The sequence below is a fragment of the Dasypus novemcinctus genome, chromosome 11, assembly GCF_030445035.2.
Source record: "Dasypus novemcinctus isolate mDasNov1 chromosome 11, mDasNov1.1.hap2, whole genome shotgun sequence".
Classification (NCBI taxonomy): domain Eukaryota; kingdom Metazoa; phylum Chordata; class Mammalia; order Cingulata; family Dasypodidae; genus Dasypus; species Dasypus novemcinctus.
The window spans coordinates 7,910,122-8,173,209 of NC_080683.1; the positions used below are offsets into that span (position 1 = coordinate 7,910,122).

The 263,088-nt window shown below is 42.5% G+C and overlaps 4 protein-coding genes, 1 non-coding gene and 1 pseudogene across 14 annotated transcripts; 4 read left to right on the forward strand and 2 right to left on the reverse strand.

Moving 5' to 3' along the window:
• Positions 1 to 3,153: 3,153 nt before the first annotated feature.
• On the forward strand, positions 3,154 to 4,374 carry LOC101432984 (bifunctional methylenetetrahydrofolate dehydrogenase/cyclohydrolase, mitochondrial pseudogene; annotated as a pseudogene).
• A 4,895-nt stretch (positions 4,375 to 9,269) lies between these two features.
• Positions 9,270 to 81,658, reverse strand: SLC26A8 (solute carrier family 26 member 8). Of its 7 annotated transcripts, none has more exons than XM_058306637.1 (20): positions 81,549 to 81,658; positions 77,058 to 77,244; positions 72,634 to 72,773; positions 57,365 to 57,481; positions 55,766 to 55,947; positions 48,090 to 48,254; positions 47,270 to 47,419; positions 43,875 to 43,957; positions 38,636 to 38,783; positions 37,696 to 37,809; positions 29,413 to 29,490; positions 22,568 to 22,663; positions 21,324 to 21,430; positions 21,172 to 21,241; positions 20,667 to 20,759; positions 20,422 to 20,553; positions 17,347 to 17,721; positions 14,697 to 14,751; positions 14,416 to 14,600; positions 9,270 to 10,111 (listed from the first exon to the last, which is right to left on the reverse strand). In XM_058306637.1, the coding sequence occupies exons 2-20, from the start codon at positions 77,240 to 77,242 to the stop codon at positions 9,629 to 9,631; spliced, it is 2,958 nt and encodes a 985-aa protein (XP_058162620.1). In that variant the 5' UTR covers positions 77,243 to 77,244; positions 81,549 to 81,658; the 3' UTR covers positions 9,270 to 9,628. The 7 variants fall into 7 exon arrangements, with proteins under 7 accessions (XP_058162620.1, XP_058162621.1, XP_071074531.1 ...); XM_058306638.1 differs by having other exon boundaries at positions 81,370 to 81,632; XM_071218430.1 differs by lacking the exon at positions 57,365 to 57,481 and having other exon boundaries at positions 81,370 to 81,632.
• Positions 43,080 to 43,151, forward strand: TRNAA-UGC (transfer RNA alanine (anticodon UGC)). Its single transcript has one exon. It is a non-coding gene; the product is annotated as a tRNA-Ala (tRNA).
• Positions 81,659 to 84,121: 2,463 nt separating the features above from the next.
• MAPK14 (mitogen-activated protein kinase 14) lies at positions 84,122 to 180,999 on the forward strand. 2 transcript variants are annotated; one of them, XM_004458329.5, is made up of 12 exons: positions 84,122 to 84,611; positions 124,765 to 124,894; positions 133,256 to 133,314; positions 151,014 to 151,125; positions 151,820 to 151,849; positions 152,108 to 152,155; positions 155,290 to 155,404; positions 155,958 to 156,029; positions 165,969 to 166,048; positions 172,481 to 172,559; positions 177,668 to 177,841; positions 178,664 to 180,999. In XM_004458329.5, exons 1-12 carry the CDS (start codon positions 84,496 to 84,498, stop codon positions 178,729 to 178,731), a joined length of 1,083 nt encoding a protein of 360 aa, XP_004458386.1. In that variant the 5' UTR covers positions 84,122 to 84,495; the 3' UTR covers positions 178,732 to 180,999. The 2 variants fall into 2 exon arrangements, with proteins under 2 accessions (XP_004458386.1, XP_004458387.1); XM_004458330.5 differs by lacking the exon at positions 165,969 to 166,048 and adding an exon at positions 170,098 to 170,177 and having other exon boundaries at positions 84,408 to 84,611.
• Positions 181,000 to 197,884: 16,885 nt separating this feature from the next.
• Positions 197,885 to 205,615, forward strand: MAPK13 (mitogen-activated protein kinase 13). 3 transcript variants are annotated; one of them, XM_023588726.3, is made up of 13 exons: positions 197,885 to 198,083; positions 198,420 to 198,470; positions 198,799 to 198,928; positions 200,015 to 200,073; positions 202,847 to 202,955; positions 203,072 to 203,101; positions 203,383 to 203,430; positions 203,538 to 203,652; positions 203,784 to 203,855; positions 204,438 to 204,517; positions 204,752 to 204,830; positions 204,938 to 205,114; positions 205,311 to 205,615. In XM_023588726.3, exons 1-13 carry the CDS (start codon positions 197,923 to 197,925, stop codon positions 205,391 to 205,393), a joined length of 1,194 nt encoding a protein of 397 aa, XP_023444494.1. In that variant the 5' UTR covers positions 197,885 to 197,922; the 3' UTR covers positions 205,394 to 205,615. The 3 variants fall into 3 exon arrangements, with proteins under 3 accessions (XP_023444494.1, XP_004458389.1, XP_023444495.1); XM_023588727.3 differs by having other exon boundaries at positions 197,954 to 198,083; positions 198,401 to 198,470; XM_004458332.4 differs by lacking the exon at positions 198,420 to 198,470.
• Positions 205,616 to 238,438: 32,823 nt separating this feature from the next.
• On the reverse strand, positions 238,439 to 240,143 carry LOC101427277 (coactosin-like protein). Its single transcript, XM_012525079.4, has one exon. It carries the CDS (start codon positions 240,084 to 240,086, stop codon positions 239,658 to 239,660), a length of 429 nt encoding a protein of 142 aa, XP_012380533.1. The 5' UTR covers positions 240,087 to 240,143; the 3' UTR covers positions 238,439 to 239,657.
• Positions 240,144 to 263,088: the final 22,945 nt, after the last annotated feature.

Here is a 263,088-nt window from a genome sequence, read left to right on the forward strand (position 1 = left end):
TTTTGAAACTGATAAAAATATCCAAATCAAGGCATCACCTGGTGATGCTTTCTTCGTGATGACCTCCTTTGTCACATGGCAAGGCACATGGTGGCATCCCTTCTCTACAGGGTTTGATTGCTTTCAGGTTCCTGCTTCTGTGGCTTTCTCTCTCTTTGTCTGAATTTCATTCTCTTAGAAAGCACCCCAGTTAAGAGGTTTAAGATTCACCTGGGGGAAGCGGAGTTGGCTCAACTGATAGAGCATCCACCTACCACATGGGAGGTCCAGGGTTTAAACCCAGGGCCTCCTGACCCATGTGGTGAGCTGGCCTATGTGCAGTGCTGATGAGCACAAGGAGTGCCATACCATATAGGGGTGTCCCCCGCGTAGGGGAGCCCCATGCACAGGGAGTGTGTCCCTCAAGGAGAGCCGCCCCACACAAAAAAAGTGCGACCTATCCAGGAGTGGTGTTGCACACATGGAGAGCTGACGCAGCAAGATGACGCAGCAAAAGAGACACAGATTCCCGGTACTGCTGACAAGAATGCAAGCGGACACAGAAGTACACATAGCAGATGGACACAGAGAGCAGACAACAGGGAGGGGGATGGAGAGAAATAAATTTTAAAAATTAAAACCTTAAAAAAAATAAAAAGACCCATCTGGAATGAGATGGGTCACATCTTAAGATTCTACTCACATAAAAGATCCTACTTACAATGAGTCCATATCCACAGGAATGGATTAACTTTAATACTTTAAGACAGAGGTTTTTAAGACAGGGGTCCATGGAAAGATTTCAGGGGGTCCGTGGGTGTGGATTGAAAATTCAAAAAAACATTTTTCTTGTGGGGACATCTTAGTGTGGGTGTGATATAGTTATTAAATAATACGCAGTATAGTGTGGACTTAGTCTGATTTTTATTTTGATGTAGCATGTTCTGAGTGCAGTGGATTAACTGCCTGCAAAAAACGTTGGTAAGGATGGCGGAGATGGTTTTATGACCCTGTGGGAAAACTCAAATTTCTAAATGTTTGCCAAAAGTGACCATTTGAACAGATGTGGGACCATGTTAGGTACTGAAATCATGGAAAAGTTGTAAAATATGACTTCGAATAATCCTAAAATTTAATTTAAAGACATGCCGGTGTTGAGTGTCATAAAACCATTTGCTGCTACATTTTGAGAAGGGGTCTGTGGTTTTCGCCTAACCAGCAAAGGGGTCCATGGAACAAAAAAGGTTAAGAAAGCCTGCTTTAAGAACATACTTTTCTGGGGTCCATATAGCTTCAAACCATCACAATTGGTGTTATTTCTTCCCTAAATATGTGGGGGAAATTGCCAGTGAAGGCATTTGGGTCAGGAAGATTTTCTTGATTTGTTTGTTGTTACATCTCTGAAAATACTTACAAGTGGAAGTTTTCTCATTTTCTTCTCAGTTAGTTAAAATCAGGATTCAGACAAGATCCCCATATTATATTTAGTCAATATGAATCAAGCCTCTTAATTTATAGGGCCCTCTTCCCGCTATTGATTTTGTTGTTGCATTTGTTTTTCAACTTATTGTTGATGAACCTGGTTCATTTGCTGATTGTGTCCTACTAGTATCATTTCTTCTATCCCCTGTATTTCCTATAATCTGATAGTTTATAGGTTTGATAAGATTCAGGTTCTTTTTTTTTTTTTTTGCAATACTACTTTATAGTTGGTCCTGGGTACTTCCTCTTCTATCATCTATGGTAGTTCCTAATTATTGTTAATGCCCAGCTCAAATGTCCTTTCTTCTCAGGCAGTTTTCCCTGATCCATATTCTTTCTAACTCTCTGGTCATCTATATTTCCATATCACATTCCTTTTCACTTTTGCCTCTTCATATACTCAGTATTCCATGCCTTCCTCTCCCCACCCCCACCCATAGTTTGGGAGCACCTTAAAGGCAGAAATCATAACTCTCTCATCCGTTTGTCGTCATGCTTATCACAGTGGGATGGATTGAAAATGGACACAAAATTGTTTGCCACTACTCCGTCCAGGAGGTACAGCATATTTCTCATCCTGATTTGAGGCTAGCCTTGTCGCTTACGGTGAGTAACAGAACACGGTAGAGCGGGCAGTGTCCTGAACCACCACATAAACGCCAGCTGTCTTACTGGAGAGACCATGGAGAGAGACAGAGAGACGGCTGGCCAGCCTCCCTCAAGTCAAGCCATCCCAGCTGGGGCACCAGGCATGTGAGTAAAACCATCTCCGATTTCCATCCCCATCTGAATCTCCAGATGACTGCAACCTCATGAGTAAGTCCAGTTAAACCCAGCCTAGGTTGCAGAATCATGAACAAATATATGATTATTGTTTTAATACACTAAATTTTGGGGTGGCTTGTTAAATCGCAATAGATTACTGGACTATATAGTATCTAGGATATGGTGAGTGTTCCAATACATGTTTTGTTGAATTAAATTAAAAAGATTAGAGGGGTAGACTAGATGACCTTCACAGTTCCTTCTAGCACTGAGATTCTAGATCAGACCCCAAGACATTAATGATCTTGGATTATGCCATTATTTCCTTTATTTCTGTTGATAAATGATAATTTAATCTAGATGCCATATAACTGAATCCTTGGGCTAAAGACACCTATATAACTAGAGACAGTGACTTGGAACTACCAATGCTGACTAGCCTTTTTCACAAATCTACTTGTTTATGGCTTAATTGATGCCACTTAGTTCTCCACATATAAAAACCATGCCATATTATTCACGATAGCCAAAAGGTAGAAATAACCCAAGTGTCTATCAACTGATGAATGGATAAACAGGTTGTGGTGTATTCACACAATGGACTATTATGTGACTGTGAGAAGAAATGAAGTCGTAAAGCATACGATGATATGGATGAACCTGGAGGACGTTATGTTGAGCGAAGCAAGCCAGATAATACCATATGATTGCCTTACTATGAATTTATATGTATCCAGCACATTTAGTTGAGAAATGTATGTTTTTACTCAACTGTGTTTTTTCTTTTTAAAATTATTTATATTTTCAATTATGTAATGTACAAAATAAAGTTAAAACAAAAAAACAGCATAACAAACTTTTTAAAAAAGAAAAGGAAACAAAACAAAACCATGCCATAGCTCTTCCAGGGCGGGCACCGGTACTGGCATGGCTGCGTACTCTTTTGTGTCCACGCTGGCCGCCTGGCTGCTCCGGCCTGCGCAGAAGTGTCACCCCTGCCATCGCTCCTTCCACCTCTCGGCAGTTCGACAAGAAGCAGTTGTCATTTCTGGAAAGAAACTTGCCCAGCGGATCAAGCAGGAAGTGCGGCAGGAGGTGGAAGGCGGGTGGCCACACCTGAGCATGGTTCTGGTGGGTACGAGCCCCGCCAGCCACTCCTCCATCCTCAGCCAGACCCCGGCAGCCAGGGATGTGGGAATCATCAGCGAAACAGTTTTGAAATCAGCTTCGATTTCAGAGGAAGAACTGTCGAACTTGATCAGTGAGCTAAATAATGACAAGGTAGATGGCCGCCTTGTTCAGCTGCCTCTTCCAGGGCACACTGATGAAAGATCTGCAGCACTGGTTCTCCAGACAAGGATGGTGACAGATTTCATGTAATTAACCTAGGGCGGACCAGTATTCGATACTCCCCCCCTCCGTGGGGTGTGTGGGAAATAATTAAGCAAATTGGAATTTCAACCCTAGGGAAGAATGTGGTTGTGGCTGAAGGTCAAAAAATGCTGGAATGCCCACTGTGATGGATTCCCGTGGGGCCCACAGACGTCCTGGAGATGAGGCCACTGCTACAATAGCTCATCCCTACACTCCCCAAAGAACAGGTGAAGAAACATACAATTCTTGCAGATATTGTGGTGTCTGCTGCAGGCATTCCAAATCTGTTCAGAGCAGCTATGATCAAGGAAGGAGCAGCAGTCATTGATGTGGGAATAAGTAGAGTTGAAGATCCCTTAACCACTAAGCCCAAGTTGATCAGAGACGTGGATTTTGAAGGAGCCAGAAAGAAAGCAAGGGGAAGTGGGTGTGGCTCAAGCAATTGGGTACCTGCCTACCACACGGGAGGTCCCAGGTTTGGTTCCTGGTAGCTCCTAAAAAGAAGATGAGCAGACACAGAGAGGACATAACAAACAGGGAGCAGAAAGACGGCGAGTACAAACAACTGGTGGGGGGGTGGGGGGTTGGAGAAAGAAAGAAATCTTTAAAAAAAGAAAGCAGGTTACATCACTCCAGTCCCTGGGGACTTTGGTCCCATGACAGTGGTGAAGCTTATGAATACCATTATTGCTAAAAAAAAAAAAACCCGAACTGCTGAGATTTGAAGAGCAGGAAGTGCTGAAGTCTAAAGAGCTTAGAGTAGCAACGCCTTAACTGTTTTTTCTCTTTTATGAACAGCCTCCTAAGCCAGTTCAAGAAGCAAAACAGGCCAATAGAAGTGCAATATTTTAAAACATTATTCTTGTGATATAGTTTAAAATGGTGCTTTGTATTTATTGAAAGTTGAAATTGGGTGGGCCTTTGCCCAAATAGCTCTCACCCAGGAGCACTCCAGCATCCTGCTGGAACACGGAGAAGCCCTTCGCCTAGTGAGCACCACGTGGCATTGTCACATTGCGAATGGGTGCTTCACTTTGCACAACACTTCAGTTGCTAAAATTTGCCTTTTCTAGGATTGCATTTCCCAAGTGCTATTCCGGTAAAAATTGATACTCACTTTAGGTTCCAAACCTGTTGAGTTCAACTGGTCAAAGGAAAAAAATGTTGACAGAGAAATTAAGGGAATGGTAAACAGGAAGAAATGACAGCAATTAAGAAAACAATTACCCAGATTTATCCATGTATTCATTGATAGCCGGATTTATCTAATTAAAACATCTGGGTGGCACAGAAGAAAAACGACATACTAATAGTATTGCTCAGCTGCCATGGCTTAGTCACTGGGAAAATGTTTAGGGTTCTATTTGTTATTAGCTGACATTTTATGTATGTTATCATTCACAGAAATCTACTCATTTTTGTTTTCTGGGATTGAAAAGTCTTATGTTATAAATTATTCATGTGTGTTGTCATATTTGACTTTTGTTATATCTCTAAACGTCATTGTTAAATTCTTTTACTACTAAAGAGTATATGGGTTTTTTTAGTATATCTTGAAACCTATTTTTGAAAATCAAAACTGATACAGAGTTGGGCTTGATAATCATAGGACAGCTTGAGTTAAGTATGTAACTTAATTTTCCATCAAATAATTGCTTTTCTCTTTGAATTTGTTGGTTTTCCTAAAAGGTTTTTATTTATTTTATTTTTTTAAGATTCACTTTTTAAAAATTTATTTCTCTTCCCCCTCCCTCCCAGTTGTCTGCTCTCTGTGTCCATTCGCTGCGCATTTCTCCGTAACCGCTTCTATCCTTAGCAGCAGCACCGGGAATCTGTGTTTCTTTTTGTTGCGTCATCTTGTGTGTCAGCTCTCAGTGTGTGCGTCGCCATTCCTGGGCAGGCTGCACTTTCGCGCTGGGCGGCTCTCCTTACAGTGCGCACTCCTTGCACGGGGGCTCCCCTACGCGGGGGACACCCCTGAGTGGCAGGGCACTCCTTGCGCGCATCAGCACTGCGCATGGACCAGCTCCACACGGGTCAAGGAGGCCCGGGGTTTGAACAACAGACCTCCCATGTGGTAGACGGATGCCTTATCCATTGGGCCAAGTCTGCTTCCCCTAAAAGGTTTTTAAGAGCTTGAAGTAATATTGAATTTAATCAGATTTTCTGACTAAAGCCTTTTTTTTTTTTGAGGTTCCAGGGCCAGGGATTGAACCTAGTACCTCATATGTGGGAAGCTGGGGCTCAGCCACCAAGCAACATTGGTTCCCCTGAGCTGTTTTTTTTCATGTGTTTATTGTTTTTTAGTTTTTAGGAGGCACTGGGGACTGAACCTAGGACCTCCCATGTGGGAAGCAGGTGCTTAACCACTTGAGCCACATCTGTTCCGTAAAGCTTTTTTTAATAAAACAATTTGGTATTTAAACAACAACAAAACATGCCATACATTCCATTATCTGAAGAACACAAGCTTTTATGAAGATTTTTTTCAGTAACTGGGAAAAATTTGTGCTAATATATTTACACTTTCAGACCCAGTCTTTACTGGCTTTGCAGCCTTTAGATTTTTTCCTCCAATTCCTCATTAGAGGTAAAAACTGTAAAAATGACCATGCTGTGAAAAGCGAGCTAACCAGCCTAGCCTTACCATTCTGTAAAGTTTAAAATGTCTTAAATTTCAGATGATCTGCATTTTGGAAGCAGCTGGCCTTTGGGTGCTTCCTTTAATATTGTACTATTTGCAATCTGGTAACCAGTTTTCTTAAAATCTGATTACTTTGGGAGGGGCTGGAACTTTTTATTTTTTAATTTTTTTAGGAGGTACCAGGGAGTGAACCCAAGACCTAATATATAAGATGTAGCTCAGCCACTGAGCTACATCTGCTTCCCAGAATCTTTTTTAAAGAAAGATGTAGTCTAAGCATCTGGTTGACCTGATTCATCAAAGCCATGATCAGCTGATTGCAATTATTGCAGAAAGGACCAAATTCTAAGCAGTAATTCTACCACTTACTGCTCGTGTCAGAAGTCATTCTGTATTTAAAGACACCCCCCCCCCCCCCATGGAAATGTGAGAATTTAAGGCAGCTGGAGCAAGAAAGTGTCAACCCACAGAAACCAGGCTTTGCATGTACTTCCTTGGCTTCTGTTTTAAATGTGAAATGTTTCCATCGTATTATTACATTTCTGTGCCTATTTTTGCTACTCTGAGGACTCATTCCTGGTTTGACTCTGTTTCTAGTTAAGCCCTTGGTGTCGAGGAAATTACCATCTGGCTGCATCCCTGGGTGGTCAGCTTCTGTACTCGCCCATGATAAGGAGTCATTACTCCTGGTTCCCCACTTGCCTCTGCCCTTCTGGCAGTCATTGGAACCTGCTTTAAGCCTAACTCCTGTTCATCCTTCAAATCTCAGGTCTTCAGTCACAGACACAGGAAGAACTTCCTTCACACCTGGTCAGGCCCTTCTGCTGTATATCCTCAGAGCCTCCTTTATTTTACTTTAAGGTACTTATATCACAATTTATAGTAATTTTTGTCATCTTTTCTGCTTACCCTTTGTCTTCAGCACCTGGGACAGTGTCTGGCACATAGTAAGAGTTCAATAAATGCATTGAGAGAACGAGAATAAACAAATGAAGCTTGTTTATCTCTTCCTCTCTTTTAGGATGCAATTATACATGGCCTTAGGCTAGTTGCAAAACTTCTCTGAGTCTCAGTTTACTCACATGTAAAGTGGGGAAAATATTATATGTACCCCACAGTTTGGGGGGGACAATGCATGTAGCTTACAGAATAAGTGAATGGAAAAAGACCTTGAATAAAAGGGTGAAAAGGTAAACACAAATGGGTTTGTATGGCTAAGAGACTTCAAAGTGAGTAGGGAAGTCACCAGAGAGGTAACGCTTATGCATGTCTCAGCAGGATCTCATGGACAGCCACGTAGATACTACCCCAAATAGTGGGGCTCCTGAGGGCTCCAGAAACACCCAGGTCCTATGGTCATGGCAGATAGCTCCAGAGTTTGGTGCCTTGCCAGTGGGCCCTACATTGGAGTTTGTGCTCCCAAGTGTGACAGAATTGGACTCAGATGTGACTTCTCTACACATGCCTCTTCTGTCCCTTTTATTTGAACCTATAGTTGGTAGGTATATGTCCAAGAGACTTGAATCCCTGGGCTGTCCATGTCCCAGCTGGGCCCTGAGCCTCAGCAGAGTTGCAACACCTGCTCTCCAGTTCATTGGACTCACTCAGGACAACAAACAAGGAGGTGAGGATGGACAACCACCACACCAAGGAACCGAGAGAGTCTACAACTGCAAGCAAGAGAGTCCCACCCATCAGCCATATGGGATCAAAGTTCCCTCTCAATTAGAGGTGGAGTGGGCATCACCATCCCAGAGTACTCAGGATTGGGGAATAAAATATGGACTAGAGTGGACTTACTGGTATTCTACTATAGACTTACTGTGATTCTAGCAATGGAAAAAATTATATCATTGATGTGGACACAGTGGCCACTGGAGGTGCTGAAGTCAGGAAGAAGGAAAAAGAAGTATAATATAGGGTCATTTTCAGGACTTGGAATTGTCCTGAATGGCATTGCAACGACAGATATAGGCCTTTATATATCCTGCCATAAACTACAGAATTGAGTAGGAGAGAGTGTAAACTACAATGTAAACTATAATCCATACTCAGTGGAAATGCTCCAAAACGTGTTCATCAATTGCAATGAATGTACCCCCCCCACACACACACAGTGAATGCATAAGATATCTTTCATTTGAAAAATGAGAATAATCGCATACTCAAGCAAGAGGAGTCTTGTTTAGTTGGAAATAAAATACATAATTGCATATACCCTTGCCCAGAGTTCTAGCCAGGAGCTCTTAACCTTTTTTGTTCCACAGACCCCTTTGGCAGTCAGGTGAAAACCACGGACCCCTTACTAAGTCCACACCATCCTGTGTCTTATCTAATTAATATGTCACACCTGCAGCAACGCATCCCCACGAGAATAATGTTTTTTCAAAATTTCAATTCAAGCTCATTGGGCCCCCTTTTAAGAACCCCTTTTGATTACTGTTTAATACTAGACATTTTTTAATTGGGAAAGGGGGAAGATTTTTTTAATGGGTTTGGACAAAACTAATGATCGATTTTTCCAGCCCCTAGGAGGTTTGCGTCTCTCACAGATTTTAACTAAGTTTGGTTTACCACAAGTACAGACTCCAGATTGTCTATATCTTAGAAACCTGAGAGAAAACAGCAGTGGTGGATGTGGATGTGAAGCGCAGGGGGAGAATCACAGTGCTAACAGGCTCAGCAGTTGGTTCAGCCGAATGGCATTAGGAAACCTGCGGTGAGATAAGATCCTGAGCTCTGGGAGTCACAGCAAAAAACGCTTTCAGCTGAACAATCCTTTACACTATAAACCTCACAGGCTAACTGACCTTTGGCCTGGCTTGACCTGCCTACCTACGTTTCCTTCATCAGTGCAGTGATCACCTCTCATAAAAAATACAATTGCTGCCCAATTTTTCTTTTTCTTGATCTTCTCTTCTCTACGATGTCCACCCATTTCTGGAATCCCTCCCACCCATTTCCCTTAGGGACACAATACAGAGAAAGGAGAAGGTACAGGAAAGATCCAAAGTCTTCCCAGATGTAACTAGAATTAAATATTTTATTTGAGCCTTGCCTCTTTGGAGAAAGGGGACAGAGGTGAAAGGAGTAAGTTAGAAGTGGTCTGGTGGAAACCCCAGAGGTATGGGGTGTGTGAAAGAGAAGAACCTTCACTAGCACATTTGCTGACGGTGAAATGCTCAGAGACTGGACTGGAATTCGGAGATCATTCTTGGTGTTTAGGTACGTGGTCTGAGAGTGTGGTCCCAATGATGAGTGTGGAAGGAGACAAGCAATTGGAGGAGTCACGAGGCAAGTGCTGCTACTTTGTATCAGGGCTAGGTCTCCTGACCAAGAAATTCCAGCTTGGGAGGGGAGGATATGCTGAGGGAATCTGTCCCCTTATTTCCAATCCGTCTCCTTCAGCTCCTCAGGGTCATTGCCCTCGGGAGAGCAAAACTCCATATGTTGATGTCTCCTTTCCACTGACCGTGAAGGAGGCCGAATCTGAGACGGAGAGCCAGGGGCCTGAGTCTTATACGGAGACCTGTACTGCAAAGAATGAGCTTGAGACCGGGGCCTGGGTTTGAGCTCGGGCGCGGGCTCAGGCGTGGGCTCAGGTTCCTGCTCAGGTTCGGGCTCTGTTTCAGGCTCCAGTTCTGATTCGGGCTCCAGCTCTGACGCAGGCTCCAGTTCAGGTCCCAGGACTAGGTCCAAATCCAGCTCAGTCTCTTGTTCGGACTCGAGTGTGGGTTCCAGCTCCAGATCGAGCTCTGATTCCTCCTCTATTGTTAACTCCTGGAGTCTGGGGAAGCCTGAATTCAGAATTTTCTGGCTTTCTGGATGACTGAAACTCATTTTATACGTTGGGTCATCTAGTATATTCTGAAATATACACAATTAGTTGAGTTAAAATTTACAATGAAATTTGCGTTTTGAGCACAGTCAAGACATTTACAAACACCATGGCTTCCTGGCAAAGTAGAAAATATTTCTCACCTAAATCTACTTTTCATCCTCTTTGCATCCTCTGGTTCCTCAATTCCTCACCATTCTTCAGGTTCATCAGTCCCTCACCTCTGTTTCTTTGCATTTCTAGCTATCCTGGATCTCATGGTCAACCCTTTCAACCACAGTGATTTCAACAGTACTCTGAAACATTTTGTCTTCTTGATCTTGTCTTGCTAGCCCTCAGTGTAATCCCTGGCAGGGCATGTAAGGCCCTCCATGACCTGGTCTCTTGCATCTTCTTTAGCCTTTTCTCCAACTGTGATCTGCACCTTTGCTCTAGCCATACAGTTGCCCACAGCTTTCTGACTGCTGCTTACCTTTGTGCGTGCCGCTCCCTTTGCCTGCTTTGTCCTTCTCCAGCTCATTGAGCAACACTTAGTCATTGTCCCAGATTCAGATTAAAGACGTCTTGCTATATAAAGTGTCTCCTGTCAGCTTCCCGTCCCTCAACCAACCAGAATCACAGCTTCCTTTGTGTTCCAACTGTCTCTCACTCATACATTTATCATAGTACCAGTGACAAATTGCCTTATTGATTTACAAGCCTATCTCCTCTACTGGACTAGACTGTAAGCTCCTTGAGGTAGGGCAATGCCTGGTTCTTGACACCCCCAGTAGCAGACACTGAGCCTGTCACATAGCAGGTGACCTGCAAATGCTTGGTGAATCAGCCTTGCAGCAGCATTCCACAGAATGAATCACTTTCACCCTTCCTTTTCTTCTCTTCCACTATTATGACACTCCAATGCTTTTCCTACTACTTTCCTCATTGCTTCTCTCTGGTCTCTTTCCTGTCTTTTCTACTTCTGCTGGGCTTCTAGATGTTGGCATGACCCAATGCTTGATCCTGGGACCTGTCTCTTCTCCATCTACACTCTCCCCATAGGTAATCTCATTTAGTCCCATAATTTTAGTTACCATAGTTATGCCAATGAGTCCTGGTTATAATCCTTCCCCTGATGTACAAGGTCATATTATTCACTTGCCTTCTTGATATCTCCACTTGGATGTCTAATAGTTATCAAGAATTTAATATATCCAAAATAGAATTTACTCCTCTTCTAGTCCTCCCTATCTTAAATGCCATAAAAATTTATATATTCAATGCCAAGTCTTGATATAAGTCCTGATAAGAATATCAGTAAATCAGAAAAATACTTTTTAAAAGCATAGTAATATCTATCTTAAACCAATAGTCACAACTAAACTTAATAGAGACACATAGTTATTTTCATTTAGTTCAGGAGTAAGACAAGACTCACTGCTATTACTTAAATTGTTTTAGAAAGTCTAACTAATGCAATAATATATAATATGAAAACAATAATTCTAAGTATTGGAAAATAAGAGATTAATAATATTACTTGTAGAAAAGAGTTTTCTATCTAGAAAACCCAAGCAAAAGAACAATGAAACTTCTTAGGACCACTAAGAGGATTCAGAAAGGTGGCTGAATAATTTTTATAAAAATCAATAGATTTTCCTATATATTAGCAATTGCCAGTTAGAAAATATAATGGAAAAGAAGATTCATTTTAAAAGAAAAATAAAATATATATAAAGTGTCTAGGATTTATCTACCTAAGGAAAGCTACAAATCCTTACTGTGAACCATTTTAAAAGGTGGAATGAATGTAGAGACAGTCCATATTCCTGGATATAAAGAATAAATAGTTTTTAAAGATACAAATTCTCAAATTAGTTTATAGTTTTAATGCAATTCTAATGAAAATCCCAACAGGTTTTTTCTTTCTCGTGCAATAGTTGTATTTGTTGTTTGCGTGAACCTGACAAGAGATTCAAAAGCTGGTTTGGAAGAATAAATTGGTGAGAATGCCTGAGTAAATTTTGAAATAGAACAATGATGTCAGAGAACTTTCTAACTGAATGTTAAAATGTATCACAAAGTAATAGTAATCAAAATAGTGTGATATGAAAGCTATACTAAACAATGAAAAAACTAAGTTAGAAATAGCTTTAGTTTTCACAAGAATGTATTTTATAAAAAATAGCATCTCAAATTAGTAGGGGAAAAGAAGTGTAATAGACACTGTAGCTCAAAATGGTTAGTTTACACTGATTAAAAAAATAAAGATAACTCTACTTCTAAACACCATAAACTGAAATAAATTCTAAACATATTAAAGAGTATAACATAAAAAGTGAAAAAAAATCTAGATGAAAATACATTATTTATTTACTTTCTAAGTGGAAAGGGCTTTCTAAACATAGAAAGCAAATAGAAAATAAAAGAGGAAAAAGTAATAGATCTGACTATACTAAATATTAAGACAAATATGTCCAGAATATCATAATTATAAATAAAATAGAAAAGTTTCCTAGTTTCACTGAGGAAAAACAAGAAGAGCTGGGTGAAATTTCATAAAAATTCTGATTGAAGGTACCATAAAACTAACAAGATAGTGAAGAATTGGCAGGCCAGGATTTGGAAAAAGGTGGACATCTAGAGAGGTGTGCCTGGCCTTTGGGACCACTTTTGCCCTGCAGGTGTTTGATGACCTAAAAGTGGCACTGGGATACTGTGCAGTTCTTCTGACAGCTGTGAGGGCTTGGGGTTGCAAACACTAGATCCTAGCACCTACCAAGGGAAGGGTGCTTCCCACAGACTGCAACTGGGCTTTGGGTCATCTAGATAGGCCAGCAAAAGCTCAAGTCCTGAAGTCAGATCAAAGTGATCCTAGTGAAACAGTCAAATTCTTTCTAGAAGAAAATAATCATCCTAGGCTTCAAATTATTTCTGTAAACATTTTCCAAATACAATGTCTGACACACATCCAAAGATTACCAGGCGTACTAGACTTGGATGGTGAAGGATGCACATTGAATCTCTAAGGCAGTAGTTTTCAGAGTGTGGTCCTTGGACCAGTAACATCAATATTACCTGGCAACTTGTTAGCAATACAAGTTCTTAAGCTGCACCTCAGACTCAGTGAATCAGAAATTCAGGGAGCTGGAGTACAGAACATCCAGCAACCTGTGTTTTAATAGCCTTTTAAAATGATCGGATGCATGTTAAATGCTGAGAACCACTGGAAGCCTCCAGGCATAAACAGGAGGACCTCGGGTCCCAGATGGTGTCAAGAGCATTCTTGCTCCAGGTAGAGGGTTGGACCAGATGGGATCTAAGGGCTCTTCCAAGTCAAAAGTTTGTGATTCTATAATTTTACATATGGGAGTGGACTACAGAGCTGTAGCCAAAACAAACAAACAAAAAAAGTTCAAATCTAGTTATCAGGGAGAAAGTTGTTCTGGAAAAGCACAGGCACATAACATAGAGAACTCTCAACCAAGCAAGGGAAATACTTGGTAATGCATTATTTAAAAAAAAAAAAAAAGGAAGAAAAAGGCCATGTTTTACAAACTTGGATATCTTTTATTTCTTGGATTTTTAAAAACACTTATTACTATGGTAGTATTTTCTAGGCATAAAAATTCAAACCTTATTGGAATGTAGAAAGTCAAAGAATCAGAGGTTTAATTGAAAAATAATTTCTAGTCATTAGATGGTGCTTGAGGTAATATTGAGTTTAATAGATGGTGCCCATATGAGTTTCAATTTCCTTTTGAGGAAATCTTTAACTTATACAGATACTAATTAAAAATCATTGATGTAGGCCCAGGTCTTCACTTTGCATTAATTAATGATTAAAAATTCTGGTTTATATAGACGTCTCCTTTTTGTTTGGTCAGGTGAGTTAATCTCACATCACTTACAATGTAAGTAATAGCCGAAGTGTTGGACATGCAGAGTCAGCTAATCAGCAATTTACCTCTGCCATTTTATCAGTTTTATTATTGATCCCAAGGGTGGAGTGGGGGTAGATTCTAGAGGAATGGCTAGGGGATATATTTAAAATATTTAGTACCTGGTGTGGCATAGGCAGTAACCCAGCTTGCTGTAAAAGGGTCCTTTAAGCTTCTGCTGGGTTAGGTAAACTCTTTCTTCAGCTGGAAAAGGGCTGTGAATAGGACTCAGATACCAAAACAGTGGGGCACGCAGGTCCACTACTCTTTACCAGCTGGCTATTTGCCTTTTTTGAAATCTGGTATAGCTATCCCCAAAAACCTTTCCCAGACAGGTTCATCTCTATCTGATCGGTCCTCTCCCCAACCACTCTCCCATCGCCCTCACCGCCAGATGGTTGACATCATCTAACCTTGTCTGTCTGTGAGTAGGTGTCCTGTAACACGGTCTCAGACTCGTCCACGCTTAATTCGGAGGACTCTGGCAACTTCCTTGACAAGGCAAACAGCACGGCACCGTGGAGGGTGAGGAACAGCTGGGACTTGGTGATGCCGGCATCAAAGAAATCGTTCCTCTCTAATGCCCTGACCACAGAAGCTACAAACCAAACCCGGAACACACAGAGTCAGAGACTGGGTAAGCAGAGCACCCAGGGTGCAAAGTACAGCCCTCTCTTGGGGGAAGGATACTCACTGTGACACCCTGCAATGAGCACCAAAATGTTGGCGTTTTGGAAAGCATTGCACATCTGCGGGGAGAGAGTAAATGCACGTCAGAGAGCTTCACACTCGCTGAGAAAGGGCCTTCTAATTGGCTGAGTTTGAAAACTCCTTTGGTCATTCACTTGTCTGGGAAGCATAGACCTATGGTTTCATTGTTTTTTTGTGCATTTTTTTGTCATTTGCTTTTATTTTTTTTTCTTTTTTGTTTGTGTTTTTATCTTTTTCTTTTTTCATTGGTTTTTTAATTTTGTTTTTTTGCTTGGAACAAATACCTTTGCATTCCAATTCCACTACAAGCATTTGATGAATGTACTATTGAAGGGAATGTGTAAAGTGCTGGGAATATAAAAGAGAATCACACTGCTTCATGTAGGGGTGGGGAGGGAGAGGGAGGATTGCTCACAGCCTTGAGGAGGAAACTGTTCAATAAGTGGAAAATGTTCATGTGAGGAAGGTTCTAGGATGGAGAGAGGCACAGGTGTGATGGAAACACAGTGGAGAGTCCTCACAAACCACTGTATCTTGGATTATTGCTTAGTGTTTGCACGTGGCCCATTCTCCCTGGAGTTCACTGAGCAGAGAAGGCAAAGCATGGCCCAGTGATAAACCTTAGTAATTTTAAGATTGAGTAGAATCCAACCCTGAGCACTATGTTAAAAATGTCAAAAGAGACAAATAGAGCAGACTGACTCTGCTTCTTTCAGTACTGAGAAGAAACAAGAAAGTCATTCTTGATCATGTGGTAAATCATGAGGTCATTGGTGAAGAGCCACTATGCATATACCCTAAACCTGGGAAAAGTAAGTCTCATGAATTACAAAGAAGCTTAACTGAGTAGTTCTTCAATAAAAATGGACTGCTGGGATTTTTTCTTAATAGGTTTAAGTTTTCAATGATAAAGTAAACAAAGCCTAATGATTCCCTCCCATAAAGAGGTACAGAACAATTGTAAAGGGAATGAATGAAACTGTTTTAAAAATGTAGATGTGCACCATGAATCTCCGAAGGCTGTCAGGTAGAGGAGTCTGACCTTGCCCCCATGTTGGGGTCTGAGCAAAAAGTCATCAACATAGGTCAGGAGTGGGTGGGTGATGCCAAAGAGCAGAACATAATGGTGTCTCCACGAAAAGGGGAGGCAAGAAAGGAGAGAGGGGAGAGGAGAGCACAATTGCACCATGGAACAGAGGGGAAGAGTGACATAAAGTTAGATGCTTTTGTTCAAATCCTGGCCAGGCCACTTCTTCGCTGTGAGCCTCAGATCCTTAAAGGGAAATGTGTTTTGTCTTTCAGAACTGTTGTGATAATCAAGTGAGGTAGTGTATATAACTGTGCCTAGCTCAGCCTGCTACATAGTAGGCATTCCATAATGGGGGCTGAACAAAATCTAAAGTCACGACTACAGTGTGGGACTGGAAAAGATGGAAAAGCCCAAGAGACAAGAGAATAGCAAGTATACTTGAGTCTGGAAATGGAGGGTGGGGTGGCGGTGGTGGTGGGGGAGAGCTCATGGATGGAAAAGCCCTGAATGTTAATCTCTTCAAGCCTTTCATTTTGCTGATGAGGAAGCCACTGAGACCCAGGGCAATTCAGTAACTTGCCGTGGGTCAGATGGACGGTGAGTAGCAAAGCAGGTCAGAGGACACGTCTCTAGGCCACCAACCAGAGTTCTTCCTGTTCTGGAAAGTTTCCTATTGCCTCAGACCAAAGAGGAGCTGGACTCACTGAAGAAAGAATCATTGTCCTTTTAGGAATAAGATGGTATGATAAAATAGGGTTCAAGGACAGAAGAAGGAAAGCCAGCAAAGGGGCCTATCTCAAAAAAGAGGGGTGCAGTCAGAGCTGGGAAGTGAGTGTTCAGGCTGTCTCAGCCTGAGTCAGAGTCTGCAGAAGGAAGAGTGAGATCAGGTGTTATCAACGGAGAGAAGCTTGCTGAGAAAAGACATTGTCCTGTACTGACAAGACACTGAGCGAGGAAAGCTAGATGGTTAGTTGTGCATCTACAAGAAGGAAGGAGAGAAATGAAAACCGTTAGAGAAACAAGAGGGTAGGAGAGAAGCCGGGATCCAGGAATTCAGCTGTTGAAGGAAAAATCTTCTAGCACTTTTCACCCAAAGATTTGGGCAAGGAAGAGGGAACTGGGCAAGATGCTACAAGCAGCCATAGGCTTGGGCTGCTATTTCATCACTTCTTCAAAAATGAGGAAAAGGCATCCCATTGCCTTTTACGGTTTCTGGCTCAGAGTAGGTGAGTAGTGGAGAATTCTTGGTGAATTTTTTTTCTGCGGCACTCACACATTCCTTGAAAAGATTTGCAGCTAACTGCGGGATACAGTGGGAGTAACCAGGTGTGGCCGAGATTGCTGTGTCCTATTTTTCCTTCCCTGAGAAATAATAATGTGCCATGCTTACTGAACCCACCCAGTTCACTAACTCAGAACTGGCTCATTTTCTTTTTCTTCCAGTTGAATATATACTTCTGAACTACCTTCAGTGTGCAAGGAATCGGTGGCCTAGCAATCGCATAGCAGCTGCTGGGTGACCCCAGGCTCCCGTCAGGCTCGGGGCAGCTGGGGACAGGAGGGCATCCATTCGAGCTCCTGCTGGAGCCCTGCTGGCACTTACCTGTCGTAATATGACAGAAGCCCGTGAATCCACAAAATGTACCATGGAGAAATCCAGAATGATGGTGTGGGTGCTGGGTGAAAGAGACACATCTGAGTAAGGCAAGAACGACCTGCTCTTGCCCTGACTCGCAGAAGCTTCAGGCAGCGGTGGCAGCGAGTCGTTTCTCAAGGGGTTATTAGGGAGCCAGGCTTTCTCCACTTCGTCCTGGTTCTGCCCTTGATTTCTCTGGGAGGTGGAAGATATTGTGTATGGCACTTGTTCGTCGGACACACTTTGGTTCGTGCTCAAGCTATCGAAGCGTGAGCAGCGGACCAGGTTAGTGGAGGATGAGTCGTGATCCACTTTATTTTCAAATCGTTCTGTGTAAACAACCTGGAGAACAGAGTTAGGGGAAGGCTGTGATGGGATCCGAACAAGGGCTGGAAGCATTTGCAAGCACGCTGCTTCATTTGACCAGCTCCCTTCACTCTTAGGGAGTGTCCCCCCGCCCCCCACCCTGGGAGAGCTCACTGTCCCTTCAAGCTCACATCGGAAACCACATTTAGCCTTCTCTAAATAGCATTCTCTTCCCTACTTCCCTATGTCCATCAATGACATTCTCGTTGTCCCAGTGACCCAGACTTAAAATCAGCTTTGATTTATTGCTTTTCCCCACTCCCAGGTTCCTCTGGTGCCTAATACATTGTTTGAAGTTTTTCCTCCAAGCAGTCCCTTTACTTAACATTCCCTGCCTTCAGCAGTGCAACAGTCTTCTGTCGGACTTCCTTTAGGAGACATAAATTACTGGATCAGGAATGTTTCTCTCTCAACCCTTTTGTCCTCCTGATAGGCCTTGAAGGCCTGCTACAGTTTAAGCACAATTTCAACCCCAGGGTACCAGGACATGCAAGATGCAGGCTCTGCTTCTGGAGGAGGGGTCGACTCTACCTGGGCAGAGGGGACATGCCCAAAGAGAGGATAAAAACAACAGATAAGAACTGTAAGGCACATGGGGAAATGAAAAGAATTTGTTTGCTCGAGTGGAATAACATGGGTGATGTTTTGCTTAAAAAAATCTGTTATCGTTCTAACAATGTGCCTTGTGAAATTTTTTTTTTTTTTAGGTACTGGGGGCCAGGGATTGAGCCTGGGTCCATGAATGTGGGAAGCAGGAGCTCAACTGCTTGAGCCACATCCGCTCACCAGGAAAATAATTTTAGAGATAACAACCATCCACGGTAGTTATATATTGTTTTAGCAAAAAGAGTGACTTAAAGGTCACTGCGGCCCGCCAGGCCTTAGGGGGACAGGTGAGGCTTAGCCCAGCAGAGCAGAGATGCAAGGTCTTCCCGGCAGAGGGAAAGCGCCGAGAACTTCCCTTTCTCCCCTTCAGCTAGTCTAGACTGTCTTTCGAGGGGTTCACAATCCATTCACGTTGTGCCTTCCCGACCTTCTCACACCCAGCCTCTTATTCTGAGAACCCCATCCTCATTTCCACGCCGGTGACTTTATCCAAGCCCGTCTGTGGACTGGGGGTCCTCATCGTTCCTGCCTCGTATCAATCCAAATTCTCTCTCCTGCCCAGGGCAGGTTCATTTGTACCATGAAGTTGCCGAGATTTTTTTGAACTCACCTTGATCACCTCTAATATGAAGTCTTATAGTTAGTCTAAATACACAATTTAGCACTTTGTACCGCAACATATGAACTACCCTATTTCTTCTATTTTAAGATGCACCACTGCTTTTGTACCATCAAGAAAGAAAAAAGATTGCAAATTAAATTATGATATGCCTTCAGTTTGGGGCATGATATATCCAAATTTCATATGTAAATCTACATCTTAGAATTCATAAAATACAATAATAGTCTTCTACAGTATGTCACATTAAAATAGAGTTGTCTTACTAATTTGATTTAAAACTCCATGAACTGCTTCAAAATAATTCTGGGGTTTTGAGGGCCTGGTAGTGATTTTGAAGGGTACAGATGAAACCGGGTGGCTGCCATAAGCTGGTCAATGCTAAAACTGATGATGTGTACACAGGGACTCTTTATACTCTTCTGTCTACTTTTGCATATGTTCAAAATTTTCCATGAAAAACATTTTTGCTTAAAGTGCTCCCTGAACTCAGACACCTTTAAAACTCTCTTTTTAGAGGCATGCCCCAGGTGAACCCCTTTTTTATGGCCTCATAGTTCTGGGCACATAATAGGAGCTTGATAAATACTTGGATGACCCTATTCCACTCTCAATGTATTTGCCAATGTCCTGTAAATATTCTCTACAATACTCAGCATAATACGGGAACAAAATAAAAAATTAACTATAGTGTTAATTCTGTCCTCTCGGCAGGGAAGCTGAAGAAAATGCCCTTTGAACTTCACTAACCTGGCTATGAGGGCACAGTCGGTATTTTCAAGGAGTTCAGCAAAGACTACATTCAACGTGGGTGGGTGGGAATGAGAGGGGTGCTCTTTGTTTGAAAAGGTAGAGCGTGTGTATTTGCGGCGCCGACGGCAGGGGCAGTGGAGGTTTGAGCATGGGGGGTAGAGTCTGTGTGTAGATACGGCTGCCCCTCCAGGAGGGTGCCCCTCCAGGAGTGATCACTGAAAGGCCCCAAAGCTGGAGCTCCCCTGCTCTGGGGGAAAAGAAGATCTACACAAGGCCTGGATTGGAAAGAACAAATATTTCGTAGTTCTTGTCAAAAATATCCTTCAGATGCTGTAAAATCGCCATCTGGAATAGCAACCAGAGCTTGGCTCACCCTCTGCCCAGACATTTCCTTGACTACCAGCAGGCATCAGGAGACCCCGGCAGATCTTTAAGACCCCCAGCCCTCCACCCCGCCCTGGCTGGGACTGGAAAACAATGTTGTCACTTTTCAGAAATCCACGTCTAGGCAGCAACTAGGCAAGACTGGTCATCTGAACAGGCAAATTAATCTCCTCCTACCTACTTTCACGTCAGAATCTGAACCTCAAAGGGGAAGCAGTGTCTCGATTTCTGATTCTTTTTATGGAAACTACTAGTGCATTTCTTAATATAATAAAACGCAGAGAAAAATGCAGGAAAGAAGAGGTATGCCTAACCCTGGGTGATGGTTCCGGTTCATCACAGTTGCAGTAACAATTACAAATCTTTTGTTGAGTGTTGGCATCAGCATTTGGATTAAACAGGCTGAAAACTTCTTCTTCTTTAAGACGCACTCTTTTCAGACCAACCTGAAAGATAGAAGGGGGATCTCCTACTGAGGGTGAATGGTGGAAAAGAGGACAGGAGGGCAGGGGAGGGGCGCCCAGCAGGTGTCGGAAGCTGGGAGGAGGCAAGAGGTTACCTCTGCCAACAGCTTTTGCTTCATGCGGTACACATTTACAAACGTAATGGAGTTGCAGCACTGGAAGATTTTCACTCCAGGAATAGTGATGGCCTGCGAGACGAAATGAGAAGATGAGGGGAATGTCTCAGCTCTTTGATGGACTAGGAATAAAAACTTTTTCGCACCTGCTGGAGAATCTGTACTCTCCTCTTTATGAGAGGCGAGAACTAGAACATCCCTTCCTCCCATTTTGACCCCCTGGTTTTCCTGGTTTCTTCTTTCCCCCTCTATTTCCGTACTCGCGGCTTTGTTCTCGGGCTTCCTTTCCCTAAAATACATTTAAAAATTATCCTTAACTGTTCACTATACTTTAAGGGTTTGCCTACTTAAGTACCCACGTGTACCCTTGTGCATGGCTCTCCTCTCCTTTCTAAATGTGTATCTGTAGTGCAGCAAACAACAGAGAAGGGATTTTGTAGAAACACTGTCAGGCTTGGCATACCCCATCATTTGGGATTCTTACCTCCTGGTAGTCATTGACACTTCTGTAAATGTTGGTGTTGGGGATCTGACCCAAGAGGAGAATCTTAGTTCTGAAAGGAAATGGCACTTGTCTTTAGGTCAGAGTTGCCCTGCCTTGCTATGGCTAACTTCCTATTCCCTGAGAAAAAGTACCTGTGTGACCTAACACTGATGATGAAGAAGGCAAAAGTTATCGAAACAAGTAGTCCAGCATCCAATCCCAGGAAAATCGCAGATAAGAAAGTCACTAGCCAAATAGCCTTATGGAAAAGGGAAAGAAAGGACAAGAAAGACCATGAAAATGAGCAGAATTCCAAAAAGCACCTGTCTTATCTCTCAACTCACCTTCACCCTGTCTCCCTTCCTATACCTGAAATTTAGAGAGTAAATTCCACAGCCATATGGACTGGTGCCATCACAAACAGTGGGTCCTCAGTGCTGCCTAGCAATTCTTTTATATCCCTGATCATCACTCTCTTCTAGTCTTTCTCTAAAATTTGGTTTCCTCTTGTGCAAAATAGAGATGATGATCGCTACTTTGAAGGCTTGGATGAAATTTGTAATATATTGGTAAAGTTTCCCAGAACACTCACCAAATAGTAGTTGCTATTTTAAGACCTATAACTGCAAATCTTCAATATCCTGTTTGAGCTCCTACCCCACTACCTTCTCTATCACCCTTAGTAGATAACTTTACCTTCATCTTTGAGATAAAATAGGCCGGTAGGGACTCACTTCAATACTTACATCCCACTTCACCTGCCACTTCTCAGTATCTGCATTCCACTTTCCCTCAGCTTCTCCAGTCCCCCTGGAAGTGTAATCTCACCTCCTAAGTCAGACTAGAACCACTAGCTGTGCATGGAGCACTGTTGCCCATCTAGGGCCTTGGCTCCAAAAACGATCCCTTTTCATATTTCTTTGCCTCTACTGCATCCTTCGCCTCTCGTCATAGTGATCTCCGTCTTTTGTTTCTTGCTGTTTTCCCTTTCTGTCCTCTGGTTTTGTGCACCAGAGAGAAGGAGGGTGCTCCATCAGTTATTCAGTCTGGCAAGACTTTCCTTCTCTTATTAGGATTTCCATCTGCTATCTGGAGTGTAATTACATGAACTAGACTAAAAGTCATTTTCAAATATGCACTGAACACAAAACCATTCTTACTAGATTTGTATGCAATTGTAGCCACTTAATTCCTTTCCTTTAATTGTGCTTAGTTGGAATGAAGTGTCAGCATTTTATGCACTGACAACCTTGCCTCCTCCTCCATCCCCTTTATTAAAGCAAAAGTAGCGTACTAGGCTGCGAGGCCCACGGCCAATCTCTTCTGTTCATTCTCTTCTGTCTCTCTCCAGCCTTCCCCTCTTTCCTTCCCCTCCTCAGCCAGAGCATATACTCACACATTCATACTGGTCCTGCTTCCACAGATTGGGAAGGGTGGAAATGGATTCAAGGTAGGGCAGGACATTGCTCAGGATGATACCAGCCAGCAGAGACTGTGGGGATAAAGATACACCCTGCTTCCTTTTCCCTTCAGGCAGGTGAAACTCCCAAATCCCCACCAAGGAATCAGAAAAAGACAGCCTTGCCACTGGGAGATATTTTTCATGGATATTTCACTTTATCACAATGTCCATACTCCAACTCACTGTGCAATCAAATAAATACTCTCCGCATTTTTCTCCGTGCTCCTTCATGATTGGTCAAACACTCAAAACAAGGCAAAGCCAAGGGCAAGGCCTGATTAGGCTGGTCAAGATACAAGCCTCTTTCAGATTCAGAGAGTTCCCTACGTAGGCAGTGAAAGGACGAGCCCCTCCTGCTCCACTGTTGTCTTTTTGGTGTGTGGGACGAGACCCATGGGGCTGGCACCTTTGCCTACGTGGCCTTGCTATGTCTTGTGTGTTTGGCATAACTGTGTTAGCCACGTTGTCTAGGAACCTTTCTCAGGTGGGATGACAGATTAAGGGAATTTCCACTCACAGAAACTAAATAGCAGTTTCAATTGGGCTTATATTCGAGTTTACACATGATACCTGTATTAGTCAGCCAAAGGAGTGCTGATGCAAAATACCAGATATTGGTTGGTTTTTATAAAGGGTATTTATAAAGGGTATCTGTAAGCTACCAGGCCATAAAGCATAAGTTACTTCCCTCACCAAAGTCTATTTTCACATGTTGAAACAAACTGGCTACCGATGGCTGCGTGGGTTCAGGCTTCCTGGGCTCCTCCCTTCCAGGGTCTTGCTTCTCTCTGGTCTTAGGGTTCTTCTCTTCCCGGGGCTGGCTTCTCTTTCCTCTATGAGCTTACTTCCTGGGGCTCCAGCTTAAGGCTTCAGCATCAAACTCCAGCATCAAAATTCCAACATCAAAAACCCTCAACTCCAGGGAAGTGGATTTGGCTCAACTGATAGTGCGTCCGCCTATCACATGGGAGGTCCAGGGTTCAAAGCCTCCTGACCCATGTGGTGAGCTGGCCCACGCACAGAGCTGGTGTGCATGTGGCATGGCAAGGAGTGTCATGCCACACAGGGGTGTCCCCCGTGTAGGGGAGCCCCATGTGCAAGGAGTGCACCCCTCAAGGAGAGCCACCCCGCATGAAAAAAAGCACAGCTTGCCCAGGTGTGGCATCACACACATGGAGAGCTGACGCAGCAAGATGACGCAATAAAGAGACACAGATTCCTGGTGCCTCTGACAAGAGGGCAAGCGGACAAAGAACATACAGTGAATAGACACAGACAGCAGACAACGGGGTGGGAGGTGGGCAGGAAGGATGGGAAGGGGAGGGAAATAAATTAAAAATCAAAAAAAAAAAAGAAAAATTACTTTAAAAAAAACAAACCCTCAACTCTTTTATCTGTGAATCCCCACCCACACACCCTAATGACGTGGCCCAATCAAAGCCCTAATCATAATTTAATCATGCCCAGGTACAGACCAGATTACAAACAGAAGCAAATACCTATTTTTGGATTTCATAACCATATCAAACTGCTACACTCCACCCTCTGAATTCCAAAAAGACAATTTTTGAAAAAACCTTAAATCAGTAGCAATGCAAGTACTAAATCATATCACAATCAATTTTAAGAAATATAGTTTGTATTGGGGCAAAGTCCTGTCTGCTATAGACCTCTGAAACTATTTATCTGTTTCCAGTACACAAATGGACAAAGAATAAACATTTTCATTATGATAAAGAGAAATTGGGAGGCAAACATGAGTCACAGGTCCTCTACAGTTCAGTAAACCTGCAGGGCATCCTCCATTCGATTTCAGTCTGAGAGTCATTCTTAAGATGATGGTTTCTTCTCCTGAGAGCCTTTGGGAACCCACCCTTTCCACTGGCTTGCTCAACAGCCATTTTCTTGGTTCCACCCTCATCAAGCACCTGGATGTCAACCAAGCTCCAGACCTCATCCTCCAAGAGTGTTGGGGTGATTGCCACACCTTACCCAATCTTTGGGCTAGAGTCTTAATCCCCCTAGTACATTGACATGAAGACAACATTCCCCCTAACCTTTGGCAAACAGACTCAACCCACTCAGAGCAACGAGTTGACCACCTGGCCTTCCCTAATCCATGGGATACAGGTCCACCCCTCTCAGACCTGTGGGGTGCTGACCTTAACCACCCTAATCCTTGGGGGATGTGCTCCACCCTCTGTACCCTGGGGCAGCAAAACTCTCCCAGAACCTTGGGCAGGAACATCCGTGCTCTTCAACTGTTAGGGCAAACTCACCCTCTCTGTAACATGGGTGGGGTTCCTCTCTTGGCCCAAGGTGATGTCTTAATTCCAGATCTCAGCTTCCATAGTTTTCCTCTTAAAGCCGTTTCTCTTTTAATCTCTCCTTTCCATGTCCAAAGTTGACAATGATTTTGTTCACACAGTTCTCTCAAAAACCTTGTTGGTTTAGTATGCAAGAAGCAGGGGTCCAAGCCATCAGACAGTAAGACTTTCCACAATACTTTCCAAGACAACTGCATCTTCAATTTTGATTTACAAGTTCCAAGTTTAGTTAAGTCCTCCACTGGGGCACTTTCTTCTGGGAGCTTGCCTTCCAGAGGCTTGGAATTTCCAGAATTAGTTTCTGTTTCCTTTGTGCCTGACAGTTCAGTCCTCTCACCTAGCATTTTGCTATAAGCTGCAAGCAGAAGCCAAGCTACATTCTCTGAGCTTACTCTGGAAATTTTTTCACTAAATGCCCAGGCTCATCATTTTCAAATTCTGCCTTCCATAAAACACCAGGAATTAATCTTGCTAAATTCTCTGCAACTCAAAACACAGATTGCCTTTCCTCCAGTTTCCAATAATAATTTCATCATTTACTTCTTTTTTTTTAGATTTATTTTTTATTTATTTCTCTCCCTTTCCCCACCCTCCCCCCCACAGTTGTCTGCTTTCTGTGTCCATTCACTGTGTGTTCCTCTGTCTCTGCTCATATTTTTGTCAGCGGCACTGGGAATCTGTGTCTCTCTTTGTTGCATCATCTTGCTGCATCAGTTCTCCATGTGTGCAGAGCCTCTCCTGGGCAGGTTGCACATTTTTTGCACTGGGCATTTCTCCTTATGGGGCACACTCCTTGGGCATGGGGCTCCCCTACAGGGGGACACCCCTGTGTGACATGGTACTCCTTGTGCGCATCAGCACTGCACATGGGCCAGCTCATCACACGGGTCAGGAGAACCTGGGTTTGAACCCTGGACCTCCCATGTGGTAGGTGGACACTCTATCCATTGAGCCAAATCTGCTTCCCTCATTTACTTCTAAGGCATCATAAAAAGTCTCTTTAGCATCCATATTGCTATCAACATTCTCTTCAAAGTGATCTAGGCCTTTTCCATCAAGCATCTCACAGTTCCTCAAAAAAATACCCTTTACCCATTTATTACCATTCCAGCATATCTGTAATTGCAAAAGCACTACCCCACTCCTGGTACCAAATTTTGTATTAGTCAGCCAAAGGGGTGCTGATGCAAAATACCAGAAATTGGTTGGTTTTTATAAAGGGTATTTATTTGGGGTAGGAGCTTACAGATACAGGCCATAAAACATAAGTTACTTCCCTCACCAAAATCTATTTTCAAATTTTGGAGCAAGATGGCTGCTGACGGCTGCCAGGGTTCAGGCTTCCTGGGTTCTTCCCTTCCAGGGTCTTGCTTCTTCTGGTCTTAGGGTTCCTCTTTTCCTGGGGCTTGCTTCTCTTTCCTTTGTGAGCTTACTTCCCAGGTCTCCAGCTTAAGGCTTCAGCATCAAACTCCAACATCAAAACTCCAACATCAAAAACCCTCAACTGTTCCTTTGCCTTGCCTTTTAGCTTGCCCTAATGACATGGCCCAATCAAAGCCCTAATGATAACTTAATCATGCCCAGGTACACATCAGATTACAAACATAAATCCAATACCTATTTTTGGAATTCATAACTATATCAAACTGCTATAATACCCTATAATTATTTCAACAGTGGGATACTGTTTTCTGCCTATCAAATTAAATAAGCAAATTTGAAACATTGATCATGTCCCATATATATGGCTAGGTATAAAAGAGTTCCATCCTTTTGGAAAATAATTGGCAATATATCAGGAAACAATGATATGCTTTCACACAGAAATTTTGTTTTACCTTTAGAAATCTATCCAAGATATAGAAAACGGTAGATGGGCAAAATTACTCACTGTTGTATTATTTAAAGTAACAAAATATAAACAAGCTTATTTTCCAATATAAGGAGATGATTAAATAAGCTATAGAATGGAGTATCATGCTACATATTAAATAAAAACAAGAATTGTATGCATAGTTAGGTTACAACTAGGCAAAGCAATATCCATTATCGGATATTGCCAACCATTATTAACATACTTACGTTAACAGTGGCTTATTTTTTATTGTGGGTGACAATTTTATCTATTATGAATGTTACAAAGTTTTAAATGAGCATGCCTACTTTTCTATTGAAAAGAAATTTTCTCAAATATAAGAAAATGAAGATCTATATTTATCAGGGTAGGAAAATCATCAGGGGTCTAAAGTAGAACCTTTTTTTAAAGATTTATTTTTATTTATTTAATTCCCCTCCCCTCCCCCGGTTGTCTGTTTTCTGTGTCTTTTTGCTGCGTCTTGTTTCTTTGTCTGCTTCTGTTGTCGTCAGCTGTCGTCAGCGGCATAGGAAGTGTGGGCGGCGCCATTCCTGGGCAGGCTGCTCCCTCCTTCGCGCTGGGCGGCTCTCCTTATGGGTGCACTCCTTGCGCGTGGGGCTCCCCTACGCGGGGGACACCCCTGTGTAGCAGGGCACTCTTTGCGTGCCCTGCGCATGGGCCAGCTCCACACGGGTCAAGGAGGCCCGGGGCTTGAACCGCGGACCTCCCATGTGGTAGACGGACACCCTAACCACTGGGCCAAAGTCCGTTTCCCTAAAGTAGAACCTAATCCACTTTAAGAAACACTTTTCGGTGCTCGTGCGGTCCCTTCATTGACTTGACATTACTCTGCCTTTTCCTAGCCTTCCTCTCCTTTACATGCTCTACCTGATCCTGCCACCAGGAGCGGCTGTGTCTAAGCTGACTCTGGTCTTCTGAGGGTTTCCAGTGACCTTTTGGACTTAACAGGGCAGTAGAGGAGGGAAATACAAAGACGAGGTCAAGGAAATCAACTGCACAGGATTTTAGAAAGGTTTTGACTTGAGTAAGAAGAAGAAACAAGTCTTTTCATTAAAAAAATACACTACAATAACATTTTTATCTTTCTAAATATTAAGGTAAAATATTCCCATGTAAAGAAGAATTAAACATACATAATTTCCATCACCCAAGAGATAACAATATTTAAAATTTTGGTATATTTTACATATATATATATTTACAATTGGAGTAATATTGAATAAACTGTTTTTTTACTAGAGAAGTTATAGATATACAGAAAAATCATGCAAAAAATACAAAGTTCCCATATACCACCCTCAAATAAACGTTTTTGTATTATGTTCAGATATTCCACTGATCAGATTGCGTTCATATTGCCTCACCCAGAAACATGCTAACTAGATGTAAAAATAATGTAACAACATATAAAAGCAAGGGCTGCTCTGTCCCTGATACATATTATGTACTTTTATCACTACCCTTCAGTGAATTGTCTGACAGTTTTTATTTGTTTGGGATTTATTTATTCTGCTTCTTCTGTCAAGAAAAAAATGTCCTTGCTCAAAGTAAACGAGGGAGTGGCACTCCTAAAATAAATTCCAAGAGGTATAGCACTAATGGTGCTGTGTAAATTAGGGTCTGGAGATGCCTTTTGCCAGTGATAAACAAGCGTAATCCCACCCTCCTCACGTAGATTCCATGGCCGGGCTTTGAGGTCCCCGAATCGGAAGAGCAGAAGGCAGGCGCAGCCTGGGAGTGATCCTGCTCTTCAGAGACCTGCTATCTTCCAGGTGGGCTGGAGGCATTCACTGGGATGGGGCTACCAGGTCCCACCACTCCAGGGGTAGGGACTTCCACCGCAGGGCAGGACCAAGCTGCTACACCAGGGAAGAAACTCTCTCCCATCTCCCAAAGGGCTAAAGGGGACACTAAGGAATATTTAAAGGAAATGATGGTCACTAAGCACTGATCTCTGTATTATAACTTAGAACAAATTTATTACAGACAGTAATGAGCACACGTGGCACCTCTAAGCGCAAGGTGATGTCTCACACAAAGGGAAGCACATACTTATGAGAGGCATCCTAGTTAGACAGCTAAAACTCAGCTCTCAAACCCTGCCTGCTCGATTCGTGAACACAACCAAAAGGGGCTTTGAGTCCATATGAATGCATGACACAGCCTTCTGAAAACAGTTTGGGAAAACAGATGGCATGCATGCACAATTCGTTTCCAAGCCTGGGTTGGTACTGGGGGTTCTGGCATCTGAAGCCTATTTTGGTCACTTTTAACTGATCCTTACACAGGAGTTTGAGCAATGAAAAGGAGACTAATGGGAATGAGCATAATAACGAGTGTGTCTTGAGCACTAACTGGAAGCCTGACACTTTCTGTAGGTGTGTATATGCCCTTATTTAACCCTTTCAACCCTGTGTTGTGATACTTTTATTTTTTTTGTTTTTTCAAGGGACTACAGATAGGCTGGGGCAACCAGTGGGACAAGTTGAACGCAAGTTTCTTCTAAGATGCCCCACTAAAATACAATCCAGAGCTCCGGTCTTACCTGCCTTAGTTATCGGGTCAGTTCCACTTACGTTTGGCAGTTCGTAGAAGAAGTAATCCGCCTTCACCATCAGCAGCAGCATCACACCTGCGCCTACCAGAGATGCAAACTGAGGAGACAGAGACGAGTGGAGAGAACCGTCAGGAACACACGGGCCCTGCCTGTGCACGATCCAGGCCTTCTGCTCGGTGAGGAGCGTGCCATTCTTATTTAAAAGGAGTTGGGCGTAACCGTTCAGCATTAATACATTTTTGTTGAGCCAACCTTTTCAGGACTTCACAGAATGCCAAACACATACTAGGTTCTCAAGAGATACTTGTAGAATGAAAGCAGGAATGTTCTCTGAAAAGTTCCAAGTTGTCCTGGGTATTTGAATCCTCATTGCCACAGCTCAGTGCCGACTCCTAAATCTCCTAAAATCCTGCTTGTAGCCCCTCTTAACTTTAACCCCTCCTTGCATGATTTAGAAAAGCCTTAATTCTCCTCTCTAACAGCTTTAAAATCCCAACCATTCCACTTCCTCTATAAATAAATACTGCCCCTTACTCTCCTATTTGGAGCTTGGATTTCTTCCCATCTTACAAGTTCAGTGGTGCTTTATCTTAAAAAATATGATGATAATCACTTCCCATCTACCTACTTCAGTTTCTTTCTGCTTTTAAACACGAGCCAGGGCTGTATATAATAGCTCTGGACACCTTTCCCCGCTGGGGTGCCTACCCTGAGCTCAGCCTCACTTGGTGAGCAGTGACCCTGACTTGGCAAGTAAAGGTAGAAAGCAAAGAAACATAGTTCCCTGTACAATCTTGAGCCTCTCTGGAATAGTCTTGAACTCATTATAACCTCTACTGGTAAATTTAAATTTTTTATGGCACACTAATTATAAAAATAATATAAAGCAGTGCCATTTTCCACTGTGTTGGAGAGTAAAACTATAACCACAAATCAAAACAGTGGTATATACAAGCAAGAGCTGAGGGAGTCCTTCAAATCTAGTCCACTAAATGACTCAGCAATGGGGAAAGACAAAAAACCAAAAAGCTTCCTACTGGATTCTCTCTTACTATTTATTGCTATTTGCTATATAAATGCATCACTGTAAAGAAGAGCTATAGAATCAATATCCTACTTTCTTCTTTCCTCATTTTAGCTGATTCATGGCTGATGTGAACAGCGGGCATGGAAAACTTAAATCACATGAGAACAGTGGGAGAAGACACGATCCTGGGAAAACAGATCACTATAACTGAAACTTGAAAAGCTCTCATGGCAAACATTTCCTACATGGTGGAACTGAAACATGTAACTGAGCCTATATACCCCTCCAGCCAATCTAAAAATAAGTGGTATTTCTATACACCAGCAATGAACATTCCAAAAACAATTCCATTTACAATAGCATCTAAAAGAATAAAATATCTAGGAATGGGAAAACGGACTTGGCCCAGTGGTTAGGGCGTCCGTCTACCACATGGGAGGTCTGCGGTTCAAACCCCGGGCCTCCTTGACCCGTGTGGAGCTGGCCCATGCGCGGTGCTGATGCGCGCAAGGAATGCTGTGCCACGCAGGGGTGTCCCCCGCGTAGGGGAGCCCCACGCGCAAGGAGTGCGCCCCGTAAGGAGAGCCGCCCAGTGTGAAAGAAAGTGCAGCCTGCCCAGGAATGGCGCCGCCCACACTTCCCATGCCGCTGACGACAACAGAAGCGGACAAAGAAACAAGACGCAACAACCAGACACAGAGAACAGACAACAGGGGCAATAATAAATAAATAAATAAATCTTTTTTTAAAAAAAAACTAGGAATAAGATATTTACTTATTCTAGTATAATACTGAAAATTATAAGACATTGCTGAGAGAAATTAAAGAAGACCTAAATAAATGGAAAGACATCCTGTGTTCATGGATTAGAAGAAAACTTAATATTGTTAAGATGGCAATACCATCCAAAGTGCTTTATATATTCAATGTAATCCCTATCAAAATTCCAGCAGCTTTTCCCATCTGAATCCTTGAATTCATGTGGAATAGCAATGGGCACCAAATAGCTAAAGTCATCTTGAAAAAGAAAAAAAAAGGACATCCCATAATTCCTGATTTCAAAACATACTACAAAGCTACAATAATCAAAATAGTGTGGTACAGGCTAAGGATAAATATATAGAGGAATGGAATAGAATTGAGAGTCCAGAAATAAACCCACACATCTATGGCTATTTGATTGTAAATAAAGGTGCCAAGTGCACTCACTGGGGCAAGAACAGTATCTTCAATAAATGCTGCCAAGAGAACTGGATAGCCACATGCAAGAGAATGAAATTGGATCCCTACCCCACACCAGATACAAAAATTAACTCAAAATTGAATTAAAGACCCAAATATAAGAGATAAAACTATGTAATTCTTAGAAAAAAACAGAGAAAAATAGTCATGATTGGCAATGACTTCTTAGATATGACACCAACAGCATGAGCAACAAAAGAAAAATAGATAAATTATAAGTTCACTGCAACTAAAACCTTTTGTGCATCAGAGGACATATTAAGAAAGCAAAGAGGCAATATGAAGAATGGAAGGAAATAATTACAGATCATATATCTGATAAGTGTTTAGTATCTAGATGTCTAAAGAACTCGTACAACTCAACAAGAAAAAGACAAACAACATAAATAAGAAATGGGGGGCGTGGAAAGAAATGGGCAAAAGACTTGAAAAGACAGTTCTCCAAGAAGAGATATAAATGCTCAATAAGTGCATGAAAAGATCTTCAGTATTATTAGTCATCAGGAAAATGCAAATCAAAACCACGATGAGATACTACTTCACATCGACTAGGAAGGCGATTATTAAAAAGAAAGAAAATAACAATTTTATATACACCAATGTTCATAGCAGCACTAGTCACAATAGCTAAAAGATGAAAGCAACTGATGAATGGATAGGCAAATGTAAAATGTGGTGTATACATACAATGGGATATTATTCAGATGTGAAAAAAAGAGTGAACATGGATGAACCTTGAATACATGTTCAGCGAAATAAGCCAGACACATAAGTACAAATATTGTATAATTCCACTGATAGGAAATTATTAAAATAAGCAAGTTCACAGAATCAGGAACTAGAATACAGGTTAGGAGGGGTAGGGGTGAGGTAGAGAATAGGGAATTAATGTTTAATTGGTACAGAGCTTCTGTTTGGGATGATGGGAAAATTTTGGTAATGGGCGACAGAGATGGTAGCACAACATTGCAAATGTAATTAACAACACTGAATTATATATTTGAATGTGGTTAAAGGGGGAAATTTTAGGTTGTACATATGTTACTAGAATTTTTAAAAAAGAGAGACTAAAGAGATAATGATAATTAATTGCAATGCATGATCCTGGACTGTAATTGATAATGGAGGAGAAAATGCCCAAAGAACATCAAAGGGACACCTGAAAAAAACTGGAATATGAACTGTATATCTTACATCACTGTTAAGTTTTTTGAACTTGATAGCTGTACTTAGGTGTTTATGTAAGTGTATACTCTTGTTCTTAGGAAAGGTACCTGTAAGTATTAAGTGTTCAAGGAGCACGATGTACTCCACATGTACTCCTACTCTCCAAATGGTTAGAAAATAGCTTTCTGGTTAGATATAGAAAGAATGGTATAACAAATGTAGTAAAATGTTAAATCTGGGTGTCCAGGGGGTTATGTTGGGGTTCTATTTATTGTTTTTATATTATTTTTGCAAATTTCCTGTGAGTTTGAAGTCACTTTAAAATTTAAAAAATTTAAAACAAAACAAGGCAAAGCAGAATTACCATGTTACATGGAAATTCCTCTCCTAACTACATACCCAGAAGAATTGAAAGCAGGGGCTCAAACAGATACTTGTAGACCAATGTTCATAGTAGTAGTATTCACAACAGACAAAAAACAGAAACAGCCCGTTTCCATCAACAGATGAATAAATGTGGTATAAACATAAACGGAATATTCAGCCTTAATAGGGAATGAAATTCTGATATGTGCTGCAAATGGATGAATCTTGAAGATATGTTGAGTAAAATAAGCTAGACACACAGGAACAAATATATTTATACGAAATAAAACAAACATAACATTTGTTATAGCAAAGTCATAGAGACAGAAAGTTCCCAAGAGGTTGCCTAGGCTGGGGGCAGGGAGAAAGGGGAATTATTGCTTAATAGGTATAAGAGCTTCTGATTTGGGTGATGAAAAAGTTTTTATAATGAATGGTGGTGATGGGAACACAACTAGGAAATGTAATTAATGCTGCTGAATTGTACACTTAAAAATGGTTAAAATGGCAAATGTTATGGCAAATACATATATACCATGTATATCCACTGCCACAACAAAAAATTGTCTAAACTAGTCAAGCTGTAAGAAGGCAGGATAACGGTGGATCTCTGGGTCTGACAACGTTCTTTTTATTGCTCTAGGTGCTGATTCCACGGATGTGTTCTTTAAAAAAAAATGCATTGAGCTGTACACTTAGTATTTCTACACATACATGTATGTTAAACTTCAATAAAAATGATTTAATGTAAAAATAGTGAATCCGAGCTCGGCACTGACTCCTATAGATGGTGCTTTCGGAGTGCTGGGAGGACTGACAAGCACTGTGTGTCCTGGGCAGCTCTGGGGTGGGAGGACTGTCCAGGGTGGCACCGTGCCTCAGGAGGGTGCTCGGTGACGCTCAGAATCTTGGGTTCAGTGCCCGTGTGGGGTCTAAAGAGAGCAAGCACTGAAGGACTCTACGGCTCAAGCACGTTTTCATTTCTGCTCTGATTTTGCATCACTTTGGTCAGCTTTTCTTAAACAAGGACTGACTTTGCTTCTGCGCAGCGCAGGCCTGGGCAGAGCTCCCGCAGCCGCTGCCCATGTGCAGAGCCCGGGTGCGTCCGGGGACTTAGGATAAAAGCTCTGGTTTCTTTTCTTTTTTTTTTTTTTACATTCACACACTCAGCTTATGCAGTTTCAGTCAACCAAAACGTGGGGTGGGGGGGTGCAGTTCCAATTATTCAAGGGGGAAAAGAATCCAAACTGCTGACACAGGCCTAAGTAATAGCGGCTACTTTTATATACAGCGGCATAAGTTAAAAAAAGAAACAAACCTGTCTTATGTGTGTATACAAGTTGTTTATACACAGGGCTGAACATAAGAGTCTACACATTTATTTCCTCAGGAGAACCCTCAGGTACCACCTCTTGGTGAAGTACCAAACACTTCATTCGCTTATCTTACCAAAACAAGGAAGACGGTTTCCAGGACCCACCCCGCGGCACACCTGCACCCCAGTCAGAGGCCTTGGGGGCGCCACCGCTGGTTAGGAGATCCCGTCAGCGTCAGGGACCCCAGGCAGGGAGGGGGCACTCTTAGGGCCCCGGAGCCGTGGCTTTTTACTGTGTTGACTCCTGAAGTGAAGGGCCACTGCTATCATCTAATCAAATTCTCACAACACATCTCCATTTTACCCACGAGGGCTAGAGCCTCAGAGGGCAAGGTCACAGGGTGGAGGAAGCGTGCAGCCAGGTTTCCACATCCCTGACCTCCTGGCTCCACAGTCACGCGCCACTGCCCCACTGCTCCCTCTAAAAGAATTCAAGGCATTTTTTTTTCTTTTCTCACAACTTTTTTTTTTTCCCCTAAGGCAGCTCTGGGAGCCTGGGGACAAGGCAAGATGGTCTGTCCTTGGAAAGCAGGTTACAGGAAAGGAACCCAATCGTGGAGATCAGGAAAGCACAGTGGTCAAAACTGGATGAGTGGGAAGGTAGAGTGGGGGTGATGCCACCCGCCACGGTCCTGGGGCTATTTGCATCCTCTCCGCAGAAGGCCAGGCTAGAAGAAGGGCAGGATTAGCTGCAACCAGTGGAGAGGAGTGGGTTTTAGACAGGGAGATATTAAAGTGAAATCCAGACTAAAATACAGTTTGTATTTATAGGAGATAAAAATAAGAATAAAGCGGCGCTTGGTGTCAGGTAAGTCTGGGAGGTTCAGAGCCAGCCCTCTTGCTTCTCTTTCCTCCAGTCCTGAGGAACTTGGAAGAAGTGGGGGAGTTTTCAGGCACAGCATATCAAAAGCCTCCAGAGAGAAGGGGAGTGGGTGAGAAGAGCCTACTGACGTGGGATGGAGAAGGGCAACCACAGACTGAACAGGTCCCAGAGGCCTTCTGGGTCTAGATCAGAAACGCAGAGTGGAGGCTGGGCGGCCCCAGCATCTCTGGGCCAGTGCCAGCAGCATTCTCTGACTCAGCCAGCGTTTTGCACTAGAGCATAGCAGAGTCTCCAGCAAGGGCTTACAGTGTCCCTGCGGAAAAAGCCTTCACCTGGAGCGCTAATGCCCTGCGGCAAGACAGGTCGCTGGCATGGAATGTGCTGCAGAAAACAGAAGGAGCGCCGCAGGCTGCCGTGACACGTCCACCCAGAACCTGGGGATGCAACCTTACTTGTAGAAGGGTCTTTGCAGATATTATAATTAAGTTAAGGCTCTCAAGACAAAATCAGCCTGGATTACGGTGGGACCTATATCCCATGACTGGTGTCCTTACAAGTGGGGAGAAGATGAAGTGCAGCTGGAGGTAGAGGCTGGCATCTACAAGCCAGGCTGAAATGGTAAAAGTCGCCTGACCCATGCCTAGGCCCTCCCAAAGTCTGGCCTTGACACTCCCAGAATCGGTGAGTGCCTTCGGCTAAGAGGAATTCCGCTTTTCAGTCAAATTTCTGCGCTAGGAAAATAACCTGCAGCTGCCATGAAGCCTTTTTTCCCTCCCTTCTGTCTGTACATAGCCTAGTCCTCCCGCTCCTTGCAAGTCCCACTTCCTTTTCATCCTTCTTCGTCTTACAATACCTATGGAACTTTTGTTTATTGTACTCATTCTGCACTTAAATTGCCCTGCACTGTGGTTTAGTTTCTTGGATGAACTGTGAGCATCTTGTCTCCCCAAATTCATGTCTTGCTTGTGTACCAAATACAAAGTATATTGTAAAAAGTTAGTGGTAACTAATCCCTAGAACTCCCTTCTCCATTTCTTATCATAAAGCCCTTTCATTCTGACTCCAAAGTTTATACTCTTGTGTACAATACCTTTCTTTTTAACCTAGTCCAAATTCTTTCTTTCTGCAAACAGTAGGGCTGTACGGTAAAAGCTAGTGTGTCTGGAAGAAGCACTATGATGACAAAGCTCAGTCCACATAAAATGGTATGGTCTTACCCTATGCTCATATTCTCTTTCCTGCCTTATCTTCTTTTTGCCTTTAACTTTCACCTTATATTTTCCCATGGACTGTGATGCTTTATCTTTTCCCATTAAAGTATAGTGTCCTTCTGATGCATCAGTTTGACCATGGCTATACCTCCCTAACCTACTTCTGGGGCATAACCTTGTCTTTGACCTCTGCCACTGCTTCCCTGACCCATTCTTTCAGTTTACTCCAGTTGCAGTACTCTTTGATAGTTCGCCAGGCTGCATAGCTGAGATGAGACACCTCACACATTACATCTTCGAGCTAGTCAGTTCAAAACTAATGATCATTAGGGGAGCAGATGTGGCTCAAGTGACTGAGCGCCCACGTCCCACATGTAAGGTTCAGGGTTCAGTTTCTGGCTGGCACCTCAAAAAACAAAGAACAAATAAGCAAACAAACCCCACTAATGAATATTAGGCTTACAAAATCTCATGCTGCAATATACAAAGTGTTTGCCTTAGATCTTTCTCTGCTACCAATATCCTCCTTCCTCCATTCCCCCCCAGCCAAACTTTTTTTTTTTTTTTAATCTAAGTTAGACTGCCTGGTAAGAGACTAAGCTAGGCAATTCTTACAAAGGTAGAATGGTCATAAATTCCCTAGATTCACCTAGACAGAGATCTTACTCCCTATTATGAAAGCCCTTTGTCATGCCCTTTGAGTTCTGCTGTCAGGGTACAGAGCATTTTATTATGGCTTTCTCAGAGTAGAACTGAGAATGCATCTCCCCATTAAAAAATGTTAATAGATAATGGTTAGTTTACTTGAAATATTATTATCCACCAGCCATATTATACGGAAATTATTTTTGTGGGATAACATAAATAAACCTCTCACATATAATATTTCTATAAAAATGACTTTCCGAGTTCCACATAGACAAAAGAACTTCCAAGACACAATCAAAACAAAAATTAAGGAAAGCATGAAAATTCTTCGAAGAGGTCTGTCCCACAAGAATAACATTAAAACCCATGTAATCTCCTTTTATAAATACATATATGAATAGGAATAAAAATCTTTATATATTAGAAATTCTGTTTCAACATACCTGTTGTCTACCTCCAGATTTATTTTGGATAATAGTCCTGTCAAGGGCACCGGTAAATACACAAGATCTGAAAAATGAACTGACGACATTGCAAATACCGATGGCTATTAAATCCTGTAAAGCAACAAAGACTCTTTGTTGAAGAATGCAATTTTGATTTTGAAAAAAGGGAGCACTATTTATTTCTTCTGAGTATAGGGTTGTTTATATCACTTTGATACAAAATGCAGTATTCTTAGAATAAAAAGATGACAAACCTGATTTTCTAGAATAAGTGGGTGCTAGCTAGTGATCATAAGGATAGCATTTTGTCAAGGTGAGAAATGAGACTCTTGCCTTTTTCTTTTCTTTTGCATGATCACCAGTACTTAGCATGTCAGGGAAAAGCACACTGCTGGTCTTCTCCTTTCCTGCACTCCTATCCTAAAAGTCAAACTGGGGCACCTCTTGCTTCCATCTTTTCCTCTTGAGGTCTAGGGACAGGACAAATTAGGAGTGGATGGAGATTTTTCTTTAAAAAAAAAAAAGACAAAAACTATTTTTGAGAAGCCAATTTAATTATATTAGTGGCCTGGCTTTGTGCATCATATCCCCTAGCATTTCTCATTGCGCCTTAGTATGTGTTTGATTTCTAAGGACTGGGTGGAAAGTAAGGTAAAATTAGGAGAGGAACTCTGCTAGCCTAAGAATGTGATGGCACATGTTATTTTCCTGCCTCTCTGCACCTTACGTATTCTAAGGGAACAACACTATTGTTAATTCAGGTGGCCTCAAAGGTAAGTATCCTTCACCCCTCAAAAATCCTTAGGTGGTTACTGTGCAAACTATGGTCCAAGCAACTCTAGCTAGAGAAGAATGTAGCCTTCATGCTGGTAGAAGGCTCAGATTAGAGCACAAAGCCTTAACGGTAGAGGCAGTGTGGACAGACCTGTCTTCTCACCTGGTTGGAATTGACGTTGTAGTTATGAAGACTGGCAATCTTCTTGCCCAGAAATATGAGCAGCGAGGCGCTCACTAGAGACAGGGAGACAGCTTGTAAAAGAAACTTGGAAAGGTTGTCCGTCTCAGGCTTTACAGGAAACAGAAACCTGGGATAAAACAGCAGAGTTATTCCTGAATGGCAGGAATCCTTTATTGGCACCTCTCCATTCCATTCTTTTCATACTGGGCAGGCTGGTCCTTTTTCACAATAATAAGGGACAAGTAAAGCAACCCAATTAAAAAGTGGGCAAAGGGGGAGTGGATGTGGCTCAAGCAGTTGAGCACCTGCCTCCCACATGGGAGGTCCTGGGTTTGGGTCCCAGTCCTCCTGAAAAAACAAAAACAACAAGCCAAACAAACGATAAAACCATCTCAGGGAAGCCAATGTGACTCAGTGGTTGAGTGCCAGCTTCCCACATATGAGGTCCCAGGTTCAATCCCCAGTCCCTGGTACCTCAAAAATAAAAAGATGCTCAAAATCATTAGTCATTAGGGAAATGCAAATGAGATATCACTTCACACCCACTAGGATCGCTATTATTTAATGAATAGAAAATTAGTCTTGGCAAGATTAAAGAAATTGGAACCCTCTTACATTGCTGGTGAGTTGTAAAATGGTGCAGACACTTGGGAGAACAGTTTGACAGTTCCTCAAAATGTTAAATGTAGAGCTACTATATAACTTAGCAAATCCATTCCTAGGTATATGCCCAGGAGAACTGAAAATATAAGACCACAGAAAAACGTGTACACAATTGTTCATATCAGTAACATTCGTAATAGCCCCAAAGTGGAAACAATCTAAATGTCTTTCAGCTGACGAATGGACAAAAACATATGTGTATATCCATTCAATGGTATGTTATCCAGAAGTAAAAGGAATGACATATTGATACATGTGGTAGCATGGGTGAACTTTGAAAACATGCTAAGTGAAAGAAGCTAGAAACTAAAGACCATGTGTTGTATGACTGCATTTACAGAAAATGTCTCAAATAGGCAAATCCATAGAGACAGAACGTAGATTAGTAGTTGCCAGAAGCTGGGGGTGGGGGTGGGGGAAGCAGAACTGTAAGTGACTGTTAATAAGTACAAGGTTTCTTTTTGTGATGATGAAACTATTCTGGAATTAGAGAATGGTGAAGGTTGTACAGCTCTGTGACTATACTAAAATCTATTTTAAAAGGATGAATTCTACAGTGTGTGAATTGTATCTCAATAAAGCTGTTATTAAAATGAGGTAATAGGGAAATGGACTTTGGCCCAGTGATTAGGGCGTCCGTCTACCACATGGGAGGTCCGCGGTTCAAGCCCGGGGCCTCCTTGACCCGTGTGCAGCTGGCCCATTCTCAGTGCTGATGCGCGCAAGGAGTGCCCTGCTACACAGGGGTGTCCCCCGTGTAGGGGAGCCCCACGCCCAAGGAGTGCACCCATAAGGAGAGCCGCCCAGCGCGAAGGAGGGAGCAGCCTGCTGAGGAATGGCGCTGCCCACACTTCCCGTGCCGCTGACGACAACAGAAGCGGACAAAGAAACAAGAGGCAGCAAAAAGACACAGAAAACAGACAACCGGGGGAGGGGAATTAAATAAATAAAAATAAATCTTAAAAAAAAATAAAAATAAAAAAATAAAATGAGGTAATAAAAGAATATTACAAGTAACTTTATGACAATATATTTGACAACTTAGATTAAATGGACAAATTATTTGAATGACCAAAACTAACAAAGCACTCTTAAGAAGAAATACAGGGGAGTGGACTTGGCCCAATGAACTGGGCTTCTGCATACCACATGGGAGGTCCGCGGTTCAAATCCCGGGCCTCCTTGACCTTGTGGAGCTGGCCCACGTGCAGTGCTGATGCGCGCAAGGAGTGCCATGCCACACAGTGTAGGGGAACCCCACGCGCAAGGAGTAAGCCCCACAAGGAGAGCCACCCAGCGCAGAAGAAAGTGCAGCCTGCCCAGGAATGGCACGGCAAACACACAGAGCTGACGCAGCAAGAAGACGCAATAAAAAGAAACACAGATTCCCAGTGCCGCTGATAAGGATAGAAGTGGTCACAGAAGAACACACAGTCAATGGACACAGAGAGTAGGCAACTGGGGGGGGGGGGGGGTGGAAGGGGAGAGAAATAGATAAAAAATAAATCTTTAAAAAAAAACCCTGAATTTTGTATTAGCATGCAATTTAGTTGTTTTGTTTTGTTTTTAGCATGCAATTTAATATGATGAAAACCAGGCCCAAATTGTTTCACTGATGAAGTCTACCAAATATTTAAGGAAAAAATAGTGCCAAATTTATAGAATCTCTTCCAGAAGTTGAAGAAGAAGGAATACTTTCCAACTCCTTTTATGATCCAAGAGTACTCTGATACCAAAACTAGGCAAAGACATTACAAGAAAAGAAAACTAGAGACCTAATGAACATAAATGCAAAAATTCTTAATAACATTTTATTAAAATAAATATATAATGGTAATACACCATGACCAAGTGGAGTTTATACAAGGAATGCCACATTGGTTTAATATTTGAAAATCCATTATGATACTAATCAACTGAAAAAGGGGAGAAAAACTACATGATTTAGGGAGGAGGGGCATCTTGTTTTCCTCAGATCCATAGTGGAATAATCCTTTAATCTGAATTTAGAAACACAAATATTCTTCAATTTCTGTTCTTCAGTTTCCATTTTTCCATTTCAATTTCCAAATATTCTTTCCATTTTCATACCTTTAAGTCAGCAAAATATCTTCTAATTGGCCTAGATAATTTTGCTATTTGAAATGTTCTTTTATTTTGATCATTCCATCAAAGAAACAGATATGTATGACTTGATAATTGATTTTACTTGTGAAAATTGTATAAAAATCTAAATTCAGTAAAATGAAAATATCTTAATACACTTAGAAAATTACATTTAAAGAAATTTCTGATACATTTTTCTGCAAATAATCTCTTATTTCATTACAGTTTCTTATTAGTTCATGCATTTTAAATTTCATTTTCCTTAAAGTAGGAAGCATCCACTTTTAGCATCTCAGTACTTTTCTATCCTATCTTCTCATTTCTCACCATTATTATGGGCATGAATCCAAATTCCTATTTTATAAAAAAAGATTTATTTATTTATTTACTTACCTATTTATTTCTCTCCTCTCCATCCACTGTCTGCTCTCTGTGTCATTCACTGTGTGTTCTTCTGTGTCCGCTTGTATTCTCATTAGGAGGCTCCAGGAACTGATCCTGGGACCTTCAGGGATGGGAGACTGGCGATTATTCTCTTGTGCCCAGCTCCCTGATCTGCTGCGTCTCTTATTCTCTCTCCTCTGTGTCTCTTTTTGTTGCGTCATCTTGCTGCGCCAACTCTCCGTGTGGGCCAGCACTCCTGTGCAGGGCAGCACTCCACGTGGGCCTGCACTCAGAGTGGGCCAGCTCGCCACACAGATCAGCTCGCCTTCACCAGGAGGCCCTGGGCATTGAACCCTGGACCTCCTATATGGTAGATGGGAGTCCAACTGCTTGAGCCACATTCACTTCCCCAAATTCCTATTTTTAATATTTTTCCTCCACTATGTCTTTTCTGAATTCCCTATTTGTAATTTATAACTTAAATGTACCTTAGTATTTAGTTGGTAACATAGGAACATATCTGAATGCTCAATGGCAGATGTTTTTACTTTTTTCCCCTTTGTTGTGAAGTAGTACATAGTAAATGTAATTTATTAGTAAAATTTATATTAATAAAGTTTAAATTTTTTGTGTAACAACATAAACTACTGTTTTTTGCTTCCTACTGTACTATTCAATTCTTTATTAGCAAGCTAGGTTAAAGGAGACATGGATATGAAGGGAACTAAATTTAGTCAATTTTACTAGTCTCTGGTGACTGGATAAATATATAATTAAAAAAGACATTCAAAGTAATATCTAAAATTATATTTTGAAATACTTGTCTGTGAATGTAGATAAAAGTTGGCTGTGCAATAAGCAAAAGCTGGCTGTGTAGTTTGAAGTCACTAACAACAGAAGCATATTAAGTATGCTAGATTGGTTATACTCATAGGACTTTGGAATTAAATAGAAATTGGTTCAAATGGCAGCTCTGAAACTGACTAGCTGTGTGATCTCGGGGAAGTCATTTAAACTTGGTAAGCCTTAGTTTCCTTATCCACAAAAAGAAGATCAAATGAAATAAAATAAATATGTAAAGCATCAGTCCCACAGTTGTTATTGTTCTTGTTTTTTGCCTGCTGCCTGGATGGTGTCTGCTCACATCTTTTTTTTTTTTTTTTTTTTAATTGAATTTCAAATGGATTTAGCCTACAACAGATTTCAATGAAAAGGGTAGGATCTGAGAGGAATTAAATCTGGTTGTGTCAAAGAAGTCTACGTTTGTAGAGTAGGTGTAGCTCAGTGGTTGAGTGCATGCTTTGCATGTATGAGGTCCCAGGTTCAATCCCTGGTGCCTCCTAAAAAGTGGAGTTATTCTGGAGTTTACCCAGGATCCCTGGTCACTCTTCGTGGTATTCCCTGTTCAGTGTGAGAAAATAAGCAGTGCTCTTCAAACGTCTATGAGTCAAGAAACTGTAGCCTTTCTTAGCTAAAGTCATTAATCAGACCAAGGTTAGAGAGCTTATCAGTTCCTCACAGAAGTGAGAATCTTTGCCCCATAGTCCCTGGTAGACATTATCATGTAAAATCATTGTGAACCTTTAAAAACTTCATTATGCCAGACTATTTGAAGGCAGCTTTCTATCTGAAACAATAAAATAATGCACCAATTCGTCCGAGTGGGTGAAGACAGAAGGAATTGAGCCTCAGGAGAGAGGTTTGGGGAACAGAGAAGTGTCTTGGCCCATCTCTGAGAATTAATCAGAGAGCTCTGGAGGCTGGAAGGCCCACCATGCACTGTGAAAAAAGTGTTCGAGTCTACTTGGTATTCAGTGTGCATCCATCGGCTTTCCTGGGTGCAGGGACTGGCCCTGCTAAGGAAAGAGAGACAGCGCCCGACCCGAGGAAGAACAAGGAGGGGGATATCCCAGTCCCTCTCCTTTCATAAACCTCTGTGTTGTAAAATGAGGTTCTGCCAATGACCCCAACTCGGCTGTGGCCAGAGACTATCAGTCAGGATGTGGTCAGGGGCCGAGAGAAGGTAACAGAAAGGGAAAAGCAGTCCCGCAAAGCGCATACCCACCTATAAGGAATCAGCTCAACGAGTGTCCTGCTGGTTTCTGTGGCCATGGATATCTTGTTTGCAAATATAGTGAAGCCAACGATCTGTGAGGGGTTAAAAATATATATTTTAAAAGGCGGCATATATCATTTGAGTATTGTGCATTGCTTCTGGGAGCCCCTGGCTGGACAAGAAATGAACTCGCGGAAGTCCCTGCGCGTGGAGGTTGGAGAGAGATGCAGGGTCAGTTCAGAGGAGGAAGAAAAGCAGGCCTCCTCTCTGACTCTTTCTAGGATTAGAGCCAGAATGAAAAGCAGTGTTAGCCAGGGTCTCTGACATAATGATGGGAACAAATGGACGATCTGGACTTCTCTCTCTCTGCCCACCGTAAAAATCTAGACTAATATCAGCATGTTTCAGGTAATGGCTTTATCAAGGGTTCAGTTTTTAAGCTTTTTAGATCTAGGTACTCTGTACCCACACAGGTAAACCTTTTAGGGGATCGCTGGTGGATACTGAGAATCGTATTACTGACTAACCTTTAATGATACGGAGCAGTACTTGATACCACAAAGCCAAAAGGTCTTTAGCAAAACAGTTACTTCCCTTTGTTTTTTCTTTTACTTTACTTCTAAAAATGCCACTTCTCCTTTCCAGTCCCTGACTTTCAGCAGGGGAGAAAACAGACAACCTACAGCTGTCTCATCTTATGAAGACCTCTCGCCAAAGTAAATTAAACCAGAGACAAGAGACCCCGATGCCTAGGTTTTAAGATAATAATTATGTATTTGCTTTACGCCATTCTCCCTGACACATGTACTTTCCTACCATCAACTCTGAGTTCACCCAGAGGCTGAGCAGGAGAGCACGGTTTACCTGTGACGCTCTGATCAGAAGAAGGCCTCTAGGAAGTCCCCAGATCAGAGGGGATGAAAGAACCTGGACCACAGCTTGGGTAGAGAAGAAAAGCCTGGGTCTTTACGTAATTAAGGAGCAAGAAGGGTGGCACATGGCCAAGGAATTCCTTTATTTCCACTATAAAGACAATACTCGCTCATAAAGAAGGAAGAAAAAACGGAAAATTAAAAAGCAGAATTAAGTCACACAAAGACAACTACTGTTGACTCTGTTTTTGGAGCTTGCTATATATACATGTCATATACACATTTGTACATAATTGTGTACAAATAGTATATGCAATTTCATTTAACTAAGGGACTCGAATTATTTGTTAGTATATTCAGTATATTCTACTGAATATCTGTTTCCTAGCTATTACCTTGAAAGTTTTCCTGAATATTTGAAATTACCATCTTAAGGACTGATTGGTGTGTACAGTTTCCTCCAGCGCATCTCATCTAAGCAGTAAGTTTTTTCGTGGTTTCTGTGAGAAGCCTTTTCCACCCCAGGCCATAGCAGCTCTCCTCCTCTTTCTCTCATTTTCTCAACTGCAAGGGGAACCAGGGAGAACTTTTTCCAGTTCTAAACTACATGTCTAATCCCCACTATAAGGCAGGAAAAAAGGGAAGACTTTGTACCTATCAGGTGACTTGCCATGTGTAAGTGGTATATTGCAAGCTTCAGTGACCTGTGAGTACAAATTGGGTCACAAAAATGTTTAATGCCTAAATTGCCATAAATCTAAGCTTCCGCTCACTTTGTTGCTGGATGTCAGCTTCCTCCCCCACCTCACCTCGTGGAATATCCTAATTATTCACAGCTTTCCCCAAAGGAATGTCTTACCTGTGCCTCCCAAACCAGACTGTCAGCCGTGGTCAACCCGCAGCGTCCTCTACACTCTTACCGTCTCCTTTCCTGACCACCCTGGTGAATGTCCGTTGCCTCTGAGGTTGCTGGGAGGAGCGTCACGGCGCTCCCTGCGGACGGCGCCTCTTACAGGAGTGCTGCCCCCTGTGCCACGCCTGTCGCTAGTGATCACAGTCACATATCCAAAGGTGCTAGAGCAGGACTGGGTCCCAAGGAAAGGAGAGGTTGCCTCTGACTCCACTCCCAAACTCCATAAACACTGTGTGCCCTGGGCTCAGGGCAGCACAGTTTGTGTCCAGGGTTTTGAAAAGTCCTTTGGAAAAGCATTCTTTTGGCTTTCTGACCTTTCTGAATTAATAACATTACAGCTACGCAAAGGGAGAACAAATAAGCACCTTCAGGAGAAGGAGGCAAGTTACGAGACAGAGCTTGGTCTCAATACCCAAAGCAGTGTTTTTCAATCTTGGAGAGTATGTACCTAGATTCATTCGCACAAGACAGGTTATGCTGGGGTAATGTGCAAACCATGAGATCTCAGTGGTCGACATCTAAAAGTTAACATTTTTTGCTCCCATGAAGATCATTGTGGGCCTGTGGCTTTTCAGGGCATCTTCTTTGCAAACAGTGTTTCAATGATCTAGGCTGATTCTACTGGGGACTCCACTATCGCAACATGTGTCCTCTACAACCCCCACGGCAGGGGAACAGAGCGCGTGGGGACCCGCACCCGTTCCCCTGTGCATTGGCCCAGAAGTCATGTGGTCCTGCCTGACTCCCGGGCAGACCAGGAAATGGGGGGTGGGGCGGGGGTGGGCACGGGGAGAAAGCACATGAATATTTGGTGGACTTTATGTCTGGCATAGGACGCTTCTTAAGGAGATAATTCTCGTGGACCCCAATGTGAGAAATACTTAAAAATGTTATTTATGAAAATGCCTATAAAAATGTGACTTATAACTGCAGAAGATAAATTTTATCAGTAGATTAAAAAAAAGAAACAAGAAATATCGTTGGACAGTGGCGAGCCCTGGGTCTGCCATTTCCTAGCAACGTGGATTAGGTGATTCCTGCAACGTCGCATCTGCCCACGTTTCTTTACTGGAGCACGGTGAGGATGAAGGGAATGGTATGATCACAGGTACATTGACACAAAAGCAAACCCTCTGCGTAGAAAAAGGCGGAAATTCACCGAACATAGGCCTGTCGTGTAGTAGATAATGAAAAAATATTTGTTTGAAAGAACAATGGAGTGAAGAACCGAAAATACAAAAATATCAACAGTAGTCGACTTAGGGTAGTACAACTAGAGTTTTAAAAAAATTTTTTACTTTTTTATGGTTTTCAAAATTTCTAGAATGAGTTTGTATTGCTGTCGTAAGGGGGGGAAAACCTATTTTTGAAATACTGTGAAAAAGAAGCAGTAGATAAAAGTACTTTGAAAATAAGCATGTTATAAAAAATAAGCTAGTTTTAAAACTAAATGATTCAGCTTTGTCACAATTCGACTTATGTCTTTTTTAAAAAAATACATAACTAGGTTTATAGTCTGCTATGAACTTTTCCCTCCCGTTACTCACTTTTTAATTGAAATATAAGGTAGGTATTTAAAATTATGTGAGCCGTGAATTTGAGGCAACAAAAATACCTACCAGCAGAAATTCCATGGGAAACTCGATGGGATAGTGATTGAAAGTAATTTTGATACATTTGTTGATTCTCAGAGCTACTACAGCAGTTAGAAATAGTAGGATGCTGGTAGAATTAGCTTTTGGGAGACCTAAACAGTAGTTAACTATGTTCTGAAAGAAAAGAAAATTACAGAAGTTTAGAAAGGGATATAATAATTACCTCAATTTAAAAAAATGACATTCTTAATAGAGTAGTTCAAAAAGAAGACCCTAACGAGGTTGCTGGGATAACGGGACAGCAAGCACTCCTGGGGGGTGATATAGATTTTTTTTTTAATTTGAAAAAAAGACATTGAAAGAGACAGTAACGTTCAATGAGGAGAGAATATATTTTATACGTTTCAGTGTAATGAAAAGGACACAGGAGTTCTTTTGTTCACCTATTCATCATTAATTTTCTTAGACCATATATGCTATTTAGCTGGACTCCTACGCAATTCTTACATTCAGGGACTGCTTGAATATTAGATACTTTTCAGATGCTCTAGGATATGACGGTTATGAGGCATATAATGGGAGGATTTATGATAGGCACACTATCTTATAAGATCAAATTTTAATTTAAATTATGCTACTTTAAAAGGCTGGAAATGGTTGAGGCAACTGAAAGCATTCAACTAACCAAGCCACAAATCTCAGAGAGGAAATTATTTTTAGATCCTCTTGACTGAGCTACCTCTGAGCTGTGTCACTTGTGGGCGGGAGTTTCTCCCCGTGCATCTCTCTTTGGAGGAAAGAGAAAGGGCATTTGTAATTCTGGGCGAGGGGTTATATTACTCACATAGAAGAAGGAGATGGGGCCAGAGTGGAAAGTAACCATAATCCCGAAGATGCACGTCAGCTGGGACACAATGATATGCAGTGCCGTGGCAGCCAGGTAAGCATTGATGACAGAATCTGGGAGGTAATTGGCGATGAAACCAAAGCCTACAACGCCCATGAACAGCTGCAGGGGGGTGAGATGGAAAAGGGAACCGTGTGAGAGTAGGGCAAAACGTCATCGCTGAGCACTAGCGGCTCGTTTAAATTCTTATCCTAGAATCTACTGCCCTCTAAACTGATGCAGGATAAACAGGGACAAGGTGATCAGAACAAGTCTGCCTTTTTAAAGGTTTGTGTATGTGAAGTTTTTTTTTTTAAAGATTTATTTTTTATTTATTTCTCTTCCCCCACCCCGTTGTCTGCTCTCTGTGTCCACTCGCTGTGTGTTCTTCTGTGTCCACTTGGATTCTTGTCAGCAGCACCTGGATTCTGTCTCTTTTTGTTGCATCATCTTGCTGCGTTAGCTCTCTGTGTGGTGTGGTGCCACTCCTGGGCAGGCTGTGCTTTCTTTGCGCAGGGCAGCTCTCTTTACGGGGTGCACTCCTTGTGTGTGGGGCTCCCCTATGCAGGGGACACCCCTGCGTGGCACAGCACTCCTTGTACGCAGCAACTGTGCATGGGCCAGCTCACCACATGGGTCAGGAGGCCCTGGGTTTGAACCCTGAACCTCTCATGTGGTAGGCGGATGCTCTATCCATTGAGCCAAATCCACATCCCCTATATGAAGTTTTGATAGCCCTTCTCAGGAGATGTTAACATCCTTGTGAGAAATGTAGCTTTTCACAGGGAAAAGCCAGTCCAAAAACACTGGGATCCAATTCAAATGGTCTTTGGCTCTTTACTAAGAATGATTCAACTGAATTTATTTATGTCTTCAGGATTATATATAGCCTAAAGATAAATAGATATAGGTAGATTCTTTTAGTATGGAACTCTTCACTTTTATGAATATTATTTTGCACTTAAGGTGGTCTAGATTCTGGAGTCAGAAAACCCTGAGACTGAATTCCACTTTGGGATCTTCCTAAGCTATGTGACCTTGGGGAATCTACTTACCTCTCTATGCTTTCTTTTCCTTAAAATATTGCCATAATAATGGCTACCCTCATAAAGAGGATTTTTGTGAGAATCAAAAGTGGTAACACATGGAAAGTGCTTAGAACAGTGACTAGCACATAGCAGTTGGCTATTATTGTATCTAGTTCAGACTCCTTTTCATAATTAAACTTTTAAATTTTAGACATTGTAGAGTCACATACAGTTCTAAGAAACAATACAGATAAATCCCATGTATCCTTTACCCACGTTCCCCCAACGATAGCTCGCAAAACTGTCATTACCCAGATATTGACACTGATACAGTCAAGATATAGAATAATTCCATCACCACAAGGATCCCGACTACTGCCTTTTTGTAGCCACTTCCACTTCTCTCCTGCTTCCAATACCTGCCTCCACACCACCCCCCACTACCACATCCCACCCTTAATCCCTGGCAGCCACCAATCTGTTCTCTATTTCCATAATGTGCCACTTCAGTAACGTTACATAAATGGAATCATACAGCATGTATCCTCTTCTATTTTCAATTTCATTGATTGCTGCTTTTTGTTATTTTCCTTCTTCTGTTTGCTTTGGGTTTATTTTCCTCTTCTTTTTATAGATTCTCAATGTGGGAGCTTAGGTTATTAACCTGAAACTTTTCCTTTCTTCTATTGTAGCATTTTAGTGCTATAAATTTCCCTCTCAGTAGTGCTTCAGTGCTTTTGATATTTGTGTTTTCATTTTCATTCAACATATTTTAAAAATTTCTTTTGACATCCTCTTTGACTCATGGATTTTTTACTGTAGTTTCCAAGTTTTGAAGATTTTCCTATTAACTTTCTATTACTGATTTCTAGTTTGATTCCATTGTATGCAGAGTATACACTGTTTGATTTCAATTATTTTAAATTTAGTGAGGTTTGTTTTATGTTCTTGTGCATCCTTGAAAAGACTATATTCTGCTGACATTATATAAATGTCAATTAGATACTTTTGTTTGATGGTATTGTTGAGTTGTTTCATATCCTTAATGATTTTCTGTCGAGTCATTCTATCAAGGGTTGAGAGAAGAAGTCCCCAACTGTAATCATGGATTTGTCTCTTTCTCCTATCAGTTCTAGTTTTATATATTTTATGGCTCTGTTGTTTGGTGCATACATATTTATGATTGCTATGTCTTCTTGGTGATTTGATAATTTTATCATTATTTAATATCTCTGGTAATTTTCTTGGCTCTTAAACTTACTTTTTCTGATATTAATACAATCACCCCTACTTTCCTTTGATTAATGTTTGCGTAATAAATCTTTTCCCATTCTTTTATTTTTAATCTGCCTATATAATTATATTTGAACTGAATTTCTTGTAAACAGCATATAGTTGGGTCATGTTTTTAAATTAACTCTTCCAATTCCTGTCTTTTAATTTATATTTAAATTTACATTTAATATAAATATTGATATGTTAGGGTTAAAGTCTGCCATTTTATTATTTTATTTTTGTTTGTTCTTTCTGATTTTCATATTTCTTTTTCTTTTATCTGCCTTCCTGTGGTTTACTTGCATATTTTTTGAATTTTATTTTGATTTATATAGTTTTTTAAAGATTTATTTACTCCCCCCTGCCCCCCATTGTTGGTCACTGTGTACTCTCAGTCAATTTGCCATGTGCTCTCTGTGTCTGCTCGTCTTCTCTTTAGCAGGCACTGGGAACCAAACCCAGGACCTCCCATGTAGAAGAGATGTGCTCAATCACCTGTGCCACCTCAACTCCCTGATTTGTTGTGTCTCTCATTGTCTTTCCTCTGTGTCTCTTTTATTACATGATCTTGTTGCATCAGCTTGCCGTGCCTGCCTGCCATGCCAGCTTGCCTTCTCCAGGAGACACCAGGAACTGAACCTGGGACCTTCCATGTGGTAGATGGAGGCCCAATCACTTGAGCCACATCCACTTCCCTATAGTGTTTTTCTTCCCCTCTCCCTTCCCCGCCCTGCTGTTTTTGCTGTCTGTGTCCATTTGCTGTGTGATCTTTGATATCTATTTCTCTTTTTGTCTTCTTTTCTTGTCTTTCTCCTCTAGGATTCACTGGGATTCGATCCTCTGATGTGAAGAGAGGTTCCCTGTCAATTGGACCACCTCAGTTGGTGGTGCACCTTGACTCTCCCCCTCATTTATCTTTTGTTGCATCATCTTGCCACGTGACTTACTTGCACAAGCACTGGCTCACCATGTGGACACTCAGCTTGCTGCACAGGCACTCGGCTTGCCACGTGGGCACTGGCTTGCTGCACAGACACTGGCTCACCATGCAGGCACTCACATGGGCACTTGGCTCACCACATGGGTACTCATGTGGGCACTTGGCTCGCCATGCAGGCACTCACATGGGCACTCAGCTCATCACATGGGCACTGGCTCACCCTGAGGGCATATGTGGGCACTCAGCTCACCACGCAGGCGCTGGCTTGATGCGCAGGCAAGCTTTCTCTTCTTCTTTTTCACCAGGAGGCCCCAGGGATTGAACCCAGGTCCTCCCATATGATATGGCAGAGGCCTTATCACTTGAGCCACATCTGCTTCCCAAGTTTTTTTTTTAAGATTTTTTTATTTCTTCCCCCTCCCCATCCCCCCTGTTTTCTGCTCTCTGTGCCCATTCGCTGTGTGTTCTTCTGTGTCTGCTTGTATTCTCATTAGGCAGCTCCGGGAACCGATCCTGGGACCTTCTGGAGTGGGAGAGATGCAATTGCTCTCTTGCACTACCTCAACTCCCTGTTCTGCTACGTCTTCTTATTTTCTCTCCTCTGTATCTCTTGTTGTGTCATCTTGCTGCACCAGCTCTCCGGGTTGGCCAGCACTCCTGTGCAGGGCGGCTTTCCCATGCTGGCCAGCATTCCCACACAGGGCAGCACTCCTGCATGGAGCGACATTCCTGCATGGGCCAGCTCACTGCATGGGCCAGCTTGCACTCACCAGGAGGCCCTGGGTATCGAACCCTGGACCTCCCATATGGTAGATGGGAGCCCAATTGGCTGAGCCACATCTGTTTTCCCCAAGTGTTTTTAAGTATATCTTTTTAAGTGGTTGTCCCAGATATTACATTATATATATGCAGAACTTATCACTTATTTCTATTACAAGGAAAACGTATTGTATCTATCTATATTTTTACTTTTCCATTGTTCTTTCTTCCTTCCTGATGTTTCAAAATTCTTTTTCATTTTTTCTGTTTAGAGAACAGAATGGCTACATTCTTTTAGGGTGGGTCTGCTGGTGACAAATTCTCTTAGTTTTCCTTCATCTGAGGATGCCTTGATTTCCCCTTCATTCCTGAAGGATATTTTTGAGGAATTTAAGATTCTAGATTGAGAGCTCTTTTCTTTCTGTGCCTGAAAAACACTGTACCACTTCCTACTGGCCTCCATGATTTCTAAGGAGAATAGTATTGTCATCTGAGTTGTTTCCCCCCCTTTAGGTATCTATTTTTTCTTTTCTTTAGCTTTTAGAAACTTCACTACAATTTTCTTGGTGTGGATTTTTCTGGGTTTATCCTGTTTGGGTTTCACCAACTTCTATAAGTTTATGTCTTGCCAAATTTGGAAAGTTTTTAGCTATTTCTTCAAGTTCTTCAGCCCCATCCTCTTTCTTCTCCTCTGGGACAATAATGACAATGAGTGTTAGACTTTGAACTTTGGTTAATGTCCCACAGTTTCATGAGGTTCTGTTTTTTTTCACAGTTTAATATCCCTGTTGTTCAATCTTCTAGTTTTGTTTGTTTGTTTGTTTGTTTGTTTGTTTTGGTCTCTTCCATTCTGCTGTTGAGCCCATTATTTAATTTTTTTTATAAAGAACTCACTGAGTTTATTAATATAGTAGCCTTTCAATCATCCTTCTCAATAGCCTTGTCTCTTTATTTTCTAACATCATAATAGGATTTTTTTTCTTTTTTAAAATTTAATTGTCTTTTTTTATTTGTCTTTTTAAAAAAAGATTCATAGATCACAAATTTAATATTTTGGTCATTGTATTTTTCAGTTCTAAAATTTCCATTAGGTTTTTCTTTATATCTTCTGTTTTTTTGATGAGATTTTCTATTTCTCTGCCAAGGCTTTCTATTTTTTCATGTTTCCAACATGTTCATAATTGCTCATTAAAGCATTTTTAGGATGACTATTTTAAAATCTTTGCCAGGGAAGTGGACCATATAGGAGGTCCAGGTTTTGATACCCAGGGCCTCCTGACCCATGTGGTAAGCTGGCCCACGCACAGTGCTGCTGCATGCAAGGAATGCTGTGCCATGCAGGGGTAGGGGTGCCCCACACACAAGGAGTGCACCCCGCAAGGAGAGCTGCCCCGTGTGAAAAAAGCGCAGCCTGCCCAGGAGTGGTGCCATACACATGGAGAGCTGATACAGCAAGATGATGCAAGAAAAAAAGAGACACAGTTTCCCGGTGCTGCCTGGTAATGCAACTGGATGCAGAAGAACACACAGCGAATGGATACAGAGTGCAGACACCGGGGGGGGGGGAGGGGAGAGAAATAAATAAAAATTTTAAAATCCGAAAAAATCTTTGCCAGACAATTATACATCTCTGTCATCTCAGTGTTGGCATCTCTTTTGTCTTTTTCCATTGTTAATGTTGAGATCTTCCTGGTTCTTGATATGTCAATCAATTTTTCATTGAAATTTGGGTATTTTGAGTATTATGCCGTGAGATACTGGATTTTATTTAGACCTTCTGTTTTAGCTAGCCTATTCTGACAACGCTCCAGCAGGGCTAGGGTGGGTACTACCTCACTACTGGCTGGTGGAGGTGGAAGTCCAGGTCCTTTCTCAGCCGCTGTTGACACCTGAGGCAGAAAGCATTCCTCACTGTGTCTGGGGAGGCGTGGGCGTTCTGGCTCCCTGGGAGGCCTCCACGGTACCACGCTCTGGGAGGCAGGAGTACCTTGCTCCTTCTCCCCACATGTCCTTCACTGCCACCATGGGGGTGGAAGGGTGTGTGTGTGGACTCATTAATGCTGGTGGTGGTTAAAGTCCTGACTCTTACTAGGCCCCTCTGACACCATCCTGCTTATGTGGCGGTGGCGGGAGTATTGGGCACCTCATTACAGCTGGGTGAGAGTGGAAGTCTGGACTCCCCACTTGTCCTTGGCTGCTGTGGGTGGGGATAAGGTACAATTTTTTTCTGTGGTTTTTGGCTGGAGTAGAGATTATCGTCTACACGTTTTCTGTCTTGCTAGGCTGCCCCTTTCTTGGTCTTGTAGCAGGCTTTTGTAGGGATATATATATATATATTTTTTTTACCTGTACCTGTTGGCATATTGGGTTTCTGACTTCTTCAGCTCCAAGTCTGGGACATATAAGGTAACAAAATAAAACAAAACAAACAAAAACAACCCCCAGGGAACTCACTATCACTTGAGGCCTGAGGTCCCTATCCAGTCTTCCTTCTTTCCTCCAACTTTTAGTCTTACATTTGTTCTATATGTAAGTTCCAGGGCTTTTATTTATACTGCAAATATTGCCTATTTTATTTTCTCTCACAAGATTGATTTTTCTTTTTAAGAGGTACCAGGGCATGAACTCAGGTTCTCCTCTATGGAAAGCAGGCACTCAGCCACTGAGTACACCCACTCCCTACAAGATGGAATTTTTAACCACAGGAACTATGTCTCCTTTTTTATTTTTTGTTTTCTGCTAAAATACCCAATTCAGTTTTCTGTACCAGTAATTATAATTCATCGATGTTTCCAATGTGACAGGCCCTTGGCTGAGTGTTTTACATAATTTGTCTTTACTTAATCCTCACAAGAATCCTGAAAAACAAATATTATTATTCCCATTTTATAAATGAGAAAATTGAGGCCCCCAAAGGGCCCTGGATTTATATAAGTTCAGACAGTTCATAACTGCTAGGGCTGGAATCTGCCTAATATGATATCCTGCCTTTGCAGGCTCCTAAGAAATCTTTACCTAATAAGTGATGGTCCCACGGGACAGCAGCAAAAAATCATCTAGGGAGTGGGTTATTTGAGAACAAAGAGAAAGCTGGAAGATGTGACTTAGTTCAGTGAGTGAAGCTTTAGATGGTTTATTCTCAGAGAAAATGAGCACTACCACCAAAAATAAGTTTTGAGACTGTAATAAGTCACTGATATTACTGTCATTATAGCCATGACCCGGTTGTTGGGGAAAAAGGGAGGATTTCAGGTCTGAACTCTGATGCTTACTAACCCAAAATATAGTTTGTAAACTTATGAATCCTGTTCTAGTTGAAAGAACACAAAGTAACTTTTAAAAGAGTAAAATCATGAGTGGCACTCTGGACCACAGTCCCTGGGACTTTTCTTTAGTCTTAGAAGAAAGAATTTTCAGTATCTCACTCTGTATCATTGGTGGATGATTTCTGAGGAGGGAGAAGTGTAGCCACTGAGGTGACAGCCTATCCGCACATCTTACAAATTTCCCAGAAAATAGGTCACTGGAGTTCCAGATATATCACAAAGCATAACAGGAGCAATTAAAGGATGGGGTCCTTTTCTTGCCCCTTTATATATTTTTCTTCAGGGGTTCAGAGACTCAGATCCTACCTGAATAATCCCAGTCAGAAAAGTTGTGGTTGCCACCACGGCTAATGAATTGTTATAGGACACAAAGACTAAGGGGTCAGAAAAGTCTTCCTTGATGAACGTTCCCATTAGCAGGTGGCCACTGTTGAATGGGTTCACCTTCAGGACATTGACCAGCAGAGCACTCACCAGGAAGAAGGAACCTACGAAAGAAACACAATGCTTAGGCAGGTGGTGGGGTCATAAGTCCAGGCAAAGTGACAGATGTTGACAAAAGCAAGGCATGGTCTGATTTTGTATTGTCCTTAATCTGAAGAACTTCTTTTATTTGAAAGTGGCCATTGAGAGATAAGAAAGAACAGAGGAAAGAACTCTGCTTCCGCATATTGTGACCAACTCACACAAGTTAGCGCTTGATGGTCCAGGTGTTAGTATCTTTGCAAGATGGGCATGTGAAGTGAGATTCAAAGATATATGGACTGGAAATGGGTATCAGGCTCAGCCTTTGTGCCTGTGCTGAGAAGTGAAAAGTGAGATGGTGATAAAAGGATCAGAAAACAAATGATGAAGAATAATATGATGAAGAAAAATAATACCTAGCATGTATGAAGGGTTTACGATACACGAGATGACTCTGAGCTAACATGTTCCAAACATTACTTCATTTAATCCCCATCACTGACATGCACACATCTGCGCAAAGGCAGATAGTACCCTTAAAATTACTTAATATAAAAAAACTCTGACAGCCCTAACTATCATGACTCAGAAATGATTTTGAGGTGCTCCAGGAACTTGGAAATACGGGAATAAAATGGTTCTCTCAGTGTTCAAACGTAAAATCAACAATTAATGGGTTTTAGGGGAGATAAGCAATATTATCCCTCCAAAAGTGTGGCACTCAGAATGACTGGAGAGTACCCAGATTGAAAATACTAACATCTCTAGATAAAGAGTGTGTCAATCAGGTTGGTTATGGATGGTCGCTTGGTCAGTTGGTCAGAAGAGAAGCCCAGGAGAAGGCATGTCACTGAGTGAAGGCTGGCAATGCCTTCCAAGCCTGTTGGGGAATGTTGTGATTTGGTTCCCTTGTAGGCTCACCGATATGAAGTAAATGTACTGATTATGTGGCCTTTAACTACACTGATCTCTGTATCAGACACTGATAATTTTAAATTAATAGGTGGACTTTTGACTCAGGGGAAGAAAATTAATAAGCACATGGTGTTATTATAAATCAGCTCCATGCAGTTTGTTATTATAGGTCCAGCTGAAAGGTGGATCCATTCTAAGGAGTAAGGGCAACATCAAGTTTCTGGATCTACCACGTTGAAGACAGTGAGAGTCTACTGGTAATATCACTAAGGACATTACCTCTGCCCTTTAATTCCTTTGGGAAACAGCTTGCCAGTCTGTTTTTCTGGTGATGGCATTAACAATGACACAGTAGGAGAAGTGTTTAATTTCTACAATCTGAACAATAGCCTTATGGATAGATGGAAGGTCCATTTTCTGTCTCCTTTCCATCTTAACTATAGCTTTAAATTGGGTTCCTAAGCAAAAGTATATGATTGAGATGGAAATTTCATCCACCTCCTGTGATTCCAGTACCAAACTCACCAATGGACATTTGATGACATGATCCAAAAACTACATAAATTAATGAAGAACAGAATGCTGCATAAGCGATATTGAGAGAAGGAATCAGTTGCCTTGCCAGCAAACTAAAGGTCAGCACTGAAAAGCAAGATAATTTAAGTAAGAAAAGATTGTTTGCCTTTTAAAAGTCACCTTAAATTAAAACTCTAAGGAATATTTAAAATAAAAAATCATCTATATATATTACTCACTGGGTATGAGTAATTGTATCCTTTGACATATAGTCCATAATTAGTACCTTTTATTACCTTCTTTGATTCTTAGATTGTCTATTATTTTACCATGTACATTTACATCTCAATTCTAAAAGAGCCTGAAATACCTTTTAATGCTAATCATGGATAGCAAACATCGCAGCAATAAGAATTCAAATTCCAACAGCTCAGAAGCAGGATCCCCAGCCCTGCCCAAGTCTAGCACAAGAAGGCCCTAGGAATCCTCTAGGGCAGAAGACAAAGCTGGAGCGCAAGGCAAGAACCACACTTGAATGATTTGACTTGAAATAGGTATGCGTTGTCTCTCTTCCATATGATGATCACTCCAATCTCTCCCTTTAGCTCCTTCCTTAATACTTATTTCCTTTTCTAAGAAGCATCATGGGAATTTGGAAATTTTGAAAAAACTGCATTAACATAGTACCATCCTTTTGATGTTTCACGCCCACACCTCCTGGCCTGAGACCTCTCTTCTACTTACATCATACCGTTGTGCTCATCTGAATTCAGTTATGAGTCCTGTGAGCTGTTTCATAGTCTTAGACAAGCAAGACTCATTTTTTTCCATGGAAAAAAGTTTTTTAAAAATATGTAAAAAGAGTAAAATGAACTCTTAAGTATCCATCACACACTTTAACAATGGTCAACTCATGGCCAAGAACTTTGTTTCATCTATGCCCCAACTCCTCTCCTACTCCATGTTATTTTGAAGCAAATCCCAGACATTAAATAATTTCATTTGTAGATATTTCAGTATGTATTTCCAAAAGACAACTTTTAAATTTAGCTACAATATCATTATCACACTTAAGAAATTAATAATGTTTTTTTCTCTAACATTAGCAAATACCCAGGCAATGTCCAAATCCCCCTGGTCATTTTATAAATGGTTGTTGTGGTAGAGGGCTTCAAAAATAGCTCCCAAAGGTCCCTGTCAACTGGCATGCAAGTCCTGTGTAATCTCCTTCCCTTAAATGTGAGCTGGCCCTAGCAACTTGCGTCTAAAGAAAAAAAGACAACAAAAATGATAATATGTCACTTCTGAGGTTAGGATGCAAAAGACTATGGCTTGATGTGGAGAGATAGGAATGCTTATTCACTGTTGGTGGGAGTGTAGAATGGTACAGCCACTATAGAGGACTGTTTGGCAGTTCCTAAGAAAGTTGAATATAGAGTTGTCATGGAGCCTGGCAATCTTCTAGGTATATACCCAAAGGAACTGAGAACAATGACACGAACAGACATCTGCACACCAATGTTCACAGCAGTGTTATTCACAATTGCCAAAAGATCGAAGCAACTCAAGTGTCCATCAACTGAAGAACGGATAAACAAATTGTGGTGTATACATATGATGGAATATTATGTAGCTCTAAAAAGAAATGAAGTTGAAAAACATATGACAACATGGATTAACCTGGAGAACAGTGAAGCAAGCCAGACACAAAAGGACAAATACTGTATGACTGTGCTATTATGAACTAAATACATTGTGTAAACTCACAGAGTTAATAACTAGAATGTGGGTCACCAGAAAATAGAATGAAGTCAGAGAACGGAAAGCTGAGGGTTAATCTGTGTTGAATTGGTAAAAAATAGGTTGTTTGTAAATCTTTGGATATGAATAGAAACAGTGAAAGCACATCATCATGTTTGTAACCAGCAGTGTTAATATATGGATAAGAAGAAGTTGAAAGGGAGTCTGAGGTCATGTAAAATACTAAAAGGAAAGCTAAAAAATGTAACATGGGACTGTATAACAGAGTGAAACCTGTGAAATATGAATATAGGTAATATTACATATATAAAACTCTTTTTCTTTGAAACTGAACAAATGTACATTAATGTTACAAGATGTTAATATCAGGTCAAAATACAACCAAAGCAAAATATGGACAGTTGTGTATAGTAATATATTATCTTCCATTCAGGGTAAAAAAAAGGAAATATACTAAGTGAAAGAAAGTGGACAAAAGATACTACATATTTGACTCCATCTAAACAAAATATACATACAAATAAATTAGAAGGACGGAAACAGAATGGCAGCTATGTATGACAGGGGAAGTATAGAGATTAAGAGGTGATTATTAACAGGTAGAGTTTTTATTGCTTGTTTTCATTTATTATTATTGAAATAACGAAAATGCTCTAATAATGAATGAAGTGATTAATGCACAACTATGTGATTTTACCACATACCATTGATTGGACACTTTGGATGCACTGTGTGCTTTATTAATATGTACAAATAAAATTTATTTTTTTAAAAAGACGGTGCCTTCCATCCTGGTTGCTCAGTGGCTCTCTCTTGCTCATTCACATCAGCTGATGCCAGAGCTGGCTTCACGAGTGTGTGAACTGTGAAGTCACACGGAGCCCTGAGGTTGATTTAATGCTCCGTCACCATCTTGAAATCCTGAATAACTGCTGAACTAGGTGCCCTGGATTTTCATTGCTCACTGTGCCCCACACATTATGTAGCTAGTGCTGCCAGCTGCCATGTCATGGGGACCCTCAAGCAGCCTATGGAGAGACCCACACCGTGAGGAACACAAGCCTGCCAACAGCCACGAAGCTTCAGCAGACCCTTGAGAGGAATGACAGCCTGATCCTGAGCCAGAGATAAGGTGGGTTTTGTGGTGATCTTTAAAAAAAAATTGCTGTTATGCGTTGTGCTTCATTTGTTTTACAATGTGTGTGTTTAAAACAGGACCCAAGTGAGGTCCTCATATTGCATTGGCTGATACGTCTCTTAAGTCTCTTTAATCTAAATGTTTCCCCTCCACTTTTTTTTTCCTAAGCAAAGCTCTACTGATTGCAAGAAACAGAAAACTTACCCAAATTAGCTTAGACAAATAGGAAATTTATTTAAAAGGTACAAAGTGCAGCTGGGCCTCAGCAGTGACTAAAAAGGCGTCAAGATCTGTGGTGACAATTTCTCCATTCTCTTTGTCTCAGGGTTTGCATGGTCTCCCGTCTTTATTTCCAGTTTGCGGCTATTACGAACATTTGTTATGAATATTCTTATACTTGTCTCCTGCTGCACAGATGCACTTGTTTCTCAAGGTTATATATCCTGCAGCATAACTGCTCAGGCATTTACTAGATAAAGCCAAACTGTTTTCCAAACGGTTGTACAACTTTTGGAATTGTCTGCACTGGCATTGTATGACAGTTCTCATTGTTCTCATTTGTGCTAGCACATGGTACTGTCAGATTTTTTATTTAGCATGTATAGTGGTATTTCCTTTCAATTCCAATTTTTCACTTCACTGATTACTAATATGATTGAGCACCCTTACTGAAGTGTTTCCTTATGGATTTGTGGGAGTTTATATATTATAGCTATAAGTCCTTTGTTGGCTGGACATGTTACAAATATCTTCTCCCATTCTGTGGTTTGCTTTTTCAATCTTTATTGGATGAACAGAAATTCCTGACTTTTACTTAATTCAACTTATCAGTCTTTTCCTTTTGGGCAAGTGCTTTTCGTGTCTCGTTCAAGAAATTCTTTTCCAACTCAAGATCATGAATATTCTCCTATATTATTCCTAAAAGTCTTTATGTTTTTCTTTTCATATTTAGGTCTTTAAACAACTGAGAATTGATATTTCATTATGGTGTAAGGTAGGGATTTACATATTTTTTCCACATGTGTGACTTTTTTCTGGTCCATTGGCCTATCTCTGTAACACCACACTGTTTAAATGAACTTTTTATTTCCTCTCTTTTTATTGTGTAATATAACATACATATAGAAAAGTGCATTAAAATAGATACTAATATTAATAAACATTTACAAAAAAAACCACCCGCATCACCATACTCTAGGTCTTTGTTCACAACTCCATCCCTCCTCACAGAAGTACTCATTATTTTGATTTTTGATTTCTTTGCTTTTTTTCATAGTTTTACCACTGATGTACACATCCCTAGACAATATAGTCTAGTTTGGCCTGCTTTTGAATTTTATACTGATTGAGTTATACTGTATACAATTCTTTTGATTTCTGCTTCCTTTGCTCAGTATTATACATATGAGAGTCACCCATGCTGTAGTGAATTAATTGCATTAGACTGTCATTTTCATTCTGTGTCACATTCCTATCCATGAATATATGAATGTTATTTATTCATTTGATTGTAAATGAGGATTATCTTAACTATTATAAATTCATATTACGTCTTGAGAGTTGAAGGAGCAGGTCCTCCCATGTGACTGCTATTCTTCAAAGGAATTCAGCTCTCCATGGCTTGTTGCACTTACACATGTACTTTATAATCTGTTAGTAAGTTGTCATTTTAAAATCCAGTTGGGATTGTAATCAATCTATAAATCTATTTTGGGAGGACTGAGGTTTTAAAATATTGAGTCTTCCAATCCAGAAATATGGAATCTTTCTATTTATTTAAGTCCTTTTAAATATTGTTCAATTAGGGTGTATAATTTCTCCATAAACGTCTTTCACATCTTTTCTTAGTTTCATTCCAATTACTTTATATTTTCATGCTTTGGTAAATGATACCTTTTAATAATTCTCACTTTCTGTTTCCTGCAGATATATAGACACGTAATTGAATTTTGTGTAATGATTTTGTATCCAGCAACTTGATAATATCTTATTACATCTAATAATTTATCTGTAGATTCTTCTTAATTCTTTACATTAAAAATCATCATCCCTGAGTAATGAAATTTTGTTTCTTCCTTTACAATCCTTGCATCTTATATTTCTGTTGTTTTACTACATTGTTGTGAATTCCAGTATAATGTTGAATAGCCCCTATTCACTTTTTTGTCCCCCTATTTATTTTTTTTAATATAATAAACTTTATTTTTAAAGAGGTTTTAGATTACAGGAAAATTATATCAAAAGTATAAGGGATTCTCAAATAAGCCCCCCATCTTCCTCTATTAATATCTTCTTACAGTAGTGTGGCACAGCATTGCTACTAACCAAGGTCTATAGTTTACTTGCAGTTTACACTTACTCCACCTATTATTCCCTCCTCCTTCCCCTCCCCACAGACCCTCTTGTAACTGCTATCATCATAGCAATGTTACATGTTCTTCAATTACTAACATATTAATAAATTTTGATTAAATCTATTTACTTTTGATATGTAGCATGAAGAGAAAGTCTTCTGAATTTTAGGGTTTCAAAAAACTTACCAATACAGAGAAGGTAAAAGAGTTACTTGGTGACAGTCTGAGAACTAAATTGCCTCGTCTCAGGCTTAGGTTGTGGAAAAGCATAGCGAAAGAAAATTGCCAACCTTTCTGACACCTTAAATATTTTTTAAAAATTTTGAACTAATTTTAAACTTAGGAAAAGTTACTAAAACAATAGAGTTTCCATATATCCCTCACTCCATTTCTCCCGTTAACATCTTATATAAACATAGTACAACGATTAGAACCAGGAAACTAACACTGGAAATCAGCTAAACTAAAGACCTTATTTGAATCTCTCCAGTTTTTCCACTAATGACCTTTTCCTCTTCCAGCATTCTAGCCAGGGCTCCATTTTTCATTTAGATGTTATTTCTCCTTAGTCCAGCAATCTGTAACAGTTCCTCAAACTTTACTTGTCATTCATGATTTTGTCACTTCTGAAGACTATTAATAGATCAGTTATTTTGTCAAATACCCCTCAATTTGAGTTTGTCAGATGGTTTCTTGTGATTGTACTGAGATCATGCATGTTTGGCAAAAATACTATAGAACTGATGTTGTGTCGTTCTTAAGAGAGTTTAACGATATTGATGGGTCTTATTACTGATGATGATGACATTGATCAAAACTTGGTTCAAGGGAAGTGGATCTGGCCCAGTGGTTAGGGCGTTTGCCTACCACATGGGAAGTCCAAGGTTCAAACCCTGGGCCTCCTGATCAGTGCGATGACCTGGCCTGTGTGCAGTGCTGATGCGCACAAGGAGTGCTGTGCCACGCAGCATGTCCCCCGTGTAGGGGAGCCCCACGCACAAAGAGTGCGCCCCGTAAGGAGAGCCGCCCGGCGCGAAAGAAAGTGCAGCCTGCCCAGGAATGGGACCGCGCACACGGAGAGCTGACGCAGCAAGATGATGCAACAAAACAAGACACAGATCCTGGGTGCTGCTGACAAGAATACAGGTGGACACAGAAGATCACAGAGCAAATGCACACAGAAAGCAGACAACTGGGGCTGGGGAAAAGGGAAGAGAAATAAATAAAAAATAAATCTTAAAAAAAAAAAACTTGGTTAAGGTGGTTTCTTCCAGGTTCTTTCACTGTAAATTAGTGGAGTATTAATGAATATCTTGGAGGAGATACTTCAAAACTATACAAATCCTGTTTCTCCTCAAACTTTCACCCACTAATAGTTTCATCCATTAATGGGTCTTGTCCACAATAACTATTACTATAGTGTTTGCCTAATGGTAATTTTCTATTTTCTTATTTCCTTCTACGCTTATAAACTAGAATTCTAACACAGTACTTCTAAATTTTATTTTCTCATTCCCATTTTTAGAATATATTTTTATTAGAGAAGTTGTGCGTTTACAAAAGAATCATGCATAACTTGCAGAATTCTTATACATCATCCCTCCACCAACACTTTGCATTGTTGTGGAACATTTGTTACAGATTATAAAAGAATATCATCAAAATATTATTACTAACTATGGCCCATAGCTTACATTTAGTATATTTTTTCCATCCACCCTCTCTCATTAACACCATGTATTAGTATTGCACATTTGTTATAGTGTATGAGAGAATGCACTCATATTTGTACTATTAGCCACAGCCCATCTGATCCCATGCTTTGTACAATCCATATAAAGTGTACACTCAGTGGCTCTCACTTTTATCACAGAGTTGTGCAGTCATCACCTCAGTAAATTTTTGGACGTTTTCCTTAGTCCAAAAGGAAAAATCCCATACCCCTCTATTATTGATTCTTAGCATCGATACAGTACCTTCTTTGATATTGATGCAACAATATTACAATATTGTTGTTAACTATAATCCATAAATTACATTAAATTTATTTTCTTCCATTAAGGACACCCCACACCAATACTCCTGCCCTGCCATAGTTGGACCCCTCTGATTCAAAACTTCTACAAAATGAAGCCTAGTATATAGCCAAATTCAATTAATGGGAAAATGAAATAGTAATGATAGGTTCAAAGACTAGAAATAAAATACATAATAATTTAGAAAAACTAAAGTAAAAAATAAATTGGGGTATGAAAAAAACGAAAAATACCCCAAAATTTTTTTTGATGTTTTGCCTTTCATCACTGTAATAGGTGTTGCCCTGTATGTAAAGTGGCAAGGCAGTCTCTTCCATTTCTTCCTCAGTGCCTTACATCTTTTTTTTTTCCCATTGTCTTCAAAAACGTTTTAGGTCACAGTAAAGTCACATATAGAATATAGGGGACTCCCATATACTCAACATCCTCTCCCTTTTCCTCCTTCCCCAGCAATGATCTTTTTACATGTGGATGTTATATTTGCTACAACTGATGTTCAAATATTGAAACATAGCTACTAACCATGGTTACATTATGGTATACATTTTAGACTGTATGTACATTTTTATAAATTTTTGGTTACATTATGGTTTACACTGTGGTTTACATTTGAGGCTATACACTTTTATAAATTTTTGGTGAAATTTAACGTGGCCTGTAACCATCATTGCTTGATCATGCAGAACACTTCCACTGCCCTCCAGTTACTCCCTCTTCTATCTACTCTATTCCTCTCTTCCCCTCCCCTTGGGGCCCACAGTGATAACCAAGTTTTACTCTCGAAGGACAAGATTCATAGATACTTGCAACAATGCTGAGGGCTTGACACATTAGTCTGTCCTCCCCCATTGGAGCCACCCATGCTCTCGAGAGACACCCTCCCCTCTGAGAACATCAGGCCTCCCCAGGATTGGGGTACAACACTTTCCCGCTCATTGTATGGGTCTCCACTCACTGATATAACACACTATGACGCTTTACACATGTCTCAGCAGGATCTCAGAGTCAACCAAAGTAGATATAACCCCAGGTAGTGGTGCTCTTGAGGGCTACAGAGACACCCAGGTCCTATGGTCACGGCAAATATCTCTAGGGTTCAGTGCCTTGCCACTGGGCCGGGCCTTACTTTGGAATTTGTGCTCCCGAGTGTAATGGAGCTGGACTCAGATGTGACTTTTCTGCACATGCCTCTTCTGTCACTTGTACCAAACCTGTGGTTGGCACTGGGGTTGGTGTATGCCCATGAGACTTGAATCTCTGGACTGTCCATGCGCCAGCTGGGCCCTGAGCTTCAGCAGAGTTGCAACACCTACTCTTCAATTCGTTGGACTTACTCAGGGCAGCTAACAAGGAAGTGAGGATGGTCAACCACCACATCAAGGAAACAAGAGAGTCTACAACTGCAAGCAGGAGAATTCCATCCATCAGCCATGTAGGATCTAAGCCCCCTCTCAATTTAGAGGTAGAGTGGACATTGCCATCCCAGGATACTCAGGATGGAAGAATAAAATATGGATTAGAGTGGAAAAAAAAAAAACCTATAAGAGTGTACAGTGCAAAATGTAAACCATAATGTAAACCATTTACCGTGGTTAGTAGCAATGCTTCAATGTTTGTATAATTGTAACAAATGTACCATCCACATGTAAGAAGATATTAATAGGGAAGAGTAGAAAAGGGGGAGGGCCTTGGGTATATGAGAATCTCCTATATTTTCTGTATGACTTTCCTGTAACCTAAGGCTTCTTTGAAGATAAATTGAAAAAAGTAAAAAAAAAATTTTTTAAGTATTTTTTCATGCATCGCCATATTCTTTCCACCTTGTAATAGTGACGTACGTTTGTTCTGGTTCATAGAAGAGCATTCTTGTATTTGTCCTATTAACCACAATCCTCATCCCCCGCGGGGTTCACTTTCCCATTGCAGCCCTACGGGAGGAACGCCCTAGGGATGGTCTGAGGCTTTCCTGGGAGTAAATGTACTCAGAGAAATGAATCTTTTTTTGGTTTGTAGCTGCCACAGGGAAATCTCCTTTTGCAGGAGTGCTACTAGCACATCTGTCACCTTTGTGTGAAATTTAAAAGTCATGCCTTTTCTTCTGTAAATGCATGGCTGGTTCAACATTTTAAAAAATCAATCAATGTAACTCTCCATATTAATGTAAAGAGAAAAACCACATGATGATATCAATAGGTTTTTACAGAGTATTTGACAAAATACAACATCCACACACGATAAAAATTGTCAGCAAACTAAAATAGAAGGGAACTTCCTCAACCTAATAAAGGGCATTTACAAAAATCCTACAGCTCACACCAGACTTAATAGTGAAAGACTGAATGCTTTTTCCTTAAGATCAGGAACAAGGCAAGAATTTCTGCTCTATCCTGTAGCACAGCAGTGCATGTTGAGGTAGAGTATCCTGGGATAAGAAAAGAGGTGTTAGTTTTTAAAAGGGTAATCTTTCAGGTAAGAACTTCTAACTTAAGGTACTAGGAATTGAGGCTGGCAGCTGGTGAGCTCAGTCTTAACATCTATGAGGAGCAGTAACATTTAATTTCTCAAATTATATTTCCCCTACCTTCTACATGGTATGAAAGGATCAAATGAGAAACGTTTTCTACATGTGGACTTTTATTTATACCTATAGTTCAAACTTTAAAGTAAACACCCAAGATTGTCTTACAGTCCTGATTTATTGATTGAACAATCACTTCTAATATTTCCATAAATCTGATGCCAACCTGATTTCCTAAATTTCAACAGAAAACTAATGTTGCGTAAGCTATTAATATATTCTATGTTCCATTCAACTTTTTTATTTCAGAAGGAACTAAAAACTAATAGATGAACTTAATAGGGCTTATGTTGTCAATCTGCCTTTTGTGTTCTAAACAAAAAAGCCAAGACCTTACATGGAAAATGGCGCACGAAATACATAGTCCCTTTGGCAGTACTTGCCAAATGATCATCTTGGCTGTTTGACCACTGACCTGTTCTATTGTCAGCATTTATTGTATAAATAGTCTAGTCAATCATTTTATTCCTATAATATGAGACTTTTCTATCTTATTGTTACGTAAGGTTAATAAATCAAGATTATGGTCCTTACACATGGGCAATATTAAAACGAGTAAACATTTCTTCCTCTTGCATTTTCAGATATGAGGGGGAACCTGGAATCAGATTTTAGGATTCCACTTCTCACGAGCTATGTAATTTGTGAATTCTGTCAACTCAGATTCAATTCCTAATCTGTTGAAAGGAAATCAGTTTTTAGTGTAAAACACTTCAGAGTTTCTTAGGACTGGATTTACTGTACAAGCGTTAAATAATTAAAATAAAACTGTTCTGTCAAAAAAAAAAAAGAATTTCTGCTCTCATCGCTCTTATTCAACACAGTACTGGAAGTCTTGGCTAGTTCAACAAGCAAGAAAAATCATAAAAAGCATTCATTGGAAAGAAAGAGACAGAATTGTCTCTATTCACAGCTGATATTATTATCTATATAGAAAATCCCAGGTAATCTATAAAGTATTCTTAGTGCTAATAAATGAGCTGCAGGATACAAGATCAATGCACAAAAATCAATTGTATTTCTATATACAAACAAACAATGACTGGAAACTGGAAAAAATTTTAATTACCATTTATATTAGCTCTTCAAAATGAAATACCTAGGTCTAAATCTAAATTAAAAAAATGCACAGAATCTAAATGCTGAAAATGACAAAAGTACGATGAAAGAAATCAAATAATACCCAAATAAATGGAGATACATACTGTAGTTGTGGATAAGAAGACAACGTAATAAAGAAGTCAATTCTCTCCCAAAGTTATCTAAAGACTTAAGACAAAACCTAACAAAGGGTTTAGCAGGAATTTTTGTTGATATAGACAAGCTGATTCTAAAATTTATAAGGAAGAATAAAGGAACTCGAATAGCTAAAATAATTCTGAAAAAGAACAGAGCTGGAGGAAACACACTACCTAATACTGAGACTTACTATAAAGCTAAAATAATCAAGACGTGGTATTAGCAAAGGAATAGACACACAGAACAATGAAACAGATAAAGAGTCCATAGACCCACAAAATTATGGCAATTTTACCTTTGACAAAGGTCCAAAACTTATTCAACTGAGAAAGGGTAGTCTTCTTAAAAAATGGTGCTGAAAATGCAACAAAATAAATATCATGCCTTATGCAAAGATTAACTCAAAATGGATGATAGACCTAAATGTAAAACATAAAAGTAAAAACTTTTTAGAAAAGAAATACAGAAAATCTTTGTGGCCTGAGGTTTGGTGAAGAGTTCTTAGATAACAAAAGCACAAAAAAAGCATAAAAGAAAAATTTTCATGAATTGGATTTCATCAAAATAAAAATTTTGCCCTGCTGAAGATGCCATAAAGAGAACACAAAGAAGAGATACAGATTGAGAGAAAATATTTACAAATTACATATCTCTCATTGTACTTGTATCTAGAATATGTAGCATATTCTCAAAAATCAACAGTAAAACGAAAATCCCAATTTAAAAAATGACAAGTATTATTTACCAACAAATTATATAATCTAAATGAAATGGACAAATTCCTGGAAACCCACAAATTACCTAAACTGACTCAAGAAGAAATTGAAACTCTTAATAGACTCATAGCAAGCAAAGAGATTGAATCAGCAATCAGAAATTCCCCAACAAAGCAAAGTCCTGGACCAGGTGGCTTCACCGATGAAACCCAGCATTCAAAGAAGAATTAACACCAGTTCTTCTAAACCACACATACTCTATGAAAACACACACACAAATTGAAGAGGAGGGAAACTTTCTAACTCATTTTATGAGACCAGCATTACCCTAATTCTAAAGCCAGAAAAAGACATCACAAGAAAATCAGAGACAAAATCCCTTACATATACAGATGCAAAAATTCTCATCAAAATACTACCAAACTGAATCCAAAAGCATATTAAAAGGATTACACACTATGATCAAGTGGGATTTATCTCAGGAATACAAGGGTGGTTCAACATAAGAAAATCAATCAATGCCATACATCATATTAATAGAGAAAAGGAAAAAAAAAGAACGTAGGATCATCTCAAATGATGTAAAAAAGGCATTAGACAATATCCAGGATTCTTTCATGACAAAAACACTGAGGAAACTTGGAATAGAAGGAACTTCCTCAACATGATAAAGGCTATATATGATAAACCTACCGCAAAAATCATACTCAGGGATGAAAGACTGCAAGCTTGCCCTCTGAGATCAGGAACAAGATAGGATATCCATGCTTGCTACTGCTACTCAACATTGCACTAAACGTTCTAGCCAGCAGTATTAGGCAAGAAAAAAATAACAGGCATCCAAATTGGAAAGGAGGAAGTAAAACTGACAGATGACATGATCCTATATATAGAAAATATGAAAGAATTCACAAGAGAACTACTAGAGCTAATAAACGAATTCAGTAAAGTTGCAGGGTACAAGATTAACATGCAAAAATCAGTTGTGTTTCTACACCCCAGCAATGGATGACCCAAAAAGGAAATTAAGGAAACATTTCTATTTACAAGAACATGTAAATTAGTCAAATATCTATGAATAAATTTAACCAAGGATGTGAAATATTTGTAAAATAAAAACAATAAAACACTGCTAAAAGAAATGAAAAAGAACTTAATAAATGGAAAGGCATCCCATGCAATGAATTGGAAGACTTACTATTGTTAAGATGTCAGTACTACCCAGAGAGTTCTACAGATTCAGTTTAATCCTTAAAAAAGTATCCAGCAGCCCAGCCTTTTTTTTGTAGGATAGACAAACTTATCCTTAAATTCATATGGAATTGCAAAGGGCCTCAAATAGCTAAAACAATCTGGGAAAAAAAGAACACAGTTGGATATCTACAACTTTCTGATTTCAAAATTTACTACAAAGCACAGCAATCAAAACAGTATGATACTGGCATAGGATAGACATATTAACCAATGGAACAGAATTAAGAGTCCAAAAATAAACCCACACATTTAAGGCCAATTAATTTTTGGCAAGGGTGCCAAATCACCTCAATGGGGAAGGAATAGTCTCTTAACCAAATGGTGCTAGAACAATGGTTATCCACAAGAAAAAGAAAAAAGGAGATGAACCTCCACCTCACAGCATATCCAAAAATTAACTCGAAACCAATCAAGTACCAGTATCTAAGAGCTAAACTGTAAAACTCTTAGAGAAAAATATAGGGGAAAACAGTCAAGATCTTGGATTAAGCAATGGATTCTTAGATATGGCACAAACAGTATAAGCAAAAAAAAGATAAAAGAGAAATATTGGCCTTCATCAGAATTTAAAAAAAAACAATCAAAGGAATTACCAAGAAAGTGAAAAGACAACCTACAGAATGGGAAAAAATAGATGCAAATCAAATATCTAATCAAGGTTTAATATCCAGAATATATAAAGAACTCCTACAACTTATCAACAAAAGACAAAAAACCCAACTAAAGAATAGGCAAGGGGTTTGATAGACATTTCTCCAAATAAGAGTACAAATGGGCAATGAGCACATGAAAAGATGCTCAACATTGTTAGTCATAAGGGAAATGAAACTCAAAACTACAATGAGATACCACTTCACACCCACTAGAATGGCTATTATTTTTAAAACGGAAAATAAAGTATGGGCAAGGATGCAGACATATTGGAACCCTTGTACATTGTTTTTGTGTGTGTGTAAAACAGTTTTGCAATTCCTCAAAAAACTAAATGTAAAATTGCCATATGCCCCAGCAATTCCACTCTAGTACCCAAAAGAATTGAAAACAGGGACTTGTAAACCAATTCACAGGAGCATTATTCACAATAGTCAATGGTGGAACAACTCACGTGTCTATCAACAGATGAATGGATTAAGTGTTGTATGTGCACACAATGGAATACTATTCAGCTATGAAAAGGAATGAAGTTTTGATGCATGCTACAAGGAGAAACCTTGAAACATTATGTTGAGTGAAATAAGCCAGAATCAAAAGGGCAAATATTGTATGATTCCACTTATTGAAATATCTAAAATAAGTAAATTAACTGAGACAGAAAGAACATTAGCGTTTACCAGGAACTGGAGAGGGGGAGATGGAGAGTTATTGCTTAATGGAGATATTTAAAGACTGTGTGGGGAACTAAAAGACAGTAAACAACTGGGAGTAAAAGTTTAGCAAAACCCTTTCTCTTTCTCTGTGCATAAATTTGATCTTGGGTTAAATTTCTAGCTCAGTTTCCCTGGGACCCCCATAATAGTGGAATATCAGCTATGTTACAAGACAACATTGATTATGGTAAAAACGAGCTGATAAATATACTCTGTCTGGGCCAAGAGGACTGAGAATGAACAATAAATATCCTGTGGGAAGTCCTAGCTTTGGGCTTCTCTGAGCATGGTGACTTGTAACTGGACATGTCCCTTGTGGAACACTAGAAGCAATGTTTCTGGGACTGTTAGATGGCAGGATGATTCTTATTTGGGAAAAGAGACGTCTAAAACCCAGATAGCTCCCACACCAACCTGTGTGATCATGTTCTCATATGTCTGAACTGCTCCTTGGAAGACCAAAGAGTAGCCTCTGGACTGTGTGACCTGCTGAAGAGCTGCTGGCATGGTGTTTACCATCCACCTTTCTAAGTAAAACCAATGCCAAATGAGGTCTATTTTAGTCATCTGAGCATGAAATGACTAGTTAAACAAAAAACGATCCAGAATGGGCCTTGCAAATACTCAGGAAAGTATTCAGGGGTCTAAACTGTGTCTTTGGAAACCACCCTGGATGGGTAGAAATATAACAGGTAAGGCAACAAATGATAATGATGTGAATAGTATTCACATTTTTTTTTTCTAGCCATCTAGCACAAAGTAACTGAGTACCCCAGGCAAGTGGTTAAGGTTCGATTGACTGCCTTTAGATGAAAAGGTATAATATCTTCCTTACCTTGGGGAATTTGTACAAGGCTAACACTTATACCAGCAAGCAAGTCTCCAAGAAGCCAATCCTTGAATCGATACGAACAAATCCACTCTAGGAAGGGAAAGACCACAAGTAGGCATTTCATGAACTTGTGCCATGAACATCTGTGAGAAAGAAGAGCAAAGACTTGGTTAAGTTCTCCAAAGAAAACGCCACATAATACTTAAGAAAAAGCACAGTGTGCAACCCTTCTTCCCATATAGCAGAGTTTCTCAGCATCAGCACTACTGACATTTTGACATATTGGGTCAGAGAATTCCTTATCGTTGGGCTGTCCTGCTCTTTGTAGGACTTTTAGCAGCATCCTTGGTCTCTACCCACTAGATGCCAGTAGAACATGCCGCCCCCCCACCCCCCCCAGGGTTATGACAACCAAAAATGTCTCCAGACATTGTCAAGTGTTCCTTGGGAGAAGCAAATCACCTCCAGTTGAAAACCAGTGTCACATATATGGTGAGAACTAAGCCTTATAAGCCTGGTCTACAAATCAGGTCTGTGTTTTCACAGGATGTTTGGAAAGAATTAAACCTACCAATTTCCCAGTGAAAAACTAGACTGTTACTGGTTTCTCTTGATAAGGGCAATTTTTCGGGAGGTGATGTTGGTGTGTGGTTGGAAGACAACACATTTGTATCATTACCATATACTAAAATTTTACCGGCATTAACTCTATGTGGTTTTTGACCTGTGATGTGTAGAGATTTATAGAAAATACAGAAAATGAAATCCTGAACTTAAGGAGTTAGCCATATAAACAAAAGGCTACAAAATAAGTCTTTATTACCTTTTAACCCAGTGGGATCCCAGTGGGAGCAATTTTATATCCCAGGGGACATTTGGCAAAGTATGGAGACAGTTTTTTTTTTTTAGATTAAAATGATGATGCTATTTTTATTCACTTTATAATCAATTAAGATAGTACATAATAAAAATACATGATTTTCAAATTAAACAATGCAACATGTAGCTCGCTTTAAAACGGAGACGTCTTGATGATCATGACTGGCATGACAGAGGCCAGAGACACTGCTAAATACCCTGCAATGCACAGAACAGAGCTCCACAAGAAGGAATTTTCTGGAATAAATTATCAGTGATGCTGAGGTTGAAAATTAACCCTTAGATAATCTAAAACAGTAGAATTTCCATGAATGAATGAATGAATCAAACCGATTTGATTTTAAAATTTTTTGTAATTTACAGTTTATCATGGGGCTGAAAGCAAAGGGTATGAAGATTTTTTCTTATATAAGCCATAAGCTAAATAACTGGGATTTTACTAAAACAACAAATATAACTAAAATGTGTGCTCAGAAAAGAAATGATTTCACACGTTTGACTCTCACAACTCTTAAGTATTACTATCCCTCAGGTAATTAAGGTCCAACAAACAGAAGTGACTTTGCCAAGGTCACGGTGGTAAGGATGGGCAGAGCCGGGGGTAGAAACCAGGTCTTCTGATTTCTAGTACAGTGTTCTATGCACTCGGCTCCCTAAACATTTCCTAGTGGCAGCTGTTAAATTCTGTTCAGGAGGCAGGAGCAAGACAATTGGTTCGGAAATAGTATCATATTGCTATTTTTGTGAGGCAAGTGCACAAAATGTGTTTTCTCCACTTATGGCCCTCTATAGGAACAAGTCGGACACTGGGACAAATCATTCCTTCCCCTGTTCCGCTCTCCCCTCTGCTCCATGTGCCACTTGGCAGGAGACCAGACACCCTAAGCAGAGTCATCAAAGCTCTTTAGCATGGCAAAAACAAACAAACAAAAACCATGGAGTGATGAGGATCTAAGATAGAAAAGAATCAAGGAAGGGGTTAGAGGAATGGTCGGGGGAGAGGGGGACAGTATGAGCATTTAGAGATGAATCCTAATTTTGGTGAAGATATCTTAAAAGCAAGGAGTGTTTAGGGAAGTGGATGTAGCTCAAATGATTGGGCTCCCATTTATTATATGGGGGGTCCCAGGATAGGTACCCGGGGCCTCCTGGTGAAGGTGAGCTGGCCCGCGTGGAGAGCTGGTGTGCAGAGACCTGGCCTGTGCAGAGAGCTGATATGACAAGATGATGCAACAAAAAGAGACACAAAGGAAAGACAATGAGAGACACAACAAACCAGGGAGCAGAGGTGGCTCAAGCGACTGAGCACCTCTCTCCCACACTGGAAGATCCCAGGATCAGTTCCTGGTGCCTCCTAAAGAGAAGATGAGAAGAGAAGACAAGAAGACACAGAAAAATGTACAGCAAATAGACGCAGAAAAGCAGACGGTAAGTGCAAGCGATGGGAGGGGGAGAATAAATAAAAGGAATCTTAAAAAAAAAAAAGAAAGTCAATGTAAAAACCCAAGAGAGAATTTGACAAGAAAGGGTGGGTTTGCAGTAGTTAACTAAGAGAAGAAAATGAGGAAGAGATAAAAGGTTCTCTACTGAAAGGAAGTGACAGAGTTAAAGTTTATATTAAATTAAAAAACACTTATGCAGTCCTTTCTGTGTATTAGCTGCTTTATAAATACTTACTCTTTAAATCCTTACAACCACCTTATGAGGTAGGTTTTATTATCGTCCCCATTTTATGGATGAGGAAATTGAGGTACAGTAGAGTAAGATAGCTTATACAAGGTCACAGAGCTGGGAGGCAGCTGAATTGGGATTCAAACCTAGACAGTCTGGCTTCAGACACTTGTCCTTGACCGTGCTCCTCTGCCACCTTTCAGGTTAAAATTCAGAAGTGCAGAGAACTGTCTGTTTTAGAAATAGGGAACAGGAACTCCAAAAGTCTGTGGGAGTTGGAACCCGTCAGATTTAAGTGCCCAGATGGCATGACTAGGGTGGGGGGAGGGTTGACATTTCTTTGGTAACACCGGTTTGTACAGAGGATGAAGTCGGGAAGAGGATATCATTTTGTAGAGACAAAGCCAACGTGACCCCCAACTGCCCTCTTTGACTTATTGCCTCTGTCCCCTCCTGGAGCAGAGGAAAAGAGAGTGGTGACACAGGACAGGAAAAGAGAGTGGTGACACAGGACAGGAAAAGAGAGTGGTGACACAGGACAGGAAAAGAGAGTGGTGACATAGGAAGGGGCAGAGACACCAAGACTACAACTTGCAAAAAACAGGATCTGGACCGAGGAGAACGCCTCAGAGAAGGGAAGGTCTGCGACAGGCTGTGCGACAGGCACTGGACATGGAGTCTGACGGTGCCAGGCTGTGCTGGCTTCCTCATGTCACCCCAGCACATGCCAATGCTGGGCGATAGGCCAGGACAAGGGGGACTAAGAAGTCCAGAGTGTGAGTGAGGACACCTAGAGTGATTAAGTTTATCAGATTAAGACATCATGATGTAGGTAACCAAGGGTTCTGAACGTGCCGTCTATGGATTCCCCAAGGAGCCTACAGAAAAAATTCTGGAGAGGGTATTGTTTGTGAACTTAGGAAAAATTATATCTTTATTTTCTCTAACCTCTCATTGAAATTTAGCATCTCCTTTGATTATGAACTTGACTTTTTCACCAATAGAAATCACAAATATTTCCGTATTACATTACAATTGTTGCATATATCTCGAACTATCATTTGTATTCACTGTTCATTTGAAATTATGAGTCATTAGACTCATTATTATATAACAGTTTTGTTTTTTTTCATATTTTGATAACTATATTTCAATTACAGGATAATCCCACGTATTTCAGGCATTAAAAATTATTGTGAAAAGAGGTTCATAAGCTTTACCAGGCTGCTAAAAGAGTCATAGCATGAAAGCAGGTTAAGAGCCCCTGAACTATAGGACCTATCAGCTCTCAACGAGCACGGGAGGTGGCAGTGGCTGGTTCTAGGTTGACGACTATGATCGCTCTGTGGACATCACTGGATATGAAGCTAGGAAAGGGGTTTTTAACAAGCAGTCTGTGAGCTTGAATTGAAATGCAAAAAAAAAAACAAAATTCTTGTGGGGATATATTGGTGCGGGTGTGATAAAGTGATTAAATCACACACAGTATAGCGTGGACTTAGGAAGGGGCCCGTGTTTTTCACCTGACTGGCAAAGGGGTCCATGGCACACAAAAGGTTAAGAACCCCTGGGCTGGGAGGATCTCATTCTGCTATCACCAGATTGCCTTGGTTTGTCAGGAGACTGGTAAATACCTACCAGCCCGTAGATGCTGTGGGGGAACGGCCAAGATCTTTACGCCCAAGAGGATGACAGTGAAGAAGGTGTTAAAAACAAACCACACACACAGAAAAAGCAAGGGAAGAAAAATTACACAGTAAGCTGCATGGTTCTGATGACAGAAGTTCAGAGAAGGAAGACAGACTGTGCGCCAAAGGAGTCAGGCAGGTTTCGCTCCTGCCTGGCACGTCGGCAACGGAGCGATCGCACGCACGCACCGGCACTGGACGTGGTGTCTGAAGGTGGTGAAGTTGATGTCCATGTTCCCAGAGGAAAGGGTCTTCCTTCTGTATTCTTGCTGAAAGGTCTCCTCATTGTACACAACTCGCTTGACGTCATCACTGAAAGAGTTTTGCGGATACTTGTTGTTGAAACTCTGGATGCGTCTCTCTGGGTTCATCATTCCTGGAGGAGTGGAAAGAGATAAAATTAAAAAAAAATTAAATCTAGATCCTCGACATGTTTTTAAAATGGAAATTAAATTTCCATAGGATGGTTTTCTACGCTTGCATGGCACATTTCAGTTCGACAAAACTCTCTCTCATGGACTGCACAATTTTATACTCAAAACATGCCCTGCGAAGGAGGTAAGGTGTTATTCTCATTTTCTAGAGAAAGAAACCGAAATCCAGAAAGTTGAGCAGCCTTGGTTGTTTAATTAGAGTCAGGACTAGAACCCAGGTGGCTTGCTGGGAAGCCGAGCTTTCTTTTTTTATTCAGTGATGTTGCAGGGAAATGATTAAGAGGGGGAAAAAATGAACCACCAATTTTCACTGAAGATGCTAAAGGTTAAAAGTCCAGTAGAGTCTTCTAACTCTCTCCCTATCTAAAATAGCATCCATCATTCTCTATTCCTTTACCCTTTATTTTTCTTCACAGTATTTGCCAACGTCTGATGCCATATTTGTGTATTTGTCCATTGTTGTCTCCACCACTAAAACGTAAGTCCAGGAGGCAGGACTTTGTTCATGGCTGTATCCCCAGGGCCCAGAATAGTGCCTGACACTTAGCAGGCCCTCAACAAATATTTCTCAAATGAACATTAAGTATCCAGTTAGTGGCATCATGGTGTAGCAGATACAGCATTGTGCAGGAGGCCCTGGCATTTTTCCTAAGTAGCTGTAGGACTGGGGGCAAGTTTCTTAGATTCATACCCATAAAATGATATGGTTGGATTGCAAGTGTCACTTTTAGCTTTAAAAAATCTATACTGTACTGCCTTTTCAAGAAAATGAGAAGGAGTTAATGAGGTTGGATATAGATGCAGCTCTGGGAGGCAGTATAACCGTTCTTAGTCATCTGTGTTTTGGGAAAGGCAAAAACTCTAAAATTCTCCCATATAAGTGTGAAAAAGTATATACATATTACATAGCTATAAAATATACAGATAAATGCTCAAATTACATAGATTTCACAAATAGTTCTTTACGGGTGAGGATATAAGCAAGTTAAATGTATCAGCAACTTTGTTTTCCTTCTGGATGTATCACCATCATCATCATCATCATCATCATCATCGTTGTCAGCTTTTATCGAGCACTTACTACATGCAAGCATTGTATTAAATGTTTTCCATTAATCATTTCACTTAATTCCCACAGAAATCGTAGTACTGCTATCACCCCCATTTTACAAGTGATGAAAGTGAGGTTTTAGAAAAGTTAAGAATTTACCCTAGTTATATATTGCATTTTTATCCTCAAAGCATTGGGTAGCAGTAGTATGCTGTAAAATACGCATGAACTAAAGATCACAAATTTAATAAAGAAGTGAGAAAGTGGTTGGGGAAATGGAAGGGAATGGAAGAGGTGTTTTACAGTGTGTCAAAATGTGAGAATTAGTACCTGTGTCTTTTATTAAAAAAAAAAAGCTAGCACTGTATATTAAAACATAAGTCATATTTCCCCCCTTCTCTTTCCCATAGAAATTATGACCTTATGACCAGTCTTCCTTACTATCTCCATGATACATCATTATCTTCAATATTTACAATCAACTCCCATTATCTGAGTATATCTATTCCAGGCAACTTAAAAGGGCTGAATTAACCTGCTACTTATATTGAGAGTACAAAAATAGCCATCCTAGGTCAGTTCCAGAGTCTAGAATCCAGCGTTTGTTTCTAAAAGTGGCACTAAGGCAGGGATGGCAAACTCAAATGTCAGCAGGGACAGGCAGGTGTGGTGTGAAGCAGGCAATGGACGTACATCAAGGCGTGGTGGAAACTGAGGACAGAGGCCACCTATCTGAAGAGGGCAGCAGCTACTCAACAGTGGCCAGATCTGATCTTTTCCAAGAGAAGCCTAATCTCCAGATTTTTATGTGCAATCTTTTGACTTTTAAATGCTGTCAACCAACTTACATATTTTAAAAAGCACAGAACATATCAAACAAAACACCTCTCCAGGCTAGGCTCAATCCGTGAGCTACAGTGTACCACCTCTGTACCAATATTTTGATATTTTGAAGACACAAAAATATCCTCATTTCCTCCTATCACAAATTATAGTTTATTCCCCAAGAAATTCTGTTTTTTGGAGCTGTAATATTTATATTCTTTGTTGTCACATCCTTCGGAGGTATTATACCACATCAGTTCACTTACGGAAAGTAGTATTTCATTTTATTGTCTTCAGTTTACATCACTTATATTTCAAGAGGTGGTCCTCATTAACGAGACTAAGATTTGGTGAGTATGTTTGCTTTTATTTTCACAATTTTATAAATGTCTATCACATTCACTCATGGCCTTTATTTGTGTTAGACTGAAGAATGCTATTTCAACTGTGGTCAATTAATCTAGTGTCCCACAACACTTGCTGAATACTAGGTGCGAACAAAACCTCTACATTTTAGTAGAATAAAAGTAAAAAAGTACAGCCATGTAAGGGTTTAGAGGTGGGACAGCCAGAAAATAATATTTACTGCTGGCTGCCATACGCCAGGTTCTTCATGCACAACATCTCTCAAGGAAGGCACTATCCTGATAATTATTCTACTCTTTTGACTTATGAGTTTAGGGATTTCTTCAGAGTCATACAGTTAACACAGAGATGGAATCTGAGTCTGGATTCACTATTAGAAGCAAGAAATTAATCGTCTATGTAGCCCCCACTTAGTCCCTTGACTAGGAGCATCAGTAACACCTGGGGACTTGGTAGAACTACAAAGTCATAGTCCCCACCTAGACCCGCTGAATCGGAAACTTTTTGGGGTGAACCCAGCAACATGGACTTGTAAGAACTCCTTCCCATGATTCTGTTTCTGATACAGAGTAAGCATGAGAACTGCTGTAAATGTAGCCAATTATCTTTAGTCAGACTTGCAGTGTTAAATTTAGGGGCACTGTTATAATACAGGTACTGGGAAGTGGACTTGGCCCAGTGGTTAGGGCGTCCGTCTACCACATGTGAGGTCCTCAGTTCAAACCCCGGGCCTCCTTGACTTGTGGAGCTGGTCCATGCGCAGTGCTGATGTGCGCAAGGAGTGCCCTGCCACGCAGGGGTGTCCCCCGCATGGGGGAGCCCCACGAGCAAGGAGTGGGCCCCGTAAGGAGAGCCACCCAGTGCGAAAGTGCAGCCTGCCCAGGAACACACAGAGAGCTGACACAAGCAAGATGACCCAACAAAAAGAAACACAGATTCCCGTGCCGCTGACAACAACAGAAGCGGACAAAGAAGACGCAGCAAATAGACACAGAGAACAGACAACTAGGGTGGGGGGGATAAATAAATAAAATAAATCTTTAAAAAAGAAAATACAGGTACTTTTGACCTAGCTCCTTCTCTCCCCATATTTGTCCTTTCTATCCTTCCATCCATTTATTTGTTTACATCATCTGTGTTCTGAGCATTTTAAAAGTCAAGAATATTATTTAAATACAACCCAATTTTCTGACTATTGACCCAGTGCATATGAAATCCTGGAACCTAGTTCAGTTGCAAGAATATCTTTCCTCTGATATTGTTATCTTTTATGTTTTCTATCTAATCATGGGAAGGAAAATTCATTTCCAAAATTTAAAAATAAGCATTTGTGATTCCATGGAAAACAGCCCTTGCCAGTTACGACCTAGGTTTTTATGGGGAATGTGTTTGGAATAAATATAAAAAAAGTACAGGCAAAGATCACTGTCTCTTAGTCCCTTCACTGCAACTCTGTTTAGTGGCTGGAGATATAAAGAATAATAATAAGACAGCTGACCATGGGACACATAAAAAACTACCTTTTCCAGTGAGGTGTGATGTATTGGAGTGGGGGTGTGGAGAAGGCTTCACAGGGGGACATAGGGGGATAAATAGGATTCGACAGGAAGAGAAAGGAACAAGAGTGGGGGAGCTCAGTCCGAAGGAACAAAATGAGCATAGCAGTGAGCTGTGCAAGGCCGGGGCCTGGCTGGGCGGGCAGGTGGGCGCGGGCAGCGGCTCTGACAGTCCAGACGAGCGACTGCGCAAGGGTTCAGCTTGCAAAACGCACACACCGTTGCTCGCCGTGGCTATTCCACGCGACCTTCCCAAACAGAGTCGATACCTCGGAAAGACAAGCTCCCACGAACGACCCCCGTGTATTCCTTCCACAGACACTGGCGTGCGCGGCCCCGTCCGGGGGCTTCGCGGTGAAGAGGGGCCGCCCGCGCCCCCGGAGCCCAGGCCGGGCCCGCGCTCCCGGCGAGCAGCCCGCGGCTGCCGCGGCTCCCGGCGGCGGCTCACCTGGCTCCCGGGCCTGCACTGCGCCGGGCTCGGACGCGGCTCGGCCCAGGGGCGGCGCTGCAGACGCCGCCGCCGACGGTTCCCGAGCCGGGGCCGACGGTTCCCGAGCCGGGGCCGACGGTTCCCGAGCCGGGGCCGACGGTTCCCGAGCCGGGGCCGACGGTTCCCGAGCCGTTGCCGCCGAACGCGCGGGGGTTCTGGGCGGGGGCGGGGAGCGGGAGAGGAGCGCCGGCCACGCTTACTGCAGGAAGTGGATCAACGGATACCAACGAGGAGCAGGGGGCCCGGCGCCCAGCAGACCGCCTACCAGGACCAGGACCACCTCGGGGTCCCCACTTGCTTCGGCGTTTTGTTCCTAAACGAGGGGCCGACGTGGGGCCAGGCCTGGTGTTTCTCACTTCACAGGCATTAATTCCCTTAACTGTCGGGTCAGAAGAGTCACCCAGGTCTCGAACCCTAGGCTGAGTGCCCACAAGCCTTGCGTTCCCCCTGGACAAACTGCCCCCCTCCCCCAGCTGCGCCTGGTCTCCTCATCTGCACTCACACTCACACACAATCTTCTGTTCCAATCCCCTTCAACCTCTGCTCCTGAAGTGCAGACCCAGTCACTGTCTTTCACTATACCTTGTATTTCCGCTTGACCCAACTGCAGTTTTAAACTTGTCTGTCTCTTGACAGTATTAATCGTCGTTACTCATTTTGCTTATTCATTTTGTAAATTATCTTACCTCCATAAGCATTGTATCATCAGCGCCTAGAACAGTGAGGTGGACGCAGTAAGCCTCGATAACATTGCGTTGAGTGATTGCCCTACTATTGATTTTAAGTTCCATGTGGGGGGCAATTGTGTGATTTTTAATCACTTTTCTATCCAAAATGCCTGACACCTAGTAGGCATTCAATATTTATTTGTTGAGTGAATGAATGTATGGTTTACTCCATCTTTGCCCTTTCATTCATCCTTACTCATCATCCCAATTTATTGGATAAATATATCGATTTCTTAGGATTCCTGTTTCTGAGCTTCCTCACCCCTTGTATGCATCCACTTATCCTCCTGATTACCCACTCCCACCCCTCATTTCTCCACACTCACATTTTTGCCCTCACCTCCACCTTTACTTTCCGTTACTTGTTAGCTCTCTAACTGCAGGTTGGCCTGGAACATTCTCAAGGAGATTATCTTTTAAGGCAAGATATTCCAGCATAAAGCTAGACTGGATCCAAAGGGGCTTTCTGCAAATCACCCATGACTCTGTTTTTCGGTTTTGTGTTCCTTGTGGAGAACTGAGGAGCTTGCATCATCTCCTAAATTGAGATCATGGCTATTGTTCATATTTTATTATTTATGGAGTGCCTTTATGTTCTAGACACCGTGCTAGAATGCTGGGAGAAGAGAGGCAAAGTCTGAACTTTCCAAGGGATGCTTAGCACAACAGAGAATAATCATGAGAAGTGATGAGATATGCCCTGGCTTGGCCCTAGTTATTTTTAAGAGAAATTCTGCTCATTGTTAACAAGTTTTAGCATAGGAACAGGGCAATAACAATGGCGGTGGACATGGGTTAGAATACCTTGTCCACTCACATTTATTAACTTGTTTAACTCTTACTAATGACCCTATTCAATGGGAAGAAGTGCAAGAATTGTTCCACGGAATACCTAAGATGGAACTAAGGTCTAAAAAAGGTCACTACTGAGTTGCCTCTTGCAGAACTGGCCAAAAGTCAACTTCCTGCCCAATTCTCCTGAGAGGCGTCAATTAGATGTTCAAAATCTTCCCTGGAAGCCTTTTCAGCATAGGAGTCAGTTTCAAACCCTGAGGGTTTTAAAATGCATTTAAAAATGCTTCTCTAAGGGAGAAACCAAAAACTTTCCTGGATTAGAATCAACAGGGTTGTATGTTAAAAATGCACATTCTTGGTGCTTATTTGGGACGTTTCTAATTGGGCACCCTGAGGGTCCGGGGAATCTGCATTTTGAAACAAACTCCCTTGGTGATTCTTCTGCACACAAAAACTTGAGAACTACTAGGACAGACTGGTTGGAAATCCTCAGCAGTAGTATTTGCCCGTGGGACAGGTTTTGTTAGAATCCTGAAGAATAAGGCAATATGTCCTTGAGCGGATGGGAATCAAACTGCTTTCTGGCCAAAATTTTCTCCTTTTTATGCAGTTATTTCTCGGAAATTGGGGGTACTGCTGAGCAGGTGCTTGGCTGCTGGTGCTCACCCGCAGTTTAAAGATCTTTTGGTCCTTTTCCCGACACTATTTGTCATGATCACTTTCCAGCATGGATCCAGGCATTTCCCCCGCCGACCACGAAGAGGCGCACGCGGCAAGAACTGCCAGCTGTTGCGCACCTTCCCCGGTCCGCCTTCGCGCTCTTAGGAAGAGTCCCTGAGGAGTCCCTGCCTCCGGCCTCTAGCAGTTGCTCTCTTCTCGCGAGAACTCCTTCTCCCGTCCTCTCTCCTCACGAACCCCCTCCCACAAGCAGGTTCCATATTGGGTAAAATCTCGGCTCGGGGCGTGACCCGGGAGCTGTTCTCGCGAGAGTAAGGCGGGAGGCTCCTGCTAGCTGGCTTTGGAAGCGCGACCACTGGAGCTTCAGCGGGCGCTGTGGCTGGAGCTGCGCTTGGGCGTCGCAGACTGGAATCGGCCTGGTTGAGGAGAGGCTGCAGGGGGAGCGCGGCGGGCGCAGCCTTGAGCCCCGGAACGCGCCCCTACCCTTAGCCGCGCTCGCCCGGGTCGCTGAGGCGCGTCCTGCTACTGCGGGTGACAGGGGCCGCGCGCGCCGCAGTCGGTGGGGCCGCAGCAGCCGCACCTGCGCCGGCGGCCCGCGCGGGGTCCCGGCCCGGCCGGGCGGGCAGCCAAAGCCGGCGAGCGGGTGCGGGCGCAGACGGGGGCCTCGCAGGGCCACCTCCTCGCCCCGCGGCCGCCGCTGGAAGATGTCTCAGGAGAGGCCCACGTTCTACCGGCAGGAGCTGAACAAGACGATCTGGGAGGTGCCCGAGCGCTACCAGAACCTGTCCCCGGTGGGCTCCGGCGCCTATGGCTCCGTGTGGTGAGTGTCGCCGAGGCTGGAGGCGCGGTGGGCAGGGATGGCCCCTCACGCCTGAGGGTCAGGCCTGCCTGCACGGCTCAGCGATGCGCCGAGCTGCAGGAATTTTCTTCGGGGGAGGGCATCGCTGCCCCTTTGAGGCCTTTTCTGCACCCCCTGCCCCTTACCCTGCACACTCGGGTAGGTGGTTAGCCGTGTGCAGGGTGCAGGTCTGCGGTGGGCGCCTGGAGCACCACCCCGGCTCCCCTGTGCGCGCCCTTTGGGAGGGCTTCTGTTCGGGGGGCGGTGCGCTGTCCTTGGGGATCTCCTTGCTGGCGTCACGCAGGCAGGAACGACCCTCTCGGGGGTGCTCCCATCCTAGGGCGCCGGAGCAGGCCCTCTGAACCGACCCGCTTGGGGAGCTGCGGGGAGAAGCAGAAGGACAAACCCGAGCGGGGGACTGCGGTCATCCGAACAAAACTGACGGGGAAGGCGCTCTGGCTGGGCTTTCTTTTGCAAACCTCTCGAAATTCCGTTTCGAGAAGCGTTCCTTTTGCATTCGCACTTGAATTAACAGCGACCCATAGAGCTTAAAATACCGTCTTTATCTCAGGGAGCCCTGTGCCAGCTTGAGCGGTGTGTTTCCGATTCGTTTGAAAGCGTATTTCCTCTTGGGGGCGCCGGGCGCGGGGGGGTGGTGGCGGATAGTGCCTGCAAAACACTGCCGTTTAAGAAACAGGCGGCCCCGCTGATTAGTCACATACCACTGCTCACTTTAAGTATTGTTGTACAAGACAGTTTTTTCTTTTGGAGCAAGTGAGATTAAGGTCCGTTGGATGCCTTCCAGATCAAAAAGTTTTTAGTGCTGGGAGGTATTGTAAATATTTTTAAATGCGATCATTCCTGCGAATACTGTTTTCAAAAAATCTCTTGTAGAGAGTTTGCAGGAAACTTATCAGCATTTATGACCTGAGGTCCAGGGTGGTTTTCGTAAGAATATGAAACATAGGAATAGGAAGGAAGAGACGTTTTCAAGTTCTAAATTTACAACCCGAAGTGTGTTTTAAGTTAAACTGATGCCATAAAGTTTCCAGACCTGAAATATTTCACTTATTTCTCTATAGTTTCCAAGGATTCATATCTTATATTTTAGATTTACTACAATTTCAGAGCTCCTAATCTGAAACTAAATATCAGATTTAATTGTTAGCTTTACTAATTCATGTCCCTAAATTGTTTGAAAAAAGACCTGCAAAGTTACTTTTTCATTTAGGAACAACTTCCAGATTTTTGGATGTATTAATCTTTAAATATGATTCCTGTGTTCCTTAAAGTCACACCATGAATTTCCTGTTTGGTAGAATCTTCTGGGTAATTGAGATTGTGCAATTTTGAACAGCAACAGATCATATTGTATTTCACAGTTCAAGCTGCTTAGGTTATGTTGCAGATGGCACCCTGCTTGACATCTTTCTCCCATTCTTATGGTATGGCAGCTAACATTTTAAAGGAATTTGCAGCATTTAACATTCACTATATATGTATTTCTTGTTCATTTCCTAATTTTCAAAGATGTATTTGGACTTGTTGTGTCTTTATTAGCTCATTAATTTACTTCCATTTTTTGTTCTTGAATTGACTCATTTATTTATGTAATACAAGTTTTTGTTTCCAGTGATGTTTAAGCTTTTAATGATGTAAAGATTTACATCAACTAAGGGAGTTGAGGTGGATTTAAAAATAATTGCTTGCAAGATTTCTTTGTTGTGTGAATAGCTCTGCATTGGAATAGGAGATTCAGATTTACAGTGAAGTGTCATTAAAATGAACTCCACATTTCTTTAGCACTATACTTTTCTGGCCTATAGAACCCAGCAGTATCTGGCATCTGGAAGTAATTTTGTTAAACAGGTTTAACAATAAGTAATACATTCACATTATATAAAAATCAAAAAGAATAAATGGATATTCACTGAAAAGTGTCCTTTCCCTTTTTTGTTTTCCAGCCACCCTGTGTCCCTTCCCTAGAGAGAACTGCTGTTAAATTTCTTGGATCTGTCCAGGGAGGCAGAGTTTTTCGTTTGTTTTTAGTGGTTCTATTAAGGGGACTTAAGATGCAACTTAAACTGAAATTATATGAAAATTGACTATAAACAAATGTAACTGATTTTAGAATGAAAATACTACAAGTTAGATTTATAAACAAGTGCTTTCTTAGGATAGTTACTTGAAGTTTTTTTTAGTTAGCACCTTTTTAGGTGTGGCAGAAAAGTTTTTGGAAAGTCTCTTAGAATCCACTTTGGTGCCTGTGTAACTTTTCTCAATCCTCCTCCTCGGAGAGCAGACTTGATTTTAGGGAATAGCTAAAAGTCAAAATGAATTAAGATAATTTAGGGAATTTGAATTCAGGACTGGTGAAAAAATAATGGAATCAGATTGATAATACTGTTTTAGGTCAAATAAGAGTCAAAACTATGAAGTAATGACATGTTTTTAGACATAAGTTACTGGATCTGAAGTCTATTCCAAGAAAGTATCTTTGAAAATATTTTAAGGAATGCATCGTCACTGAAATATTAATTTGCCTTCAGTTTCCAAATTTGATTGCTCTGAAGTATGCTGACTTTTATGCATGACTTTTTTTCTTTTAATCCTGTTTGCATTATTTTAACTGGTAATAAGTATGTAGTAAAAAAGCAAGTAGCAGCCTCTGTGATAACGATCTATCTATCAAAGATTAAGGAAACAAACTAGAAATTTGAGAATTGATGGATTTTTCTAACATGTTTTTCCTTTTTAAAAGGATAATGGGAACTAAACCAAGTCTTTAACAGTTTTAAGGAACTTTGTGCATTGTCTGTGAGGGGAAATGAAGCAAAATTGTTAAGAATACGCTGTTGCAAAGCATTGATTTTGTGGTTTGGAGACAGGAGAGAATCTTTGTGGTGAGTTTAAGGAAATATAAACAGGAACTTAAATGACATTACTCCAGGGTATGGTTATTCCAGTTTTTGCTGTTGGTTTGAGGTGGGACACAGACAACCATCAAACAGGAGTTGAGAGTTGAGAATTACTCTGAGTTTATAGTCAGTTGTTTATTCATCGATAATTATGGAACACCAACTGGGGACCACAGAGAGGGCTAGATTCTGGAGTTAGAGTTTTGGACAAAACAGTACAAGACAATTCATTTCCTTATAGAATTTATAGCCTAATGGGAATAATAACTGCATTTTATGGATTGCTTGCTGTGTTCCTGGCATTGTGCTGTTTTATCAGCAATATCTAAAGTATATAACAAAACTCTTAGTAAGAGAGTGGCAAACTTTACTAAGTCAAATCCAACTTCCTAAAATGCTTTGTGGAACAAGACTGTATATAAATAAATAAAAATAAAGGAAGCTAAGTTTATTTTTAAAGTTTAGTATTAATGGCAATCACAATTTTAAATCTTTTTGTTTGGAAATGAGCCAGGGCACAAACAAATAAGAAATCCTTATTGAATATGCAAAGGTGGCTTTTACTTTTCTGGTGCTGATAAATAAGCCCATGCTGATCTATTTGCTTTTTTTTTTTTTTTTTTTGAGGTAACAGGGGCCGGGGATTGAACCCAGGACCTCATATGTGGGAAGCTGGCACGCAACCACTGAGCCACGTCAGCTCCCCTGAGTTGGTTTTTTCATTTGTTTGCTTGTTGTTTGTTCTTTTGTTTTTAGAAGGTACCTGGAACCAAACCTGGGACCCCCCATGTGGGAAGCAGGTGCTCAACTGGTTGAGCCACATCCTCTCCCCTATTGGCTTTTGTTTATAATCAAAAGCAAGATGATTGGTAGATCAGTCTCACTTTAGTAGTAACTGACTTTTTAAAGGACTTTATGGCTTACAAAGTGTTTGCATTGAAAGCATTATCATTCAGCCTTCGGTAGCTCTATGAAGGTTTGCATTACTAAGTTTTATAGATGAGAAACTGGATTCATTCATTAAAGGAATGGCATATTTGCCAGTGCCACATTTAGTTTTGTTCTGGGTGTCAATACTTCAGTAGTCTTCTTTCCTGTAGATATGGGCTGCTGAGTTGTGTTGTGACACCATCTCTTGAGCAGTTTTTCTCTCTCCATCCCTTCTTTTGTGAAGAAAGGGATTGCTGAGTCACTTGCAATAGAGCTGTGACTAGAGAAAACTAATCCTACTAATTTCATTGCCCTGCTAATCTGGGAGTAATGACTTAACCCATTAAAGTCGTGTTTTTTTCTCAGAATTAATAAATCAAAAAATGAACTAATTTCTCAGATGAAAAAAAATTTTTGTAAGAATTTTTAGACAATACATATAATTCCTGAATTTGTGAACTTTGTTGATTTGAAATTCTTCAGTGTGCATTTATGTAAACTTGGGACTATTTGTGTATGTTTGTGTTATATAAATATAGGATATAAATAGAAATAAATGCTGTAGAGGCCTTTGAAAATACATTGGATTTTTTCCCTTTATTATGCTATGAAATTTGGTATAAAGCTGATTTTTCCTTTCAAGAGGTATAATTACTGTAGTACTCAAAAAACCTCATTATGAAATGGGTTCCCCTGGCTTGGAATCTAGGGATTTCTTCTCAAAGTTTCAGTGTACATGAAAGTCATGCTCATGTTTCTTTAGGACAAAAATAAATGAACAAACAAACAAAAACATAAACTATTTAAACTTGAAATATTTTTTGTAAAATAAACTTTTAATGTTAGAAGTAGTTAGTCTTTTCACAGTGCTTCTAAAAATTAAGTATGTATTTGTTAGGGACTTGAAAAATTAACCAGTTCTCTAACATTTAAGCCTTTTAAGAATTTATTTTAGGAAAGAGGAAGATGCTGATCTGTAAATTCTTTCACTTTTGACAGATAGGTCCTGTACTCTGGGCAGCTCCACTCCCAGGTTGAATGAGTAAGAAAGGTAGAGAACAGGCAGAGGAGTCTGGGATGACCCCTAAATTATGGGTTGGGCAAATGCATAGTTTTTAATGCAATTTGTACAGGATTGTGGAGAAAAAGGAAGAGAAAGATGGGTTTATTCTAATCTCTTTGAGGACCTATGAGTCTCAGTACTGGCGTACAAGTCTCCCTTTAGGTGCTGGAGATGGAGTATAAACAAATCAGACAAAAATTTCTGCCATTATGAAGCTACACCGTAAGAGGGGGTGATAGTGGTTGTCTACATTAAACACATGAGTAAAAATTATAGTATGTCATATGATAAATGCTATAGGGAAAAAAGAGAGGTAATGCTGAGAAGGCTGTGTTGCACTTAAAAAAAGTTATTAGCAAAATTGTGAGCTTATAAAACAATCATGCATAATGTCCAGAATTCCCATACATCACTCCACCACCAACATCTTGCATTGTTGTAGAAAATTAGTTACAAATTATGAAAGAACATCATCAAAATATTTTTGCTAACTGTGGTCCAGTGCTTACATTTGGGGTATTTTTTCCCATAAACCACCCTTTTATTAACATCATGTATTAGTATCGTACATTTGTTATAGTTCATGAGCGATTGCTCTCATATCTGTACTATATGTTATATTTTTCATGGGGCAGATAGGGTGGGCCTTAGTGATAAAGTGACAATTGAGCAAAGACCTGAAGGTGGTGAAATAAGATGCTGGTTAGATACAGGTGCAGTCAGGAGGGAGGAACATTCCAGGCTGTGGGATCAACAAGTGCAAAGGTCCTGTTTTCCAGGAATGACTAGGAGACCAGTAAGGTGGGAGCTGAATGAGCCAAGGGCCAAATAGATTTCAATTATTTTCTATTTTATTTGGCCCTATATCTGCTTTACATTCCTTCTCTCTTTCCCCCATTATAATAGTTTTAGAAGCAACAGTAAGACTGTTGCTACCTCTTCACTACAATCTTGACTAGGAAGCCACCAGGACTTCTCTCTTAACTTGAATAAATATTATAGATTGAAAGAGTCTGCATATCTCTGTGACCCTATAAAAAACCTACAGGACTTATTGTCTTCCCTGACTTTACAGATATAAACTCCTCTCTTTCATCAAAGCTTTCCCCTTTTTACTGCCCTGTCATCTGGTTGCAGAAAATAAGTTTCCTGCAAACACAGATTCCCATGGAAACATAACAAAAAGGTAATAGAACAAATGCTTGTTTTGTCTAGAACTGCTCTCTGAGTAACTTTAGACCCTGAACATGTTAGCTCCTGTTATGTTGAATGATGTTGCAGATTTCCTTATTTTCCTTAAAACTTTCTCCACTTAGGCTTTGGTGGCATTGTTATTGTCTGTGACATGAAGGAAGACATGTGGGTGTGTGTGCCTTATTGTCAGTCTAACCAGCCGTGTATCAATTGCTTCATCCAGGCTTATAGCTTAGAGTATAGGCATACATACAACACGTCACCGTGTAAAATAAGCCTACCAGTTGTCTATTTTTGTTTTCATTAATTCATTAGACATTTATCTGCATTCATATGCCAGGTGCTGTGCTAGGTGTTCTGTTATAAACATTTTTTAAAAAGTCAGGAAAGGGTCCCTGCTTTTGAAAATATCAGTCTAGAAGGGGCATATTATTAATGATGTTTCTTTGTAAAAATTGCTTTGGAAGTTGCCTGTAGCTTTTATTTGCTTCATTTTTTTTTTTTAATCTTAAATTGCCACCTCAAAAATCTATCTCTGTATTTTTAATCCTTCTCATTGAATTTTTCTTTTAGATTATCTTTGTCTCTGTTAAATCCAGTGACATTGCTCATTTTTTACATGGTAGGGCATCTTCATGCAAGGAAATGTTTTGAAAATCTGGGTTGGACAGAAGTCTTTCCATATGATAGTTCAGATCTTGACATTTATGACATTAGCATATACCAACAAAAGGCCAAAACTTCTTTTGGGAAATTCTGGGAAGATGGCCGACTTGAAGGACATGAGGCTCTCTTCTCTCCCAAAAAATAGTTAGAGGACAGGCAGAAGCGACCTGGGGAAAAAAATCTTCTAAGGTTTAGGACACCAGAGGAAGGCTAGACACTGCCCATAAGAGAAAGGGGCAAAGGAAAAGAATTGTGACAGCAAAATCATGAGTATCAACAGCACTGCTGGCATCCTCCCCTACCCTATAGACATTTAAAAAAATTTCTCAGGCCTCGAGCCTCCAGCTGCAGATAAAGGAAGCCCCAGGAATTCACCTCCCCAGTAAAGGGGAGGGGGGACATGGCCCAAGGATGATTCAACTTTTCATCCACATATGTGGTCTGCTGTGTCCCACAAGCCCTTTCAGATCAGGTGGGGCCGCCGCCATTGCTTGGCTTGGGAGCCAAGAAGGGTCCAAAGAGATCCGACCCTCTCATTCTCCCTCTCTACTGACCAGAACTGGTTGTTGAGCATGCAGAGAGGAATAGAACTATTACCTACCCTGGAAAAGGGATGGGGCTACAAGGCTGGAGTATAGCCTCTAAGAAAGATGGAATTATGAGGCTCTTAGCCTCCAGGCAGGATTCTCTACCACACTGATTCAGTCGCTGCAGCAGCTGACACACTTCTACTAGCCTTTGAACTGAGCGCCATCTGCTGACAGACCAAGGAAGTGAATGTGAGGAAATTAAACGAGAGGTTTTTCCTGCCTTTATAGCCTTCCCTCCCCAAGGCCCTAGGATGTAGGTCTGCAGCCCATTACTGGGTCTAGGGCCCAGATTTGAGCAGTTAACAGGGACAGTTCTAAAGACTCAGACAGGTTGAACCAAGAATCAAAAGAACAGTAGTAACACACAGCGTCTTGCCACTAAATCCCTACAAAAGAGCGAGAAATTGAACATCTGAGTAAAATCACCATCATTATCAGATGCCTAGACATCAGCAAAAATTTAAAAGCCATGCTGAGAAATTGGAAGAAATGTCCCAAACAAAGAAATATATCAAAGACCCCAGAGAAGACACAGGACTTGAGTCGACTAATGAATGGGATTCACGCAAATCTCCAAAATCAAATTTCATCGAAAGCAGTATGGCTAAAGTGATAAAGGACATCCAGAAGACACTGAGTGAGCACAAAGAGTTTGAAAACCTGAATAGAAAAGTAACAGCTCATGGGAATGAAAGACAACATAGGTGAAACCAAAAGCACATTAGAGGCATAGATATGCAGAGGCATACAGAAGACAGAACAGCTGAAATTGAAGAGAGAGAAAAGAATGGAAAAAATTGAACTGGAGCTCAGGGAGTTGAATGATAAAACAAAATGCAACAACATAGGTGTCATGGGAGTTCCAGAAGGAGAAGAGAGGGGAACAGGGGCAGAAAGAGTGTTTGAGGAACTAATGCCTGAAAATTTCCCAGCTCTCATGAAAGAAATGGATTTACATGTCCAAGAAGTGCAGTGTACCCCAATTAGAATATATGTGACTAGACCTACTCTAAGATACATACTACTCAAAATGTCAAATGTCAAAGATAAAGAGAAAATTCTCAGAGCAGCAAAGGAGAAGCAAAGCATTGTATACAGGGGATGTCCAGTAAGACTCAGTGTGGATTTCTTAACACAAATCATGGAGGTGAGAAGACAGTGGTGTGATACAGTTAAGGTACTGAAAGAGAAAAACGGCCAGCTGAGATTTTTTTATCCAGCAAGATTGTCTTTCAGATATGAAAGTGAGTTTAAAATATTCACAAACAGAAACTTAAGAGAGTTCATAAAAAAGAATCTGCATTTTCAGGAAATACTAAAGGGAGCCTTACAGCCTGAAAGAAAAAGAACAGGAGAGAGAGACTTGGTGGAGAATATGGAAGACAATAGCAGAAAGGGTAACCAAATGAATAAAAAGACAAAAATAAGATATGACATATGAAAACCAAAAAATAAAATAGAGGAAGCAAATAATGCATTTACAGTAATATCATTGAATGTGAATGTATTAAACTGCCAACTTGCCAATCAAAAGGTAAAGGCTGGAAGCAGCTGGCTCAAGCAGTTGAGCTCCCATTTACCACATGGAGGACCCAGGTTTGATCCCTGGGACCTCCTGGTAAAAAAAAGAAAAAAGGTGTGTCAGGTTTGCTCAGTGAGGCGCAGGCCCCCATGTGGCAAAGGGGCACACCAAAAAGAGAATGACACAACCATATAGAAAGAAAAAGAAAAAAAAGCAAAGGCTGGGGAGTGGATGTGGCTTAAGTGGATCAGCTGTTGCCTTCCACACAGGAGGTCCTGGGTTTGGTTCCCAGTGCCTCCTGAAAAGTACAAAAACAACAAGCAAACCAAAAAACCAACTCAGGGAAGCTGAAGTGGCTTCCCATGTATGAGGTCCTGGGCTCAATCCCCAGCCTCTGGTACCTCAAAAAAAAAAAAAAAAAAAAAAAAGATAAAGGCTGACAGAATGGATATAAAAACATGAGCCATCCATGTACTACCTATAAGAGACTCACCTTAGTCTCAGTGATATAAACTGTCTGAAAGTGAAAGTTTGGAAAAAGATACTCCAAAAAACAGTAATCAAAAAAGAGCAGGGGTAGCTATACTAATATTGTACAAAACAAACATTAAATGTAAAAAAGTTATCAGTGATACAGAAGGCCATTATATATTAATAAAAGGGACAATCCACTAGGAAGAAGGATCAGTCATAAATATCTGTGCACCCAGTCAGGGTACCCTGAAAGTCATGAGGCAAACTCTGGCAAAGCTGAAGGGAGAATTGGACATCCCTACAATAATAGTTGAAGACTTCACACCACTCACATCATTAGATAGACCAACTAGACAGAAGATCAAGGAAACAGAGAACTTGAACATAGAATAAATGAGCCACACCTAATGGACATATACAGAATGTTGCATCCACACTGAGTGGGTTATACATTCTTCTCAACTGCTCATTGATCTTTCTCCAGGATAGACCACATGTTAGGTCACAAGGGAGGCCTCAATAAATAAAAAAAGATTGAAATTATACAATGCACTTTCTCAGATGTTAATGGAATGAAATTGGAAATCACTAATACAGGAAAGAGGTAAATTTGCAAATATGTGGAGGCTGAACAACACACTGCTAAACAATCAGTTGGTCAAAAAAGAAATTTTTAAGTGAAATCAGTAAGTGTATTTAGATGAATGAAAAAAGAACACAACTTAACAAGGATAAGGTAGTGCTTAACAGCAGTGCTTAACAGCAAAGGTAGTGCTGAGAGGGAAACTTATAGCCCAAATGCCTATATTAAAAAAGAAGACAGAGCTAAAATAAAAAATCTAACTGAACAACTGGAGTAATTAGAAAAAGAACAAATCATTCCCAAAGCAAGCAGAAAGCAAGAAATAATAAAGATTAGAGCAGAAATAAATGAAATTGAAAGCAAAAAAGTAATAGAGAAAACCAACAAAACTAAAAGCTGGTTTTTGACAAACCTTAGACTAATAAAGAAAAAAAGAGATAAGACTCAAAATAATAAAATCAGAATGAAAGGGGGAAAGTTACGACTGACCCCACGAAAATAAAAAGGATCATATATGGGAAGCAGCTGTAACTCAACTGATAGAACGTCTGCCTACCTTATGGAGGGTCCAGGATTCAATACCCAGGGCCTCCTGTCCTGTGTGGTGAGCTGGCCCTCGCATAAGGAGTGCCATGCTATGCAGGAGTGTCCCCCCGTGTAGGGAAGCCCCACGCACAAGGAGTGCACCCCGCAAGGAGAGTCACTCCATGCGAAAAAAAGCACAACCTGCCCAGGAGTGGCACTGCATACACAGAGAGCTGATGCAGCAAGATGATGCAACAAAAAAGCGACACAGTTTCCTGGTCCCGCATGACAAGAATGCAAGCGGACACGGAAGAGCACACAGCGAATGGACACAAAGAACAGACAATGAGGGGGAAGGGGAGAGAAATAAATAAATCTTATAAAATAAAATAAAAAGGATCATATAAAAGGGTATGAAAAACTGTATGCCAACAAACTAGACAACCTAGATAAAATGGACAAATTCCTAGAAATGCACAAACAACCACACATATGCTATGAGAAGTACGAGAACTTGCCAGACTAATCACGTTTATGGAGATTGAATCAGTCATCAAAAATTTCCCAACAAAGTAAAGTCCAGGACCAAGTGGCTTCACAGGTGAATTCTATCAAGCATTTGAGAAGAATTAATACCAATCCTGTGTAAACTCTTTTAAAAAAATTGAAGACAGAAAATTACCCAACACATTTTATGAAGCTAACATCACCCTATTACCAAAGCCAGATAAAGATGCTACAAAAAAGAAAACTACAGACCAATCTTTCTAAATGAGTATAGATGCAAAAACTCTCAACAGAATACTGCAAATAGAATCCAACAGCATATCACAAGACTTATATATCATAACCAAGTGGGATTTATTCTTGATATGCAAGGGTGGTTCAACATAAGAAAAGCAATTAACGTAATACACCACATTAACAAACTGAAGTAAAAAAACACATGATCACCTTGATTGATGCAGAAAAAGCATTCAACAAAAGCTACCACCTTCTTGCTAAAAATACTTCGAAAGATAGGAATAGAAGGGAAATTCCTCAGTATGATAAAGAGTGTATATGAAAACCCCACAGCCAATATTGTACTCAATGGGGAAAAATTGAAAGCTTTCTCTCTAAGATTGGGAACATGACAAGGATGCCCATTGTCACCACTGCTATTCAGTGTTGTGCTAGAAGTTGTAGGTAGAGCAAGTAGACAAGGGAAAAAGTCCTCTAAATAAGAAAAGAGGAAGTAAAACTTTTACTATTCATGGATGACATGATCCTATATTTAGAAAATTCTGAAATGTCTACCCCAAAGTTACTTGAGCTAGTAAACCAGTTTAGCAAAGTGGCAGGATACAAGATAACACAAAAATCAGTAGTGTTTCTATAGATTTGAACCATCTGAGGTGGAAATTGGGGAAAAAATTCCATTTACAGTAGCAACGAAAAGACTCAAATGCCTAGGAATCAATTTAACCAAAGAAGTACAAGACCTATATGCAGAAAACTACAAAACAGTGCTAAAAGATTTCAATGAAAACCTAAACAAATGGAAAGACATTCCATGTTCATTGACTGGAAGACTAAATATCGTGAAGATGTCAATCCTACTCATACTAATATATAGATTCAATGCAATACTAATCAAAATTCCACAGTCTACTTTACAGAAATAGAAAAGGCAATTACCAGATTCATTTGGAAGGGAAAGTGCATCCAAATAGCGAAAAGCAATCTAAAAAGGAAGAGCGATGTCAGAGGAATTTCACTGCCTGACCTTGAAATATATTACAAAGCTGCAATGGTCAAAACAGCATAGTATTGGCATAAAGATAGACATGTTGGTCAGTGAAATAGAATTGAGAATCCAGAAATAAACCCCCACTTCTGTGTCCAACTGGTTTTCAACGAAACTACTGAAACCATGTTAACAGGACGAAACAGTCTCTTCAAAAAATGGTTCTGGTTGAACTGGATACCCATAACCAAAAGAATAAAAGAAGACCCCTTTCTCACTCCCTATACAAGAATCAACTCAAAGACCTAAATAGAAAAGCCAGGACCATAAACCTACTAGAAGAACATTTAGGGAAGCATCTTCAAGACCTTGTGTAACTGATGATTTCTTGGATCTTACACCCAAGCATGAGCAACAACAACAAAAATAGATAAATGGGACCTCCTCAAAATTAAACACTTTTGCACCTCAACCAGACTTTGTCCGAAGGGTTAAGAGGCAGTTAACTCAATCGTAGAAAATATTTGGAAATCATATATCCTATCAGGGTTAATATCCATGATATGTAGAGATGCTACAATTCAACAATAAAAAGACAAACAACCTGATTAAAAAATGGGCTAAAGACTTAAATAGACATTTGTCCAAGGAAGAAAAGCAAATGGTGAAAAAACATGAAAAATGTTCAGCAATACTAGTGATTAGGGAATTGCAAATCAAAGCTACAGTGAGATATCATTTCACACCTATTAGAATGGTCATTATTTAAAAGACAGAGAAGGGAAACGGACTTTGGCCCAGTGGTTAGGGCGTCCGTCTACCACATGGGAGGTCCGCGGTTCAAACCCCGGGCCTCCTTGACCCGTGTGGAGCTGGCCATGCGCAGTGCTGATGCGCGCAAGGAGTGCCGTGCCACGCAAGGGTGTCCCCCGCGTGGGGGAGCCCCCACGCGCAAGGAGTGCGCCCGTGAGGAAAGCCGCCCAGCGTGAAAAGAAAGTGCAGCCTGCCCAGAAATGGCGCCGCCCACACTTCCTGTGCCGCTGACGACAACAGAAGCGGACAAAGAAACAAAAGCAGACAAAGAAACAAGACGCAACAAATAGACACCAAGAACAGACAACCAGGGGAGGGGGGAAAATTAAATAAATAAATAAATCTTAAAAAAATAAAAAATAAAAGAGAACTACAAATGTTGGAGAGGATGTGGAAAGATAGGAACACTTATTTACTGTTGGAAATGTAGAATGGTACAGCCATTGTGGAGGACTGTTTGTCAGTTCCTAAAGAAGTTGAATATAGATTTGCCATGTGACCTGGCAATAACCACTACTGGGTATATACATCCAGAAGAACTTAGAGCAGTGGCACAGACATACATCTCACATTGATGTTCATAGTAGCATTATTCACAGTTGCCAAAGGATGGAAACAATCCAGGTGTCCATCATCCAATGAATGGGTAAACAAACTGTGGTGCATTCATACAATGGAATATTATGCTGCTGTAGGAAGACCTGAAGTCATAAAGCATATAACATGGATGAACCTGGCAGATGTAATGTTGAGTGAAGCAAGCCAGACACAAAAGTACAAACATTATGATTGTGCTAGCATGAGCTAAAATACATTGTATAATTTCATGGAGTTAATATTAGGTTGGTGTGGAAGGAATTGCTGTTTTGGAGAGTGAATCTTAAATCATTAAAATTAGGCTCAAACACATCTTTATTAATCAAAATAGGAACCATTGCAGTCAACACATTTTTGCCAATGAGAAATAAATTTGTGTATTACTGTAGCGTGAAAGTCTTTGTTATGGAGTTTGAAAGCATTTTCTGCATCCTGCTGGTTATGGAAGTGTTTCCCTGCAAAAAGTTGTTGAGATGCTTAAAGAAGTGGCGGTTGGTGAGATGTCAGGTGAATATGGCGAATGAAGCAAAACTTCGTAGCCCTATTTGTTCAACTTTTGAAGCGTTGTTTGTGTGTCATGCAGTTGGGCGTTGTCATGGAGATGAATTGGGCCTTTTTTGTTGACCAGTGCTGCTTGCAGACATTGCAGTTTTCAGTGCATCTCATTGATTTGCTCAGCGTACTTCTCAGATGTGATGGTTTCGCCTGGATTCCGAAAGCTGTAGTGGATCAGACTGGCAGCATACCACCAAACACTGGCCATGACATTTTTTTTGGTACAAGTTTAGCATTAAGAAATGCTTTGGAGTTTCTTCTCAGTCCAGTGACTAACCTTGTTGTCCTGATTGTTGTATAAAATCCACTTTTCATCACACATCACAAATCTGATTAAGAAATGGTTCATTGTTGTTGCACAGAATAAGAGAAGACAACACTTCAAAACAACGATCTTTTTTATTTTCAGTCAGCTCATGAGGCACCCACTTAATCAAGCTTTTTCAGCTTTCCAATTTGCTTCAAATGCTGAACGGCCGTAGGATGAGCAGCATTGAGTTTTTGGCAACAGCTTCAATGATTACTTTCAATTGGTTGTTGTCAACTTCCGATGGCTGGCCACTACGCTCCTCATCTTAAGGCTCTTTTTTCCTTTGCAAAACTTCTTGAACCACCACTGTGCTGTATGTTCGTTAGCAGTTCTTGGCCAAATGCATTGTTGATGTTGCGAGTTGTGTCTGCTGCTTTATGACCCATTTTGAACTCAAATAAGAATATTGCTCGAATTTGCATTTTGTCTAACATCATTTCCATAGTTTAAAATAAATGTAAAATAAACAGCAATTATTAAGTCATTAGCAAAAAAGCATAAAGCAAGAAATTCACATTAAAATGATGTATAACATAACCACATTTAAGAATATATTCCCATATCAAACAGCAAATTTCTTTTCCTTTATAAAGATTTATTTTTTATTTATTTCTCTCCCCTTTCCCCCCCTCCACCCCCAGTTGTCTGCTCTCTGTGTCCATTTGCTGTGTGTTCTTCTCTGTCTGCTTGTATTCTTGTCAGTGGCACTGGGAATCTGTGTCTCTTTTTGATGTGTCATCTTGCTGCATCAGCTCTCTGTGTGTGCAGCGCCACTCCTGGGTGGGCTGCGCTTTTTTCACATGGGGTGGCTCTCCTTGCAGGGCACACTCCTTGTGCGTGGGGTTCCCCTATGTGGGGGACACCCCTGTGTGGCACAGCACTCCTTGTGCGCATCAGCACTGTGCATATGCCAGCTCATCACATGGGTCAAGAGACCCTGGGTTTGAACCTGAACCTCCCATGTGGTAGGCAGATGCTCTATCTGCTGAGCCAAATCTCCTTCCCTCAAACAGCAAATTTCAACAATGCAAAACCGCATTTACTTTTGCACCAACCTTTAACTTGACTACGGTTCACCTTCTGGTTACTCATAGCTAGAACCAGGTTAGAAAATGGAAAGCTGAGTGAGCTTGTGCAAAATTGGTAGAAAGGATGTGTGTTAATCTTTGGAAATGAACAGAAAAGGTGAAAGCACAACATAATATTTGTAACTAGCTGTACTATTATGTGGTTATGTCAGTGGTTTAAAGGGAAAGTCTATGTTCATGAATTAATATATTACTAAAAGGAAAGCTAAAAAATGTAACATGAGACCGTATAGCATAATAAAACCCCATGTGAAATATGAATCTAGTTAACACTGCATATATAAGACTTTTTTCTTTGAAACTGAACAAGTATATGTTAATACTACAACATGTTAATGTCAGACAAAAAACCCCAACACATTATGCTAAATGAAAGAAACCAGATGCAAAGTACTACATATTGTATGATTCCATTCATAAAAATGTAACTATGAATCAACTTATAGAAATGAAATTAGATTAGTGATTATGTAGGGCTAGGGAAGGATAGAGGGATTGGGAGGTGACTGCTAAAGGGTGTGGAGTTTTTTTGTGTGGTGTAATGAAAATTGTTCTAAAATTTTTTGTGAGGATGAATGCAAAGCATTATGATTATACTGAAACCCATTGGTTATATACTTTGGATAGATTGTTTGGTATGTGAATATATCTCAATAAAGCTGCTTAAAAAATAAATATCTTTGCAAGAATAGCCAGAAATAACAGCTATGTGCAGCAGGAAAAGCATAGAGAGATTGAGAGGTAAAGAATTTTCTTGTTTGCTTTAATAATGATTGAAGTGATGAGTACAAAACTATGTGATTAAACCAAATAACATTGATTAAATGCTTCAGATTAAAAAAAGACCTTTTGATCTGTTAAGGGCTCAGGGAAGCTATGTTTTAGGGGAAGAAAGGCCTATGAGGGGAATGGTCCTCTAGATCCTAAACTCATCCTCTTATCTTCCACTTGAGGTATGTCTTTGCTGTAATAGTCTTCTCACCTATAGATCTTGCATTCCTGATCAGGTTCTTATTCTTTTCTCTGCACTCAACTTCAAGTGTCCTTGACTTATGCAAATATATATTGAACTCACCTTTTTTAAAAATCAAAATTAAAAAAAAAAAGAATAAATTTCTTGATTCCCAGAAGTAATTTGACTTTGATTCTTCATCCTTAATTATCTTTCTCTTGTCTAAATTCATATTGATGTCAGGTTATTTTTGGTCACTATTGCTTTATTATTATTTTTTTTTTAGCTTTTTTTAAAGGTTTGTTTATTTCTCCCCACCTTCTTATTTTTTTTTTTCACTTGCTGTGTCTGTTCATCTTCCTTGTTTCTTTAGGAGGCATTGGGAGCTGAACCCGGGACCTCTCATGTGGGAGGGAGGTGCCTAATTGCTTGAGCCACCTCTGCTCCCTGCTTTATTGAGTTTCTTTTTTTTTTTAAAGATTTATTTATTTATTTAATTTCCCTCCCCTCCCCTGGTTGTCTGTTCTTGGTGTCTATTTGCTGCGTCTTGTTTCTTTGTCCGCTTCTGTTGTCGTCAGCGGCACAGGAAGTGTGGGTGGCGCCATTCCTGGGCAGGCTGCTCTTTCTTTTTCACGCTGGGCGGCTTTCCTCACGGGCGCACTCCTTGCGCGTGGGGCTCCCCCACGCGGGGGACACCCTTGCGTGGCACGGCACTCCTTGCGCACATCAGCGCTGCGCATGGCCAGCTCCACACGGGTCAAGGAGGCCTGGGGTTTGAACCGCGGACCTCCCATATGGTAGACGGACGCCCTAACCACTGGGCCAAAGTCCGTTTCCCTATTGAGTTTCTTATTATGTTTTTCCTCCCCATGTCTCTTGTTGCATCATCCTGTTGTGTCTACTTGCCCTGCCTGTCGCATCAGGCACTGGGAACCTTTGCTTCTTGCTTTGTTGTATCTCTCATTATGTTTTTTTTCTTCTTGTGTTTCTTGTTGTGTCAGCTTGCTGCACCTGCCCGTCGCTCCAGCTTGTTGTCTTCTTTAGGTGACACGGGGATCTGAACCAGTGATCTCCCATGTGGTAGGTGGGAGCCCATCTGCCTGAGCCACATCTGCTTCCCTATTGCTTGCTTGCTTGCTTGATTTATTTTTTTATCCACCCATCCCGCCCCTTGCCTCTTGCTTGCTGTTTGCTCTCTCTGTCCATTTGCTGCATGTTCTTCTGTGTCTGCTTGTCTCCCTTGGTTGCGTCATCTTCCTGCGCCAGCTTTCTGCGAGCGCGGGCTGTCAGCTCTCCACGGGCAGCTGCCAGCTTGCCTTTATAAGGAGGCCCCAGGACGTGAACCCAGGGCCTCCCATATGGGACATGGGAGCCCAGCTGATTGAGCCACAGCTGCTTCCCTATTGCTTTATTTTTAATTTCTCCTCTGTCAAATTCTTCATCTAGAGTTTTAGCTATCTTGAACTTTCTTAAACTTTAGGCTTTTAGAATAGTTTCTATTTATGTTTTCTCCAGGCTATCAAATTCTGCTGAAAATCTTAGTTTATCTTCCTCATTTTATATAATACAATATGACTCACTAATGATCTTGGTATTAAATTGAAGTAGAGTATTTATGTTGGCATCTTACATTGATATACTTCTAGTAATGTCATTTCTTATTTAATCTTGTAAGTTTGGCTTATATATTTATGTGTGTTTGTATTTTTGAATGTTCTTGCTTCTGGGAAGGTTTTTAATTATCAATTAAAGTGGGACTCTGTATTATTTAGAAGTTATCTTGTAGATCTCTGGTAGCAGTAACTCAGGAAACAGGGCCTTATTTGATTGAGAGCATGTCATTTAGGCGTATTACGTATTTTGGTACTTTGAAAGATATACAATTTCCTGAAAATTACCAGTGGTAGTGCTTTAATGACTATGAAGTTGTGAGGCAGTGATTAATTTTTGTGTTAAAATATGCAGATTTTTATATTTAATGTTGTGCTTTATATCTTTTTTATTTTTATTTTTTTGAGGGGGTATTGGAGATTGAACCCAGGACCTTGTGCATATGAAATAGGTGCTCAACCACTGAGCTACACCTGCTCTGCTTTATATTTTTTTAACACCTCTTTAAAGTCTTATTTCATTCTTTGGTCAGTTTTCTTCTTTTATTTTCACCCTATGATCCATTTTTTAAATCTGTTTTTTCTTTCTGTGAATATTCCTTTCGAATTCATTACCTGCTATGTCTTAATAATCACCTTGTTCACACACTTCCAGATTTGCACTTCCAAACCTAATCTCCAGAATATCCAGCCCTTTGAATTTCAAGTCTATTTAAGTGTATTGTTTCATACTTGCCCTTGGTTACTGTCCTATACACTTGAGTGCTCTCAGACAAATAGCACTAACCTCCTTTGAAGTGCATTCATTAATGTATTCTTGAATGGCTTAGCCCCAGAAGCATGGAACTCATCTTTGAAGGAAGCTTGTCATTTGCTTTGATGAATGAAGGTGGCCATAAAAATGACAAATCAGGGAATGAGCCAATTACCTGAAGATTTCTGTAACTCTAGATATTAAGGCAACATAATTTTGAAAGTTTGAAGTGTGTATGTACATGTTGTACATACATATATTTAATGTTTCAGATTTACTGTAGTGAAGGAAATCTGTCAATCATCCACTGGGTTAAATGCCCCCAGTGTATGAAAGAAATATAAAAGATTTGTATAATCTACTAAGAAGACAAAATTAATAGATGACATATTAGTGAGCTTTATATATAAAAAGGTGCTTGCAGAAGAGAGGGGACATTATGGGCTAGAGTGGTTAGTATCGTTTCAAGGAGGAGGAATAATTTGAAGGTTATTTTGAAGGACGTGCAGTATTCAGAGAGCAGAAAAGCAAATACTTTTAGACAGCAGGAGAAAACATAACTTAGAGAGGGAAGGATTGGCCTAACAGGTGGAACATCTCCGACAGGGTGAACCCAATTATGATTCCTTCTGGTTGAGCTTCAGAAGTGCTTGTGGAGCTTTTAAACATACAGATGCCTGGGTCCTATCCCCGGAAATTAAGAATAAACTTCGGAGTAAGACTCAGGCAACTGTATTTTTATAAAGCTCTACTTGGGATTTTATTTGCAGCTAGACTCATTTCTAGGCAGTAGAGAGCTGGTAAAGTTTCTTGAGTTATGAAGTGGTGTTTTAGAATTGATCTGGCTGGAGTGTGCAAAATGGATTAGAGGAAGCAAATGTGTTGCTTCCGCTCTCTCCTCTACCCGGCTGTTTTTGCTGTCTGTGTCCATTCACTGTGTGATCCTTTGTATCTATTTCTCTTTTTTGTCTTCTGTTCTTGTCTTTCTCCTCTAGGATTCAGAGGGATTTGATCCTGGGGACCTCTGATGTGGAGAGAGGTTCCCAGTCAATTGCAACATCTCAGTTCCTGGTCTCTGCTGCACCTCACTTTGACTCTGCCCTTGTCTCTCTTGTTGCATCATTATCTTGCTGCTTTACTCACTTGGGCGCACACTGGCTCACCGCACAGGCACACGCGTGGGCACTTGGCTCACCACACGGGCACTCATGCAGGCACTCGGCTCACTGCGTGGGCACTGGTTCACTGTGCAGGCATGCTTTCTCTTCTTCCCTTTTACCAGGCGGTCCCAGGGATTGAACCCGGGTCCTCCCATATAGTAGGCAGAGGCCCTATCTCTTGAGCCACATCTCCTACTTTAAAAGACTTTAGCAATTTAATTGTTTGTGTTCATGTCTGTCTTTTGACTCCCCAGCTAGATTTCTCTGTTCTTTGAGGTCAACAACTATTTTGCTTTAGTATATATTTATTAGTCTTGCATTGTGTGCCAGGCACTGGACTAAGTTCTAGGATAAAAAGATAAACTATAGCTTCTGCTTTCCCTCACAATCTAAATTAGGAAACAAACACATACATGAATTTTTTTGTTGTTGTTCAGTATCTAATGTACTTGCTATATTGTGTTGCCGACTGTAGTGGTTCTTAGATCCTATCTGAAATTGCTGAATAAAATATCCATTTTAACTTGCAGAAACTATGTTTTAGTTACCCAGAGCATGACCACAAATGGTCAAGAACTTGGACCCTTGATTATATTTTAATAATATGCCCTATTTACTACTATTTTAGAGATACTCAACCTCAAATTCAAAAGTAAGATATCTAAAAATTAAAACTTCACGTTAAAAAAAATAATTTTCCTTCCTGTTATAAATAAAAATGTAGGGCCAAGTTCTGCAATCTACTCCATGTTATTTGTCTGTCAGTGACTCTAGATAAGTACTGTTCAGTTAATCCATGCATACTTTTGAGTGTTTACTGTGTGATAAGCTGCATGCTGGAGGCTGGAGATATAGCATTAACTAAAGGAACTATTTATAATAGTTCATTTTGACTTGGAACATTTAAAACTAACTGTCTTTAATTGTTTTTGACATACTTCTAGATAATTATCTGAGCCTCAGAACAGCACTGGGAGATAACCATGGCTAGAGACAGCCCCATTTTATTGATTTGAAAATGGTCTCATAGATGCTTTGGCGAAGATCACCTGCTAGGATGTGGCAGAACCAAAACTAGAACGCAAGTCTTTACTAGTTTATTTTTCTCCTTATCATACTGCATGTGTTTGTTTTTAATAGAATTGATCAAGATCAGACCATCAAAATACTGCAGAGACCATTCACTAGGATGCAAAAGTAGCTTTATTAAATGGAATTTCAGTGATTTTTCTAAGACAGTAAAAAGATTCTTCTCTAGCATTCCTATAATTAAGTGAGCTATCTTGGTAATTCCAGCTTTTGATAAAGGAATTAAGTTGCTAAGTGTAGTGGTTTTAAAATATGTTCACAAATTCTCTGATACTCCATCCTGCAAGAGCTTAATTCCCTTTCCCTTGAGTGACTCACTTTGCAAATATATAGAATGTGACAGAAATGATGGAGTGTGACTTTTGAAATGGGGTCATAAAAGACATTGCTACTTCTGTCTTGCTTTTTTTCTAGGATCAGTCCCTCTACAGCAGGGTTTCTCAACCTTGGCACTGTTGACATTTTGGGGTAGATAATCCTTTGTTGTAGGGGGTTGTCCTGTGCATGGGATGTTTACCAGCTTTCCTGGCTTTTACCCAGTGAATACTGACAGCATGTCGCATCCTTCAGTTGTGACGACTAAAAATGTCTCCAGACATTGCCAGATATGGGGTGGGGATGGGGTGGGGATGGGGGCAGAATTACATTCTGTTGATACCTGTTCCTGTATGGGTAGCCAGCTGCCATGTCAGGAAGACACTGAAGGATCCCTCCAGAGAGGCCCACATGGCGAAGAACGGAGGCCTCCTGCCAGTCGCCATGTGAGTGAGCCATCTTGGAAGTGGATCCACCAGCCTCGGTCAAGCCTTCAAATAGCTGTAGCCATGGCTACATCCTCACTGCAGCCCCATGAAAGACTATGAGCCACCTCCAAATTTCTGGCCCACAGGAATTTGCTTAAGTTACAAAATTAAAGTTACTAAACTTTTCAAAAGCATTTGTTATTGAAATTTTCAAACACATAAAAGTAGAGAAAATGTATCCATGGTGATAACTTTCTAATGAGGTTTTGGAAAATAACCTCTTAAAAAAAAAAAAAAAGCAACCCACAGTAAACACTTATGTAGCCAATATGGGATAACTGTTGGTTGCTCTTGATGGAGCAATACCTTGCTTCACATTTGCAATCAGCTATGCTGACACCGCTGTAGCTTATAAAACCTCAGTGAAGAAATATAAAATCATTCTATTTTCAGATGGAACTTACAGCAACTGAAGGTTATTGCTTTTCACATTTTAATTACAACATGGATTTGGATTTTTATATGCATATCTAAGTGAAGTTGCACACTGAATATTAGTTTACATGTTAGTTACATTTTTTAAGTAAAAAAGTGGTTGTGGGAAAAAAAACACTTTTGTTCTCGTAGCTTAGAAGCTTTTGTGGCAGGTGTTGGGCTAAACCAGCAATGGCAGGTATCCAGCATGAGAGCTGCCATTCCCTTCATCCCAGAACCATGGCTGATGTCCCTAATGGGTCCTATCACAAATATTTTTCCTATCTGAATGAGATTTTCATGAAAATACTAAATTTGCCGATAAGTTCTTGAACTGTAAGTTCCTTAGCAAGTGGTTGGTTAAATGGCTTTCTCTCTTCTAGGGTGCTTATCTATTGGTAAGGTTGTTTTTTTTTTTTTGTGCACTGTTCGGGTTTTTAAGCTTCTTAGAGAGGAATTTTTAGAAACTGAAAAGCTGGGAATTGGTTGTATTGCACATACTTATAGTAATTGTATTACTAGCATCTGATGTTCTTCAAAATGATGTTAAAGCTTTATTGTAGGAAGTTCAATTCCATTTTAAAATATTATATACAGTGCAAATAGAGAGTGAAATCATTTTGTGGCTATTAATTTTCAAAAACAGTGCGTTTGTGTTTTCTTCTTAATCTTTATTCTGGGTTCATTTTTTGCTTTTTAACATCTTTTGGGGATTTGAGAAGTTATCCATAGAAATTATAACATCGTGTATGATTACCACAAAGTACTCAGAGAGACTTACCAGGTAGGTGATTGCTCATTCTGTTGAAGGAAACCCAAATTGTTTTTTTCTTCTGATATTAGAAAAGTTGTAGGTTTATAGAAAAATGATGCAGAAAATAGAGTTCCCATATACTTCCCTATTAGTAACACGTTGCATTAATGTGATACATTTTGTTACACTTGGTGAAAGAATATTGTAATTGTACTATTACAATTCCATGGTTTCTGTTATAGTTAAGAGTTTGTATTGTACAGTCATTTGGATATTTAAAAAACTTTTAATCTGGTAACATAGATACAACCTAAAATTTCCCTTTTTAACCACATTCAGATATATAATTCGGTGCCATTAATTTCATTCACAATGTTATGCCACCATCACCACCATCCATTACCAAAACTTTTCCATCACCCCAAAGAGAAATACTGTACCAGTTAAGCCTGTTCAGTACCCGCCCCCGCTTCTGCCTCTGATAAACTGTATTTTTTTCTGACACTATGAATTTGCTTATTCTAATTATTACACTTCTGTGAGATCTTACAATATCCATTCATTGGTTGATGGACTGATGGACACTTGGGTTACTTCCATCTTTTGGCAATTGCGAAAATGCCGATTTGAATATCAGTGCGCAAACATTTCGTTGAGTCCCTTCTTTTAATTCTTTTAGGAAGAATTAGTGAGATTCCCAGGTCAAATGGTAATTCTATATGTAACTTTCTGAGGCACTGCCAAACTGTCTTCCACATTGGCTGTACCCTTTTACATTAAGACCAAAAATGAATTGAGTACCCCAATATCTCCACGTTCTCCCCAACACCTGTAATTTTCCATATTTAAGATGGTAGCCATTCTAGTGGGTGTTAATAGTATCCCATGATTTTGATTTGCATTTCCCTAATGACTAATAATGTTGAGCATCTTTTCATGTGCTTTTTGGCATCTTTTGAGTCTTTTGCCCATTTTTAAATTGGGTTGTCTTTTTGTTATTGAGTCATAGCATTTCTTTATATTTTTCTGGATATTAAACCTTTATCAGGTATGTGGTTTCCAAATAATTTTTCCTATTCTGTAGGTGGTCTTTTTATTTTCAGGGTAAAGTCCGTTGATTCCACAAAAGTTGCAAAATTTGATGATTTCCCATTTATCCAGTTTTTTCTTTTGTTCCTCATGCTTTGGGTATAAAGTCTAAGAAACCCTGCCTAACACAAGGTCCTAAAGATGCTTCCGTTTGTTTTCTTCTGGGAGTTTTATAGTTTTGCTTTTTATATTTAGTTAAGTCTTTGCTCCATTTTGAGTTGATTTTGGTGTGAGGTGTAGGGGTCCACCTTCATTCCTTTGCATATGGATATCCCAGTTTGCCCAGCACCATTTGTTGAAGAGACTAATCTTTTCCCATTGAGTGGAAATGGCACCCTTGTAAAAATAAATCAGTTGGCAATAGATGGAGGGTTGATTTCTGAATCTCAGTTCAATTCCATTAGTCTTTATGTCTGTCTCTGTGTCAGACCATGCTGTTTTGATTGCTGTGGCTTTGTAATAAGTTTTAAGATTGGGATGTATGAGTCCTCCAACTTTGTTATTCTTTTTCAAGATGGCTTTGGCTGTTTGGGACCCCTTACCCTTCCATTCCCGCCAACAAGCCTATTGGAAAATTTGATTGGGCCAAATTGTTTTCTTTTAATGTGTTACCTTTGTTTTTACTATCATTTATTTAATTGTACATTTAGATCATCTTTTTATTTTATTATCTTAGATCATCTTTTTATTTTTAAGTTAATTTTTTATTTTTAAAGAAGCTTTTGAGTGCATAAATGTTACATCAAAAATATAGGGGATTCCCATATACTCCACCTCTTCCCCCTCCCATTAACAACATCTTTCATTAGTGTGGTACGTTTGTTACAATTGATTAACACATACTGAAGCATTGCTACTAATCATGGATTATAGTTTATATTATAGTGTATACTTTGCTCCACACAATTTTATAGGTTTTGACAAAATGTATAATGGTCTGTATCCATCATTGCAATGTCATGCAGGACAATTCCAATGTCCCCAAAGTACCCCATGTTACACCTATTTTTCCATCTTCCTCCCCTCAGAACCTCTGGTGGCTACTGCCTTTATATCAATGATAAAAGTCCTTCCGTTGCTGGAATAATCATTAAGTCTACTTTGGTCCATAGTTACATTCCTCCCTTATGTTAGTTTGTTCCTCAGTCTTGAAGATTTAGAGATGGTGATGCCCACTCTGTTTCTGATTGAGAGGGGCCTTAGATCCCATGGGGCAGATGGATGGAACTGTCTTGCTTGCAGTTATAGATACTCTCTGATTTTGGGGATGGGTGTTGTCCATCATCATTGAACTGGAGAGTAGGTGTTGCAACTCTTGCTGAGATTCAAAGCTCAACTGGCATACGAACAGACCAAAGATTTAAGTTTGTGGTACATATATTTAGGTAACGAGGTGGCTGAGGTGTTAAGGCGATGGACTGCTAATTTATTTTTTATATCATTTACATGTTACTTAGATAACACAAGACAATAACTAGAATAATAATAATGTGCTTTAGTCAGTAGTTACACTCCCCTCTTATTTTTGTTCATTTCTCAGTCTGGTGGGGTTTGGAACAATGTCCACTCTGACTGCTTCAGGCTAAAAAGTGATGTAGATATTATGGGGCAGAGGAATGGAATTATTTTGCTTGCACTTGAAGATACTCCTTCCTTTTGGGCTGAGGCTAGTCCATCATCCTCGTTATTTTAGTTGTCAGGGCAGGCCTGAAGAACTGGAGAGTAGAAGTTGGCAACATACCTGCTTGGGTTTCAGGGCTTGATGGACATAGGAACAATCCGAAGGCTTTAAATCTCTGAGAAATATATTAATGCTTAAGTATATTCAAAATGATAGGTTCAGATAAAAGGTGTAGAAGAATCATGATTGGGTATTTATGCCTAAGTATAACTGTTTTATAATGGAGAAATAACTTTTCGTATATTCCCAGATAGAGCCCACCAAGGTATTGATTTCATTGGGCCATGTGGCTTGCCTAGGGTGTCTGGATGTCCCTAGGAGCACTTTTGTCTGGGGCCTTGTTTACTTTGGCATTGTGTGGAGTCCGGCTGAGACCTCCATAAACGTTATCTCTGGAATGAACTCCCAACTCACTTTGAAATCTCTTAGCCATAAAAACTCTTTATTTTATTTTATTTTATTTTATATTTCATCAATTCATTCATTTCTCTCCCTTCCCCTCTCCCTCCGTCGTCTGCTCTCTCTATCCATTTGCTGTGTGTTGTTCTTTGTCCGCTTGTATTCTCATCAGGCACCGGGAATCTGTGTCTCTTTTTATTGCATCACCTTGCTGTGTCAGCTCTCCCTGTGTGCGGTGCCACTCCTGGGTGGGCTGTGGTTTCGCTTAGAGTGGCTCTCCTTGCGCGGGGGTCACTGCTTGCATGGGGGACACACTTACACGGGGGCATCCCTGTGTGTGCCGGCACTCCTTGCATGCAGCAGCGCTGCACGTGGGCCAGATCACCACACGGGCCAGGAGGCCCTGGGTTTTGAATGCCTATATGGTAGGCAGATGCTCTATCTGTTGAGCCACATCCACTTCTCTCTTATTTTATTTTAATATTTCTCTCTTTTGGTCCAGGTCTTTTCTTCAAATGCATTGCTGACTAATGCTTGATAATAATCCCTTGGTGCCAGAGAGACTCATCTCTGGGAGTCATGTCCACATTGGGGGGAAGTTAGAGAGTTTATTTGCAGTGTTTGGCTTAGAGAGAGGCCACATTTGTGTAGCAAGGAGGTTTTCAGGAGGCGACTCTTAGGCATTAATTATAATTAGGCTTAGTTTCATTATTACAGGAATGGGTTCATAAGTGCAATCATTAAGATTGTCGTCTTGGCTTATTAGCCTGTTTCCCTTATTAGGCAAGGCTTATGTGTTCCAGAGCTTCTGGCCATCTTATTTGAGAAAGTAGTAGGCCTTTTTAGGAGGGAAGTGTAATATTTTGTTAACTACTGTGCAGGCTGCAGAAAACATACTGTATTAGTTAGCCAAAGGGGTGTGCAAAGTACCAGAAATCTGTTGGGTTTTATAAAGGGTATTTATTTGGGGTAGAAGATTACAGTTCCCTCACCAAAGTCTGCTGACGTCTACAAGGGTTCAGGCTTCCTCTTCCTCTTAAGGCTCCGTGGTCCCAGCTTCTTCCAACATGAGCTGTAGGCTGGGATAAGTCTCATCTCTCTCCTGGGGTTCATTTCTCTCTGGGTTCAGCTGCTCTGCTCTATCCACAAGGCCAGCTGTAAACTATCAGGCAGGCAGCTCATCTCTCTTCCCAGGGCCTCTGCTGTGTCTAACAGAGCCTTCTCTCTTTCCTCACATATCTGCTTTGCTGTGTACCTACATCCCAGGGCTCCAGCATTAAAACTCCAACCTCCCTTCTCTGCAATGCTGTTTCTCTGTGAGTCCCCACACTCCAAAGGGGCAGGGACCTAACATCCTACTGATGTGGCTCAATCAAAGCCTAATTATTATTTAATCAAGTAAAAGTGAACCTCTGAATTCAGTACAATCTAAGGGTATCACCTAGAGGAATTTCCTCAGTTGTACTAAATTGCCACACATATACCTTTGTCAGCAAGGCTACATTTATATCCCTTAGAAGTATGTAGCTATATAATGTTCAAGTTGTTAAAAGACCCTGTTTGTCTAGACACCTGACCCTGTAAAACAATATAACTTACAGGGAAATTTGGTTGTTTGTGACATATAATGTTTTTCTAAGAATAAAATATGCAACATTCCCAAACCCTCCCTGCTGTTGACATTTAACATTGGTGTGATATTTCTGTTACATTTGATAAAAGAATGTTAAAATGTTACTGTTAACTATAGTCTATTTTTGCTTTAGGTGCATTTTTTATTCCATCATACGACATTATTAACACCCTGTGTTAGTGAAGTACTTTTGCTTTAGATTCTGAGAGAACATTCTTACACTTAAATTATTAACCCCAATCCTTGCCCACTACAAGGTTCACTGTGTTACATGTTTTATCCCCTAGCTTTTTTTCTAGTAATATATACGGCTCCTTCAGGTATGTGCACATACCTCAGTGCTTCCATCTACACTCACAATCACCTCTGTTTACCTCAAAACCACCACAATCAACCTAATTATAAATTCTTCTCAGTTTAAGCATCAGCTCCCCATCCTCTTCCCCCATTCTATTTCCTGGTAACCTACCTTCTAGATTCTACCTCTGTGAGTTTGCTTATTATAATTAGTTCACATCAGTGATATCATACAATATTTGTCCTTCTGTGTCTGGCTTATCTCACTCAATATAAGGGCCTCAAGGTCCATCCACATTGTCGCACGTGTTGGTATATGATTCCATCTTACAGCTGAATAATATTCCATTGTATGTATAGGCCACATTTTGTTTATCCATTCATCTGTTGCTAGGCATTTGGATTGCTTCTCTTAGCAATTGTGAATAGTGCTGCTCTGAGCATTGATGTGCGTATGGTGCATATTGGTGTTCTGTGTCCCTGCTTTCAGTTCTTCTGGGTATATACCCAGCAGTGGGATTGCCAGCTCAAATGCCAAGTCTGTATTTAGCTTCCTGAGGACCCACCATACTGACTTCCACAGTGACCGCACTGTTCTACATTCCCACTAGCAGTGCCAGATTGTTTTTTGAGGAATATCCTGGTGCAGTCATTTGAACTCTTTGTCTCTTTTTGCAGGTAGAGTGACCTGCTATTCTGACACTTGTCCTGGTAAGGTAGCACTTAAGAGTTTGTATCCTCTTTAACCACCAAGTCAGTTGATAGTTAAAGTATCTCTTGCAGCATAGAAAATTTGTAAGTCAGGGGTGCTGATGATCATGGCGCATAAACACCAAACTTCTTATATCTCTATACCTATCAGAAGCTCAGTTGATGGAAATCATCTTTGGAGGATTGCCTGTAGAATATGGAGTTTATTATCTATTTTTCTAAACATACTTAATATTTCTTCTTTAATTAAGTCTCTCAGAGAGTACCATACTGTGTAATTTTTATCTCCCCACAAGTTCTCTGCTAATAATGAACTGTATTTTGGCTTTTTGACAGTACTCTACATTGAGGGATTCTCTAAGAAAAGAGCTATCTGAAACCCACTATTATATTTTTGTAAGGATGTTGATTAGAACATTTTTACCACTTTAGTGTCTCCTTCATGAAGATTCACAGAAGGGACTTTTCTCTCTCTTTTTTTTTTAATAGGAATAATTATGCCTCTCTTCAGTCCTTCTGAGTAGCTGGTTTGCTTTTATTATATGCCTCCTGTGACTCGTGTCCTAACTGGTTGTGTTCTTTTTGTGAGCGTTTTCCTGGGCTCAGAGCCAAATTTGATGCCCACTTCTAACAAGTCTTTTTTTTTTTTCCTCTCCCCGTCCCACCCCCTCATTTGTCCACTCTCTGTGTCCACCCACTGTGTGCTCCTCTGTGACCGCTTCTATCCCTATCAGTGGCACCGGGAATCTGTGTCTCTTCCCACTGCATCACCTTGCTGCATCAGCTCCCCGTGCACGTGGTGCCACTCCTGGGCAGGCTGCACCCTCTTTCGCGCTGGACAGCTCTTCCTACAGGGTGCACCCCCTGCACATGGGCCTCCCACACTTGGGGGAGACCCTTGTGCAGCACGGCACTTCCTGCGTGCATCAGCACTGCGCATGGGCCAGCCTCACACCGGTCAAGGAGGCCCAGGGCCTGAACCTCGGACCTCCCATGTGGTAGGCAGATGCCCCATCCATTGGGCCAAGTCCGCTTCCCTCTAACAAGTCTTTAGAAAGGATCTCATGATACACATTTGTGTACCAACCTCGCCAATACAGTCTTTATTATTTACCTTATTTTTATTTTCCCTTCATCTCATTTTCCTCACCGTTTTATCAGGTTGTGAATATACAATTCCAAACTGCTTTAAGTCCATTGTGGGCTAAAATAGGGAATACTTAGTAAATATGGAACTTTAAATTATATTAGAATATATTAAGAATACAGGAAACCTGGTGTGTATGTGTGTGTGTATGTATGACAAAGTATTAAACCTTACTTAATGAATATTTATTTTATGCTCAGGACTGGAGTCACATTCTGCTATAGACAAAAATGACATCTGAATAAAATAACTACTTTTAGTGAATTTTATATTATTTTCTTATAATTTTATTCTCATATTTTTTATAGTATAAAGTGGGATTAATTTTAAAACTTTGTAAGACTTAGTGTGAATTTACAATTTTGGTGGTGGAAAACTTAAGTCCTATGGTCCTGAGTTTTGGTATGGAAGACACGATCATCAAAGATAATCCCATATTATAATGCTGTTCATGGAAACAAGGTTTTACTTGTAGTTCTAGTTTTAAAAGGAATCTTCCCAGCTGGCGATACCAGTGAATCACTAGGTGAATCACTATAATAAATGCAAAGCCAAAAGCTGGTCCTAGAGTTGTTCTCATCCCTGGGACCAGTTGCACTGAAATTAGGCAGATCTCGGTTTGACATGCTAGTTATATGACTTAGAGTCCTGAGTCATTGTTTTCAACCATTGGTTTCTTATTTTGGAAAGTAAATAGAACTACCTCACAAATTTGTTATAAGGATTAAATTAAACAGTACTCAGATAATATGTCGTATAATCAGGTATTCAGTTAATTTCACTTTCTGCTGTCCTCTGAGCAGTTAATTGGTTTTATTAGATGCTTTATGTTTTTAAATTATCAGATATTTCTGCTTTTGATAATTACTATGTGTAGTTCAGGACAAATACTTCTTTTATATTTCATCTAAAATGTTCTTCCTCCTCCAAATACTTTTTTGATTAGTGGTAGAAATAGGAGGGTAAATCAGAGCTGCAGAGTGGGGCTTGGAGGTAAGGATGGCTCATACAGTACTTGTTTTAGCAGCTTTTGCTTTAAAGACTAATCTCTTAACGAATCAGCAGAGAGGCAGTTTTTCTGAACAATTTTTCCTTTTCTCTTTTGCAAGTAAAATATGTTTTAAAAGGTGGTAGTATATATCCTTTGAAGTAAGTATTGGTCTGTCCTAAGGAAATCATGGAAAAAGCAATCAGTATACATAAAGATGTCCATTGTAGGCTTTCTGCATTAGTGAATAGAATGGGCCTAATGCCCATCAGAGAATGATTGAGTAGACTATGGTATAGATATTTAATGGAGTTATTGTAAATGACAGATTTGAAAGTTGTTTAGTGAAATGGAAAATGCTTATGATTTAAAGATGGAGGATACACATTTATATTCTGTGGCTGTAGCCATGTAAGTTGTTTGAAGGAAATATAATTGTTAATAGTGGGTTTATCAGAATTGTGGGATTATAAGTGTTTTCCCTTTTCCCTTTCCATCTTATGGGAATCTGTTTGTTGCTCTTTTTTTTTTTTTTTTTAAGACGTTTCTGGGGATTGAACCCAGCTGGAACCTCTTACATGGCCTGCAGGCGCTCAACCACTGAGCTACACTAGCTCCCCTGTTTGTTGCTTTTATAATAGAAAGAGTGCCTCTTCTTGTTTTAGGGTAATAGAGCAACACAGATGACCTATGCTGCCAATTTTACTAATGAATTTATTGAAAGATATATCCTCATTTTAAAAAAACGAAAAGATAGAAATATATAAAATAAAAAGCAAAACTAAAGTCTAGAGTATATTAGACATTTCTTCTGTGTGCTTATATATGTACACTTTTTTCCCCACATTTAGGATCTTTCTGTGCTTCTGGTTGTTCTTTTTACCATTAATAATATAACATGTACATATAAGTATTTGGAGATTGTTGTTATGGTACATGAGAATATACCCTTGTTTATTTAAACCGTCCCCTATTAGTGGACATTCAGGTAGTTTCTAGTTTTGTTGTTCTTATGAACAAACTGCAGTGAAACTTACCTAAGTATACCTTTTGAGCCCATTCTTTTTTAGAGTGGTGTACTGACTGTAGTTGTACTTTATTGTTGGGCATTCTTTATTTCATTTATGTTTTATCATCCCAATTCAATGATGAGTTAGTTGCAAGACATAATGCATTATGTTCATTGTTTCTTTTGTATCCACAAAGAATCACATGAAGGAGATGATTTCAGTAAATACTTGTGAAGTGATGTTTTAATATTTGTGAGAGATACCACAACATTGGCTCCTTAGTGATTTAGATTCATAGGGAGCAGTAGAAATTCAGGGATTGAAAATTTCCCCTCATTAAAGTAATGGATATGGAGTCAAAATTTCTTATTAAACCCTTTTCTTTAATACTATTCTGAGTCCAATGTAAGATTACAGGTAAGATTATGAATTGTAATTAATTACAGCAGGAAGTGATTTAGAAAGAGATGGAGTCCGTACTCTTAGAATATATTTCAAATGGGCTGAATTGTTAGCAAAGTTGAACTTGCTTTTCCAAAATGAGTAGGGGTTAAGAGTTAATGCTTGAAACACACCAACTGGTTTACCATTTTCTATCTATACCCTGGGTACATAACTTATCCTCTTTGTGCCTCAGTTCTCTCATCTGTAAAATGGGGATAATAATGTCTTCTCATAAACTTGTGATAGTTAAAGATGATCTTATATGTAAAGATCTAAAAACAGTGCATAGTAATAGTAAACAATAAATAAACATTTGTTTAAATATTATTACTATTAGTAATAATATTCTGAACATTATTACTATCAGTTTCTTCTTTTTTTTTTTTAGGAGGTATCATGGATCAAACCTGGATCCTTGCCCTTGGGAAGCAGGTGTTCAACCATTGAGCTACATCCACTCCCCATTGAGAGTAGTTTTTTTCATGTTTGTTTTTTAGGAGGTTACTGGGGATGGAACCCAGGACCTCGTACATGGGAAGCAGGTACTAACCACTTGAGCTACATCCACTCTCTCAGTTTCTTCTTCGATACTCTTGAATTTATAAAAATTGATAGCCAGGTTAAAAAGTTGAGTTTTTAAATTTCACATTTCAAGATAGTTATGTTGTAAAGTACTCTTACATATTATACTTTTGTTAAGCACTTGTTGAGACTGTTCCATGTGCAAGGCATTTTGCTAAGTACTTTGTAAAACATTTGTGAATACTATTTCCTTTTTTTTTTTTCTTTTAAAGATTTATTTTTTTCTCTCCCCTTCCTCCCCCACCCCGGTTGTCTGTTCTCTGTGTCAATTTGCTGCGTCTTCTTTGTCTGCTTCTGTTGTTGTCACCGGCATGGGAATCTGTGTTTCTTTTTGTTGCGTCATCTTGTTGTGTCAGCTCTCCGTGTGGGCAGCGCCATTCCAGGGCAGGCTGCACTTTCTTTCGCACTGGGTGGCTCTCCTTACAGGGCGCACTCCTTGCGCGTGGGGCTCCCCTCCACGGGGGACACACCTGTGTGGCACGGCACTCCTTGCGCGCATCAGCACTGTGCATGGGCCAGCTGCACATGGTTCAAGGAGGTCCGGGGTTTGAACCGTGGACCTTCCATGTGGGAGACGGACGCCCTAACCACTGGGCCAAGTCTTCTGCCAACATTTGTGAATAAAACAGATACACGTTCCTACTCTCAAGATGCTGCTCGCAGTGGGAGAGGCAGCCATTATTATGTCTAATATTTGAGCTTTACCATGGTCCAGCCCCTATGCTAACCCACTACAAAAGCTTTCATATTTAACCCTCGTAATCATCCTACAAATTAAATATAAGCATCCTTATTTAATATATAAGGCTGAGAGAATTTAATTAACTTTCTCAATATTATACTGCTAATAAGTGGCAGAACTGGAATGAAAACCCTGATGGGCTAGTTCCAAAGCTCTAGCCCTTATTTAACCTCTATGCTGGATGGTAAATAAACATATAATAATAAATTATGATTATTGGGGTCTGTCAGGTACTGATTAATCCCATCCTTCCTGGAGCAGTAGATAAAGGAGTAGTCAAACGGAGGTCAAAATATGAAGTTACTGGTAAAGCTGTCATGCAGAATGGCTTGGATAGGGAACTAAAGTGGTCTTCTTATTTCTCCTCCACTGAATTGAACTTGCACACCCAGTCACAGCAGGCCAGCTAGAAAACTGCTGGGCATCCCTTTGTGCCAGGAGGCCCCAGCAGAGTGGAAGAGAAGAAAGAGGATGGTGCTAGACCTGCAAGTGGGCAGACATACTTTAAGGTGGAAGAGTTGAAGAGCTTGGATCACACAGAAGTGAGGGATGTTTTCTTAATCTTACCAAGCTGCTGAGGAGTTTAGTGAGAAGTATAAATTCACTTGGTATTTCCAAGTGGTAAGAAGTTCCTATTTTATGGTCTTGTTAGGAACAAGGGAAGTAAGTAGGAGGGAAGAGAAACACTGCTGTCTCCCCCTCCCTGTATGTGGGATAAGAAAGGAAATACAGAGAATGTTGTGCTGCTTGAGACCTCTTAGATAAATCTCTGAAGAGGTGACATTTAAGCCAATACTTGAAGGAAAAGGATTCAGCTATAGGGTGGGTTTGGGATGAAATAGAAGAGCCTCCCAGGAACCAGGAACCAGCCTGTCTGAGGAGTTTAAGGAACTGAAAGGAGGTCAGCTTGTCCAGAACATAGTGGCTGAGGGGGGAGGAAGAATTGGCACGGAAGCAGAATGGGAGTGGTCAGTGGTAGCCAGGTTACCCGGCCCATTTAGGCTATGATAAGAAGTTTGCATTTTATTCTGTGTGCAAAGGGATGAAGAAAGGGGGTGTTGTGATCGAATTTATATGTGTGTGTGTGTGTATATATATATATATATATGTATCTTTTTTTTTAAGATTTATTTATTTCTCTCCCCTTCCCCCCCTTGTCTGCTCTCTGTGTCCATTCCCTTTGTGTTCTTCTGCGTCCACTTGCATTGTCAGGTTGCACTGGGAAACTGCATCTCTTTTTTTGTTGCGTCATCTTGCTGCGTCAGCTCTCCGTGTGTGCCTCACCACTCCTGGGCGGGCTGCGCTTTCTTCACATGGGGCAGCTCTCCTTACAGGGTGCACACCTTGCACGTGGGGCACCCCTATGCGGGGGCGCTCCTGTGTGGCTCAGCACTCCTTATGCACAGCATTACTGCGCATGGGCCAGCTTACCACATGGGTCAGGAGGCCCTGGGAATTGAACCCTGTACCCTCCATATGGTAGGCGGACACTCAGTTGAGCCATGTCCGCTTCTCTGAATTTATATTTTTAAAAGATTGTTTTTGGTTGTTTGTGGAGAGTAGAGTACAAGGAAGCAAATCAAGAAACAGGCTGGTGATGATGATGGCTTGAAATAGTCTGGTGGCAGCAAAGTAAATAAAATTTGAATTAGAGATGTATTTTGGAAGTGGAGACCACAGGACTTGCTGATGGATGTGGATGGGAATGTTGGGGACTGCACTGGAGGGAAAGAGAGGACTCAAAGAAGACACTCACACTTCTAGCTTGAGCAACTGGTTAATAGTCCATTTATTGAGAAAAAGGAGATAGTGAGAGTAATAGTTCTGGGGTGTTTTGAATTTGCTATGGTTAAAGTCCTTACAAGTCTTTTATGTGGAGATGTCAGGTAGGCAGTCAGGCTTAAAGAAATATTTCAGTGAGGATAGAGAGCTGAGAGTTGTCAGTGTACAGGTGGCATTTAATTTAAAGTCACCTAGAAGGAGAATGTGGGAGAGAAAAGAAAAGAGGGCCCAGTACCATGCCCTGAAGAACTTCAACATAGAGGGCTTGGGTAGAGGAAGCATATGTAGTGGGAACTGAGATGGAGATGGTGGAGATCAGAGAATGCGAATAGAATCTGCTGATTGGGACTATAGGGTGGATAGTATTTAATGAAAGGGGGATTGATTGGTCAACATATCAATTGCTAATCCAGAAAAGTGGCCATTGGATTTGGTAATAAAGGTCATTAATGATGTTGAGAAAAGCAGTCTTAGTGGAATGGATTGAGGAAAAAATGGGAGTTGAGGAAATAGTCAGGTGTATAGATTTCTGCTTCTCAAATGTTAGGATATATGTGAATCTTCTGTAGTTCTTGTCAAAATGTAGATTCTACTTTAAGGACCAAGATTCTGCATTTCTGAAAAGCTCCCAGATAACGCCAATGCTGCTGGTCCATGGTGCGCACTTTGAGTAGCAAAGGTATAATAGATAAGTGGTTCTTAAAAGTCTGGTATATGTCAAGAGTTATTAATACCTTGAGGGCTTTATAAAATATAGTTTGTTGGGCCTGCTTCAGAGTTTCTGATGCAGTGGATCTGAAAGTGGGTCCTGAGCGTTTGCGTTTCTCTGAAGTTTCCAAGTGATGCTGATGCTGTTCATTTGGGGACCAAACTTTGAGAACCACTGGTACAGATAATTTGTTGGAAAACTTTGTGATGGAGAGCCATCAAGGGAAGTTTTTTGTTTGTTTGTTGAATGTGGGAAGTACCCGTAACATATTTATGCTGATAAGAGTGGTCCAGTAGGTAGGGAGAACAAGAAAGGGAATGAAGGAGTGAAGTCCTTGGGAAGATGAGGGCAGTGGTTCCAAAGGATGTACTGAAGTGCTGACTTTTTTTTTCTTTTTAAAAAAGATGTATTTTATTTATTTATTTCTCCTCTGAGGTGCTGGTTTTTGATAGCAAGGGGCATGAGTCCTCAGTTATAGAAAGAGAGAAGGTGAGGATGTGTCCAAGTGCAGATGGATTGAAAGATTTGGTGGTAGGCAGATGGAGCTACCCTCTTCTTTTTTTTTCCACAATGAAGGCAAAGGTAATTCCTGAGGAGAGAAGGGTGAGTTGGAGGTTTGAGGAGAGAGCGAGAAAGAAGATATCAAATGATCACTTTGGTGTATGAAAATAAACCTTCTAGAGAGAAGTGGCAGCATTCAGAGCATATATGAGTTTTAGGTTAATTAAAAATAAAACCAGTCTGTACTTTCTTTTTCTTCAACCGCAGTTAGTTCCTAGATGTAGAAATGGAGGGAGAAGGTGAATGTTTGAGATAGCCCAGGGTTAGACTTTAGCCAGGAGAATGCAAGCGAGGGACAGAGGTACAAGGGAATCATTATAATCATGGAACATGTCTTCTAAGCCAGGCAGCAACAGGAGAGAGCTGATGAGTGGAAGCAAGAAATGATGATGTCAACAGATTATAGTCAGGGCACAAGTAACTGTGAAGGGTTAGGAGGTTTGTGATGGGACGTGAGTGCTGACATTCACAGTTTTGTAGGTGGGACAGTTTTTGGTTGTGATAGAGGTCCAGGGTGTGACCTTGGGAGTGACAGGAAGAGGTGGAGTTTCCTGGAGAGGTCAGGAAACGGAGAGGCCAGGGCATTAGGCCGTGCTCTCCACCTGGATGTTGAAGTTGTCAAGAATGATGGCAGAAGTTGGGAGTGGAGAGAGACTTTGAAATAGGAACTCACTGTGGTGAGTGATGGAAAAATTCCAGCGGGTCAGCAGATAGTACTACAGAGAAGAGAAGGGATGGTTTATCAGGGTTGTAAGCAGGGCCTTTTGTGAAACAAAGGAGAATGGTGGTCTGGAGGTGGTAACTATTGGCAAAGAAGACACCTGCCCCACCTCTTAAGCCACAAGGTGCCTGGAGTGTGAGAGAGAAAACCTCCAAATGCAAGGCTGTAAAAGAAGTATCATCTTTAAGGTTTAGCCTGGTTTCAATTAAAGCAAAGAGATAGAGAAAATGTTTAGAGGAGAGGCGGAAGATATATACCAAGGACATAGAGTAAGGGGTTAGAGTGAAGAGAGGGGGCTGAAGCAGGTACGGAGTGTGTGGAGATGAGAGTTTAGAGATAACAGATGATCAGAAAGTCTTGAATGCCCATTAAAGAATTGAGATAAACAGGAGGATGAGGCATGATGGAATTTTCCCAGACTAAAAATAATTTTAAAATACACATCAAATTTCTTCCTATGGATATCTTACATGATCTGGCCTTTGCCTACTTCTCTGGCCTCAGCCCTGTTACCTTTCCTTTGACTTTTCCTCCTTTACCCACAGAGGCCATCTTTCTTATTCTGTCACTCCAGCATGCCATACTTTTTCTATCTCTGTTTCTGTTTTTGTTTGTTAGTTTGCATTTGCTGTTCCAAGAGGCCGTGTAGCAAAGTGGCTAATAGTATGAGCCCTAGATCCAGGCTCCCTGCCACTTTCTAACTTTGTGACCATGGGTAAATTATTTACTCTTTCTGCTTCAGTTTCCATTTTAATTGGGGAAATTCTAATAGTTCTTCATAGAGATGTTAGGGGAATTAAAAGAAGTAATTAGGGAAACGGACTTTGGCCCAGCGGTTAGGGCGTCCGTCTACCATATGGGAGGTCCGCGGTTCAAACCCCGGGCCTCCTTGACCCGTGTGGAGCTGGCCATGCGCAGTGCTGATGCGCGCAAGGAGTGCCGTGCCACGCAAGGGTGTCCCCCGCATGGGGGAGCCCCCACGCGCAAGGAGTGCGCCCGTGAGGAAAGCCGCCCAACGTGAAAAGAGGGTGTAGCCTGCCCAGGAATGGCGCCGCCCACACTTCCCGTGCCGCTGACGACAACAGAAGCGGACAAAGAAACAAAAAGCAGACAAAGAAACAAGACGCAACAAATAGACACCAAGAACAGACAACCAGGGGAGGGGGGGAAATTAAATAAATACGTAAATCTTTAAAAAAAAAAGAAGTAATTAAAAAGTTAATGTAAAGGTCTTAGAACAGTGTTGCTAAGTGGTAAACATGCAGTAAGTTTTATTTTATTATTATTACTACCTCTTCTGCTTGAAGCCCTTTTTCCCTGTATATTCATATAGTTGCTACTTTCTCATCTTTCATTTCTCAGCTCAGATGTTATTTCCTTAGACATCCTAGCTAAAGTAGCATAACTCTGTTTGCTATGAGTCATTCTCTATCCCACTGCCCTGTTTTACTCAGAGTATTCATCACTGTTTGAAATTATTTTATTTTTCTAATCCTACCTATACCCTGCATTGGATTATAAACTCTTTGAGGACAAGAATTTGTTGACTTGGGAAACGGACTTGGCCCAGTGGTTAGGGCGTCCGTCTACCACATGGGAGGTCCACGGTTCAAACCCCGGGCCTCCTTGTCCCGTGTGGAGCTGGCCCATGCACAGTGCTGATGCGTGCAAGGAGTGCTGTGCCATGCAGGGGTGTCCCCCGCTTAGGGGAGCCCCACGCGCAAGGAGTGCGCCCCATAAGGAGAGCCGCCCAGCATGAAAGAAAGTTGCAGCCTGCCCAGGAATGGCACCGCCCACACTTCCCGTGCCACTGACGACAACAGAAGCGGACAAAAGAAACAAGACGCAGCCAATAGACACAAAGAACAGACAACCGGGGGATAGGGGGAATAAAATAAATAAATCTTTAAAAAAAAAAAGAATTTGTTGACTTGTTCCCTACTATTTCTCAGATCCTGGAAAAGTGCCAAATATTTTGTAGTTGCTCAGGAAATATTTGTGACTGTTTTTTGCCCTGAAAACATGGTGGCGTTAGAGGCTTCTGCTCTTATCAGGCAGCAATTTGATGGTTAGTTACAGTGAGGTGTAGGCAGAGAAGAGAGACAAAATCCAATTCACAGTGTGAACTCAACTTTGTTTATCTCAAGCTTTTGGCTTATCGGGCATTCTTATAAATAAAGTTTTATTGAAACAGAGTCACACTCATTTATTTACTTTTTATTATCCATAATAACCACAGAGTCAAGTGTTGTGACAAAGACCCTATAACTCACAAAGTCTAAATATTTACTTTCTGGCCCTTTACAGAAAAAGTTTATCAGTCATTGGCTTAGATGCATAGAAAAAGACTAGAAGGAAACATCAAAAATAATAGACACTTTCTTTGGATAGTGGGGTTATAGGTAATTTTTGTTTTGATCTTTATACTTATCCATATTTTATTATAAATTCATTTAATTTGGAAATGAAATACCCTGTAAATACTCAAAAATAGTACACAGAGAACTTTTAATGATAACTTTTTTTGCTTTTCTTTTTTCCTTTAGTGCTGCTTTTGACACAAAAACTGGGTTGCGTGTGGCAGTAAAGAAGCTATCCAGACCATTTCAATCCATCATTCATGCCAAAAGGACCTACAGAGAACTACGGTTACTTAAACATATGAAACATGAAAATGTAAGTTATTAATTTAAGGAAGAATAAATTCTGCTTTAAATAGGCTGGAAGAAATTGTGTTTTAATTACTGCAAATGGAAATATGCTGTAGTACATCAAATTTTGGTCCATGCTTACACTGGTGGGCTACTAGTGGCTATTGAGTTATGCCAGCTCTACTCAAAGCCTTGAGATGAAAATGGTACACCTTCCTTGAGTTTTAGTTTTACTCAAAGATTTTTAGAGGGAAGGTAGTTTTTTAAAATTATAAAATAAAAAAAAAAGATGTATTATGAGGTGCAACACAAATTTCATAAGAAATTTTAAGAGAAAATATTACAAAGAAATTTTTTGTATTCTTTTCCTGGCTTGCTTAAGTCTATATTGGGGCCCATGTTTGTGTTATTATGGGTTATTTCCATGGAGAAGTTTGAGGAGAACTACCTTAGGCTCACTGAACGCTCTCAAAGATGTCTGTTATTTTATGTATATTTTACTTTAATGTTATAATTTTCCCTTTTTAACCTTCGTCAAGAGACAGCTTTTCCTAATTCAGGTATTTTAATAAATGTGACAGAGACATTGTTTAAATGAAATAAAACTTTCTTTTCTGTAAATTTGGAAATTTGAGAAATGCCAGCCTATAAAAGAGTGTTTAAAAATTCTAATATGGTAAATAAGTGGATATAATTGAAATATTAACTGAAAGTAAAACAAAAGCAATTGACTGGGGACATTTACTTTTCTGAATTTCAAAATCAAGTTAAGAATTTGTGTGTCATACAAAAGGCACTGTAAAATTTGTTGCATTGTAGAAACAATGACCAAGAGATTTTACTCATTTATTCTCTATTGATTGTTACTCTGTAGAAAAAATTTCAAAATCTGTATATGTATTACCTGGCTATTCAGACTTTCTTTTTTAGTAGTCGAAATTTTTTTCTCCACAGTTAAAATCACAGAGAAGTAATATTTTATTAGTATTGTTTCCTTAAGTTCAAATTACTTCTAAATTGAGGATATTTAGGCTGTTGAATTTGGAATTGGATTATTTATGGATGCCATTCTAATTTTTTTTCAAACCCCCCCCACTTTGCGGCTTGCTTGCTGTCTGCTCTCTGTGTCCATTCACTGTGCGTTCTTCTGTGTGTCTGTATTTATTTTTATTTATTCCCCCCCCACCCTTGCGGCTTGCTTGTATGCTCTCTATGTCATTTCTGCATGCTCTTCTGTGTTTTTGTTGTTTTTTTATTATTTGTCTCCCTTTTTGTTCCGTCACCTTGCTGAGTCGGCTCTCCGTGGCATTTGCGGGTTGGCGACACTTTGCGGTGCTTGGGCACCGGTGGCACTCTGCGGTATGTGGACGAGCCTGTCATCACAAGGAGGCCCTGGGACATGAACCCAGGGCCTCCCCTATGGCAGACGGAGCCGAACTAATTGAGCCACAGCCGCTTCCCTGCCATTCTAATTTTAAAACAGCTGCAGCTTCTTCTTTATTTCTGTTTTATTTTGATTTCATAGTATCGAGAAAATCCTGTTTTCTACACATAATCCCTATTCCTAGGTAAAATTTTACATGAACAACCATGTGCAAACCTAAAAAAATTCAGGGTACAGCTGCAGCCTTCCTAATCAGTGACACGTTTACAAGAAGTTCAGATATATGGGTAGAACTGGCAGAAGAAGCTTTATTCTAAGGTCTGCATAAAATCAAGGTGGCCTGGCAGCTTAACTGATGCTTTTATATTTGGTTTCTAACAGATTTGAGTGTACATGTTACTTTTCATTACAGCCTTTTAAGTATAAAGAATGTGTTGAAAATAGAATGCAAACCAAACATCTATGGATCCTGAAGCACCTCTGGGGAGCTTGGGTAGGGGAAGTGTCCCACCTGTGAATCCTTGCTAATTTAAGAGCGCCTAGTTTAGAAGATTATCAGCAGTGCTACAGTTTATTGGTTTGCTTTTCTTCATAGAAATCTTAAGCCACTGTTTAGTCCAAAAATTATTTTGAATTGTCTAAATCTGTTTCTTGATTTCTTTCTGGCTATAAATAACAACCATGTTTAGTATTTTATGCTTGAGTTTTTTGTAATGAGATACTTTGAGATGTGTCTTATGTAATATTTGGGTCATTCTCTGCTTGTAGAAGTGAGGAGGCCACATAGGGTGGGAAAAATTGTCCTAATTTAGGAAAGGCTGCAATACTCTTTAAAAAAGAGAGTTGTTAGCATTAGAAAAGCAGGATTTTAATTTACATCAGTTGTTTCATAGGCAGTTTACTAGCAGTCCATTTTTTTAATATTAAGATGTTTAAATCTTAGAAGGATTAATGTAAAGGATCACCTCTGCTTAGGTATTAGCAATTTGTTGTTTGAACAAAAGAAGACCCATAGCTAAATGTTTTATATTCTCTATTCCCTCCTCTTCTTATTTTTGTAAATGATTATTTTGGGCCACCGTCCAGTTCTTAGCTAGCCAACTGGCCACCATCTGCAGTAGCAGTAGCTTAAAAACTCATTTGAAAATTATAAGAAAATACTGGTAAACAAGTAGAATTTTTAGGTGCCAGGAGTGCACCTAAAATTTTTTTACTCAAAAATGCCTCTGACCCACAGCTGATAGCTCATTTTCAGTTATTTTATTAGTGATATTACATGACAGATGTACATTTGTTAGCTTGGTAACTGGAGTTTGACGGTGTCCTCTGAGAAGATGATAGTTGTTATCTGAGCAAAGTTAGCTGGCCCCATTCCTCAATGAACTTTTGACCTTGATCTCATACATTCTTTAAGGAAAGTTTAAAGAGAGGCGGCCTGCCAGCTGTATCCTTTTGCTTTTCTGGATAAATGCTGCAAAGATTGCTCAATTATTGGCTTGGAAATCTTTACATTTTGAAATTAAAATATAATTAAAGGAATCCTTTCATAAATTTTATTTGGGAGGCTTAGAGTTAACCTTACTTAGGTTAACTTACGTAGGGACCAAGTTGTTGTTTTGATGTGCTTGTGTTAAATACCTTAAATACCACCTTTGATTACCCAATTAAAGTGCTTTTGTGTGTGTGTGCCAATTTAAGCAAAATGTACTACTTCTGTTTGTCAGTCTTTGGGCCATTGAAGAACAATAATTAGAGATGTTTGCTACTTATCTGCATTATAAATGTGCTTTCTAAAAATTTTATTCCTGTTTTACTTTTTGGTGACTGAAATCATAATGGCAGAAAGAATAAGGAAATAAGCTAAAATATGAATTGAATTTTTAAAAAATGTTTCCATATAAGAAATAATAAATTATGGAATATTCTGAAAATGTTCCCCAGATCTGTTTTAATGCTGGGAAACTTTAGCTTTATAGTATTTTTCTTATGATTAATACTTCATAAATATAATTAATGGAGAAGGGGATATTTTGTAAAAGTTCACAAAAATTAAGAATAATTTGGTGTAACTTGGGTAGTTTTAATCTCATAAAATGTGCTCTTTTTTAGGAAATTAATATTTAGTAGGGTATTTACTTGTCTGTTTTGCTGTGTTATTTTTTACCAAGGTATTTCATTGTACTTCTTGTGGCCATGCTCTTTAATCATTTGAATAATTTAGTTTATTTTTTTTATTTATTTTTTATTGACTTTGTAATAATATTACATTAAAAATATATATATATGAGGTCCCATTCACCCCCACCACCCCCACCCCACCTCTCCACCCCCAGCAACACTCACTCCCCTCATCATGACACATCCATTGCATTTGGCAAGTACATCCCCAGGCACCTCTGCACCCCATGGTCAATGGTCCACATCGTGGCCCACACCCTCCCCCATTCCATCCAGTGGGCCCTGTGAGGACCCACAATGTCCGGTGATTGCTGAATAATTTAGTTTTAGTCTCACATTCTGTTACTGGAAGAAGCTGCTGCTGGAGTTACACAATGAAGGAAAAAGACTCTAGAGCCAAGAAAAAGACTCATAGAGCCAAGAAATAGCAAATTGATAGTTGGAAACAAACTTAGAGCTTTTTGATTCCAAAATTCCTGTTGTGTTTTCAAATTGAAATTGGAGCTTTTATTAGAAAATATTTTGGGCTAGTTTTGTTTCCCAGTCTTTGAAGCAACTCTTGCATGAATAATTTTGTATAAATCGTATCTCTTAATGGTTAAATTTTATTTTGATCTGAAGATGTTTTTCACACTTACAGTTGAAATAATGTTGTAAAACACTGTAAATTGTCTTAAACTTTTCTTATTATATTGCGAGAATAGGGCATCTCAGATACCAAGAATCAGTGTTTAGAAAATATTGGAATAGGTGAATAGAATTGACTTCTAAATTTTAGTTGCCTAAAGTATAATGGGTATAGGGGAGAGTGATCAAAAGACCAGATATTTTAAGCCAGAAGTGTAGCAAACTCAAGAAAAGCAATTAGGGATTAGATGGGAGAAGAAAAGGAGAATGGATTTGACCTAAATTTTAATCGCAATTTAAATTTTGCTCCTATAGGTAGGTCACTTACTATCTGTGGGAAAGTAAGTTGATCTTATTTTTATGGTAATTTTTTTTTTTGCTATTTATTCTGTTGAAGAAAATCTGAGATGTGCAAGAAAAGTATTTCTTGTACTTTTACTTAAGTGTCCAATAAGAAATTGGTTAAATTATAGTACATACAAATAATAGATCATATTATTGAAAAATATCTAAAGGCATGAGAGTAGTCATTAATGTAAAGTAGAAGTAAGGATATGAAATTGTGTGCACAGTATAATGTCTCTAGGTTAATTTATGTACATCAGAAAAATGGAGGCAAATATCTTAAAATACTAATGGTAGTTATAATAGGTGGTGTGCAATTATGGATAATTTTGGTTTTCTTGCATATAGTTGTATGGCCAAGGAGCTGAAGGGTAGTTTTGTATCCTTCCTTTGAAATAAGGTTGTGTGGACTTGAAAAACTATTTTCCCTAAATGCTGAGGCCTCCCTTTCCCCCCCCGCCCCCCATCAGATTCAGGCTATATAATTGATGTTACTCTTTAAAATCTGATATTTGGAGGGGAGTAATATTCTAATTAGAAGTTTCTTTTTCATGATACTCTTTTGAGCTTATATGTATCTTACTTTTAGAGCTAATTGTTTAATTTGGTTGATTTAGAGCAGCACGCCAGTGAGGCTGGAGTTATGAATTCAGTTTTCATAAGGACCATTTAGCTTTCCTCTGTTCTATACTCAGACTAAATCCTTAAATCTAGCTGGGCATATTACAGGTGAGTTTTAATAGCTCTTGTTTGCCTTCTGAATACCTAAATTTGTAGAAATGAATGGTCTGGGTTATAAGGGGAAGTGGGGGGATGGACAGACAGACATGATAGTGAATAAATCAGTGTAAATTTATGATCAGAAAAACTGCTCGAAGGTCAGGGATTACTGAGTATTAAGTGGCTCTTTGCTTTTTCTTTGTATAAAAATAGTCTTTTTTACTTTTAAATATTCTGATCTAAATCTCTGAATTAGATATCTAAATACCATGATCTTAAAAAGTGTGTCAATACCATGAATATTATAAGGATAATATTAAGAATAATATTGAGAATTAGAAATAGATATGTTTAAGAAACTGATTATAGTGTGTGACTATATACCAGAAATAATTATTTTTTGTGTTATTTTTAAATGGTTAAATAATATTAAAAAGTCCTTTTGAATTTTTGCTTTAGTGTATACAGATACACATTTTTTTAGAAAGAATTTTATTGTGTTAAAATACCTGTTGAAAAGAACTATATTATAGGTCTCCAATATAATAAATTTGTTGATCAATAAAGAAATATTTTTAAAAAGAGGATAATACTGAGAATATTTTTGGGCTTTAAAAATGTCAATATTGAAAACCATATAATAATTATGGAAAGTTTTCATAGAATAATACTTGTAAAAATCCAAAATAGTATTATTATAGAATACTTTTATCTTTTTTCCTTTTCAACATTTTCCATAACATAATTGTTTTTTTAAAATTACAGTTAGTTAATAGAAAACATCTTTTAAAATTCAGTTAAGAATTTTTAAAATGTTGATATTTTTAAAAATTCCATCCTGAGAACAAAGTCCAGAAGGGGAACCAATTAGAGATTGGGGATCCAAGATAGAAATCACTTAGTGAAGATTAAGGGGTATTGGGGGGAACCATTTTAGATCTCTGAATTGTCCTCTACCCCCCACATGCCCTAAGATATAAATATTTTGAAAAATAAACTAAAATCTATGCTAAGAAAAGGGAGAAAAGAATTTGGTTAAACCTCTTTTCAGACAAGTACTGAAATTAGTAAGTGTCTAACACTTCAAAAAAACATTTTTAAATTCTACTTCAAAGCTTTAAGAAGCGCTTGAATATTGTACACCTTTTCAAAGTGGAGTCTCAGCTTGTTCCTTGCTGCCCGTGGTGGGGGGATGGTGTCCCTTCTACGTTATACAGGTGATAGATCGTATCCTCACAAATTTCTCTCGGTAACCAACTAAATAGTAAAAGCCCTCTTAATGATATGATTAGCACTGAGATTTACAAAAATAATTTTTTTTTTTGTAAATAAAAAGTTAACATTTTAATTCTGAACTTAAAGCAAAACTAAAAAAGGATATTAATTTGCTCATCTTTTGTATAGGGATCCCATGCTGTTTCCCTTATGTGAAACACAGTTATAATACATTATGTAAGACTTCCAGGTTTGGTTCCCTAAAGCAGAGCAAGAACTTAGACCCCTTGCAAAGTAATATGAATTGAGTCCTAGAAGTTTGTAAATTCTTTTCCTAGTTACTTTTTTTTGTGTGTGAAGGCACCCAAATGTTTAATAAATGAATGTTGTTTGTTCAGGCTTTTAGGACCTGTATTTGGGAGAGGAAATTATTCCAAACTGCACCCTTAAATGTATATCTGCTCTTAGCCTTGAGGCTGGGATGACCTGGTTTCCCTCCTTTAAATTGAGGCTCCTAGTCCCCGGGCCTCGCCCCAGGTCAGGAGGGCCAGCAGGGGTCGTGGTGGGGCCGCGTGGCGGGGCCTGAGTGCCCCCCACTCCCCCTTTCTGTCCCTGCCACCTTCTTGAGGATCTCGCCTCACACCTGGGTGTCCCTCCGCGCTCCCGCGGGTCCAGCCTCTCCTCCCAGCATGAACAGGGCAGGGGTTCTCCTTCCTAGTTACTTAAAAAAAAATTTTTTTTATTTCTCCCCCCTTCCCTACCCCTCCCCAGTTGTTTGCTCTCTGTCCATTCTCTGTGTGCTCTTCTGTGTCCACTTGTATTCTTGCCAGCGACACTGGGAATCTGTGTTTCTTTTTTTTTGTTGCGTCATCTTGCTGTGTCAGCTCTCTGTGTGTGCAGCGCCACTCCTGGGCAGACTGCACTTTTTTCACACTGGGCAGCTCTCCTTACGGAGCGCATTCCTTGCGCATGGGGCTCCCCTATGTGGGGGACACCCCTGCGTGGCATGGCACTCCTTGCGTGCATCAGCACTGAGCATGGGTCAACTCATCACATGGGTCAGGAGGCCCTGGTTTTGAACCCTGGACCTCCCATGTGGTAGGCAGATGCTCTATCTGTTGAGCCAGATCCACTTCCCTTTCCTAGTTACTTTCAGTATTTTCTTCTATACCTGTTTCCATAGCAATTTTGGGGGGATCTTTTTAAAACCTTTTACTTATTTTTCATAGAAATAACAATTCTTTGTTTTGTGTTTTATCAGTTTATATATATTTCCCTATATTTTATTATGAAAAATTTCAAACATACAAAAAATGTTATAACTAATACAGTGAACACCCAGTTTATATGTTATTTAAATTATGTAAAATAATATCAAATACCGTAGGCATTTAACAGTTTGGGAATAAGTACCACAAACTCTTAGTAGCCTCTCATTAGGTGGGAGCATCCCTGGAAATTAGTATTTTAGCATACAGAATGGAGAGTGTTAGTTCATTAGACTGTTAGAGCATATGTGTGTTAGAAACCCTAAATCTTTTTGCCTTCTAATAAACTACTGGCTATTTGTGACCAAATTCTAAAGAGATGGAGATTTTTGATAGTAAAATAGGTTAAATAAAATAAGTTATTATAATATGTTATTATAACTTGGGCAGAAAATCAGTTGGCATTATTAAATACATGATGTGATGTTAAATAGTAGCTGGGTTTGGAATTAGGTCTTATTAAAATGATTATTTGTTTATTTTTTTTAGGAGGTGCCGGCAAATGAACCCGGGACCTCATACATGGGAAGCAGGTGCTCAACTACTGACCTACACCTGCTCCCCAAAATGATGGTTTAATTTAAGATCTCATGGATATTAGAATAAGTTCAATATTTATTTACTTTTTTATTTTTACGTTTTCTTATAGGTAATTGGTCTTTTGGATGTTTTCACACCTGCAAGGTCTCTGGAGGAGTTCAATGATGTGTGAGTAAATCTTTTGTGTTTGCCTTCCTTAGCTAAAGGAAGATTAGTAGTCTCTTTCTATTCCTGAACCATTAGCAGCATATAGACTTCAAAAGATTCTTCATGCATTTTACCCAACTCCTTCAGGGAGTGGGGGTAAAGATACAGAAGCTGTACTTTATGGGTGCTGCATGTTAGTTTCTCCAGCTTGATCAGGCACCTCATGCCCCACTTGAAGAGTTAGTGGTGAGTTCTTATAAGAGTGCCATGGAGAAGAGAGTATATAGGGTATCTCAGCTCTGATTTTTTCTTCTCAAATTGTCTGTCCCACTTTTTAAAGAAGCTTTTTGAGAGTAGTAACCAAACCCCAGTTCCGTACAGGCTTTTCTCTCTCTCTTATGTCACATGCATGTGGGAGACAGTACTAGAACTGCATGTTGGTCCTTGAAGTATTGGATTTCTATTCATTGGGTCAAGAAGTAGGCTCCAAATGTGGAGAGAGGCTGATGAAAAGCGCTCTTCTTCCAATTTTGTGACTATCTCTATTGTTCTAGCCTGAGTTCTTCTGGGAAAGTGGAGCCTGAGACTAAGGGACCAGTAGTGGAAGACTGGGTAAAAACAGAAGAAGGATAAGAGGAAAGCTACTGCAGGCATACATGATTGAGTTGATCACCACTGTGGGCAACTGGGCTCAAAATAATTAACACGTTAAAAGAAGCTGTGCTAAATTAATTTAAAGTAGACCAGCCTGTTTATATAGGGATTTCTGTTTGGAAAAAGTTGATCTGAGAGATAATCACGTGTCTCCATGGATTAAAATAGGCAAGTCTACAAAACACCCAGGCTTTAAGATCTTAGGAGGGCTAAAAGATAAAGGAACCTTAACCATTTTAAGATAATTAACATTTTGTAAAGTTTTCAATTTTTGGCTAAAGAAAATTGAAAGATATTTAGAAAGTTAGAAAAAACAACTGTGCAGAATATACCTCAGATAATGGGAAGTATTTAGCCGCAGGCTCCTCACTCCATTTACAGAAACCCCCGGGGCATCAGCGCCTCCGACATCCAGGTTGCACATGAGTGCAAGACAGCTTTGTACTGTGTTCATATGCATGTATGAGCTCTTTTCAATATTTTTTCCGTCATCTGAATTAGCCCCTGTTCTCCCATTCATAGATACCCCATATAATAAGAGAGAAGGAATATCTTACATGCAATTGTACATTTGGTCCTGTTGAAGTTTTGGCTTTGCTAACTGGCGAGAGTGACTATTGTGAAAGCCAAAACAGAATTGTTTATCACATGATTGCTCTTCCTTAACTCCCACTTCCCATTGTCTCCAGTGTTGAACTGGGTCCATTTCTCTCCATCTTTATTCTGGTTTCAGTTTTTCCTATCCTTATCCTGGGCTGAGTGCAAACATGATTGCTCTTTTTACAGAAAAAGCAGGGATTATGTTTTAACTTGCATGCGCTAAGAAAAGAGGGGAAGAAATAAATGAAAAAGAAATGTAGAAGAGAAAATGGAAAGAGGAGGAAAGGTAGCAAAAAATGTTCCCACCTTTTGAATTCATTGAGAATATGGTATGGCTAAGAATACAAGATGAAAGAGGAGAATCTGGTCTAAATACAAGAATTACCCATTCACATTAACCTTGATCCAGCTAATGAAAGTTTAAGAAACAAGTAAAGGAAAAATAAGCTGTCTCTAAGAACAGCTGTGCTTTCTGTAGCCCTCCCTGTGTGGCACCGGAATATGGAGACTTCCAAAGATTACTGGACGCGTCTCAGAGGCATGTGTGGTACAAGTTGTTGAGCCCTGCTGTAGGCTATGCTTGGAAAAGAGAATATTGCAGAATGGTGGTGTACTGCACTGAATAGTATCCCCCCAAACTTATCTCCAAGGAGCCTCAGAATGTGATCTTAACTTGGAAATAGGTGTTTCATAGATGTTAATAGCTAGGTTAGGATGAAGTCATACTGATTTAGGGTGGGTCCTAAATTCAAGTAACTTACAGTAACTTACAAGAAGAGGAGACAGGCACACCTGCACAGCTACACACACACACACACACACACACAGGGAATAAGGCCATGTAACAGTGGAGACAGATAGCAGAATGATGCAGCTATAAGCCATGGAATGCCAGGGATTACTGGCAACCACCAGAAGCTAGGAGAGAGGCATGGAACCGATTCTTCCTCAGAGCCTCCGGAAGGAACCAGTGTTGATACATTGATTTTTTTTTTTTTTTTTTTTTTAAGATACTTAGATCACAAAAAATGTACATTAAAAAATACAAGAGGTTCCCATATATACCTCCCCTCACTCCCCGCCATTCCTCCCAAATCAACAACCTGTTTCATCATTGTGGCACATTCATTGCATTTGGTGAATACATTTTGGAGCACTGGTACATTGCCTGAAATTATACTTTACACTGTAGTTTATACTCTCCTCCAGACCATTCAGTGGGTTATGGCAGGATATATAATGTCCAACATCTGTCCCTGCAATATCATTTAGGACAACTCCAAGTCCCAAAAATGCCCCCATATCACATCTCTTCTTCCCTCTCCCTACCCTCAGCAATTCCTGTGGCCCCTGTCTCCACATCAATGGTACAATTTCTACCATTGCTAGAGTCACAGTAGTTCTGTAGTAGATTACCAGTAAGTCCACTCTAATCCATATTTTGTTCCTCCATCCTGTGGACCCTGGGATGGTGATGTCCCCTCCACATCTAAATTGAGAGGGGCTTAGATCCCACATGGCTGACAGATACAATTCTCCTGCTTGCAGTTGTAGATAGTTTCGGTTCCCTGGTGTGGTGATTGACCATCTTCACCTCCCTGTCAGCTGACCTGGGTATGTCCAACAAACCAGAGTAGGTGTTGCAACTCTCTTGAGGCTCAGGGCTTAGCTGGCACATGGACAGTCCAGAGATTCAAGTCTCCTGAGTGTACACCAACCCCGGTGCCAACCACAGGTTCAGTAAAAGTGACAAAAGAGACGTGTAGAAAGGTCACATGTGGGTCCAACTCCATCACACTCAGAAGCACGAATTCCAAAGTTGGGCCCACTAACAAGGCACTGAGCTCCAGAGCCAACTGCCATGACCATAGGACCTGGGTGCCTCTGTAGCCCTCAGGAGCAGCAGTACCTGGTGTTGATATATTGATTTCTGACTTCTGGCCTCCAGAACTGTGAGAGAATAAATTTCTGTTGTGCTAAGCCACCAAATTTGTGGTACTTTGTTATGGCAGCACCAGGAAATGAATATAGGTTTAAAAAAATTTTTTTCTGCCTAAATGTGGAAGAAATATGGAAAAATATGTTTGTGAATTACTTTGGGAAACATCTGGATCAGATCTGAGCTATATCTCAGAATTTTAGGTATAATGAAATGGATTTATTTAACAAAGGAATCAGTGATTTGCTGACTTGGAGAAATGCTGTATTTGCATTTGCCCACGTCAGGCATTACTGAACTGGATTATGAATTTATTTTTCTTATGTGAAAAGACCTTAATTAAAATTGTTTCAATTATAGTACTTTTGGCTCCTTCATCCATGAGGCCCCACTAACTATAAGTCTCCCACGGAGCTAAAGTTACACAATGTATTTCTTCATTCAGTCAACAGATAGCACTACTGATACATAGGAGTCTGTTCTTTCTACTTAACTCTCTAGCTGGGTCCTGTCTATTCTTTATGAACAAGAACTGAGTTCATCTCTTGGGAGCAAATTTCAGTTAATATTTGTTGAATACTTACTGAGTGCAGAACACCAAATAGAGTGTTAGAACAGACTCAGAATAATCAGAAACATGAGTTCTTCCCTTTGAAATTACAGTCTGTTTGGAGAAAACAAATTTAAAACACTTTTGTAACCAATTTACTAATTTGCTATATGACCTTGGACAAGTTGCTTTACCTTTCTAGGCCCCAGTTAGCTTCCCTGTAAAATGAACAAAATTGGAGTGGTTGATGACTGAAGTGTTTCCAGTCCTAGAAAAACCTCTGAAAGTAGAACAATAAAATAAGGTTGCTTTTGGGAAAATGTTCCATTGTTAACTTTTGGTGAGGTTTGCATCACTGACAAAAAATTAGCACTTGTATAGGAATGTAGTTATCTCAGTGTTTTTCAAAGCCATTTCAGAATTTGCCTAAGAGATCAAAACACCTTTACCTACCATTGAAAGGTTTACAGACTTAAATACCTTCAGGACCAGAAAAGTAACATCAATGAGGCTCAGTTATACAACTGGAAGTGAGTGGTAGGGTCTGTGTTAAAATAGAATACCTGTACCTATTTGGTTTTTATTATCTTTTTTTTTTTTTTTTTTAAAGATACATGGATCATGCAAAATGTTACATTAAAAAATACGAGGTTCTGGTATACCCCACTCCCCACTCCCCCACATTCCTCCCACATAGACAACTTCCTTCATTAGTGTGGTACATTCATTGCACTTGACGAGTGCATCTTGGAGCACTGCCACACAGCATGGACCATAGCTTATGCTGTAGTTTACACTCTCTTCCAGTTCATTCAGTGGGTTATGGCAGGATATATAGTGTCCTGCATCTGTCCCTACAGTATCATTGAGGACAACTCCAAGTCCTGAAAATCCTAATATCAACACCTCTTTTAAAAGCATTCAAATTCACATTAAGACAAAACAAATACCTACTGTTCTGGCCAAATCAAATATGACTACAGATTAGAGTTATTCTATAGGCTGGTAGGTTTAGAGCAGACTGTAATTCTGAACATGAATTTTTTGTGCCAGTTATCAAAATATCTAATTATTTTTCAGATTTATACTTGACTCTTAATCATATGTTGTATGCAGTTGTGCCTTTATGTTTCAGTTAGGGATTTTCATTTATCACAGAATTCTAATTTTTACTATTTTTAAGTAAGAGCCATCCTTACACTTCATTTGTAAGGATACCTGTATAGAATATACCGATGAGAAAGGAGCAATAGGTAGTAAGTTTAGATTATTAGGAACAATATGCAGTTACTGAATCTATCAGATGGAGATGGTGTTTGGAAAATGTGGAGTTGAGATGAATATGTAAGAAAGTTGCTCTTGATTGTCTTATGATGTCCTACAGATGGCAAAACCTTGTAAAGATAGGTCTAGGTCTTTTAAATGATGGAAAATCATTTAGACATTTTTTTTTTTAAGATTTATTTGTTAATTTCTCTTCCCTTCCCCCCACCTCCCTGCCCCAGTTGTCTGTTCTGTGTCTATTTGCTGCATCTTCTTCTTTGTCTGCTTCTGTTGTCAGCAGCACGGGAATCCGTGTTTCTTTTTGTTGCGTCATCTTGTTGTGTCAGTTCTCCGCGTGGGCAGCGCCATTCCTAGGCAGGCTGCACTTTCCTTTGCGCTGGGCCCCTCTCCCTACAGGGCGCACTCCTTGCGCACATCAACACTGCGCATGGGCCAGCTCCACACGGGTCAAGGAAGCCCGGGGTCTGAACTGCAGACCTCCCATGTGGTAGACGGATGCCCTATTCACTGGGCCAAGTCCATTTCCCCATTTAGACATTTTTATTGGCTTTTTTATTGTGGGAAAATAAAACATAAAAATCATTTTAATCATTTTTAAGTGAACAATTCTATGACATTATATATATAGACAATATTGTATAGCTTTCACCACTACCTATTTCCAGAACATTTTTATTATGGCAAAGAGAAACTCATACCCATTAAGCAATAATGCCCCTTTTCCCCTTCCCCCCACCCCTGGTAACCACTATTTTGCTTTCTGTCTCTATGAATTTACTTTTTCTAAGTATTTCGTATAAGAGAAATCATACAATATTTGTAGTTTTGTGTCTGATTCATTTCACTGTTAATGTGGTATCTTCAAGGTTCATCCATGTTGAAGAATGTGTCAGAACTTCATTGGTTTTTTCTGACTAATATTCCATTGCATGGATATACCACATTTTGTGTATCCATTCATCTGTTGATGGACACTAGGCTTGCTTCCACCTTTTGGCTTTTGTGAATAACGCTGCTATGAACATTGGTATACAAATATCTCTTCAACTCTCTGCTTTCTATTCTTTTGGGTAGATATCTATTGCCTTCTTGATAGAATTATTTGGCAGAAGACCACATATATGTGCATATGCATGCTGCAAATTCTTAGTTTCCAAAATAATTTAAATAGCCAGTAGTATTCAAGGAAATCTCTCTACTTAACACTGACTTCAGATCTAAGAAGCTGCACTTTGTCTTTTTCTTATAATATAATGATTATCTGGTCAGGCTTAGTAGATATTGGAGAGTTCTTGAATTCTTTGTGGGAACTATTTCCCCAAATTACAGGAAGACTGATTTGTCATGGCTTAAGTAGAAATGAGCTTCCCCTACTTTTTCCCTTTTTTTAATAATGTCCCATCTCAGGTTTCTTTCATTGAGTTCCTTTTCTATGCTTCATTTTTAAACAGGGAAATGGAAGTGAGGTTCTGGATTCTACTGTGATCTGACAGAAAATCTTCAACAAGGTCACTTGGCAGCTGGTGTTTTAGTGAACGCTTAGCCCTCCACTTACTAAAAATGCTCAACTAATATTTTGGTATAAAAAGGTGATGAAGGCACCGAATGGGTAAAGGGACATTCTGGATTTACATTTTAACCTCATTTCATTCAGTGAATATTTGAATATCCACCCTGTGCCAGACAATATTGTTCTCTGGGGCACAAAGCAATAAATAAGATAAACATCCTTGATCAGAGAATTGAGACTCTTAATAAGAAAGAAGGACATTTTAAATATACAAACAAAATGCAGTGTGGTAAGTTCCATAAGGTTCTATCTACATGATTTGGTCCTGTGCACTCAGTCTTATCTGATTTAGTACTCTTTCCACTTACTCTCTCCATTCCAGCCATGCTGGCTTCCTTGCTCTCCTTGAACACAGACAACCACATTCCAGATAGAACTTTTGCCCAAGTATCCCCCTACCCTCACTAAGACGTCTCCCTTGTCTGTTTCCTTGTTGTTATTGTTCTTTGTTGTTTTTGCTCGTTTTCTGTGCTCATTGTCTCTTTGTTTTTTGAGGAAACACCAGAAATCGAACCCAGGATCTCCCATGAGGGAGGCAGGTGCTCAACTGCTTGAGCCACATCTGCTTGCTGCACTAGTTTTTAAAAAAAATTAATTTATTGAAGTATATCACTTGTATATAAACAACAAGTATATAATTGTGAACTTACAAAACAAACATATATAACATCATACAGGACTCCATAACTTACCCTACCACCAATAACTTGCATTGTTGTTAAACCTTTTTAACTAATGATTAAGGAGCATTGTCAAAATATTACTACTAACCAAAGTATTTGTTCCCCATCCAACCCTATTTTCATTATCTATATTTATTTAAGAACATATATAAACAGTTAAGTGTATAGTAAAAGTTGTACACAACATCATACAGGGGTCCCATACATCAACATTCCACCAACACCTTGCATTGTCGTGAGACGTTTGTTACAAATTATAAAAGAATATTGTCAATATCTTACTGCTAATCATAGTCCTTATCTTACCCTATTATTATTTTTTAAATATATTTTTTATGACAGGAGTTGTAAACTTATAAAACAATCATGCACATGTGCAAAATTCCCAAACAACATACCTCTATCAACATAACATGCTGTGGTGGAACATTTGCTACAGATAAGATAATATCATCTGATTGTTACCATGTCCATAGTGTACATTTGGCACACATTCTCCACTCTGCCTCATTACCAACACAGTACATCTTTTGCATAGATGCAAGGATATTATATTATTACTGCTAACCACAGTCCATAGATCACTCCAGCTGTGTTTTTCCCATGCTTCTCCACATCCCAACACCCTGCAGTAGTGATGTACATTTACTTTAGCTCACAAAGGACACTCTTGCATCTGTACCATCAACCACAATTCTCATCCACTTCTGGGTTTACTGTCCTCTTCAGGTCCTAGATTATTCTCTAGCATTCTGTCAGTTGGCACTTACATCCCTAGACTACCACTTTCAGCCACATCCCCATTTATAAAGTAGCTGTTACTCACAATCTGTTACCATCCACTCTATACATTTCCACACTTTTACAGTAAAGCTAATTAAAACTTCTACATACATTAAACATCAGTAGTCCATCTCAGTCCTCCTCTTATCTCCTTTAAGAATCTACCACCTACCTACCACCAGGACTTGAAGATATTTTCCTATAATTTCTTCTGGATGTTTTATGGTGCTTGCTTTTATTTTTAGGTTTTGATCCATTTCGAGTTAATTTTTGGATAAGGTGTGAGATAGGGGTCTTCTTTCCTTCTTTCAGCTATGGATATCCAATTCTTTCAGCACCATTTGTTGAATGGACTATTCTGTCAGAGCTGTGTGGGTTTGACAGGCTAGTCAAAAATCACTTGACCACCATACATGTGAGGGTCTGTTTCTGAACCATCAATTTGGTTCCGTTGGTCTATGTGTCTATCTTTATGCCTGTACCATTGCTGTTTTTACCATTCTAGCTATGTAATTTGATTTAAGTCTGGAGATGAGGGTTTGCTTTTCCTTTTTATGATGTTTCTCATTATTCGGGATCCTTTACCCTTCCAAATAAATCTGATGATTGTGTTTTCAATTTTTTGTTCCTAATGCTGGTGAAATTTTTATGGGGATTGCATTAAATCTGTATATCAATTTGAATAGAATTGACATCTTAATCATATTTAGTCTTCCAATCTCTGAATGTTCTTCCAGTTATTTAGGCCTATTTTGATTTCTTTTAATATTGAGTTGCAGTTTTCTGAATACAAGTGCTTTACATTGTTGGTTAAGTTGATTCCTGACTATTTGAGTTTTATCTGTCATATTTTATTTTCACCACTCTTTTGACACTTTTACTTTTATTGATATAATATTCATTTCTAGACTTTCTTCCAGGCGTCTCTCTCCTGTCTTTTCTTTTCAGGCTCTAGCACACCCTGTAGCAGTTCCTGGAAATCTGGTCTCTTGCTTAGAAATTCTCTCAATTTCTGTTATCTGTGACTATTCTAATCTTGCCCTCATTTTTGAAAGACAATCTTGCCGGATATAAGATTCTCGACTGGAAGTTTTTCTCTTATAGTATCTTAAATATATCAGACCACTCTCTTCTTGCCTCCATGGTTTCTGGTGAGAAATCAACACTTAATCTTATTGGGTATCTCTTATATGTTATGTGTTGCTTTTCTCTTGCTGTCCTCAGAATTCTCTGTCTTTGGCATTTGACATTCTGATGAGTATGTGTCTTGGAGTTGGTTTATTCAGATTTTTTCAGATGGGAGTATGTTGTGCTTCTAGGACATGGATATCTATGTCCTTCAATGGGGTTGGGAAATTTTCTAACATTATTTCTTCAAATATTTCTTCTGCCCCTTTTCCCTTCTCTTCTCCTTCTGGGACACCCATGACACATATGTTTGCATGACTGTTGGCTGTCATTTAGTTCCCTGAGACCTTGTTCAATTTTTTCCATTCTTCATCTGTTCTTTTGTATGTTCACTTTCAGAGGCCATTTCTTCAAGCTCACCAATCCTTCTGCCTCCTCAAATCTGCTATTATATGATTCCAATGTTTTTCTTATTTCATTTATTGTGCCTTTCATTCCCATAAGATCTATTTTTCTATGTATGCTCTCAAATTTTCCTTTGTGCTAATCCAGTGTCTTCTTAATATCCTTAATGTCTTTAGCCATCTCATTGAATTTATTAAGGAGATTTGTTTGCACATCTGTGATTAGTTGTCTCAACTCCTTTATGCCATCTGGAGGTTTAGCTTGTTCTTTTGACTAGGCCCTAGCTTCCTGTTTTTTGGTGTGGATTGTAATTTTTTGTTGGTGTCTTGGCATCTGGCTTACTCTAGAGTATTTATTCTGTGTGCAGTTTTTCTCTTTAGTTTAGGGCTTCCTCCCCTTTCTCCCTTCCTGGTTGTGCAGTAGGAGCCAAGGCTGTAATTGGTGTTATAAGTTGTGGAGGCTCAAGCTGCCCTCGTTGCACCAGGAACTAATGAAGCTTCACCCAGTTTTCTCCTTTGCCAGGGTTAGGGACAGAGGCACAGCATTGTGGAATAATCCAAGTTGTGCAGACCTAGACTGTAGTTGCCCAGAGAGACTGATGAAGCCTCATGCCCCTTTTTCCCCTGCCTGAGGCAGGGATGGAGCTGCAGGTGTGGGCAGCAGTCTATGCAGCGTGGGTCCAAAATGACCACAGTTGCCCAGCGGACTTGAGATTTTTCAGTCTGTGCCCGCCAAAGGTCCCTGCAGTTACCTGGATAGGCTGGTGCAGGGCTCCTCAGCCTCCCACCTGCCAGAGGCAGGGCTAAAGCCTAGGCTAGGGCTGCAGGCTGATCTGAGTGAAAGAAACTGGTTCCTACTGTCAGTGTGATTTTCAGTCAACCCGGCTTTCCCTCAGACCGGGGGGAGTCAGAATGGTGGCTCCTGGCCTCTTTCTGACTTGGGCAGATTCACAACCCAGATGTTCCAGGGTTATATCTTAGCCAGCCGAGTCTACCAATCAATAACTGAAATTGGCAGCCACCTGTTTTCTCCCCTGTTTTGGGAAACGGAGCTTCCAATTCCAGCCACAGAACAGCTCCTGGGGCGGCTCATGCCGCTAGAGTAGGATGATCATCGGCCTCCGCGGCTTGGCTGGTAATTCCCCGGAGAGGCTGGTGCAGGTCCCCACAGGTTCCTCCCTGCTGGAGGTGGCACTGGGGCCTCGGCTACAGCTGCATTCTGATCTGGGTTGAAAGAAGCTGGTCCCCACCAGCAGTGGGATTCTCAGTCAGCCTGGCTTCCCCTCGTGCCAGGCATGGAGTTAAGATGGCGGCTTCCAGCCTCTTTCTGGCTTGAACAGGTTCAAACTTCAGCTGTTCCCAGGATTATACTTTAGCCTGCTGAATTTACTCCTCAGTAGCTGAAATTGGTGCCTAACCATCTCTTCCTCCCCCGTTTTTGGGAAGTGGAGCTTTTTATTCCAGGCACGGAACAGCTTCTGAGGCGGCATGTGCCTGTGGTAAGGGATGGGCACTGGCCTCCGGGGCATGGAGCCTCTACTTACTAGTCTTCTCTGCAGATGGGCAGTCTCCTCCTTCTTCTCCCCCAAGGATGTGGCAGGATGCTCTTCTGGTCTCTTGAAGCCCCCACACAGGTGCTTCAGCTAGCTCAGATAGCTCTGGGTGTTTGCTAACTGCCCCGTAGCAGGAGCTGACTCTAGGTGCTCCTCACTCACCGCCATCTTGCTGGTTGTCCTCCTCGCACTTGTTTTAATGTTGGCCTGGAACACTCCCCACAGATCCCCCTGACTGCCTCCTTTATTTCCTTCAGGGCCCTATTCAAAGGTCTTTTCATCAAAAGGTCTTCCCTCACCATCCTAGCTTATCTACTGTCACTGTCTACTCCTTATCCTGCTTTGCTCTTCTTAGCAAGTTTTACCATCATTCCTTTGTTATTGTCTGTCTTCTCAGAGTAGGTACTTTGTTTTCTTCTTTACTGTGACTTTAGTACCTAGAACAGTAACAAGTACCTATGGTTATTTGTTGAACAAATGAATGCAAGAATTGCCATGATAAGGCAGGTACAAGGTGCTGAATGTTCTTTTAAAGGGGCCACCTTATCCAGACTTGGGTGTCTTCAAGAAAGGTTTTACAAAAAAGGGATGTATACACTGAGAACTTGAAGAGTGAGTAGGAGTTGCAATGGTGGAAGAAGTGCAAATCAAGCCAAGGCCAAAGAGAGAGCTGAGGGGAGAGCTGTTGGTGGAAATAGAGGTGTACATGGCCAAAGATGTATCTGGAATGGGGACAGGCTAGGTCCCCATTAGTAGGGAGGTTTGCCCAAGAAAAGAGATCAAAGGGTACTGGACATTGGGGTGGGATTAGAAAAGGAATGAAAAGTTTAATTTTATGTAGGATGGTTTGGTTAAAGTTCTGTCCCCTTATCCTGACTCATGGCATGTGTGTTCCATAATATATGAAAAAACACATTTAATTTTAGTAGAGGCAATTTTTTTTCTTACATCTTTAACACATCAGAAACATTTTTGTATGAGCATACCAGTTAAAAATCTGAAATGGATGTAAGGCTCTTTTATGTAAGGATACTTAACATTTTATGTAAGGATACTCATTAATAACTGACTTAAATTTTCTTCCAGTTTGAGCCACTGACAGCATTATAGGCATGTTCTCTGTTTAAAAAATAGCCTTATACATGTGAGTGAAACAAAAAAAGTGGGTGAGTAGTGTTGTGATACTAACTTTCTTCTTTTTGATAGCTTCTTATGGTTTACAAAGGACTTTCATATAAATTTTCTCAGTTGATACAACAGCCCTGTGAGGTAGATATGTCTTAATTTTCTGATGAGGAAACTGAGATTGAGAGAGATATACTAAATTGTGTGATATCACACACAAACTTTCATCTACCCCTGGGTCTTTTGGCTGAAAATCTATTTCTAATCACATTTTAAAAATTTCAAGGCTATGTTTATTTGTAAGTCTGATAACCTTCTTATTGAATAAATACTGTGTTAGGTTCAGGCTAAAGGCCTATCCCTGTCTTCCACTTTTATATATGGTCTCATTAAAGAGATGAAGCATAAATGCCTAAAACAGTCATGATCAATAATAAAACCTCTTTCTCAGATTAGTTGATTTAAAAATGGTGCAGAAACATCAAGACCTAGCTTTGAGTTTGTGTCCTTCACGAACTCTTTCTCTAGGAAACTCCTTCCTAAGTCTAGGTTGAGGAGGGGAGGTGTCCCATTTTATAGCTCTAATCATGCTCCATTAGGATTATGTATTTGCATATGCCTTCATCTCATCTTTTCTACTGCTGCATCCCCAGTGTTCAACAGTAAATATTTTTTGATGGAGTGATTGAATGAACAAATGACCTTGTGCTTTATCACTTCATTGATTGATAATCTGGTTGTCTGATAACATACCCAGTGCTTTCTCCTCTGTTGAGCTTTTTTGTTTTTTTCCTGTGCATCTACCAAATGGTAAAATCCTGAATTGGGTTGGGTGGCACAGATAATATAGTGGGCACCTGTTAGTAATCTTTTCTTCAAGTGAGGAGAATAGTTTATTTTGTGCCTGCCTGCTTGCTGAACAGTGCTTCTACCCCTTAGAGTAGAACAGTCTGGTCTGCTTAAGATCAGATCTTTGGTATGTGTATTTCAATAAGATGTTCTCTTGCCTTGTCTTACTGTAGTGCTGTATGAATTGTCTTGGATCATTCAACTCAACTCAGTAATAATCGAGTGCCTGCAATGTGTCAGACACTGTTCTAAGTGCCTTTTTAAAAAAAGATTTTTTTCTTTCCCTCTCCCCCCTCCCTTGCCCTGCTGTTTTTGCTGTCTGTGTTCATTTGCTATGTGATCTTCTGTTACCTATTTTTCTTTTTCACTTCTCTGGGCATCTTTCCCCTCTAGGATTCACCAGCATTCGATCCTGGGAATCTCTGATGTGGAGAGAAGTTCCCTGTCAATTGCGCCATCTCCTGGTCTCTGCTGCATTTCATCTTGACTCTCCCCTTCGTATCTCTTTTGTTGCATCATCATCTTGCTGCATGACTCACTTGCACGAGCACTCAGCTTGCTGCGCGGGCACTGGCTCACCATGCGGGTACTCACATGGGCATTCAGCTCGCCACGCAAGCACTGGCTTGCCAGCAGGCACTCGGCTTGCCACACAGGCACCCACATGGGCACTCAGCTCACCACATGGGCACTAGGCTCACCACGCGTGCACTTGACACACCACACAGGCACTGGCTCGCTGCTTAGGTACGTTTTCTCTTCTTTTTCACCAGGAGGCCCTAGGGATTGAACCCGGGTCTTCCCACATGGTAGGCGGAGGCCTTATCACTTGAGCCACATCCTCCTCCCTCTAAGTACTTTCGATACTTCAAGGAACAAAAAAGAACCCTCTCCTCTAAATATTGTACAGGTTAATAACAATAAATAATGAACATAGTAAAAAGGAAATTAATAGTATGTTAGGTGACGATTGCTATGGACAAAATGTAGAGCAGTAAGGGGGCATTAGGAGTATGAGGGCAGGGGCTGTGATGCCATTTTAAGTGGGGCATTAAAGACGAGGCCTTATTGAAAAGGTGAATTTTGAGGAGAAACTTGAAGAAGAATTAGACAAGTGACTGTTGGGGGAAAGAGCATGCCAGGCAGAAGGAACAGCCAATGCAAAGGTCCTGAGGCAGAAAACTGCATGCAGCAAGGAGGCCTGTGTGGCTGGAATGTAGAGGTCAGTGAGAGCTGGGGCTCTGTAGATGATGAGGGATCAGACACGTCATTGGAGGCAGAGTACTGGACTATGGGGGTACTCTGTAGGTCATAGAAAGGATTTTGTCTTTTACTTCTAAGTGAAATGGGGATCCTTTTGAGGAGAGGAGTGATATGATTGATTTTTGTTCTTAAGGAATTGCTTTTATATTGAGAATAGACTAGTGAGTTGCAAGGATATTTGATGTGTTTCAGAGACTAAGTTACAAATTGTCAATATCTGTGATTGTTTCAAATACCTTGTTTAAATGGGGAAGAAATGCTTTTTGCCTTTTGATAATTGCTTTCTTAAAGATGCCAATCTATTGATATAGAAGAGATTTTTTTCTGTATAGGTTCTTCCCCATCGTATATGATTTTAGAAAGGGCAGGGGAAGCTTTGACAATTGTATGTTATCCGAAGTGCTTATCAATGAATGGAGCAGTGTCTTAGTGCAGAATTCCTCCTTCTTACCAGTACAGTATGTTTTATTTATAGAAACTATTTTAAGAAATGGTAAATTTGATGCCCTAGTTCATAGTTGATATAATTTAAAGGAGACCATCTTTACTAGAAAAGTATTATATTAGGCCATGAAACCATCTCTTCAGCCTCTATCATAATAAAATCCTATTTAGTGAATTTCTTTTTGTTTTTTGTATTATTACTTTTAAAATTTATTTCTCTCCTCTTCCCCCCTGTTGTCTGCTCTCTGTGTCCATTCACTGTGTATTCTTCTGTGTCCACTTGTATTCTTGTCATGAGGCACTGGGAAACTGTGTCGCTTCTTTTGTTGCATCATCTCCATGTGTGCAGCACCACTTCCAGGCAGGCTGTGCTTTTCTCATGCAGGGTGACTCTCTTTGCGGGGCGCACTCCTTGTGCATGGGGCACCCCTACACCGGGGACACCCCTGTGTGGCATGGCACTCCTTGTGTGCATCAGCACTGTGCGTGGGCCAACTCACCACATGGGTCGGGAGGCCCTGGGTATTGAACCCTGGACCCTCTATATGGTAGGTAGATGCTCTGTCAGTTGAGCCACAGCACTTCCCTAAATTTCTTAAAGATGAGAGAACTCTACGGCTTTCCAGCTATTCTCAAGCCAAACCTTCACTAATTTATTTGAGGCATTATAAACACTGACAGCATTAGATATGTCTTTAACTAAAATATAATTCAATATGCTTTCCAAAGATACATATTGTAGAAATTATGTGGTTCTCCATTAATGCCCCTTTGGGAATTAACTGATTAAATTAGTCCATTTTATATTTTATATAAAGTGTTGACAGACTCACCCTCATTCTGGAAATGTTAGTGATAAAATGAATATGGTTTCGAGTAGGAGGAGGATTTGCAAAGAATCACACAGTGGTAAAATATTCTTACTAAAAGCATGCACTCTTCCTCAGGCTGTGCAGTCTGGTTTTCTGGCTAAGTAGGATTTATTAATTATTTGCAAAGCAGTAAGACTTCCTCTGCGTGAGCCTTGAAATTTGTCATCGATATTATGTATATGGAAATCATTATCCCAGATTTTCTGGAAAGTCCTGATTTTAAAATATTAACCCATTATTCACAGCATTCTTCTTCTGTTTGTCAGATTATGTGTCAATTTGGGGTTTAAAAAATACAGTGACTGTGATTAGGATAGGATATTACTGTGTCTTCGTCAGCTTTTCTTTTTCATTAGTGTTAAAGACCAACTAATAGTATGTGTGGAGAATTGGTAAAGAAATTACCTGGAGATAATACTTCTCTGATTATTGTTCCATTTATGAGACTTTTGTTTTTTAAAGATCATTCTCTTGACTTAATTTCTGCGTCAACTGGAGGAATTTGGAGGCAGTGTGTGCTGTGATTAAGGTCATGGTCTTTGGGGCAGGCAGTTTTGAATTCAGCTGCTGACAGTACCATTCCCTTTGACCTTGAGCAACTAATTTATCCTTGTTCTGTCTGTTGCCTCATCAGTGAAATGGGGATACTAATGGGACTTAAGGGTTGTCAGAGTATATAAGATGTGGACATTTCTTACCTGCTCAGTACAGAATGAGTGCTAACTGCCTGTGGTTCTGTTGTGTTGAGCTTGGAACATATGTTAAATGAAAACTATCTTTATGCAAACATTTCAGAAAGTCAAACTTATACTTAAATTATGTTTAGACTCTACCCTTTCCTAGAGGCAGTATAAACATCTAAGTTTTAAAAATACGAAATGCTAAACATCTTATATCAAAGTTAAAACTTGGCTAAGTCTTAATGATCTTCATTACATTGAAAACTGACCATGGCAGCTGAATAGGGAAATTAGGATAGAGAAAAAAATTCAATTCGTTTTGGAGGAAAGAAGGTAATAAATATAGTGCATGGAGTATGTGTGTATAAATAGATGTCACACCTCTTATATTTATTTACGTAACACATTAATAGTAGATTTAAATTTACTGGCTCAGTTTGTTTTCTTACATATTTATAAGAAATAAAAACAGAAAGGAAGTAAAATCAGCCTTCTTTATAGCTCACTTGACATATATTTATTACTCAGACTCTGGAACGAGGAATGGTTCTTACACAATATGTAAAATCTACTCTTATTTTAAAATTTTCAGCCTCGTCAGTGCTGAACTGGTTTTCATGGTCCGTATCTGTGTAATGCATTAATGAATAAGTTGAGGCATCGTGTCTAAAATGTCTGTGGTGAACCTGTTGGACTGGAATGTAATCATTCCCTCACCTTACCACATAAAGGCAAGATCAGTAACCAGCACCACACCTATGAGGAAAAGCTCTGGGATGCTTTAAAATGAGTTCCTCCTACATTAAGGTGAATGCAGGAATATTGTCAGTGAGCAGTATCCTTTTACCAGTTGTTCCAGAAAAGGAGAGTTATAGTTTGAATATTTAAAGATACTCCTATTATAGAACCTACAGCTTGGAAGGTTTATAAGGTGAAAACATAATTGGTGGATTTAAAAGCACAGGATACTTTATTATGCCCATGCACTTAATTACACTATGTATTCTCATGTAATAATGACATTTTAAAGAAAACTGATATTAAAATAAATACCTTTCTAATCTCCATCTTTGGTTTTTCCTTTCTTCTATCCCCATCTCTTCCCTTTAGAGAACCTAGGAAAAGATAAATTAAGTAGGAATAAGTATAAAAATTTTTAGAAAAAAAGATGGCAAGTGGTGAACTTAAAATATGGTGTTATTAAGCATAGTTATTAAGCATTTAGCTGACATTGTGGTACTTACTGCGTGACCTTTCCGTACAAACTGTTAAAGTTTTCTGAAAATGAAAACTTTCTTAGGGGTTCTGGATTATTGTATAACTCTACATTAATTTCTAGGTATCTGGTGACCCATCTCATGGGGGCAGATCTGAATAACATTGTGAAATGTCAGAAGCTTACGGATGACCATGTGCAGTTCCTTATCTACCAGATTCTCCGAGGTCTAAAGGTACATACAGTGTGAATAATAATTTCAACTAATGAATTGCCCCTTTCAATCCCTTTCTTTAATTTAGGGCTTAAAACAGAGAAACAAGAAACTTTCCTTATGGAAAACTTAAAACACACACAAAAAAACACAAAATCACAAGTAAAGATTATAGTTTAATGAATCACCTTGTTCACTCAGTGTTCACAATCATCAGCCTATGGCTAATCTTGTTTCATTTGTATTTCCCAACCCCTAGATTATTTTAAAACAGATTTAGACATCATATCATTCCATGTCTGAGAGATGAAGACTCTAAAAAATTATTAATAATTTCTTGGTATAATCTAAATCTGGTTAGTGAGGTGTGTTGAGTTTCCAAAAAATCTTCAAGGTGACTATTTTATTTGTGGGGACGGTGAAGGTAGTATTTTAAAATGTAACTAGTATTTTAAAATGTAACTATTTTTGATATTTGAGTCCCTGTTGAACTTTAGAGTACCAACTGAAAAATAGGCTAGAGAGTAAGTGAGTGCAGTCGATGACTCTGGAAGATATAGTTTTGACAAATGTACAGAATGCTGATAATACTTGTTCTGCTTTTAATCCCAATGTTGACCTGGTGGTTCTTGATTCATGATAATGTGTTATATATTATGAGAGTGGGAGATTGGAGATGATATTTTTATAGCTGACTTTTTTTTCTCTTTGACAGTATATACATTCAGCTGATATAATTCACAGGGTATGTATTGTGACTTTGATTAAATAATTTTGTTAAAATACTGATTTTTTGCAACTTTGCTCTAGGTTTAAACTGAATAGATGTACAGTTTGTGTCTATGTAAGGCTAATTAGGACTAGATACTGACTTTAGGATGGAAATTATCTGTGTATAGTCAGATGAAGTCTTAGTTTTATGTCTGGATCATTACTGTTACCTGCAAAAAGAGAATTTAGTATGTTGTAAAGTTGATCCTGTCTCTCTGTACTTGTTTCCTAGGACCTAAAACCTAGTAATCTAGCTGTGAATGAAGACTGTGAGCTGAAGGTAAGATGAAAAGATAGTGGCAATTGTTTGCTCCTCCTTGAGATTATATGTTTGACCAGCCATGCAAACATGTATAGGGAATAGGTTAATAAACCACAACTTTTTATCTGAAAATTCATACACTACTTAGGAATATTAGATTTTGAAATTTAAACCATAGCCTCAGTAAACTATATAAGTGAGATTAAAAGTGGACCATGTGTCTTGTGTTCATTTTTTTCCTCAAACTAATTAATTTTTAATTAGGGAAGTCATTAAGTTTATAGAAAAATCATGCAGAAAATACAGAGATCCTTTATACCCTCCCTTACAAACACAGCATTAATGTGGAACCTTTGTTAAAATTGATGAAACAGTATTATACTATTAACTATAGACCATTGTTTTTGCATTAAGGTTCACTGTGTTGTATAGGCCTATATGGTTGTTTAAAAATTTTTATTCTAGTAACATATACAACCTAAAATTTCTCCTTTTGACTACATTCAGATATATAATTCAGTGGTGTTAAATACATTCACAGTGCTGTGCTAACATCTCCCTCCTTTATCAATTTGTTATTAAACCCTGTAGGGAATATTTCATTTCAGTTATTGTGGTCTTCAACTCCAGAATTTCTGTTTGGTTCCTTAAGATTTTTATGTGTTTACTGAGAGTCTCATATTGTTCATTCATCCTTTTCATGATATCCTTTATTTATTTCTTCATGATTTCCTCTATCTCCTTGAACATACTGAAGATCATTTTTTAAAAAGTCTTTGTCTGGTATGCCCACTGCATCACTGTCTTTTTTCCTCTTTTCTGGATTTTTATCCTGGTCCTTTGGATGGGCCATCATTTCCTGTTTGTTTGCTTGTTTGTTTGTTTTGCCTGTCTTGCAATATTTTTTGCATACTGTACATTTTAGTATTTTGATTTGTTAACTCTGGGATTTAGTCCCCAAACTGTCTGTTCCATGTGTTTTTGGTCAGAACGTAATGTGACAGAGATTTTCTCAAGTTCCAAGAGCTAACAAAAACAAACAAATTCAAAAACCACCTTTGACAGTCTTTGCAAATTATCCCTGTGTTTGCTGGGCCCCTCATTTAGAGTTAGGCCTCCTATCAAGTCACCCTGAGGCGAGGGTGAAGTGCAGCACCTTTTCTGTCTTTTCTGAGCCTGAATCTTGTCTTGGCCTCCAGCTTGCTCCTCATCTTAGGAGTTCCACATTTACTGGAATTTACGTGTCCCCTCTACTCCCTGTGGGAATAGACTTATGCCCACCTCTGCCCTGCACTCCTGGATGATCTCTGTGTGCCTTCAAGTTCATAATCCTTTGCCCCAGGCTGCTTGGACTTAGTTGTTTCTTATATTGCTTCTGCCTGCCGGTCAGGTGCTGGGAGCCTGAACCAGAGAGGAGTTTTGGGGTTCACTTTTTCAGACTGCCACCTGATAGGTTGGCACTGACATACAGGCAACCCACTATGTGCAGAAGGGTTACTCTGTTTCCTCCAGGACAGAGTTAGAGACCCACAATGGAAGGCTGGCTCTACACTGTGATAGGGATGGGGCCAGCAAGAATGCCCACTCTTCTGCCTTTTTTAAAACTATATTTCATTTTATTTCATTTTTCAGGAGGTACTGGCATTGAACCTGGGACCTCATACATGGGAAGCAGACAACCAACCACTTGAACTACACCTGCTTTCCACAACTGTATTTTCTTGATTCTGCCATTGCCCGCTTACTGCAACCCTTTAACTGTTTTCTTCTTTTTTAAAAAAGAATTTATTTATTACCCCTTTGCAGCTGGTTCCTTTTCTTTTGCTGTCTCTTCTCTGTGTCCATTTGCTGCGTGTTTTTTCTGTATCTGCTTGTCTTCCTTTTGTTGCATTATCTTGCTGCACCAGCTCTCTGTGGTGCATGCGCCATCAGCTCTCTGTGGTGCATGGGCCAGCTTTGCCCTTACAAGGAGGCCCTGGGACACAAACCCAGAGCTTCCCATATGATAGGCAGGAGCCCAACTGATTGAGCCACAGCCGCTTCCTTAACTGTTTTCTGAAGTTTTGAGGAAGACGGCTCTGCCGGTTTTTGCTAATTGTTCAAAGATTCTGTAGGAGAGAACAGTATCTTGGAATGTCTTATGCTGCTATCTTAGTTGACCAGAAGTTTGTGTTGTTTTGTTTTTTTTTTAATAAAGTTAAACTAGAAATTAAATTAGGCTGGTTATAGTAAAGGAAAATTATAGTGTGACTATCAGAAAGAGATAATTATTAAGTAGATGCCCAAGAGGAACAATGGCAGGTATCCACTCATTCAAAATTATTCAGATAAGAGGTAAGTGAATTAATTGTCCATAAAATGCAAGCAGCTCTAGAAACTTTGGTTGCATATTGTTTTTTGCTTCTTTTTTGAAACACTATTTTCATATAATAAAACCTACTGTTTTGAGCTTATATTTTGACAGATTTTTATATCCTTATACCTATCACCACAGTTATGATAAATGAGCATTTCCGTAACTTCAAAAAGTTCTCTTGTGCCCCTTCACAGTCAGTCCCATCCTCCTCATCCTTAGTCCTGTTCCAGGCAACCACTAATTTGTTTTCTGACATTTTAGGTTTATCTCTTCTAGAGTTTTTAATATATGGAATCATATAGTGTCTTTTTTTTTGCATGTGTTTTGCTTTCACTTAGAAAAATGTTTTCAAGATCCATCTTTATTGTTGCATATACCAGTAGATCATTCTTTTCATTGCTGAGTAGTATTCCATTTTAATGAATATATTTCAATTGGTTTATCCATTCACCTTTTGATAGACATTTGATTCATTTCCAGTTTGCGGCTGGTATAAAGCTGCTATGAATATTCATGTACAAGCCTTTGTGTGAACATAAGTTGTTTTTTTTTGGGGGGGGGGGAGGATGGTGGTAAATACCCAGGAGTGGTATGTTTATTTTGTTGCGGGTTTTTTTTGTAATTTCAAGTTCGTTCTGTGTGTTTACCATGATGCATTCTAACAGCGGACCCAGAGATCTGTTTATGGAAGTACTACATTGTTTTCCTTTTTTATAAGGCACCAGGGTTTTTTTCCTGTTTGCATTACAAGTTTTAACAGTTTGTTGCAATGCCAGATTTCTCTTCTCTCCTTTAGATCCTGGATTTTGGACTGGCTCGGCATACAGATGATGAAATGACAGGCTATGTGGCCACCCGGTGGTACAGGGCTCCTGAGATCATGCTGAACTGGATGCATTACAACCAGACAGGTATTTTCTTGCACTGATTATTTAGGGCATTATTAATACCGTGTTGGGTATATTTGGTATTCTCAGGAGTGGAGATGGTAGGGATGGGAGAAAATACCTGCTTTTTTCTCAGCGATCTTTAGAAATCCTACAAATAGAAAATATCTTAGTTGTTCATATAGGGAAGGTAGATTTTTCAATCTTTTTTACTTTGTGATATAGTACTTGGGCTTTTATTTATTTAGGTTTTCAACATGTTCTCTGAAGACAATGGGTTTATAATCTTAGCCCCAATCCTCCTTTGGAAAACCTTTTTCTACCAGTAAGAAACTTCTGCTCCTTTGTGAACAGCATATTTCTTTTGCCTCAGCTATGTGTTGACCTACGTCACCTGTGAAGCCCTTTAGTGGGAGGAAGGTCTTAATAATGTTTCTGTAAAAATGAAAGTGAATGTTGAATCTCTGATATCTTCAATATTAATTTTTGTGTTTTACCCTTATATTATGGTTATATTTGTGACCAAGAATAATAATATGACCTTGTATGTACTTTAATTTCTCTTTAATTTTGCCAGTTGATATTTGGTCAGTGGGATGCATAATGGCTGAGCTGTTGACTGGAAGAACATTGTTTCCTGGTACAGACCGTATCCTTTAAAAGTTTTGGATTGTTTCTTATTTGTATTCCAGTGTCCTTAAATGTTCATTACCTTGTACCTATTTCTAAGGAATTACTTGTTTTTATTATCTAGATATGCATTACGAGTCCTGCCGTGTTGCTGAGTAGCTTGTGTTGCACAGAAGCTTCAGTTTACTTTTATGAATTGGAAAAATTCCTCATAAGCTGGGAAATTCTTTATAAATTTTATATGCCATCTTTTTGCAGCAGGTGCCTCATATTAATCTTTTCATAGCTGTTCTTATGAGAAGCTCTAGATCCCAATAACAGGTTTAGTCTGCCTGTACAAACACTTAATAAACACAAGATACCTATTTATAAATCAGAGTATCTTGCTTTTATGTTTGGTTGATGTGTTTAAAAGGCTATATTTGGTCCCTGTAATGATATACCTGGTGACTCTCATTATGTTTGTTGTTTAACAACAAATAGTAAAAGCAAGAAGTGATGAGCTCACCCTGTCACATGTCCCTTTTTTTTTTTTTCGGTACAACTTTATTTTTATCCCAGATTTCAGCCAACCCTTAATTTACTCCCACACTGATCATCTAGTTTATGGTTTATCATGGCCCTTTTATTTTAACCTTTCTCTTTCCTGCTGTATGTTCATTTCACAGTTTAGTAACAATATCATCCAAATGTGGCTTGTTGTTATGTCCCATCAGTTCTACTTGGGAAGGGTGTTTAGATGAGAAAAAAAGTTAAAATATATGTCTAGAATTAGGTTTGATGATTTTTGTAAAATTTAGTTGACTAGCCTTTAGAGTGGCTTGGTTGAGCTTTTACAGATGGTACGGTTGTCTCTGCTCTGTCATGCTTAGAGATCTAAAACCTGTTTATTTGCTTACAGTTTGAGCTGTACATATAAAGTGACTGTGATATCTATGTTATCTATCCAGGTATCATAACTATCTTTTCCTAGAGAAAATGTACTGAAAAACCTGTCCTTTGGGTAAAGTTGTTTACTGCTCTCTAAGTATTACTGTACTGATAAGAGAGTTCAGTCTCTCTATACCTAGCTCATCTTATTACTCCCCACTCCTGGTGTTGATTTTAAATTAGTTTAATACCTTCTCTTTGATTTATGTTATATCGATTTTGTAGAAATTTTGTATATACATTACACTCCAAGCTTAATGAATTAGGGAAAATTTGTAATTCCCCTTTTCTCAGAGTCCCATCTTTGGTCCCCTGAGCCCACTCCCTGATGCAGTCCTTTGTTCCCCACCCCTCTTCTAGGTATCTTTGTCTTCACCCACCATTCAGTCAGTCATAGACACACATACATAGACACCCAAAGTGGTGAAGAGACAGACAAGAGCCATGCTTTTAAGAGTATAGGCTCTGGAATCACACCTGGGGGGTATAGATCCTAGCCAGGTATGTGACTTTGAGCAAGTTTTCTAATCTCTGTGTGTCACTGTTTTTTTTTTAACCATAACATGATAATAATAGTATACATACCTAATAAGTTTGTTGTGAGAATTCAGTGAGATACCATCTGTAAAGTACTTAGAACAAAGCATACCAGTAAATGTTAGCCATCATCTTCATAATGGCCTTTGGGAAACGGTTACCCCCTCCACCCTCCCACTATTTATTGTCTGCCTATGAATCATTACAGGTTTTTTTTTTTCCTTTTCCATTTAGTTCTGTGACAAGTAGTAAAGGATGGCTCTCCTTGGCAGGCAACTGGTAGAAAGGGTTCAGGGCACTGTTCTTGTGCCCTTCTAGTCCTTTCACACAGTCAGGTGCCTGCTTCCCGATGGCTTGTCCCTTTAAAAATAACTTAGAACCTCTAAGAAATCTTCTAGAAAACTTAGCATTAAACTTTTTAATAGGGGATTCATTTTTTAATACATGGGAATTAATTTCAAAATTTTTATTTTTAGTAATTCACTGTTTTCTGCTTGGCTCTTTTTCAGACAAATGTTCTGCATCATAAAAATCTAATTCGGAGGATTTATATTTGTAATATACATGACCTTCCTTCTAGTTAGGTGCCATCTGTGTGGATGTAGCTTTGGTTGCCTGACAAGGAGAAAGGAAAGTGTTTTCTATTGTTGTTTCTTGTCTGAAGTACGTAATAGCTTATATCTAGCGTAGTGGTTCCTAACCCTCACTGGGGGTCACAGTCACTTCGAGGAGCTTTTAAAAAGATATCTGAGTACCACCCGCAGAGACTCACTCTTAGTTGTTGTGTGTCAGAGCATAGACTTGGTATATTTTTTAAAGGTGCCCCAGGTGATTCTAGTGTGCAACCACTAGACTGAATTTTAGTTTTAACCCTGGCTGATCCTGAAAAGGTTATTGTGTTAGCATTCTCTTCCCACCCTACCCCACCCCACACCAGTTGTTGGTGGTGGAGGGGGGCGGGTAGTGGGGGTGCGGGTGGGAGGTTTGGGTACAAAGGAGATCAGAAAGTTAACAATCAAGAATTAATTGACTTTGGGGCCTGGGAAGACATTAGAAAACATCTAGTTCAGCCTCCTGTTTTATAGATGAGAAAACTGAGACCTAGAAGATAGCTTTACTCAGCTAACAAATGGATGACCCAAAACGGCTGTCACTCAGGTCCCAATATTTTTTTTGCAATATTCTATTCATTATCTCTGTCCCTAATTTCCAGAACTCTGCTTTTAAAACCTTTTGAGAATGTGCTGGTCCTACACCCTCTCCTTTGCCCTGAAAGGCATGCAACTACTGCTTATTTGTGTGTTTTAAATGCATCTGTTTGCGGAGGGAACTTCTAGAGGGTGCTCTTTGAGTGCCCAGTTTTGTCTCTGTTTTCCTCTTTATTTGTTAATCATCTTCCATTTGGAATTGGTAGTTTAAGCTTGTAGATGAGCACATCCAGTAGAACTTCATGTGATGTTGGAAATGTTTTATATCTGAGCTGTGTGGTAGTCATCATGCAGCTGTTGAGCACTTGAAATGTGGCTAGTGCAACCAAGGAACTGAATTTTAAATATAATTTTATGTAACTTAAATTTAAATTTAATTAGTCACATATGGCTGGTGGCTATTTTTTTTGCAGCTGCATGGATTTCTTTATTTCCCCCCATTTTTTAAAAACTTTATTTTGCACATTTAATAATTGAAAATATAAACAGTAATTTAAAAATAAAAAGAATACATTTGAATAAAAACATACATTTCTCAATTAAATGTACCAGATACAATAATTTTTTTTAAACATACAATATGTTACACAATGTATTTGGTTCCTAGTAATGCAATCATACCGTATTTGTCCTGTTGCTAAATGCTTTTGTCCTATACAATTTTAGATTTCTGTGAGTCTATCTTCTTCCTGTTTTGCCTTTTTCTTGTGTTTTTGAAATTAGTCTCCTTGAGAGATTCTTTTACTACTGGGTGTTCATCTCTGACTGTATGCACCCCTAAAGATATAAGAAATCTGATTTTTGTCTTAAAACTAATTATATAATTTAAGTTAGAAATTATTCTCGTTTGTCATTTGTAGAACCTTTCCTTTGAGCTCAATAATAGTATTGATTTTTTTTTTAAATGAAATCCTTCCTTATAAGCCTACTTAACTAGGTGTGTCAAGTGGACACAGCTGACAGAACACAGAATGTCAAGTATAGTGCTAACTTATTTCATATATCATTATTTTGAAGAGTGAGCCACTTGGAAAATGTTATTACTTAAACTTAACACCTTGCAGTTTAAGGAAGAGAGAAAATGAGTTTTGTAGTCCTCTTATGTGTCAAATATTTTCTCTACCAGCAATCACAGTCTTGGCTTGCTGTTGTTTCCTTTCCTAGGTAATAAAAAAATGAATTTCCTTCATGTGCAAAATCTTTCATTCATTCTTTCATTTTACTAGAAATGATACTTTTAAGACATTAAGGAGAGGATAATGGGGCTGCTGAGTTATAATCCACTTACCACCAGCTGTTGCCCTGCTGCATGTGAATTTTCTTAGTGTATTAAATTCCCTCCTTAATTTGACTTTGTTAGCTTCTTTTGATCATTTCCAAACATTTTATGAAATATTTCAGACATACAAAAAGGCAAGGGCAAAGGATAATATAATATAGTAAGCACCTATGTTTATACTTCCCAGATTAAGAAATAAAACATGGCCAAAAAGCCTCTGGTGTATCCCTTACCATCACATCCACCTCCCACTCTCAATCACTGGCTTCTTAAATATTACATTTCATTTTTAAAAAGCAATTTCACTTTAGACACTAAAAGCAAGTATCCTAATAAGTGTTACAGAGGAAAATATTTTATTATATTATGTGCTTTTCTTTAATCTGAGAATATACCTTCCCAGAAGAGGCTAGAATTCCCAACTTTATCTAAAAAATAAACTTAGGGCACCTTAAGAAATTTTCATGTGGCAGTGAAAATGACTATTTTGATGACCAAATAGAGGAGGTAGACTAAGTCTTGTCCTAATCCAACCTATTTGACACCAGAAGGTTCTCAAAGGTCAGTGTTCTGGCACTGGCTTTGCCCATCTGTGGATTTTTTCCATTAAAAACTACTGCTTATAAGCAGTGGTCGTAGGTCTCAGATAGGTCCTGCACCTGGTCCTTTTATTCATAACTCTCTTGCCTGTGAAGGTTTTCTAGGAGTTGCCTGGAACCTTTAGAAGTCTTCCTTTTACTTTCCTTCCTCTTATCCCTTATTGTTAGTTTTTTTCTTAATGCATTCATTTTATCTGACTGCCTTTTACTTTAGTTAAAGAGGACTTTGTTCTAAAGAGTAATCTTAGGCCTAACTGGCTGTCCCTTTCTTGATTAGAAGGGATCTAGAGATTTATGATTTTGATTTTGACTTTGTGATCTTTACAGTTAAAATACATCTTAACCAGTGGTAAAATACCATCTACCTAGAGACTAAAGGATTAAATCTATAATGTAGGATGGCTTGCTATGGAAATAACTAATTGTCATAAACTTTGCTCTGCTTATATAGCTACTTGAGGCCCCTTCTGGCCTTAACTGCCTGGACAAATTGTAGTAGCCTTACAGTAGCTGGTACTTATTATAAGACTTGACCTGTATTTGGTGAATTTGTCAGCTCTTGGAGAACCTTTGGTGATTCCTTTTGTGAAAGTGCTTTTGGCTACTGAGTAGATGTGTATTTTGCATTGTTTATTTACTAATCTAAATATTGGCTATCATACTGTCCCAACTCTCTGACCATAGCCCTTACACACTCATGGCATTGTATTTGCACACTGTTTATAGTGTGAACACTTTCAGTGGAGTGTTTGAAAACTCGTAGACCTACTATTAATTGCAGTAACTTGACTATTTTTCATATAAATAGATAGATTTTCCATAGAATATGGTCATTTTGGATTATTTTGAGGGCAAGGTGGAGTTGAGAAGACTGAGTGGTTAAAATACTCTAACTGAGGTGTAAATAAGTGTATTGAAAAGAGGCAGAAATTAATTCTGACTCCAGATATCCAAGATTTCTTGGTGGAATTTTTGTTTGTGCAGAATTTTGAAGCGTAAATAGGAAGGGAAGAGGCTTGGTAGGAGGGGGTTTAGGTAGAGGATATTCATGTTTATGACTTGCATAAATAAGAATTTAAAAGCTTAGAAGTGGCCTGAAGTGTTTGGTGCTAATTGAAGCATTGAGTGCATTAAGGAATAGTTTGAAGCAGAGTCAGAAAAGAAGCTCGATGGCAAATCATGGAGGAACACAAAGGTGAGACTAAAGAATTAGGGCTTTATTCTTCAGGCCTGTGATTTTCAAACCAGGCGAAGAGGAAAAAAAGGGAATCCCCAAATTAATGCAGTAGTGAGCTAATATGACTAGTGGAAGTAGCATATTCCTCAGCCAGGCTGGGGTGCAATTAGGGCAGTTAAGAACTCCTTCTCTGGGTAGTGGAAAACCAGAAAAGTTTTTTTGAAATCTTCATGATGAGGCTGTCACTGGTCTTTTGGAAGATAATTAGCAGCAGGAAAATGTCGGATTGAATAAAAAATAAATAGAGGTTAATTTTAAGGTGGTGGGTGGGTGGGTGCAGGTACTGCAATAGTTCAAACACGTAATTAGGTTCTAAACTAAAGCAGTGGCAGTGAGGTTGGAAAATGAAAGAATATGTACTCATTTTAAGATTTTAGTTCTGTCATCTTAATGTATTTGTGAGCAACTATGGAAGCTTCATTGAATAATCCAAGTGGCGCTACTTCCTAGTTTTTCCTAAACAACCACTAATGGTGGTCACCTGATGTGCTAACAGCATTTCATAGTGGAAATTTTTATGAAACAAACTTTGCATGAAAAAATGTTGGGTTTAGAAATTAGCTCTGTGTTTCCATTTGAAGCCTTGCTATTTCAGTGCTTTATAACTATGCTCCTAAATTACTCTGTTATTAAAGTTTGCCAACCTACCAAATCATGTGCATTTTTTAATACATGTAACGACTACAGGTACAGATAGCTTACTTGGGTACTAAAAAATGGTGTCATAAATATCAAAAAGAGTCTTTTCTCAGAAACTGAGGATGGAGAAAAAGGAGCATTTAAAATTTTTCCAAGGACTAAATTTAGTATATGATTTCATAAGATTGAATGGCTGTGAATTGTTAATGTTTAGAAATGGTTTTCTTCAACCCATGTACTTTACTGCTTGGCATTTGTGATCTAGGTAAGTCCATCCTGATTCATTCATTTGCTCATACCACAAGGGAATTTCATTGTCATAAAACCATTTTTAAAGCAATATATTTTTAAAAGGCTTATTTTTTGTTTTTAATATATCATACAAATAATATTTTAATATACACATGACTCATCTTGCGATGTGACATGAGAAAAAATTTGTAGTCTTTACAACATGGGATGAGATGCAAATCTCATAGCTTGGAGTATAGTCTTCCTTAGAAGGGCTATAAAACTTGACCCTCATTTTAAGAAGTCAGAAATCTCATAAACAGGTACCCATCTCAGCAGCATTACAACTATAGTTTTGATGCATATATATTGTAAAACTACCTGTTTGAGTTGAAGTAGTTCTAGTTTTTTCTCATGTGATATATTAGTGAGAATGTTAAATATGTTATTGGTAAGTGTGAGGGAACTGAATTTTGTCAGTTGAATAATTTTAATTGAGCAAAGAAGATTCTGTTCAGTATTCGTCCACCCTCCCCTAATTTCCCCCCACGAACTCATGCTTAAAAAAAAATTTTTGTCATCACCTTAAACGAAGAAATCAATATTGAAAATATTCACCTTTCAGAGCACATTGATTTTTGCCATTTGGCAGATGAGAAAATTTAGTAATTATTTGTGTGAGTGGGCTTCTAATTTATCCTAGTTTTCTGTAGACCACAAGTTGTTTGGGTCTAGAACAAGGTTCAGCAAACTTTTCCTTAAAGGGCCAGACAGGAAATATATTAGACTTTGGGGACCATAGGGTTTTGGTTGCAACTACTCAACTCTGCTCTTGTAGTGTGAAAGCAACCATAGACAATCAGTAAATGAATGAGTGTGGATATGTTCCAATAAAACTTTAGTTCTAAAATAGGAAGCAGGCTGTGGTTTGCTGATCCCTGGTTTAGTAATTTCTTCCACTTAAGCCAATTAATTGGGTATCTGAAACAACAGAAAAAAGAATGTGGCGAGATGCCAGTGATACCATTAGATAAATAATTCCCTAGTTTAGGCAGCTATGACTTGCAGAAACCATTTTTTTTTAAGTTATATTGTATTACTTTTATATGTATAATCAAAAGAAAAAATGAAAATATATATATAATCATATGCAAAAATATTTTTCGTCCATCTTTCTCTCCATCCTGTTCTGCCTTCCATTTTGAATGCCCACCATGTACCAAGTGTTAGGCAGAGTGGCTGGGGTAAGTGTAGTGAACCAGGCCCCTGCCCTCATAGAGCTAATGAGTAAGGCGACAGGCAAAAGGTAGTAAGCAAACAGAGTAATTATAGATAGTGATAAACACTATGATGTTATAAAGCATGGTGCTGGTGAAATAAAGAATAAACAAGGGTTAGAGGGGTCTCCTTTATATAGAGTGTTGGGGGAAGCCTCTCTGAGGAAGTGAAGTTTAAGCTAAGACCTGAAGTTGAGAAGGATCTAATGCAGAGAACTTTACAGGGTTCAGGGGACACACTTCTAGATAGACAATTATGCAAAGATAAGGAGGAGCTTTATATTGTTTGAGTACAAAACACTTTCCAGTGCTATCACCTTATAGAATCTTCTAGTGAATCAAATGCAAAAAAATAGCTTAGGAAACTCTTCATTGACTATTCATGGCAAGATATGGGTAAATGGAAAATAATAGTCAAAGATATCATCTGTCACCATTTCACTTGTGGATCTCGGCTATCTAACTTTCTTTCCCAAGACTCCCAAATCTTGTTTAATCTGTAGCCACCTAGCACCAGGCCTAGTTCTCAGTTTTGGAGTAAGCATCAGTAAATTTCCTATATGTAGAGATTAGATTAGCCTTGTTGCTTGTGCTGCTTAACTTTATTGCTGGGAAGTTTCTCCTGGCTCTGGAAACATTAGACTAAGTTTGGAATTTGGGGACCCAAAAAAGAATGATTGCTACCTCCTAAAATATTGGTCGTCTTTTTCTGATTCTTTTGCTTTACCTTGAAAATATGTCCTGTTGATGTAAGTTTATTAACTAATGAAAGCAGCAAGTTCACCTTTTTTTTTTTATCACTCGCCTTAATTAAACCAGAAGCACAGTTTTCCTATAAGAGTTCAACTTAAAGAGAAGGAGTTTATGGTTAAGAGTAATCTGAATGCATCTTGGAAGTGTTTCCACTTGACTTAACTTTGATGATGACTTTTATTACTGTTTTCCAAGATTTTTTACTATATGTTTTTACTGTAAGTTCTTACCATGAATTTTTTTTCATTCCGAGAAACTCAGACAGTCATTATCCCCTTCCCCCAAATGTAAATATAGCCATGGCTAAACTATTTCAGTTTTGATTGAGAATCTTGAAAGCTATTTTATACGATTTTTTTCTCTTTTAACTTCTTTTTTAGGCAAGACTCAAAAACAGTGAGAACAAGTGGAAACTTTTTGTCTTCTTGTTAATACATGCACATACATTCTTAGTATACATGGAAGCACTGGCTGCCAGAATGAAGGTTTGGGCATTTTCGCCTGTTGTTTAGAACCTTTGGGATGTGGGAGATTCGTTAAGCATCCTGTATTCATTTTGCATTTGTAAGGTCGAAACCTGTCTGTCCTGCTTTTATTACTGCACTCCTGAGAGAGCGTGCTGTAGGGGAGTGCCCTCTGCCGGCCAGCTCATGGTTTTTCTCTGCCTACTCTAACCGCGTGAGAGGGAGGGGTTCTCAAGAGGGCTTGCTCAAGTGGTTAGGCTTTGGGGTTTTAGCTGGCCTGCCTTTGTCAGATTATAAACTCTTTAGGTCAAGCCTTAGGGAAGTATTCACAGATTGGTTTGTACTATCTCCTATGCTCTGCTGCTTTGTTTTCTTATCTGAAGCTTGCTGTTTACCCTGCTCTTTGCTTGACTGGTTGCTAATACTGTGATGTAGGTCAGGAGGTAGGTGTGAACTAAGCATATGAACTAAGTGAAGCTTTTGTGTTTTCAACTGCTGTCTTTGGCAGGTTAGTACCCAAATAAAATCGCTTCAGTTGACTTGTTAGGTGATGTTGACAGATGCACAAAATGAATATAAATTGGATATGTGTGGTAGCATTTTGAATCTTTGTACAGGAAGAGCATGTTCTACTTGAAGCGACCATCCTGCAGAATCCTTGATGTAGATGAAATCACCACTTTGGCTTGGTTTGGGGTGTTAATTTTTGTTTGTTTCTGTTTTGTTTGTCATGTTTGTTTGTTTGTTTGTTTGTTTTTTCATTTTTATTTTGTCCCAACATTTTCCTTTATAGTCCACCATTAGATATTGATCAGTTGAAGCTCATTTTAAGACTCGTTGGAACCCCAGGGGCTGAGCTTTTGAAGAAAATCTCCTCAGAGTCTGTGAGTTGATGCTTTGATTGTAATTATCTGCCCTCCTGGGAGCCTGAGTTCCCCTCTGCCTCTCTCTTCCATCAGTCTGTATCTGGGTATGTTTGTAAGCACACATGCCGTTTGTGTGCTGACTTCTGGAATGGGGTCTGAATGTGTATGTATGCATGTGTGAGATAGAAAATTTGTGTGAGAGTGAGGCAGTTCTATTTCTCACTTTCTATGGATATATATTTTTAGGTCATGGGAGCCTCCAGTAGGCAATAGTATCCCAGTGAAACAACAAGATTTGAGATTCTAATTCATTTTAGAGATTAATGGGAAATTTGCATCTCCATTCTCAAGCCATGACTTCATCTTTCTTAGAAGACTCACATATATATACTCTCAAAAAGCTCTTTCACTTTTGGGGTAGTATTTTGTTCTCAGAGCATGAGTGTCACCATATATTAGTCTAACTTCATCACTAAAAGAATGAAATATGCATTGCCTGCATGCTGTTGACGTTTTCCAAAAGTTACTTGCTTATTATGATTTTAGAATATCCTGTGTAAGGTGTTTATTACCAACAAATACATGGGGTCCTGCCTCCCCAGACCATTCAGAAACCACCCTCAGTCCTGACACCTCAGAGCCACAGCAATATGGTTGTAAACCCTTCCTCCCATAGCTTGCTTTTGTAATTATAAGTTGAATAACTTGAGAAAAAACTTTGAATCTAGTGCCTTCCTGCCTCTCGGCAGGATTTAGAGAGAAGCCATGGGAATGTGACCCTGGCTTACTTTGCCTATGTTTTCCTGGTCATTTTCTCGGGCCAGAGATATCAGAGAACCCATGAAAGCCCAGTTTTTCTCCCTTTTCCTCTCTATCCTGCCATAATCCATGGCTGTCACCATGCAGTTGGATAAAAAGAAAGCAGCTGAGTTGCCAAGCTCTAGTTATGACTTCGGATTCTTCTCCCAACCCTTCTGACTAAAGGGGCCCTTTTGCACAATGGGAACACTGCTGGGTAGCTGCAAGCAGGTATGAGCAGGTGAGTTTGAACTGTCATCTCCCTGACAAAATAAAGAATGCCGTCATCCAGTATGTCTGATACTTTCCTTAAAAGGACAACAAAACCCAGTGTATCTCTGAATTTTCACTCTGAGGGATGTAAATGGGTATGCTGGCCATATTTTATTTTGTTTCGTTTATTTATCTAAGAAGAGGAAGCAAAAGCACAGAAAGGCCGTGACCTGCCCGAGTCATGCAGTGAGTCATTTGGCTGAGTGTAGACCCCAGATGTTCTGATAGCATGATCTAAACTATAATCTCAAGTGATTGCACACTATTTTGAAGGTCATTATTGTCGTTATTGACATTGACAGAGTTTTATGTTAACCTGAAAGGGCATTTTCTTTGCCTTATGAACTACAGAAAGCTGGATGGGAATGAATCAAAGAAGATATAAGATGATGCTTAGAGAGGACAAGTTTTTTTAAATGCGGTTTGCTTAAAAAGATTGATTAGTAAAGAGGAGGGAAGAGGTTGGGCAGGAACCCAGTTAATTAATGAATAGTACTAATAAGACTGAGATAGCAAATTCATTCCCTGCCTGGGAGTGATTATGAGCAGCTCTTTCTTAATCCCCTCCCACCCTACCCTACCCCAGCTACTAGTCCTATAGAAATGTGCTGTTAGTCACAAGAAGTTCTAAAAGAAAATGTATGGTGAAATAATGTCTATCTTTTATCCATCATTTATACTTAAAAACAAACAACTCCGAGTATATTACCTAGGACTGAGACATTTTTGTCTTATGTGAAATGGGTACATCATACATCTTGATGGCTGTAGTACAGAGTTCACAGTGAGATTGAGTACTAGAATATAGAAATTAAATAATCCTGTATTGAGTAAAGGAATAAGAAAGGTTTCCTTTCGTACATAATTCAGGCGAGTAGATAAAATAGTTTAAACATTTAAAAGGGTAGACAAGATTAATTGAATGTGCCCCTGCCCAAGTACCTATTTATCTTAAATAGAAGCACATGATGTGTGGAGCACATAATGGAAAAAGAGCAAAGCCAGGTGAGTGAAATTGTTCAAAGATTTTGAAAATTGAAGAAAAATACATTAATGTCAATGTAGTAAACAGAAAACCATTAGTAGTTTTCCTGAAAAGTAGTGCGGTAGCGATGCCAGGTCTTAAGTAAAAATTCAGTCAATAAATAGGGAATTCTAGGTAAGAGAAGGTGATAACAGATGAGCTAGTTGAGAGCAAGTTAGGATGTACCCTAAGAAAGGGGATAAATGAGTCATGATAGATAGCTAAGGACAGAGGTTTATTTAGTTGGTGACCCGGTGCTTATAGTAATCAATGAAAGATGAAAAAAAATCTTAAGAAAGCATAAATGCTTTCACTGACTCACTCTCACATTTTTCTCTAGGAATATATTTTCCCTAACCTCCGGACAAGAAGGGGATATAATAACCTCTATGACTAAAGGAAACAAAAAATAGAAAATATATAGGCCAAGTGTTGTTCTCAGAAAGGAAGGCAAAGTGGCAGGATTTTAACATTTTTAAATCTAACTGGTATTAGTATTCTGCTATTGCCTGGGTTACTCAGTCACACCTTTTATTATCTCTCTTGGTATGCAAAGTACTGTTTGATATGCAATATGCTTAAAGGTAAATCTAAACTTTGTTGTGAAAATGTTAAAAGAACTTCATGCTACCCTTTTTTTTTTTTTTTTAATTTTTTTTAAGGAGGTACCGGGGATTGAACCCAGAACCTTGTGCATGCAAAGCAGGTGCTCAACCACAGTGCTATACCCACTCCACTATGCCACCTTTTGAATTTGTGGGGGTCGTCATTCGGGCTTAGGGAGCCCGAGTGGCAGGGCAGAGCACATGCCCATATCTTCCTGGAGGCCTTAAATATGCACTGGCAGTAACCTAACCCCTAGAAAGCTTGAGCTCAGAGGATGAGCAAAAGGGAAAGACTATTGAGGGAAACTACAAAGAAGGGAAATTACTTCGTCACAGTGCTTACTGAAGGAGGGGATTGAATTAATAGTTAAAAAGGGAATAGAAAAATGGTATATTGAGGTCTTTTGAGGATTTTTAAATTCCCATCACTTCTGGTTTTAGTAGGAACATATGATAAACCAACATTTTTCATACTGTTTGGGGGAGAAAATTGTGTTACACTGATGGGACAGTTAAAAGAGAAGTTTGAAGTATGACTTATATATGTACTTGTACATATGGAGGACGTCATAGTTCTGCTCTTGTCAGATAATTTCAAGTGTTTTGCAAACTTCTTCAAAGATGTTTGTTCAGTTAAGTTAGTTTGTTCACCTGCTAAAGAGACTTGTGGAAGAAATCATCATGGCATGCTATTAAACTCTCAGCAGCCTGCGACTCCTGTTTTGTCTTTCCATTAGATTCCTAACTCCCCCCATCTCCCCCTCCTTCACTACTAGTGTTTTTTGTGGCATGTATTTTAAATGTCTACTAATAATGTCTTTGCAACTTGTCACTGCCTATCCACACCCCTACCACTGTTGTTACATTTGGAGGGGTGGTTTCTTGGAGAATCACCAGAACCTGGGCCACACGAGTTTAACCTTTTCTTTGAATCGATATATTGTATATTTTAATTTGTCCAAAGTTGTGTCAACATTTTCTGAATCATCTACATTTGCTCCACAGACGCACAGGTTTTGGCCATTGGTATTTGAAAACAGTTCTCTGGCTGGCATCCTGGATGAAAGGGCAGTCTATTTTCAGGGAACTTAACATATTTAACATTGAAGATGATGCTAAAACCAAAGCAAAATAATTGTTTTAAATCTGCATGGCCAGTTATTGGCTACATGCCTAATAATTCATGCCATTCACAGAAATGTTGCTTTAAATGCAGCCTTGGGCTCTGGCCTGGGGTGGATGGGGTGGATGGGGAGAAGGGTTTTTTTGTTTGTTTTGGGGTTGGCTTTTTGGCCTTTATTAAAACTTGAGTTGAAAGTTATCTTTTGCACTATATGTTTAACAATGCCCTTGACTAGGCATCTAAGATATTAACCAACTTCAGCAGATTATGCGTCTGACGGGGACACCCCCTGCTTATCTCATTAACAGGATGCCAAGCCATGAGGTGAGAACAAATAGACTGTACAGGAGTGTCCAATTCAGAAGGCCACATTCTCATTTTATTGCCATTGTATAACCGACACAGTGTTAAATGTCACCGAATGCTTGCATGTGCCTTGAGGGCTACTAAAGCAATGACCGTGTGCTGTTTCAAAGTGTTGACAGTTGGGATAAAATGTCACCTGATCCTGTGGATTGAGAATATAACTTTTAGGCTTGTAAATAGAAAATGATGTTACTTTTATATTTGGTTTTATGAATTTAGTGCTTAAGAAACTGTTTGTTTCTTCCTAGGTACTATACCTGCAGTTAGGGTATGCTCCCATCTGATGAACTTCTGCTGAAGGTGTAGTTAACTGAAAGCCATTAGCATGCTTTTCTATTCATCCTTTTTTTTTAATGACCAAAATAGAATTCTTCATTAAAAAACAAACTGTATTTCCAAGAAAATACACAAATAATATAGAATAAATAGGAACCGTTGGATACAGTTGAGTGCCTTCGTTTCCAGCTCTTAACTACTTAACCTAACTCTAGTTTTATCACCAGAGATGATTGGGGCACTTCTTTCTAAGTCACCCTTAATCTTTTTAGGGCTTCATACTAGGCTGGCATAACAGAGGCCTTTTCCAATAGACTTTTGTTCTGCTTGAGCTATATTCAGGTAGTCTATTAGAGGGATGGCTGTTCTCTGGATGAGACATGCCTCTCCTACCTGTTTTCTCTTCATCCTTTCGTCTAGGCACTCAAGTTGAGAGAGATTACAGCCATGCATATATTCAATTACTAGAACTTCCTTTTAAAAAATGAGAAAGGTTCTCGGTTGTTTTTTAAAGAGAACCTCTCCCACTCGTTTCATATACAGTGAGTAAGAAGGCAAAATTGCCCCTAGCAAGCAGAACTTATTCTAACCTCCTGTGTGTATATGTGTATATACACATACATACATTCATATCGTTACTATTGAGTTGTATTGAAACAGGAATTTTAAGGCACAGATTCAAAGATTCATAGATTCAAAGAAATTTTTGTCTCAACTACTCAGGTGGACTGATAGTATGATATATTCTTTGAAACATGGAAGGTCATAGACTTGATTTACTAGCTAACTAGTATCTGAAGCACATATTTAAGTTATGTTTCTATTTATATGATTATTCTCAAAACCAATTTTGTTTTTAAGACTTTTTGCCTTGATTAGAGCTATCAGTCCTTGAAAATATTTGGCGCCTTCAGTTCCTTAGAATGAAATTCAGAAATTGAAGTTGAAATATCCTTGGGAAACGAATGCACTTTCCTTTCTAAAGGCAACATTGATAGCAGCTAATGTTTATTGAGCTTTCACTTTGATCCAAGTACTCTGATCCCTACTCCAACTCTGTGAGGTAGGCACCATTCTTAACCTCATTTTACAGATAAGGAACGCAAGACTTAGAGAGAAGAGTAAACTTGCCCAAAATGATAAAATCAAGATTTAAACTCAAGCATGTCCCACCTCAGAAAACAAACTTAGAACTGTGCTGCTAATATAAATGTGGTTTGTGTCCAAATTTTAGTTTTCAAAGTGATTTCATGGGTGTTATCTTGCTTGAGTATCCTAATAATCATATGATATAGGCAAGCCAAATGCTAATAACTGATACAGATGAAGTAATGGGTATATTGAGACCTGCCCAAGAAGATGTAGCTTATAAATGGTGGGGGAAGGATTTCTACCTAAGCATGTGACTTATAATCCACTATTCTTTATTATCTTTATTAGATTGTTTCTAGTGTTTTTTAAATGTGTTTGAATCTCTTTGAGTAATATAGTAAGCTCGTGCTTACTTTCTTATTCCCAGGGTTCTTTAGGCCAATATTATACAAGGCTTAATATTGATAACTTGTTGATATACTAAGAGTATCTACTGAGGTCAGCACCGTCAACAGACTGCTTGTCCTAAACCTTATTTAGAAAAACCAACTGCTATATCAACAACAGACTGTCTGGGAAAGGGCCACTTAGATATCTTGGCCTCATTTTTTAGACTTCTGATCAGTAAGCTAATGAAAAATAACAAAATGGGTTAGCATTCTCGTTCACATGAACTATCACTGTGAGAGATAGCGGGAATGAGGCGATGATCATAAATAAGGAAATCAGGGTGGCAACAAGAGGGAAGTCTATAATGAATATCAAAGACGGTCATAAGCGTTTGGAACTAATAGCCTTTGCGAGTTAACGCTTGGTTCCTGATCAGGACCACAGATCTTCTGAGGACAGTAATTTTATTGAACAAAGCCATTCTGAAAGCCTTGTTTTTCCAGGCAAGAAACTACATCCAGTCTTTGACCCAGATGCCGAAGATGAACTTTGCGAATGTATTTATTGGTGCCAATCCCCTGGGTAAGTTGATCATCTCCTCTTCTCATGGATATTGAATTGGTTATGACATTAATCAGGGATTTAAAGATGAGTTTTACCTTTTGACTAATAGGGCACCATTAATTAAATTTTTGGAAGGTGATAAACATGCCATTTATTGTATTTGTGTTGTCAGAGCCTTTCATCACATGACATGCTTTTATGTTTATATGGTCACAGAATTTGGTGGTGAGGGAGAATGGGCTAGTACAGTGAGTGAGGGGGAAGGCAAGTCATGGGAATATAGGGAGAAAGGCTTGGGGGAGACAGGAGGAAGGTGGTGCAGAGGAAAGCTGTGACTTGTTCGCAGCTGCTCTCCTTTAGTCTCCAGAGCTGAGCGTGAAAATGACTGAAGCACACGTGAGTGTTCAGAGGACCCACCAGGGTCCCCTGCAGTGTGTTCTGCTCTGTGTGTGGGCTCCCAGTGCTACAGATGCTGGCGTCCTCCACATCCATGTGCTCTTCTTCTCTTGCCCTCTTCTTCTTCTGCCCCTCAGAGGCATTCTCTTTTTTGTGGAACTAATTTGCCACCTCAGACTTCAAAGAATGACTTCACATTCCTTTCTGCCACCATCGCCTCCAGGCAGGCTCCTTGGCGCAGAGAGTAGCAGCAGTGGCAGTTGAAGGATATTTACTGCCTTGGCTGAAAAAGGAGCCCCTCTGTGCCTAAAGTTGGAACTTGTGTGTGTATGCTTCATTTGGCCTCCAAAAGCTGCAGTGCCTGAGGCTCTAATCCCCTGACACTAGGAGAGGCAGTGGATGGAGCTCTTTACTGGTGGATGCAGTAGGATTCAGAGCAGGACCCTCCTGCAGAAGGGAAGGGAGCAATGCCATGCTAACTATTAGAGTCAGCTTTCTCACATTCAGAAGAGTGTATTATAGTGGCATGCTTTTAAAAATCTCACTGTATTTCTCATCTGTTAAGCTATTTACGAGTCTAGGTATGTCATCTGTCTGATGAAGGATCCCAGCAGCTGTGTCTGAAGTCTAGTTTTATTCTCTTGGGGGCTGACAGCTATGGCAAGAGGTTGAGGGGAAAGCTAGGTGGTTTTGTCTTTTTAAGTACTTCATCTTTTGTCTTTTTAGTACTTTATCGTTGGTGAAGTGTCAGTGTCAGTGTCTCTATAATAATTCTTACAACCGCAGATGTGCTTATACTCTTCAGAAGTGTTAGTTATGGATGAGCCCGATGTCCGCCTCGGTGAGGAAGAGTGTGTCAGGTCTCAGCTGGGGCACTCTCACATCCAAGGATGAATCCACAGATTCATCAGGCATGTATAGAACTCTGTTGGGAGTGGTGTAGGTTTGCACCTGTCCTGGCAAGCTCTCACTGGTTTTCCATTATTTTTTTGGACTGAACTAACCAGTTCAAGGATCTGTGAGAAGTTTTCTTTGAAGCGTAAGGACCCTAGGATAATATATGCTGGTAGTTTCCTTGTCTGTCGTTCTGTCCTAGATCTTTATTAGATCACATCAGCCCAAAACTTTAGACATGGCAATGCTCACTGTTGACTTACTGTTAGCAGCTGCAAAGATAAGTGTTAATTCATTGATTGAGGGTGGGGAATGGGGGGCACATATGTGTCCCAACATCTTATTTAGGCCACATACATCCTCATAAGTATCCCCATTTCCTGGAATCATGACATTTAAACATTCAGATTAACTGGATACTACTTTGCAGTGTGCTGACTACTAGTGAGGGGAGTGGCGGGTTTGGTCCATCTGGTGCTAGCACTGTACTTCTCAGTGAGTTAAACGTGCCTTACAGTCTGTTGCCAAATAGTGATGTCATATACAGAGTCTCCTCTTGTTTGTCAGACAGAACATTGTGTTACTGATCACAAACTCGTGCCTGGCATATTAACTGAGCAGGAGGAGTACATCAACACTATAAATATTAACAGCTCTATTTTGTCCATTATTTCTACAACGTGAATAAAAACTTAAATTGCCCTTTTTGCTCTTTGGTGGTAGTATATGTATTTATATCTGTCAAGATCTTTGAGGAGTCTTCACCCTGTCCTTATTCCTCATCAAGATAGTTGTTATAGGGACATGGCAGTTTTTACCATAAGGGTGGCAGAGAATCATCATATGATCTATGTTCAATTATAAAATCAGTGGCAGATAAGGTTTGTGTTTTCTAAGAAGAGAAGATCAGAAGAATATTATATTCAGTGCAATTCTCCCACTACTTTAAAGTACAAACTTAGGAATTTGCAATCAACAAATGAATATTCATTTTATTTCTATGTCCCTCTGACACCCATATTTCTCCTGTGGATTAGTCTGGAATTTGGGTTGCAGGACAGGGGTCTTTGCCAGCCTCCAGAGTACGCAGCAGTAGATCTCTTTAGAAAGCTGTCCTCCTCTGCTCTACTTTCCCTTCAGGCACACACCCCTGCCCAGCCCCACCTCCACATTTAAGGTCCATCCATCATTTTCAAGATCTCAAAAGCCTCTCTCTTTCACCCAGCTGAGAAATGTGGCTATGGCAGTAGTTCTCCTTCCAACACTTTTCTGAAGCGCAAAACATATTCTTTTGAAAGATAAAATTAGAAAAATCACCATTTTGTACCCCTAATGAAATAATTGCTTCTGGCAAGGAAAATAAACAGATGCTAAAAGCCTTAAGTGAAAAGTTAATAAACATGGACACTCACAGGTTAATAGGCACTGATATTCATGTGATGCCTAAGTACCTCTCAGATTTATTTACTTGGTGCAAAGGGGAAAACATTTTAACCCATTGGTGAAATTCAGTGTTGTTAATAAAAGGACACATGAATTTTAATGCACTATGAAGTACTTTTAGTACAGAAGTTTTGAAGATACAAAACAATCATGCACATGTGTAGAATTCCCATGCAATACCCCTTCACCACACCGTTGTGGAGCATTTGTTACACATTACGCTATAGTATCAGACTATTACCCCTAACTATGGTCCGTAGCGTACACTCGGCATATTTTTTCCATTCCCTCCTATTCTTAACACAGTACATCCTTGGCACTGATGCAAGAATATTAGCATATTGCTGTTAACCATGGTCCGTAGGTTACATTAATTGTATTTTTCCCATGTTTCTCCACATGACCACCACCCTGCAATAGTGAAGTACATCCGTTCTAGTTCACAGAAGAACATTCTTGCATTTGTGCTATTAACCCCTATGAGGTATTCTTGCCCAAACCTGATTCTTACCAAATTTTTAGATTTAACTTCCCATTTTTAGGAAATAGAGAGGATAAGAGAAAACAAGGGTATAGATATATGATAACACAAAAAAGTAATGATGGATATTCTCACAGTACCTGGAGAATCTTCCCAGGTCAAGATCTAGAAATAATGGGGTTTAGCAGATAGGGGGGACTATTCTAAATAAGTCAAATGGCTTCTGGTTTTAATAGACCAAGTATAAAGACAACTTTGGGATAATCGAAGACATTTTTACATGGACTGGATTTTAGTTGATGTTTGGGGGTTACTCACTTGTCAGACATGATAACAGTTATGGTTATACATGAAAATGTCTTATGCTGAAATATTTAGGGGTAAAGTACCTTGTCTATCATTTCTTTTAAAAATGATTACCAAATAATATGGATAGAAAAGGAAAATATAAAATGTTGACAATTATTGAACATGGGCAATAAGCATATGGGCATTCACTGTACAGTTTTTACTTTTTTTCTGAACATTTGAAATTTTTCATAGTAAAAATACTTAAAATCCCCTTTTACCCAAGTATGTATCCCCCACACCCCATGTGAAACCCTCAATTCGTTCACTGTTTGAAAAGGTCTGTTTGATGAATAATATTTCCTTACATTAGTAAATAAACAGTGAAGGAGACAAAAACACAAAACAAAATTAAACATCCCTGCCTGCCTCTTCTGGATTACTTTAGCTATAGGCTTTTGTTCACCCCCACCCCCGGTGACTTTTTTTTTTTTTTTTTTTAATTCTTTTCTTCCCCTTCCCCCCAACCCCAACCCCTGCCCCCTCCCCCCGGTTGTTTGTCTGCTCTCTGTGTCCATTCTCTGTGTGTTCTTCTCTGTCGTATTCTCATTAGGTGGCTCCAGGACCCCATCCTGGGATCTTCTGGAGTAGGAGAGAGCTGATCATTCTCTTGCTTCACCTCAGCTCCCTAGTTCGCTGCATCTCATATTGTCTCTTCTGTGTGTCTCTTTTTGTTGCGTCATCTTGCTGCATCAGCTCTCTTTGTGGGCGGCACCACTTCTAAGCAGTCTGCTCTCCTGCACAGGGCTGCACTCCTTACGTGGGGGGGGGGCGCACCCCTGTGCAGGGCAACAGTCCTTGCACGTGGCAACATTCCACGTGGGCCAGCTTGCCACACAGGCCAGGAGGCCCTGGGTATCATACTGTGGACCTCCTATATGGAAGGAGGAAGCGCTATCCATTGAGCCGTGTCTGCTTCCCTATAGGCTTTCATTTTAATATAGTTTGATTACAGTGATTTCTCTTTTCGGAGTCAACAGGGATTGAACCCAGGACCTCATATATGGGAAGCAGGTATTCAACCACTGAGTTGGACCTGCTCCGCAAGTAGTGTTTTTTGTTTTGTTTCAGTTACGGGGCCCAGGGATTGAACCAGTGACTTCGTATGTGAGAAGCCAGCGTTCAGCCACTAAGCCACATTGGCTCCCCTGAGTTGGCTTTTAGTTTGTTTGCTTGTTGTTTTTTTGTTTTTAGGAAGCACCACGAACCAAACCTGGGACCTCCCATGTGATGCTCAACTGCTTGAGCCACATCCACTATCCAGTGTATTCTTTTTTTTTTTTGTTTAGGAGGTACCAGGGATCGAACCCAGGGCCTCATGTGGGAAGCAGGCACTCAACCACTTGAGCTACATCTGATCGCCACAGTGTATTCTAAAAGATCCATCTTTACACACATACATACAAGTAAAGGAGCAAAGGGATTAAATATATCCTAGAGCAGACACTTTGGGAAAAAAAGGTTTTTTTAGATATGAAGGATTAAAATTGTGTTTGCTTTAATAAGGTAATATTTGTAGAATGTTAAAGATTTTTCTTTTTTCCTTCCAATCTGGTTCTGAAAGCTGTCGACTTACTGGAGAAAATGCTTGTATTGGACTCAGATAAGAGAATTACAGCAGCCCAAGCCCTTGCACATGCCTATTTTGCTCAGTATCATGATCCTGATGATGAACCAGTGGCCGATCCATATGATCAGTCCTTCGAAAGCAGGGACCTCCTGATAGATGAGTGGAAAAGTAAGTCCCGAGGACAGAATTAACATCTAACTTGAGAACTTAAATTAAAAAATCTTTTCTAGATGCGCCACTAACCAAAGGACATGGGAAAGATAAAAACTTGTGAATGGGTGTAATCAACTCATTGAAACTTGCTGGGGCTGTCAATAAATGAATGAATGTATCATGAAACTCTTGTGTTTGATGACACTCTGTGGACCTTCGAGATAATCATGCCTAGTCTCATTTTATACACAATCCCTCACATCCACGTAAGGTTTTGAACTTTTGGGGATTTGCATTTACATCTCTCTGAGATAAGAAAGGGATAGGGTACTTTTACAATTTTATAATTGATAAAATTGGAGCAAAGAGAGTTTATATTTTTTCTATTACCTTAGAGCTAGGTAGGGACACAGCCAAGTCTAGAACCAATCTCCAGGGTCCAGTGTCATATTGTTTCCATGAAACACAAATTCAGAACTCCAATTAAATTCCAAAAGCCGTGACTGTCTATTGCTGTAGCTTGTGGGAGTGCTCTGTTACTCTTGAGCACCTTCTCCAGATAACTTTAAAAAGGGGCAAAGAAAGAAAAGGGGGCAGGGAGAAAATGGCTGTTATATTGTATCCTTGAATTTCTGAGTAGTCATATGTTCGGTTAGGATATCACACAAATAATGAGACGGTTATTTGAAGTAGTCCATCAAACCTTTAGCCTGGACAGGGAGAAACGTCTTGAGCTCAGAAGTCAGAATTCTTGCCAACTTGATGGGGACATCTGCATTTCTTCAAGAATCATCTTTTACAACTCTCACATCTTAACTTTTTCTTCCCAATGTCTAGGCCTGACCTATGAAGAAGTCATCAGCTTTGTGCCACCGCCCCTTGACCAAGAAGAGATGGAGTCCTGAAAACCTGGTTTCTGTCCTATTGCTCCCACTTCACTGTGAGGGGAAGGCCTTTTCATGGGAACTCTCCAAAAATCATTCAAGTGCCTCTTGTTACAAAGATTTCCTCCATGGTGGAAGGGGTTTATTTGTGTATGTGTGCGTGCGTGTGTGTGTTAGTGCGTGTGCACGTGTGTGTCTGTCTTTGTGGGAGGGTAAGAGACTATGAGTGAACTATGATCACAGTGACTTCATGCGGAGTTGCAGGTGCTTGGCTGGTTAGGCAGACAAGCTGCCACCTTATTAGGGGTGTGTTAAATGCAAAGTAAAAAATAGAAAGTGTCCCAGTTCCCATTCATGCTTTTGCCATTTTGGCGTCTCCTGTGGCCCCACCTCAGTGGTGGGGGGTAAACTTGACCACACCCCACAGTGATACAGAGGAAAGGCTCACACCTTCTGGCTGCTTCAGACCTGCAGCCGTCCCTCAGTGGTATCCAGCCGAAAAAAGGACCAACTGGCTTCTGTGCACTAGCCGACGATTAACTTGCTTAGTATGATCCTCAGAACTTGACAGGTGTATCTGAAACTGTAAATATGTTTGTGCCTTAAAAGGAAAAAAGAAAGGGTGAGTAGTTGAGGGAGTGGGGCAAAAGACGTTCTGAGCCAGGCAAGTGGACAGGTTTGTCGGATGGCCACTTGTGAACCCATAACCAGGGAGCCTTCCGAGGCAGCCGTGTGTGCACGTGCGAGCATGCGTCTGTGTGTGTCTTTCTCCCTTACCGCCCAGGCGGTGTTGCCATTTCTCTGCTTGCCCCTCACCTTAGTGCAGAGTATTGGCCCCAATAGTCAGAAGCAGGTTCTTGCAATCCGTGTACTTTCTGTGTACCTTTTACGATCCTAGCAGAGTGAGGATGTGTTTTGCACGCCTTGCTATTTGAGCATGCACAGCTGCTTGTCCTGTTCTCTTCAGGAGGTCCTGGTGCCAGGCATGTTTGCCAGTGAAGACATCTTGGACAGTTCACATGCCATGTCACCTCAGCTGACGTTATGGGCATCCTCTTTTCAGCCCCCAGTGCTACTTTGTGTCAAACACATTTAATACTCCAGGTGCTTTTGATGTGAAAAACATGAAGAAATGGAACAGATGGCTGTATAGCATTTTAATACTTGCCATCCTGGTTTCCAACAAAACATATTTAGGGAGCTGTCATGGAAAAGATCAGGGCTTTTCCTAGAAATTTCCCAAACTTGGGAAAACAAAGCTGTTCTCTTCACTCCCAATAACCACTGCAAAGAAATGCTGAAAATCAAAGTGAAAAATAAAAGCTCATGAGGCCAGAAACTCCTTTTTCCATCTTCTCTAAAGCTGGTTATTTTAAAAAGTAACGAGGTATCTTTTCCACCCATCTATGGAGAAGGGTCTTTTAGGCAGCTTAACATTGACCTCTTGGTTTTGGTTTGGGGAGAAATAAATTTTGTTTCAGGATTTTGTATATTATTGCAGGAATCTTGTGAGAATGTGATTCCTTTTGATGGGGAGAAGGGCAAATTATTTTAATATTTTGTATTTTCAACTTTTTAGAGATGAAATCTTCTCAGGGGTGGAAAAGAGTTGTTTTCATAATTTTCTGAATTTCAGGCGTCTCGTGCTACATAAGGGCCCATATATTTAAGGCTTTTATGAAATAAAGTATAAAGCCCCTTCCAGAGTTGATTATGTGACAAAATCTTGAATTTCAGTGAAGCTGTTTCCATTTCTCTATCACAGTGCAGTGATGTGTGCCCTCCAGCAGGGCAGGGTGAGGCCCTGAGCCAACTGGAGCAGGAAGGAGGCAGGCCAGTGGTGATTACCCCTCACCCAGGATGCTCCCGTCTGAAGGAAAGTGAACCTCAAGGCCTCATCTCCTTCACACGCAGTTCACATCCTCACTTGGATGTAATCCACAGCTAGATGGGTTTTCTCAGCCCTGTTTGGTTGTAAATGCTAATGTGGTTTCCTACAGAAATACTGCTCTGAATATTTTTTCATAAAGGTCTTTGCACATGTGACCACATACGTGTTAGGAGGCTGCATGCTCCAGGAGCCTGGGCGCTAAGCTGGAGCTTGCAGAAGGGCTCCGTGGTTTCTGAGCATACTGCTCCCATCTCCTGATTTCTCTGAACAGAAAACAAAAGAGAGGATGAGGGAAACTGCTATTTTATTTGTATTCATGAACTTGGCTGTAATCAGTTATGCCATATAGGATGTCATACAATACCACTGGTTAAAATAAAGCCTATTTTTCAAATTTAGTGAGTTTCTCAAGTTTATTCCATTTTTATCTTGGGTTGTTTGTTTTTTAATGCACAGTATCTCAAATGTTCTCTCAATTGTTGCCTGGCACAAATTTCTGGCAGATCTTAGAAATTAAAACTTAGAAAACTTCTATAAACTTAGAAAAACATTTATAGAGATCCTTAGTTGTACACTTTATACTTGCTATCCTGGTTTATGGGAACAGGGTCTGGGTGTTTGCTGAGGATGGGTAAAATAAAGAGCAAAGAAGCAAGGTATAACATGGGAGGGTCAGTGTTGGGGGAGGACAAGAGTCAGCAATGTGGCCTGCAAGCCAAGTCTAGCCCAACACCTGTTTTTGTGGTCTGTGAGCCATGAACGGTTTTTACATTTTTAAATGGCTGGAAAGAATATTTTGTAGCATGGGAAAAATAATGTAAAATTCAAATTTCAGAGCCTATAAATAAAGCTGATCAGAACACAGCCACACTGGTTTGTTTCCCTGCTGCCTGTGGCTGTTTTCACACTACAATAGCAGAATTGAATATTTGCAACAGAAACTATGTGGCCTATAAAATCTAAACTGATTGCTGTCTGGTCCTTACAGAATAAGTTTGCTGACCCCTGGCCTAAGGCTTCAATTTCCTGCTCTGTAAAGTAAGATTTCTTAAGTAAGCATTTATGTTTTTATTTTGGAACTGCCAGAGAAAAGGCTGGAAGTGTATATTGTGTATGTGTACATTGTTTATAGACTTTTAAACAAAAGTGTTTTATGACTGTTTTGTCTTAGCTGGCAGTGACCCTTGAAAATACTCTTCAAAGCTCCTAAATTCCATCGCAGCCCTTGGGCCACCAGGCCTCACAGCTGGGTTCTCTAGGCCTGTGCTGACGTGCTTCCTTTCTTGGTGGCCTAGGAATGCTGACAGATGTTCCAGGATGGATGTCAAGCCTGTGAGGATATCAAACGTCTCCAGCTGTGTTTTTTGTCCTCGGGTGGCTGATTCCTGTCTGGCAGCCAGGAATCATGGCAGTGATAGAAGGCAAAATCAGCACAGGCTCTTTTCTTCATCCTGTCCTCAGTGACTTCTTTAGGAGTGAGAGAAAAGGGACCCAATTGTCACATGTGGTACCTCGTGGAAAGGGCAGACAATTGTAGGGAGTATTTTGCCTTCACATATCTGGCATGACACTTCCTTCTAGGCTTCTGAGAGAGGAGGGCCTGCTTGCTCAAGAAGAGTGGGCACCAGAGAAAAGCCCCCCTTAAGTGAGTCCACCTAAAATTTCATAGGCTGTGGTGGGGAGAGAGGTATTCCATTTCTCAAAAAAATGAAGAGTGGGGAGTGGGTGTTAAGTGAATTAAGTTGTCCTTTGTTCAGAAGCTCTTTGGCCATTGTCCACAGATGGAAAAATATAGTCATTAAACAGGTGTGACTTAAGATTTTCTTATATAGGAGGTGAGGGAAGTACAGTGGAAACAATACTGGATTTTGGAGACAGACCTGGGTTCAAATCTCAGTTCTACCTCTTGCCAGGTAGGTGACCATGCTTTCAGGTGATGTAAAGATTAAATAACAAATCTCAGTGCGCCTGGTGTGGGTTGTGGACACTCGGGATTTTCGTCACTCTATCTCCCTTAGTAGACCTTAGGCATTGAGGCTGTCCTGTTAGGGTGAGTTTGGAAGAGAGCTGCTGAGCACTAGATGGCTCAGAGGCCTTCCGTGTTTCCCATCTCTTTCCTCAGATAGTGTAGCTTCCTTCATCTCTCTTCTGAGCTATCTACAGAGATGGTCCTCTAGGCCATGTATTTATATTTCACACATTACCAGCATTTATCCCTTCCTTGTCTTTGTCGTTTACTTTTGTATTTGCCGCAGGCACCGTGCACTAATGCACATGAGGAGCACAGTAAAATGAATTTAATACCCAGTGCCACTTAGATCAGGCTTTGCCCTTTAGCAAGAAAATGTTTTGGGGATAGCGATCTCATTGGTTTTTGTTGCTGTTTTTATTTATTATTTTTTAACACAGCCTTTCCTGAGTGGTGAACCTGTTCAAGTGCGGTTGGGAGGAAGAGCCGAAGCCTTACTCCTGTGTGAATGCCAGCTCATCAGTGCTAAGGGCGATCCTGAGAGCCGTCATCAGTAACTTACCCAAATATCTCAGGTTTATTTTAGGAGAGGATTCCTTTTAAGGGCTCTCCCAAAATACAAATATATGCCTACTATTAGCTCCACTGCAGTTTGTGGAAAGCTCCCATTATCGAGGCTGGAGACAATGATCTGAGTACCCACAGCCGCCTGGATACGGTAGTACTGATTAGTTCAACTTGGATAATGGGCTTTGTTTTGAGATCACTCAGCAGTTAAGAGAAGTAACTGTAGGCCCAATTTCGCAAATAGTAAATATATATATGCCATGACCTTTTGAGTGCCAATTGAGGCAAAAAAATAAAAAATAAAACTATAGACCCAGCCTAGACCCTTGAGAAAGACAGTTAATTCTCACCCCTATCTGATTCAACACCCTTTTTATAACAAATGTTTCATAGTATCCCTTTTACAATCCTGAAGTGAAATTCACAAATAATATACATACGTATGTATGCACACAATTTCAAAGAACATATAATGCTTTAATATAAATGATGAATAAGCAAAAAATATAAATACATTTTAGTATGTAAATGCTCAAGCGTTAACTAGATAAAAGATAGAATGAAGCAGCCAGATGCATGTACCTAAACAAAATCTCCATGAATGTGACAACTGCAAATGCAGACTGGTACAATTTTCTCTCAGCAACTCCAATACTGTGACTGTTTCTTGTGTCATATGATTTCCCCAAATGGTGAACTCTTGGTAAAATTTCAAACAATGTAATTTTTTAAATCATTTATTTCTAATTGTGGTAAGACATACATAACAAAAATTATTTTAACCACTATTCTGCATCCTGTCTGAATTTGCTTATTCTAAGCATTTCATATAAGAGAAATCATACAATATTTTTTCTTTTGTATCTGGCTTACTTCACTCAACCTTATCATCCGTGTTGTAGCAATACCAGCATATACCAGCGCTGCTTTTTATGGCTGACTAGTATCCCATCACAGGGATATATGCCACATTTTGTTTATCCTTTAATCTGTTGATACACATTAGGGTTGCTTCTACCTTTTGGCTCTTGTGAATAATACTGCTGTGAATACTGGTGTACAAATATGTCTGATTCCTGCTTTCAGTACTTTTGGGAGTATACCTAGGAGTGGAATTGCTGGATCACGTGGTAATTCTGTGTTTAACTTTCTGAGGAACTGCCAAACTTTTGCACAGTAACTGCCACTTGATTAACCCCGTTGACGGTTCATGAGGGTCCTTATTTCTCCACATCCTCACCTGACACTTGTGACTTTCAGTTGTATTCATAATGGCCATCCTGGTGGGTGTGAAGTGGTATCTTATTGCAGTTTTAATTTGCATTTCTTTAATGGCTAATATTCCCTAAGATCTTGCTGGCTGCTGCTGCCAGAGAGAGGAGGAGTCAGACAACCCCACATCGCCTGGAGCCGCAGCACTTAGCACCGGGCAGCCCGCACAGGGGCCTCTCCCCAGTCCAGCCCTCTTTCACTTCCTGAGTCATTTGGGTTTGAAATGCCAACTCTCATTTCCTTCAAGCACCTCCAGCCTTCCTGAGAGAAGCCAGGCTGAGGAGAGGCTGCAGCACCTGCCTTTTCTCTCCCTTCAGGCAAAAGGATTTAAGTCAGCACTGTTTTAAACTAAATGAAAATCCTAAGTGCAGACACTCCTAGCATGATTCTCCAGCTGTGTATTTCTCTCTCATTCGTCTCTATAAGTAGAGTGTCACTGTGTGCTCTTGCTTTCTCTCTCTCCTGGCATTTATGCTTGGTGTTCCCTTATACCTCAAACCTTCTTCCTTCTTCCCTCCTCCTCCAGGCTTTTATTTATTCTCCCACTTCGCTTTGACATCAGTCCCTCAGTAAATCTTCCCTGCCAGTCTCCAAGCCTGGATTAGGTGCGTGCTCCCTGTGTTTATCTGGACTGTTCACACCAGCTTCGTCATTGCCTCTGTATCACCTGCTCAAAAACAAAAACACATAAAGGTTAAGGGTACAGGCTCTTGGAACCAGCTTGCTGGAGTTCAAATCCTGGCCCCACTCTTTTCTAGTGTTAGAATTTTGGGCAAGTTACATAATCTCTCTGAGCCTACCTCATCGGGCAGTTGTGAGGATTAAATGAGCTATGGCACATAAATCCCTTGGCATACAGTAAATACCAATATTAGCTTATACTATTAGCCTGTATATCTTTGAGAGCACAGATTGTGTTGTGTTCACTACTGTATCCCTCTTTCTCAACCTGTTAAACTGTAGGTATTTGATCCAATCAGTAAATGACTGTTGTCTTTTATTTTTATTTTTTTTTAGTCTTGTTTCCAATTTCATTTATTTCTGCTCTAATCTTTGTTATTTCTTTCTTTCTGCTTGCTTTGGGGTTGGTTCTGCTGTTCTTTTTCCAGTTCAGTTAGGTCTTTGATTTTAGCTCTTTCCTTTAAAGATTTATTTATTTATTTCTCTCCCCTTCCCCCCACCTCAGTTGTCTGTTCTCTGTGTCTGTTTGCTACATGTTCTTCTTTGTCTGCATCTGTTGTTGTCAGTGGCACCAGGAATCTGTGTTTCTTTATTCTGTTGTTGCATCATCTTGCTGCGTCAGCTCTCCATGTGGGCGGCACCATTCCTGGGCAGGCCGAACTTTCTTTCGTGCTGGGTGGCTCTCCTTATGGGGTGCATTCCTTGCGCGTGGGGCTCCCCTAGCAGGGATACCCCTGCATGGCAGGGCACTCCTTGTGTGCATCAGCACTGCGCATGGGCCAGCTCCACATGGGTCAAGGAGCCCTGGGGTTTGAACCGCGGCCCTCCCATGTGGTAGGCGGACGCCCTAACCACTGGGCCAAGTCAGCTTCCCACTATTGTCTTTTAGTCACTTGCAGATCTTCTTGTCCTATGCTTCCTGTTTTTACAATCATTCCACAATCTTCAGATGCAAAGTCTATCACAAGAAAGAAACCAAATTATGTACAGATTATCTGTCCTGCCTAAAAATGGTGGTGAGTAGAACTTCCCAATTTAAGAAGAGATTCTGATTCTCTTTGTTAAGTCTTGCCATGTAATTCAAGTTGGATGCTCAGCAGTTTAATGAACGGAGACAAGGATCAAAAGATTATTGAAGGGTCCCCACCCATCTCTCACTTTAAAATGAAAATATCAGGGAGAAAGAAGGGGATTTGGAAGTCATTATGGTAACTTGCACCCTCATTCAACCATGACACTGTGAACTGCCTTCCACGCGTCAGGTGTTGGAAGTTGGGAAAGAAAAAAAGCCAAATGCCCGCCCTGTGGAGCTGAGGTTGAAATGGAAGGTGTAAACCATGGCTGTACCAGTTCCTGGGCTCCTCTCGAATAGACTCTCAGTGCTTGGTGCCAAAGGCAGTTTCTGGGTCAGGTGCATCTTTGATTCCCCCTCCCTGGCCCTCAGCCGAGAAATAGTGGCATTTTTGCCTGGGAGTCCAAGGCCCGTGTGTCCTCCCAGGTGTTACCCTGATCTGAGTAGCCGGCTCCCGGGCATCGGCTTCTGGTGTGAGGTGTGAGGTCACCACCTGCCGTTCTACCGAGGCCACTTCCTCTCGGTCACTGCTTAGGCATGACACTGCTGGTGGCATGAGCCCTGAGCGGAAAGCTCGGCCACCCACAGCTCTGCTCCATGGGACTGAGGCAATGACTCTTGGGTAGTCACTGCTGACAAAGTGCTTGGGAGGGGACTGTCCCCACCTGGAGGCAAACAGTCCAGCTGCTGCCCCGAGCCCTCCCTGTCCCCCAGTCCCGTCTTGCCTCACGCTGAGGAAGCCTCCCTGGCCTTCCACGCCCCTCCCGTGCCCCTCCCCAGCCGCAGGGCAAGGCTTCTGTAACGTGTTCTAAGGGGACTGGTGCCGGAGAACCTACCACGTTACTTTTTCAAACTTATTTCATGACACAAAACACGCCTGTTGTGGAAAGCAATTTTAACATAGCTAGATAACATTCATTACTATGAATAGTAGTTGTTAGCAGGTTGGTATCACACCTTTTAGAAAATCTAAATACGTTAAAAAATACACAACTTTTATGAAGCATGCAGTTTTTTCCAGTGATCTGTGTCAATAAATGGTGTTGAAACAACTAGATGACTAGCTTTCTCTTACCAAAATCATTTCCAGACAGATCAAAGATTCAAAAGTATAAAATGAAAACAGAAGAAAACACAAGTGAATTCATTTCGTAATTCATTCCCCAGGATGAAGATGAACTTTCAAAGCATATCACAAAACCCAGAAACCATAAAGGAAAAGGCTAATGAATTTGCATAAAACTCAAAAAACTTCCATATATTGGAAGCAATTTGGCAGGATTTGGTACTTGTGGAAGCCCCACATAACTTATGAGCCAGGGCGTTCCACTTCTACATAATTACTCTAGAGAAACTTCAAATGCTTGCAAAGAAATGAGTTTAGGGGCTTTTCATTCAGCATTATTTGTAATAGCAGGATAAATTCTTAAAGCTCATAAAGGAGAATGGGAAAATAAATTGTAGCGCATTCAAAAAATGAAATATTACACAGCAGTGAGAACAAATGAACTGGAATGATCTTGCCTCCCGCCCCGCTCCCTGTTTTGTCCCTGCCGTTGGGACCCTTGAGGATGTTTGGAAACATTGTTAATTGTCATGATTGGAGGGGCGGGGGTTGTTAGCATCTCACGGGTAGAGAAGAGGGATGCTGCTGGACGTCCCACAGCGCACGGGACAGCCTCCACCACAGTTACCTGGTCCAAGCCTCAGTGGCGCCGAGGCTGAGAAACCTGGAGCTAAATGGGTCAGCGGGGGCCCATCTCCCCAGCAAGCTCCAGAGAAAAAGGAAGGTGCAGAATGACCCACCTGAGTGTTGTCTGTAGATATGCACATAGAGGGCAAGTGAAAACACGAGGGAACAATACCGACCTGAGGACAGTGATCGCCTCGGGAGGGAGGCATCCGTGGGTAAGGGCCAGGCAGCTTGGGCTCTAGTCTCCGCTCTACCGCTCGCTTGCTGTGCAACCTTGGCCAGTTACTCCATCTCTCGGGGCCTCGGTTTTCGCATCTGTACAACTGGCTGATGTTAACAATAGTACCTTCTCCATAACGTGGTGATGAGGATTACATGAGTTCACCCATGTAAAGCACGGGGACAGTGTATGGCTCAGAACTGTATGTTTTTGCATCTCTTATCACCACGATTATTAGTATTTGTTATGTTCAATTTTTAAAGTATTTGAACACGGCATGTGTGTGAAACAGCTCAGGGCCCATCTGCCTGCCTCTGCGAGGACCTGCTGTCCTCTCACTGCTGCCACCCCCTCCTCCAGCCACGTGAGTTTGGTCGTCCTCATTTCATCTGAAACACACATACTCTGTACTGAAGTGAGGCCATCGCCACACATCCCCTCTGAATCTGAGACAACCCATACTCCTTCCAGGCACTTTTTTCTTTTTCTTTTTCCTCGTGATGCTGGAAGCATCTCTTTTCTCACAGAGATGATAGCACAGTGGTGGTGTGCCCCCTGTTTGTTTCCTTCGACTAAAGTGATAGCTATGGAACTACTAAGAGATGATGTACACATTTTCACCACTTTGGTAACACATTGCCCAATGTTTCCTAAGTGCTTGTACCAATTTACCCTCCACCCACAGGTGACGATATGTTGTCATTTCCTGTTTCCCTCTGCCTCCCTCAGTAGTGTATGATCTTCTCAAGGACAGGCACGAGAACATTTGTCCCTGTATCACTCAGCAAAACTCGGTTGACTGGGTCATGGTTTTATTGCACTTGCTAAATAGGGACAGAGAACAGAGAGAAAGAAGGCGCATGCCCTCAAGTAACTTACCATCTAGTTTTGTTTGAAAGTTAACTGAGGATTCAAGTCCAAGGGCCCACTGTGCCCTAAGTCCTCCAGGGGTCAGAGGAGGTGGAGGGGGGTGCTGTAGGTGGGAGTGGCCGAGAAAGTGGCCGGAGGGAGCGCCCAGGAGCTGAGCCTCAGGGAAGGAGTGTCCCCCCCCCCCCCCCCCCCGCGCCTCGGCGCGGTGGAGGAATGGCATTCCGATGGGCGCAGAGCTTGCCCAGCAGGTAAGGGGGTGAAGCTTCAGCCTGGAAGCCACCGGAAGCTAAAAGGGTGGAGAGTGACGAGGCGGAAAGGCTGCTCCAAACAGGAAGCTTACTCCCAGCAGGGCTGCCGCTGCCACCTGTCACACCGGAGCTGAGCCGCCCTCCAGCTGCCCAGCTGGGGCATCCTGTTCCCAGGTGACCAAAGCCGGAGCCCCTCCCGGGTTGGAAGGGTGGCCTCAGGCCACTGACGCCGCCAAGTGCAGACAGCGCCAGGGAGGCGGGAAGGAGCTACGTGTCAGGCGCGCGCCGTCACCAGGTCCAGATTTCCAGACCTGTCGACAGCGGGCCGGTGGTCGGTACACGGCGGCCTTTGGCCCCCCGCTGCTGCGCGCTTCCTTGGGCTGACGGGGTGTGCTGGCGCCTGCTCCTGCTGGCGCTCGAGGGCTGGCTTTGTGCATCTCTGTGCAGCCCCGTGTTCAGTGGCATCGCGTCGGTGGCTTGAAATTGGCCAAAGTGGGAGTATTCATACCATGGAAATTGACCGACACGATGAATCAGGGCTCCCCACCTGCCCACAGACAACTTGCCAGCACACCAGGGGCTGTTTCCTTTTAGAAGTAAGGGGTGTCGGGTTATTAGATTAGGACAAGGGCAGGACGGGAAAGTCTCATTGAGGGAAGCCACGTGGAACCTTCAGGAGGATGAGTGTGCAGCCCAGTGATGGAGGCACCACCAGGAGACATAAACTCCAATTCCTAAGAGGCAAAGCAGTCAAGCCCGGGGGTTGGGAGCGCTGTCTCTGAGACAGTGCTGCCTGGGCTTGAACCCCAGCTCTGCTACTTCCAGGCTGTGTGGCCTCAGGCAGATCACTTCACCTCTCTGTGCCTCAATTTTAGCATCTGAAAAATGGAGGATAGTATTAACCCACCTTCTAGGGTACTTCGGTGGATTAAATGCGCTAATGTGCATAAAGCCCTTGGAACAGCTTCTGGCAGGTAAATTTGTGCTCTGTCAGTGTTCAACACACAACATAGAAGATGAGTACCCAGACAGGCAGTGGGGCGTAAGCAAAGGGCACACGGCAGCTTGGAGGCAGGGGGGACTCGGCGCAAGGCGCTACCCCTAAAAGTCTTGTTTGGATGTATTTGACCCCGACAAGAGGCTGGGGGGTCTTGGGAGTGATCCGTGATCCTGACGCTGATGCTTACACAGAAAGGGGGAGCATCCTGCCCCAGTGGCCTCTGCCCTGGAGGGCGGGCTGGCCAGCTGGCTTCCGGGATGCATAGCCTTGCCCTGCCTGGGGAGGACACACAAGAGCCCAGGCAGGACACTGTCCCTCTTACCACCATTCAGCAGGTCACACCAGCAGGCACTGCCCAAGCATGAGCTGGGCCAACATATCAGCTGCAAACAAGGAAGACAGAGAGGCACAGTAAAAATCGTCATGTCCACATATAAAGCCTCTCCTATGTACGTGCCATTCAGCCAGTCGCTCAGCAAATATCTCTCTCTTTTTTTTTTTTAGATTTATTTATTTATTTAATTTCCCCCCCTCCCCCGGTTGTCTGTTCTCTGTGTCTATTTGCTGCGTCTTGTTTCTTTGTCCGCTTCTGTTGTCGTCAGCGGCACGGGAAGTGTGTGTGGCGCCATTCCTGGGCAGGCTGCTCTTTCTTTTCACGCTGGGCGGCTCTCCTCACGGGCGCACTCCTTGCGCGTGGGGCTCCCCCACGCGGGGGACACCCTTGCGTGGCAGGGCACTCCTTGCGCGCATCAGCACTGCGCATGGCCAGCTCCACACGGGTCAAGGAGGCCCGGGGTTTGAACCGCGGACCTCCCATGTGGTAGACGGACGCCCTAACCACTGGGCCAAGTCCGTTTCCCCAAATATCTCTTTAACTCCTACTATATCCCAAACAATTTTCCAGGTATGTGGGATTCTGTCGTGAACAAAACAGACAAAGCCCATGCCCTCCTGGGCCTGACACTAGCACCGAGACAGATAGAAATAAGTACATCAAGAGATACCTAAGGGAAGCGGATGTGGCTCAAAGCAGCTGGGCACCCCCTCCCCCATGGGAGGGCTGGGTTCAGTTACGGGTACCTCCTAAAGAAGACAAGCAAGACACTGAGCTGCCACGATGAGATGATACAACGAGGAGACATGAGAAAACACAACAAGACATGCAACAAGCAGGGAATGGATGGGGTTAAGCAGTTGGGCACCCCTCTCCCACATGGGAGGTCCTGGGTTTGGTTCCTGGTGCCTCTTAAAAGAAGACAAGCAGACACAAAGAGAAGAGAGCGAGGGCCAATAATGGGGTAGGGGGTTAATGAATAAATCTTAAAAAAAAAAAAAAGAAATACATAAGGGCTTGAAGGAAAATGAAGCCAGGGAAGACAGATGGTGTGCCAGGAGTCTGACTTTCGATGGGGAGGGCAAGAGGAAGCTCAGAGGAGGTTACATCCGAGCAAACCTGAAGCCCAGAAGGGAGCCCCAAGCACAATGCCTTGAACCCTGCCCTTTAGATCTTCCTGCTGCCCCGGGCTGGGTGAGTATGATTCTCACTCCCATTTTACTGATGAAGAAACTGAACAGAGACATGCGCTAGCCTGCCCAAGGTCACACAGCTTGTAAGTGGCGGCACAAGATTCAAACTCTGTTCTGTCTCCCAGGCCACGGCTACCTTTCCACTGACTCAGAAAGAAGCACAACTATACCCAGTACACGCAGACATTGCAAAGTCTGGGGTGGGGGGAAGGGGCTGTCAAGGTCAGGAAGCCAGGAAGGTGTGTACAAGGGTCCTGGGGTGAGCAGGTTGGGAGTTCGTTCTGGAACGCCTCCTTGAAGAGGTGAGTTTAGAGCTAAGCTTTCAAGGTCAGGAAAGAGGGGCAGTTCCAAAGGGAGAGACCCGGCTTATCCAGAGCTTCAGTGGGGCAGAGTGGGGGCCATAGGTGGGGGGGGGAACCACCGTACAGTGGGGCGTTGGTGCAAACTCACGGCGAGAGAAGAGGTCCCCAAATTTGGGGTGTGCCTTTCACCACTATACACAGGCCCAGCTTCCTGCTGAGTGAGGGACACCCATAGGCCATAGGCGAGGGTCACCCATAGGCCATAGGCGAGGGTCACCCATAGGCCATAGGCTGTGCTGGACCGAACTGTGACCGCATGTCCCAGGCCCGCCAAGGTCCGCCTGATTTCAAGCACGCTGTCCCTCGATTCCACCATTCGGGTCTTTCAAGCTTCTTTTACCCAGAAGAGACAGAAAAACTTCCAGTTCATTCATTCACTAAATATTCAGCCCCCTCTGTGCTCCGGGCATGGTGCTGGAGGCGCGGGTGCGGCCAAGAGCCTGTCCTCGCCCGGCAGACTCAATGTCTAGAGATGGAGATGGCTCACAGGAGCAACACACAGATTCATTCAAACTTCTTTAAGTGCCACAAAGGGCAGAGCAGAGAAGACGACTGGGCAGTGCTGGAATGTCCCACCAGGCCTGCCCCAGATCCCATTGTCGCGGGAGAAGGGGCCATCCCGTGGGCTGGGCCAAGGGGTGGGTCTCGGGTGGAGTGGAAAGGGTGGAGTGGAGAGCGGAGGGTGCGGCAGGCAGGTGTGAAGAAGGGAGCTCTCGCCTCTGGGTCCCAGGAGGCCTGCGATGGGGCCACCATGCCCCAGGGCCTGCTGGGAGGTGCCACGGGGCAGAGCGGTGCCTACCCCCGTCCTCCACCAGGGGACACTACAGCAGAGGAAGGACGACGTCACAGCAAGAGCAGGGAGGCCCTGGGAGAAAAGCTCGCATGGTCGAGAGGGGCCTGACACTTCGCTCCTGGGATGGATGGTCTGCTCTGGCCCTGGGTCTGCTGAGCACCCCAACACCCAAGACGAGAAGGCGGGGTGGGAGAGAGGGGAGAAGGTGCTGTCCCAGACCGCTCAGTGTCACCCAAATGCCCCCGCCTCAGAGACCCTCCCCAGCCACCCCGTCTGAAATAGTGCCCCGTCTTCTTTATATCCATTATCTGCCTGTTTTCTTCACAGCGCTTCGTACCATCTGACGTTGTATTTGCTCCAACCGCGTGGAATTGTTAAATATCAGTGATTTCATGTGATTTAACCTAATACTGCATGTGTAGTCATTGGTTCTTCATCTGCCTCCCCAGGAGAATGCCAGCTGCACGTGGGCAGGGATTTTCATCTGTTGTCTTCTCTGCTGCATCCCCTGCACCTAGATCAGTGCCTGGCACATAGTAGGCCCTTGTTGAATGTTAACTGAGTGGGTAAATGAATGCTTGGCCTGGGTATTTGGCGAAAAGTTAAGAGTTGGATGTAAACTGCAGCAGACCAGGGGGCAGCGGCTGGGGCCGCACAGCAGGAGGCCTGGGGGGCAGTGGGGGCACCTGGGCAGGGCTGGCAAAGCTGGTCCCGTTTGTAGCCCGTTGGGAAAGGAGCATCTGGCATGCTCCTACTATGTGTCAGGCACTGAATTAGATCCTTCTCATGTCATCTCTTTTAATCTTCATTGATGGCCCCGGTGAAGTGGATATTATCACCCACGTGCATTCTGCAGATGAGGAAACTGAGGCTGAGAGAGGCTAAACTCTTGCCCAAGGTCACACAGCTTATCAAGCCAAACCCAGCGAGCAAGGCGTTTGCTCTGCGTCCCCCTGCCGCCTGGCGGTGTTGGTTCTTTCAGGGAGTTTAGAAACCTTCCAGAGCTCCGGGCCCCTCGCCTGCCCCACCCCGTGGGCCTGCAGACGTGGCTCTCGTTCTCACGGCGGTGATTGAAGTCAGGTCCTGCCGGGCAGAGAAGGCTGTAGCGCTGGAGGACCTACAGCTCCCGAGGCAAGTGGGGGTCAGGGAGGCTGGGATGGGGGAGCCTCATAATCCCGTGGGCTTTGTCTCTGTCCCTCAGAAGCCAGCCATGGATCCCCAAACCCCGTCACTGCCCTCCGGAGGCCCACAGCCTGGCTAGGATGGCAGCTGTGCAGTAAAGCCCTCTCTCAGGCACTTGATGCGCACGCTCCTTCCTTAGTTATGTGTGAGCGCAGGCAAATTACTGAACCTCTCTGGGCCTCCGTTTCCAAAGGTACCAGGGAGCTAACAGTCCCGAGACAGAGAAGAGCAGCCCTGATGTCTGGTTGCTGCTGGTCCCACCAGCCAGGCCTCAGGGTTGCTAGGAGGGGGCAGATATTTCACAGAACGTCAACATCCGACGAGGCACCTGCATCCGCGATGAAAACAAGATGCTCCAGTGTCATGTCTGAACTCAGACAAAACATGCACACTGTCCAAACCGCAGAAATGGCCAAACTTCCCGTCATCTGGTTGATCTGATTGCTGCTTCCTCCCCCAGGTACCGCCATTGCCTCCCTCTCGTCCGTCTCCCTTCTAAGATGCCCAGTCCTACAACGCCCCCCACTTCCTGATGGCACCCCCTCCAGGAAAAAGCCCTGCTCCCTTAACCCTTCCCCCCAAATCACCTAACGCAAGCCCAGACCCTACAGTAAGTTTTCCTCGCTCCCCCTTCCTCAGACGCCCACCGCTACCCGCAGTGCATGTTCTCCTCGCTGCAAGAAGCAGCAAACCCAGCTTGTGCACCCCCGCGTGTGCTCCAGGGATCTCCGGCTGGAGGCATCCACAGTGTCTACTGCACTGGGTGGTTTTTTGTTTGTTTTTTGTTTCTGTTTGAGGTACTGGGGCCGGCGGTTGAACCCGGGACCTCGTATGTGGGAAGCCAGTGCTTAACCACTGAGCCACATCAGCTCCCCTGACTTGGCTTTTTCATTTGTTTGCTTATTTTATTGTTCTTAGGAGGCGCCGCAGGCCGAACCGTGTGGGAAGCAGGTGCTCAACCGCTTGAGCCACATTCACTCCCTGCACTGTATATTTGCAAGGAATATATTAATCCATACACTTGGAAGGCTACATTCCTGGGACTCTTTAGATACACTGGTCATACTTCAATGTCATCCCCAATTTACAAGGACACAGAAGCTCAGAGAGGCGGAGGTACCGTGGTCACGCAGCTGGTAGGGGCAGAGCCCCGACGTGAATTCAGCTCTCATCCCAAAGTTGGTTTCCCAAGCACCTGCCTCATGGGGCAGAGACCATCAAGATAACACTGGGTCAGGCTTGTCTGGGCAGAGAAAGAGCAAAGAGCCTTGGAGCTCAAAGAGAAGAGAGGCCTGAGGGCCGGCAGGAGGGGCCCCCCAGCAGCCCTCCGCGAATCCCGCCCCTTCTCTCCACCCTGGACGTCCCGCCTCCTTCCCTCCCAGAAGCCGGGCTGCTGAGGAAACAAAGGCCGGGCCAGGGCAGGGGCCCTCGTCAGGGGCCAGGGGGCCAGGGAGGGGGGCGTGTCAGCAGAGGCTGAGGCCTTGAGTCACTTCCTGGCCCTTGCTCAAGAGCCACGGCCTGAGTGGCCAGCGGGTGCCCTGCAGGACTGCCCCTCGGGCAGCGAGCACTCCCCGCCTCCCTCACCCTCCCCGGCCCTCCATTCCCATCCCCCTTCCCCACCGGATCCTCAAAGCCCACGGAAGCCTCCTTCCCCACTGCCGCCTCTGGGACACCCCGCTGAGCCTTCCCCTGGCCCCAAGGCTCAGAAACGGCCTGCGGCGCCACCCCCTCCCCCAGGTGTCTGTCCCTTCCCTTCTCCTTCCACGGGTTCAGAGCCCAATAGGGGGTGGGGCTGGGCAGAGGGCAGGGGGTCTGGCAGATGCCCCTGAGCAGGACGCACTGAAGGAGACAGGGCTTGGCCAGTAGACTCGTCCTGCTGCCGTGTTTGAAGCAGGCGATTTGAAATGCGGGCGGCTGCCCTGAAGGAGCAACGCCTGGACACACGGCCATAGCCTCTTAGCTGAGCGCGCGGACTCTGACCAACTCCCTCAGCTAGCTCTGACCCCTTCCCAGCTGGGGGACTTGGGCAAGGTACTTCTCTGCTTCCTCATCTCTAAAATGAGGCTAATCATGGGGCTGACTCAGGCCTCTTACCAGGATTAAGTGAGCTACGTATGTAAAACATTTAGAATAATGACTGGCACATGACAAACACATGTAGTTATTAAATATTTCTTTCATTTCTAATGGGCTGACTCTTCCATTCATTCTCCACGCATTTACTGATTTCCTGCTCTGGGCCAGCGTTATTCAAGACAGAGTCTCTTGGGAAACGGACTTTGGCCCAGTGGTTAGGGCGTCCGTCTACCATATGGGAGGTCCGCGGTTCAAACCCCGGGCCTCCTTGACCCGTGTGGAGCTGGCCATGCGCAGTGCTGATGCGCGCAAGGAGTGCCGTGCCACGCAGGGGTGTCCCCCACATGGGGGAGCCCCACGCGCAAGGAGTGCGCCCGTGAGGAGAGCCGCCCAGGGTGAAAAGAAAGAGCAGCCTGCCCAGGAATGGCGCCGCCCACACTTCCCGAGCCGCTGACGACAACAGAAGCGGACAAGAAACAAGACGCAGCAAATAGACACCAAGAACAGACAACCAGGGGAGGGGGGGAAATTAAATAAATAAATAAATCTTTAAAAAAAAAAAAAAAAAAGACAGTCTCTGCCCACACTCCCCGACGCAGAAATGGCCTTCCAGGCTGTCTGGTGCTCTGGGTGGCTGGTCAAGTGTGGTGCAGTGCCCTCTGACCCCGGAGCGCCTTAGAAACACAGGATGTCGGTGCCACCCCAAATCTACTGAAGCAGAATCTGCAGTTTAAAATATTTTTTAATTAAAAAATTATATATTTAGATTACACAAATGTTACATAAAAAATATAGGGGATTCCCATGTGTCCTGCTCCCCACACGGTGCCCATTTGCCCCCATTAACCGCATCCTTCACTGGCATGGTAGACCGATTGCAACTGAGGAACACATTTTGGAGCCTTGCCACGAAGCATGGACTAGAGTTTACATTGTAGTTGACACTCTCCCACACAGGTTATGGTAAGATAACCTGTGGCCTGTAGCTGCCATTGCAATGTCATTCAGGACACTCCCAAGTCCTGAAAATGCCCCCGTATTACACCTGTTTTCCTCTGCCTGCCCCCAGCACCTCCAGTGGCCACCGCCTCCACATCCATGAGATCCTTTCTTCCTGTTGTTAGAATCCCAGTAAGTCGACAGTGGAATACCCCAGTAGCGCGCTCTAGCCCATAGTTCATTCCCCAATCCCGAGGATTCTGGGATGGTGATGCCCACTCGGCCTCTAAAGAGTCTGCATTTTAATAAAATTTCCAGGAGGCTCCCATGCACGTTCCAACGTGAGCAGGCCTGGGCCATTCCGTCTACCTTTGTATATGTTTGAAAATTTCCCTAACATGAAGCGGTGTTTTTTTGCTTGTCTTTATTTGTCTAAGTTGCAGTCAGCATCCCCCCGGGGTGCTCTTCCTGCAGAGGCCGCTGGGGAGCGGGCAGTCCCTCCTTCCCAATCCCGGGCCCCCGCCGGCTGCACCCGCACCCCAGCACGGGGCCTGGAAACACCCGGCGCCCGCAGCGCAGCCCCCGCTCCGTTCGAGGGGACCCGCACCTGCCGCCCCTGGCTCGCCCCCTGCTCCGAGGCCACCCACTCCCCGGGAGGGGCGGGAACCCGGGCCTCTCCGGCCGAGGGCAGGCGCGGCCGCGCCCCGCGCACCTGGGCGCGCCGGCAGGTGGGACGCGTCGCGGGCCCGTGTCCCCGCCCCCGCGCGGGGGAGGAGCGGGCGGCGCGGGGCGGGCACGGCCGGGGCCCGCGGGCGGGGGTCAGGGCGCTGGGAGCCCGGCACGGCCGCCAATGCAGCCGCCGCGCCGGGGCCTCGCGGACTGGGTGCGCGGGATGAGCCTCACCCGGAAAAAGGGCTTCTACAAGCAGGACGTCAACAAAACCGCCTGGGAGCTGCCCAAGACCTACGTGTCCCCGACGCACGTAGGCAACGGGGCCTATGGCGCCGTGTGGTGAGACCCCCGGCCTGTGCGGGGCGCGCGGGGCGGAGGGGCGGCGGGGCCCGGGCCCGGCGCGCAGGGGCCGCCTCGGGGGCCAGCCCGGGCCTGGGCCCCGCATCTGCGTCTTGCGCCGGCCTTGGGTGTCCCTTGCTGGGCCCTCGGGGCCGCACGTCTCCACGATCTTGACCGAGGGCCCCGAGGCGCGGCAGCCCCTGGAAGCTGGGAGGGGGCGGCAGGCTGGGTGGCCCGGAGGCAGGTGAGCGGGGAGCCCCAGGCGCCAGCTCCTTAGTTCACACCGCGCCTGGGGGGGTCCTGGTGGGCTGAAGCAGGACTGGCCTGGTTCTCCAGGACTTCATGTTTACGAGGGACCGCAGAGCTCTTCTGGGACAATCCCCCTTGGTACGGATGGGGACACCGAGGCCCCAGAGCGGGCGCGCGCTTACCCAGTGGGATAGAAAGCCAGACTCCGCGGCTGGCCCCTGTCACCCTTCACGCGCCCCGACCCGGGTGCAGGGCACCTCTCTCCCGTTCTGCCGCCTTCCCTGCCCTCCCCCCCGTCGCCTTCCCCCTGCTCCCCCACATCCCCGGGGGCAGCAGCATCTGCTCCAGGCCTCGTCGGTCCTCCAAGAGAGGGCGAGGGGAGGGCCACAGGGCCTTCGGGAGCCCCCTGGGAGGTGCCGGGCGGGGCGTAGGCCGGGGCCTGCTGACAGGCCTGCGCCCCTCGCAGCTGCGCCATCGACAGGCGATCGGGGGAGAAGGTGGCCATCAAGAAGCTGAGCCGCCCCTTCCAGTCGGAGATGTTCGCCAAGCGCGCCTGCCGGGAGCTGCTGCTGCTCAGACACATGCAGCACGAGAACGTAGGCTGGCCGGGGCGGGGGCGGGGGGCACGGGGGCCCGGGAGGCCCGAGGGGCTCCTCCGCGTGCGCCGGAGACCACCCGAGACAGCTCAGCGAGCTCGGGGCGGGGGCAGAGGCGCCCGGATCCCCTCCCTGCTCCACTGACCCTTGCGAGTAACCTGCTCGCCTGCCTGGGCTGGGTGACAGGCCCGCTTCCTTCCTCGCCAGCAGGGACAGGCGCCCGCAGGAGCTCCGTGCTTTGTTCTAGGCCCACGGGCTGGTGCTCTGCTGGGACTGGGCTCCCGGCTAACGGTCTTTCCACCTCCGAGCCCGATGATAAGGACGGTGATGATGACGGATACTTATTCAGCACCTACTATGTGCCAGCCACTGTTCTAAAGAGTTTTGGCCAAATGAATTAGTTTGATCCTCACAATACTGCGTGAGATGAATGCTCTGACCCCTCTGTCACAGACGGGGCAACCGGGGCCCAGTAAAACTCTCGGGTTATGTGGCTAAGTTAGTGGCAGACCTGGGATTTGAACCTCGGCAGCAGGGGCTCCAGGCCTGAAGTGCACAGCCTGACTGTCCCGTCCGATATGAACAGCTCATTGGAAACCCAGTGAGCAAGCACTGGGCCCGGCAACCCGGCTTCGTCCCAGCACACCGAGGTTGGAGGGCAGACACTTAAAATAACGATTTCCAAAGGTTGTGCCCATTTTACGCCCCCTCCCTCTCCAGCCGACTCTTCTTGTGCCCTCCAGCCAGGCATGACCTTGGATCAACCCTGGAGGCAGGAAGGGCTGGATGGGGCTAGAGACCCCAAGGTCAGGCCAGGCAGCCTCCGGGCTGGGGCCCCCGTTCCCACCCTTACGAGGGTGGGCTCGTGCTGCTCGCCCTGAGCTCCAGGCTTGGGGAGCACAGGGGTGCCCCCACCCCCCTCCCCACCTGACTCGCCATCCCTGTTTGCCGCGAGCTCCCCGCCTGCTGGGGGGATCCCTCTTGGATCGGCTCGGAAAGGGTGGGTGGTCCTGTGCGTGCCGGGTGCCCTCAGAGAGGAGGACAGAGCAGGGGCTGCCCGGCCCTCACTGGCGACCTTCTCCCCAGGTCATCGGGCTCCTGGATGTCTTCACCCCAGCCTCCTCTCTACGCAACTTCCAGGACTTGTGAGTCGGGCCCTGGGGCATTTGCAGGTCTCCTTTGCCACTCCGGAGCAGGCTGGGGGCGGGAAGAGGGTCTCTCTTCTGGGGCTGGGGGCTTCCTGCCCTGGCACACCCTGAGTCAATGTGATTCTCTGGGGAGAGATTGCTTTGGCCAAGGGTGGAGAGAAGGGCGGGCAGGAGCAGGTAGGAGGGCTCGATGGGGTCCTTGCCTGGCCCAGAGCTGCCTGCAACGCCGCGTGGCCCATTCCCCAGCCTTAGTGTCACGTGGACATTTCTGCCCGTCCCCACGGAGCGTGCGTCAACCCACCTGGCTGTTCACCGGGTGTCCAGGCGTGGGCCTGGACTCGGGGGTGCTGTGGGCATGAAGCAAGGGCCAGGAAGCCTTAGCTGCCTCTGGCTGATGAGGTATTTGTTACACAGACCCAAAAATTTGGTTGCTAAATTCACGGTTTTGCTTGTGCAGCGCCGGGCGTAAAGTTTAGGGACCTTTGGGAAGGTGGGTGGCGTGTGTGCACGTGCCCTGTTTCAGATGCGGCGGCAGGTCCTTTGGTTAGCACTGCAGTGACTCGGAGCTGCCTTCTTTCCTGTACTGTCGGGGGCCGGGCCGAGCACGGGGAATTTAGAGTGGACCAGTCCTGAGCCCAGCCCCTCGGCCGGGATGGAGGGCACGTTCCTCACGGGGCAGTGACAACAGTGTGGTCGGTGCTGTAGGTATGGGCAGGGCTCTGGGGGCTGTGTGCGGCCTTGGGGGGCTTCCCAGAGGAGGCAGACTTTGCACTCGGCCCTGAAGGCTGAGTAGAAGCTTGGCGCCAGGTAGAAGGGGCCCAAGGCGTCCCAGCTGGAAGGAACTGCATGGGGCGAGGCCATTTGGACGACACTGAGGAGTTGGGTGCCCTCAGTGGAGACCGGCGGCTGGTTTGGTTAAGCAAAGGGGCTGGACTTGATCCTACAGGCGGCTCGAGGCCAGGGAGGTTTGGAGAGGGAGTTGCTGTGGTCAGACTGGGTTTCTGGAAGGCTCTCTGGAGCAGTGAGAAAAGAGCAGGGAGCCACCCTCGAGGTGGAGGGAGAGCCAGGAGGCCAGTGCTGGTGGCCTGGACCTGGCTCTAAAGGAGGGGCTGGGATGCCGGCCGTTAGGCAGGCAGGAGTGAAGGGTGTTGGTCCATCCGCAGGCAGGGGCCGGGGAGGTGGTCCAGGCTGAAGGGGGAGGGCCCAGGCTCCTGCTTGGGATGCAAGGTCGAGGAAGAACCAAGGTCGAGGAAGAACCAAGGTTGAGGAAGAACCAAGGTCGAGGAAGAACCAAGGTCGAGGAAGAACCAAGGTTGAGGAAGAACCGATCTGGGGAGAAAAATAACGAACTCTGCTTTTGAAGAGCCGGGGAACAGTCAAGCGTTTTATCAGAAATTGCAAATAAATCTGGAGCTCAGGAGAGGAGGGGCTGCATGAGACAGGTGGGCTTGGGCAGAAATGACCACCCAGGGGGGTGGTTGAGGCCCAGGCACAGGCAGGTGTAGATCGTGATCGGATAATGCCGATTAAGCTTCATTATCCGATCAGCATTAAAGGGAAGGGGGAAGCAGACGAAGGAGATGGAAACATGGGGCAGAGGGGGCTCAAGTGATTAGGCGCCTCCCTGCCATCTGGGAGGCCCCGGGTTCCGTTCCTGGTGCCTCCTAAAAAAAAAAAAAAGGTGGACAGACAGTGAGTGCAAACAACAAGGGGGCGAGAAATAAATAAATCTTTGAAAGAGAAGGTGAAAACGTGGGATCAGAGAAAGGGGGAAATCGGCAGAGCGTTTTTAAGGGAGTGTCAGACTTGGCGAAAGATCAAAGCGGGAGGGAGGGAGCTGAGGGCGCGTCTGCTGGGGTCCGCGGTGACCTTGATCGAGCAGCTTCGTGATGGGGTGGGAGCTACTAGAACCCCGGGTTGTAGGGGAAAGGGGAAAGGGGCTGGGGAAGTGGGGTCGAGCGCGGGGACTCCCCGTTCGGAAGTTTGGTGGGGGACAGGGAAGGGGTGGCTGCTTGAAGAAGCCGAGCCGGGGAAGGCGGTTCTAGGACAGGGGAAGGCCAGCTAGTTTGTCGGCCCAGGAGGAGGACCCAGGGGCCACGGGAAGGCGGGAAACGTGGCGAGGCCTGTGGCTGGAGCGGGGTCCCCGCGGGAGCTGTGCCAGGCCTCCGCCGCATCTCAGGTTTGCTTTCCAGCTCTTTTTCTAACCTTGACTCTTTATTGTTCCGACCTTTGCTCTTACTGTTGGGTGCGTACCAGCGACAGGTGCTGACCTCATCAGCCTGTCCTGCCGTCCCGTGGTCGGCGCCTCCTCCTTCCCCCTCCTGCCTTCCTGGAGGTTCTATCGTTTCCTTCTCGGAAGGACAGACATTCTGTCGGCCCGCTGGGCCCTCCCGGCCGGGCGTGGCTCTCTGGGGGAAGATTTGGAGAGAAACCCAAGAAACTACCGCAGCTGTTTCTGCCCGGCAGCTGCGGGCTCTCTCTGGGGCGTGGAGAGGGCCACGGGGAGGGCAGCCTTTGAAGTGCCGTCTGGGTCTCCCGGGCGTGCTCCGGTGTCCACGCTCGGCCCGAGCCCTGCCCACTGGGCCGCCAGGCGGGGGGCCGGTGGGGGGGGGGCCCGGCAGGGGGCTGGTGGGGAGGGGGGCCGGCGGGCCGGCTCTCTGTGCAGAGCCCTCCTCTGCGGTCTGCAGCCCTGCCTCCCTCCCCTGCTGGAGGCTCAGCCTCCGGCCCGGGTGGGGCTGGGACGGCGGCCAGAAGCCCTGGTGCCTTCCAGCTACCTGGTGATGCCCTTCATGCCCACCGACCTGCAGAAGATCATGGGGATGGAGTTCAGCGAGGACAAGGTCCAGTACCTGGTGTACCAGATGCTCAAGGGCCTCAAGGTGCGCGTGTGCGCGGGGGTTGGCACCTCGTGCCCGGTGGGGCGGGCGGTGGGGCAGGTGCCCCGGCGGGCTGGAACTGGGGTGCCCGAGTCACCCTCCGCCTTCTCTCCCTGCAGTACATCCACTCAGCCGGGGTCATCCACAGGGTGAGTGCTCCCCGCCGTGCCCCACTCTGGAGGGGTCCCCTGGCACCCGGGAGTGGGGAAAGGGAGGGGGGGGCCGTCCTCAGGAGCGGGGGGACGCCGGGGGGAGCCTGAGGGGAAAGGCTGCCGGCCAGGTGGGCCCCGAGCCGCGGGCTTCAGGCCCCGAGGACCAGGAGCAGCTCGGAGCTGGACGGGCAGCTCATTTCACCACCCGAGGAGGAGCCCAGGGAGGGAGGGGGCCGCGCGGCCCCCGCCTCCCAGCCCCGCGCTTGCCCTCCCCCCAGGACCTGAAGCCGGGAAACCTGGCGGTGAACGAGGACTGTGAGCTGAAGGTGAGTGGGCGGCGGGCAGGGGCAGCCTGTCCCCGGGGGGACCCCCCCACGGGAGCCTCCTCTCCTCAGCGAGCTCCTCTCCCCACCCCGTGCGCCCTGAGCTGTAGATCCTGGATTTCGGGCTGGCGCGGCCCGCCGACGCCAAGATGACCGGCTACGTGGTGACCCGCTGGTACCGGGCCCCCGAGGTGATCCTCAGCTGGATGCACTATAACCAGACGGGTCAGTGGTCAGCGCCCGGGGCGTGGGCTGGGCCCTCCCCTGGTGGCTGCCCGGAGGCCACCTTGTCACCATGGCACCCGGCCTCGGTGTGATGGTCGAGGTGACACTGTCCCCCCCCCCCGCCCCCGCAGTGGACATCTGGTCTGTTGGCTGTATCATGGCCGAGATGCTGACCGGGAAGACGCTGTTCAAGGGGAAAGACTGTATCCTTTCCTGGAAAAGCCAGGCTCCCTCCAGGGGGTCCTTCCTCCAACAGACACTGGGTTTAAAGAACTCTTTTTTTTTTTTCTAATTGCCAAAATGATCCATGTCCATCACAGAGCCGATTTTAAAATCCAATAAGCAAAAGGAGCCGGCGAGCCACCTTTATTCCCGCCACCCGTGTAGAAAATCCTTCCCGTCTCGGCGCCGCGTGCGCGCGTTGAGCTCCGCGCGTGCTGGCGCTGGGCACACTTGGATGTGCAGACACAGCATCCGCTCTGCGGGGCTCGCGGTGCCAGGAGCGGGGGAAAGCAGGCGGAGACGACCGGGGGGCTGGCGCTGGGCAGGCGGCACGTTCCGGAACCAGGAGCGTGCGTCAGGGGGCGTCCCCGAGCCCAGCCTGGTGTGCCCGGGGGGCTCCCGGGGATCCGAACTTCCTCCCCCGAAACCAGAAAGTAGTTAGATGGGTCCGAGCCCGGACGGCCTCCTGGGTGCCCGGTGGGGGTGGGGGGCCGCGGGCCGTGGGCAGGGCAGCCTCAGGGCCCCCCCCGCGGAGTGATGCTGTGCCTTAACCCTCTGCCGAGACCTGGACCAGCTGACCCAGATCCTGAAGGTGACGGGGGTGCCGGGTGCGGACTTCGTGCAGAAGCTGCACGACAAAGCGGTGAGGGGCCAACGGGGCCAAGGGGTGGCCAGCCCGGGATTGGGGGGTGGGGGCCGTCGGGAAGGAGGTCCCCTGTGCCTCCCCCGCAGCACCCCTCCGCCCCGGCGAGGGCGCTCGCCTTCCTCCACCTTTGCCTCTGACCCGAGCCTGCACCCCTGCCCCCTGGGGGATTCCGAAATCCCTGCTCCGTGCCCTGGGACCTGGGCCGCTCTGCAATGCGTTTCTGCCTCCCAGGCCAAATCCTACATCCAGGCCCTGCCACAGAGCCCCAAGAAGGACTTCTCCCAGCTCTTCCCGCGCGCCAGCCGCCAGGGTGAGCCTGGGGGTCCATCCCGGGGTGGGGCGTGTGCGGTGGCCGCGCGCCAGGGCAAGTTCCCCTGGCCCGGGGAGCGGAGGCTCACGGACTGTTGTTGCGTGCAGCCACAGACCTGCTGGAGCAGATGCTGGAACTGGACGCGGACAAGCGCCTGACCGCCTCTCAGGCCCTGGCCCACCCTTTCTTTGAATCCTGCCGGGACCCCGAAGAGGAGACGGTGGCCCAGCAGCCGTTCGACGATTCCCTGGAACACGAGAAGCTCACGGTGGACGAATGGAAGCGTAAGCCCCCGGGGGCCCCGCTCCTGCCCCCCTCGCTCGGGCTCCTGCCCGCCATCCCCTCCCGCCCCTTCTCTCTGAGCAGATCGTGCCCCCTGCTTGGCTTCCTTTCTTGCTGAACTGGCGCCGGCCGCAAGCCGCGTCTGGGGGGCTGTCTCTCGCCCCCTTACCCACCTCGAGCCCCCCCTGCCTTCCCCAGAGCACATCTACAGGGAGATCCTGAGCTTCAGCCCCATTGCTCGGAAGGACTCGCGCCGGCGCAGCGGCATGAAGCTGCAGTGACCCGTCCGGCCCGACCCGCATGGCGCGCCCCGGGACGCTGCCCCAGCACTGGCCTTCGTTTGCCGCGACTGAAGTCGACCCTTCTCGGAATAGTCTTCCAAGCAGAGGAGAGAAGGGCCCCGGAAACAGGCCTAGTAGGCACGGAATTCAAAGACGGCGGCTGGGGGGCAAAGAGCGCTGATCATAACTGCATTAAAACACAGCCCCGGAGAAGAGCCTGCATGTGGGGTCCTTTCCTTCACGGCGGCAGCGGGGTGGGGGTGAGGGGGGGCGGGGGCGGGAGGGGGTGGCGAGCCTGGGAAGGAGCCACGGTGGCTGTGGTCTTGTCTTGGCGCTGAGTGAGCTTGGCTGCTAAGTTGTTTTGTGTGTTTTTTTTTTTCATTTATTTCTCTACCCTTCCCCCCCACCCCCACCCCGGTTGTCTGTTCTCTGTGTCTATTTGCTGCATGTTGTTGTCAGTGGCACGGGAATCTGTGTTTCTTTTTGTTGCGTCATCTTGTTCTGTCAGCTCTCCGTGTGTGCGGCGCCATTCCTGGGCAGGCTGCACTTTCTTTCGCGCTGGGCGGCTCTCCTTATGGGTGCACTCCTTGCGCGTGGGGCTCCCCTACGCGGGGGACACGCCTGCGTGGCAGGGTACTCCTTGCGCGCATCAGCACTGCACATGGGCCAGCTGCAAACAGGTCAAGGAGGCCCGGGGTTTGAACCGCGGACCTCCCATGTGGTAGACGGATGCCCTAGCCACTGGGCCAAGTCCACTTTCCTGGCTGCTAAGTTAAAGCAGTTGCAAGAGAACTGCAGCTGGGGAGCCGGTGCAGTCAGATTATTTGGGGTGAGTGATAAGCAGTCGGGATAGAAACGTCGGCAGGCTGGCCGGCGGGAGCTGAAGGAGGCAGCAGTGGGCTTTTCCCTGGCCTTACGGCGAGCTGTTCTGCACTCCCCCTCCGGGGAGGGGGTTCACCCTCCAGAGCTTTACCCTGAAGGCGGCGGAGGTCCTGCTGAGATCAGAACTCTGGCAGGATGAGTTCCCATCTGTACGAACAGGCAGGCCCTGGGTCCGGGGGCCGCTGCCAGGGCACGGTGGTTCTTGAGCTTCCTGGGTGGGACCCAGGAATTCTGCTTCAGCAGGTCTGGGGTTGCCACCCTGGAATGCACGTGAACGAAGACTCCCTCACCTCACCCAAGCCCAGTGACTGTGATCATATCAGACCACATTTACAGAAACGTTTGGCTGATTTCACTATCAACTTGTTGAGGGGTTCAGTTGCGCTCTGTATGCGTGTTTTATAGATGTTAAAGCTGAGCGGCTGTGGCTCAAGCAGTTGGGCTCCTGTCTACCATATAGGAGGTCCACGGTTCGAGTCATGGGGCTTCCTGGTGAAGGTAAAGCCGGCCAGCGCAAGAGTGCTGGCCTGTGCGGCAAGCTGGTGTAGCAAGATGACGCAACAAAAAGACACAGGAGAGACAATAAGAGACGCAGCAGACCAGGTTGCTGAGGGGGCATGAGAGATTGAGCACCTCTCTCCCACTCCAGAAGGTCCCAGGATCAGTTCCCAGAGCCACCTAAAGAGAAGACAAGTGGACACAGAAGAATGAACAGCGAATGGACACAGAGAGCAGACAATGGGAAGGGGGGAATCAATAAAAATAAAACTTTTTTAAAAAGAAAAACAAGCCACAGAGAGATTCTGGCAGACACGCCCAGGTGGGGGGGATTTGAACCCAAGCACATGTGCCACAGGCCTTTAACCCTAACTTGGACTCAAGGGTCGCCCCGCCTTCCCTGCCTATTTCTGCCAACTTCTTCCTTGCGGGCTCTGGTTTCTCTCTCCCAGAGCGGCCTTGCGGCCAGAGGGAAGAGGAGATGTCTTGCCGTAGTCATCCACACCGTATGCCCCAGGCTCCCTGAGTCTAAATCCCTCAGTTAATCACCTTCTGATCCGCCTCCTCCTGAGCCCTCTTCCCCAAGGCAAAAGGCCCGGCCTTCAGAAGCCCTTGCATTCTCTCTAACCTCATCAGCTCTCCTGCCTCCCCTGTTCCTGAGCTGGCATGGCAGCCTGGCACACAGATCCCAAATACACCGTGAGGCTCCCCGGGCACGTTAGCAGGTTAAAAGCTCTGACAAGTCCTGCAAAAGAGATCTGTTCAACAGTGTTTAATCCACCGCTACCCAGATGTGCTTACCCCGGGTCCCCATTTTCTCCTGACAGCCGTCCCACCAATGCTCACTGTACCTGGGGCAGCCCAGTGCACAGTTACCTAAACAGCTGCTGCCCAAGCTGGCCTGGAGCCTGGCTTCTTTCAGAGCCTCTGCCTGGAAAGCCCGCCATCCCACTCTGCACACGGCCAAATCCTCCTCCTCCAAGACTGCACTTGAAATACCCCTCCAGGAAGCCTTTCTCCTTCACCTCCTTCTGCCCCAGGCCCTTTGTGGGCAACATTTGCAGGGTTGATCGTTCTTCCACCCCCCCCAACTGTCCACTGTGAGCCCCTGCTCTGAAGAAATGGCTGTGAATGAATGAATGAATGAATGAATGAATGAATGAATGATATCCCAGGGTCCCATCAGTTTCTCTGCCCTGACCAGACCAGAATGGTGTCAAGGGCAGCTGAGAACACAGCAGGAAGCAGGAGCAGTGGCCTCTGGCCTGGACAGGTGCTCCCCTGAAGATGTCAAGGCTCTCGGACTCCCAGGTTGTGGCAGTTTGATATTACTATTAATTTTTAAAATATATTTTTTATTTATTTTTAAAAGATACATCGATCACACAGAATGATATTGTTTTTGAATTCCAAAAAGAGAGAGATTATGTCTGTAAACTGGTCTGTTCCTCTGGGTACCAAAACCCTTTGATTGTGTCAGATTTAGCTGCGACGTTAAATTAAGATCAGGGCTTTGATTCAACCACATCATTAGAGTAGAACTCAGCGTTGAGTCCCAGCCCCCTTTGGTGGCTGTTAAAACAGACTCTCACGTGGAAGGAGAGACAGGAGAAGAACACAGGAAGAGAGACGGCTCATCAGACACGGCAGAGGCCCTGGGAAGAGAGGTGAGCCGGATGGTCCAGAGCCGGCCTTGTGAGGAGACCAGAGCAGCTGATCCCAGAGAGAAACGAGCCCTGGGGAGAGAGACGAGCCTGGGCCAGCCCACAGCTGAGAGGGAAGAGGCTGGGACCACGGAGCCTTGAGAGGAAGAGGGAGGCTGAGCCCATCGCCCGCCATCTTGCTCCAACACGTGGCAACAGGCTTTGGGTGAGAAAGTCCCTCTTGTGGTACCTTGAGGTGGACTCTAGGGCCTGGTGACTGTGAGCTTCTACCCCAAATAAACGCCCTTTATGAAAGCCCCCAGAGTCCCGGCACCCTGCCTCAGCGCCCCTGCTGGCTGACACCAGGCCAGCCTTCCTCACCCTCAGCGTCCCTCCGCCCCATCCCCCACCCCCAAGGGAAACGCCTCTCTGTCGCTTCAGTCTCTTCCCCACAGGGATCTCGAACCTTCCGGAAGTTTCTCTAAAGGCGGGTGAGGGTGCTGAGCGGCGCACAGGGGCTCCTGGATTTGGCCTTTGCTGGTGGACATGGGGCCCGTACGGCTGGAACCGAGCCTGCGTGGGGGCTGCAGGGCTGAGCGTGCGGGATTTGGGCTCCGACACCCTCCTGGTCCAGCCGCAGCCCCCAGGCAGGTCTCAGGCCCCCTGGGCTTTGCCTGTGGCTCACGGGGAGCCTTGGAAGGGCTTATCAGGGAAGGAAGCCGGGCTCCGTGAGGGGCCCTTGCTTCCCTCCCTTGGGAAATGAAGGGTGTCCTTGCAGGGTGGCACAGCCCCTCTCCCGAGGACCTTGATGGACACTCGGGCCCCCTGTGGCCCTGGAGACAGTCCAGGTGTGTCACCTGGGGCAGGACTCAGCTGCACCAGAGGCAGTGGCCATGCTCCCAGGGAGGGGCAGCGCCCGGGGAGGCCAGAGATGGACACTGTGCTCCTGGCAAGGAAGGGCGTGCCGGGTGTGCCTGGCACAGCTGTCTCGAGGAAGGCGCCTGCTTGACATGGGGCTTGGGTCACCTTGTCCTTGACCCCTCGGATTAGCGTGTGCCCTCCACTCGGGTGTGAGAATCGTCACCGCCGGAGCCGCAGCTGAGCAGGCAGCATCTCCTGCCCGCTTCTCCTCCGAGCCCACTCTTGACTTCTGTGTCCTTCAATTCAGTTCAGACAGCTCCACAAGAATCGGCGGCGTGCCCCTTCCTTCATTCCGCAGTGAACTCCAGCTTCGCTCCCCGAGGACCACGGCGACCCGGGGAGAGGCTGGCGACGCGCTCCTTGCGCTCAGTGGGCAGCAGAGCCCCTCGGAGGACCTGCAGGTCCCAGCGAGCTGTCACCGCCCAGCCCCCGGAGATGTCCCGGGGCGGGCGCGATGCCGTGGGCTTCTGGGCCGCCCTCCTGCCAGAGCCCCTTCTCAGCTCACGGGTGCCCCGGGCCGCTGACCGGTGTCCCCTGGGCAGGACCCCGCTGGGAAAACGACTGTGTGTTCCCAGGCCCCTCCAGGCCGGGGCTCCTGAGCCTTCGTGTGTCCTGCACTCCTTGGTTGAGGCCTGTGGACCCTGTCTTAGTTTGCCAAAGGGCTGCGGATGCAAAGTCCCAGAAATGGGTTGGCTTGTAGAAAGGGGCTCAGCTGGACCAAGTGTACAGTCCCGAGGCCGTGAACCATCGAGGCCCCGCACCGTGAGAGGCGCTGGCCTACTCAGGTCGGCTCCTGCGGGCCCTGCTGTCCTGCACGGGCCCAGCCAGATGGCCGCCCTCGCCCGCGGTCCCTGCCTCCGGAACCCGCCCTCGGGAGCGCAGGGGGCAGCCGGGCAGAGGCCTCCTCCCTGTCCCGGCCTCCTCTGTGGCCCTCGGCTGTCCCGCTTTCTCCCCAGGTCAGCCGAGCTCTCCGGTGTGGCTCACCTCTCCCCGCACCCGACCTCTCTGAGCCTCTCGGGGCTTCTCTCCTGCAGCCCAGCTGTGGGCAAACTGGCGTCCTCGCCCTCACGTGGCGGGGTCCGCGCGGCGGCTCCCTTCTCCTGTGTCCCCGGGGCCCCAGGCTCAGCAGGGGGTGGAGGCTGGAGCTGAGTCCCACGCCCTGGCCGGGTCCGGGTGAAAGGGCCCCACACCCACAGGAACGGGTTAGCTCACAGGCGCCGGCTTTCTCTTTCCGGCATTCATAAAATAGCTCCAGGGAAGCAGACTTGGCCCAGTGGTTAGGGCGTCCGTCTACCACATGGGAGGTCCGCGGTTCAAACCCCGGGCCTCCTTGACCCGTGTGGAGCTGGCCATGCGCAGTGCTGATGCGCACAAGGAGTGCCCTGCCACGCAGGGGTGTCCCCCACGTAGGGGAGCCCCATGTGCAAGGAGTACGCCCCGTAAGGAGAGCTGCCCAGAGAGAAAGAGGGTGCAGCCTGCCCAGGAATGGCGCCGCACACACGGAGAAATGACACAAGATGACGCAGCAAAAAGAGACACAAATTCCCGTGCCGCTGACAACAACAGAGCGGACAAAGAAGACGCAGCGAATGGACACAGAGAACAGACAACTCGGGTGGGTGGGTGGGGGAGAGAAATAAATAAAATAAATAAATCTTTAAAAATAAATAAATAAAATAAAATAAAATAAAATAGCTCCAAAGGGTCGCAGACCCTTTCTCAACGTGGTGCTTTCAAAGGCATGAACTAAAATAGGTAGAACCTCAAGGGAAGCTAGCGACAGTGAAGTGCAACTGTCGAAAGGGTTTTTTCAACATGCGACGCAGTGACGCTCGGGCCTCTTTACCAACACATGACATAGCAAGACCTGGGGGTGGGAATAGCCTCGCATTTGAAGTAGAGATGAGGGTAAACGACATTTCAGGCAGCAGCTGCAGGGGATACAAAGCGCCGTGGTTTCCGCAGGCCCTGCTGGCGCGAGCGTGCTCGGAACTACAGAGGTGGGCGTAAAAGGAGAGCTGTGGGACTGTCCAGGTCACACTCGCGGACCCCTGCTGTGGACGGTTTGTGGGCGCCAGTTAAGAAGCGCCTTCTCGATCCCGGCAGGTGGCAGTGGGTGCCCTCCGCTGCTCTTTCTTGCCCCGCCCCGCATGGTCAGGGAGCCAGCCTGGAAATGCCCAGCTCTGGGCCTGGAGCCTGCCACGCAGATCGCCGCGTCTCAGGCTGGGGAATCTGCACAGGCCCAAACCGGCCGGCAGGACGGGGGTCTCGCGTCCCCACCGCGCAGGGCTTCGGCCCCGGTGCACCGTCTCCCTTCCAGGCTCTTCCTCCTGCAGCAGAGGTGCGATCATTTCTTGAGATAATCTGTGTTTTTCCCCCCCAGCATCACTGCCCCTGTCCCCCAGGCCCCGGGGCAAGGTTGCATCACCTGGCCGGGAGAAGAGGCTGCGGCAGGTGCCAGTGTTCCCACCAGCGGCACTGAGTGTTTTCCTGGGACTGTGGGAGGGGAGGGGATGGGGTGAGGGGAGGGAGAAGCGGCACGGCTGGCTCCGATGCGAGGCTCCCCTGGTCTGGAAGGAGCCTGAGTCCCCGCTCCCTGCAAGGCCCGGGCAGGGCCTGGCGTCTTACCAGGGCTGGTGAGCGGGAGCTCAAGTTCAGAGAGGCCTCACTCTCGTGGGGACGTGCTGGTGCGGGGGTGAAACAGTTACTGAAAACATACCGTGTCGCGTGGACTTAAGAAGGGGTCCACGGGTTACTCTGGCCTGGCAAAGGGGTCCATGGAACAAACGAGGCTGAGAACGCGGACACCCAGGCGGCTGGACCCTGAGAGTCCTGAGGGACACGGGGAGCAGAGCCAGGCCCCGAAAGAACCCCAAAGGCCCGGAGGCCGGCACAGTGGGCGCCTTATTGGGCTCTTCCTTTCCTAGGGTTCTGGAACCAGTGCCCACAAGCCGGGTGGCTCGACACCCAGAGACTTACTCCCCGCTGGAGGCGCTAGGGACACTGGGCCCCGCACCTCGCCCGCCGCTCCCGGCGTCACCGGCGCCCCCTGCCCTTCCTCGGCTGCAGCGCCCGCTCCTCTCCCTGCCTCCCCTGCCGTGGCCTTCTCCCTGGCTGTGTCTGTGTCCAGATCTCTCTCCTCCTGCGAGATCGCCCTAACCCAGGGAGGCCCTGTCTTCACTTGGTCTTACTTCCAAGGGGCCTGGAGGTTAGGACTGCGGGTACCGGGCGGGCACGGTTCCACCTGGACCGCACAGTCAGTTGCCTACCCGCCAGCCATCCCTCTTCCTCCCGAAAGAGCCCAGGTTTTGTTCAGCTTGCTTGGGAAGACGGGCCTCCCCGCTGCCCCAGGAGGGGAACCAGTTTTGCTCTAAACCCAGGGTGCCAGTTTTCTGTTTACTCATGATTAGCTTTGGACTCAGTTCTGGCCAAGGGGACATGGGGTGGGTGGGGCGGTCTAAAAAGAAGATCCAGGTGGCCTGCATGTGTTACCTGCCTTGCAGAGGGCTTTGTGAGCGCTGCAGCTCTGACAGCCATTTTGTGACCTTGAGGCACAAAACCCACACACTGAGAATGACAGAACGGAAGGGGGAAAAGATCCTGAGTCCTTGCAGACCTCGGACATCAGCGAGCTGGGAAATCATCCTCGAGGTCGCCTGCCTCCAGATTTCTTTTTTTTTTTTTTTTTAAAGATTTATTTATTTATTTAATTTCCCCCCCTCCTCTGGTTGTCTGTTCTTGGTGTCTATTTGCTGCGTCTTGTTTCTTTGTCCGCTTCTGTTGTCGTCAGCGGCACGGGAAGTGTGGGCGGCGCCATTCCTGGGCAGGCTGCTCTTTCTTTTCACGCTGGGCGGCTTTCCTCACGGGCGCACTCCTTGCGCGTGGGGCTCCCCCACGCGGGGGACACCCCTGCGTGGCAGGGCACTCCTTGCGCGCATCAGCACTGCGCATGGCCAGCTCCACACGGGTCAAGGAGGCCTGGGGTCTGAACCGCGGACCTCCCATGTGGTAGACGGACGCCCTAACCACTGGGCCAAAGTCCGTTTCCCGAGATTTCTTATACAAAACAGGAGAGGCCTTTGCAGCTGAAGCCACCATCGGCCGGGGTTTCTGCGAAGCACCGTCCGCGCGCTCCTCACCGCCGCGGCGTCTCAGTGGTGCTGAGGACGGGCCGATCAGAAGGGCGCTCCTCGTGCCGAGGGGTCTGCGAGATCGCGCAGCCTTTGTAGAGGTGCACGGAGGAGCCTTCCTGGAGACCGCTGCTGGGTCTCCTGCCAGCCCGGCAGACGGGGCCTTGGCTCTAGGGCTCTGCCTTTGTCCAGCCTCCCCGTTAGAGGAAGTGGCACCTCGATCTCACCCCGTTCTCGCCCTGGGCAGTGTGGTATAGTGGTTAAGAGTTTGGGCTCGAGAGGCACAGCACCCGCTGCTCTGCCACTTACCGGCCATGTGACCTGGGCCTCAGTTTCCCCATCTGTAAAATGGGGATAATAACCGTGGCCCCCCCTGGGACCGCTGTGACCACTAAAGAAATCAATACGAGGAAGGCACTCAGAACAGTGCCTGATTGAGCGGAGGCACGGACCTAGTGGTAACTCTCATTCTTATTTGTTCTTTTCCACATCCTCTTCCCTCTTGGGCACTCCATCTCCTTGCCATCTTCCCTTCTTCCTCCTCCACAGCAGTTTCCCCCGCTCGCCTAGAGTCCTTCATGTTACATCCTCTCTTGGTGGGTCTGCTCACTTAGTTACCATCGTTTACATTCCTGCCAAACCGTCTTTTTTTTTTAGAATTATTTGATTTATTTATTTCTACTGCCTCGTTGTTTATATCTGCTGCGTCTGCTCGTTGTATGCTGGTCATCTTTTCAGAAGGCACCAGGAACCAAATCCGGGACCTCCGATGTGGGAGGGAGGTGTCTAATCGCCTAAGCCACCTCTGCTCCCTGTTTTGTGACTTTCATTATGTTTTCCTCTTTGTGTCTCTTACTGTGCCATCTTGTTGCATCAGCTCGCTGCACCTGCCTGTCGCATCAGCTTGCTGTCTTGCTCGTCTTCTTTAGGAGGCGCCAGGAACCGAACCTAGGAGCCCCTGTGTGGTAGGCGGGAGCTCAATCCCTTGAGTCACATCTGCTTCCCTGCCAAACATCTTACAAGAGGCATCTGTGTTTGCGCCTTCCATTTCCTCACCACTGCTCCCGAGTGAGCACTTTCACCCCTGCCTTCAGCATCCACCTTCTTCCACAAAGTGTCTCCGGGATCACCGAGAGCCTCTGGACGCACAGTTCCGGCATCCCGCGTGCTGCCTGCAGGGCCGCTCCCCTCCACGGCTTGGCTCGCCTGCGGCAGGCGGCTGCCCCATCCGACGCCTTCCATCCCATGCCAGGGCCAGTTTCCTCCTTCCTCTAGCAGCGCGGAAAGCCAGGGCCCTGGCCTGCTGCTTTTCTGCCTCCCCCAGCCTGCCGCCCCTGCGGCCTGGACCCCCCTCCAAAGCCAGGGGGACTTGGCCAGCCTCCTGCGAGGTTTCCCCACCAGGCGCCCGCCCCCTCCTAGTTAACGTTCTTACCCCCTGGGGGGGTGTCTCCCTCCAGACTCCCCTGCTCGGGCCCATGACGCCAGTCAGGGGTCACCTGTCCCTCCCGTGGCCTAGGGTCCTCCCTTGGACCCTTCCAGGTCCCTTCACCCCCGAAGCAAGACATAGGTCACGATGATTTCCCTTTCCTTCTCTGTCCTGCTGCCAGATTCTTCTTCCTTAAGGTCGCTTAGACACGTCATCCCTCTCCTCCAAAGCCAAAGGCAGCCCCAAGTACCACGGTCTGCCTGGCCGTGTTGGTTTCCACGTTAAGAGACTGTCCCGGGAGCGGATGTGGCTCAAGCGGTTGAGCACCTGCCTTCCACATGGGAGCTCCCAGGTTCAGTTCCCAGTGTCTCCTAAAGAAAAAACAGCAACAACAAGCAAAACAAAGGATAAAATCAACTCAGGGGAGCCCACGTGGCTCAGTGGTTGAGTGCTGACTTCCGCCAGCCCCCGGTACCTAAAGGAAAAAAAAATGTCCGGCCGCTCTTGGCTTGGCTCAACTATGATTTAGGTACCCACAGCCCCTGAGGCAGGGTGTGGGTGGCAGCGGAGTGTAGAGAGAGGAGCAGGGGCTTGACATCCAACAGACCTGGGGGTGAGGCCTGGCATTGCCACTTATTAGCCGTGTGGTTTGGACACGAGTTATTTCACTCCTCTGAGAGTTATTTTCCTTGGCTAAAATGGAATGAGAGAAACACCTAACTCACAAAAACTGTGTGAGGATCAAACGCATGCACAGAGTACACAATAAGTACTAGTTATTTTTATTATGGTTGTGGCTGTACACAGTAGGTGCTCAAAAACCCTTTCTGATGACGACAATACCCAAGCAAGCAGGGCAGTCTCAGACACAGCCCTGCTCTCAGGCTGTCGGTTGCGTTACGCAGGAATAACACAAAACCACCAAGTGGCATGAACTCAGCTCGGTCTTACGCCCCATCTCGGCAGATGGGATCAGGGCCTTTTAGTCCATGTAACTACTCCCCTTCTCCCCCAAAAAAAGAATCTTCAGGAATTCTGTACACTCTTTTTGTGGGGCATGGACGAAAGTTCCTTCACTGGTTTTCTTTATCTTTGAGGCAGTGGAAAGCTTGGAAGAATATGTCGGAGAGAACCAGATCCCATCCCTTTGGCAGCCATTTCACATTTTGTAATAACTGCACACTCATGCCAGCAAACAACCAAGTAGGGACTAGTTCATGGCTGGAAATCAGAAGTTCCCAAACCGAGATAACTGCATTGTGAAATAGTGCTAATATTCCAGCAAGTCGTTTTAAGTATGAGTAATTTTTAACAATAGAAATTGGTTCTTTATTTCTTTCTAGCCCTTCCCTCTGTCCCTCCCTCCATCTTCCCAGTCCCGCCCCCCGCCCCCCATCCCTCCCTTCAGCCCCCCTCCGGCCCCCCTCCATCCCCCCTCCCTCTGACCCCCCATTCATCCCCCCCGGCCCTCCCTCTGGCCCTCTGTCCCCCTGTCCCTCCCTCGGTCCCTCCTGCCCCTGGTAAGGGCAGGGTCAGATGCCGAGATCCTGGGTGTAATGGGAAGAGGCTTTAAATTTTTCAGGTTTTTAAAAATTATGAAACAGCTATAAGAACATAGGAAATGTCCCTTTTTTCTTTTGGCCAACATTAGCTGCTTTTCATGGCAGAACTTAGACTGCTATGCTAGGGGTCTCCCCACTTGCCCTATCAGAAAGAAGAGGAAAAGGCGAAGGAGAAAAAAGGGAGCGGGGAGAATTCTCTTGCCATATACTAATGGCACAATTCTAATGCCATATACACTAGGCCATGAGTCTTTCCTTTTCATTTACCTTTAGCTCCCGCTATGGGCAGATGAGCTGATAAGTATTTGATTGAGTGAAATCGATCCAATAATGCTCTCAAGAATTTACAGAAATCTGGGAGACATCAGAGTTTGTACAGAGACATGGATAAAGAGTTTGAGCTAATTCCATTTCCATCTCCAGTGTCAAGTCTCCCTCGGTAGAACCCTGGCTGTATGTGAGCCCTGGTGTCGGGGAAGCAACTTGGGAAATGGTTGGGAGTTGCCCAGTGCCTTCTCCTGCTCATGAATATTTATGATGCAGATTAGCTCATCAGCACCCAGGTCTACTCTTAGGAGAAGTAAAGAAACAAGTTTAACTTTGTTACCCAATAGTTATTAAAGTTGACTCTGGAACAGTTTTTAAACCTTTAATTATCTATCAACATACAGGGAACACACTTTGGTCAACTCTAGAATGGATAGTCTCTAAGGTATTTTTAGTTCTAACACTCTGAAGATGCTTAATATTCATTGTAAAGACAGCAAGGAATATGATAAAAATCTAACCCTAGAGAAGAAGCAAGTTATAGAGAGCTCAGACCCAAATTAAGCAATTCAAAGAATGGACACATATAGGAATGTGGGGACTTTCATTCTATTAGCATGAAATAATAAAGCTAAATACAATAACTAGCACTCATAGGCATTACAGCTAGCATTGTTCTGTGTGCTTTCTAGGTACCAGGCACTGTTTTGGGTACTTTAAATACATTATTTCTCATCTTCATACTAATTACTAAGTGTGTTAGTCAGCCCAGCCACAGGGGTGCTGACGCAAAGTACCAGAAATCTGCTGGCTTTTATAAAGGGCATTTATTTGGGGTGGGAGCTTACAGTCACCAGGCCATAAGCACAAGTTACTTCCCTCACCAAAGCCTGTTGCCACGTGTTAGAGCAGGATGGCTGCCGACGTCGGCCAGGGGTCAGCCTCCTCTTCCTCTCAAGGCTCCATGGTCCCAGCTTCTTCCAATCTCAGCCACAGGCTGGGACAATTCTTGTCCCTGTCCCGGGCTCGTTTCTCTCTAGGCTCGGCTGCTCTGCTCGCTCCACAAGGCTCGCTGTAAACTATCAGGCAGGCAGCTCATCTCTCTTCCTGGGCCTCCCCTGTCTATGGAGCCTTCTCTCCTTCCTCACATATCTGCTTCTCTGTGTGTTTACTTCCCGGGCTCCAGCATCAAAACGTCAACGTTCTCTTCTGCTGTGTCGTTTTCTCTGGGAGTCCCTGCCCACCAAGGGGGCGGGGACTCAACGTCTTACTGACGTGGCCCAATCCAAGTGTTAATCATTATTTAATCAAGTAAAAGTGAGACCTCTGAGTCCAATACACTCTAATATGCCCAGGGGAACAGACCAGTTCACAAACAAAATCCAATATCTATTTTTGGAATTCATAAACCATATCAAACTGCTACACTAAACAAATACTATTCCCATTTTAAAGATGTGGAAACAGGCTTTTTGAGAATTTAAAAGTTTCCCCAAGGTTTTCCTTCTACCACAGTCTGCTCCTTCTCGGTCTTCTCTGCCAGGTCCTCTTCTCCTCTGCATCCTAAAGTTGGCGAGCCTCGTGGCTCTGTCTTTGGTTCTCATTTCTATTTATGTTCTCCTCTTGATAGTCTTTTCTAATCTCACGACTTTAAACACCACTTACATGTTCGTGAATACCAAATGTATATCTCCACCTTGGCGCTTTCGTCTGAATTTCAGACCACTCAATATCTTAAAACATCTTTAATGTTTTACCAACGAAAGTTGGAGGTTGTCCTTCTAGCAATGGTGGAAAATTGTATACAATAAGTTTGATTTACAAAAACCTTTATAATAATCAGAAACTCTGGACACATTAGAAAACCTAAATTGAAATTACTGGAGAGATCAAAAGCAGGCAGTGACTGGAAGGGCGTCAACCATTGAAAGAAGGAAACTGCAGTGGGTGAGATTTGTGATTACAAGACTTTTTGCCTAAAGTAACTCTTCGGTATGTGTAGCGTGGGACAGCAGGAATTCCGACAAAAAGTTATAGTCTTACTGGTTTGGCAAGTCAGAGAATGGAGTTTAGAGCTGCAAGAACAGCTGAAAGGTAAGACAGGAAACCTCAGAAAGGAAAAAAAAATCACAGAGTGGAGAGCCTTAAAAGTGAGTACAACACTATTAAAAAAACAGAACTACAAGTGTTGGCATGGATGTGGAGAGACAGGAACACTTATTCACTGTTAGTGGGAAGGCAGAAAAGTACAGCCGCTGTGGAGGACTGCTTGGCAGTTCCTAAAGAAGTTGAATATCGACTTGCCACGTGACCCTGCAATACCACTACTGGGTATATACCCAGAAAACTGAGAGCAGTAATGTGAACAGACATCTGCACACCGATGCTCATAGCAGTGGTATTCGCTATTGACAAAAGTTGGAAACAACCCAGCCAATGAATGGATAAACAAACTGGTGTATTCACACAATGGAATATTATTCAGCTGTAAGAAGAAATGAAGTTGTAAAGCATATGACAACATGGATGAACCTAGAGGACCTTATGTTGAGTGAAGCAAGCCAGACACAAAAGGACAAATGCATAGATTATGTTACTATGAACCAAATATATCGTGTAACATACTGTATAATTCAAGAAAAATTGATATGTATCCAGTACATTTAGTTGAGAAATGTGTTTTTATTCAACTGTGTTTTATTTTTATCTTTTAATCATTGTTTATATTTTCAATTATTAAATGTACAAAATAAAGTTTAAAAAAAAGGAATAGAACAGGAAAAAAAAATGCATACAAAATTTGACCTACACATGTGATGGGGCGACTCTAATGAATCCAGCAGAGAACAACAGCTGGAAGGCTGAAAGAACTGAGCAGGCATTCTTAGCTACTTCCCATCTAAAGGACACAGAATTTGAAATTTTAGGTCTGCCATGTTAACTGCCTGCCAGAAATAATCATGCTTTAGAAGAACATAACAGAACTCAGATTATATATAATATATACATATTTTTTTAAAGATTTATTTATTTATTTATTTCTCTCCCCATCCCCTCCACCCCAGTTGTCTGCTCTCTGTGTCCATTCACTGTGTGGTCTTCTCTGTCCGCTTATATTCTTTTGTCAGCAGCACCAGGAATCTGTGTCTCTTTTTGTTGCGTCATCTTGCTGCGTCAGTTCTCCATGTGTACAGCGCTATTCCTGGGCAGGCTGCACTTTCTGTCGCGCTGGGCAGCCCCCCCTACGGGGCACACTCTTTGTGCATGGGGCTCCCCCACGTGGGGGACACCCTTGCGTGGCACGGCACTCCTTGCACGCATCAGCACTGCGCATGGGCCAGCTCCACACGGGTCAAGGAGGCCCGGAGTTTGAACCACGGACCTCCCATTTGGTAAGCGGATGCTCTATCCATTGAGCCAAGTCCACTTCCCACATATAATATATTAAAAACAAAACAAAACAGATTTTCCTAAACTTGCAAAGAAGCAAGGAAATGTAATTCGGAGTCATGAGAAAAGCAGTCAATTTAAACCTATCTTGAGATAACTCATATACTGGAATTAATTCACAGATTTCAGAGCCACTATTACAAGTATGTCCAAGGATTGAAAAGAAAAGAAGAAAAATTACTTGAATAAACAGTGGCCAAAATTTTGCCATATTTGGTAACAAATATAAACTTATAGATTCAAAGAGCTCAGCAAACCCCAATCTTAATAATTAGAAAGAAAACTTGTACTGAAGCACATCATAATCAAATTATTTAAAAAGCAAATATAGGCAGTGAATGTAGCTTAGTGGTTGAGTGTCTACTTCTCAGGTTCATCCCCTGTACCTCCTAAGAAAAGGAAAAAAGGAAATATAAAAAGAAAATCTGGAAAATGACAAAGAAAAGCATGTAGAGGACCGATTGTAGAAAATTAGCTCACGTACCATCAGAAACAGTGGAGGCCAAGAGACAACGGAACTTCATCCTTATTCTGCTAAAAGTAAAAACCTGCTAATCTCATCAGTATATCCAGCAAAACATCTTTCAGAAATGAAGGGGAAATAAAAATATTTTCAGATAAAGAAAAATTCATCACTAGTAGATGTTGACTACAAGAAATGTTAAAGTCAGTTCTTGAGACTGAAAGGTAATTAACAACAAATGGAAACTTGGATCTCCAGGAAGGAATTAAGATCATTGGATAAGTAACAAGTGGGTGAATTTAAAAATGTATATATTTATAAAACTATATATCAATATTCTCATAATTGCTTTAAAATATATATGAATATTTAAGTAACTATGGGGTTTATATATTATACATGTATTACATAAAGATATAATATATATGAAAACAATAGCACAAAGGACAAGGTGAGAAAAATGGAACTATACAGTTGCAAGATCCTTGTATTTTACATGATGTGATGCAAAAGTAGATCTAAGTAGAGGAACGGATGTGGGTCAAGCAGTTGAGTGCCTGCTTCCCACACGGGAGGTCCTGGGTTTGGCTCCTGGTCCCTTCTAAACAAACAAACAAACAAGCAAAGCAAATGAAAAACCAACTCAGGAAAGGTGATGTGGCTCAGTGGTTGAGTGCCGGCTTCCCACACACAAAATCCTGGGTTCAATCCCTAGCCCCTGGTATGTAAAAATCTAAGTAGACTGTGATAAATTAAGGATGCATATTATAATCTCTAGAACAATTTTATAAGGTAATGCAAAATGAGATTTATAATAGAATGGTTAAAACATTCAATTAACCTAAAAGAAGATAGGAAAGGGGTAAAACAAATGAAACAGAAAATGGTAGTCCTAAACCCAACCCTATTAATAGCTACATTAAATGTAAATGGTCCCAAATACTTCAACTAAAAGGTAGAGATTGCCAGAGGAGAGTTTTAAAAAGCCCATCTCAACCATATGCTGTTCACATGAGGAAGACTTTAGGTGTAAAGACACAGATAGACTTAAAGTAAAAGGACAATAATATAAACCTTGAAAACTATAAGCATAAGCTAGCTTAAGTGGCTATAGTATATCAGACAAAAAAGGTTTCAGGACAAGGAGTGTTATCAAAGATAAAGGAGGGACATTCATAAGATAAGAGTCTTAATTTTCATCAGAAAGGAAGACACACAATCATAAATGTGCATGTGTCTAATAAAAGAGCTTAAAATGCATAATACTGCAGAACATATCTAATATATTACTCCATTCTAAAAATGTTTCATATTACTAATATCCTAATAGCTATTCTTTATTTTTTATTTTTTTGGGGGGCTTGGGCTCCTCTGCCCAGTAATGAAAACTAAGGAATGGCAGAGGCTACACCCTAGTTCGGGGTTCTTAACTAGGGGTCCATGAGCTTGAACTGAAATTCAAAAGGCCTTTACTCTTGTAAGGACATGTTGGTGCAGGTGTGAAATATTTATTAAATGATACACAGTATAGTGTGGACTTAGTAAGAGGTTTGTGGTTTTCAACTGACTGGCAAAGGGGTCCATGGAATAAAAAGTTAAGAGCCTCTGCTAGTCTATGTAACAACAATGAGGTGAGGGCGTATGCTGTATGGGCGTGTGTATGAGAAATAGTGAGAGAGAGAGAGAGGGAGAGGGAGAGGGGTGTGAGTAGAGAGAATAAGCAGTAAGAGAGAGTGCCTCGGGCACCAGTAAACAAGATATACCAAACAAATCTTCAGGTCAGGGCTTCATCTCAGCCGCACTGGGAGAAGCTAAATTGGCAGGAGGCCTGGGAGATTGGAAATGGAAGTTTGGGGGAGTGGCTGCCTCGGGCTGCTCAACCTCCGCCTGTTTCCCTCGGCTCCCTTTGCACAGCAGGACTTCTGCCGGGTCCTGTTTGTACTCCTGGTCCCTCTTACCAGAGAGCTAAGCAGTTGCCTCCAATTGTCTTGGTGATTGGTAATTGTCCTAAGGCAACTGAAAAGCAAAAGCAAAACTCAAGCTGCTATTATCCTATTTATCCTACCTCAATTGCTGGTTAACCTTGCCCTGTTCTCCCTGCCCGGGAGTTCAAGCAACCCAACCCAATGCTAACTAGAACTGGAGATAGTGGGCAACCTCACCTTGCCTCCAAGGGAGCGCTTCTTAAACGCTGCCATTGAATATGATCTTTACCGAAGGTTTTTGGTGGATAAACGTTATCAGGTTAAGGAAGGTCACCTCTTTCCTAACATGCTAATTTTTTGAAAAATTGCAAATAGGTATTAAATTGTTCTGTCGGAAAAACGATCATGTGTTTTTCCCCCTTAAATCTGTCAATATAACGAATGATATTAATAGTCTTTCTCATGTTAAACTATCCTTGAATTGTTGTGGCAAAGCCTTTTTGGTCATGGTCCTACACACCCATACAGACACACAGACACTGTATTTATAAGTGAGATTAGTGTGTCACTGTCCTTTCTCATACTAGGTTCATTTGATCACTGACAAGGTTCTTCCTGATCCATGAGATGACACTGGGAGAGTTCTGCCTCCCTCCCTCTCTCTCTATCTCTCACTATCCTCTGGAAGGGTTTGTGTATTATATAAGAATGAAATGTGTTCTTTGAATGTTTGGGAGAAATGGTTTATCGGACCATGTGGGCCTCCTGGCTTTGTGTGTGCATGTGCACACGTGGGTCTATAACCAGTTTGATTTTCTTGGTTATAGGTCTATTCAAAATTTCTTTTTTGTGTGTCAATTTGTTAGGGATGCTGTGGCTGAAAGCAACTAAAAACCTAACTCTAGTAGCCCTAACAACAAGTCCTCTCCTCCCCCACGCAACCAAAAGTCCAGAGTGCCGACTCCAAGGTTGGTGTAGACACTCAAGGTCACGGCTCTTCCATCTTTTCTGTCCGCTCTCTGCAGCTTGTTGGCTTGTCCCTCAAGTTGGCTGCAGCCCCTCAAGGCACCAGGTGCATCAAGGCAGGAGGAAGTCGGGACTTTGTCCTTTCATTTGAAAGTAGGAGGCCTGACCCTGGAGCTACTCCTCGTGGCCGGTAGACGTGAACTTGGGCAGGTGCCCATCCTTAGACCCATCACAATTCACCTCCTTGGGCTCGGGTTAGGGCCGCTCTTTCCTGAAATAGGGGAGGGTCGCCTACTGTGTGAATAAATCTGAGTTCTCTTAGTGTGCTTGTGGGAAAAATAGGATTGTTGAAGAGTCAACAAATGAATGGTAGCCAGCAGATAATTTGGATAAGTTGCAGTTTTGTAGGAAACTGTAAGTATATAACCTAAGATGTTAATATATTGGCATAAACATTTTCATAGTAATCTCTTACGATTTTTAAGTCTCTGTGTCTAGCATGTCTTTCTTTTCCTTCCTAACATTGTTTTTTGGGATTCTCTTTTTTTTTTCCTTCCCTTCCTGAGGTGGCTCCCTCATCTATTTTGCTTTTTGTTTGTGCTCCTTGTCTGCTCGTTGTTTTTTGCTCATTGTCTGTTTGTTTTTTCTTTAGGAGGCACTGGGAACCAAACCCAGGACCTCCCATGTGGGAGGCGGGTGCTCAACTGCTCAAGCTACATTCACTCCCTGCTTGTTTGTTTTTGCTCATCTGCTCATTGTTTGCTCATTGTCTTGTTCATTGTTTATACTCATGGTCTGTTCATTGTTTTTGCTCATTGTCTGCTTGTTGTTTGTTTGTCTTCTTTAGGAGGCACTGGGAACTGAACCCAGGACCTCCCATGTGAGAGGTGGGTGCTCAACTGCTTTAGCCACATCCACTCCCTGTGGGACTTTCTCTTTTGATCACTCTTGCCAAAACTTTTCTATTTAATTAGTCTTTTCAAAGAATCAACTATTGCTTTGTTGATTTTTTATGGCTTTGTTGTTTATGGCTTTTATGATTTTTTATGATTTGTTATGGCTTTGTTGGTCCTTTCTTCTGTATATATGGTTTTTTTTTTTCATTAGTTTCTGCTTTTAACTTTATTTCCTCCTTTGTTCTTTCTTTGGGTTTATTTTACTGTTATTTTTTAACTTCTTAAATTGGGTGCTTAGCCCCTTAATCTTCAGATTTTCTTCTTTTCTAGTATATGCATTTAAGGCCATGATTTCGCATTTCAGTTGCATATCATAGGATTTGATAGGTGATATTTGAATCTAGTCAATTTTTTCAAATCTTTATAATAGATTTCTTTTTGGGTCCATGAATTATTTATAATCTTATTTTACATTTCCAAACTTTTGAGATTTTATTTTATCCTTTTGCTATTCATTTCTAATTCATGATATATATGCTAATGATTTTTTGGACATTTGTTGAGATTTTCTTGATGGCCCAATTTGTGAGCAAATGTTTTATGTATAAACGTATTTCTAACTGATGGATTCAGGATTCTCTATCTGCCTTCTTCATCCCAGGGCTCCCAGTGCCTGGCACAGAGTAGAGGCTCATTAAACACCACTTGAATTAATTATTGAAGACATTGTATAGATACCTTAAAGGAACTGTAGTTGGATTAGGATCATCTATAAGAGAAAAACCTAAATAGTCCTGGATAGTGCTTCACGGACAATTACGGGACACTGTAGATCCCCCCAGGGCCCACTGGATGGAACGTGAGAGAGTCTGGGCTATGATGTGGACCATTGACTATGGGGTGCAGTGATGCTCAGAGATGAACTTACCAGGTGCAATGGATGTATCACGATGATGGGAGAGAGTGTTGCTGTGGGGGGAGTGGGGGGCGGGGGCGGTGGGGTTGAATGGGACCTCATATATATTTTTTTAATGTAATTAAAAATAATAATAATAATAATAAATAAATATTTAAAAAAATTAGAAAAAAAAAAAACCTAAATAACAGTGACTTAAACAAAAGAGAGGTTTGATGTTTTTTTCCTTAGATAAAAGAACTCCAAAGATAGCCAGTCCAGTCTGGATTGGCAGTTTCCATGACTATTGGAGACGCAGACTTCTTCCATCTTGTTGCTTTGCCATCCATCTCTAGCGTGTTGACTCATGGTCTAAAATGACTGCTTAAGCTCCAGCCATAGTACCTGCATTCCAGACAGCAGGAAGGAAGAGGGAAGAATTAAGGCATTTCCTTCCCTTTTAAAAAGACTACCTGGAAGTCCCACAGAACACTTCTATGTCTATCTTATCGCCATAATTTGGTCACATGGCCATGCCTACCTGCTGTTGGGTACACTGCCGCCTTGAATGAGAACAGTGTTCTGTTACTAAGGAGAGGAAAGAATGGATATTGGTATAGACAACTACCAACCTCTGACAGCCAGGCTGACATGACAATTGGCAATGCACCATAATGCAGAGAGATAAAGAATCAAGTCTGTAAAACATCACATAAGCTAATACCAGTTAATGGGAAATTTTTTTTTTTCAAATAAGAAGAACCAATGCTACATGGCTCATTTTAGTTTCCTTGGCTGCCTAAGCAAATATCACGCAATGGGCTGGTTTGAACGATGGGAACTTACTCGCTCACGGTTTTGAGGCTAGGAGAAAGTGCAAATCAAGGCATGATCAAGGCCACTCTCTTTCCCCAAAGACCGTAGCCTCCTGGGACTGGCTGCTGGGGAGCCCAGGTCCTCACTCCTCTGTCACATGGCAGTGCACGTGGCGGCCTCTCCCAGCCCCTCCCTCGCTCCCGGTTCCACTGACCGCCAGCTTCTCGCTCCGCATGGCTGCCTCTGTGTCTACACTTCATTCCGCTTATAAAGGACTCCCTCAACAAGATCACGCCCCATCCTGATGGAAGCGGGCCGCGCCTTCACTGAAGTAGCCTCATCGAAAGGTCCTTACGGTGGGTTCACACCCACAGGAATGGATTAAATTTAAAAACATGTTTTTCTGGGGGACTTGGCTCCAAACCTTGGCATGGCCCTCCCACCTCCTCCTCAAATTCCTAGTCTTCTGAACAGAGAGTCCCCTTGAGTTCCTAGGAGATCAAAGAAGACTAACTCTTCTCAGGGACTTAGCTACAGAAAGAGAGAGGATAGAGCTTTGCATCAGAGATAGCTGAAATGATGGTGATGGACCTTCTCCATCCAGGGCTTCCTCTTTCCTACCATGGGAAACTAACTTCGGCCCTTATTCACCTCTCACTCTTGGACTTCCTGTCTCTTCGTTTTAGTATCTCAGGCTGCTTAAAGCATACCATGAAATGGTTCGGCTTAAACAATGGGAATTTGTTCACTTACAGGTAGAGTCCAGGAAATGTCCACACTGGGGCACCTTCAAGGCCATGCTGTTCTCTGAAGACTAGTTGCCAGCGAGCCTTGGCTCCTCTGCCACATGGCAAGCCACATGGAGGCATCTTCTGGTCCCTCCCTTCTCTTCCAGACTTCTTGGATTTTAGCATCTTGCTTCTTGTCTCTCTCTCTCTCTCTCTCTCTCTCTCTCTCTCTCTCTCTCTCTCTCTCTCTCTCTCTCTCTCCATTCATTCTGTGTGTAAAGGACTCCAGTAACAGGACTAAGTGCCATCCTGAATGAGGCGGGTCACACCTTAACTGAAGTAGCCTCATCAAAAGATCCTACCCACAATGGGTTTATCCACAGGAATGGATTAGATTTAAGAATGTGTTTTTCTGGGGTACATCAGCTTCAAATACCACACTCTTTAAGGGTAAGATTCGTTTCTACACCAAAGGGTTTTCTTGGGCAGTCCATCCCCATTTTCACCCAAACTGGTTTTCGCAGTCATTGCCAAAGGATTATATTAGTTGAAAATATATCACAGCTACGACTTGTTTTCTATCAGCCCAAAACTGATATCATAAAGCCCAACATGTTTATTTTTGCAGTTCCAGCATTTAAATAGATAAGTACTATTTTAAAATTAGCTTTCACTATAATTTTGGTAGCTTGCGATAGTTAAGATACACTTTTCCTGAGATTCAGGAATTAAGTTCCTCTGGATTTATAATCACAAATTACCAGGCCCTTTTATATAAAGACAATCTTTCCCAAAAACATACCCCCAAGATAATTCTTCCAATGTTTAATAGCAAATTTTTTCAAGTACTTACATCCTCAGCCGACTTGCAGTTTTGACTTTTTCATTCTTTTTCACAGTATAACCATTCTTTGATTTAGGATCAGAAATTTCTGGGCCATTTGTTCTAGTTCTTCCTAGTTTTGCAGGCACATTCCTAAATCCGTTAAATCTCAGGTACCAGTTTTCTTCCTTCTTGGGTAATCATTTCCCAAGTCAATAAAGGCCCGTTACTTCTTCAGTTTTCTAGTCTATCTGATTTTGAAGACTTTTTGAAAGACAATCACTTCACTCTTGAATTCTTAAAACATTGCCCCAGAGGCAAAAAGGAAGGGAAGTGAAAGATAGGAAGGTAGCATTCCCTGGTTTTCTGAACTAATCTCTGGAGATAAAAGAGCAAACACTTCCCAAACTTTGTAATTCTGGCCCCTTTGATCCAAAATTATACACAGCACTCACTTGTTAATTAACAGCCTTCTTTTTAAAAAAATTTTTTTAAATTGTCTTTTTTTAAAAAGATACATAGATCAAAAAAAATGTTTATATTAAAAATTATAAGAAATTCCCATGTACCCCACCCCCCACCCCCCACTCCTCCCACATCAATAACTTCTCATCATCGTGGCACATCCATTGCATTTGGAGAATACATTTTGGAGCACTGCTGCGCCACATGGCAGTGGTTTACATTGTAGTTCACACTCTCCCCCGGTCCATTCAGTGGGTTATGGCAGGACATACACTGTCCAGCATCTGACCCTGCAATATCGTTCAGGACAACTCCAAGTCCCGAAAATGCCCCCGCATCACACCTCTTCTTCATCAGCCTTCTTTTTTCCCCTTGATTTTCCTTATAGCCTCAGCAACTGACTTCTATAAGAAAAGGTTTCAATTAAGAACGTAAATTGATAACATCTCATATCAAAAAGCAAAAGGAAACTGGCCGCCTCCCATTTTCCTTTTCTTTCTGTAACCGAGTAATTTGAGTCTCTAATGACTCTAACAATCATACTTTTATTTCATTTGAAATCAAAATTAGTAAGAAATGTGTTTGTTGGACTTGTTAGGTAATTGATTTTTGTAAATAATAGCTGGTTCTGATTAAATATGTTTTTACAAAAATAATCCACTTATTCATATGATTTGTTGCACGGGTTCATTTAAACAAGCTGAGGCAGACTGCATGCTATAGGTCTGACTTATAAAACTCAAAGTCAGAGGAGATATGCTAAAGAAGGAGAAATGCAGGACAAGACATGTTCCCACATGGGAGGTCCTGGGTTCGGTTCCCGGTGCCTCCTGAAAGAAAAACAAACAACAAGCAAACGAAAAAACCGACTCGGGAGCTGGTGTGGCTAGCGATGGAGCACTGGCTTCCCACTTATGAAGTCCCCAGTTAAATCCCCAGCCCCGGGTCCCTCCAGAAAACCCCAGGTGAAGATGGCAGGTCTCCAAACTGGCCACCAGTCACATAATAAAAGGCAATGTCCTGAGTGCCTTCATTTTGTTCCTTTTCTTCTTCTTCTTCTTTATTGATCAGGAGTCTGATAAACACTGCTCATCTATATTATTGATTGACATTTCCATCAACCATCTGCTCGAGCCTCAAAAAGTATTGGCTTTGCTGTCATTCACACAAGAAACCCACAGGAAGGGCAAGTCCTCTGAGTCCCTTGAGCATGGGCTGGAAGGAAAATGTTAACAGCTGGTTTGTGGATCTTTTCCTCCAGCTCAGGGAACGCTAAGTTTGACCCTGAGTCGAACTTCTTACAGTCGCAACCGAAGCCACGTACCCAGTGGAGAGGAGTGAGGTCGTGCTGGAGATGGCCTGTGCCAAGTGCTGACCGAAGGACGCCCCAGGCACACCGTGCCTGCTTGTCAGGATTGTTTTCTATCTAACTGGCCATTGAAGATGGCAGCACGCTAAGGAATAGAAACTAGACACACCACTCCCAGGGGCTGGGGGCCTAGAGAGGTTTTAGGCTGAACGACCTAGACCCCGTGGCTTCCCTGAGCTAATGTGACTCACATTCATTGCAGCTTGTATTCGTCAGCCAAAGGGGCGCTGATGCAGACATCTGTTGGCTTTTATAAAGGGGCTTTATTTGGGATAAAGCTTATAGTTATAAGGTCATAAAAAGTCCAACGCAAGGTTGCTTCCTCACCAAAGTCAGTTGCCACGTGTTGAAGCAAGATGGCGGGCGATCTCCGCGAGGGTCCAGCCTTCCTCTCTCTCGGCTACCGGCTGGCACGGGGCTTGCTTCTTTTTGGGCTTTCTCAGTGCTGCAAACGACCAGGCGAATGGACTGCAGGACCAAAGTTCTCTTCTCTGCTGTGTCTGTGGCGCTCTCTCTCTTCCTGTGTATCTTTTTCTGCGGGTGTCTGTTTCTATCAGCCCACCAAGGGGGCAGCGACTCAACCCTGAGTCATGCCCTACTCATGTGGTTGAATCAAAGCTCTAATCTTTTATTGAGTAAACTTAAAGCCTTTGCAATTATTACAATCAAAGGGTATCACACCCAGAGGAACAGATCAGTTTACAAATATTATTTTTCTTTTTGGGGGGCTTCATAAATAATATGAAATTGCCACACAGCTCTTGTCCTCCCTCAAGACCGAAACACGTGCTGGGGAGCAACTGGGGCCATCAGAAGCTCCTTCTGGGGCCAGAGGCCTCTGTGAGGCCATCGCGGCGCCGCTGCTCCTTGCCTGTTCCGCAGCCTTCCCGGCAGCTGGAAGACGGGCCGCAGGCGCCAGCTGTCGCCTGAGTACCCCTGACAGTCTGCACCTGCAACCCGCCGGTCGTCTCAACTCTCCAACAGTGCTGGAGATGACAGGGGTATTTTAAAAAAAGATTTATTTATTTATTTATTTTTATTTCTCTCCCTTCCCCCTCCCCCCGTTGTCTGCTCTCTGTGTCCATTTGCTGTGTGTTCTTCTGTGTCCACTTGTATTCTTGTCAGCGGCACTGGGAATCTGTGTCTCGTTTTGTTGCATCATCTTGCCCATCAGCTCTCTGTGTGGTGCGGCGCCATTCCTGGGCAGGCTGCTCCCTCCTTCGCGCTGGGCAGCTCTCCTCACGGGCGCACTCCTTGCGCGTGGGGCTCCCCTACGCGGGGAACATCCCCGCGTGGCACGGCACTCCTTGCGCGCATCAGCACTGCGCATGGGCCAGCTCCACACGGGTCAAGGAGGCCTTGGGTATGAACCTTGGACCTCCCATGTGGTAGACGGACGCCCTAACCACTGGGCCAAATCCGCTTCCCGTCAATGGGTATTTTAAAATGCAAAGTATTATTGATTAATGACAATATCCATAAGGTATTCATCTCTTGCCTTGACAGGTTTTCAAAACTCATGTATTAGTTCTAGTAGCCTTTTTTCTTCCTGTGCATCCCTTTCTCACCCACCTCTTACCTACCCTTTATTGTGATTACTTTCTATGTTTCCTTATGTAAATGAAAACAAATACTATTATATATTCTTACTCTCTCCTTTGTTAAGCACAATGCAGCAGTATAGTTTACCCATTGATGCATACTGCTAAACTGTCCTCAGGAAAATATCCACCTAATCATACCTTAGTATGATTTGCCAAGGGCCCTTCCTTTGACTCCTCCCCAAAATATTATTATTAACTTTGAAAACTTAAACCCAGAAGACATGATAGGTATGTCTTTCCATTTGTTAAGTCTTCTTTTGTGTCACTTGGTAAATTGCATATTTCCTGTTAAACTTATTCCTAGATACTTTATCTTTTTGGTTACTATTGTAAGACTTTTTTCCCTTCCCCCATCCATTGTTTATACCTCTTAGTTCTTGCACTTATCTAATTGTGATTTAATGAGTAAATTAGGAGAATTGGTTAGAAATGTGTTTTCACGCCCTCAGAAGGGTATTGGTCCTTATACAGCAAGTATTTACTATTCTGTTTTGGAACTTCTCTTATGCTTACCTCAAAAGTGAATATTCTTTCTTAGAGTTGTAAAAACATCTTTGAGACACACTTAATGCTTTGCAAAGAGTTGCAATGTTAAATGTTAAATGTAAAAGGCATTTTGACTCAAATTAGGGGAGAACAAGTACAATCTGAAGGGGATGAGAGAATGGGAAAGGGTGAAGTGGTACTTTCTAGATGGTGGAGTTTCAATGCAGTTTCCTAGGAATTAACATGGAGTGCTGGGAAGCCATGTAATCGGTCAGAACATTAGCAAACAGCTACAGTATGAGCAAATATTAAAAATAAAATATGAGGATCACGGCCTTGACGATACTACTAGTGATTGAGAAAACAGCTCTCAAAGTAACAACTGATTATTCCCTTAAGAAATTACTCTCATGAGCCACAGAATATCGTGCATGATCAGGCAAAGCACTGGACAAAAGAAAAAACATCATCCTATTATATTATATTTGAAATTTACAGTTATGACTCGGGTGTGTAAAATATATAACTTCGTTTTTATTATTTTAACTGATTTTCAACTTGCTAAGGAGCACCCATTTTGCCAATGGCAATAAACACAAATTCTTGCCAAATAAATGTAACGATGCTACTCTGGATTGAAAATCAGTCTCGGGAGTGGCTGCAGCTCAAGTGGCTGAGCGCCTGCTTCCCATGTACAATGTCCCAGGTTCGATCCCTAGTACCTCCTAAAAAAACAAAACCAACCAACCAAATGAAAAAACCGACTGTCGTTGGGGAAGGGATGCAGCTCAGTGGCTGAGCACCTGCTTCCCACGTATGAGGTCCTGGGTTCAATCCCTGGTGCCGCCTAGAAAAACAGAAACAAAACAGTCCTGCCAAGTGTGGTGGTTGGAGGCTGTATGCACCCAGAGAAGCATGTTCCTAAATCTGATCTATTCCTGTGGGTGTGAACCCACTGTCAGGAGGATCTTTTGGTGAGGGCACTTCAGTTAAGGTATGGTCTGCCTCAGTCAGAATGGATCTAAATCGTATGAACAGAGCCCTTTCTAAGTGGAGTGAAATTCAGACGACAGAAGAGAAAGCTACAGAAAGCCAAGAGGCAGGACCTCAACGGAGCCCAGAAGAGAAGGGAGAGACCAGGAGCTCCGCCACGTGCCTCGCCAGGGGACAGCTGAGGACCCAGGATGGCCAGCAGCCAGCCCAGGAGGCCACAGTCTTCCGGCCGGCGCCGTGATGATGCCTTGACCTGGACTCTCAGCCTCAAAACCGTTTACAAATAAATTCCCGTTGAGTAACCCAACCCATTTCATCGTCTTTGCTTGAGCCGCCCAGGAAACAAAACACCGGGTTCCCAGACGCTCGTGCCTGCCCCTGGGTGGCGTTTCTTGGGGGAAGAACCACAGTCAATGGCTCTGCCTACTACAGAGCTCTCGTGCCTAAATGACTGTAAGTGTCCGTATCTAATATCTTCTTTGTTAAAGGGAGATGGCAAAATCACTTAAGGGATGAGCAATTTAGAGTCTTTCTGCCATTTTAAAGTGGGACTACCGGGCCAACAGGGAGAAAGTCAGTGGGGTTGTCTCTGGCCCACCTGGACAGCCCCTCAGGGCATTTCAGGATAGAGGCTTGATGAAATACCAATGCCAAGCAATTTTCAAACCATCCATTCTTTTGGTTTAAGCGTACTTTCTTCCTTCGCTAACATTGATCGTTCCATATTTTTTATCACCATTTTGTCTTTTTATTTAAGATGGTTTTCTGATAAAATGTTGTCCTAGTATTAACTATTTGCTAGCTTAGGGCTAAAAATGTTCCTGCTCTAATCACAGTGACCATGTGAAGGTCACAGGTAGATACTTTCTTCCTTCAGACCTCCTTCAACGAAAACAGATGGGATCGTTGGGTTATTTGATCCCTTCATAGTAGCTGAAACAGAATGCGTTCTCTTTCATTCATTTAACAGTGGCCAGTTTGCTAGAGCGAGAGGAACTAAAGCCAAAAATGACAGGGGTAGGCCCTGGAATCCTCGCAGTCGGGGGAGGGACGCGCAGGCACCGAGCAGGGTCACAGCTTTGTTCAGAAGTGATATACGGAGCTCTGGAGACTTAGCGACAGGGTATTTCAAAAGCACAGAGGGGGCACGCGGCCCAGAACTGGGGGTGCAGTGGGAAGGGGCGTCAGGTATGACGTGGAGCAAGTCCTGGCGGAGGCTTGAAGGACACGTTGCAGTGTGCCAGGTACAGAAATGGGAAGGCCCTTAGGCCATAGGAATGACCAGAGAAATGGCACAGAGCTGTGATAACAAAGCAGGTCCTTAGAATTGCAAACTATTGAGTGAGTTGTAACACAAAACATGAGGGCTGGGAACTGTGCAAGAGGAGGATGGGGAAGTTGGCTCTTCTCTTTCAATAAATCTTTTTTTAAAATATCAGGGAAGTTTTATTGAATTATAGTTTTTAATATTTGTTCTATTCCTTAATTTTATTTTATTTTATTCTCATACTCCTATTATATGTATGTTCACTCTTCTTGGTCTATCTTCATTTTTGGCTATTTTCTCTCAAATCCTTTTTATCAATTTATTCACTTATTTTTTATTTTAAGCAATTTCTTTTTTTTTTAAGATTTATTTATTTATTTATTCCCCCACCCCGGTTGTCTGTTCTCTGCGTCCATTTGCTGCGTCCTCCCTGTCCACCTCTGCTGTCAGAGGCACGGGAATCTGTGTTTCTTTTTGTTGCGTCATCTTGTTGTGTCAGCTCTCCGTGTGTGTAGCACCACTCCTGGGCAGGCTGCACTTTCTTTCACGCTGGGCGGCTCTCCTTACGGGTGCACTCCTTGCACGTGGGGCTCCCTTACACGGGGGACACCCCTGTGTGGCAGGGCACTCCTTGCGCGCATCAGCACTGCACATGGGCCAGCTGCACATGGGTCAAGGAGGCCCGGGGTTTGAACCGCGGACCTCCCATGTGGTAGACGGACGCCCTAACCACTGGGCCAAGTCCGCCGCTGATTCCTTTCTTTTCAACTTCCGTTTGTCTTAAGCCATCATCTGTTGTATTCATTTGCTCTTGTGTTTCTTCTAATTTATTCTTCAGTTATGAAATGACATTTTATTTCCAATTATTTCTGAATCCTGTCACTTCATTCTGAGTTTTTCTAATACTGACTTGCATTGGTTGTCTATGCCACTTGTTATTTTATTAATGTCGTTTAGCTTGTTTTAAAGGACTATATAGTTTTGATCTACTGCATGGACTTGTCCTTCTGGCATGTGTTCATTACCTGTAGGAATGTTGTTTTCCTCATTATTCTCATTTTTGTGAGATTGACCTTAATACTTTTTCTGTCACTCATTTTTATGTGAAATTAGCCTCCCTGAACTTTTAGAAGAAGAGTGGTTCAGGGGCTCTTTTCTCTCTTCACGTAACTCCCTTCTGTGGTTTTTGTATAGTGCTCAAAGCAATGGCAGCTTAGCCTCTGGAATTTCTAGGGTCTTTCATCCTCTCCCCCTAAATGTGTTTTGCCCAGATACTCCCTTTTATCTTGTGTTGTCGCTGCCTGCTCAAGGCGCTCTGGAAGGTCAGTCTTTGGACCGCCCTGGAGGCGCCTTGCACCCACCGGCTACTGGAGGAGCAAAACCTCTTCTGGCATCTGCTTTGTTCTGAAAACGCCCCACTTCACTTTCCAGCAGTTCTCACTGGTCATTTTGGGGCTCTTTTCTCAGACCCTTCAGACACCGTTCTTCCTTCTGCTTTCTCTCACACCTTTGCTGATACTGCGCAGGCCTTAGGGCTGTTAGTTTGGCCCACCCACTGGTATTTTGGGGTTTGTTACCTAGTTTCCTTATAAATATCCCCCATGAGATCTTGGTTTCACTATCTAGTTGCTCTGTGTTTCTTTGAACATTAGGAGAAATTCATGATGCCAATCTCGAAAGGTCACATGATTCTCTTTATATAACGTTTTCTAGAAATGATGAAATTTATAGAGATGGAAAACAGATTCATGGTTGCCGGGGTAAGAGATGGTGGGGGGGTGGGGGGGGCAGGTCTTTGTGCTGACGGCTTACTTCTGAATCTTGACTGCAGTGGTGGCTACATAAATCTACAAATTTGATAAAATGATGCACGCGTTGTTCCAAGGCCAATTCCTGGCTTTGCTATTGTCCTGTAATTACGTAAGATGTAACCATTGAGGAAACTGGGGAAAATGTATACTGGGGGGTCTCTGTACTGTCTTTTCAACTTTCTATGAATCTATCATTACTTCAAAATAAAATTTTTGAAAAGGGATGAAGTATTGATACTTGTTACAACATGGATGAACCTCGAAAACATTAAGCTAAGCAAAACAAGCCAGTCACAAAAGACCATATATTGTATGATCCCGTTTACATGAAATGTCCAGAACAGGCAAATCAATAGAGACCGAAAGTGGATCAGTGGTTGCCTAGCGCTCAGGGGAGAGCGAGCAGGGAGTGAGTGCTCATCGATACAGGGTTTCTTTTGGGTGATGAAAATATTTAAAAATTAGATAGTGGTGATGGTTGAACACCTGTGAATATTCTAAAAATCATTGAATTGTATGCTTTAAATGGGAACATTTTATGGTGTGTAAATTATGTCTCAATAAAACCTTTTTTTTTTTTTTTTTTAAAGATTTATTTATTTATTTAATTTCCCCCCCTCCCCTGGTTGTCTGTTCTTGGTGTCTATTTGCTGCGTCTTGTTTCTTTGTCCACTTCTGTTGTCGTCAGCGGCACGGGAAGTGTGGGCGGCGCCATTCCTGGGCAGGCTGCTCTTTCTTTTCACCCTGGGCGGCTTTCCTCACGGGCGCACTCCTTGCGCGTGGGGCTCCCGCACGCGGGGGACACCCTTGCGTGGCACAGCACTCCTTGCGCGCATCAGCGCTGCGCATGGCCAGCTCCACACGGGTCAAGGAGGCCCGGGGTTTGAACTGCGGACCTCCCATGTGGTAGACGGACGCCCTGACCACTGGGCCAAAGTCCGTTTCCCCCTTTTTTTTTTTTGAGGTCCCCAGGGCCTGGGATTGAAACCCAGACCTGGTATGTGGGAAGCGGCGCTCGATCACTGAGCCACATCGGCTCGCCTGAGCTGGTTTTTCCATTTGTTTTGCTTGTTGTCTGTTTCTGTTTTTTCAGGAGGCATTGGAGACGAAACCCAGGACCTCCCATGTGGGAAGCAGGGGCTCACTTGCTTGAGCCACATCCGCTTCTCTATAAGGCCGTTTTAAAAATTAAAATACTTGACCATACCAAGTATTGGTGAAGCTATAGAAAAACCGAAACTCTCATACACTGCTGGTGGGAATGTAAAATGGTACAGCCCTTTTGGAAAGCAATTGGAAGTGTTTTTTTTCCCTCCTAATTTTATTTTATTTTTGTTAACAACTTTTTTTTAAAAAAGATTCATTTTGTTTCTCGTCCCTACTTCATTGTTTGTGCTCACTGTCTGCTCTCTGTGGCCATTTGCTTGAGCCATCTCTGCTCCCTGCTGTGCTGTGTCTCTCATTGTGTCTCTTTGTTGTGTCATCTTGTTGTATCAACTTGCTGCTCCAGCCTGTCGCCCTCGCTCGCTGTCTTGCTCGTCTTCTCTAGGAGGCACTGGGAACTGAACCTGGGACCTCCCATGTGGTAGGCAGGTGCCCAATTGCTTGAGCCACATCCGCTTCCTACAACTTTATTTAAAATTCACAAAAATAAAAGAACAGAAAAAGGTAACTCGATAAGTAATGGAAATGTTAGTCCTAAAAAGTTCTTTTTATCTCCTCTAATTCCAACTGCTAACTTTGTTGTTATTCTATTGTTCAGAAAGATAAACAGAGGAACACTGGTAGTTAAAAACATAGTTAAGGTCTCATTAATGAAAAAAAAAAAGAAGAGAAAAAATGCTTAATTGTTTTCATCTCTCAGAAAACCAAACACCATATTCTTTTTTTTTACCTTTAGAATTAATATAATACCGACTTTGCTTTTGCTACAAAAACATTCCATTGTTGTTGTTAACTATAGTCCATAAATTACATTACCCACATTTGTTAGTTCCTTAAAAAGCTACACATGAGCCTACCTTATGATCTCACCATTCTGCTCCTAGGTATTTACCTTAGAGAAGAGGAATATATGCCCATAAAAAGAACTGTGCTCAAATATTAATAGCACATTTATTTGTAATAGCCAAGAAATGGAAACAACTCAGATATCCTTTCACAGGTGAATGTATAAACAAGCTGTGGTATATCCATACAATGGTGTACTACTCAGCAACAAAAAGGAATGAATTATTGATATGTGCCACACCATAGATGAATCTCAAAATAATTATGCTAAGTGAAATAAACCAGAGTAAAAGGAGTACATCTAGTAGCACTTTATTTACGTATCATTGGTCGCCTGGGAGTGGGAGCTGGGGAAAAAGAGAAAGGAATTACAAGGGGCCTGAGATGATATGTTCTTTTCTTGACTGCAGTGATGGTTTCACGAATGTATAGCTTTGTCAGGACTTATAGATTGTATACTTTAAACGGGCGAGGTTAACTTTGCATCAATCATACCTCAATAAAGCTGTTTTATTTTAGAAATTATGCTGCCGCCATTGTCTTTCTAAAATCAGCAATCACATTTTTAATCTTCAACAATTTGTTTCTTGTTCCTTGTTTCTTTTTCATAGTATAATGTCGTTTTTATTAAAAAAAGACAAGGTCTTTGATAAAATGAATTGGTTTTGTTATTTCTCTTTTGTTTCCTGAATTCTCTCTGGTGTCATGCCTTTTTGTTTTGTTTTTATTTTTTTACGCTGGATGTTCACTTTCTTTTTTTTTTTTTTTTGAAAAAAAAAATATTTATTTCTGTAAACTGTTTGAGTGCAGATTTTTTTTTTACCACCCCAATACAGTACAGATTTCCTCCCCCTGAATGAAATGAGCAAGGAACACAAGGAAAAGAACGACATGAAATGTGCTCATGAGGAACCAAGCCAATCTCATCTTTCTTTTTAAAAGAACTCCTTTTGAATTTGTGGTGCAGAGCTGGAGTAAACTCAGGTCCCCCTGAGTGCCAGGCGTTCCACTCAAAACGCCGCAAAGGTCGTGGAGAAGCCCACCCCCCTGGGCCCAGCTCCTCCTGGATTGCAGAGGACCTTTCTGAAAATAAAGAATCAGTTCCCAGGTCTACTCGAATTCCCATCCCCACCCTGGGCCACTGTCCCTGAGAGCCTCATCCCTTTGGGAGCCCCTGCAGTGAGCTCTGAACTATTTCTCCCTCCAGATCCTGGTACTCAGACCTCCATCCCTCTTGCCACACCCTGTTTCCATCCAAAGGGTAGAAACAGGCGGCTCCAGAATCTGTGGCAAAGCCATTGCCAGGCAAGTTTAATGGCAAATTTTCTCTCTTCTCATTCGGTCCAAGCCAGACCCAAACTTCTCCCCGCCGAGCGAGCCTGCCTCCGTTGGACAATGGAGGCAACTCTGACTGGGGTGGTGGTGAGGGGCCCAGGAGCAAATTCTAGGGAGTCTGAGCCTGGCTAATGGGATAAATGGGTGAGTAATTTGCTCTCAGGAAAGTGGAAATGGACAGGCACAGCTCGTGGCTCAGCCGTCTCCTTAGTGGTGAACGGGCACACCCAAAAGCCAAGATGGCGGCACTGGCCCAGGCGCCAGAGCATGTGGCGATCGGAGAAGGCAGGCTGCGTCGAGCGTACAAGACACACCAGGAAAAGGGGTGGCTGCGGGAGGCGCCTCAAACCTGATGATGTGTGAGACCTTGGCATCAAAGTACATGTTTGCTTTAGATCGAAAAAAGAGGGGAAAAAAGAAAGGCAAAGAAAGATGTTCCATGAGCTTCATGAGAGAGAAACAGGGTTCACGGGAAGTGCGGGGAAGGGTTTGGGTTGCAGGCTCGGGGCGGCGGGTATGGCCTCTGGTGGCGTCTCCTCTCCCCGATGGGCTGGTGAGCTGGTAGCTGAGGTCGACGGACCCCTCCTAGGGAGCAGGCAGGTGACTTTGGCAAGGGGCGGGGGTGGGCTGGGGTTACTCGGCCTGGGCGTCATAGTTGGCGCCCCCTGCCTTCTTCAGCTCGTTCTTGATGAAATCTTCCTCCAGCTCCTTCCGATCACTGATGACAAACTCCTTCGCGAAATTCTGTACAACCTCCTTCACCAGGGTCTTGTCCGTTCCCGTTTTGGCTCTCTGCAGCCCGCTGACGTTCTCGCCGATCCACGTGATGAGGGCAAACTTGGACCTCTTGCTCATGGCATCCCCCGTGGTGAAGCGCACGAAAGCAAACATCCGGACGTCATCTGTGCACTGCTCGACGAAGTCCCGGTACTCGGCTCCCTGCTCCCCGGGCACGATGGTGGCGCCGTCGTATTTAAAAGTCACCCAGATGACCTCGGAGCCGTCGTCGCGCACCAGGTTGTAGGCCGCGCGGCAGGCCTCCTTGTCGATCCGCGTGGCCATGGCCGCGGGCGCCGCGGGGCAGGGGCGCGGGCTGCGGGTGCGGGCGCGGCGGCCTCTCGACTCGGATGTTCACTTTCATGCTGTAGGCCTTTCCCATTGTTACGTGAGCTTCGTTTTCCTGTTCCTATTATAAAAATCAAGGAGAAGACGTCTGGGGGGTCACGAGCCTGGCGGGACGGGTCACTCGGGGGGAGGTTCCAGGGCCTTGCTTTACAGTGAGGGCTCCAAATCCCAGAACGAGGAGGGCTTCCTCGGGGCGCTGCAGAGTTTGTGTTGGGTCCTCCTTGGAGAAACGGCCTGCGCTCCCCGCGCCGGCCCGGGGTGGAAGGGCTTGGCAGGTATCCCGTTGCAGCCTCCGCGTTCGCTGGGCGTTCAGGGCCCACTCCCGCAGTCTCTTCCCTTAGCTGATGACGCGCTCTCACTGGCTGGAAATCCTATGCATTTGGAAAAAACCATGACCAAAAGGGGGAAATTTTAAATATAACAGAGCTTTATGGTTAAGGGCTTTGAAAGGGAGCGGGAGGCCATTCCGAAAGTTACGCTTTTGCAGGGCTCCAGCCACTTTCACCACCTGCCGCGGTAAACAAGGCCTCAACAGGAGAGCCCGAGGGCTTCCGGGCACCTCAGGAAATCCACACTGGCCGTGGGCCCTACTTGGGGACAGATGAAAATCGATTTCTCCAATATAACATACACTCATACATTATTCTCCCCATCATGATTCTTCTACTCCTTTTATTTGAACCTATAATTTACAATGTACGGTTAAATATATATATTTAAATTAGTTCTCAGAGACTTAACTCTTCAGATGGTTCCTGTGCCGGTTGAGCTCTGAAACCCAGCAGAGCTGTGGCAGCTCCTGCTCTCCGGTTCTTTGGGCTTGACCTGGAAAACTAACAACACGATGATGACGGACAGGCCTCACCCCCGAAACAGCAAGTACCTTCAATGCAAGCAAAACAGTTCCTTTCCTCTGCCCCGTAATAGCTAAGACCCCTCTCAGCCTGAAGCAGCCAGCGTGACATCATCCCAAATCCCTCAAGTCTGAAGAATGAACAGAATAAGGGGGCAGGGCAACCACGGACCAAAGCAGATTTATTGTTACTGTAGTTGTTCTCTTGTGTTAATGGAGTAGCTTGTAACACTGATATAAAAAAATAAAATAAAATAATGGAGCAAAATTTTAATAATTTTAATAGTTCTCCCAGTTGTGAAAGGATAGTTTTGTGTCATCCTGCTCTGCGTAACTTATCTGTGTCATCCTTCTCTGCTTATTTTAATGGTTGACTAAGTTTCACTGTAAAAACTTAACTGAGATTAAGTGCTCAAACCTTGGCTTCTATTTGAAACCTATCCTGAAGAAGGAAAATGTTGATGATTCTATATATAAAGGGAGATTGAAGGAAATGCTTGTATATAGGAACCATTTTAATATGTTCTTGCTATTTTAAATTGAACTTGTCTTAGGTTGCAAGCTAAATAAATTATCATTCTGATTTAAAAAAAAAAAACATCAAAAAACCACACTGCTACCCTCTCTCCTTGCAAGAATTAGATCTCAGCATGTTCTACTGGAGAAAACTTCCAAGGCAAATCCACAAAAATCATTACAGGGGTTTTGCTCATTTAGAGCAGGACAGGATTCTGTGTCTGCCCACCACATGGATGGAATGTCATTTCAGGCTGGGGTTGAACTGATTGATGTGGGTCTCTTATTTTGGATGCACCATGCTAGCAGCTGGGAGTAGTCCTACTAGTGTGCTCAGCTAAGAACCCAAACCCAGGCCTTCCCTTGTCTTCACTTAACAATAGACCACACTAAGCTGAGCTGCCAGAAGTTTCTTGAAATAATGCAGAAGAAATTTCAAGACTTGGGGAGACAGAATTTTGGAAGGGTTTATCCTATGTAAACCCCCACATACTTACAATTATGAGCGAGCCCTCAGAGAACACACAAGATACTTCCTTCACCAAGGGTTCAAGACAACATTAGTGGGGCGGGGGGGAGAGTAGGGGGAGCTGGGGAGGACACACAGCATCTTTAAAAAGCATTTTGGGGGAAACGGACTTTGGCCCAGTGGTTAGGGCGTCCGTCTACCATATGGGAGGTCCGCGGTTCAAACCCCGGGCCTCCTTGACCCGTGTGGAGCTGGCCATGCGCAGTGCTGATGCGCGCAAGGAGTGCCGTGCCACGCAAGGGTGTCCCCCGCGTGGGGGAGCCCCACGCGCAAGGAGTGCGCCCGTGAGGAAAGCCGCCCAGCGTGAAAAGAAAGAGCAGCCTGCCCAGGAATGGCGCCGCCCACACTTCTCGTGCCGCTGACGACAACAGAAGCGGGTGCCGCTGACGACAACAGAAGCGGACAAAGAAACAAGACGCAGCAAACAGACACCAAGAACAGACAACCAGGGGAGGGGGGGAAATTAAATAAAATAAATAAATCTTTAAAAAAAAAAAAAAAAAAAAAAGCATTTTGGGGAGCAGATGTGGCTCAAGCAGTTGAGCACCTGCCTCTCACATGGGAGATCCTGTGTTCGATTCCTGGTGCTTCCTAAAGAAGACGAGCAAGACAGTGAGCTGACACAACAGGCTGGTGTGACAAGATGACACAATTAGATGATGCAATGAAGAGACACAATGAAAATAACAAGATGACGCAATGAGGAGACAAACAAGAGACACAACAAGCAGGAAGTGATTGGGTGCCTCCGTCCCACGTGAGAGGTCCCGAGTTCAGTTCCCTGTGCCTCCTAAAAAGGGGAAGACGAGCAGACACAGAGAGCACACAGCGAGCACAAACACGGGGGTGGGGTGGGGTGGAGGGGATAAATAAATAATCTTTTTTTAAAAGCACTTTGATAACTCTTCTTGGGAGGCCTTTGATGCTGCTGGTACATGGAAATGAAGTAAGATCCCTGCTTTCAATGGGGGGTGGGGGCTTCCAGGGTAGCAGGGACCATACAGCGACACTTAACTGTCAGAAGCACGTGGATGTGGCCCCCAAAACAAGCAGCAGAGATCTTAGACCTAGTTGGTTTGCTCTTCTTTTTGGCCTGGTTTTCTCTAGATGTGATCCACAGAATTGACGCAGCCACTTTGAGTCCTTAAAGGAAGCCAGCCTGAGAGCAAGGCTCCCACACAGAGGGAAGGAGGGTGGGACGACAGAAGGAACCTCTCTGAGGGCATGCTGACCTCCAGATGCTAGTGCACCTGCAGCCCGCCCTACGCCAGCCTTCCAGTTCCGTGGTCGCAGCTGGTCTTATCATGCACGGCGGCTCGAGGGTTTTTTCCGCCTGTTATTTGTAGCTAAACGCACACTACAGAGACCCTTCCGTGGAAGGAGGTAATACACTCACGTCCTACCTGGTGTTTATAACTGAAAAACCTGGGGATGAGGCAGCGAGCTCTTTCACTCAGCCTTCACGACCCAGTGGAGCCAACGCTGGTCGTGGATGGGTGGCAGGTGGGGACGTGGACGGAGTCTGCGGCACCCCAGCAGGAGTCGCAGCGGAGGTTCCTGGAGCCGTGGAGTAAAGCCATGGCCTCTCAGGCAGGTAACTGGTTCCGTTTTGAGATCCTTTCTAGCCTGGCTCCTGGGCGCTGGTGGAGGGACTCGCAGCTGCGCCCTGTGAGCTGACCTAACTGCACAATGGGGCATTCTGAGCAATGTTTTATCATTAGTTGGAAGAGTTATCATACCCAGAGTCAGGCTCAGCTGGTTCTGAAGACACGGGAAGTTGCAGGAGTGGGTGACTCATATCCGTGAGCGTTTGCCTTGCAGAACAAGAGAGTGGCCTACTGAGGAGCCCACGGTGCCTCCAACTGGGACCACGCCTTATGAGGTCGCGGTGCTGGCCTGCAGGAGGTATTACGTTTTTAACCCTGATCCACTGTGAGTATGGTATTGTTTCTCCTATAGCCAGAATATACATGAACAGGGACCATGGGGTGGACGCGGGGATAACACCTTTAACGATAAGTCCAATGACGTATCACCAAATTATTGATTCTTACCTCCGTGATTTTGGCTCTGCTGGTGTTAAATTTGGGGATCAAAGAGACTACTGCTTCTCTAAAAAGACAAAACAATATCTCCACTCTGTCATTTTAGGTTCTTATACTGCAGGTGATTAGATAATAAAGGGTCATGATACAGACTGGGATGACTGACACTGAATAACTTATTTTTTTTAATACATATTTTTAGGAGGCACTGGGAACCAAAACCAGGACCTCCCATGTGGGAGGGAAGCACCCAATAGCCTGAGCCACCTCCACTCTGTGCTTTGTTGGGCCTCTCATTATGTTTTTCCTCCTTGTGTCTCTTGCTGCATCATCCTGCTGTGTCAGTTTACCGTGCCAGCCCCTCACATCAGCCTGCTGTCTTGCTTGTATTCTTCAGGAGGCACTGGGAACTGGAAACAGGACCTCCCATGTGGTAGGTGGGAGCCCAATTGCTTGAGCCACATCTGCTCCAAGAATAATCTTGACTGTTAAGGGAAAAGGGAGGTTGCTGTTTCAAAGTGAGGAGGGAGGATCTGAACAGCATGCAGGGAATGCACTCTCGAGCAGGACTTGTACTACCAGATCTGATGGAAAAAGTTAGTGGAAGACTACCGTGCCCTTGTGGCAGCAGGATTACCAAGGGCCCAGATCCCTGAGGAAGGTAAGTTTTGCCAAAAAGATAAAAAACAAAAAAACCCCACTCTAACTTACTGGGTTCTTGTGTGAAAGCAAAGGGACCATGGAACAAGGCGCCGAGGGGAAAGTCATACCTACCAATTCCAGCCTCATACGCCATTGCAGAATAGGGATTATTGTAGCCTCTGCTAGACTTTCCTTGCTGTGTATATATTTATACAGTTTAAGGAATTTTCCTTCCACTTCCACTATTTATATTTGGTGTGTAAGTGGCAGTTAATTATACAATTTCTTTATTTTTCAAACATAAGGTTTATTGATGTTTAATTTATATACCATAAAATTTATCCTTTTTTTATAATTCAATGAGTTTTGACAGGATAGTCACACATCCACCACCACAATGAAAATCTAGAATATTTTTTTCATCTCCAAAAATTCCCTCATAACCCATTGAAGTCAATTGCCTCCCCCAACCCCCAGTCCCTGGCAACCACCCATCTCATTTCTGGCCTTACAGTTTCGCCTTTTACAGAATGTCCTATAGATGGACTCATACAGTGTGCATGCTTTTATATTACTTAGCAAATGCTTAAAAAAAAATTTTTTTTTTAAAGATTTGTATCTCTCCCCTTCCCCCCTGTTTTCTGCTCTCTGTCCATTCACATGTCGTCTTCTGTGTCTGCTTGCATTCTTCTCATGCGGCAGGGGAAACTGTCGCGCTTTTTTTTTGTGTCATCTTGCTGCGTCAGCTCTCTGTGTGTGCGGCACCACTCCTGGGCAGGCTGCACAGTCTTTTGCGCTGAGCGGCTCTCCTTACGGGGCGCACTCCTTGCGCATGGGGTTCCTCTGCGCGGGGGACACCCTTGCGTGGCACGGCACTCCTTGCGTGCAGCAGCACTGTGTGTGGACCAGCTCATCACACGGGTCAGGAGGTCTTGGGTTTGAACCCTGGACCCCCCATATGGTAGGCGGACGCCCTATCAGTTGAGCCAAATCTGCTTCCCATAAAATAAATCTTACAAAAAAAGAGACTGGGTGTCCAAAGCAGGTAACAGCATTACAGAAGCTGCGTGGGGGTCAAGTGCAATAGACATCATAGAGGCTTGAATCAGCAGAAAGGGGTCAGAGGTGGCAGATCTCAGAGAACATTAGCAAAAATGTATTTCCTGTGGGTATGGAATGCACCCTGAAGTGAGTAACCAACATCCTTTACACACCACAAGAGCTGAGAAAGCTGGAAACTACCAGGCAGAAGGCACTTGGTGAGAGGTTGTGTGGTGCAAGTGCGATGAAGATCAGGTGAGAATAGAAAAACGGCCCCAAGGTGGCAGATCTCAGAAAAGGCCCATGAAATATACTCATTGAAGAAACATCCTGCAAATGGCTAGACCAGAAAAATACAACTCATTGCATAAAGAGTAACTTGTAAAAAAGGAACTGACACATCATTTTTACAAAGATACTGTAAGTAAAAAGATGAGAAGGATAGCAGAAGTTAAGAGATGAAGAACAAAACAAGGAACAGATGAAAACTCTGACCAAATGTCAGCTGTAAATTTTGGGGGGAAAAACAAGCAATTTTCTCAGTGAAGGAAGACTACAAAAGTAGAAATACAAGAAATCAGGGAATCAAGGAGAAAATAAGAATCAGAATATGAATTGGCTGCACCTAAAAAAGAAGTAGAGAAAGAAAAATAAACCGTGTCTGAATCCAGGATCTAAATGAAAAGAGCACAAGGGAAAATGGACATGATGCAAAACACAGTAAGAGTCATATAGGGCAGAAATGAGAAAAGCAGATAGAATAAAATGGAAATAAAGGGAGAGTTAGAATGAGAAGTCCTGGCCAATAGAATGTTCTGTGATGACAGAAATGTTTCACATGCGTGCTGTCCACTATGGTCGCCTCTAGCCATATGAAGCTATTGAGCATTTGGAATGTGGGTGGAAAAATCAGACTGCCTTCAGATTTCTCCACAGCAAAAGTTAGTGCCAGAAGACTGTGGGGACAGAAAAGAAAGTGTGGGGGATGCCGATGTGGCTCAAGCAATTGAGCTCCCACCTACCACATGGGAGGTCCCAGGTTCGCTTTCCAGTGCCCCCTGAGAACATGAGCAAGACAGTGAGCTGGTGCAACAGGCTGGCACAGTGAGCTGATGCAACAAGACGATGCAACAAAGAGACACAAAGAGGAAAACAATGTGAGCAACAACAAAGTAGGGAGTGGAGGTGGCTCAAGCATTTGAGTGCCACTCTCCCACAAGGGAAGTCCCAGGTTTGGTTCCCGGTGCCTCCCAAAGAGAAGATAGACAGAGAGCAGACAGCAAGCACAAAAACGATGAGGCGGAGGGAATAAATAAATAAAATACATCAAAAATAAAAAAGGAAAGAGTTACTATCCAGCCAGGTGCCTTTCAAGTGTTAAGGTTACAGACACATACAAACTCAGGGAACACTGGTCCAATAAACTCTTCTTGAGAAAACTTTTAAAGGATGAACTTCAACTAAGTAAAAGATGATTGTAAAAAAAATAGCTAAAGGGTGGTAAGGAACATTTAATTTCACATATAACTACTAACATAAGATTAAAACAAATATGGCTAGCAGAGCGACAAATCAGAATATTAATACAATATAGTCTGACAGTGCATAAATATTAGGACTGAAAAAATGGGAGGGAAAGGGAGAAAGAAGATGGAAAATAAATTAAATTGGAAAATTGCCCCACCAATTACAGCTGGGAGTCAGATAGCACTATCAAGAGCTGACAAATTAAGTAGCAAAAGTAGAAATATTATTTAATACTTCCAAGGTAAACAAAGACAATTTTATGACATATTGACTTGTAGAAGAAAGGGAGGAAGATAGAACATATTGATTTGAGTTTTGTAGGAAATTTGTACTAAGAAAATGGAGGATTAAAGGTAGTACCTAAAGTTATCATCATAAAGGTAACATTAAAACAAAACTGCAAAAGAGAAAAAAGGGGGGAATGGGAGGGATAAGCTGACTGAAAAGATTTTATCAATAAAGTACAGAATTTACATACATCCCAAAAACCTGCAAACCTTTTTAAATATCAGAAAGGCCACACAACAAAAAGCACAGTGTATAAATGATATAGAAAAATATAACACAAAAATGTGATAACTCAAACCAAATATGTCTGCCACATCAATAAATATAATAAGCCTAAATTATCCATTAAAAGAAAGTTACCCAAAAATTAATTCAGAAAAATGGAATACAAAAGAAAAGTTAAATGCAGAATGTATTTTATGAAAATACAAATTTTTAAAACGCAGGATGTCTTGATTTTATTCAGGCATGAAAAATTAAATGATCCAAAGAAGACTATATCATTATTCTAAAAGACATGATCCACAATTAAGATATAACAATTTTGAATATCTGTGCAGTAAGTAATAAACAGAGAATATAGCAGAAATGACAGGAGATAGAAGAAATAGAAAGAAATGTACTATCAGGATGGCACTTTAACTCACTCTTTTCAGTATATGAAAGATCGCATGGTTAAAAGCAGGGCTAAGACACAACCACCCCTAATCTACACACATAATTTTATACTCTGAACACTGAGAATATACCTTCTTTTTAAAGCTCCATTGAATACTGTATATACAAAAGAAATCTCACTAAATTCCTAAAAGTTGAAATAACACAGACTACATTCTCTGAACTCAGATATAGAAATTAATAACAAAATCAGAAAACAGAATTCTCTTCATCCTGCCAACTTGAAAACACGCAACTTTCCAAAGAGGAACTAAAGAGTGATATTGCAAAATTTCTAGAAAATAGTAATATAAGTAATATTTTTTTGAATCTGTGAGATATAGCTAAGGCAGTATTCAAAGGAAAATTCATAGCCTTAAAAATTTTATCAGTGAAAAAGAATGAAAATAAATTACATAGAAAAAGAACAAAAGAATAAATTAAAGGATAAAGTAGGAAATCATAAAAGCAGCAGAAGAAATTAAGAAGTTAGAAAAAAATGACATAAATGCAAAAGGTGTGAAAAAGACTATAAAACAGACAATCCACTAACTAGATTAAGAAAAGAAGGGAGAAGCACAAATACCCAAAACCAAGAATAACTTTAGCAACAAAAGCAGTTTTAGGTAATCATTTAAAATTTTCTTTGTTTAACTCTGTCTGAACAACTCTGAAAACCTAGATGAAATATGTAATTGTTGAGGAAGCTATACTTTATCAAAACAGATCCCAAGATAAGAAAATCAAATGCGATCATTTTCAAAGAGCACTCTGAACCAAAAATAACAGTCCTGAGTTCTACAAGAGAATTCCAACAAACTTTCAAGAAACAGACAATTACCCATTTCTTCTTTCCTAAATGCTTTTAAAACTATTCCAGGGGGAGCAGATGTAGCAGGTTGAGCATCTGCTTTCCATGTATGTGATCCTGGGTTCAATCCCCAATACCTCCTAAAAAACAAATAAACAAAAAACTATGCCAGGACATTGAAAATAGAAGAAAACTTCAAAATTATTTCTCTAAAACAAGTGTAATGTAAACACCAAAATCTGACAAGGAAGGAAAGGAAGAAAGGAGAAAGGGGGAAACAGAGGGAGGGAGGAAGGAAATTACAGCTCAATCTTGCTTCTGTGTATTAATGCAAAAAAATACTGAGTATTAGTTTTCTGTTTCTACAGAACAAATCAGACAAGCATTTAGCAACTGAAAACAACCTTCAGTTATTATCTCACATCTCCACAAGTTAGGGCTCCAGGCGTAGCTCATTGGGGTCCTCTTTCAGGGTCTCACCTACACTCAGGTGTCAGCAGGCTGCAGACTCATCCAAGTCTCTAAATCTTCTTCCAAGCTCATGCAGTTGTTGTCAGAATTACTTTTCTTGTGGCTACAGAACTCATGGCAGTTGTCTTCTTCAAATATAGCAGGAAAGGATCTCTGCGCTTAGGGGAGGCCTAAGTCTCTTCTAAAAGGCTTATCTGAGCTGGTCAGGCCCACCCATGGGAACCTCTCTTTGATTAACTTAAAGTCGACTGATTAGGGGCCTTAATTACATCAGCAAAACCTCTTCACCTTCTCCACAAAGCATAATGCAATCCTGGGATTGATAACTCGTCATATACACACACCCAGCCCACAGTCCAGGGGAGGGGATTATACGGGGGCCTGGGTCACTTGGGGGGTGACCTTAGAATGCTGCCTACTACACTAAGGAAATGATAGCAAACAGATCTAGGGATATATGAAACAGCAACACATCATGACCAAGTAAAGTCGTTCCAGAAATATAAGGATAGTACAATACAGGAAAATTAATATCATTTTCACAGACTCTCAAAAGGCTTTGACAAAGTTCAAAATCATTCTTGATTTAAAAACACTTAGTAATGTAGAAAAGGTTTCCATTCACATTATTTAAAAATACATTTAGGGGAGCAGATGTAGCTCAAGTGGTTGAGCACCTGCTTCCCATGTATAAGGTCCTGGGTTCAATCCCTAGTATCTCCTTAAATAAAACAACAACAAGAAAACCCACATTTATTTTGTACCCAAAATTAACATCATACTTAATGAGGAAACAGGAAAAACATATTCACTGAAATCAAGAATAAGGCAAAGATGTCTACTACCATTGCTTTTACTAACATTATACTAGATATGTTACCAACACAACTGGGACAATATTAAAAAATTGGAGGTATAAAAATTGGTAGGAGGGAAAAAAGCACTATTATTATTTGTAGACAATGTGGTTGTATAAACGGAAAATGCAAAATAATCGACTGAACACTGCTACAAACTAATAAAATATGAAAATGTAGAATGCAAAAATTAACATTTAAATATAAATAACTTTCATATATACCAACAACAATCAGACAATAACACTGGAAGGAAATACCCCATTTACTATAGCAATAAGATGAGAAAATAACCAGGAAAAACCTTAATAAGCTATGTGCAAGCCTATATACTAACAAATTTTAAGATCTTTTTTTAAAGATTTCTTTCTTTCTTTCTCTCTGCTTCTCCTCCTCCCCCATTGTCTGCTCTGTGTCCATTTGCCGTGTGTTCTTCTTCATCCGCTTGCTTTATCTAGTGGCACTGGGAAACTGTGTCTCTCTTTTTTGTTGAGTCTTCTTGCTGTGTCAGCTCTCCATGTATGTGGCACCACTCCTAGGTGGGCCGTGCTCTCCTTACAGGGCGCACTCCTTGCGCATGGGGCACCCCTACACGGGGGCGCCCCTGTGTGGCATGGCACTCCTTGCACACGGCAGCATTGTGCATGGGCCAGCTCACCACATGGGTCAGGAGGTCCTGGGTATTGAACCCTGGACCCTCCATACAGTAGATGGTTGCTCTATCAGTTGAGCCATGCTTTAAGATGTTTTTGAAGCACACAAAAGACTTGAGGAACGAATATCTATTCAAGGACAGTAAGACTTAACATCAAAGAGATTTCAATTTTCCCTTTAAAAATACCAAACAACTCTCTTTTTCTCCTTTCTTTCTTTTTTAAACCAAAGAAGTTGATCCTAAAATTTGTGTGGAAAATCAAACAAGAATAACCAGTAAAACAATACTATCTAAAAATGGCAAATACTTTTGGATAATTTAACAAAAATGTGCAAGACCTCCACATGGAGAGCTATAAAACATTTCTGAGTGAAATTAATGATACACATACATGGAAAGATATACCATATTCATGGATTGGAAGACTCAAAATGAAGATGTATATTCTCCCCTGTATTGATACATAGACTCAAAGCAATCTAATTCAAAATCTCAACAAGCTTTATTCTAGAAATTGGCACGCTTATTCTAAAATTTGTGTGGAACTTCAAAGAATATTAAACAACCAAAGTAATCTTGGAGGAAGGAAAACAAATTTGGAGGACTTACTCTACCTGGGTTTAAGATTTACTATAAAGCTAAAGGAATCAAGACAGTGTGATATCAGCAAAACATTAGACAAATCGAGCAAAGGGACAAAGTAGAGTCAAGAAATAGACCCATACATATTTTTGACAAAGCCATTCAGTGGAAAAAAGAAAGTCTCTTTTAACAAACGATGCTAAAAGTAAAATTTATATACAGTGAAATGCACAGAATTTAGGTGTATAGTTCCACCCATTTCAACAAAAGTATACACCCATTTATATACCACACCTTTAACAGGCAATTAAAATGGCTTTAAACTTGTGAAAGGGTGCTCAAACTTGGCCTAATTAGAGAAATTAAAATTTAAACTACACAAGAAATCACTTTTTCACCTATCAGAGCAGACAAAATCCAAAAGTTTGCTAATATATTCTGTTGAGGAGGTTGTGGGAAAACAGGCAGTCTCATACACAGCTTCTATGAACCCAAACTGGTACATATTGGTACCATTTCAAATGCATATACTCTTCGACCCAGCAATTCTACTTTGGGTGATTTATCCCATAGGTATGCTTCCATATGTGTGAAACAACATATCTACTAGGTTATTCTTCATGACACTGCTTGCAATAACAAGTTGGGCTTCTCTACAAGACAAATGATAGCAATCTGGAATTGTCACTGGCATGTTCCTCCATCAGTATCCATAGATGGGTCTGCTCTGTCTTAGAGAGGAATCCTGGGATTCTCAATATCCTCTGGTCCACAGCTTCTAAAACTTTATATGCATCTGAATCATCTGGGGGCAGAGCAGGGCCACTGATGGTTTTGATCCTGTGAAAAATTATTTTTCAACTTCCCACTGAAAGGATGGACTGGCTAACTGTCCTTTCATGGAGTTTTCTCTGATCCCCCTGCTGGACCACCAGATCCCAGTAGTTGGGACCCGCTTCCCCCAGCCTCTTTATCAGCCCTGTGAAAGCGGATGGAGACTCTCGGTGTTCAGTATGTAAACAATCCCCATTTCAGTATGACATTTTGCCCTGTCCCCATTAGTACCTGGTGTCCCTAAGACTAGACCCTCTTTAGTTCCATTTCTAAAGACAGTAAATCTCCACTGACTGGTGAGGAGGAGATTTGCTTTCTAGATTTTGCCCTCTTCTACAGATTTTTCAACCATTCCCACTTTTGGGCCTACTCCCCCTACCTCCTTCACCTTCAGAAGTACCTGCAGCCTCTTATTTCTATGCCTTTCCAGTGCTAAAATATGAGTCACCTGGATTTTATGGGTTCCTTTTGTAGACTTATGTTTTAGTTTTCTCATCCATCCACTTCCATCGTCTAAAATTTTATTGATAACTTTCATCTGTTAGTTTATTTGCCCCTTCTTTTTGTGCTTGTGCGTTTATATATATGTATTTACTCTTTGCTATATTATTGAAATTTTAGAAAGGGAGTGGGGATAAATTCATGTGCTCAATCCACAAGTTTCACTATCATTAAGCTGACCCACAAATGTCCCTCTTATTGTAGACTACACTTTCTACGTGGTAGAATGTAGATTATAAATTGCATTTATATCTGCCATGATTTCATTGCTTTCTATTTTCCACTTTTTCCTTTCCTTCCTGTCTTCTTTTGGATTGGTAGTTTTAAAAACTATTCCTTTTTGTGCAGTTAACTTAGGAGTTATATCTTCTTTTGATCATTTTTAATGATTAGTCTAAAGAGTACAACAAGAATTTTTTATCAACTTAACTGTGATGTGATTTACACAAAATAAATTATAGCCATTCTGTAGTTTGCTGAGCTTTTGGAAACCTGTTTTTCTCTACCATCACAATCAAGACACAGTGTTTCCACCAGTCCCAAAAGTGACCTCAATCCCTGCTATGCCCCAGGCAACTTCCAAGCGTCACTACAGAGTACTTTGCATTTTCAAGAATTTCATATAAATGGAAAATCATACATTATGTTATAACAGGTATTTTTGAATAATCAAAGACTAATATCAATCGTTTAACTTTGCCCTTTTGCCAGATAATGCAAGGACGTTAGCACATTTTTTTCTTTTTTCTTTTAATTATTGAAGTATATCACTCACACATAAACAAATATAAACAATAAGTGTATACTAATAGTTGTGAACTTACAAAACAAACAAACATAGCATCATACAGGACTCTGATAACTCATCAATACCTCGCATTGTTCTTAAACATTTTAAACTAATGATTAAAGAGCATTGTCAAAATATTAACTACTAACCTAAGTATTTTCCCCAAACCTATCCTATTTTTATTATTATCTTTATATCATTTATATATGAACATACATAAACAATAAGTGCATAGTGAAAATTGTGGACTTAAAAGCAAATGTGCATAACATTATACAGGGGTCTGTCCTATACATCAACCCTCCGTGGTCATGAGACATTTGTTACAGATTATGAAAGATATTGTCAAAATCTTACTATTAATTATACTCCTTGTCTTACATTTGGTGTATTTGTCCCCCAACCCATCCTATTATTATTTTTAATATATTTTTAATGAAAGAAGTTGTAAACTTATAAAACTATCATGCACATGTGTACAATTCCCAAACAACATCCATCTATCAGCACACCAAACTGTGGTGGAACATTTGTTACAGATAAAATAATATCAGCTGATTGTTACCATGTCCATAGTGTACATTTGGCACACATTCTCCACACTGCCCCATTATCAACACAGTACATCTTTGGAAGAGATGCAAGCATATTACACTAGTACTGCTAACTACAGTCCATAGGTCACTCCAGTTGTATTTTTCCCATGCTTCTCCACATTCCCAACATTTGCTCTAGCTCACAAAGGACACTTTTGCATCTGTAACATCAACCACAATTCTCATCCACCTCCTGGTTCACTGTGCTATTCAGTTCCTAGATTATTCTCTAGCATTCTGTCAATTGGCATTTACATCCCTAGACTACCATTTTCAGCCACATCCCCACTTATAAACTAACTGTTACTCACTGTTAGCGTCCACTCTATACATTTCCACACTTTTACAGTATAGCTGATTAAAACTTCTACATACATTAAAATCAGTAGTCCATCTCACTCCTCCTCTTATCTCCTTTAAGAATCCACCACCATCCCCGCGTGGGGGAGCCCCACGCGCAAGGAGTGCGCCCATGAGGAGAGCCGCCCAGCGTGAAAAGAAAGAGCAGCCTGCCCAGAATGGCGCCGCCCACACTTCCCGTGCTGCTGACGACAACAGAAGCGGACAAAGAAACAAGACGCAGCAAATAGACACCAAGAACAGACAACCAGGGGAGGGAGGGGGGAAATTAAATAAATAAATAAATCTTTAAAAAAAAAAAAAAAGAATCCACCACCTACCACCAGGGCTTGAAGGTATTTTCCTACAATTTCTTCTAGAAGGTTTATGGTTCTTGCTTTTATATTTAGGTTTTTGATCCATTTTGATTTAATTTTTGGATAAGGTGTGAGATGGGGTCCTCTTTCCTTCTTTTGGCTATGGATATCCAGTTCTTTCAGCACCATTTCTTGAATGGTCTGTTCTGCCTGAGTTGTGTGGGTTTGACAGGCTAGTCAAAAATCACTTGACCATATGTGTGAAGGTCTGATTCTGAACCATCAGTTTGGTTCCATTGGTCTATGTGTCTGTCTTTATGCCAGTACCATGCTTTTTTAACCACTATAGCTAGGTAATATAATTTAAAGTCCAGAGATGAGAGTTCACGTCTCCTTTTTAAGATGTTCCTACCTATTCGGGACCCCTTACCCTTTCAAATATATTTGATAATCATGTTTTCAATTTAAAAAATGCTGGTGAAATTTTTATCAGGATTGCATTGAATCTGTATATCAATTTGAGTAGAATTGACGTCATTATGTTATTTAGTCTTTTAATCTACAAGCATGGAATGTTCTTCCAGTTATTTAGTCATTTCTAGATTTCTTTCAACATTTAGTTGCACTTTTCTGAATATAAGTGCTTTACATCGTTGGTTAAGTTTGTTCCTATTTGAGTTTTATCTGTCATATTTTATTTTCCCACTCTTTTGACACTTTGGTTACTTTTATTGATATAATCTTCTTTTCTAAACTCTCTTCCAGGCCTTTCTCTCCTGTCTTTTCTTTTCAGGTTTTAGCACACCCTGCAGCATTTCTTGAAAATCTGGCCTCTTGGTAAGAAATTCTCTCAGTTTCTCTTTATCTGTGACTATTCCAATCTTGCCCTCATTTTCGAAAGACAATCTTGCCAGATATAAGATTATCGGCTGGAAGTTTTTCTCTTGTAATATCTTAAATATATCAGACTACCATCTTCTTGCCTCCATGGTTTCCAGTGAGAAATCAGCACTTAATGTTATTGGGTTTCCCTTATATGTTATGCATTGTTTTTCTCTTGCTGTTCTCAGAATTCTCTCTTTGTCTTTGGCATTTGACACTCTGATGAGTATGTATCTCAGAGATGGCCTATTCGAAATGTTTGGATGGGAGTGTGTTGTGCTTCTTGGACACGGATATCTATGTCCTTCATTAGGATTGGGAAATTTTGTACCATTAGTTCTTCAAATATTCCTTCTACCCCTTTACCCTTCTCTTCTCCTTCTGGGACACCCATGACACGTATGTTTGCACACGTTTTGTAGTCTTAAGTTCCCTGAGACCTTGTTCAATTTTTTCCATTCTTTTCTTCATCTGTTCTTTTGTATGTTCACTTTCAGAGGCCATTTCTTCAGGCTCACCAATCCTTTCTTCTTCCTCCTCAAATCTATTATATGATTCCAATTTTTATTTTATTTTATTCGCCCCCCCCTTGTAGCTTTTTGCGTGCTGTCTGCTCTCTGTGTCCATTTGCTGTGTGTTCTTCTGTGTTTGTATTTATTTTATTTCCCCTCCCCCCTTGCAGCTTCCTTGCTGTCTGCTGTCTGTGTCCATTTGCTGCGTGGTCTTCTGTGTTTTTGTTTGTCTCCCTTTTTTTGTTGTCGCTTTACTTGCTGAGTCAGCTCTCCATGGCGTATGTGGGCCAGGTGGCTCTCCTCAGTGTGCGGGGGAGCCTGCTTTCACAAGGAGGCCCTGGGATGCAAAACCAGGGCCTCCCTATGGTAGATGGAAGCTCAACTGATTGAGCTACAGCCGCTTCCTGATTCCAATGTTTTTTTAAATTTCATTTATTGTACTTTCCATTTCCATGAGATCTACTATTTTTTCTAAGTGTGTTTTTAAATTCTTCTTTGTGCTCATCCAATGTCTTCCTAATATCCTTAATCTCTCTAGCCATCTCACTGAATTTATTAAGGAAATTTGTTAGAATGTCTATGACTAGTTTTCTCAACTCCTTTATGTCATCTGGTGGCTTATCTTGTTCCTTTGACTGGGTCATATCTTCCTGTTTCTTGGTACGGGGCTTACAGGATGTATTTATTCTGGGTGTAGTTTCTCTCTTTAGTTTACGGCTTCCTAAACCAAAAACGGGGAAGGAAGAGATGGGTGGGCACCAACTTCAGCTACTGATAAGTAAATTCAGCGGGCTAAAGTATAATCCTAAGAACAGCTAAAGTTTGAGCCTGTCCAAGTCAGAAAGAGGCTGTAGCTGCCATCTTAACTTCCCACGTGGCATGAGGGGAAGCGGGGTGGACTGAAAATCACAGTGCTGGTAGGGACCAGCTTATTTCCATCCAGATCAGATTGCAGCTCTAGCCTAAACCCCAACACCACCTCTGGCAGAAAGGAAGCTGGGAGAACCTGCATCAGCCTCTCCAGGAAATTACCAGCCAAGCTGCAGAGGCTGGTGACTATCCTACTTAGGTAGTACAAGCTGCCCCAGGAGTTATTCTGTGACCAGAATTGGAAGCTCCATTTCCCCAAAACAGGGGAGGAGGAGACAGTTGGCTACCAATTTCGACTACTGATTAGTAGACTCAACTGGCTAAGGTGTAACCCTGGGAACAGCTGGGGTATGAATCTGTCCAAGTCAGAAAGAGCCCAGTGGCTGCCATTTTGACTCCACCCCCAGCATGAGGGGAAGCCAGGCTGACCAAAAATCACACTGACAGTAGGAACCGGTTTCTTTCACCCAGATTGGCCTGCAGCCCTAGCCTATGTGTCAGCTCTGCCTCCAGCAGGAGGAGGCTGGTGGGCCCTGTACCAGCCTATCTAGGTAACTGCATGTACCTTTGCCTAGCACAGACTGAGTAATCGGAAGTTTACGGGGCAACTGCAGTCATCTTGGACCCACATTGGATAGATTGCTGCCTACACCTGCAGCTTCATCCCTGTCCCAGGCAGGAGAGAAAGGTAGATGAGGCTTCATCAGTCTCTCTGGGCAACTACAGTCTAGGCCTGCACGACTTGGATTATTCCACACAGCTGTGACTCTGTCCCTATCCCTAGCAAAGGAGAAAGTTGGGAGAAGCTTCTTCGGTCCCTGGGGCAATGAGGGCAGCTTGAGCCTCCACAGTTTATAGCACCAACTACATCCTTGGATCCTACTGCACAACCAACAAGGGAGAAAGGGCAGGAAGCCCTAAACTAAGGAGAAAAACACTGCACCCAGAATAAACACCCTAGTAATCCAGATGCCAAGACACCAACAAAAAATTACAATCCATACCAAGAAAAAGGAAGCTATGGCCCAGTTAAAGGAACAAGATTAGCCTCCAGATGATATAAAGGAGTTGAGACAACTAATCATAGATTTCAAACAAATCTCCTTAATAAATTCAATGAGAAGGTTAAAGAGAAAAGGATATTAAGAAGACATTGGATGAGCACAGAGAAGAATTTAAAGCATACATAGAAAAATAGCAGATCTTATGGGAATGAAAGGCACAATAAATGAAATTTTAAAAACATTGGAATCAGGGAAGCAGATTTGGTTCAATTGATAGTGTCTGCCTACCATTTGAGAGGTCCATGGTTCAAACCCAGGGCCTCCTGACTCATGTGGTAAGCTGGCCCACACACAGTGCTGATGCACTCAAGGAGTGCCATGCCATGCAGGTGTCCCCCGTGTAGTTGAGCCCCATGCACAAGGAGTGCACCCCGCAAGGAGAGCCACCCCACATGAAAAAAGCACAGCCTTCTCAGGAATGGCACTGTACACACAGAGAGCTGACACAGCAACATGATGCAGCAAAAGGAGACAGATTCCCGGTGCTGCTAACAAGAATGCAAGCAGACACAGAAGAACACACAGTGAATGGACACTGTGGGAAGCGGAGAGAAATAAAAAAAAAAATAAATCTTAAAAAAAAACAAAAACAAAACACTGGAATCATATAATAGCAGATTTGAGGAGGAAGAAGAAAGGATTGGTGAGCTTGAAGAAATGGCCTCTGAAAGTGAACATAGAGAAAAACAGATGAAGAAAAGAATGGAAAAAATTGAACAAGGTCTCAAGGAACTAGATGACAGCAAAAGATGTACTAACATATGTGTCATGAGTGTCCCAGAAGGAGAAGAGAAGGGAAAAGGGGTAGAAGGAATATTTGAAGAAAAAATGGTAGAAAATTTCCCAACCCTATTGAAGGATATAGATATCTGTGGCCAAGAAGCACAATGTTCTCCTACCTGAAAAAATCTGAATAGACAAACTTCGAGACACATACTAATCAGAATGTCAAATGCCAAAGACAAAGAGATAATTCTGAAAGAAGCAAGAGAAAAGCAATGCATAACATTTAAGGGATACCCAATAAGATTAAGTGCTGGGAAGCAGATGTGGCTCAACTGATAGAGTGTCCACCTACCATATAGGAAGTCCAGGGTTCCAACCCAGGGCCTCCTGACCCTTGTGGTGAGCTGGCCTACACACAGTGCTGCCACACACAAGGAGTGCCATTCCACACAGCGGTGTCCCCCACGTAGGGGAGCCCCGTGCACAAGGAGCGCACCCTGCAAAGAGAGCCACCCCACGTGAGAAAAATCACAGCACAGCCAGGACTAGCGCCACACATGGAAAGCTGATGCAACAAGATGACACAATGAAAAAGAGACTCAGATTCCTGGTGCTGCTGAGAATGCAAGTGGACACAGAAGAACACACAGTGAATGGACACAAGAGAGCAGACAATGGGGCAGGGTGGGGGAAAGGGGAGAGAAATAAATAAAATAAATCTTTAAAAAAAAAAGATTAAGTGATGATTTCTCACCAGAAACCATGGAGGCAAGAAGACAGTGGTCTGATATATTTAAGATACTACAAGAGAAAAACTTCCAGCCGAAAATCTCATATCTGTCAAGATTGTCTTTCAAAAATGAGGGCAAGATTAGAATAGTCACAGATAGGAAGCAGATTTGGCCCAACAGATAGGGGTCCGCCTACCACATGGGAGGTCCAAGGTTCAAACCCAGGGCCTCCTGACCTGTGTGATGAGCTGGCCCACGCGCAGTGCTGATGCGCGCAAGGAGTGCCATGCCATACAGGGGTGTTACCCATGCAGGAGAGACCCACGCGCAAGGAGTGCGCCCTGTAAGGAGAGCCACCCAGCATGAAAAAAAAAGTGCAAATGCCCAGGAATGGTGCCGCACACATACAGAGCTGGCACAGCAAGATGATGCAACAAAAAGATACAGATTCCTGGTGCCGCCAACAAGAATACAGGCGGACACAGAAGAACACACAGTGAATGGACACAGAGAGTAGACAACTGGGGGGAACAGGGAAGAGAAGAGAAATTTAAAAATAAATAAATCTTAAAAAAAAAAGAATAGTCACAGATATAGACACTAAGAGAATTTCTAACCAAGAGACCAGATTTTCAGGAAATACTAAAGGGTGTGCTAGAGCCTGAAAAGAAAAAAACAGGAGAGAGAGGCCTGGAAGAGAGTCTAGAAATGAAGGTTATATCAATAAAAGTAACAAAAGGGTCAAAAGAGTGGTGAAAATAAAACTCAAATAGTCAGGAATCAACTTAACCAACGATGTAAAGCACTTGTATTCAGAAAAGTGTAACTCGATATTAAAATGATCAAAATTGGCTAAATACCTGAGAGAACATTCCATGTTCATGGATTGGAAAACCAAATATCATTTAGATGTCAATTCTACTCAAATTGATATATAGAGTCAATGCAATCCCAATAAGAAGTCCATCAGCGTTTTTTTAAAAAATCGAAAACACAATTATCAAATTTATTTGGAAGGGTAAGGGGTCCTGAATAGTCAGAAACATCTTAAAATGGAAAAGCGAACCCTCATCTCCAGACTCTAAATCATATTACCTAGCTATAGTGGTAAAAACAGCATGGTATTGGCATAAAGACAGACACATAGACCAATGGAACCAAATGGATGGTCCAGAAACAGACCCACACATGTATGGTCAAGAGATTTTTTTTTAAGATTTAAAAAAAAAATTTCTCTCCCTTTCCCCACCCCTGTTTTTAGCTCCCTTGAGTCCATTCGCTGTGTGTTCCTCTGTGTCCACTTGCGTTCTTGGTGGCACCAGGAATCTGTGTCTCTTTTTGTTGTGTCTCTTGCTGCATCAGCTCTCCGTGTGTGTGGCACCAATCCACGGCGGACTGCGCTTTTTTTGCATGGGGCAGCTATCCTTGCAGGGTGCACTCCTTGCGCATGGGGTTTCCCTACGTGGGGGATACCCCTGCGTGGCATGGCACTCCTTGCGTGTGGCAGCACTGCGCGTGGGCCAGCTTACCATATGGGCCAGGAGCCCTGAGTTCGAACTCTGGACCTCCTATATGGTAGGCAGACGCTCTATCAGTTGAGCCACATCCACTTCCCTGGTCAAGTGATTTTTCACTAGCCTCTCAAACCCACACAACTCGGGCAGAAAAGTCCATTCAACAAATGGTGCTGAAAGAACTGGATATCTATAGCCAAAAGAAGGAAAGAAGACCCTTATCTCATCTAATGCAAAAATTAACTCAAAATGGATCAAAAACCCTAATATAAAAGCAAGAACCATAAACCTTCTAGGAGAAATTGTAGGAAAATACCTTCAAGCCCTGGTGGTAAGTGGTGGATTCTTAAAGGAGATATGAGGAGGAGTGAGATGGACTACTGATGTTTAATGTATGTAGAAGTTTTAATCAGCTATACTGTAAAAGTGTGGAAATGTATAGAGTGAATGGTAACAGATAGTGAGTAACAGTAAGTTTATAAATGGGATGTGACTGAAAATGGTAGTCTAAGGATGTAAATGCCAAATGACAGAATGCTGGAGAATAATCTAGGAACTGAATAGCACAGTACACCCAGAGGTGAATGAGAATTGTGATTGATGGTACAGAATCAAGAGTGTCCTTTGTGAGCAAATATATGTCACTAGTGCAGCATAGTGGGAATATAGAGAAGCATGGGAAAAATACAGTTGGAGTGACCTATGGACTGTGGTTAACAGTAATAATATAATATTCTTGCATCTGTGCGAAAGATGTACTGTGTTGATAATGAGGCAGTATGGAAAATGTGAGCCAAATGTACACTATGGACAGATGATATTATCTTATCTTTAACAAATTGTCCCACCACAGTGTGTTGTGTTGATAGTGGGGTGTTGTTTGGAATTCTGCATGTGTACATGATTGTTTCATAAGTTTACAACTTCTATCATAAAACTTTATTTTAAAAATCATAATAGGTTGGGTTGGGGAAAAAATACACCAAATATAAGATAAGGACTATGTATTAGTCAGCCAAAGGGGTGCTGATGCAAAATGCCAGAAATTGGTTGGTTTATTTGGGGTGGGAGCTTACAGGTACCAGGCCATAAAGCGTAAGTTACTTCCCTCACCAAAGTCTATTTGGAGCAAGATGGCTGCCGACGTCTGTGAGGGTTCAGGCTTCCTGAGTTCCTATGTTCCTGGGGCTGGCTTCTCTCGGGATTCAAGATTTCTTTCTTCCTGGGGCTGGCTTCTCTTTCCTCTGTGAGTTTACTTCCTGGGCCTCCAGCTTAAGTCTTTAGCATCAAACTCCAACATCAAAACTTCAACATTGAAAACCCTCCACTCTTCTTTTCCGTGCCTTTTATCTGTGTGTCCCCACCCCTGGGTAGGTGGGAACTCAAAACGCTAATCATAACTCAATCATGCCCAGGTACAGATAAGATTACAAACATAATCTAATAATTCTTTTTGGAATTCATCTATAATACCAAAGTGTTACAGACTATAATTTGTAGTAAGATTTTGACAATATTCTTTCATAATTTGTAACAATCATCTCATGACAATGCAAAGTGTTAGTGGAGGGTTGGTGTATGGGACCCCTGTATGACGTTATGCATATTTGCTTTGTAAATTCACAACTTTTCTATATACTTATTGTTTATGTATGTTCATATATAAATGATATAAAGATAATAATAAAAATAGGGTGCGTTGGGGGAAAATACTTTGGTTAGTAATATTTTGACTAGTTAAAAAGGTTTAACAGCAATGCAAGTTATTGGTGGTAGGGTGAATTATGAG

What these genes read in the sequence shown, in the direction of transcription:
- MAPK14 (XM_004458329.5), top strand. Translation starts at nt 84,496, where the DNA reads ATGTCTCAGGAGAGGCCCACGTTCTACCGGCAGGAGCTGAACAAGACG. An exon ending in ATTGTTTCCTGGTACAGACC is followed by an intron (nt 156,030 to 165,968) that starts GTATCCTTTAAA and finishes GTCCACCATTAG; the next exon opens with ATATTGATCAGTTGAAGCTC. An exon ending in AGAAAATCTCCTCAGAGTCT is followed by an intron (nt 166,049 to 172,480) that starts GTGAGTTGATGC and finishes TTGTTTTTCCAG; the next exon opens with GCAAGAAACTACATCCAGTC.
- SLC26A8 (XM_058306637.1), bottom strand. Translation starts at nt 77,242, where the DNA reads ATGATGAACCCAGAGAGACGCATCCAGAGTTTCAACAACAAGTATCCG. An exon ending in ATGTCATCAAATGTCCATTG is followed by an intron (nt 55,948 to 57,364) that starts GTGAGTTTGGTA and finishes TTTCTTTCGTAG; the next exon opens with GTTCCTTCTTCCTGGTGAGT. An exon ending in GCCCCATCTCCTTCTTCTAT is followed by an intron (nt 47,420 to 48,089) that starts GTGAGTAATATA and finishes CTTTTCTTTCAG; the next exon opens with AACATAGTTAACTACTGTTT.
- LOC101427277 (XM_012525079.4), bottom strand. Translation starts at nt 240,086, where the DNA reads ATGGCCACGCGGATCGACAAGGAGGCCTGCCGCGCGGCCTACAACCTG.
- MAPK13 (XM_023588726.3), top strand. Translation starts at nt 197,923, where the DNA reads ATGCAGCCGCCGCGCCGGGGCCTCGCGGACTGGGTGCGCGGGATGAGC. An exon ending in GCTGTTCAAGGGGAAAGACT is followed by an intron (nt 203,856 to 204,437) that starts GTATCCTTTCCT and finishes CCCTCTGCCGAG; the next exon opens with ACCTGGACCAGCTGACCCAG. An exon ending in CACGGTGGACGAATGGAAGC is followed by an intron (nt 205,115 to 205,310) that starts GTAAGCCCCCGG and finishes TGCCTTCCCCAG; the next exon opens with AGCACATCTACAGGGAGATC.